At 38.1% G+C, this 255,817-nt stretch overlaps 7 protein-coding genes and 1 long non-coding RNA gene across 12 annotated transcripts; 5 read left to right on the forward strand and 3 right to left on the reverse strand.

Annotated features, from left to right (window-relative positions):
* Nucleotides 1–26,585: 26,585 nt before the first annotated feature.
* On the forward strand, nt 26,586–43,188 carry CUNH1orf100 (chromosome unknown C1orf100 homolog). Its single transcript, XM_039369118.1, has 6 exons — nt 26,586–26,668; nt 30,152–30,300; nt 35,861–35,936; nt 38,200–38,292; nt 38,930–39,105; nt 40,987–43,188. The coding sequence occupies exons 3-6, from the start codon at nt 35,869–35,871 to the stop codon at nt 41,097–41,099; spliced, it is 450 nt and encodes a 149-aa protein (XP_039225052.1). The 5' UTR covers nt 26,586–26,668; nt 30,152–30,300; nt 35,861–35,868; the 3' UTR covers nt 41,100–43,188.
* A 371-nt stretch (nt 43,189–43,559) lies between these two features.
* Nucleotides 43,560–78,655, reverse strand: ADSS2 (adenylosuccinate synthase 2). Of its 2 annotated transcripts, XM_039369115.1 has the most exons (13): nt 78,290–78,615; nt 63,478–63,580; nt 59,514–59,582; nt 57,745–57,795; nt 56,361–56,427; nt 54,016–54,123; nt 53,722–53,803; nt 51,385–51,511; nt 50,397–50,551; nt 49,409–49,533; nt 47,147–47,244; nt 46,549–46,698; nt 43,560–45,543 (listed from the first exon to the last, which is right to left on the reverse strand). In XM_039369115.1, exons 1-13 carry the CDS (start codon nt 78,458–78,460, stop codon nt 45,491–45,493), a joined length of 1,359 nt encoding a protein of 452 aa, XP_039225049.1. In that variant the 5' UTR covers nt 78,461–78,615; the 3' UTR covers nt 43,560–45,490. The 2 variants fall into 2 exon arrangements, with proteins under 2 accessions (XP_039225049.1, XP_039225050.1); XM_039369116.1 differs by lacking the exon at nt 54,016–54,123 and having other exon boundaries at nt 78,290–78,655.
* Nucleotides 78,656–88,938: 10,283 nt separating this feature from the next.
* Nucleotides 88,939–159,154, forward strand: CATSPERE (catsper channel auxiliary subunit epsilon). 4 transcript variants are annotated; one of them, XM_039369121.1, is made up of 23 exons: nt 88,939–91,003; nt 92,898–92,946; nt 95,078–95,151; nt 96,107–96,173; nt 98,562–98,644; nt 108,136–108,160; nt 108,966–109,043; nt 109,770–109,958; nt 111,600–111,703; nt 112,695–113,181; nt 126,514–126,985; nt 128,070–128,509; nt 132,650–132,708; nt 136,622–136,697; nt 139,129–139,181; nt 142,458–142,499; nt 144,853–144,889; nt 144,981–145,060; nt 145,402–145,501; nt 149,655–149,756; nt 151,775–151,929; nt 154,464–154,517; nt 158,266–159,154. In XM_039369121.1, exons 1-23 carry the CDS (start codon nt 90,912–90,914, stop codon nt 158,447–158,449), a joined length of 3,102 nt encoding a protein of 1,033 aa, XP_039225055.1. In that variant the 5' UTR covers nt 88,939–90,911; the 3' UTR covers nt 158,450–159,154. The 4 variants fall into 4 exon arrangements, with proteins under 4 accessions (XP_039225055.1, XP_039225057.1, XP_039225056.1 ...); XM_039369123.1 differs by lacking the exon at nt 151,775–151,929 and having other exon boundaries at nt 158,266–158,352; XM_039369122.1 differs by lacking the exons at nt 151,775–151,929; nt 154,464–154,517.
* Nucleotides 159,155–162,477: 3,323 nt separating this feature from the next.
* DESI2 (desumoylating isopeptidase 2) lies at nt 162,478–180,931 on the forward strand. Its single transcript, XM_039369125.1, has 5 exons — nt 162,478–163,460; nt 169,000–169,072; nt 171,775–171,868; nt 172,255–172,396; nt 177,730–180,931. Exons 1-5 carry the CDS (start codon nt 162,969–162,971, stop codon nt 177,961–177,963), a joined length of 1,035 nt encoding a protein of 344 aa, XP_039225059.1. The 5' UTR covers nt 162,478–162,968; the 3' UTR covers nt 177,964–180,931.
* Nucleotides 180,932–195,363: 14,432 nt separating this feature from the next.
* LOC120319837 (cytochrome c oxidase assembly protein COX20, mitochondrial) lies at nt 195,364–203,882 on the forward strand. Its single transcript, XM_039369114.1, has 4 exons — nt 195,364–195,591; nt 197,720–197,831; nt 198,466–198,529; nt 199,276–203,882. The coding sequence occupies exons 1-4, from the start codon at nt 195,556–195,558 to the stop codon at nt 199,415–199,417; spliced, it is 354 nt and encodes a 117-aa protein (XP_039225048.1). The 5' UTR covers nt 195,364–195,555; the 3' UTR covers nt 199,418–203,882.
* HNRNPU (heterogeneous nuclear ribonucleoprotein U) lies at nt 203,110–214,692 on the reverse strand. Its single transcript, XM_039369113.1, has 14 exons — nt 213,808–214,692; nt 213,078–213,189; nt 212,920–212,993; nt 210,466–210,605; nt 209,885–209,984; nt 208,910–209,022; nt 208,079–208,342; nt 207,777–207,896; nt 207,154–207,282; nt 206,682–206,850; nt 205,980–206,225; nt 205,254–205,456; nt 204,346–204,417; nt 203,110–204,214 (listed from the first exon to the last, which is right to left on the reverse strand). The coding sequence occupies exons 1-14, from the start codon at nt 214,493–214,495 to the stop codon at nt 204,161–204,163; spliced, it is 2,484 nt and encodes an 827-aa protein (XP_039225047.1). The 5' UTR covers nt 214,496–214,692; the 3' UTR covers nt 203,110–204,160.
* Nucleotides 214,693–225,940: 11,248 nt separating this feature from the next.
* Nucleotides 225,941–230,943, reverse strand: LOC120319841. The gene is made up of 3 exons (XR_005559845.1): nt 230,898–230,943; nt 228,994–229,107; nt 225,941–226,641 (listed from the first exon to the last, which is right to left on the reverse strand). It is a non-coding gene; the product is annotated as an uncharacterized LOC120319841 (long non-coding RNA).
* EFCAB2 (EF-hand calcium binding domain 2) lies at nt 230,929–245,227 on the forward strand. Its single transcript, XM_039369119.1, has 7 exons — nt 230,929–231,074; nt 234,622–234,706; nt 236,625–236,697; nt 240,513–240,592; nt 241,616–241,658; nt 241,744–241,810; nt 244,341–245,227. The coding sequence occupies exons 1-7, from the start codon at nt 231,041–231,043 to the stop codon at nt 244,454–244,456; spliced, it is 498 nt and encodes a 165-aa protein (XP_039225053.1). The 5' UTR covers nt 230,929–231,040; the 3' UTR covers nt 244,457–245,227.
* Nucleotides 245,228–255,817: the final 10,590 nt, after the last annotated feature.

Below are 255,817 nucleotides of genomic sequence, written 5' to 3' on the forward strand. Positions count from 1 at the left end.
CAGATAGCCAAAAACACAAAGGATCTGCAAATACTAGTAATAAAAATCAAGCAAAATGGGACTAAAATAAAATATATAGAAAACTAAATTAATGACAACCACAGTCTTAGAACTGATGGTGAAGATATGGGACAGGAGGAGGCATGGCAAAATGGAGATGCCTCCACAAAAGTGGAGCTGACAACTGCGGCAAAGGTGAGGATGGGAGATCACTACATGTGCTTCAGATGACTGATCTTCATGAGAAGATCTCAGGATGGCAGTCTTCTCTAGTCTGAGCTTATCTGAGCAGGTTTGAGTGCCTGGTGCTATCTTGCTTGCAACTGTTGGAGGGCCTTTTAAACTAAAGGACACAAGGTTTGCAAGCCTTACTCTCTAATCACTTTTCAGAAATGGCCTATTAGTCATCTTAAAGCTATTAGAGACCTTCAGAATGACAAATTTAAAAAGCCAGTGGGTGAATTTAGTCTTAATTATAAGAAAAATTAATTATAAGGACTTTAAAAATTAAAATAAATACCCACACACTAAATAAGATTTGATCTAAGAAAGTTATGAACAGATTAAGGGTCCTATAAATTTGGAATGTTGACTTTTACTATAAGATTTTGGAATTAACTATAAAAATAGCTACTCATGAGAACCAGATTAATTTTGGCTACCTTAGGTTATTGAAGGTTGTAACAAAGGTAAGTGACTTTATGGTTTTAGAAACTGGACTAGAAGACCTCCAAGGTCCCTTCCAGCTCTATTCAATTCTATGAGGATGGATGCAAGTTAAAAATAAAACTGGACATTAAAGATTCTAAGTAAAAGGGAAAAATATGAGCCTGCTTTGTACAATTTGTACTAGAATTTACAAACTGACACAAAACATCTTAACAATGGAAATACTAAAGACTTTTAAAAATGGAGCCAGAAATTAGAAGCTACACTATAAATAGCATCAGTAATGATGTCTGACACAATGGATAGACTATGTCCAAAAGATATTAATGTGAAGCATTGTTTTTCAACCTTCCCACCCACCTATTTCCCTTCATCTCTACCTTTTTGACACTCTGCACTCTGCAGCTCCTACACCTGTCTTCCCCATCACCCCAGCTGATCTTCACTATTGTTATCCTCCCACTATTGAAAAAGTGCATCCAGGTGAGGCAAGGGCTGGCCTTTCACGTTGCTTCCATAAAGGACAGAGATGGGGGAGCAGATAGGCAGATGGTGGGGAGCTGAAGTTGAAAAAAGCCCAGTAGAATGGCAGAGCCTCATCTTCTGAAGCGAGTTCTCCAGACATGGCCAGCTAGGAGGCAGAAGAATTGATCAGGCAATTCACACAAGGCAGAAGAAGCAAGAGATCCTCACCTAATAATTACACCTGGAATTTACTGGAACTGTCATTGCTAAGCAATGGAAAATCCAGTCTCAGAGCCGTTAAGTGAGGACCATCTGTATTATTCTTCTCCAAAGATGTGTTTCCCTTATCAGAATGCAGAACCTGAGATTCTCCAATCCAATGATTTGCTGACTGTTGCAACATGATTTTTAAAACAATTGATTTTTCTCACCGATGAAATATGTGAATATATATCTGGAGAAGCTACCAATAGATATCAATCCCTCCTGGATATTTGGTCATGATGATTCCATATCTATCTTTTGAATCCTATCGACAGACTGTTGTGTCTTGCTTTTCTTTTCCTGAAAAAGAGGGGTTAGTTCACTTTCTTTTTTAAACAGGTTATAGATTTATTTTCCCTGTCATAAAGATCTAACTTCAGGTCTCTTCATAAATCCTTCTTCTCAGGTTAAGACACTGCATTCGAGACTGGATGGCCTTGTTTTTAACACCACAAATACGAACACTTCTTATATCAGGATTTTTTTGCTGATGTAGCCTTTCCATTCTACCGTCCACTTCATATAGGCCACTCTCCTTGACAGTCCCCTTCACAGAAAATTCAGCTCCATCTGTGATAAAATAATGGTGTTTTTCCAAGGTTACTTCATAACGGCACATTTCATTGGTATCAATCCAGCAGTTTGCACTGGTACATACAAAGCATTTTCAGTAATCAGTTGAATCGGTTTTCATTTTCTTCAGTTTGCTGTGCAGCTTTGTAATTCCTTTGCTTGTCTCTGCCTCCCATTTCTAGGAGGGGAATGAAAGTTTTGCAATCCACATGTAATTCAGAGCATTTCTCTCTTGTTAAATTAAATTTCTGGTCGTAGTAGAATCAGTGCAAATGTCTCATAATGCTTTTCAGAAGCAGTGCCAAAAATCACTGTCTGCCAGTTTTCCTTCTATTGTCCGGTGTTGCGTCATTCCTTGTGGAATGCAGCTTGACTGGTTTCTCATCAGCAGTTCCTTTTCTCTGGGTGCCCTTGATTTGCATATGCTTAGGATGACCACAGAGGTAGCAGCTTCTGTCTCTGGTTTTAGCTGAAGTCTCTTTGATCCCCCAGGATTTTCTCTTCAATACCTCTGATACTTTAAAATCATATGACCAGCTTATTACAAATTGTGAGTTTGTATCTTTTCTTATTCACCATTCACAATGCACACAGTTGCATTCATAATTGTTTCAAATGATTCTGGGAAGCTGTTTAAAGATAACATTTCTTTTGAACAGAGTTCAATTTTGGCGTCTTTTTTAACAATACAGACATGGCATGCCACTGCCATCCTCCAGCTGTATTTTTACTTTCCAGTCTCATCGACATCCTTTGTATATCCTGAGTGTCACACACAGAAGTACTAAAGAGGCCTGACCCTATTTAGTTTCTATGTCAGTGTTTCTCAACCTTGGCAACTGAAGTTGTTTGAACTTCAACTCCCAGAATTCCTCAACCAGCATGCTTCATGGAGTGGAAGTCCACAAATCTTAAAGTTGCCAAGGTTGAGAAACATTGTTCTAAGTCTACCCAAGGACAGACAAGCAGTGCCACTTACTGAGATCTGGGAAGCTATTTAATTTTAATCCAATTAATATTGCTTCATGTTGAATTACCCTTTGAACTTCAAGCAAGCATCATTCTCCAGCATTTATCTAGCATAAAATAGATATTCTTTTAGGAAAGGATTATTTTGAAAGCATGACAGGAGAAATGGCATTGACTGTATGAAAGGGCAATCCACTAGTCCATGAGCCAGCTGAAAAGTATGCCAGCTGAAAATTTACCGCCCCAGTGACTGAGCTCTTTTTTGCTTCAAGTAATGAGACTGGAAGGGATGGTGTCACTATAGTTTCACGTTAAGGAAGTCTATTGATGAATTCCCTTAGCTTTGTTTGCTGACCTGCTGAGCATCACCTGAGCAAGGAAAACAATCACCTGTCATTTTTCTTAACTTATGGGGCACATCTGAGTGCTTGGAATGACAGTTTTAGCAACCTGTCAACAGGTTGCAGGTGCTGAGGTCTGTCAATTAAACTACTTTGAAACATGGGTCTGGTGCTCTTCTGAAAGTATGACGGACTTGTATCTCAAAATAACCCTTTTGAAAGGTCCCAGGGGCACAGGAAGGGTGCAGGATCGAGTGGGAGGGCACACTCCTGAGGCATGGAGGAATTTCAAGGAGTTTTGGGGCTGCTCGCTACCACCACTCCATCTCACATCCCATCTTTATACCTGTGAGACAAGTTATCAAACATGGAGGGGCTGAGGGGTGATGTGTGAGGAAGATGTCTATAATAAACATAGCCAAGGAACTTACAAAAAGGTTGAACATCTCACAGAGGGGAAAGAATATTGTGTCCCGACTATGGTGCCTCCAGAAAATCAAAGAAAAATAGAAGAAAATGAAAGTGTGGTTTTATTCAATATCATAGCAGTATACCTATGTCCATAGATCTAAAACTATCAAATGAATCCATAGCAACGATACTCAACAATACACCCAATCTTGCCTAATACACTAATATACAAAATACACTGATTCATCAACCTGATCAACCTCTGTCTTACTATCTACTTTCAGTATGATGAAGAAATATACCGGCAGATCAGAGGAACATCATGGGATCATCATTCCTAGGACCCATAGCAGAGTCCATAGTGCAGCATCTAGAAATTACAGCAGTCCCACACATACAACCAAAGTATGGATTCAGTATGTAGATGAAACCTTTGTCGTAATAATAATAAAAAGGAACAACTAGATAATACACATGAAATCATCACCATCTTCAAAGAAATAACATTCTCAAGGGAAAAAGAAAACAATAGCTATCCTTCCTGGATATCCTAATAAGCAGAGGAAACACTGGCAAGTTAGTAATGTAAGTCTATTGAAAAACAACCCACACTAACCAAGTGCTCCATTACCAAAATAACAACCCAACCTCCCACATGTGGAACTATGTAAGAATATTATTCAGATGGGTACAAATGGACTTCAGCAATCATACAACACCTATACTAGAATTCCTCAACCTTTCTGGCTTTGCGGACTGGCAGAGGGGAGAAGGATGGGTCTGCATGAGTAGCAGGCAAGTGCACACAACTCCATTTGTGCAAGGGGCAGGCACACACACACGCTGCTCACATAAATGAACATGCATACACGTGCTTGTCCGCTGCTCATACAAGTGGGAATGTGCATGTGTGGTCACCACCCACCACTTTCGAATAGCTCAAGGCCTGGTAGTTGGCTGTGCACAGGGGTTGGGGACTCCTGACCTATACAACATCTTCCAATTAAATGCAACATGTGCCTGCCCATTCAACCCATTATAGCATGATCAACACAAGCTATAAAAAAGAGAAAACATGCAAATCAACCAAAACCTTCCAAAATATTTTAAGTAAGGCAAAAGACCGAATAGCTCAATTAAAAAAAAAACAGGAGTTATTTACAACATACAATATAACATCCACTGTAGGACACATAGGTAGAAGACTAGCAGAGTACAATCAATGAACACCATGTAGTACTCCTTAATCTTAGAACACATAGGCAAATTTAACATAGTTTCAGTCGAGAAAGTGTAAACATTCTAGACTAAGCTAAATCTGAAATCGCTAGGGAATCCTTGGAAGCCTAGCATTCAGACAAATCAGCCATCATAGACATATAGAGATAAAGCATATTTGCACACCATTCAAAAGAGACAATAAAAAAGCTAAGAAGGAAACAAAAAGACAAAAATATATCCTGCCCAGCAGGCAGCACCCAGATAAGTAGGGATTAACACCAGACAAACAATCAAGCAGAAACAATGAATGAGGGGTCCTTGGTGTTCTCTGAGGTTGATTGTTTTCTTGCAGACATTTCATTATCCAAACTAGGTAACATCCTTGGTGGTCTGAGAGAATCTCACAACTCTATACTACATGACTAGGCGGTTCTATCACCGATTTTTCTTTGCTTCTTTTCATTTTTGACCTTTTAAGGGCCAGAAAGGCAGCACATATTATGGACCCCCTACCTCTGTCATAAAATTTATTAAAGGAGAGGATACCAGGCAAAGTGCCTCCTGAAAGTTAGGAAATGGCAGCAGGAAAGAATAGGTAATGCCAAGATATGCAATCCTGAAAGTTTTTAGAGTAGAAAGTTTGAGATCTTGAGTCATTCAGCTACAGTGTCCATGACAGAAATTTTGTTAAGAGAAAAGGAGACATGAGGATAAGCCCATTGTTTTTCCTTTACAGATTGATTGTTTTACTGACCATCTTTGGAGATTTTTGGAGTTCAGTATCTTCATGTGCTACCTTGATTGTATTCCATAAGATGAAAATATAGACATTACTGGGGTGAAAATCTCTTTTTCTTCTCACCAAAATACAAGACTGCTTCTCATTTTAGTAGATTCCTGCACTGTTTTTTAACTTCTGAAACATCAGCAAACTAAATGGGTCAATTTAGCTTATCCACTTGCACACATTAGCTCAGTGGTTCTCAACCTGTGGGTTGGGACCCCATTTGGGGTCGAATAACCATTTCACGGGGATCGCCAAACAACGCAGTCCGCCATTTTTTCCCCCTTTTCCTTAGCTGTGCTACTCCCTTTTATTCTATTGGTTTTTGAAAGCCAATAGAATAGACTCTCTTGAATAGAGTCTAATTCTATTGGCTTTCAAAAGCCAATAGGAATTGTCCAGGCTGTCTCTGCCCTGCTGAGCCCACCAAAAGTCCCATTCTGCAAATGGTGCTGCACCAGTTGAGTAATCCTCGACTTACAACCGGTTGAGTAGTCCTCGACTTACAACCGATTGGGGGTCACGGCATTAAAAAGGTTGAGAACCACTGCATTAGCTGATACAGTTCCTCAAGTGTTGCATTGTTTTATTACCCAAAAACAAAATTTGGGGACAGTCTGATTGCTGTGTGATTGTAACCATGTTTATTCAGAGGTACATTACATGAATTTCAGTGGAACAATGGCAATTGTTCGATTCACCCCTGCCAAACCAATCTTGACAGATAACACTGATTGACTTTCCTCTCCAGCATATTGCATTGCTAATGAGGTGAGAAAAACGTTCTAAAGGCTTCCAGGCTGAGAGCCACAGAAGGTGGAAAGGTATTATAGGAGACAAACAAAAATGCTTTTAGAAGTATGAGCACAAGTTATTTCTAAATGTTTAAGAAAAACTTTTGTGGAACCTTAACAATTAAGCCATGATACAGACTATTTATTTTAACTTATATATGATATATTACAAGCCATTATGGTTTGTAAGACATGTTTTAAGCTTAACACAATAGGCATAAAATAAGTGGTTTTATTAGTATTAGCCTTTTAAAAAAGGAAAAAATAGGGGTCGTAGGGGTATACTTTTGTTATACTAGTCAAGATGTGTCCTGGATTTGTCTCAAGATCTGTCCCAAGATTTGTCCTAACTGAAAACAACAAATGCAGTTTATGACACAGATATGGCTAAGGCCGATCACCCTGTCCACACCTTATTTGTCTTAGAAAAATGCATTATGTGAGAAGGCTTATCAACCAAAAAGTCATGCGGGGAAGCAGGGGTCAATATCTGTGAGCCCATCTAGGGAAGATCATGGCATACAGAATTTTGGAATGTGGAATGAGTTTTAAAGAGTATGAATTATTAATGAAATGACAAAAAATGGGTGCCTAGGAGACTGAGAAAGGGTAGGATGGAACAAAGGTCACCTGATTGCACGGCATGGAGCTGATGAATGCATATAAGGAAGTGAAGTTGCAGATTTAATTATGAAAAAAAGGTCTAACCTGCTGTAGGTGCACTTGAAAGTAGGAATTCAAGGTTGGTGATGTTATGTACGCTATGCTTCATTGAATGGAGATAATGGCAGAAGCACAAAGGAGTTGGGGGGGGGGGAAACCTGTGGAACACCGAATGAATGCAATCCAGAGAAAACAGTAATTCTGCAGTTTGTTTCAAATACATGGCTGAAGGTCATGGTGAGATGATTATGTAGGAATAAAAGGGTGACTGCATGGATACACCACTTAAGTTCATCTTAATGAAGAGAAAGGAAATTGGCAAGGGGTCTATTGAAACCATGGGTGAACACTGTAGGAAATGTGGATTGCAAAGAAGTAGCGAAGTCAGAATCTCCAACAAACATGGAACAAAGCCTAGAAAATAAATTAAAGGAAAGATCGGGGGGGGGGAATATTTCCTGTTTCTTAATGGGCCACTCCAAATTACAGAGAAATTTATTTTTAATCAATTCTTCCTAGAATTACAGCAATAGTCCAATTATCTATTTATTTCCTTACTTGGAAATAAGTCCTCCAGAGAATTGCTTCCATCAGTTCAAGGGTATTATACTCATATCATAAAAAAACTGAATTTTTGAGACCACATGTACTGGTGTCCTTCATCACATTCCAGAAATAAATCTGAATAAGGTAGTTATAAGCAATCCTTCCCTGGTTTTTTTTCTTTTTGGTCAATGAAGTTATTTGGAGAAAGTACACATTTTAGAATTTAGGATGTCCAAAAGCTGATGGTAGGACACAATTACTCAATCCTATTGACTTAGCTGCCAGTTTATAAAGTGACAGATCTGTTTGTCCTTTTCTAAAGTAAAAAATACTCTGAAGATCCACATCAGGAGAGGATCTTTTTTCCATCATCGGTATTCTTATTATCTCCCCATTCTTCTTTTTCATACCATTTGTTGACAATAACTGTGAAGATTGATGTGAGAGTGGTCAATCCAAAGCACTTGTTTTGATATCAACATAGGAAATGAAAATATTTTGTAACTGTTTTTTTTCCTTGAACAATGTTATGAATGTAGATTTTTCCTGCTTTCACTGTAAATCTTCAGAACCCTTCCTTTTGTAAAGAAATATAGAATTACTGTCCTTAATAGGTTGTATGCTCATGAGAATCAGATTTCTTTTTTGAAAATTCAGTCATACAGATGAAGAGTAGAGTTGCAAATTGCACTTGAAGTCCATATTCCATCAGAATTTGTAACTGATTTGCATTTGTAACTTAAACACTGCATATCCAAAATCAACCAGTGTTATGCCAGCAAAAATTCAGCATACAAACTATAAATTCATAGTGCTATTTCCCCACAGGATTAGTGTTCCACTGTATAAGAAGGGAGGGAGAGAAAAGACTGGCTACTAGAATGGAGGCAACCTGATTTTTTTAAACCTCACTGATGACTGGTTTGTATAAACTCCCAGTAGAAGCAAACAGGGAAGAATAATAGTCCCCCATGTATCAAACCTTGTGAATCTGGGTTCACTGTCCTATGGTGAAAGGATCATGGTTCTGCTTTTATTATCTAGCTGTGCTTCATGCTGTCTGTTTCTCTATTAATCTCCATAAATATACAGTATTTATAACTAACAAATCTTTCCCTATGAGCCAGTGGTTGACATCCTTTCACCAAAGGCAGCTCATAGCTCTGCATGAGTTGACAACCTAACCTAAATTAAAATCTAAGAAAACAAATCAGAAATGTCAGTGGAAAATACAAAATAAGCAGTTCTTGGGTGACTTTTTATCACAGAATGGGTCCACTTCTCAGCAAATTTCTAATTTAACATTGATGGCCCTTTCTCAATTGCTTTGCTTTTTTCCCTTAATTATGATACATTTTGGTGTAAAATATACAACCAAGAATATTTTATGCAGTTATTTTAGATAATCCTTAGGTTATTTAAGAATACAGAGAAGATAGATACTTTTCTGGATGTTCAGTCTGGATGTTTAGAATTCATCATGCTAATAGAATTTGCAGTATGTTATTCACATCATAGAGATATTTCCTATAATAATATTTGCTTGATGGCTTAGCCCACAAACATAACAGGCTCTGGTTCAGTGATAAAGCATAGAGCACACACTTTATGCAGGAAAATCCCAGATTCTTGGCCATATCCTGAGACATACTGAACCTTTTGCCCCGGGAGTAGAGTGGGAAGAGTTACAGAATGAGGAGTACAATATTTAACTGCGTGAGTCCCAATAATGTTGGATCCTTGGTTATCATCTTGGTCTTATGATTATGGAATATTGCTACTGGGTCACACCCAACCATATATTGCTCTTGTTGAGTAAAGAGTTCTTCAAGCAGAAGCTGTGTACTGTCTAAGGCAGTGGTTCTCAACCTTTTTAATGCTGCGACCCCCAACCGGTCATAAGTTGAGGACTACTCAACCAGTCATAAGTCGAGAACTACTCAACTGGTGCAGCACCGTTTGCAGAATGGGACTTTTGGTGGGCTCAGCAGGGCAGAGACAGCCTGGACAATTCCTATTGGCTTTTGAAAGCCAATAGAATTAGACACTATTCAAGAGAGTCTATTCTATTGGCTTTCAAAAGCCAATAGAATAAAAGGGAGTAGCACAGCTAAGGAAAAGGGGAAAAAATGGCGGACTGTGTTGTTTGGCGACCCCCATGAAATGGTCGTTCAACCCCAAATGGGGTCCCGACCCACAGGTTGAGAACCACTGGTCTAAAGTAAATGCACATAAAAGCCTTTATATATGCAAATGGTTCTTTTAGAATTTTCCAGTCTTGAACTTGAAGGCAGAGGGAAAGGATTCAAAGAAATGTGAAATACTTTCTGAAGTTTCAGAATAAAAAAATAAAGCCTGACAAGATTTGGGTGATGTCTTTGGGAATTTATAGCACCTTTTATAGCACTAGCTTTTCAGGTAAAATAAATGGATTGAAAATAACAGAATGAATTAGAAGTTCTACACTACACAAAAATACATAAGCGTAGGATGGAGATAGCTGCTTTGTTAATGTTAAGTGTGAAAAGAATCTAGGAATTATAGTTAATCGCAAGATAAATATGAGCTGTGTGTCACCCAGCTGCTAAAATTCAAATGCACATTTAGGCTTCTTCTACATTATAGGAAGTAATATTTCCAGTATATTTTGCATTAGCCAGATACTTGTCAAGTATTGTGTCCAGTTTTGGGCATCAAATTCTTCAAAATATTCCAAGCCATAGAAAACCTGTACATGAAAATCAAAGTTCAGTATATTTGAGACTATGTTTTACAGGGCCAGACTAAAGGAACTGGGTATGCCTTGAGAAAACACTATGGAAGGGCAGCTATATCTCTTGGGAGATCAAAAAAAGTCAAGATGACAGTTACAACAGTATGACTGAAGCCCTGTCCCTTTGTATGTGAGTATGTCATTGCTGTGGGAGGGTGTAATTGCACTTTTCAAAAACTAGAAGGGCTCTCACATAGAAGTCAGGGCCTCATCACCCCAGAATGCAGTCCATAGATAATAGTTTGAAGTTACAGAATGGCAGAGTCGGACTGAAAAATTTCCAAAACTAGGAGAAGTAGAACTAGTTAACTGGTGATATTCTTCTTTGTGGGACATTTTCGGATAAAAGTGGCACAACCATCCTAGGAATGTTTTAATTTGGATTTCTGCATTGAGGGTGAGGTAGAGCCTGATGGCATTAATGTCCCTTTCCAAGTCTGATTCAATTACTGTTTTCAGTGGAAGCTACTGGTAGGAAATGTAATTGGAGGTGTAGTACCCAGCAGGTCCTGATTCTGTTTTAGTTGGCAAAATGATTTGGGCAAGCTACTTCAGGCAATATGAGGAAAGACATCTCAAGAAAGCATGAAGAGCTCCTCCAATTGAAAGCTTAATAGACCTTGGGAATATAAAAGAGGCAGTAAGACAGTTAAAGGGGAGGGAAACAGAAGACATTACAGAAGCATCTTGGGTCCAGATGAGGGAGGAAAATTTGGAAAGAAACTTGGGATAACTCTGCCTTAATTACTTTTCTAGGTTTTCAAGATTCTGTTTAACTACTAGCAACAAAAATATTTTTCCTGAAATCTAAGTAGTCCTTGTTTCCTGAGTTTGATAGCTCCTGACATTTTATAGCAACACAGTGCTAGATGGACCAATGATCTGCTTCAAATATGGTTGATTTTAGTATTTCTACACAACCATGTTACAATCTGCTTCTGTTCTAATGGCAGCACAGCCCATTTCTAGTGGTGACAGAAGCTAGCATGAAAACTTATACAATAGTGGTCTGAATTTCAAGTAGTATAACCAAGAATCTTTAGTGACTCATACGTATATTTGAGAATAGAACCTCATTATTGGAACAGAATGTGGAACACATAATGTTTGACCATACATTCTCAAAGCACAGTTATTACTCATTCTTTTCCATATGCTTAGGTAGAATATGTATAAAATATACAAATACATATATACATTAGGCATTCTTAAGCCTTATTATATTTGGTTCTGGTTACATGTGTCAAATGTTATAGGCCAGTGATGGCACAGAGTGTTGAATAATGGAAAGATGAGAAATGAGAAATAGTTGGATTTGGGATCAACACATAATACAGATGATATGGAAAAGAAGAAGAACCCATTTATTGACCCTGATTTATCTATTTTATTGCTCTTTGTACCATTTCCTAAATTAACAATCATTTAAATGTGAGCCAGCAGTGTGCTGCAGCTGCCAAAAAAGCCAACACAGTGCTAGGCTGCATTAACAGAGGGATAGAATCAAGATCACATGAAGTGTTAATACCACTTTACAAAGCCTTGGTAAGGCCACACTTGGAATACTGCATCCAGTTTTGGTCACCACGCTGTAAAAAAGATGTTGAGACTCTTAGAAAGAGTACAGAGAAGAGCAACAAAGATGATTAGGGACTGGAAGCTAAAACATATGAAGAACGGTTGCTGGAATTGGATATGTCTAGTTTAATGAAGAGAATGACTAGAGGTGACATGATAGCAGTGTTCCAATATCTCAGGGATTGCCACAAAGAAGAAGGAGTCAAGCTATTCTCCAAAGCAACTGAAGGCAGGACAAGAAACAATGGATGGAAACTAACCAAAGAGAGAAGCAACCTAGAACTAAGGAGAAATTTCCTGACAGTTAGAACAATTAATCAGTGGAACAACCTGCCTCCAGAAATTGTGAATGCTTTTTAAGAAGAGACTGGACAACCATTTGTCTGAAATGGTATAGGGATTCCTGCCTGAGCAGGCAGTTGGACTAGAAGATCTCCAAGGTCCCTTCCAATGCTAGTAGTAGTAGTAGTAGTAGTAGTAGTAGTAGTACAATGAAGCAGTCTCAAAAATTCCATCATTTCTCTGTTTATATATAGCAGAAAAACACCCTCTGAACTCAGATTTCCCAATAAAACAACTACAATTTGCATATGTATTTGTGAGTCTGACAACAAGCATTTCATAAATATTTTCAGAAATAAATAAATATACTTGAAGCATATTGAAAAGTTTAAAATGTCAAAGTTGTCACCAGAAAATAGATATGTTTTAGGTAAATCTGGATTTCTATTGGGGTTTTTGTGTAGTAGTGGTAGTTACTTTTGTAAAGTAAATTGTTAATTGTAAAGTAACTATACAACTGAATACACTAAATCTCAAATAATGGTTAAAATTGAATATGTGATAGGGGTGCACATAGTGTGTGTGGGTGTGCTTATTAACAATCTTCTTAACTTGGAATAAGGCACATACAGAGCAATGCTTTATTCTAATCCCATTCCGTCTTGCCATTTTCATGCTTGAAGAATAATGATCTATGCATAAATATCACAGCCCACAAAAATGTCTCTATAATATTTATTGGACAGATGTGTAGGAAGAGATAAACTTAATTAGTTAATTAAGGCTTTCTTTATACTCCCTTTCTATATCTTTAGACAGCTTGCAATAAAAAAAAAATCAATCTTCAACACAATAAGTATACAGTTACCACAGGTTGTAACAAAATATACATATATCTATCTATTACTCTAAGGTTTAATTTGGTAGTCTGCCATATAAACATTCCTGAACATGCTATGACCAAGTAATGTGAACTTAGTGTTTCTTAGGAAGCAAATGGAGCATATTTTAATATGCTTGTTATTGTTTTTAAGTTTTTCCATGTCTCTTCTGGAAATTTTTAACCTCCTAAAAATAAATGATTGAAAAAATTGGGTATTTCTAGAATTGGGTATGTCTAGTTTAACGAAGAGAAGGACAAGGGGGGGACATGATAGCAGTATTCCAATATCTCAGGGGCTGCCATAAAGAAGAGGGAATGAAGCTATTTTCCAAAGCACCTGAAGGCAGGACAAGAAGCAACGGGTGGAAACTAATCAAGGAGAGAAGCAACCTAGAACTAAGGAGAAACTTCCTGACAGTGAGAACAATTAATCAGTGGAACAGCCTGCCTCCAGAAGCTGTAAATGCTCCAAACTGGAAGTTTTTAAGAAGAGACTGGACAGCCATTTGTCCGAAATGGTGTAGGGTTTCCTGCCTGAGCACGGGGTTGGACTAGATGACCTCCAAGGTCCCTTCCAACTTTACTACTATTACTATTACTATTACTTCCAGGAGCAATCCACCTGTGCTTTCCATCTTTAAATTTGGTAGCCCAACTGAAACAGTTGGGGCAAGAAAGAAAAGCCATCAAATGAATGCTAGAAGCAAATAATTTTATCTATCTATCTATCTATAAATATATATATATATATATATATATTGTGAGCTTTTCTTTGTCAGGCTCCATCAATTCCCCTCTGTAAATGGAAGCTCCATTTCCCTCCCATTTGGGGAATTTCATGATTGCCTGGTGATTTGGCAGCCAGTTGATTTCCATTTTTGTAAATTACCATCCAGACAATGATGACAAGAATTAACCCCCTGCCCACTCATTTGTAATCCAGGGTCATTTATCTAGTTCTTCTAACTAATTTTGGGAGGAGATATGAAATAACAGCCCTATAGGAGGCCTCCTGAATTATTTACTGTATGTAAACAAAGGGCTGCATTGCATTGGGAGAAACATAAAAAAAATAAAAGTTTGAGATTTTCTTCCATCCCATTTTTTAGAAGATACTTTGCAAGGAACAGCAGCATTTTATAGATTATGATATTAATCCATTAATAAAATTAATAGTAGCGATTCATAGCAATAATAAATAACAGCTATACATTAGGAAAATATACAATACATTCAACAATGTGGTGTTCACCTTATGGAAACAAAATCTTAATATTATTACAAATGCAGCTTTTAAAATTGTGTCTATTTCCACATACATACTGTGGGAAGATTAAACTTTTGACTCTCCTTCTCCGTTATTTTCAAAAAGGTGGAAATATTTTTCAACGTGCAAAATCCAAGTGGAATTTAATCACCCATTCTAGAATATAGAATATTGTTGTATGAGGTTTCTTATATAATCTACTTTTAAGTCCTCCATTATATTATACACTGTAATGTAGAACTATTTTTACATCCTTAGTCAACCATTAAATTGCACTGCACCAAGTCGTAGACATAGAGGAATGAATAGAAATATTAATTATTCATAAATATTACTCTGGACTATTCATTTGTCAAAATTGACTGGATCTAAAAAAAATATAAAGTACTATTTTACCAAAGCAGCATCTTTAAGAAGGAATACTTTATTTCCAAGAGATCAGTTTGAGTTGAGAGGCACACTAATTCTAGCATCTATTACATTTCCAATTCCACATTTTATCCCTCTCTTCCCATAATTTAGCATTCTTGGTTGCCTTTGACTATCAAATATTTGTTTGTCAAATATTTCATTGGGACTCAAATTTAAATTGCATGTTATTTATACTTTATATCTGCTTTCTGTTTTTATATAAATTGCTGTCTTACTCTGAGGTCACTGATAGGACTAAGATCAAAAAAATTTTTTTTTGTAGTAATTTTCATCTTAACTATGTGTATAACCACAGACCTGGGTTGATTCCTAAAAGTGAAATGGCCATTAAACATGGAATTCACAGGAGCTATATATAGCTGACATTGCATAAATCAAACCCATCCAGTTCCATAAGAATCCTGTTTATTTATTGAAATGCTGCATATAAAATTTGGACTATCTTCATATGTATAACATCTGAAACAGCATTGAGTTGGGAGGGTACTGATGTATTTTAGCTGCTTGCTGGCTTTTCTCATCTTTCTTCCCTTCCCTTCCCTTCCCCTTCCCCTTCTCCTTCCCCTTCCTTTCTTCCTTTCTTCCTTTTTTCCTTCCTTCTTCTATCAATCACCACAAAGAGTTTCCTCACAGCCTTTCTCTTGGCCAGAAAAATCTCTGGCTGCTGTTGGACATCTGGCAGATACACAATCAAGCACCTGTGTGCCAGATATGTACAGCTGTATGGGTGACACATGATCCATCTGCAATCCATATCAAATGCTGCTGCCAGTTGCTTTATTCTGGATGGATTGGAAGAGTGTGTGTGCATGTGTGTGGAAAGCCATAACAGAATTGTAAAAATCACATTTCCCTACTAATTGATTTCTTCCTCTCTTTTCATCTCATCGTGTTTCTTTGTTCACATTTTGTTGATAATGTGGCAATTGTGGTACTGATAGATGTGCTAGTTCTATAAAAGCCTGTTCTACATTACGCCAAGCAGTGTATGTCTGCTCAGAATTAGTAATGAATATCTTACAAAACTATTGCTCTATGGCTGGGCAGCTGAGTTACGTTAGCCATACTCAGTTGGAGGTTTTGATTCAGGCAAAGGAAAATATCGTAGCTACTTTGGGTAGCTCCTGCAGGCAAATCTGCCCTCTTGACACAAGTTATTGTATCCTGCTGTTCCCTCCTGCATACAATTATCCAACTGCACAAAAGATGATGAAATCAAGCTGACTAGTTTATTATTACAATATTAGCAATGTGAGCATCTAATTCGGTAAGTGAATTGTAAACTAAAAAAACCTCATAAAGATAACAAATAGTGTTTGTCAAGTAGTATTTCTTAGTTCATATTTTTCCTAGATTTCATTTAGGAATATATTACAATATTGTCCACTGTTACTTTTCTTCCTTGAAGTTTCAAAGATTAATAATCACCTTCCTTCTCCACTCCTAACTAGCCTATCGACTGCTCCTTTTTTTACTCTTCCATTGCTCCTTAATTTCTCTATCTGATCTTTTAAAACTGTATATTATTTATTTACACATATTTTTCCTGAAGTTTAGAAAGTCTGGAGCCTCATCTTGGCATCAGTTATCTTTGTACCTGAAGCTTCATTGGATATTGTCACGCAGAGTATAATTTACACCTACAATCGAGAAATCAATATTAGAAGTTCTTAATTCCAAAGATTTGGAGTTTCTAATATAAAAGTGAAAATTAATCTCACCATGATTGTACCAAAAACATTGCAACAGTACTGGTAACATGAAGGAAGTCGGTCACCTGAAGAATAAGTATGAAAAGAGTCGACCTATTGCTCAGCTCTTGTATCAAACATTTGTATTTTATTATTTTATTTTATTTTATTGATATGAATATTTAAATCATGTTCTTTTGTTGCTTATGCAGAAAAGCACAAACCCATTAACATGAAAGGCATTCCAAAGCATGGGGTGGAGAAGTGAATATTATTTAAAAACATAGATACAGCCGGTAAAAAAAGAAAAGCTATTTTTCAGTTCAACCCTCTTGCTTGCTTGCTATTGTAGCTTCTTCTCAATCAAATTATCCCTGAAGTTGCTTAACAAACCAGGCACAAACAGATATCCAAACCTCACACAAGTGTTTAATCTCCTGACTATACCCTGGGTTTTCTGCTGTGCCTTTTCCTGCAGTTTGCCGTTTCCCAAAGCAACTTGCAATTGAATGTTTTTTCTGGCACAAGAAAACTACTTCCTGCTCCTCCCTTGCTGGCTGATTGATGGGGCCTGGTTGGTCTTCCTGTTGCCATTGCGATCTTCCTGTGAGTCAAGGCATGTAATATCTCAGTGATCTTGGCCACTTCAGCAGAGATGAGTGTAATACTTCTCTTCCAACCTCAGTGCCAGGCTTTTAGTTCTAAATCCATTTATATTACAGCTGGCCAACTTATAACTCAAGGGTCCCGTGATTTCATTCATCTCTTGATCCCTTTTCAGATCCCTTAGGCAATCATCTAAAAGTGCACTTACTGTGCATACTGCTGTTTCGCATCACAGTGCTTTCCCCAATATCTAGGCTGCACAAATCTAAATGATTGCTAGATGAGTGCAAAGAGACACAGAAAACATCCAAGACTTTGGTTCCATCGAGTGATCGTCTGGATTTGTGTAACCCATATCTGGTAGCTCCACCCTTCTTCAGGAAAAAGAAGAAAGGGTGAAATGGACAAATGTTTTGCTTGTTTTACATTCTCTTTCATAAGAGGACAAGACAGTCTGCAAAGTCTTCAGGTTGCTCTCTTTCTCCCTTTTCTTCTCCTTCTCCTTCTCCATTTTTTTCCTAATGAGACTACTATCACATTTTATATTTGTTTTGCCAGAATTTGTTTCTCTTCCTCCAAAGGTTTTATTACTTCTTTATTATCTTCTCAACCTATTGGAACCATAAGACCTAGATTTCTCACAGGATGGCACGTTTCGTTCCATTTCATCTGAAGAACATTAATTGAAGAAAAGTTATCATTAAAACTTCCTAGATTCTGCTTTTTGATTTCCTGGGCATATGTTTGCATTGTGTATTTTGTAAAATGTAGGGCAGAATTTATTCTGGGTGCTAACTGATTTAGTTTTACGCTTCTGTCCTATGGGTATAAAAAAAAACCATAGTATTATAAATCCCTGTGGGATTAGAATTTTAAACAATTTAAGCTTTTTGAAAACATCTATTTAAAAATCTTTCCTTTTTTTTCTTTTTTCTTTTTCTTTTTTTTTTTGAGAAAAACCCTCTTTGAGAATAGAATATGTACTGAATTTTCTTGACAGCCCCATTCTCAGAGTTTGATATTCAATTCAGTATTTCAAATGTTTCTTAATTCTGTCTCTCATGTGTCCTAAAATTTTGCATATTCTGGAGCAGAGGTGTTCAAATGTTCAAGGCAACAAGGTGAGTTGGCGATATGTTTTCTTCTGCCAAATTAGTAAGTACAATTTGGTGGCTCCATTTGGAAGATCTCTGGGTACGGCAGCCAATTATTTATAAGGCTACTTGGAGTTGCAGGATGTGCCTGCCTGAACTTGACAGTAATTTGTCATTGTTCTATTATGGATCTTTCTGGACTACTTTTTTCATCTTCACGTCATTGCCTGAGTTGGGCAAGTGCAATATAAAATTCAAAGTAAAAGTAAAGCTTTCCTTGATTTAAACTCAGTTTCTGTTGACTTCATGGACTTCATAGTAATTTTCATAGAAGTCTGGAAATGGTTTGCCATTGCTTTCCTCTGAGATTGTTTTCCTGTCTAATTTATAGGGCTGGGCTCCCATTCAAGCTCTAACCTGTTCCAACACTATTTAATTTTTTAAAATCTGTTGCTACAACCTAGCTATCAATTGCTACATTTTAACTTGGAATCTCTACCCATTGTGAATCTATGAATGCAATGGTTTCATTTGGAAAGTATTGAATCTAATTATTCTGTGACATATGAGCAATGCAATACTGGTTACAACTCTACCCCCTTTTCATGGGTTTCTGATACGCCCATTCAAGTTCACTTTTGCTTACTAAATTGTGTTGGGCTTCTGAGCAATGTCCAGCCACATATCTTTATTCCTGGCCAACACTGGTGAGTGCCTCTCCATCCTGGTTTCTTGAAGTGGAAACGCCAACCCTGAAGTACCTAGGAGTGCTCGTGACAGTTGCAGCACAAGTGCACAAGCAAAGGTCTCGTTCAATCCCCAATGTTTTGACTGATGCCTGTTGTGCCGCTAGAACAGCTCTCAAGTTGGTTCTTTTGCAGATCAGATATAGAATCCTGAATCATAGGATCGGTTGGCCAGGAGTATACAATAAATACTCCCAGTCTCTGAGAGTTTGGCTTAAATATTCAGTGGCTCTTGTGGTGTCTTTGCACATTTTTCAGCAGGTTTGATGCACAACTGCAGGTTTCTACATTGTAAGCCGATTAGCATGTTTAGAAAGTGATCTCAGCATTCCCTTAGGAAGAGGTGTCATGCACAAGTTCCTTTTCAGACACATATACCTTTGTCATAGGGGACATTCCAACTTCCCCATCACCTTCTATGATCTGTAGGGTATCATTCTACAAATATCAGATTTGCACTTCAGAAAGGGATTTCATTGTTGTAAAGATAAAATACATAAATACTGATGCAAATTACATTTTGGATGATTATATATAAAAACAACTTGTCTGAACTAAATTATCCTCCAGAAGTATTGGAACTGACCCCCCATAATGCTCAGTCAACGGGGCCTTGAGGAATTATAAAACTTGAAGTTCAATACATCTGGAGAGCAGAACGCTAGATAAATTTTTGAGGATATATAAGTTCACATTTAAATTTAGGGAGAGATCAAAAATTGTGGACTCCTTTGCTTAGGTAACAACCAAAAGCATTGAAAATTAGAAGGAAAAATCTATGCCTGATTTGCAGCAGTGGGTTACGGTATACATTGTGTGTCAACATTATATTTATGAGATAATTTTTAGTCCCCTCCTTTATTATCATTATTGATCATGTTCCTTCCCAGATAAATAATATACTCTACTATGTTATCACTGAGATATATTTCCTTTTTTTAAATAAAATGAAAAACATTGTGGAACACTGAATTGGAAGAACAGGTTAATCATATATTTATTTTATTTGATTTACATCGTCAAGTTGTAATGTATAAATGCATTCCTATACATTCCTAAATTTGCAAAGTGTACTGATCAAATTTAGAGGCAATTTTATCTTCCTTTTATTCCTATTGTATGCCGTTAAAAAAAAAGCAACTACATTCATTTACATTTTTTTTTTTTTGCATTTGCCAAGCTCTACAGATTTATCTTAAGCTCCTTGATCATGGCCCTCTGCATGATGAAGTAACACTTTGACAGTTGATATGATCGGCTGTCAGATCAGAACTGAACACACTGTGCTGCCTTTTGGGCCAATGAGAACGGAATGAAATGCTTCTGTCTGCCTACATTCAAATGCCAACATGGCTTAGATCTGGAAGCTCACCAGAAAAAACATGGAACAAAAGTTCTCTATGACAGTAATACTCCATGCTCCAAAGTATGTTTTGATGTTTATTGGCAAACAGAGCCAAACCCAACAATAACCACACTGTTTTCAGTCTTCTGAAGCGACTTCATTTCTTCACATTTGTTCCAGCCAGAATTGAGCTGGACAAATTAAACAGAGAGTTGGGTTTGCTTCATTGAACTTGTTTTGTTTTTTAAAAAACAAAGAAACAAAAGCTTCAGCAGTCACTCTGGTTCAAAAACAGTTGACTACAGCGATCTATTGCTTCTGGAGACAACGTTGCATTTGCTATCTCTGAAGTTGTTGCACCATCTGGTGGTGAAACAACAGTACATTTCTTTCTTTCTGTTTTCAGTAGGATGTTCACAAACCACTTTTGTGGCTGTGTCCAACCTGGGTAGAAAGTAGATAAGAACTATTGAGAGAAGTCTGAGAAAAGTACTTTAGATAAGTAAATATTTCTCATAGCCAATAATTTAATATTCAACAGCAAAATTTGTTGTTGCTGTTGTTTTAAAGATTAGATATTTGAGGGGTCCTCTCTGAGCTTGCTTGTTTTCTTGTAGATGTTTCATTACCCAAACTAGGACAGTGCTAGCACTAATGATGTTACCTAGTTTGAGTAATGAAACATCTACAAGAAAACAAGCAAGCTCAGAGAGCACCAAGGACCCCTCATGTCAACCCTGAGCTAGAAATATTCTCCTTTATTAGATTAGATATTTCTTTCTTTCTCAGTTATTCTTTCCCTACCAAAATTTAGAAATAAATGCTTGTTTTTCCACATGTCTCTACATAGGATTCCTTGCCATTTATAAAGTTTCATGTTCCATAGAAACTCATATTTTGAGCATATTCAAGTACACGCAATATATATGACTGTTGGGTTACACCAAATCATTGGCTTTATTCTCTGAGCCACCATTTTACTCTGTCATCAGTCACTATTATGGTCCTACATCTGTTTACTGGACTGTGACATTCATTATGATTTTCATCAAAATAAATCCCATAGGCCATGTTCAGTGTATCCTTAGTACTAGTTCTTGTTGCTTTCAAGGGATTTTCTCAAAGGGGTAAAATAGTCAGAAGAAATATGGTAGCACTTCTTTGACTAACGTACTTCACTAAAAAGCATCAGTTCTCCTCTCAGAAGAGTGATTGCCCCTAGAAAACTGTATGATGTGCAATAATCCACACAAGATTCAACAACACCAGAGTTTCAGTTGGATAATGGGAAGTCTTCATCCATGGGTGATAGATTAGCAATTTTTGAAAAAAATAACTTTTGCATGTGCACTACATTTTAACATGTTCATTTAATGAAAAATTGATGAATCTGTCAGATTCTCACTTTTTCCAAACTGCCTGTCTTTCAAAGGTTACATTTCTCCAAACATTCTTTTGCAGATGCTTTCTCCAAAGGCAATTTTGCAATTAACATCCCCTCATAGATTGCTGGTTTTACTAATATACACAAGTTTTCCCTGGTATATGTTTGTATAGACCAGTGATGGTGAACCTATGGCACGTGTGCCAGAGGCAGCACTCAGAGCCCTCTCTGTGGGCACACGTGTCATTGCCCCAGCCTTGCCTCCTCCCATGACCCCCTCCTCACCAGCAGCTCCCATGGAGGAGAGTCGCCCCCGAGCATGGCCTATGCGGAACAGCGCAGCCAAGAAAATGGCAGCCAGGCAGCGTAGACAAGACTCTGCCCTCACACCCCATCATGCACAGTTGATGCTGCAGGGCACAGGCAGAGGGCGTAACTGCTGTGGCGCTGCTGGGTTGCCTGGGCAATCTGCGACAGGCCCTGGAGGCGGAGGCCCTGAGTGGTCCTGCGGGCAGGCGGGGTGGGGGCGAGGCAGGGGGTGGAGCAGGAGCGGGGCCAGTTTTTGGGCACTTGGTTTCTAAAAGGTTCGCCATCACTGGTATAGACTTTTTTCTCTCTCTCTTAGAGAATACATCACATTTTCACATCATCCAAATGATCATCAAGTTGAAGTATTCAAGTATGTAATACAACAAATTCCTATAATATGTCAGTTTACAATCTTTCAATTTAGCCAAAGCTGGGGAGTCCTTGGCAGCACTTCATATATCTGGTAATTGTGTAGCAATTACCAGATATATAGCAATAGCACTTAGCAATAGCACTTAGACTTATATACCACTTCACAGTGGTTTACTGCCCTCTCTAAGTGGTTACAGAGTCAGCATATTGCCCCCAACAAACTGGATCCTCGTTTTATCAACTTCAGAAGGATGGAAGGCTGAATCAACTTGATCTGGTGAGACTCGAAGTGGCAAACTGCAGCCAGCAGATCAGCAGAAGTAATCTACAATACTGCATTCTAACCACTGTACCACCACAACATACACCAAGAACAGCTGTTCTATACACATTATCATGCAGAAGCTGTTCCCAGAGATGATACAGGAAATAGCACTGTTCATCCTTCAAAAGTAGCAAAGGATCTTGTCAGCAGATTGCTGAGTGGGAAATATCCACCTACTGCTTCTCCAAAAGAGAAGTAGAGAAGTCAAATTTTTAGGGCAAATACTAAAGCGCTGGTAGCCAAAAACCAGAGATTCAAAACTGTGTCTTTAGAATAAGGTGGGGCTCTAGAGACCTTCAGAGCATGCCATCAAATTATAATGGTTCATTTATAGAAGAAAAACATAATTAAATAGTATTATGAACGATGGGTTCATACCTACCTTTAATTTGAATAACATTTAAATGTAAATGAAATGAATTTAGTTTTGTCTTGATCCATTGAATACTTTCATTACATAACTGGCTAACTGGCTAACTCAGAACAAAGCTGAGGAAACAATTTACACTACTTTATAAGCCAGTGGTTCTCAACCTTTTTAATACCGCGACCCCAACCAGTTGTAAGTTGAGGACTTGCAGACTGGGGCTTTTGGCGGGCTCAGCAGGGCAGAGACAGCCTGGACAATTCCTATTGGCTTTTGAAAGCCAATAGAATTAGACTCTATTCAAGAGAATCTATTCTATTGGCTTTCAAAAGCCAATAGAATAAAAGGGAGTAGCACAGCTAAGGAAAAGAGGGAAAAAATGGCGGACTACGTTGTTTGGCGACCCCCGTGAAATGGTCATTCGACCCCAAATGGGATCGCGACCCACAGGTTGAGAACCGCTGTTATAAGCAATGGAACAGGCAATAAACATACAAATGCTTCTGTCTACAAATATTTTGGTGAATTATTCAACTTTACCAAAAGAGGTCTCCCTTTCTCCACTCTTGGCAAGCATAACTTAAATTCTTTTTTTAAAAGTGCACTTAAATTGGTTTCAAGAAGTTTATAGAGCAACATTCTGGTATGGAATTTATGTCCTAAATTTCTACTCCTAATCAGTTATTTCTATCCAACTTTTAATAATCCTTGTTTAATTTTAGGCTGCACATCACTGATCATTCCATTCAATAGATTCTTCTGCTGTTTGTAAAGTTTGAGCTCCTAGAATGGAAAATTGCTTTCTGCCACCTCTTTTGGCCACTGTTTCTCACAATTCAACCTTTCCAGTCAGCTTGATAATTCAAAATGTTCATTTACACAAGAGTCATTCAGACAATCAAAGATAATATTTATTAGATGGAAAAATTGGACCCTTTCATACACACATTCATCACATGAGAAGCATCATTCTGTTACTGTTATAGTAAAAGTTTAGTTTGAATGAAATATAGTACAGGTTTGCATATAGAATGCTCTCTCTCTCTCTCTCTCTCTCTGTGTGTGTGTGTGTGTGTGTGTGTGTGTGTGTGGTGTAGTGTCCTCCTCATACAAACATCGCGACTAATGCTTACTTACTGGATTCTAATATATGCTATACTTCATTTAAAAGTCACATCAGTTTCACAGCAAGTTTATGTATAAGTGAAAGTTGTGTATAACTGTGGAGAACAAAGACACCATGTTTTTTCTTAGACATATTGACTTTTGGCATTGCTATTATCGGCATCTTTACTATACTGTATAGCCTTTAGCATAAAATTGAAAGGATGAAGTATGCTTTCTATTAAAATTTGCAAAATTCCATCAATGCCAATGGGACTACTGCCCCACTGCTTTTTATTGCGGAATTGCACTTTTACAACTTAACTCTAAAATGTGTTATGCCAGCACAGACATACTCAGAAGAACAAAGCAAATGGTTGTGTCAGCAAATCACTGATTATAACATTGGAGTGAAGGTAGTGAGGGAGTATTATTATAACAATAGATGGTAAATAGAGAGAATTAGTTCATGTAAGGATCTAAAATGTGTCTGGAATATAGCACTTAGACTTTTATAACACTTCATAGTGCTTTACAACTTCTAGAACTTCTAAGCCAAAGTTCCCCAACATTTCCAGTTTTGCGGACCCAGCAGGGGGAAGGGGATGGTTCCATGTGAGTGGCAGACAAATATGTTTGTGCGTTCAGCTCCATTTGCATGATCGGGGAGCACATGTGTCTGCCACTCATGCAAATGGAGTGTGCGCACATGCAAGTGAGGATGTCCAGGTTCGCCTGCCACTTCAGCGGCCTGGTTCCAAATGGCTCAGTGTTGGGCCACAGTCTGGGGTTTGGGGACCCCTGCTCTAAGCAGTTTACAGAATCAGCAGCTAGGCAAAACTCCCAAAGGCTAGTAAGGCCACTAGATGACACGTTTACGTTAGAAAAGTGTAAGTCAGGAAGGGAATAAAACACACCATTTCTTTCTTTCTTTTTAAAAATTGCTTCCTGAGATTACTGTTCATATATTGTTCTGAGTCTTGTCCTTCCCCAAAGATTGATGGCCTAAATTGCTTTTTATCAAGTAAATAGCATTTGAAGATCACTGAATGGCTGAACTTCTGGGCAACAAGAACCTTCTGCCCTCAAAATGAAAGCCACTATTCATCACCTGAAAATTGTGAACTTTTGAGATTTAGGACCTTGTCACTGAAATATAGCACCAAGGGGATAAAGGTTTTGTTAATTCCAGGTGATCTTTCCAGTGTTACTCCATTAGGCAAAAATAGGGCCAAAGGATCTCATGAAATTTTTAATGCTTTCTTGGATTTTCTACAAGTCTAATAATAAGGTTGGCTGATTGAGTACTGAAGAGAAAGCATTGAATAGAGCACTGAAAAGAAAGCAACAATAATATTTGAACTAAATTAAGGAAAAAGTGTCATAGCAAGGAATTATTTGTGACATTTAAGTGACAAATTTGTTGCATTCTCATTCTTTTATTGGAGAACAAAATAGATATTTGTCTATCATGCCAATTTAAACTACAATTCTATAGCTATTTAGAGCCACTGGTATATTGGGGTAGAAACTAGAAAGTTCTAGTCCTGCTTGAGACACAAAAATCAGTTGGGTGACTTTGGGCCAATCCCTCTCTCAACCCTAGGAAGAAGACAAGGACAACATTCTAAAAAACCTTGCCAAGAAAACTGCAGGAACTAATCCAGGTAGATGCCAGGAATCAACGCAGAATTCTAAGGATTCCCCCCAAAAGTTATTTACCAATGATAAGTGACATTCAATTCAGTGATAACTTCTTGACAAGGAAGATATTAACACGATAGCTTCTGTCTTTTAGGTTAAACCATCAATAGTAAAGGAACAAAGAGTTAGGAAATACGCTGCAGACTAACATTTGATAGAGTAGCAATGAAGATCTTGGAAAAGATATTCAAACGTGGTGATGTATCTGTACCTACAAAGATTGAATTCATGCAAGCCAGGAAAATTGACAGGAAAATTTTAAGTTGTGATGGGAGAAAGAGAGAAAATATATTTGGAAAAATCGCAGGTGACAGAGCTTTCTCTGTAAAAGCTGCAAGTGGAATGAGAGATTCCTTAAGATGTGTTGTTGATTACCAGTCTTCTTCAGAGCCAAAACATCCTGTCAGTATCCCACAGATCTGTAACTGTAGGAGCCCTCAGAACTTCTTCCCAGTAATCCCTGATTATTCCTAGATGGATTTCTAAAACACTTCGCATCACAATTCCACCCGCATCACAATGCAATGTGCAGCTTGCTTTTATGGATATAGACAAAGTTACTATTTCTTTCTAGTCAAGGTAAGCAGTTGACATGGGTATTTTCCATTAGATTCACATTTTTTCCATTTCTAAGGTGCTCATTCAAGCAACCCATAATAATGTTAGATAACTATATAATTAGCTATATAAAGCTAAAACAGAGCAGGTAAGTACATATTTATATCCAGTCTAGTTTAGAATCCAGAAATAATTCTTTAGAAAATTATATGTATGGGTCTAGCTAGATATATTCTTAGCTAAGTTGTAGGAACTTAGTCGTTAATTACTAAGAAACCAATAGATATCAAAACTGAAGTTTGTCTGAGAGCCTTGTCCAACCAAATAAAAGTATTTCCAGGTTGGGAAAGCCATTCCATATCCTTTGCTTTCATCTTTAGTGTTAGAGGACATGTATCCAGTTCTTTCCATGGACAGTTCTTTCTTCCATATCCCAGAATTTGACTTGTTGTTGAAAAGATATAATGTCTAAGTCTTTGTAGATCTGACAAAAAATAAAATAAAATATAAACTATTTTAAGGACAATGTGAGAAATCCTCTCTTACAAATTAAACTGGAAAAGATGTTTCATTTGTCAGCATCTTTCTTTAAGCATTTTTATTGGCAGTAGTATTACCAGTTGTATAATAGAAGTGAATCAGCACAGAGGGGATTATTTTAGGACAATGAGTCTGTCCTCAGCAAGCTGACATGAGTAGTTTTGTTTCCAACATCCTTTGAACAAGCTTCTCTCTCCTCACGCGTTGCTTAATTCTGTCAAGGACTAAACCTCTGGGGCAAACACATGGGAAAGAGTTCTTCTCTCCCTCACCGACTTTCAATACTGAAACTTAGATTAGTTAACTCTTTTTAGTCCCATGTAAATGGTAGGAACTGCAATGAAAGGAGAAGGAAAAAACATAACTCAAGATTCTGAAGCATTGTAGTTACAAAGATGGAAATCAATGTCAATGTGCAGTTTTTTATGTGTCTATTCAGAACTATGCCTCACATAACTGAAGGCTTTTCTCCAAGCAATTCATCATAGCATTCAAACTGTGGCAACTCTTTAGCAAAATAGTAGCTTGTGCACCCAGTGGTAACTTGTAATAGAAGATGTCTCCCTAAGCCAATATTTAATAACACCCTCATTTCATGATATAACCAGTGAAATATTTGATAGTCATAGCAGTATCATGAAGAAAATGAAATGATGAATGAAATGAAATGGGCAAGAGAAGTTATGACCAGATTTAAATAATTAAAGGTTATAACTAAATGTCTATGGAGATTCTCAGTCATCCAGGTCATAGTTATCCAAAAGATGCTTTTTCACGAGGCAACTGGACTTTCTTGTTTTTCTTTGAAGACGTTTCGCTTCTCATCCAAGAAACTTCTTCAGCTCTGGCTGAAAGATTTATGCTTCTGCAGACAGCTGTTCATTTGCATTCTTTTAGCGAGTTGTTAAAGCTACCTGGAGGCTTATCTGTGTCTTCAGGGTCACCTGAATAGTGCAAATGGATGTGGAGCCTTCTTGGAACAGTTGAAAGGATTGTATTGTAGACTGGAGATAGATGACGTTGGATCCCTCCTCTGTTGAGAGAGGGCTGTTCAATTTTGACATAAATGGCCTCTTTGACCCCTCTTTTAAACCAGCGGTCCTCTCTGTCCAAAATATGGACTTTTCTGTCTTTGAAAGAGTGAGTAGTCATTCCATATATTGCAGGAATATCAGAAAAGCTCAGGAGGTTCAGGAGGTTCTTCAACCAACACAACATACGTGCACACTTCAAACTCAAGAATACACTAAGGCAGAGGCTTGTCCACCCCAAGGATAAAACACCCAGACACAAACTGAGCAACCTGGTATATGCAGTACAATGCAGTGAGCCTCGTGCAGATCTGTGCATTGGGGAAATGAAACAACAACTTTATAAACGCATGGTACAACATAGGAGAACAAACCCATCAGGATAAGAGTCAGCAGTCCATCTGCATTAAAAGACAAAGGCCACTTTCGAAGACAGCAAAGTCCACATTTTGGACAGAAAGGACCATTGCCTGCAAGGAGTATAAATCTTTCCATTCTCCACCATCCAGTCAGAGCTGAAGAAGCTTCTTGGATGAGAAGCAAAACGTCTTCAAAGAAAAACAAGAAAATCCAGTTGCCTCATGAAAAAGCATCTTTTGGATAAAGGTTATAACTATAATCTACCACTGTCCAGCTGCGTTAACTTCTAAACTCCCTCCTATCTAGCCATTGTATCTACTGAACATACAATCTGCTCCTATTGGAATCTGTGCTTTATCACAGTTGGAAGATGGAGGTGATGGTGGAATGCAGAATTAACAATTTGTATAGAAATTGCAATATTTAATTGTCAAATTTTACCTTTGAATTTAAGTAAATGACAATCTGTTGGTTTCAAATGCCCCTAGAATCCATAGTTGGCATCTTCAATACTTTTTCTAAAAAAAAAATCCCCTATACGTAGGACTATCTAGCACTTTAATTAAGGCTTGAATAAATCTAGTATTTTAATTATAGTTTATACAGAACAGATGCAAAGCCTTAACTGCATCAAAGGGACTCTGGTACAAGTTCTTGATCTTTGATTTCCTAGGGGAACAATGGGACATCTGAAATTTAAAGTTAAAAACTCCCTCAAGTCAAATTTGGTTCCTAGTGACTACATGGACAGATCCATGTCATTTTCTTGGCAGTAATAAGGAAATGGTTTCTCATTGTCTTCTCAAAATAGCTGTTACTGCCACTCGTAAGAAGAATATACTTTTAGATTTCTATTCAGTCTTTGTACCATATTTCAAAACCTGGAATCTGAAACAAACAAATTTTCTCCAAGTAAATATTTACCAATTACCAATCTCATTCATTTTGGATCCAAATAGCCCCTACTCTCATTGTATTTTATTCAGCCATACCATACAGAACACTTTTTTCCTTTGTAGTCCATTTATTCAGATTATTGTAAAATGTTTCCCAAAACTCATCTCTGGTTTTTCCATTATCACCATTCATTGGAATATAACCAGCAGCTATCACCAACCAATGGATTCACATATATCCACAACAACCATAATGATAAAAAGTCCTATTTTGTGTTATCCATGTTCACTCTCATTTACAATAAGGTCCACATTCACTTTCTTTCATGTATTCTTCAACTCCTCTACAGAAGACCAAACAACTTACATTCAGTTGTATGACATTCTTCCTCTTTTCTTATTTTCACAAACACTGTTAATGTATGCTGCTTACCATTACTTCTCTTATATTTCAAGTCACAGACTACCACATGGCATACTCATCACACTAGATTTGCCCATTATTGGTTACCCCTACCCATCAGGTTTTTGGTCAATTAAACTGTGTTTTTTAGATTCTATGCTATTACATTCCAAAATGGCTTTGAGAAGCAAACAAGGAAGTGAAACATTAAAACATTAGTATAAGTTTCTGAGCAGCTTTGAAGAGCATCCCCATCTAAACTGAGTTGTAACAATTGAACCCTGAAGTAACAAGGTCACAGGTGATTCTGCATAACAACTCCTGATCCAGGAAGGAACCCAGTTGAGCCACAAGGGTCTGTACAAAGGTTCTCCTGGTGATGGCCACCACTTTGTTTTCAGCAGGTCCTCCAGTTCTGGGAGAAGTCCCAGATTCCAAGCTAGCTCCCATGGAGGAGTACAACTGCATCTACAGCCATCATCTTTAGATCCAGAACAGCTTTGAATCTATAGCCATTTTGTCTTTCTTAAGGCTAAGTCAGCCCTTCAAGGTAAGCAAGGCAGTAGTTCCTAACAATGTCTGGTAATGCGTCCGCGGTCTCCTCCAGCCGCGCAGACTTTATTCCGTTTGTTCGTGCATAATAAACTGGGTGTTCTCCGTTCCTGGCGAGGTGCTTCTTTTATTGGAGTGGGTGCCAAAGACGGGGTGACAGTGGGATTCAAATATGTGAACAACCGGTTCTCTGTGTGGATGCTGCTTCCAGACGTCCATTCTTGGCCTGGGCAACAAAAAATTAGCTACCGGTCCTGCCGCAGTGGTGCAAACCGGCTGAATCCCACCACTGAAGCAAGGTCAATAAACAGATATTACTAAGAAATTAGAAATATACTCCAATGTGGTTAGCATATTATAATAAAATATTGCCTGTCAAAGTCTCTCTCTCTCTCTCTATGTCAACTTGCAATTATCACAGAGTTGTTTGATTTTCTTTTTCTTGCTTTCTATTTTTCCAGGATTCAGATATCCTTTTTGTAATAGCTCAGCATTCCTCTCCTCCTCTTTTGAGTCAGACCCACATTTCTTCACAGGTTCAGCCTATGATCCTCCCCATCCAGACCTTAACCATGTCCAGGCACTGGGTCAGGACTGCCATTTTGTCATTTTCAGTCTTGCAACTCTGATGTCTGTCTTGCAAGGTAGTCCAGACAAAAAGCACACCCAGAATTAAAAATGAATTTTATTGTAAGCTTACGTTAACTGAATTTTCTAAGATTGAAAGTATTTCTCAAATAATAATAATAATAATAGTAGTAGTAGCAGTAGTAATAGTAGTAATAGTAGTAATAGCAGCATTGGAAGGGACCTTGGAGATCTTCTAGTCCAATCCCCTGCTCAGGCAGAAAACCCTATACCAGTGATGGCAAACTTTTTAGAGACCGAGTGCCAAACTGCAACCCAAAACCCACTTATCTATCATCAGGTGCTGGATGTGCGTGACCCATTGGGTGGGCATGGTTGCGGTGGTAATGGCAGACCGGGTGGGACTAAAAAGTTCAATCAATCAATTCCAACTTTGTGAAATCTTTTTTTTTCCTGTGAGAAGTTGAAATTGATTGATTGAACCTTTTTTTTTTGCACACGGCAGTGGAGGCCTAGAGCAAAAAGGTTTTATAAAACCCAGCTGAAGGACTAGGATTGGGGCAATAGCGCGTGTGCCCACAGAAAGGGCTCTGCGTGCCACCTGTGGCACGCGTGCTATAGGTTCACCACCACGGCCTATAATATTTCAGATAAATGGTTGTCCAGTCTCTTCTTAAAAACTTCTGGTGTTGGTGCATTCACAACTTCTGGAGGCAGGTTGTTCCACTGATTAATTGTTCTGTCAGGAAATTTCTCCTTAGATCTAGGTTGCTTCTCTCTTTGATTAGGTTGCTTCTCTCTTTGATTAGTCCTCTGCTCCTCCTCTTTTTTGCTTCTTCTCTTTTTTTAGTCTTTGAAAAACTAAGAAAGATCCATTCTGAAATGATCCCCATGCCTTTACCCCACCTGCAGACTGAGCTGCCTCTTAGCAGACAGTTGCCCAGGCTGTAGGCCTAGGTCCTATCTCCCAAGATCATTTTCAAATACTATTACAGAAGCAATCTTGTTGAGAACTGATGTTGACCTTGAATTCCCTTAGTCAACCAAGTGCTCCACAAGACTGCCCACCAAAGTTTCGGAAAAACTCCCCAAGAGTCCTTTGAATAGTCTCAGGGACTATCCGATGCCTGGAAAGGAGGGGGGGGGTGATTGTTTTTTTTATTGATTAGGAAAGTATAGATTAGATTGCCAGCCTCAATCATGCCCATGTCAGATGCAGCATTTCCTGATTACCAATACCAATCAGTTGGAATACACTATAGCTAGTATGCTGCAAGCACAACTAAAATCAGATTTTATTCCAACATGCTTATGCTTGCATATTAGGGTCTCTAGTCCAGAAACTACCTTGCAAGTCAAGATATTATTGGTGACATCCTATTAGCTGAAAAGTACATGCAGTCCACCAATGGCATTAAACATTATTTGCACATATGCATGTAAATTTAGAGTTAGGCTGGAAAATTAAGGACAAGGTTTTCTTCTCTTAAGTTAGAACACATTGTATGTATATCCACATTCTGTTAACCTAGTGGGAAAACAACCAATATAAGCAAAACGCAATATTGTATAAATTGATACCCACTCATGCCAATAAAGAAAGAAAGCCTTGCCTATCCTAAAACCTCCTTGCAACTTTCCAAATCTTCTGCAGAGGATCTTCCAAACTTCAGACTCAGAATTTAAAGGTATATAAGGAGAAAAGGACAATAGGCAACCTCTTTAATTCCTTGACGATTCTAAAAAGGATTAAATGGACACCACCTTCTACCCTCAAAGAACTACTTACATAAATATCAAGCTTTGATGAAGTAGAAATGTGGGCGCAGTTTCATAAACACTAGCTTTAAGTTCAAACACCCCTATTTGATTGTGAAATTTAATTTGTACTGAAAGACATTTACATGTGTAACTAGAATATGAATGTACAACATATAAAATATCAAAGTAGACTATAAAGGTCAATCAATAAATTTATAGTTTACAGGGAAAGGGTAGGAGCTAAATTTAGAAATGTTGATATTTGCTATAATGCAAAACTGAAAGCTCATTTATGAAAATTACAAAGAGCTGTCTGGCAAGTATATGAAAATATGAATATGAAAGTGTTGATAAATGTAGCAGGTCTCAACAGTTCAGGGTTTGTGTGTGTTGGATCGGAGATGTCAGATTGAATATTATCCTGCTAGATGTTCTAAGGTTGACTAACAAGGCTTGAAATATTTTGTAGACAATAGTTGCATTCCATTCAATATTATCATGTAAGCTTTATTGTGATCATTCAGCTGTTAAGATGGCAATGTATATAACTTGATAAATTAATTATAATTAGCATTCAGTGTTTCAAGTGCTTTTTGGGAGACAGCTTCCAACAATATTTTTACTGTAAACTATCCAGAGAAGTATGGTAATTGAATGGTAGTATATAAACATAATAAGTGAATCAAAGCAAAGGTCAGGTAGATGTTTATTGAAAGACAAAAAGGGGAGTGACTTTATTTACTTAGGTTAGGGCATAAGCATAGAATTATCTACTGCTCAATCTCTAACTCATTCAGCTATTAGATCAGCGGTTCTCAACCTGTGGGTCACGACCCCATTTGGGGTAGAACGACCATTTCACGGGGGTCGCCAAACAACGCAATTCGCCATTTTTTCCGCCATTTTTTCCCCTTTTCCTTAGCTCTGCTACTCCCTCTTATTCTATTGGCTTTCGCGGCTATAAAAAGGTTGAGAACCACTATATTAGATTTATATTTTGCCAGTGTGGCTCTTGTCATGGAATAACCAAAGCATAATTTATCCATGTGGTTGACAGATAATTTATCATAATTTTCCAAATGCCTGTTTACTGTATCATTTCTACTGGTCAAATAAAAAGCGCTTGAATAAGGAGTAGGGGTTTCTGCTGCTTGCTTCACTGAAATTTATAACAGCACTAATTCCAATGAGAATTGTAACATATGCAGACAGACCAAGATAACTGAGATAGGATCACAGGTATGTTTAAATACTTCATAATAAAAAGAGGCCAGTACAAAATACCACTCCTCATCAAACTTTTTTTTATTATATGCCATCAAGTTAGTGCTGATTCTTAATAACCACACAGATAGATTTTCTCTGTAATGATAGCTCCTCAACCTGGTCCTTCAGACCTTCCAAATGGTAAACCCATAACAGTTGCAACTGAGTCCATCCATCTTGCTCCCCCTGTTCTCTTCTTCTCTTTCCTTCCACCTTTGCTAGCATTATAAATCTTGGCATTGTACTAGCTTTGTACGATAATGGAATAATCTTTATTACCACAAACAAGTATGTGGGTATTTTGGGGATAAGTGCCTTAGGCAGTGGTGGGATTCAAATATGTGAACAACCAGTTCTCTATGTGGATGCCGCTTCTGGAAGTCCATTCTGGGCCTGGGCAACAAAAAATTACCGGTTCTGCTGAAGTGATGCGAACTGGCTGAATCCCACCACTGGCCTTAGGTGGTAATTCAAGAATTACAACTGAGTCTCCATCTATATCAGTCACCACTTCTTTCAGTATCCCTATTTTCTTCAATGTGTTCTTCTGAGTGTTTTCAGGAACAATATCTACAGTATAATAAAAAGGTCCTATTGTTGCTGCTGTTGTTTTAAGCTTCTTGTTGTCCACTTACACTCCCATCTGTGGTTTATTTTAATTCACTTTGTCCAATGGAAAATTAAAAATTATGTTTCACTAGATTTCTCAGCTTATTTCAGCTATTTGTTCTGTACACTTCTCAGCTTAGGTTTGAAAAGTTCCAATTAGAACATACAGAACAGCCTAATATTGTATCATTGGCATTTGATTCATTGTTCTGTGCTATAATACGCAAGAGTTTTGATTCAGTGTAATGTTTTTTCCCAGACATTCATGCAATGGATTTATAGTTGGATGATCATTACGGATGTAACATTACGGGTATAATGTTTGAGCACAATACCTAGTATTATAATTTGCTTCTGTGGAAGCTTATTTGCAGGGTTGTTTTTCCACTGCCATACCCTCCCCATTTGTAGTAAAGTGTTCAAAAGGTATACGGGTATCCAAATTTGGCAGGAATCTATAATAATTAAATGGCCTAAAATATCATAGTTCTTTGGACAGTTCTTTGGACTTGAGGCATTTCAACTATTTAAATGTGCTTACTTCACTTGGTTAGGCCTTGTGCATTACCATACTGTGTAATATTGTTTAAAGAACTCAGATTTGTTGCACTGTATTCAAAGGCCAAGTCAACCAATTGCTGCTGTGCTCTCTTGAGGTTTCCAAGATATACCTCATCATATTCTCCAGTGCCAATAATGTAATGAAAATAATAACACTAGTACATAGCCAGCTCTATAATACTTGGTGCAAAGTGCTTGTGCAGATAGTACTCCAAAATGAAGGGTCCTAGGTGTTCTCTGAGCTTGCAAACTCTCTTGCAAACATTTCATTACCCAAACTAGGTAATATCATCAGTGCTAGATAACATCATCTAGCACTCATTGATGTTATCTAGTTTGGGTAATGAAACATCTGCAAATAAACAACCAAACTCAGAGAGCATCAAGGACACTTCATTTCAACCATGAGCCACAAATGTTCACCTTTATTGGTACTATTACGAAAAGAAGTTATAATTTGTTGTGGATATTTATACTAAGAAACACTTAGGAATTTTCCTCTGCTTCCATCTGTTAACAAACTTTGTCCTGTTGATTTTGCTGAGATATTCCCCAATGAGGTTATTCTAGAGTGTAAGACATAAACCTTCTCTAGAATTTTTAACCAAAATACAATGAAAATTGTAGTGGTTTTTTTCAGTATTTTGGTTAAAAATTTGAGGGTTGGTTTATCTATGGGTGGGCTTCTATATGAGTATTATGAGACTCTGATTTTATATTTTGAGTAAATATTGACTTAGTAGCAGTAGGTATAATGTATTTTTTTTCTCTAGGAATTCTTATGGCAGGACAAGTTGCAGCAATAAAATTACGACAGTTTATAGATCCAGCACCAGAGACCATTCCAGGGTAAAGTATAAAAAACAAACTAAATCCCTCAAGGTTGATCCAGGATCTCAGAATGATTATTTTGAGCCTATTTAAGCCACTTTACCAAAGGTAACATTAAACTAATTACAATGAAGTAGTCTAATTACAAATCTCCAATGACTACTTTTCATGCATCATAGAAAGGGATATAGTAGGTTAAAAATCTACTTCAGAATATAATCTACTTCAGAATATTTTGAATGTGCTCAAAATATTTTACAAACATTATCGTATTTGTATTGTGACCTGCATCAGAATGGCCTAATAATCAGTCAAAATAATTGTTTTAGACTGGTGGGTACATTTGAAATTTTAAAAACCTGCTGTAGGGTGGCATGACCAGAAAATAAGGTAAAAATTGCTCGCTGGTACCTCTTTTCCAGCTTCTTCTGCCATAAATTTTCTATTCACCAGCTTACTTTGCTTTGCTTTTCCTGAGCAGAAGGGCACATTTAATATTTTTATTAGTCAAGAATAGGATTTGCAGTTGGAATGGAAGCCTATATAAACTTTATATATAAACTTGTGCTTAATACATCAGCAGTTTGCATTCTCTTTAGAATTGTCCTATAAGTTCTAAAAAGAAGAGTATTCCATGACTTGCTATGTCCAGGAAGTTTAAAGCAAACCTCTGGGAAGATGAAGCACTGGATGTTTCAGTCAGGAAAGGAATTTCCTCCCTATCCCTTTTCAGCAGGATTGTTACCAGGCCAGGAATTATCTTGCTGACAGAAAAGAAGCAATAGCAATAGCACTTAAGACATATATCATTTCATAGTGCTTTACAATGCTCTCTAAGTAATTTACAGAGCCAGCATATTGTCCCTAACAATCTGGGTCTTCATTTTACCGACCTCAGAAGGATGAAAAATGGAGTCAGACTTTTGAGTTGGACAGGATCGAACTCCTGGCAGTGGCAGAGTTAGCCTGCACTACTGCATTCTAACCACTGTGCCACCATTGCTCAATTTAGTTTCAAAATACTGTTGGGTAAAGTAAATATGATTATAAGCATTTCAAGCTGCAACCTAAACATACTTATTTTGATGCAATAGTACTGCTGTTGAAGTAACCATATTCCTGAGTTGTGGATAATTTATATTCATACAGTAGATAGAAACTATATTCTACCGTCTGCAGAGTTTTACAGAATAGAAGATTGGTCCACAAAAATATGTATTTTCAATATTCACCAAAGGAGAATCAGAGAAAACTAGATGCAAGGGAAGAACTGGAAATCATTTATATGTAACCTAAAATATATGACATATATTTAAGTTTAATTACAGGTAGTCCGCAACTTACAACAGTTCATTTAGTGACCATTCAAAGTTACAACACTGAAAAGAGTGATTTATGACTATTTTTGACACTTGCAGCATCCTCATAGTCACATGATCAAAATTCAGCTGCTTGGCAACAGATTCATATTTATGACAGTTGCAGTGTCCCAGGATTACAGTTGTTGTGACCTTCTGACAAAGTCAATGGGGAAGCCAGATTCACTTAACAACCGTCTTACTATTTAACAACTGCAGTGATTCACTTAACAACTGTGGCATGAAAGGTCGTAAATGGATAAAACTCACTTAACAAATGTCTCACTGAGCAACAGAAATTTTGGGCTCAATTATGGTTGTAAGTCGAGGACTACCTATATAGTCCTATTTTGATTAATAATAATTACATATTAATTATAATTGCAGTGATTTGTTGCAAAAACCATTTTGTCTAGATGTTCTAGAAACAAAGGAAGCATAGATTACAATATCATAATTATCAGTATTAAGTATTCTAAAATGTTGTTTATTAATACAACTTTCATTTATCTTACAAGCAGGACAGATTTATTTATTTAGATTGACATTTTTTTTATCCTGCCTTTCAACTATGAAGCTCTCTGGGCTTTGAAGCACTTTTTAAACTTGCCAATCAAAAGTATGTTTTTACCCAATTCACTTTGGTTAAGGAAAAAATAGCTCTTTTCTTATTTCACGATAGAAGTAATTATCACAAATTGGATCACTGTAGATACAGGAGACTCACAATGGCTCTTTTAGGCATTTTCATTCTGTGTTAGTCATAGAAAAAAATAGTGCAGCTTTTGACATATTTATGATAGATTTTATTTAATAGTTGGATGTTTTGCCATTAATTTAGTGGGTAATGCAAATTAGAAAAATCTATTTCAAATATAAATGCCCATTCATTCATTTATTCATTCGTTCGTTCGTTCTGTCAGAACTATTTTTCATCAGGGAAAGGATGTTATTGGTTACTTTCCTGGACAGCTGGCACGACTTTACATTGCGTATCCTCCTGAAGGACAATTAAGGTAAAAGAAACCTCATTATTCTTCATTATCACTGTTAAAGACATACCTAAAACATTCTACAAATTTCCTTTTCAGTCTCAATTCAGAAAATGATTTTGAAGTAAAAAAATTGGGTTTTTTCCCTGTTACAAAAATGACTTACAACCCATTATCTCATTTATGATTGTCACAGCATCCCCACAGTCATGTGATCAATATTTGGGCACTCGGTAACTAGAAAGTATTTATTATGGTTGCAGCATCTGGGAGTCATGCAACCCACCATCTGAGACCTTCCCAGCCAACTTCCAACAAGCAAGGTCAATGGGAAAAGCCAGATTTGCTTAACCGGACAATTCACATAATGCAGTGATTTGCTTAACAACCATAGCAGAAAAGATCATAAAAATAAGCCGTGATCCATTAAACAACCACCTTACTTGGTAAAAGAAGTTCTGGTTCCAAATATGGTCCGAGGTGGGAATTACCTGTATTCATTTGGAAGACATAATACTGCTTTACTGCACTGGCGGCATAGTCCACTTCATTGAGATCCTTAGACGAAAGTTTGGACATGGGGCTATTCTTATGAGTAGTCTACATTTTGGCAAACTTGACTCTTTAGACAAGCACTGAACTATTTATGCTTTTCATTTAGACCTTTTACTAAGCTACCACCAGCTCCAAAAAAAGAAGAAATTATATATCCGCATGAGTTTGATTATTTAATTCTGCACCAGTATATTCACTATCAAGATGCAAAGATGAAGGTCTTTGACTGGTACACACAGACTACATACAAAGAAGCATTTACATTACCGTGTTTCAAATCAGGTGAGTAAATTCATAACCTGCTAGCACATTTTGTATACAAACATATATTCTGTCAGGACACTGGAATAGAATTATCTATGATCAACAAGCCTTTTCAAGATTACACAAAATGCAGCTGAAGAAAAGTACCCAGAGCATGATGTGTATTGAACTTTTAAATATTTTTTTTCTGGATTTACTATACTGACGTATTTTACATCAGTATAGTAAACTGAATAAGTGACATGTATTTTCAAGTATAGTAGGCAAGATATACCAAACCACTAGACCAGCTAAGCATTACATGTAGCTGAATTAAAATTTAAAACTTATAACCTATTAACATAATCTAACAGAAGAAACAAATAAACCAAAGCCAATACAGCTCATGTAATAGTGGTAGGGCATCAATAGGGTACCAGTGAATTTTGGAAGTACCAAAATTCTCAACAACCTTCCCTTAAAAAGAAAAGTTGGAAACTGGATGAAAATTGGGCAGTACTGTTAGGGGGAGAGGAACAGAACACTGGCCACTTCAGAACAGGCAGAATCAGTCCCTCTGGCCCACAAATATTTACTACCATTTTTACCCAGCCAAATGCCACTTCCTGGATGGCTTTGATTAGTCAGGAGAGCCATGGATCTATAGCACATGTGGCAGAGCTTACAGCTCCAAGGACCCCGTCTACTGTCTCAGGGCTAGGTATGTGAAATTCACCTCAGATAACCTGGCAAGACTGCAGCTCATGTGCCTCACTCCCTTCCACAGGACCTGCCCAGCTAGACCCCAGCTCAAACAGATCCAAGAGACTTTGTCCAACAGATGCCTAGAATAATCCTCACAGCAATCACAACCTCTCCTTACCAAGGAGGCATCTGGTCACCTGCAACAGGACTACCAGTTGGCTCTCTGCAGATGCAATAAGAGCCGATTTTGCTGCTCTTACCACTGTCAGGAAAATCCCAATCTTATGTATGCTCAATCAGATTTTCTCTATCTTCCTCGAATGGCACTATAAGTGTCTCCTAAGACAAGGGATCCCTACCGGGCTGTGGCCCATTCAGAACTGGACCCCGGAAGCAGTGGGTGAGCGTGCCTGCATGCAGTTTCATCTGCATGTGCAGCTGGAAGGTGAGGGTGCATGCGCAGCTCCATTTGTGCAAGCAGCAGGCGTGTCTGCCACTTGCGCAAAAGGAGCTGCGCCTGTATCCTCGCCTGCCTCTTGTGCAGAACCATTCCCTCTTCCTCCCTCACCAGTCTGCAAGGCTGGAAAGTTGCAGACTGCTGTCTTAAGATATTTCATCTCCTTGAACTCCTTGGAAAACCAGGAAGTTCCATGGGAGTCCAGGTTACAGAATCCACATAAGTGTGATCTGATCTAAGATCTGTTGTCATCTGAGTTAGTAACTATACCTCACCCGCAGCATGCAAGAGTTTCAGGAATAATCCCATAATCTCTTTAAAATTCCACTGGATCAGTTTGCTGGGTACAGTGATTAAATAGGTCCTTCCTATCCCTAGCAGGAGGCACACTACTCCAGAGCTAGAAGGGAACAATCTATCCATGGCAAGGAATGATGCTGCAAAATGAAAAACAACTCAAAGTGTGACCTTGGTTTGAATCCAGCCCACCTCCCAACCCTTAATTCCCCTCCCAGACACAAGTGAGAAAATGTAAATATATCAATCATGGCAAGTCGTCAATTAAAAAAGAAGACAATTACTGAAGAGAATAGGGGAAAATACATTTAAGGGGAATATGTATCTGGAGAATTTGAAGTCTGCTTATGTATATTAGTATGTCGATAATGGAAAGGTTACACATTGCTACCAAATATTGTCAAACTTGAATTTTGTTTTCTAAATTCAGATCAAAACCTATTTTTCTTTTAAAATTATAGGCAGTGCAGATAGCTATCGCCACAGATCAGATGCTGAAATACTGTCACTTTGGAAAAGTACACCTGCTATGACGAAAGAGAGAATTAAACCTTCTTTCATGGGTTTTGGATAACTTCTAACTTCTGAAGTTCTTCTCTTTTTTAAAGCAACAATATGAAAAGATCCTATTAGACTTCTTTTAATCCAAATGTACTAAAGATGACTGCTAACCCTATGGAAAAGCTGAACAATTTTAAATATGGTTAATTTAAATTTGATATAGATCCCTTCTAAATTTCCATTGTAAATAGCTGAAAGATAAAGAAAACATATTTCAGTCTAAGAAATGGAAGTTCAGCAAAATAATGGATTAAGAAGCAACATTGCAGCCTCTCGCTGTAGTAAATAGCAGGCATTGTTTTTATGAATAGTTCTATTTTGTCTTAAATACACAAAATTAAAAAGTAATATATAAAATCCTAAGAAACAATTTTTCTTTACCATTTCGTAGTCACTGCGTGATTATTACTATGTAGTTTTTAATCACCTGTTTGGATAATTTAATAAAATTTTTATGGCATCACTACACATTTTGAACATTTAGAAATATTATTGGCACTATTTATTTTTATTTATATTTTTCCAGAAACTTTCTAGTGCACTGAAGGAAAATCATTTAAGAACACTGAATAATTTTGCACATTAATCAAAAAGTAGTACCCAACAGCATACCCTGTTATTATCATTTTTGGGTGCCTGGTTCAGTCTTATTTTTTTCTAATCACAGAAGTGCTCCAGCATACAAGTGACATGAACAACATAGATTGGCAGCTTTGTAGATTTGTAATTAATTATGTGCATTGTATGCATATTCTCTTTGTATTACCACAGTAATTTAAGGATATTTATTATCAACTCGTCAGAGGTTTGTATTCCTATAAAACTAAGAAAAAGAGTCTGAGAAAATATACAATGTCTGTGCTTCATGTAACAAAGCAATACAAATTTGTGCCATTCTTTAAACCACATTTCAAGCACTTCCATGGTAACTTAACTTAATGGCATTGATATGCCCCTTGCATGTTTTCTGCAACATGTGCTTATTTCACTCTGGTCCTCAATGTACATTTTTCAGAAGGATATAAGGATCATGGCCACTCTTGAATAACCCAGGATATAATTTAACAAATGACAGAAAAGATCAGGACATGTATTTTCTAATAACACTAATTAACAGGAAAAGATTCTCCTATTAGAACAGGGCCACTCTTTTTTACAATTACAAAACCAATCTGGATGATGAAGATACTAAAGCCCTAAAAGCAAATGTCTATGGAGATTCTCAATCATCCAGATCATGGTTGTCCCAAAGGTGCTTTTCCAAAAGGCAACTGGACTTTCTGGGTTGCATTCCCTGAAAACATTTCACTTCTCATCCAAGAAGCCTCTTCAGTTCAGCTTCTATAGAAAGCAAATTAATTTTTTTATTCCTTTTTTACCCAGACATAACTTGTTAGAGCTTAAAACTTGGGACAAACACAAATGTGTAATCAGTAAAGTTGTTCTGAGGGATCTGTACCATCTGTATGTTATACATGGCCCAAAGGAACAAGCAATAAGAGCACTAGCTCTTCAAGCACATAGGCTATTTGACAGAGCTCTAAGAAACTTGACAAATCTAGACACAGAACTTAAATGTGTGTAGAGTGCACTAAACTAAAGTCTGAGGTTTTTTCCTTCATATGTGCAAAAGTAAAATCTGTAGCATATTTATAAAATATAAAAAAAATGCTCTGGTAGCCAATATACAGTAGCATTATTCACTCCACGCTAAATATAAGCTTAAATAAAACTAATGTTCAAATATTCAATAAACACAGAAAAATACAGAATAGAAAGTAATAGAGTAAGAAAAGTACTAATTTGCTCAGTGTATTTCTATCGATGTTAGACATAAAATCTTAAAGACAGAATATATTGGTGTTAGTCTAGTAAGAAAACAGATATGCAAGAAGCCAACATTCCAAAATGGGGACGGAGGCAATTTTGAAAGCATTACTATCAATGCTGTGCTTAGGACCAAACCACAATTCTGCTTTATCTCAAAGATGCTTTTTCACGAGGCAACTGGACTTTCTTGTTTTTCCTTTGAAGATGTTTTGCTTCTTCTCCAAGAAACTTCTTGAGCTCTGACTGGATGGTGGGGAATGGAAGGATTTATACTCCTTGCAGGCAGCTTGATCATGTGCATTCTTCAAAAGAAAAACAAGAAAGTCCTGTTGCCGCGTGAAAAAGCATCTTTGGGACAACTATGATCTGGATGACTGAGAATCTCCATAGACAATTCTGCTCTATGAAAATAATTCTAAATGCAGGGCTGAGGATTTACTTACTTTTTAAGTTTCAGCAATCAGGAAAATGAATCTTTGACACAAATCGGCTCAGGGTAATATTAAAGAAAAAGGCATATGTGACAGCAGGAAAACTATTGTTGTAATATTTACATGCCAGAGCATCAAGACTGGAACTTGTTTGTGTCAGAAATATTAGAAATAACATACTTGTTTCTGAGTACAAAGAAAACTTGGAAAACTTTGGTTTTCTAAAATACTTTTATCTTGTCAATAACAGATGACTTACAATTTTTGCAAGACCATGTTTAACAAACAAGCAATCTTCTAAAAAGGCATTGTGGCACCAGGATTTCCATTTATTTTGTCTGGAACATTTTCAAAACTTCTAGTCACTGAAGCATATGATTTTTCTGACAACCTAGACTAACAGTCTAAAATTATTTTGATAATCTTGGTGTGCCCCTTTTTGCTGACTGTAAATTTCCTTTTATTTCAAAATAAAATTCCATGTGCAACCCGCCCCCTCCAAAGTAAAAAGAAATAACAGCTATTACAGTGCTAAATCATGGTTATTTTACAGTAAGGATTTTCTATTTATGTTAGAACTTTATCATGTTTCTTCATGCAACATCTATATCGGTCTAAAGGTTACTGCTAACTTTCCCAGAAAGTGAGGTGGTATTTTCATAGAAATTTTTTAAGAGCTGCTGTTTCCCCTCCATCCTCACATTTTATCAAAAGAAATTAATACATTATTTTAAGAGTTCACACTCTAGGATATATTTTTCAAAACTCATCACAACGATCATGAAAATGTACTTCAAATGACATGAATTCTTTGCATACTTTGCAAATATGAACAGGACTGGAAAACTTAAGTTAAATTCCCTGATGTTAGCATCTTGTTTTTAGATACTGTGTTGTAAGACAGCTATTAGATACAACCTCTTAATAAAATGTCAGTTAAAAATATACATGTACATTCACTTATTGCATCCTACGTGAAGCTGTGGCTCACCCCTCCTAAAATACTGCAGAATAAAGGTACAGAATTACATAGAAACAGAGTGAAAATCAGCATTCTTCATCTTACAAAATAATGCCCACAGAGTAAGAAAAGGTCATGAATGGTGTCAAGATTAAAGAATATAATTGGCTTGAAATTACTTAGATTTCTACAAGCTAGATCAATATAGACATACAATAAATTCGAAGGAAAAGTATTTAGCAAAGCACAACTAGAAACTACAGAATATATTGTCTTGAATATCTGCCAAGGATGAATTCTGTTCTTTAAAAAGTCAATATTTACATAAATATTGTCTCTGAAGCCTATTTACATAGGGTAGTCAAGTCATCTTAACCCATGAAGACTCTCTGTGTTAAGAAAATAATTAAGTAATATTTAGGTCATCCTATTTCCAATCATCCTCTAAATGAATCTTACTGAATAGATTGAGTAATAGGCCAATGAAATGATTAACTGAACTGAATAATGAAATTCTGAAATGTAAAAGTATTAATAAGGGAGAAGGGAAAAGAATGAATTCCATACAAGGATATAAGCACTTCCAATATTATCATTTATAAATTAAGTTGTACTGTATACATATTAAGCACCCCATCTAAACTATGGTTCATTATCTTTGTAATAAAAACTGTAACAAAAAATTAGGTTTGTCATCATTATAAAATCACCCCTCTCTTTAATCACACACTACGTCAGCAACCATACAAAGTATAACAGCTCTAGGAGTACAAATGAAGATGTAAAACTGTGCAAAACTGCATTATCTTAAGCATCCAAAATTTCAGAAAGTAATACCACCAAAAGCAAATGTACAGTAGACTTAGAAATATAAACAGAAAAAAGGCCTGGGGATACATTTGGAGAAAAAAAATATCAGTGGCAAATGGTGGCAGTACTTGCCATTGGAACTTAAAAGTAAGATAAATGATACTGATATATCAATGTTTTATAGCAACAACTGGGTTTTTTTCCCAGACTACCTCTAGTTGTTTTACATTGTTGTTTTACAAGATGTTTCCAATTTCCTCATCCAAATAAATTGCTTATTGGGTTAAGACACACGTCTGTGTGAGTGTGTGTGTATGTGAACAAGCAGTCTCCGTGGAGTGTGCTTTCTTTTCTTCAAATTATCCAATATCTTTAGAAGAGCTGGATCATTGACTCCCTGGATTTTCCTACTCCAATCCACTTAACTGCAAAAACAAAAACATTTTTTGCATCATATTTTGGAAGAAAGCCTTTCTTACTAACTAAATTATATGCAAATCGATAGGAAAAAGCATTATTGCTTAAAATTATAATTACCATTTCACGAGGCACATGAAAATTAGTCAAAAAAGCATGTTTTACTGTGATTAATTCTCAAGAAAAATCAGCTGGTTCAAACTACATCAGATACCAACCTTACCATTGGCACAGACTTTTTAATCAATATTTAATAGTCCTTTGGTAATTTGGTAGAGCTAATTTATTATTCACAGATAATGTATATTAGTACTTTTGTTGAACTAGTTGGTCAATACTGTGATTAGTGAATTGTGTGATGGCTGTTCCTTAATCCTATGTTGTATTATCAGTTAGGATCAATTTTTTCAAGCAATTCTGTCAAGGGTACAGTATTGATGCAGGGGAAAAATAACTAGAAAAACTATAATTCTACCATAGTGGGAGGAGGATGCAAAATATGATATATGAAAGCTCAGTATTTTCCATCAATATCTTTTAAATGTACATTTTAAAAAATATATATCATCTTCTGTAAGTGGGAAGTATGAACTTCCCCAGTTTATCAAATAATGGAACAATAAATTGTGCTTGCTAAAGCTTAAACACATTTGGGAATATAATTCCATTCTTTTAATATTAGGATGATCATTTTTAATTGCTTAAAATTCAAAAGGAACTTTTCATTCAGTTTAAATTATTATTAAATACAACAATTTCCTTTTTTGAAAATAAATATATTATATGTTCTAAAACCACAAGCAACCAGTTTAATATTACTTATTAATATTCATTTGTAAATCAGGATTTTTGATTCAGTGCTTCTTTTTTCATAAACTTAAGATTTACAGAGGACGATTTGATTGCTAAAAGTAGCTAACAACAAAAATTATGAATTGTTGCACAAAAGTATGATTCTCCAATGACAATTTTACAACACATCTGATTTAAAGGATCCCTTGCGTTGCACTTACCTGGAACTCCGAGCTCCATATCTATAAATCGAACAAAATTTTGTGCATTTACAGGCAATTCATCAAATGTCCTCGCATTTGATATGTCTTTCTTCCATCCTGGGAAGGTCTCATACTGCACTTCTACTTTATTTAAGACTTCTTGGTTTGCTGAGAAGAAAGAAGAACCAGACTAATAGAGTTATATTTATGTTACTAACATAAGACTAATCAATTAATGAACCAAATCATTAGTTACTAAGAGTCCAGAACAATTGTGTCCGTTTTGATCACAGAAAAACATTCATAAAAATAAGCTTATCCAATCACGGAACTGAAGAATATAAGCCCATCTTAAAATGGTAATGGAATCATTCCTTTGGTAGTTTACAAAATGAATGAAAATAAACAACTGAAGTCTTAAAGTCTTAATTCAAGAAGGGAAAGTTCCCTACCAAGTAATTAATGCAGGGAACTGTACTTTTTTTTATAGATGAAATATATGGAATTGTATCAACAAAACCTACTGAAGCGATGGAATACATCTAATAGTAACTATATCTTTTTAGTAGCAGTAGCATTGTAGAATGAACATATTTGGTACATTATATTTTCTTACCTGGGAAATGAGGTATGATTTTATCATCTAATCTGTAGGCAACCCCAATTTTAATTTCAGGAAATACATCCAAAATATCCAATTTGGTAAGAGCCAGTCTGTTTAAAAGAAATGTTCAAATTTTAGTTATTTGTAGGCAAACATAAACTCTTGGATTTTAAATTGAAAGTTACCTTCTTAAAATACCATCTACTCAGTATTGACTAAATATCAAATTACGTCAAATAAATTGCAGTGTTAATCGCTAGAGCTGATGCACCGTTAGCTGTCTGCAGATGTAATTGTAGTATAATATTCTATGATCCCAACTGTATCACTGAGAAGTGACAACTTTCTTTTTTAGAATCTGCACATAGCTACTGCTATTACTTTTCTTCAAAAATATATAGTTACATTTAAAAGCAATTTTTTGCCAGGGCAGCATACAAACAATTTTAAGATACTGAGTCTAAAATTAAACTAAAAACACAATTATTTCTAAAGAGCAAAAATGGAATAACAAATTTTAATTAAAATCTTCATGTAGCAGGAGATTCTTGTTAAAATATTACTATACTAAAAGACTTAGAAGTATTAAAATATATTTGTTTTACCTAGGAAATAATTCCCTTTCTAGGAAAAAGATTCCAAATCAGGATGCCACCACAAGTGGGTATCACCTTTGAAAATGTCTATAATCATATTATTAATCAAATAAGACTTATTTGAGTAGAGATCTCAATGGTATGTGGGAATTACTTGGAAAAAGGGCAATCAGACCCAACCAAAGGAAGGCGGCTTAGCCTGCAGCAGAAAGGTAGGTGGGGCAAGAGGCTCAGAAGAGATTCCCACCTGTTTGGGGGGCCATGAAGGAGATGCTTGGTGGGGAAAGATTTCAAATTTGTAAGATTCTGCTAATACAACCTTACAGTAAAGAATTAACTCATCTGGTTGTGTTTTCTATTTGATCTACCTCGTAAGGCTGGCATCAAATTCCTTGTGTGTCCAACCACACTTGGCCAATAAAGAAATGAATTCTGTTCTGTTCTGTTCTGTTCTGTTCTATTCTATTCTATTCTATTCTATTCTATTCTATTCTATTCCATTCCATTCCATTCCATTCCATTCCATTCCATTCCATCAATATGTCCTCTTGATCAACTCTGATGCTGTACCCTCCATTTTCAAAAAAAAACTACTATTCCCCTTCTAGAACACATTTTTAGGAACAATATTATAGCAAAGAAAACGTAAATGAGTTGAAAAAAATCCCAAAACATGCCTAAAACTTTAATTAATGCAAGACATATTCTCATCTATATTGAATTCTATCAACTCACGTGAATCACAACATTTTCCTAGAGATAAACTTAAACTCAGAAAAGAAATGCAGTGATAGAAAATTGAGCTAGATATAATTAATTACTCAGAAAAAAAACAGCTGCTGATAATAAATATCGCTAACCAAACTCCTAAAGCTCTGTCCCCCTAACATTTCCCTATTTAAATTCAAAACAGATAGCACACTGTTAATGTACAGATAGTCCTCAACTTACAACAGTTCATTTAGTGACCGTTTAAAGTTACAATGGCACTGAAAAAACTGACATGATTGTTTTTCATACGTACAACCAACTCATATTTATGAAGGTCTTGTCCCACGGTAGTCCTCAACTTATGACCACAACTGAGCCCAAAATGTATATTGTTAAGTGAGAAATTTCTTAAGTAAGTTTGCCCCATTTTACAACTTTTCTTGCCACATTTGTTAAAAGAATCACTGCAGTTGTTAAATTAGTAACATGGTTGTTAAGTGAATCTGGTTTCCCCATCAAATTTGTTTCTCAGAAGGTTGCAAAAGGTGATCATTTGACCCCAAGACACTGCAACCATCATAAAGGTGAATCAGTTGTCAAGCATCCAAATGTAAATCACGTGACCATGGAGATACTGCAATGGTCATAACTGTGAAAAATGGTCATTAAGTCATTTTTTTCAGTACCATTGTAATTTCAAATGGTCACTAAACAGACTGCTGTAAGTTGAGGATCACCTGTACTATATTTCCATTGTGAAATATGTAAAATTAATATACACACACACACAAGTTTTACAATAATATCCATTTTTAAATCACTAGTTTCTACGATGACATTCAAAAAACTGGAATTTTGTTACTTGGAGTAATGATTATTTTCATCTGTTACTTTGGAATAATTTACAAAACGTGTAATATATACCAATCAATAAGAAGGCCATATGAAACCAGTATAAATTACTCACGCAGTGAATCCATTGATCATATGAGCATATCTAAGCAATACAAGATCAAGCCAGCCACATCTTCTCTTTCGCCCTGTGGTCACACCAAACTCTTTTCCTCGTGTCTGTAGCAATTCCCCAATTTCCTAAAAAAAAAAAAAAAAAACACATTAATGACACTATCTTGGAGCAATTTTATCACCTTATAAACCAAATGTATTTGTAACAAAATAAAGTATGTCTTACATTCTACCCAAGTAACGTACATGAAACAAGATAAAAATACAAAAGCTACCTTTATTAATGTCAGGTAATTTAAAAATACTAGCAGAATAAGCAAATCTATTAATGGCATTTAATGACTATATGCTAAGAGTGACCTTTGTCTTTCAAATTTGAATGGACTGCTGACTCTTGTCCTGATGATTCTGAAAGACAAAGGCCACTCTTTTGAAGATAGCAAAGCCCACGTTCTGCACAGAGGGACCCACTGGTTTAAAAGAGGGATCAAAGAGACCAGCTATATTAAGACTGAACAGCCCTCCCTAACAGAGGGGGGGTATGACACCACCTATCCGCTGTCTACAACACAGTCCTTTCAGCAGTCCCAAGTAGGTTCCACACCCATTTGCACTCTGATTCAGATGATCCTGAGGGTAAAGATAAACCTCCAAGAGGCCTCAACAATTCTCAGAAAGCTAACAACCGATCTTCAGAGTGCTAATGACCAGAGTGCTAAGGAATATAAATCCTTCCATTTCCCACCTTTCAGCCAAAACTGAAGAAGCTTCTTGGATGAGAAGTGAAACATCTTCAAGGGGGGGGGGACCAAAAAAGTCCAGTTGACTTTTGAAAAGCACCTTTGGGACAACCATGACCTGGATGATTGAGAATCTCCACAGACATCTCTACTATTAGGAAAATTGCTATTCAATCTTTATGTAATTTTAAGGGAAATTATATGCATGACAGTTGAGGCCCTGTATATTTATTTTAACATTATACTTACATTGTTTTGTTCTGTAGGAAAGGCACCAATCCCAACTCTAGTTGTATATGCTTTCACAACTCCATATACTTCACCCACATTCTGAGGTGGCATACCTAAGCCAGTGCAAACACCTCCCACAGTGCAATTTGACGAGGTTACAAAAGGATAAGTACCTATTAGCACAGGTTAATAAAGGGTACATAAATTGTAAGATTTGTATTGTTACAATGAAAGCTCTTGAATAATGTATAAATTAGGTCTTAGTCCTGCTTTTTATATCAAGAAACATTTCCACTGAGATATACAGCTGCAGCTCTTATTCATGTTTTATAGTAATAGCACTTATTTATTTAACATCCTTGTATAATGGTCTATTCCAGACAAAATTTACAGTTAACTGCAGGGATATTTTTAGACTTCTGCTTAATTCAGAAGTGATTTCTAATAAAAACTCTAAGTTATGTGCAACATCTGAACGTGTATTATATATGCATCTAACAGATATGCACATATTTAATTATGTTCCATCATATCACCACAGTATCTATCAGAAGAAAGGTGTATCTATTTTAAGCTTTTGGAATGCAGGATTTTTAAAGTATATTTCTGAGTATGAAATTTGAACAGGAAGACTAGTTCCACTTGAGAAAACTTACCTCAACATTTTACATTACAAATTCTAGACAATTTCACTAAAGCGTATTTTCATCTCTATCATCATTAGAATGGAGAGAAAAAAATCACAGAATTGGCAATCACTTTCAATATGTTCTAGTTAAAAATAAGTTTTTCAAGAGTACTTATATTACCCAGGATTTATAATACTACCAAAACAAAGAGTTCTATGGCACATTAAAAACTGAGCTATAATATAAATTTTAATGGGACAAAGTATTCTGCGTGGGGTAAAATCACTCATCTCCTAAGGACATGAAAAGTAATTTGAGGTGTTATTTACATAACAGTCACTTTTCAGAAGTGAACAGATTTTGCTATTCACACTTACCAAAATCAATGTCCAATAATGTTGCGTTTGCACCTTCCACTAAAATCTTCTTTGGAGAGCCATGCAAAGCTTCATGCATAAAATATATACCATCCTTTACCATTGGTTTGATTCTTTCCCTATAGCCCTAGACAAATAAGAGTGTTGCACAAATTAGGGTTAAATTAGTATATTGTGATATATAACAAATAGTAAAATTTGGTTAAGATTGACAATGCAATGTAGATATTGTACTAAATAAAATAATAATAGTCGTATGTCTTCCCAACAAGATATCCTTTTGCAATTCAGAGCACTGGATTGTGCCAGTTTGGTGAAAGCTGCTTTAAACGAAGTTATGAATGCCACCAATGAGCTACTCTTTGTATGAAAGAAATAGGAACGTATGAGTATGACTAAGTAGTAAAATATTTAAAGGAAACAAGAAAGTTCTTTCTTATATTAAAAATTAAGAACATCCCCATGGGATCAAATCAAAAGTCTACATGATTATACAATAATATTTGCCAATCAAATATTCTCAGCAAAATTGCAAACATAACAAGAAGGCAATTAGTCATTCCTTCCCCTCTGACTCACAGTAAATAATATTATGGGGTACCTTTCTTCTAAATCTGAATCCTGATTTCAGTATCATACCTTATAGACATTTTCAATCTCTTTAATAAATATGACCTGTAATCTTTAAAGTCAATGGTCACCACCACATCCTGCAACATTACATTCTCTAAGAATTTTTTATTAATTCCTCTTTCTTAAAGAACAACAGAGTGCCTTATTACTCTTCCGCCTGACCTTAGTGTTTGTCATTTCCCAGTTACCTTCTATAATACACGTTGTCTCCATTAGTGGAAAAATTTAATGAATTATAATGATCTTATTCTAAGGAGGGTACAATCTCTCTTTAGCAGTGGTTGTCTTTTCAAGCCCCATCCACAGGGCTGTAGTTTGATGAGGTTCCTGGTTCAGAACTGAATTTTACTGTTGGGTACTTATTAATGACAGTTATGCTTCCAATTCTGGTAATTTTTCCTCCTGGCCACTTAGGATTATGAAACTTAAACTGAACTGAATACTTTGTTTGGCCAAGTGTCCAGTGGTTCTCAACCTTTTTAATGCCGCGACCCCCCAACCGGTTGTAAGTCGAGGACTACTCAACCAGTCGTAAGTCGAGGACTACTCAACTGGTGCAGCACCGTTTGCAGAATGGGACTTTTGGCGGGCTCAGCAGGGCAGAGACAGCCTGGACAATTCCTATTGGCTTTTGAAAGCCAATAGAATTAGACTCTATTCAAGAGAGTCTATTCTATTGGCTTTCAAAAGCCAATAGAATAAAAGGGAGTAGCACAGCTAAGGAAAAGGGGGAAAAAATGGCGGACTGCGTTGTTTGGCGACCCCCATGAAATGGTTGTTCGACCCCAAATGGGGTCCCGACCCACAGGTTGAGAACCACTGGATTAGACACAGAAGGAATTTGTCTCCGGTACAGAACTACTGAGTGTACATGCAATGCCACAGAATAATAATACCAATAAAAGGGGGGAGTAAAGAACATAATAAGAAGGATAAATAATATTATAACCACACTACATGGATTAATATACAAAGACAATAGACAGCACTGTGAGAATTAGGGTGTTCAGCAGAGCGATGGCATGGGGGAAAAACTGTCCCTGTGTCTAGTTGTTCTGGCATACAATGCTCTCTAGCGTCATCCCAAGGGAAGGAGTTGAAACAGACATGAGGGTTCTCCAGATATCTTCTCAGTCCTCCTGACCTGCACAATATAAAGGTCTTTTTTGGAAGGCAGGCTGGTTGCAATTTTTCTTTCTGCAATCTTAACTATCTGTTGGAGTCTGTACCTGTCCTGTTTCGTTGTTGTACTAAACCAGAAAATTAAAGAAGTACAAATGACAGACTCAGGCACAGTTTAGTCTGTACCAAATTTTCTACCAGTCAACTCCACTGGTAGTTCTAATTCTAATATTATAAAACATTGCATAATATTCTGATACTACAAAATAAATGCCCATCCATCCATAAGACATGAATCCTAAGATTCTGGTCACAGATTTTCCCAAGAAATATGAGCTTCTAAGAGATAACTTCCTCAAACTTCCTCAAATTCTCTGAAACAGAGAATTCACTATAAAACAATTTAAACACTAAATACATTTCCATAGAAATATACAATGACAATCTGTTTGTAGCATCTCTGAAATTCTTATACAGATATTTAATTATTGTTGTTGCCTTCTGTTTTCTTTAAAGCCCTTTCATTAGAGGAAGCATACTCAGAAAAATCCATCAACTAATAGGCCTTTTCTGTGATTTTACCTTTAATCTTTTCAATTCTCCTTCAATGTCAATCTCTAACGTAGGGTAAACAGATTTGTACTGATTGGCCAGCACTTTGAATCTAAAAAGTAAAAAAGTTTATATTCTATTATAGGTGTAAAACATTCACACAAATCTTTGATACAGACTTTGATTTTAGAAAGTGAAAAGAGAAAAAATTATAAGTGAGAAATCCAGCAAGGAGTATGAAAATCAGAATCTACAAATAAGAAAACTGATTGCCCTAGTAATAAATATACATAGAATGTAACATTACACTAGAAAAATTGTTACCTTTCTGAAAATTCATTGAAGTCAGAAACTAGATCACACATTCTGAGCCCACTTCGAGCTGCTTTAGAAGAATACACTGGACCAATTCCCTTTTTTGTGGTTCCCAAGCTTTAAAACACAAAAAATAAAAAAAAAAACACACACATACTACACAATCTGATTGACTCTCAAATGTGATAACTGATTTCTTGTTAATATTTTTAAAATAAAATTCATGTTGATGTTTCTACTCGCCACTCACGCAAGTTAAAACTTGCTCTCGTGTGAGCATCCAACAGGAGGATTGAAAAAGGGGGGAATGCAGGTAAGTGGGATATAAAAGGCAGACAACCAATGTCAGTGGCAGGCTTTTACAAACACTGACATAAATAATTTAAATGTATGTATGTGTATGCAGGTGTGTGCCTGTATGCACACACAGTTTAAATACTAACTTTCTGTTGTTAAATTATGATAAACATAAAAATACACATTTATTTTAAATTAAAATTTACACAATTTTACGTAGATTTCATTGAATTTTAATAGTATGATTATTAGCATGTTACAAATTGCTTTAACATAAAGTGGTGTGTAGAAAAGCTGGCACATTGCTAAATTTTAAGATTATTCAAATTAAAATTGTACAGATATTATCATTCAAAGTGGTCAAAAAGTCTTCTTTCATGGTTGGATGTAAAATTTTGCTGTCCTAAGTCCTACAATATATAGGACATATATCTATACTGTATCTACATCCTCAAATTATTCATCTTTTGGTCTAACCACAAATAAAGTAAGCAGTTTATATATTGTAATAAATTAAGGTTTTTTAACTGTAATTTGAATAAACTAACATTTAAATATAAATGTTGGGTTTTCCAAACCACGTCTGAATTCACACATAATTCTAAGCCTAAATCAGGCGAATCATATAATGAATTAATGCAATGTATGATCTTTGCTGCTATATATAAAAAGCAGGAAGAGTTCACTCTACTCTGCATCAAAATGCTATATATTACTGAGCTGATCTGTATCCATACTCAATAAAAGCTTAAAGCAATGTACAGTAAATGAAGCAAAAAAAAATATTTGGGGTTTGCTGTTATTAAATCTTTAGTTTAAACAACTGAGTCAATCTACATTTCAAATACTGAAAAAAAACCCAAACCAATCTGTTATCTGTGCTTTTGCAATTTTAAGTGTGATATCACAGGGAATCCTTATTCCAACATAGAAATATAGTAATTAATAATATAATATTTTAATAAATTGGCAGCCTAATATAAATCAAATGGTAACAATATTTTTGCTAATTTGTAGGTGCAACTTGATTTTATTTTGTTCATTATTTAATATCAATAGCTAAAAAGCATTCTATTTAAATAAAAATTATATTCTCAAAGATAACAAATATTAAAAACACAATTAGCCAAAGTCGTTATTTTGAATACAGTTTAACACCCATAAAAAATACCATATCACCAATAATTTGATATTGCCTCTTCCTATATTGTGATAAAAAGCAGTTTCCCATATTTTTATTTTGCATCTTTAAAGTGAATCCACCAGGATGGTGATGGTGTTTTTTAAATGGGCTTATTAAATAGTTGGGGAAAAAACTGTCACTGCATGGATAAAACTAAAATCATATTTTTATATTTTGCTACAGTATGGGAAGGAAGAGATCCAGAAAAATGGCTCTTCAAATTTGATCATTTGTTTTTGGCATGACAGATAGAAACATACACAAATAAAATGACAAGCAAACAAACAGTGCTGTCCCTTCCCTCCTTGGATACATTAATGATTAATGCTGCCATTTCAATACTTTGGCACAGAGTTAGACTCTCAAACACGTTTATTTAATATCAGCTATTTTTCCTGATTCTGATCAAGATTTCATGATTGTATGCATTAGGTTTAGCTCAGAGTCCTTAATCTCTAGAATGCACTGCTTACAATAACATGTTGTAATCTGATCCTGGAGGTTCAGATAGATTTTGTATTATTGATCAAGAACAAGATTTATATACTTAACTGGTAACTGTTCTACGTGTTCTACATTAAAAAATAGAGTATTTTTCTAATATATTCCATGGGTTCTATGTAAGCCTCCAGATTGAGGCTTACAATTTAAAACCAAATTTACTGAGTTCTGGTTGTACAGTTTGGGTTGCAGAAAAATCTCGTTAAACTGCCTGCCTCATCAATACACAAAAATAAATAGGACTTCATAGATGTTTCAGACATCCTATAAAAAGTTTCTGAATCATCTTATTATAAAATATTCTGGAAGAATTGACAAAAAAGACCCTTCATGACATTAAATAGAGTAAGATATTAGACAAAGCACAACATACTTTTTCCCTGCTTGCTCTTGTCTTTGTTGTTCTTGAATGCCATCAGCAGCTTGGTGGAAGTCAAATACTAAGGAATTTCAAGAGTACAAAATGAGTGGACTTTTCTACAAATTTAAATTTTGGAGATCCTTATTTTCATTAGCAACTAAATAAAGATTCAATAGATCCAACAGAAAACACCGGAAGAAAAATTGTTTATAAACTATACACTTTAATTTGGCAAGACTGGAAATGTGGCAGTTGTAAACTATATTATACGATGCTGCAAATAAAATTATATTCTCAAATATTTGCTTAAACTCCTTCTTCCCAAGCAGAATCTAATAATGTTACACTGGTTAGAATTATAAAAAAAAAAAAACTTTCACTGGCTGTAACGATTGCTTAGTTCCAACTTTTCTCTTTAGTTAACCATCCACACCCAAATCATTCTTGCATAGCCATTTGCTTCAGAAAAAAAACTTCTGGTGCCAGTGGAAAACTTTTTAAAACCTATTTAATGAACTGGTGTGGGTGAGATGCCACAAAACAGAACAAGAGGCTTTCCAGATGGCAGACTGTTGATTCCATACCTGTAGTTAAACAATAAATCTTTAATATAGCTTATCAGAAATGGTAATTGTCACGGAGAAAATCTATGTGATCTGTAGGATTGAAACAACCTGATGGCACATAATCATAATCAGTGATAAATGGGTAACTATGATCTTGGGACTGAATCTGTTTAGAGTACTAGCAGGCAAATATTTCTCATTCATTACAGTACTCACAGTACAGGATAAGCAAATGATACTTTTGGAAGCCTACATTTCCCAGAATACCAGTTTTTTCTTGATTAAATTTTTATTTTTCCTGAAAAGGTTCTCATTGCAACTGATTGCACAAGTTAAAAGTGCTAAGTGTTTACTTTTAAAATTTCTCTGATGAGTCAAGGTTTGGTTAAGCAATGTAATCAAAGTCAGCACTTGTTATGTGAATCTGATCCTAAGAATGAGAATGCAGAAATAAGCCTAGAATAGGCAGTATTCCCTGGCTGAGCAATTTAGTTGCCAAACTAACTGGAGAGAAAAATGACCTTGTTGAAAAAGTTATCTTAAAATATGACAAAAATCAGCATTTGATTCTGCAACACTAAGCTAATTTTAGAATCAAAATGTCAGTAAGATGAAGTATAATCAGACAAAAATGGCTTGGGGCATTAACTTAATCATATTTTCCCCTGAATGCAGTCTTAGGATACTACAGATCCAAAAAAAAAAAAAAATTGGCATTTGGAATTGCAATAATTACTTTAAGAATTGACAAGTAGTCCATCAAACTTCATGAAGACCTAGTAAAGAATTATACATATATTGATGTGAGTGCAATTAATATAATTACTTACCAATATGGGCTCTGTCCGATATAATTAGCCTTTTTTCCCAGCCTTCTAAACCTTTTGAAGAAATATTAGGTAATATTCATTAATTTTATTTGTCAGTGTTTAATAATGCAATCCCATGCATTACAGTATTTATGCAAGAGTATGTTCCCCTAAATCAAATTGCTACTACTCAAGTATAAACAGGATTCCATCTAACCATCTAATCATCTGGGCTGATCTAAAAAATATGAAATATCAGTCCAAATTAGAGCTTGGTTGGGAAATCATTTGAGAATTCCAGGTCTTTAAGCTACAGTAAAAAGGGAAAAGGAAAAATCCCAGAGAAAGACAGTAGCAAACCATTTCCACATTGCTACCAAGAAAACTATATATTGCCACTGCAGCTGAGGTGTTCTTGGAGATTTAATTTTTTAAATCCATTTTAAAAAGTGCAATTTTCATGGTGGCACAACAAAACTTCTAAACCTTGAACTTTCTCTAAAATCTCAGGTGGGGTTTCTAACATCGTATCAGTGAACTTGTATTCATGCAGTGAGACTTCCTTTCCTTCTCCTGCAAATCTTATGTCTTTCAAAAATGCTCTGAAAAATCTTCCTAACTGATAAAGCACAGTTAGAGTTAGAGAACAGGACTGTGGGATGCTTTTGAAGATTGGTTCAAATAAGTCTGTTCTTCCATACATGTATTCCTATATTTTTAGAATGTCTATATTTCTATTTTTGTAATATGTTATTAGATGTTATCTAATTTAGCATCATACTAACATCATTTCCATTTTGGAGCACTGTACTGCTAGATATTAGCTGTATGAAACAAATATGTTCTTTAAAAAAAAGCCAAAGCCACGTAGGGGTGTAGGTCTATACATATGTTGTATATAGTATGTATATGTTGAATATAGTATGTTTGGGTGTGTGTCATGTATGTGTTCACTTTGAAAGCGGGCAACTAAATTTCAATTTGGTGTGTGTCACTGTGCCCACAGTAAAAAATGACAATAAAGGTTATCTTATCTTATCTTATCCTATCAAAGGGAATTAGTTGTTCATCAAATTGCTAATTGGATATAAGGCTACTGCATGGGAACAGTACATTACCAAACACTCTGTTCTACCGTGTTTCACCAAAAATAAGGACTACCCCTCAAATAAGCCCTAGTTTTGGGGCAAGGAGAACACCTAAAAACAAGCTAGGGTGGGGGTGGCGAGTGGAACTCCCACATGCACCCAGCACCGACTTACCATTGCAGCCAGGCCTCCCATGCCCCGACACCTGCCTCGCCAGCCCACTTCTGTGGCCACTCACCGCCGCTTGCATGCATCATCCCTGACCTCTATTTTGCTGTCAGAGGCCTTCAGGAAATGCTTCTGCAGCCAAGAACAGAGCTCCAGATTGACACACATGGCGCCCCCCCCCCCGGCCTCCATTTCACTGTCAGAAGCCTTCAGGAAAGCTTCTGCAGCCGAGAACCAAGCTCTGGATTAGTGCGTGTGGTGCCCCTGGAGACTGGAGGTTGCCACGTGTGTCAATCTGGAGCTTGGTGTGCGGCCGGAGAGGCCTTTCTGAAGGCGAAACAGAGGCTGGGGGGTTGGTGCCGTCACTGAGAGATGAGACAATGGAAAAGACATCCCCTGAAAATAAGACCTGGTGCCTCTTTTAGAGGCAAAAATAAATAAATAAGACCAGGTCTTATTTTTGGGAAACATGGAAGTATACTGTTGTATACCATGAGAACTTCTTCAAATAGTAGCTTACCAAGGTATTCTCACCTTTTCCTTTTTTAACATTTTTTTCCGCTTCTTCAAATAACCCTGGCAGGTGAATTACCACACCATTTCCTGGAGAAAAACATAAAAAAGTTCAAAAAAATTATGTGAGGTCTCTTCCAAAGGTCACAATTTGAAGTATGATAAAATAATGCAAATACAATTATACACATATTTTTATCATGTAGTGGTGATTTTGATTCACAAGAAAGTATTTTTTTAAAGCACCTTCTGGAATAATATAGGATATGGAAGAGTGATTATTCATTCAGTAGAGAGATTAACACAAATATGGAGACCCAATTTACCTAAGAGTAAGCAGTCTCAAGTACCATAAATCAGCTACTGGATTACAAACTGAAGAGTTTGAAGATCTTTACACTATAGCTGGTTAATATGAACTAACCTCTACCTATTACTTGTATCAAAGTTTACAATTTAACCTAAAATTACTTCAGTGGTATGTATACATTTTTTTTTCAGGTTGTTGTCATCAACATTTTAAACTGCCACATTAAGAAAGAAAAAAAACTGAATTTAAAACTTTTTTCTTCCTCAAAAAACCAACAGACAAACAGAAATGAATCTACCATTTCTTTGGAGAATCTAAGATAGCCTTCCCATATGTTAATATTAGTAGTAGTAGTAGTAGTAATAATAATAATGATGATGATGATGATAAAGTTGGAAGGGACCTTGGAGGTCATCTAGTCCAATCCCCTGCTCAGGAAGGAAGCCTTATACCATTTCGGACAAATGGCTGTCCAGTTTCTTCTTAAAAACTTCCAGTGTTGGCGCATTCACCGCTTCTGGAGGCAGGTTGTTCCCCTGGTTAATTGTTCTAACTGTCAGGAAGTTTCTCCTTAGTTCTAGGTTGTTTCTCTCTTTGGTTAGTTTCCACCTGTTGCTCCTTGTCCTGCCTTCAGGCGCTTTGGAAAATAGCTTGACTCCCTCTTCTTTGTGACAGCCCCTGATATTGGAACACTGCTATCATGTCCCCCCTCGTCCTTCTCTTTGTTGCACTAGACATACCCAATTCCAGGAACCGTTCCTTATACGTTTTAGCCTCCAGTCCCCTAATCATCTTTGTTGCTCTTCTCTGTACTCTTTCTAGAGTCTCAATATCTTTTTTACATCGTGGTGACCAAAACTGGATGCAATATTCCAAGTGTGGCCTTACCAAGGCATTATAAAGTGGTATTAATACTTCACGTGATCTTGAGTCTATCCCTCTGTTAATGCAGCCTAGCACTGTGTTGGCTTTTTTGGCAGCTGCAGCACACTGCTGGCTCATATTTAAATGATTGTCCACTAGGACCCTCTCACAGTTACTACTATTGAGCAAGGTTCCCCCTATACTATACCTGTACATTTGGTTTTTCTTGCCTAAATGTAGAACCTTACTGTTTTCACCACTGAATTTCATTTTGTTACATAGCGCCCAGTGTTCAAGTCTGTCCAGATCCTCCTGTATCCTAAGCCTGTCTTCTGGAGTGTTGGCTATTCCTGCCAGCTTGGTGTCGTCTGCAAATTTGATGAGTTCCCCATCTATCCCCTCGTCCAGATCGTTGATGAAGATGTTGAAGAGCACTAGGCCCAGAATAGAGCCCTGGGGCACCCCACTACACACTTCCCTCCATGAAGATGAAGTTCCACTGAGAACCACATGCTGAGTACGGCCGGTCAGCCAGCTTCTAATCCTTCTGGTGGTGATGCCATGTAACCCACATTTTTCTCTTATCAAGTAGTAAGTTGTGATCTACTTTATTAAATGCCTTACTGAAGTCCAAGTAAATTATGTCCACAGCATTCCTCTGGTCCACTAATTTTGTTACTTGGTCAAAGAATGCAATACGTTTTGTCTGGCATGACCGTTTTTGACAAATCCATGTTGGCTTTTGGTAATGACTTTGTTTGCCTCTAGGTGTTTGCTGATTCATTGCTTGATTATCTTTTCCAGAATCTTCCCAGGTATTGAGGTCAGGCTGATAGGTCTGTAGATCCATTTTTTCCCCTTTTTTGAAGATGGGAACTACATCATCTCTTTTCCAGTCCTCTGGTAGTTCCCCAGTGCTCCAGGATCTTTGAAAAATATAGTTCAGTGGTTTTGAGATCACATCTGCCAGTTCCTTAAGAACCTTGGGGTATAATCCATCTGGTCCTGGTGATTTGAACTCGTTTAGGCTGGACAGATGTTCACTTACCATTTTCTTGCCTATCTTAACTTGTATTTCTATTTTGTTTTTTATGGCACTATTTTTGATAGGTTGGTCTGTTTTTTCCCTTTGTGTAAAGACAGATGCGAAAAATGAGTTAAATAGTTCTACTTTCTCCCTGTTGCTTGTCACCTTCTTGCCACTTTCACACACTAATGAACCAATCGTTTCCTTCACTTTTTCTTGTTTTTTACATGTTGAAAGAAACTTTTTTTGTTATTTTTGACTTTGGTTGCAAACCTTAGTTCATTTTGAGCCTTAGCTTTCCTCACTTCGTCTTTGCAGGCTCGGGCTATTTGCAGGCTTGCGCTATTTGTCGTGGGAGAATAATCTAATATTACTTTTGGGTAAACACAGTAATACTATTCTATAGTGTCCCACAATGGTATGTGCTTGTTTCCCCCCCCCCCATTGCTTCTGGGATGAAGGGCTCATTTTAAGACTTTTGTGACTGGTCTCACAAAATGGCTGCTACATAGGGGCCTAACTTTGTCTTCATATAGGACAAGCAGGAGCCTTACAACTGGCAATTGAATTTTCTAAGAATGTCTGCAGTATCTATGTAAAGTTAAAATACATTTTCGAAAATAAAACTAATAGTATAGCTCCTTGCTTTATATTGTGCCAGCTTCTCATTGCGTAGGGTGCAGTGGTTCTCACAGATGCCATTATGGAAATTTTAAGCAAGGTATATATTTTTAATCTTTGTGTGTAATTGCTGTTATGTTTCAAAAATGTGAAAAAGAGCATCTATTATTTTTGCAGGAATTCCTGAAAGCTGTATCCTCCAGACTCATTAAACTGCAACTTCTATTATGATGGTTGAGGATAAAGTGAACTGTAGTCCAAAATAGTTAACAGAGTGTAAAGTTAGGGTAGGCTGTTATTTGAGGAATGCATTTGGCCCCTGCCTACCCTATTGTCAGACTTGCATGAATGGGTACTTGTAAATGTTCCAACAGACATAAGGAACTTGCTTAGACATAGGCAACCTGTTATTTGTGCACTTTAATCAATAAAAACTTGATTTTTCATGTATAAAGTAGATATTAAAAATATACTGATGTATGGAAATATGAATGACTCAGAAGAGGAAAAGAATACACTCCTATTCCTCACTATGTATTGCAGTTACATTTGCTAGGAAAGACAGATGGTAATTCATTCACCCTGAATTCTGAGGTCAAAAAAGATCACCCTGATATGCAATTCCTTTTGCTTAGCCTCCCTATAACAGCGTATTTGGAGGGGGGGGGGGAAGTCTTATCTTCTGCAACTTACTGCATAATGGTAAAACAAATTGTTTCATCTAACAAAGCCTTCTCCCAAACCTAGCATTAGAATCACTGAGGGCATTAAAAACAACAATACACAAATACAATATGGACAGATTTTGTTGTTTCCTCTATGTTTTAACTTGAGAGGTTTCCCAGCATTGTTTCAATGATGTATTAACTTTTTGCATCTAGTCATAAATAAATCTACACATCAGAACTACAAATAGTGTAGTCCTCTAAGGAAACAAAAGCAAACAAATCATTTCCCTAGATACCACTAACATGGGTGGTATCTAGAAATGTGTATTTATTTATTTGCATAAATATTAAAGCAAGTGTCCTTTACATATCCTCATGTAAATAGTAACTGTAGTTACTGCACAATACATTTCCATTTTTTGGTAAACACTGAGAAACATTCAAGATCTTGACTAAGAATAATGGTATGTTTATAGAGTAGTAAAAATTACTTACCAATAAATGCTGTGACTTTCGGATTGATGATACCACTGGGTAACAGATGAAAATCATATTCCACAGAATCCACAACAACCGTATGTCCAGCATTATTGCCTCCCTATTAAAAATAGGACTTAAGATTAATAAGAATAAATCCAAATTAATAACAAAAAATCTTACAAAGGCACAAGAAAGGGAATTGGAAGATAAAACAAAGATAAGTATAACCAAGAAAATAAAATATTTAGGGATCTGGCTTACAGCAAAATGTTCCTCGATTAAAAAGGGCAATTATGATAAAATACTACACCAGATAAAAAAAGATTTAGAAAATTGGGAAAATTTGCAAATTTCATTTTTAGGGAGGACCACTACGGTCAAAATGAATGTATTGCCAAAAATATTATTTCTGTTCCAGGTTATTCCAATAAAATTAGGGAAAACATTCTTTCAAGAATTAAATAAATTGATCACTAAATTTATATGGCAAAGGAAAAAACCCAGGATTAAATTAAAACTCTTGCAAGATACGAAAGATAAAGGGGGATTGGCGTTACCAGAGTGGGAAATATACTACCAAGCATTGAGCTTAACTTGGCTAAAAGATTGGATGGATTTGAAAAATACTAGCGTTTTAACAATAGAAGGACATGACTTGCAAGCAGGGTGGCATGCATTCCTATGGGACGAAAAACATAAAATACACAGATATTTTCAAAGACACGTAGTTAGGAATGCATTGCTACAGACTTGGGAAAAAATAAAACAAAAACATTATATAAGAATTCCAATGTGGTTATCCCAACAGAAGCTCTGAAATACCCAAACCTATTGGATATAAATAAGATAATTAGACACAAGAAATTAGTAAATGAACAGGGAAATTTGAAAACAAAACAAGAATTGAAACCAGACATTGGCAGAGAGATTGATTGGTGGACATTTACACAAATTCAATCTAAATATACAGACGACAAAAAATTATATGAAATCCAAAAAGAGCCGCAAGAATTGGATAAAATTATACATGGAACAGAAATAAAATTAATTTGCAATTTATACAAATACCTATTGAGATATAAAATGGAAGACGAGGTTGTCAAAGATACAATGATTAGATGGGCAAAATTTTTTGGATATAATATAGAATTGGAGAAATGGGAAAAATATGGGAAATAAATATAAAATTGACTATGTCGGCAGCATTCAAGGAAAATCAGTTGAAGATGTTTTACAGATGGCATCTTCCACCAGCAAACCTTGCCAAGATGTTCCAAAATAATTTGCCAACATGCTGGAAATGTAAAAAAGTACATGGAACATATTATCATCTATGGTGGACATGCCCAGTTCCAAAAAATACTGGTCTACAATAAGAAAATGGATCCAAGAAATAATAGACCAACCCGTAGACTGGAAACCAAAAATCTTTTTGTTGGGTATTTTAAATAGAAGATATAGTAAAGAAATATGGTACTTAATTTTACATATAATAACAGCGGCAAGAATAGCATATGCACAGAGCTGGGAAAATGAGAATATACCATCAGAGGAAGAAGTAATAAGAAAAATCCTGGACTGTGCTGAGATGGACAAATTAACAAAAGAGATAAAAGAAAAGGAAGACACAGAGTATTATATAATATGAAACAAGTTGTATGTCTGATTGGAGACTAAAAATAATAGAGGAGAATAAATATGGAAAGGTCAAAAGTGAAAATATATGTATAATAATGTATAATAATAATAATATGAATTATTCTTAGTAAGAAGTAGAAACATGAAGGAAGAAAAATGTAAATAAGAAATAACGGGGCTATAAGGACAAATATTCTAAAGAAGAATAAAGGGGAAATGTAAATAACAGATTACTGTTACGCAATTGCTGTAAAAAAAAGGAGGAGTATATATTGTGTGTGTATGTGTGTTATGTTTTGCTTTGTTTTGTTTTGTCTTGTTGGTTAAAAATAAAAATTTAAATTAAAAATATTTTTAATTTTATTTAAAAACAAATATAAAAAATATATTCTCATTAAAGATATTTTGACTCTTTCAACATTCCTTTTTACAGCTAGAGCAGGGGTCTGCAACCTTGGCAACTTTTAAGACCTATGGACTTCAAAAATTCCTCAGCCAGCTTAAAATTGCCTAGGCTGAGACCACTGAGAAAGAGGACATATATCTTAGTAGCCTAAACAAAAATGTATATGAATATTCTTAAATCCACTGATATTCACTTGACTGCTTCTTCCAATCTGCCTTTTCATTTATAGGTGTATTAATAAGGAAGTAAAATTATTGACAGAGATCTATAAGTTTAAATAAATTTAGGACTCTAGTGGGTTGTTCTAATGAAAGAAAAATCTCATCCTTTAAAGCAAAGTTCCCCAACCTTTCCAGCTTTGCAGACTGGCAATGAGGGAGAGGGGATGGTTCCATTTGAGTGGCGGCTGAGCGCGTATGCATGTGCTTACCCATCGCTCGTGTAAATGGGGATGACACTTCCATTAATTTCTAAATATATGCATTTAGATCAAGAATTTCTGCTTGGTTCCTCCAGAAATCAGAAACATCCAAAGAATATTGAAAAGCTTTGTCTAGAGTTTGTGATACATGAAAATCAGAATTGGATATAATGCTTAACAAAGTGGGGCACATGTTCGCTATTTAGTTTAGGTATTCCCATAGCAGATGTCAACCAGGTGCTATTTAACACTATAAATTAGCGTGTTGCTCATTAACAATTGTCATTTACATCTATTTACTGTTTTATGCAAATTGTTATTTTTACATTATCTGGCATTGCTAGAGTTGTCAAGAGTCAATCTGAAATTATTTATCTACTGTCTGGGCAGCATTTAAATAAACAAATTAATGCAACATTAAAATACAGCAACTTTTCACAAACGTGGAAATACTACAGCAGCGACCATGCAGTAAACCACTTGTGAAAGTATGCCATTAAATATAATAGTTCTGCTCAGATAAATACACACAGACATATACACACATAACAATAACAGCAACAAGCAGAAAAAAGAAAAGTATTGAAGAGTACCATAGTTATTTTACTTGATTTATAGCTTGCCTTAATGCTCTGGTAAGCACTCAAGGCAAACTAAAAGAATTAAGAAAAACAGAATAAAAGTCATCAATACAAATTAAAATTAAACACCAAAATCGTATAACAGTTAAAAGTTCGGTGAAATAGTTGCATCTTCATAGAGGTCCTATGTGCTGAGACAGCAGGGGCCAAAAAACAGCCCCCACTGTTTCTTGGACATGATCCAAACAACTGTAAAAACACTGTCCCTGCCCATCCCCCCACAATCCAATTCCAACAAGCTTTCCAAAAGGATATTACAGGTAATAGTACAAAGAAGCCCATCAAGAAATACAGAAAATATAGCAAAACTGAATTCCCCCCCCCCAAGTTCTTCTTGTAAGTCATCTACCCTCTGATAAAAATGGTAAGGGGTACATTTAGACCAGGGCTTTTCAACCTTTTCACCCATTGTACCACTTTTAGGATATGGCAACATTTGAGTACCACCAGTTGCCTAGCAAGGTGTCAAAAACTTGATGACCCCCCCCGAAAAAAGGAAAAAAGTGATAAAGTACAGGTAGTCCTCGACTTACAACAGTTCGTTTCGTGACTGTTTAAAGTTACAATGGCACTGAAAAAAGTGCCCTCCAAGCCACAGCTGAACAAGACACCTTCTTCTGGGCTCAGCAGAAGCGTCAGGATCAATGCTGCTTTCCAGCTGATTGGTGCTTCTTCAGGGCTCAGCAAAAGCACCAGGATCAGCGCCGAGGTCCAGCTGGACCCTGGCGCTGATCCTGGCGCTTCCACTGAGCTCCGATAGCCCTGCAGCTCCAGCCATCTCTTGCTCAGGCTTGTGGGGTGCTGCCACTGGTTCAGCTCATTCCCCTCCCCTGCTACCACCTTTCTAGGATGCTTCCATACCACCTGCCAGGTGCTAATGTACCACAGGTGGTACCCATACCACTGGTTGAAAAGCCCTGATTTAGACTACAAAAGAGACAATTAAGGGGGGACATGATAGCAATCTTTCAGTATCTGCATCCCATCATGACCATGGAACCTTTCTTAGTAAGCTCTGGCACATCACTGATGTGGAAGGGAACTTGAAATTTTTCACCCTTCTGCCCTGGGTTAGGAACCCAAGACTCTAGGAGGTAGGCTGTCCACTGTTTAGTAGCCTTCATAGTCTGGAAATTATTTTGATGGGATGCAGATACTCCTGAATTGCTTTTGCAGGTAATCTTTGCTTAACGACCATCATTCAACACCTTTTTGAAATTATGATGATCCTCCATGTCTCTTGTGCATCTGTCTAAACTTTATTTGAGAATCTCATTAATTCATTTTATATTTTCTCTTCCATTCATTTAAAATAAAGTATTTAATTCCAACATGGAACTCAGAAATATTCCTCTTCCCACTGGATTTGTGCTAGCCAATAAAACTAGAGTGTAAATTTCCCCTCCCACCCAAAAAAACCCAGTTGTCCACTATTATCTAAAGAAGGTGTGGCAAATTGAAAAATGAGAAATTAAAAATTAGGCTGAAAGATAAGAATTCTGATCTCATCTGATCTACCAGGAACATACCTTTAAATTTCACCTAGGTGAATCTAGATGAAATGTTAATATATATTACTAGTCCTTGTGTGATATACCTTATGCTAAATAAATAATAAATACCTAACTGCCTCAGAATCTCTCATAAATCAGAAAAAGCAAAAAAAAAGTTGCTCCATATTCTAAATGTACTTTTAATTCCTTGCTATTTGAGCAATTTTCCATTTGACCACTTAAAGCAGTGGTTCTCAACCTTTCTAATGCTGCGACCCCATAATACAGTTCCCCATGTTGTGGTGACCCCCCAACCACTTATACATCACCAGGTGCCCAGGGTGTGGCCAAAGAAAAGGGGGAAAAAATGGCGGACAGCCTTGTTTGGCGACCCTTATGAAATGGTCGTTCGACCCCAAATGGGGTCCCGACCCACAGGTTGAGAACCACTGACTTAAAGTCTCAGCAAACAGAATCAGTGTTACACAGCTAAAATTTTGACACATTTGAGCATTTGCTGGAGAAACAGCATTTGTTGTTTTATTATCATTATTACTTTCTTTCAATGACCTCTCAATCATTTAAATCAATACATTTTCACTTGCATACAAATCTTATTAGCATCATTATGTTGTTTGAGCTAAGATTTCACAATGGATGTATTCATACATATTGAAGATACAGGGAAGCATTTTTTTTTATTTGATTAACAAATGAAACTGATACCACGCTCATTTTTTTGCTCAAAATATAAGAATCTTCAGACAGTCCTCTGGGGTAATTTGAGGCTTAATGTATGTGATTGATCCAAATGGTAATCTTACACCCACATCCTATGTTCATGCTCCCTTAAATTCAGATGGTTAATGTTGTGTTTGGATGGGGAATCTTTAAGAGTTTTTATTTATTGGGTTTGATGTAAAAGTCTAACACAGCTACCACTCTGGAGACATATGAAAACTGATCCATTTTTGTTTATTTTAGCATAGGCATAAAGCACTGTTCAAATAACATAAACCAATGTAGAACTCAGAATGTAAACAGTGACAAGCAACTCTTCTCTCTCTATAAGAATCTGAACTCCTATGAACACAGAGCAAAGAGGTTATTTATTACTGCTTATATGATTGAGTTCTCCAAAGATTTGTGTCACCTCAGCAGAATTTTATTGTTTTATGATATTAGGCCCTTCCTTACAATATCATTTTTCTATTTATATTCAAGTAACAGTTAACTTGCTTTTCAGAATTTTCTGTTCACCATACTAAGTTTGAAACTTAGGTTGCTGAGGTAACCCCTATGGTCCATCTCCTTTCCCATTATTTTTTTTTCAGATACCAAAACATAATGGCACTTTTCATTTTATTAGTAAACATGAGGATTCCAAGAGAAACATGAGAATTCTGAGAGTGATATCCAAAAACAATTATCTATAATCAACAGACCTGAAAAGTGATAAAATATTTACTAGCTTAAAATTCTATATGTGTAAACATGCTACAATATGAATCTATTTGCTGTATCTTCTGTACTTATCTATCGGATACATTAATACAGTGGTTCTCAACCTTTCTAATGCCGTGACCCCATAATACAGCTCCCCATGTTGTGGTGACCCCAGGGGTGTGGCCACCGAGTGGGTGTGGCCACCGAGTGGGCGTGGTTACCAAGTGGGCGTGGCTACCGGGTGGGCGTGGCCGCCAAGTGGCCGCCGCAGGTCCCATCGCCGCAGCAGATGCACAGCTGCCCTTCCTCTTCCTTGACGCAATCTTTCGCCCGCCCCAGTGACTCCCTCCCCTTTCTGGGGTCCAGGCATACTCTCCGGAGCCCCGGTGTTTACCGACTGCAGGAAGCGCAGGGTGCCCACGTAATCCTGCTCGGTTGAGGACACAGAGGCGAAGACGCAGCTGGCGGTCCGTATCCTTTGCCGGTTCCAAAGGGAGAGCACTGGTGCCAGGGGCCACTGCCCCCGCCGCCGCTGCCACCGATGGCTCAGATACCGACTGCACTTCCATGGCTCCTGCCTGCCTCAGCTTCCAGATCATCCCGACCCCACTTTCCTCACTCCGTGGCCGGCTTTAGGCGCCCTCCATCCCCGAGGCGCAGGCCAAACGCACCACAAGGATCGAGTCTCTCGAGCTCGACCTACCAGCAGGAGCGCCGCGCTGGGACATGGCGAGGAGGCGGCGTCGGCGGCTAGGAGCAGAGCACAAACAGCGCTGAATGGAGAGAAGTGTTTCTCTCCATTCAGCGCTGTTTGCGCTCTGCTCCTCATAGCGGCCGCTGCCTCACCATGTCCCAGCGCGGCACTCCTGCTGGTAGGTCGAGCTCGAGAGACTCGATCCTTGTGGTGCGTTTGGCGTGCGCCTCGGGGATGAAGGGCGCCTAAAGCCGAGCGGGGAGTGGAGCGTGCGCCAGCAGGAGCGCCACGCTGGGACATGGCGAGGAGGCGGCGGCGGCTACGAGGAGCAGAGCGCAAACAGTGCTGAATGGAGAGAAACACTTCTCTCCATTCAGCACTGTTTGCGCTCTGCTCCTCGTGGCCACCGCCGCCACCTCCTCGCCATGTCCCAGCGCGGCGCTCCTGCTGGCGCACGCTCCACTCCCCATTCGGCTTTAAGTGCCCTCCATCCCCGAGAGAGACTCGATCCTTGTGGTGCGTTTGGCGTGCGCCTCGGGATGGAGGGCGCCTAAAGCCGAGCGGGGAGTGGAGCGTGCACCAGCAGGAGCGCCGCGCTGGGACATGGCGAGGAGCGGCATCGGTGGCTACGAGGAGCAGAGTGCAAACAGCCCTGAATGGACAGAAGCGAGTGGTGAGTGGAGCGCGCGAAGGGACTTGACCAGGGCAGCGGGCAGAGGGGAGGGTCGGCTCCGGAGGCGGAGGTGGCACTCAGAAGTGAGGGAGGGGGTGGTGGCGAGACGAGCCCAAAACAGTAGTCTGGAGAGCGCAGCAGGCGACGAGGGGAGAGGCCGGAACAAAGAGAGAAGCGGCTGGGCAGCAGGGAAAATGAGGGGATTTCTATGATACAATGAAAAAAAAAACAAAAAACCTTGCCTTGGCACAATGGGAAATAGTGAGAAATTGATGCACAAAAGTAATTTGGGGCTCATGTTGCTTTGCGATCCTTGACGCTTAGAGAGATAAGTATGCAAGGATTTTTGATTCATTTATTTAACTTTAACAAAACAAACTACAAACTTAAACTCCACTGAAATAATTAGAGAGTACCCGTATACGCCGGAAAATACAGTACATATATTCCTCTGCCAAGCAGAGGAAGCTCAGCGGCAGGCCAGAGAGGAAACTTACTGTTTTTAGTTGTTTTCTCTCTTGCTTTCCGCTGCTTGCTCTCTCTCGCTTGTCCTCTGTATTGCTTTCCTCCACGTGCTCCAAAACCGAAACTTCCTAACTTTAAATAGAAAAAAGCTGCGCATGCGCAAGGAGGAGGGAGGCAGGAACGGCACTTTCTATATAGCCAAATAAGGAAGTAGAACAGTTAGAAAAGGGAAAAAAAATGGCGGACAGCGGGGTTTGGCGACCCCCGTGAAATGGTCGATCGACCCCAAATGGGGTCGCGACCCATAGGTTGAGAACCGCTGCATTAATATATAGTCAAAAAGAATATGCTTAGGTTTTAAGTAACAGAAAATACATTGCAGGATCAAAAACATATTCCTCAAATTATCAGGAATGTGCCCTGCTTACTTTTAATTTCATATTCCTATATATTTACCTTGGCCCTTGCATTTATATTCAAACTCTTCCTTACCCAACCAACTAACTAATCTTGGCTGATTAAGGGAACTAAGCAGAATCAAACTTGGTTAATTTTTGGATAGAGGTTCACCAGAAAGTAATTGGTTTGTAGGCTAGAATGGAAAGTAGAAACAAAAATCCTGAATGTGGCAATAGTGAACAATTGCCTTCTCTCCCAAGATTATGCAGATATGACTATAAGTCCATTAGAAATCAACTGATTTAACAAAGAGTTTCCTTGAATCTGATTACTTGTCCAGAATACTCTTACACCTCAAATTCAATATTTAGTTATCTTATCTTTGTTTTTTAAAGAAAGGTAAATTAAGATTTAAGTTTACTAATGTATTCATCCTGATAATAGCAAGTAAAAGAAAATATAAGTAGATATTACTGATTATATCCCTGACCCAGCAATATCCACAGGATAGCAGCAAGATAAAAGCAGCATTGCATGGATGTGGCACAAGCCCCACAACCGTTTGTATATACAATATGAAGTGACAGACACATTCAAAAAGGATGAACCTTATGACACAACAGTATGCCACTCTTTTCATCATTTTGACAAAACTCAGTAAAATCCTGAAGACCTCCATGCTTTAAATATAAATAGAGGTTCGCCATTATTTTTATGAAACATTTTTAGGGTTTTGAAATCTTGAATATAGAGTATATAACTGATTTAAATTAAACATCTGGTTTCTGTTTTTTGAAAGCATTAATTCATCTTCACTGACTAGAACTCCAAAAAATATTACATGCATATGAAAATATCTTCATGTTTATTATATTAGCTAATTTCTTGAGACAAAGGAATTAACTATTAAGAGTGGTAAATAAAGTATAAGCAACTTGTCCAAAGTCTCAGTGGAGCCACTGATACAAAGAAAACAACAAAATTCATAACATTAAACTACTTTTTAGTAATAGTCTAATTAGCCATCTCTGTGAGGAATGCAAGTTAGCTAAAACTACATTCTACTTCTGAAAGGACATTTCAACTTTTAGTATTAATCTCACATTAATAACATAAAAAGAGGGAAGAGTGGACCCCACACAATTAATTTAAAATATATCAAGTTTGGTTTTGTTCTAATCTTCTCCGTTTTCTGGGTGTACCATAATGTAATCTAAAGGTCAGTTGACACCACTAGAACAAAAACCTGCACTCTTGATTTGGACATACTGGAGAAGATCAACATTTTATGTATTACACCAACGGTCCCCAAACTTTCTGGCTTGGTGGACTGGGGGGAGAGGGGATGGTTATGTGTGAGTTGCAGGCAAGTGCGCACAGTTCCATTTCTGTGAAGCTCTATCACATAAATGGACCTTCACAAGCGAGTACCCGCTGCTCATGCAAATGGATCTTCACACGCAAGCATGAGAGCCCACCGCTCATGCAAATGAAGATGCGCACATGCTCGCTGGCCCCTTGCACGTCCTGGTTCCAAATGGACTACGGGCTGGTAGTGGGCCACAGCCCAGGAGTTGGGGACTCCTATATTAAACTATAAATTATTGTACAAATTTAAACTATTAAACTAAACTATAAATTTAGGTAATACCTTGTTAATTAAATCATGCTTCAAAAATTAAACTAAAAACCTTTTAGTTACTGTCTTTCCACTAAATGTGACCTCGATGGCATTTCACAAAATGTGTGTCAAGCATATGATATTGATACTGATCTTGCAAATAGAGATTCTAACATGCATGGAATCCCCCATAGTTGTATTGTGGATTAGCAAAAAAGGAGAACAAATGATGATATTACTGCAATAATAGCTTGATTCACTTGGATCAGAAAGATATTCAGGCAACATCTCCAAATTCTTTCCCTTGTCAAGTTCATATACTTATATGCAATCAGTTAATATAATTAGGAGACATTAAAATGTTCATCAGCCAAATGTATCAAATCTAAAGAAATACAACTGCAGGAACAGGCCCACGCTCTCATTGCAACTACTGTATACACATTTGTAAACAATAGCAGATATTCTAATTACAAATATATCAGAAAGTAAGTCTCTGGAATCTAGAACAAAACTCTCATAATCATACTGAATTCTTAGGACTGCTATTAAATAAAGGCATCCTTTGATAAGTAGATGCTGCTATCACATTTATTTTAATATGCCATTTTAATCAGAACAAAATCTTGTGGTAAAGCTTTGCTTTATGACTGCAATGGCAGAATCATTTAAAAAATAATGTTGGCTCAGATTGCGTGAATGAGCTGACCACTCGTTGATAGTTCTAAAATATCCAATTTCCTCAGCATGCAGAACTGTTACATAAATATGCTTCGAAGGAAAATGATCCAGTAATCTCATAGGTTAACACTTTAGAACAGAAAATAAGTTCATTATTGTCACGCTGTATTGTAAAGTGCAAAGTCCATGTATATTTACATAGAAATACATATTTCCCTGAATTCATTAGGGTTCATTTCTAAATAACATTCTGGATTTCAGCCTAAATTACCAACACATAATTCTTACAATGTGAGAAATATTAAAAAGCTTTTCAGGGGAAGCATATAATAAAGTTGCAGATATAATTACTGGCAGATTTAGAAGAGAAGTTATCAACATAAAATTATTTGAATAACTAAGGGCAAATAAAGGATAAAATGTCATTATTCACCTCCGGTAGCAGTTTCTTATACAATGTGTTTGGAATTACAAAATAAGTATTACGAAAGAAAAAAGTACAATACAGTATTAGTATCTTATCCAACAGACAAAAATTGCCCAAGATAACCACGGTAAATTTCTAACATTCAAAGAGTCCTTGAGCAACTTTGCTTGAAACCTTTCTATAACAGGGTAATAGATTGGGGAGAGCTGTTGTAAAAAATAAGCACCCCCCTCCAACACAAAATAAACTCCATAAGATCATAGACATGGCATGCTATTTTCTGCTCAAATTTGTTGCAAAGAATTAGAATAAGAGAATAGGCATCTTAATTTTGTTTCCTAACTTTTAACAAAGCATATGTATATCATTCAGAGGTGTACTGTCATGAAGTAGCTGGAATTGAAAAAGAAAAATAATCTTGTAAAATATTGCTTTGAATAACACATTATTTTTGGGAAAAGAAATATAATCCTTTTCTAATTTCCCAAATGATCTTAATGCTTAACCAAGTCTGTAACAGTCCCAAGGTATTCAGTGATGTATATGTTTAAAAAAATCCTTGAACTTGGTTCAATAACTAACTGAAAGTCAATGCAGTTGCTTTGAATGAGGTGTAACATGACTATAGGCAAGTGTCCCATCTAACAACTTGACTACTGCATTCCAACGATCTAGAATTATATCAAATTGAAATTCTGCATTCAGAATAATCCAAATGCAAGGGTGCTGGTGTGTAAACATTAGACTGCCTCTGTCCTAGTTGCTATAACAACAATTACTACCCTAACCAAAGCTGATCACAGGCAATCTCTGGCTGTATAGGCCACCTAGGCCTCCAATGACAAAGACTTCAAACACATGCCGAAAGTACTTATGGCTTTCTGCAACCCCATTTAGAATTCCTAAAAAAAACACCTTCTTGCATGAGCTCTCCATGTTCTCAGGATTCAAACTGTTTACTTCACATCCCTCCTCATCATTTATCCTGTTTCAGAACACATATAGTTTCTCCTGTATGAGTAATATGGAAGGAAACTGAGTATCATTGGCATATTAATTATACTTAGCCCCTGAAGTCTTGACAACCATCTCCAGCAGCCTTATTATAGATGTTAAATAATAGTTGGGACAAAGTTGGGATTTGCCAGAATGCAGACAATTACCAAATAACTTCTCTCTGAGATATCCCTGCAAGCAATAGTAGATTCATTTTAGTGCAGACTATGTAACTTACAGAGAACAGCATAACAGATGGTTGTGGTTATTAAAAGACCGAGCAAGATCAATAACATAACACTCCCTCTGACTCTATCTTGCACAAAGTTCTCTACTTGGCTTAGCTGATTCTACCCCAATGTCTGAACCTATATCAAGGCTCCTCAAAAATATCTATAGCTGCACAAATACAGTACTACTTTTTCGAATAGTGTAATTTCCTCAAAAAAATGGAGGGGGGCGTTATTATCAGGACAGCAAAAAACTCTGTATCCAAAGGGCATATTCAGGAATGGGCGGATCAATGCTTCCTTCAAGGTTGATAGCATCAGTCCATCATGCAGACATTGTTTCACTATATCTTAGCTTCACTCAAATAATCCTCTTAGCCTATATATTTATTAAGCCAAAATGATCAGAAGTCAAGGTAGCATATGGTAGACCAGATACACATCCTTAGGTCTAAAAAAACTGAAAACAATCTCATATGTTAAACAAAAAGAGGTACAGGACACTTTGTATGCAATGTATTGAAAGCAACATTCCAGTCAATATCAATACAAATGATTCATCCTTGAAGCATTTCACAAATTTGTCACATGCCAAGGTCCCTGAGCTAGATTCATTATTATTACCTTCTTTCTTTTTCTGCATTAAACAAACAAAAAAAAAACCCTGGCTGGTCTGGAAGTTTCTCTGACCCTCTGAGATGTCTTTCAAGATAAGTGTTAAAAATCTATTACATGAAACAATGAAATCCATTCTTTAAATATTAATACCTGCTTGTTTTTGATGCTGTAAAAAATAAAAGCCTAATTTTAGCTGCTCCTTTAGGTTTCTGATCTTTGTTCCTATTACCAAAATGTCCACAGTTTTCAGTACTACAATTCTGTAAAGTTATAGGAGAAAATTTTTCAAACTAATACTGCCAAAGATCCATAAAGTAGATGATTTGAAGAAAACAGACTTTAGCGTTCCTAAACCAGTGTGTTCTTTGTTTTTGTTTCTTCTTTAGAAACAAAAAAGAGTGTCAAGGTTTTGTTGTAAGATATACAAAGCAGACAATGAAGCTTACTCAGTTTCTGTGAGCTTAAAATTAATCTAGCTATTGTAGGCAATCTAATTTTTAACTTCTAAGCATGGAACTTAGAGACAGCTAAGGTTGATGCAGAGGACGAGGCATCAGGCTAGAGACCAGGAGACTAGTCCTGCCTTAGGCACAAAGCCAGCTGGGTTACTTTGGGCCAGTCACTTTCTCAGCCCTAAGAAACAAGCAATGGCAAACCATTTCTAGAAAACCTTGCCAAAAAAACTACAGGGATTAGTCCAAGCATTTACCAGAAGTCAACTCTGACTCAAAGGCATGCACACCTGCACACACAAACAAAAAGCATGAAACTACTATTTTACGACATTGTTTATGACTGAGAAACCTTTTCCTAGTCTGAGTCTGTTTGAAATAAACAGATGAAAGAGTAGACACAGAACATTCATAATACTTGCATAGACTTTAATGAATTTATCACAAGCTCTTCATCTCCCATGTTTATCATCAAAGATGATGAGAACCCAGTGAAGATAAAATTACAAATTTCTTGGGCAGAGATGGATTTAGCTTTGAATATGAGCCAAGTATAGGAGTAAATTATAATTTCATTTCATGATCTATGTATGGACTAAGTCAATTCCTGTAAAATGCCTAACCACAGACAACTCTTTTAAGAATAATCCTGGTGGATTACACTGCCTGCTCTTAATATCACTCCCACCGCCCCTCAGATATACCTAACTGATAGGAATAATATCAGAACGGTCACAAATGAGAAGATGTAGAATCTCAGTATATTTTCGCACCAGAAAAAACTTGTTGGTTGCCTGTTCAGGCGGGAGGAAAACCTGCCGCTCTCTATGTAATCGACACACAACGAGAACGGAACCCAATGTATTCATTCTTCGCATATCGGCGGATTTAGGATGGAAGCGACACAAGGACAGATCCCCGGTAACGGGAGAGCAAAGGCCTCACCCGTCACCATCGCTCTTTTACTCATGCCTACGTTTGGTCCTGCAAAGGCTTTTCTGCCTCGCCCAAATCGCGCGCCCTACTGCACTGCAGGAACAAGGGACAACGGACCGGCGGGCGACAAAGCCGCCCCCACCCGTCCCCGGGCGGGAAATGGCCGTAACGGGCTCGCCGAGGGAGAAGCAAAAAGAGGAAGAGGTTGCCGCGATCCTGGTCCCGTCATAAAGCAGCGTCGTCGGCGGGGGGACGGGAACTCGCGCGGCATCTTCTGCACGGAAAGCCTCCGGGTAGCGGAAGACTGTGGCGACCCGGCACTGGTGCGATCATACTAACTATACATGCTCGGGAAGCCTCCGTTGTGAGAAAAAGAGGCGGACGGAGGACAAGCAAGCCCCGAGAGGCACAGAGATAGAGGGGCGCAATTAACCGACCCAGCGCTCGGCAGCCTCTCTCGCAATTAAGGCGGGAAAGGCTCCAAAGGTGTCTCTGGATCCCGCCTCTGCCGCCTTTGTCTTGTGCCAGCAAAGGCTTCTCCTCCAGAAGCCTTCAACGTGACACCCCCGTCGGCCCACCGGGGCGCTCACCTGGCACCTGCAGACGATGTCCGCGTCCTGCGCGAGCAGATCCACCACTTTTCCCTTCCCTTCGTCGCCCCATTGTGCTCCCAGGACTACAGTGACTAGGTTGCCGGGATGCCGAGCGGCGCTCCCTCCATTAGGGATGGCGGCGGCGGACGCGGAGCCGCTTTCAGACATGGCTCCCGCAGGCGAATGTTCCCTCCTCGTTTGCAAGACACATGCGAGGAGGAAAAGAGGAAACGGCTCGGCCGGTGAAGGCGCCTTCTTCCCCGCCTTCTCATACAGAAGGTACACCGTTGCCGCATCCGACAACTGCTCTGCTCGCCGCCTATTGGTCAGCCTTCGATAGCCCTCTTGTACGCGGGATCCAGAGACCCGCCTCCTCATCTGCATAATGTGGAAAGGATGCCGCTTCATGTCCATATATAGAAGAAGGGACTACGCTGCCCAGAGTGCTCCTGGGCTAACGTCGCCGCGGGTTATCCTGGGAAGCGTAGTTGCTCTTCGTATCGGCCGAACGAGGAAAGGAGCGGCTGGATGGGGCTGCTAAGGAGCTGTTGTTCCATTTTTAGGAAACCTGCTCAGTCTAGGGTAGCAAAAAAGCGGGAGTAGGGTGGTAGCATCTTTCCAAATGCGTTATTTATTTCATCAGAGGCATGACCTGATTGATGGAGGACTCTGTTGGGAAGGGAGGGGAAGGCAGGTTGCTTGTGCCGATGAAGGTTCGGTGTCAGAAAAAAATTACAAATGCCTTATCAGTTAACGAGTGTTTTGTTGTCAGTTATGTTCAAATCTTGTGTTTTTTTCTCTTTGAAGTCTGTAATAGAGTGCCCTAGGAAATTGAAGTGTAATTACTTTGTTCTTGTTCTGAGCTCAGATGCCAGATTTGTGTTCATGAGTTCTTTTGTGCAGAATTTGTCCTAGAGAGAATCCAAGACGCACTGCTGGTACATACTAGAGTGTATCCAGAGGAAGACCATGTGGCTGCATTCTACTGGAATCTCAAATGGACCCTTTTGGAACAAAAAATAAGACTTTAAGAGCAGCACAATTTGTTAATAACAATATGGGGGTGTTAATAGCTCCCTTTTGAGTTAACTTGTTGCTGCTTAGCCTGTAGTTGAGCAAGGTAGGAGCTGAGAGGCAGCATAATTGATGACTATCCAATAAAGGCCCTCTTGAACTCCACAGCTTTGAACTTGAACCCACATGAAGAACATACATTCCCACAACATGCTAAACCATAAAAGTCACAGCAATGTGTTGTATAAACTTGGTTTAAAAGTAATACTTGTCAGCCACTTTTTACGGTCAGATTATTCATCTTTTTGGTGAAGTCCACACATTTTTACTACTTAAAAGTGCCAGTGTCTTTGGGTTTTAAGATCTTGTTGAACATGATTTCTTATCAGACATACCATCATTGAGGTAGAATGGGAGTTGAAATTAAACAGTGTATGAAGGGCTATATATTGCCTACCCTGGGATCCTGAAAGCTGGTTGCACTGTTAATTTATGTAATTATTATGATAAATCTTGATTGGCTATATAATTTTTAACTTATGGTTTTATGGTGTGGGAAGAATCCAGAGAAAGAAATATTTTGAGGAATATTAAAAAGGCAGAATATATTTCCCCAAAGGAATAATGGAAAAGATCTTTAAAAAGAGACAGAAACCAGCCCCAGCCCCTCTCCCCCAAGCAGAAAACTCAGCAAAGGTCAGCTTTTAGAAATGCAAATTCAATAATCCTTTCAGAAAGGTTTGAGCTTTCCAGCTATAAACTGAAGAAATTAGGAAGACAAAGACCCCTAAAATTTACATACCTCTACCCAAATTCTAAGGATAGGAAACATAATAGGATTAACCCACCAATACCAAAAGGGCACACTCAGACTCAAGTCAAGGTACATGGCACAAGAAATACAAAGTCTCAAACAGGAAGAACTCCAAACAAAAGCTCAAGAAAATATAAAAACCCACCATTCCCAGCTACAGGTGGTCAGCTTTCCCAGAGCCATCTTTCTGTCTGGCTGCGCTCTCTAATAAACCACAACCTTTCTAAAGCAGTCTCCATTTTTTTTATTCCCAGCTTGGACTGAACCCTGATGAAGATTTTTCTTTCAGCAATGGTTTTAATTGTGATATTGCTCAGAATCAATTGGATTGAGATGGGTAGCCATAGAAATTGACTAAATACTGTAAATCAGCTGTTCACACTTCTGGAACTGGATAATCCTGGAATAGATTTGTTAGTGGTAGAAAATGCAGCTTTTAATTTGCAAATACCATTTGAAGTGAGGTACAATTACTGAGCTTATCGCACAATGTCTATGCAGACTTGAAAAAGAAAATCCAATCATGTTTCAGAAGGAAAGAGATTCTGATGGATGTCTTTTCTTTTTTTATTACAATATTAAAAGCTATGGACTACATGAGGAACTGATGGACATTATGACATCTGAAGTTTATTTAAATTTGCCTTTTCATTTATTATCAATTTATTTGTTTTTTATTAGATTGATATTCCACCTTTCATTCAGGAGATCAAGGTTCAAAATGTAATTGAAAGATGTGAAATAGAAATGACAATCTATATAATGGGAACGTATAAACTTTTTCCATTGAATGCTCTTCGAAGCATTCAATTCTGTATTAGAACAAACATTTCACATGATTCAGTTAATTTTGCAATGTTGATTTTGAACAAATATTTGAATATTATTTTTAAAAACATGATCTCTGTGTGTGTGTGTGTGTGTGTGTGTGTGTGTTGATATGAAGATAATGTTGATCTGTTTAAAGTATTGGTGCTATTACTTTATTAATTTATTTTCTAGTTGCAATGATGTATTTCAGGCTATATATCCTTTCAAGAAAAGTTTGCAAAATTCATGGATAAAATTGTACAATGCAATATTTTTAGCAATAGGAATTCCTTCTGCTAAGAGATTCTGTGTGGGAAAAGTGCAGTCCAGCTGGAATACAAGGAGACTCCTGGGATTATCCTTCTTGGCTTTCCTCTGTTTCCTGGAACCTTTCCATAAAATCATTAATACTTGATGGAATATAGAAAGAAGTTGGATTAACATTCTTTTTTTGTAACTTTTCCTCACTCTCTGAAATTCTTTTTATAGGCAATTGGAAATGATCACATAAATGACTGCTGTGAGTGAGCATCAATAGGAATTAATGTAGTCTTAAATACGGAGTAAAATTTCTTGTCTTTGTGTTTGTACACAAAGACAATCATCCAGGGAAGAAGAGGAAAATCAAGAGAGAGAAAACAAACATAGCACATAACAGAAAAATACATGCTGAGAAAACCTCCAAGGGGAAAATATGTATTTCTGCACTGCGTGTATGAGTGGGTAAAGCAGCTTTGTTGAAAAACAAATGGAGGAGGGATGCTTGCCCATCTAATAATGAGCCATGAGGATTTTGTTATTGGTCTGGCTCCTTATTATAACTGTTCTTTTGGCAATGCAGATTTCTTCTCTCCCAGCATCTCCTGATATGAAAAATATTAGGGATATAATAAATAAGAAAAAAGATATAAATAAGAAAAGGGATGTCCTTTTTCTTATTATATCCATAATATTTTTCATATCAGGAGATGCTGGAAGAGAAGAAATCTGCACTGCCAAAAAATCAATTGTAATAAGGAGCAGGACCTTATTTCAGCCTGAATTTGGCTGAAAAAAGGTAAGGAAGCACGGCAAAGCAGGATTAAAAGCAGGATTAGAGCCTGTTTTCACATTTATTCTCCTTTTCTCCTTTATGTGTGAACTGCTCAAAATAAATTTAAAAATCTAAAAACTGTATGTAAAAAGCTAAATGATGCCATCAGTTTGAAATCTGATCTAATATTGATTACTGAGAAAATGAATTTTTTAACTTTTAAAACTTCTTTTTTGAACTTTGAGGATAAAAAGTGCTACTTAACTCTTATTTGGTGAGATGAGGAGGAAAAAAAGCATTGGACCCCGTGATACACACTTGGCATTTAGGTCTACCATTTTGTCTGAGAGCATAAGGCTCCTCAGCAGCCCATTTGTAAGTTGCTATCTGGTTTATAGCTCTTCCAACATGGTGATTTATTTATTTTGTTCTTCATAAAGCAAACAAGTCAAAGCAATACAGAGGATGGGGGCTAAAGTGCTAGCTAGAGAAACAAATTTTGAATAATCAGTCTAAGATTTGCAGTTAGCAGGGAGTTGGACTCACCTGTGATGAACATAAAACAAAAGATGGAATTTATGATATTTTCCCCACAGTCACATGTGCACTTTTGACATTTTGAAAGTATGTGTTATGGCCAGTAACAAAATTCCCAAGGGCAAACTAGGCCCTCGGATCTTCTTTGCCATTCCAGGGGATATCTGTGAGGTTCAATGGCATTATTAGAATTAAATATGATTATAGAAATCAGAGTTTTGCTTTGTAACATGCCAGTTTCCAATGAATATTTTTACTAAAATATTTTTTTAAAAAATCAGGCAGGACATAAGCTATTGCCTTATTCATTTATCTACAGCCCTTATATCTCATTGTTCTTCCTCAAATCAAAGCTAGAGTATATATAGCTCCCCTCCAATTTTTATTCCTGCAAGTCCAAGTTAGGTTGTATTATAGCAGAATGAAGCAGTCAGGTTTAATATATCCCGATTGCTGTGTTCAAGGGCCATAAGAGATGTATCTAACGATGTGACATGACCAAAATGGATGGGCCCAAAATTTTTGGTCCCTTTTTTTTGGGGGCATTTTCAGGAGTTATGGTTAAGAGATACAAGGTACATATTTTGTATTTCAAACCCACCCCAGGAAAATTGGCTAACTATTTCTTTGTTCTGCTTGTTGTAGCAAATGAGTATTTTATCTGTAAGGAGAACTGTTGCTGAACAGATGTCATTAGACAACTGCCCTTAATAAGGACAATTTTTATAGAAAAATCAGTGCCCTCCTAACCATACCCAAGCACTCCGAATTTGCTGGCGATGTCCATTTTGCTCTCTGAGTTCATGGTGACCTAAGCCTAAGTGGAATTTTCCTCCAATGGGATTTTCCCATGTATTTTACCAGCAACATACATAGGACAGGCTAGAAAAGTCAGTGTCCTCGTAGCCATACTCAAGAACTCTGAGGTTTTTGGCAATATCTATTTTGCTCTATGAGTTCATAGTGAGCTAACCCTAGCCCTAAATGGAATTTTCCTCCAATGGGATTTTCCCGTGTATTTTACCAGGAAATATAGATAAGGCAGCCTAGAAAAGTCAGTGCCCTCCTAACCATACCCAAGCACTCTGAATTTGTTGGTGATATCCATTTTGCTCCAGGAGTTCATGGTAATCTAACCCTAAGTGGAATTTTCCTCCAGTTGGATTTTCCTATGTATTTTACCAGGAAACATAGATAGGGCAGGCTAGAAAAGTCAGTGCCTTTCTAACCATACCCAAGCACTCCAAATTTGTTGGCAATGTCCATTTTGCTCTCTGAGTTCATAGTGACGTAACCCTAACCCTAAGTCTGTAGTGGTGAACCTATAGCATGCGTGCCACAGGTGGCATGCAGAGTCCTCTCTGTGGACATGCGCAGTGTCACCCCAGTCCTAGGTCTTCAGCTGGGTTTTATAAAACCTTTTCGCTTTAGGCCTTCACCGCCGTGTGCAAAAAAAAAAAAAGGTTCATTCAATCAATTTCAACTTCTTGCAGGAAAAAAAAGATCTTGCAAAGTTGGAATTGATTGAACTTTTTAGTCCTACCCAATCTGCCGTTACCACGGCAGCCACACCCACTCAATGGGCCACATCAACCCAATGGGCCATGCCCACCCGGCACCTGACGAAACAGAAATGGGTTTTGGGTTGCAGTTTGGGCACTCGGTCTTTAAAATGTTCGCTATCACTGGTTTAGGGCAGGGGTAGGCAACCTTGGCTGTTTTATGACTCGTGGACTTCAACTCCCAGAATTCTGGGAGTTGAAGTCCATGAATCATAAAATAGCCAAGGTTGCCTACGCCTGGTTTAGGGGAATAACAAAAGAAGGGATATACAGTGACAATTGCTTCAGTCTGTAGGCAGGCAGAAAGCTAACATAATTCACTCATCTATGAATCCATATAATCCAGATATATATGTAATTTAGTAAATATTTTCTTTCCATTGGAGCATTTTTTTTCCCTGAACATAAGGTATTTTCTTGCCTACTCTATTTCCTGATATTTCATACCTCAGCATGAGCTAACATTACTATTTCAGGCCATTTTCTAATGAAGCTTATAGTTGTTTATTATAATATAAATATATCTTTCAAATTATCTTTGAATGTTGAATGATTTAATATTTCTTAAGCATGTAGAACAGACGTGTGGGAGATTTGAATTTCTAAGCGTAAGCAGTGTGCTTAAAAGAAGACCAACTCATAACAGAATTAAAAAGAAATTTCATTAAAAAGAAAAATGCTCACAATATAGCTCCTGAAGGAAAAACAAAGGCTTAGCCAACTGAATGTATTCATCTCAATAAATACTAACAATATTACTTATATTTGAAGTAAAAATTGGATTTGTTCAGAAATGTATGGGACAGGAAATGGCATCTTAAAGAGAGAGAGACAAGCAAAGGAGTCAGAGAAAGAAAAGTTATCTTTTATTTCTGAAGCACATACTTCTTTAACCAAAATAGGCCAGATAAAAAATAGTCACATGGACAGTGTATGAAAGGCCTGCCTTATCTCTCTCTCACCAGCTGCCCTGAGGACCAAAACAGCTCATAAGTGCAAAGAGATTACGCCACAAGGAGGTGGCTTGTTTTGTTTTTGTTTTTCTATTTCAACAAGATTTCATTATATCTCTGTGCTTTTGCATGTGGGATCATTCAAAAATATATTTTGAGATTATATTTTTGCTGTAAAGTTAAATCCACAGAAGGGTAAGAAAACAAATTATCAACTCTCTGTGTAACCTCTCTATTTCCTGAATAATTTGAATCCTTCTTTTTCTAGATAACAAGCTTAAATACTTCCCAAACAGAAGGTTTATAAAATCATTCTATGGTACTGAGAAAGGAGAAAGAAATCCAGTAAGCTATTAGCTGTTAAACTAATCAGCCAATATGTCACTAGGATATCTATGGAAAAACAGTTTCCACCAAGCCCTTAAAGAAAAATGGAATCTAAAATGAATTGAGATAATAAACAGATAAACATGAGCCGAGGTGGCGCAGCAGTTAGAGTGCAGTACTGCAGGCCACTTTAGCTGACTATGTTCAGCAGGTCAACGGTTCAAATCTCACCGGCTCAAGGTTGACTCAGCCTTCCATCCTTCCGGGGTAGGTAAAATGAGGACCCAGATTGTTGGGGGCAATGTAAAATATATATATATATATATACATTGCTTACTGGTGTACACCGCTTAGAGAGTGCTTGCACTTAAAGCGGTATATAAGTCTCATAAATAAATAAATAAATAATGAGGTTCACGTTTCCACAGAATGTGAGTTACCACAGGCCAAGAGAAATATTTTAACCTTACATTTTTCTCTTTCAAAAATAGTAGAAGCAATTAATTCTATGAAATTGAGAAAAGTTCCTAGCCCTAAGAGTCAAGGATAAAATATATGTATCTGTTTATGATAGAGCTGGTCTTCTCTGAAAGTTTTATAATCTGTTTATCTGTAGTTTATTTAGCCCTCGATGCAGGGACTAGTCCAGGCAGTCGTCAGGAGTCACTAGGAGTCCACCCATGAAGGCATGAACACACACAAAATCACCAGTGATTATCAATGGTATGTCCTCTCCTTTTAAATATTTACGACACATGGAGGCATTCTGTTTCTTCTTTTTGTTGTTAAAACTTCCTGCTCTTGGTTGCTTTTAGAAATTCTGAAAGTACTAAAAGTACTTTAGTGAGATAGAGCACATTACGCCTTACATGCTGTGTGTATGCTGTATGCAAATTATGCCTTGCATGTCACAGGAATGTCTACTACCCATAATACTGTTTCCTTGTTTAAATATTCTATAAATCATGAATGGTGACCTGGAAAGATAAATTGATAAACATTTTATTACAAGTAGTCCTCAACTTACTACCACAATTGAGCCCAAAATTTCCATTACTAAGCAACACAAGTGAGTTTTGCCCCATTTTATGAAGTTTTTTGCCACAGTTAAGTGAATCACCACAGTTAAGTTAGTAACACAGTTGTCAAGTGAATCTTGCTTCCTCATTGACTTTACTTGTCAGAAGGTCGCAAAAGGTAATCAAATGACCTGGGGACACTGCAACAGTCATGATGGTTTCTTTTCAGGAGAAAAGAATTTTTTGGAGTTCTTTTGTCATTTTTTCAGCCAGATACTTCTCTTACCATAGCATATGATGTCAGCATTTCATCTCTGATTCACAAATAAGTACATACTAACCTCTGCTTTCCAATCAATCAACCAACCAACCAACCACAACCATCCAAAGAAGGAGTAGAGCCTCTTCAGAACAGTACCTCCAATCCCTCGCATTCAAGGAAATACCATGGTGGATGGTGGTAAAGGCTGATGAAATGTGTAGCAGAATCAAAAGGAGTGTACTTCCCTATGGAATGGCTATGTTCTTTCTACCAGATTCCAGAGAGGATCCAAAAAGTGTTAGATAAAGAGAGAGGTAGATTGTACTAAATGGAAGTGACTGAACTCTGTGACAGTGAATGGTGTACCTCTATTGTTATCAGCACCAAAATCAAATGGTGAGATGCAGTCCTGTGCAGGCATACAACAAAATCGATTTTTTTTGTTGAAATGTGATGGATGCAAATGTGCCATATAATAAATAAATAAATGCAACAAAATCAAGTTAGTTGCTAAATGGGATAGCTATTCAAAACCTCCTTTATTATTTATAATTTGTATAGCCTATTTCCTATTTATTAATATAATGTATTATAATTAATATAATATAATAACATTATATTTTATATAATTAATATATTTCTATTTATTTTTGTAGTAATAGAAATGTTTGAAAAAGTGAATGCAAACTCTGGTCACACCAGCATCCACTATTCATTTCTGCGTGTGTGTGTGTGTGTAAGTGTTGCCTGCACTTTGTGCCCTGTGATTTGGGTTAGCTGAGAGTCCATTAAAAGAAAGTTAAGAGGTTTCTGTTGTTTGTGATCTGTTATTTGTTCTTCATTGTTTGAAGTGAGTGTGGGTTTCTCCCATTTGCCTAAATTCACCCAGGCTTAAGTCCTGCTCCTTCAGATTCCACAGCAGAGATTCCCAACCTTGATAACTTTAAGACAGCATGGCTTCAACTCCCAGAATTCCCTCATCTCCATTTTCAGGACTTTTGCAATACTTTTACATACTGTGCTTACACACTGTGCTATTTTCTTCTAAACTATGTGGAGCTCCTAGTACATTTCAGAGGCTTATCCAGAATACACTGTCTAGCAAAGCAAAGTGGTACAAGGTCTACTTATTCCAAATTGCGGTTAAAGCCCAAAATGGGAAGAATACATAAGACATTTAGGGAACATATGCAGCAAAATGCATAAAACTGTACCCAGAATCAAACTAAGGGTCATCTGTAGTACTGAAAATTACACCACCTAGAAACTGTAATGGGAAATGGAAGATTAAATCTGAATCTGAGAAGCTGAATGCCATCCAGCATTCCTCTCTCCCAAAGTAAGCTATTTTCTAGATGAACTGCATATTACAGCCAGTTTGTACTGCATTATTCCACTTAGGCTCAGATCCTGATTTGAAAACGAGCCAAAGAGACAGGGACAATTTTTTCCCCCTCATGCCATCTCCCTGCTGAACACCTAATTCTCAAATGCTGCCTAATGTCTAGGTGTATTTACCTATGTAGTATGGCTGTAGTATTATTATTTATCCTTATCTTTTTTACTCCCCCCCCTTTTATTGGTATTTTGATGATGGTATCATTACTCTGTTGTTTTGCATGTACACTGTGAGCTTCTGCACAGGAGACAAATTTCTTGTGTGTCAAATAAAGTATTCAGTTCAGTAAAGAGCATTTCAAGACTATAAAGACACCTTTGTTTCAGCAGCAACAGCTACCACGGCTATAAGATGACAAGGGTTATCAGGATGTAAGCAGCAGCTACCCTAGAAGACAAGAGCATGGTAAGCAACAGCAAGCTTACTTAAAAACTTGCATAGTACTCAGCTTGGAGCTCAGCAGGAACTCTGCTTGAAGATAACCACTAAACCAAGTAACCTGGCAACAGCTGGGCCTCACATTAACATTTAAAAAGCCAGAAAAGATTACTGTAAGTAAACCGAAGGTCAAGGGTATGGTTATCTGATCTAGTTGGCTAATTGTAATTGAGATGATAACATTAACCCTATCCAGAATAAACTGTACTAACACAGGATAGTGGGAGGGAAGGCCTGCATTGGGGAAATTTTGAAACCTACATAAAAAATATGAAAAACTTTCCACTTACAGTATTTGTATGATTCCAGTTGTTTTCAGGATGACTTGCTTTGCCCCCAAGATACAAAAGAGATTGGGGTTCCCAAATTCACCAATTTGTATAGCACTTCAATGGAGAATGCCTGATGGTTGCCACAGAGGCAAAATCTCAGCCTTCTTGTTTCCGATCATCACACTTCTGACACTGAATTGTAGGGAGGGGAAAGGACTTCATTCAGATTGGAGACCAACGTACAATTCCATTGAAGCCCAAATTGGTTTATTTCAGTTCACTACAGAAGCAAAAGATAAATCTGCTGTGGATGCAAACATTCCCTCTATATACATATATATGGGATTGGACATAGGGGCAAGGTTTTCAATTAGAATTTCAATGTTTTGCAACCCTGTCAACTTTAAGACATTTGGATTTCAATTCCCAGAATTCCCCAGCTAGCATGCATCCACACATCTGAGGAACACTGGATTAAATGCAGCACATCCTGTATATAGTAGTCAGGAAAGTACTAAGGATAGAATTATGACCTAAAAGGGAAATGTTACTAAAACAATGGCACTTCTGACAAAACAAAAGGGGCAGTGTTCTAGGAAATTTCTTTCTAAAATGTTACTTTATCTTATCCTGTCCTTGTTTCCCAGAGCCTAGGTTCATCTCCCAATATATTTCCCCAGCTTATCAGCATTTCTGGGCCTACTAAATGTTACATACTGTACATGGTAGTTATAAAAGACCACAGTGACAGAACATCATGAAATTATGAGAAAGACACACTATGGAGAAAGTGAAGGAAGAATGGGTGTTTCCCTATTTGCATCTAATCACGGTATAAACATGCCCTTGTAAGAAGATCTTGCCATATTTGCCTGCCAATCTCATCCATACTAGTGTTTCCCTTTAAAATGCCAACATCCAACAATTGTAGGATGTTCAAAATTGTATGGGTTGCCAGGTAGAAAGAGAGACTTTTACTGACCCTTCCAGGCTGATGCAGGCTTCTCTAGCCCAGTCAGCCTCATTTCATGTTGTTCTGCTGCTGTCCCATCAAGGAGATGGGCATAGGGGCACGTGAAACATACAAGAAAACTGCTTGCCAGGAGTTGAAATAGTGCAACAGATTGAATACTACAGTAATGAAATGTCATTACAGGCTGAAACAGCATTGAAATGATGAGATCAGTCCCTGCCCTTGGCCAGAACAGGGAGGAATCTGGAAGTTAGCATTTGTTGATCTAAAGAAAAAGAGAGGAAAGAAGCAAGCTGCTTTCCTGACTCCAGTATATTATTATTTTATTTAACTCTGACCATGACAAGAGTAGAAAAAGCGGCAGAGGAAAACACCTGGAGATCTGCCCCATCTTTTTTGAGCCACAGCGACTGGCAAATGTTTCCCAGGGGCTGGCAATGTGTCCAATAAGGTGCAGCAAAGCTAGAAGAGTCAACAACTGTAACCACTTTGCTTATCACAGCCTCCACCGCTGCAAAATCAGCGGAGCCCCATTTGGCAGGCGGGTCACAGAAAAAGGAAGGCAAAATATGAATAAGGTACGAGGACAGCATTCTTAATGCCAGCTGAGCTTCCCAGCAAGTGAAGGGTTGATCGCACTGGAATTCATCCATGAAGAAAGCCCCATAAATCAACTGGTTGCTGCTTAGAAGTACAGTATAAGCGAGACCAGGATTAGTAAGTGTTACAAAGCGTTACAATTAGGATAGAAAATTCTGGGCGCGAAAGACCACGCCCAGGAAGGCGCTTTAATTATTTTTCCTCCACCCATTTTCTACACTTGCCGCAGAAAAGACTCAAGGTGACCCCATCCTGGCCGGTGAAGGCGCCTTCTTCCCCGCCTTTTCACGCAGCACTACTCCACTGCCGCATCTCGCTTCTGCGCTGCCCGCCGCCTATTGGTCATCCTTGGATAGCCCCGAGTGAGCCGATGTGAAGACTTGCCTCCTCATCTGCATAGCCTGAAAAACGTGCCGCTTCGAGCGCCTCCATAGAAGAGACTACACTTCCCAGGAAGCTACTCGGCGAGCTACGCCGCGGCTTAGAGGCGCTGGGCATCCCGGGAAGCGTAGTTGCTGTTAGTTTCTTCCGAACGCTGCTGAGTTGAAGCGTTAACTGAGCCGCGAGGGGGAGAGCGCGCGGCGGCGGTTGTTGGTAGCGGCTGAGATGTTTCTTGCGCAGCTCCGATGGCCGGCTTTTTTGATCTTGCCCTTGCTGCTGGATTGCCTGTGGTGGAATGGCTGCGGGGCGGTGTGGAGGTGGGGCTTGTGGGAGACTCAGGGGGAAGGTGAGAGAAGGAGGTGATAAGGGAAAGGAAGGCGAGCACCAACCTTCCAGAACGGGCGTTGTGTTCCAAGAAATGCGACTCTGCTCTAAAAACAAAAAACAAGAAACATATTGAAAAGTATTTCCGCTAGTCAAAATTGTAATATCCAACGAAGGATTGCACATTAAATAGGGTTAACTCCTCCCCCTTTTTAAAAAAAAACTGCTTTTAATACAACTAGCAAATTATTTCGTCCCGTTGTGGCCAATAAAACCCGGAGAATTTACATTTTTTCATATCACAGGACAAAAAGGGTCCCCTCACTGCTGACTAGTAATTTTGGGGGGCTTTACGTCTACAGTGACCATACATCCATTATTTTCAAGGACAGTCCTTTATATTTCATTTTTATTCTATATATGCCCGTTTGTATTTATGTAATTTAATTATTTTCTTTGGTTTTCCTCTTGAATTTTCCTTTGTAGACGAAAGTTATAATTTTTTTTATCTTTATGAACTTCTTTCAGGTTTGTCTTTTGTTCTTTTTCCAAGAAAATACGTTCACTATCTTATATGTAAAATTTTAGACTATTATTAGCATTTTAATAAAGGGGATGGTAGTATTTTAACATGGCATCCATGCCTCCTTTTGAAGTTTAGGAAACCATGATTTCCTTTGGACCAAAGCCACTTCTTTTGATGTTCAAAAACTAGCCTTTCAGGAACTTCAATGAAACAAAATTCTGAAGTCCTTGAGTTTTGCAAGGGTTAAAGAAACAAACTCTAGTGGGAAAAGAAAAGATGTAACATATTGTAAGGGTGTCTGATGGTATCATTCGTTGCTTTATGACATATCACGTGTATAATTTGTTTCCGTACCCTATTTAAAAACTTGACAGCCCTTTAATAAAGGCTTTCTGTATCGCCTAAAGTAATTCCCACCTGCAGTCAACACCCATATGAACAGAAATTAACACCAAGATTAAGATTAGACCAACAATCAAGCAGTAAACAATACCCAAACAAGGAACTGCCAAGCAAGCTAACAGTAAACAGCCCAACCAAAGAGCCACCAAGACCACTCCCACCAATGCTAACAGGGCAGTCACTAGAATATAAAATGAGAGCAAACCTTATTCTCTACTACCGGTAGCATCAATGATGTTACCTAGTTTGGATAATGAAATGTCTGCAAGAAAACAAGCAAGAGAGCATCGAGGTCCCCTCATTGTATTCCCTTCCTTTCCCTAGAATGGCATTATTCCACTTGACTGATTGAAGTCATAAGGTACTGTAGTTATTTTAATTGTCAATGTGTGTATCCTTTTTGGCTCCATGCTTTATTTCTGCATGAGATTCATTTTTCTGAAGTGAAGTGATGGCTCCCCATTTTTAATAGCACCAAAAATAAATACTATTAGAGGGGGATTTGATGAATGTAACTGAAGCCCAGTTATTTGTTTTATGGAAGCTCATGAATGGAATATTTTGACTTCTTTAAAACTTAAACTCATCTACTAGAAAATGGCAAAATTTAACTGAAGATGTGACTGCCTGAGTGGGACCATTCAACTACTTTTTCAGGTGATTTTTCATGGCAGTTGTTTAGATCTGAAGTGGAGAAAGACCAATACTACAAATTACTGTTTTCCAAAGTCTAAAAAACAGAATCTAAAAGTAATTTGATCAAAGAACTGGCTTAGAAAGAATGAAATACCACTTTGTCCAATATTATTAACCTGATAAATTTGTCCTTGTTTTGTATTTAAGAAAATTAGGCAGCCAAATAATGAATAGTCTGAATAATTCAGAACTAACATATGAATGGCAGTAGAATGCAAGATGCAGGTATTAGCAATTATTGGAAAACTTTATTTTACTTCCAGGTATAGAACAAGCATTGGAACATACATGATATTTTCTACAAGAACTACTGTAAGTGTTTATTGTCAAAATCCATATAAAAATACATATCATAAGCTATTTCTACCTGGGTTACCTCATTGAAATATATATTTTTATGTAATGGGTTCAAAATATATTGCATTATGTATTGAGTTAATATTTGAAATTTTTAAAAATATTTTGCCATCTTTAGTTAAGGCTTTGTAAATTTCATTGAAAATAATTACAGCATAATAAATGTGTTGTACATAATTTGTATTAAGACACCAATTTTATATTTGCACAAACTGGCTGTTTCGGGAGTAACTGCTATAATATCAGTAACAAAAGACCAAACTGTTATTCATTTGCAGCTTACTGTACTAATATATGAGAGTATATTAATGATTTTATATATTTATAAATATTTTTTTCTGGAATATATCCATCACTTTATCAGTTTAATACAATTTTGGGCTAAACTTTCATTTCACAATTAATTTAGAGACCAGAGTATAAACAGAATTTGTGACTTGTTTTAATGTTACATCATCATGATACTGTGGATAGTAAATGCTTTCATAATGCCAGATATTAAACTGTAGAATGAATTAATTATTTTCTGATATATTGTATGTTTAATCTTATATACAGTTTTCTGATATTTAATATGTGAAATGCACCCACTATTGGTTCACTAATGGATAGGATCTTAGAAAACTTCGGTGTGAAAAGCTATGCAAATCAGCCATGTTTTATTAATGTGCAATTAAACAACTACCTCCCTTTGATTTCAGTGAAACTTCAAATATGCAGAAAGTGTTTAAAAAATATAACCCATCATTCTTCTGCAATAATTTTTCAGATAATACTGGAAAGCTTACACCTTTGCCACATTGGCAAAGAAGAAAAGACTGGGGTAGTGTACCCCATTCTCACCTCCTTGACCTCTCAGAAACTTTTAATACCATTGGCCATGGTATCCTTTTGTATTGGCTGCGAGGTTTGGGACTTGACAGTATAGTGTTTTGCTAGTTTGATTTTTCTCCACAATCGGTTAATAGGGAGCGAGAGGTCCAGCCTATAGCCACTCCTTTGTGGGGTGCCATAGGGGCTCAGTACTCTGTCTGCTCCTTTTTAACATCTACATGAAGCTATTGGGTAAGATCATTTGACACTATTGGATAAAATATCATCACTATGCTGATGACACTCAACTTTACATCTCTATCCCTGGTTATCCAAGTGATGCTGTGACTGCCCAGTCACAGTACCTGAAGGTTGTAGGGGCTCAGATAGGGGAAAATAAGCTACAGCTGAACCTGGATAATCGAGTGGGCTGTGGATAGCTGGAGCCTCAAATCTGGAGGTTTAACTTTTTTAGTTCTGAATAGAGTGGCACTATCCCAGGTCCGCAACTTGGGGGTTCTCCTAGACTTGTGACTCCTGCTCAAAGAGCAGGTGCCAGTTGTGACTAGGAAAGCCTTTGCGGAATTTTGTGTGTTCGTGAGTTGCACCTGTTCCTGAACCATGGGGCCTTGATCATCTCTCAGTTGGATTACTGCAATGTGCTCTACATGGGGCAACTCTTGAAAAATATTTGAAGCTACAGTGATACAGAATGCAGAAGCATGAACAGTTCTGGGTGTCTGTTGAGTGGCACATGCAACACTGCTGTTACACTGCTGCATTGGTTCCTGATTTGCTTCCAGGCCCAACTCAAGGTGTTGGTCATTACCTTTAAAGCCTTTGTGGCATAGGTCCGGGATATCAAAGGAGCTGTCTTGCCCCAATGGAATTGGCCGCCCAATTGTGCTGGCAGAAAAGTCCAACTGAGACCCCATCAGCCAAGGAATTGCAACAGGTGGGGTTCAGGGAAAGATCCTTTTTTTGGATGGCCCTTGTCCTTGGAACATCTTGCCGCAGGAGGTAAGATCCGCCTCCATGTTTCTGGTTATCGGGAAATGCCTTAAAACTTGGCTATAGGGTTGGCATAGGGCACTAAAGGAGAATGTTTTGACTGCAGGTGGCTAGTGTAGTAACAGAGAAGCCACCACCACCACCTCTCCGCTCTAAAACCATTTTTTAGTTTTAAATTTTTCTCCATTATTGATACGATCTTTATATTGTTATATCAATTATATGTTTTACTGGGTATTTCTATGTTCCCTTTTTTATCTAGATATATTTAGAATATGAAGGAACCACATTTTCAAGATGGGATGTTCCATCATTTTGTACAGTAGGTGATGCAACGTAAGTATTACAGAATATGTAAAAACTTACCAGAAAGAAACAGGTTATAGAGAGAATACTGTTGGATCTTTGAAAATGTAATAAGTTGTTATAACTAACTGTTTGTTGAGGCAGAGAGAGGACAACATATTGATCCTTTACCAGTAGTAAGAAACCTCAGAGCTTTATAGAATGGAGGGATATTTTGTGTAGTAGTTCTTTTTACTTTTGTATTAATTCCACCTAATAATTTACTAACTATAGTATAACAAAGATTATAAAAGTGATATGACAGCTACCCTTTCTTTTTTAAACATCCAATTTTAAATAAAGCAGCTCTAAGAAAAAGATATAAGGTAGATATGAGTTACCCTACTTTTTATAATAAACAAACTAGATGATTGTTTTCTTTAACTAATTGTGTGAATCAATATGCAGATCATGGCATTGGAGCCTTTCTTCCATAAACTAGAAGCACATTTCTGTTTCTTTTTGAGATAAGTGAGAACATTCCCCAATATTTTTCATTAATTTCCCCACTATTTCCACATTAGCTGTGTTTTAAATACTCAAGAGATATTTAAAACAGTGGGTGATTATATTAGACAAAAATGCCTAATATATCTAGTCTGTGTTTTTGCAGTTACACAGGGCAGATGATTTTTAAAAATATGGTTTATTGAATAAACACACCATAATCCATTTAAACCATAGTATAAAAGAAACAATAGTTAGTTCACACAACATATTAAGCTGAAAAACCAGGTATAATGAGTGAAGTTCTATACATATATTTTATACTGTAATTCCACAAAATTGCAGAATTCTATAAAATAGCCTTACTTCTAGAACAGATGGAGGCACTCAGTAATTACATTAGTTACCATATTGGATTTTAGCAAAATATCAGGCAAATATCTTCTTATAAGTAATTATGTGCTAATCACTTAATTATGATTCCTCCCCATTGCTTTAGGAAAAAAGCAACAACACTGTTTTGTTCAGTTCCTGGTACTCATAGGATTCAACCAGTTACAGTTCCAGTAAGTTAACAATTATTTCAAAATACTATTAACACATATATGACTATATAACTGTATTGTGTTTTTGTGATAACCAAAGGCTCTGGAATGAAAGAAATCAGAAGAAGGTGTAGAATTATATTTATTTATTATAATGGCTAACAAAGTTCTGCTGTCCTCAAAAATAAATGGCCATTATTTGGTGGCTGAGATAGTCCCGAGTATCTTATTAAAAGATATCTGCTTTATTCAGAGAAAGCAGGCAGTAGTAGGTTATGAATCTCACCATTTCAATGCTACAGAATTGGCAATCACAAATTCATGCTACAAAAGAAGGGGAGGACAACTTTACAACTTTATTATTTGAGCTTGAAGTTCTTTTTACTGACACGGTAGAACTAGTGATGGAGGATATGCATCTTTTTGGAAACAACAATGGTAATAGTTCTATCTAAAGAGTGAACTGCAACATTTCCACTGTTGGCACAAGGAAACAGAAGTGGAAACATCCAGTGTTCCCACCTATGTTCCCTTATTCCAGTGAAAGAGGAGATAGCCCAGGTCAAGCAACATTTTTGAATAAGTTGCAACAAAGCCAAGCAGCATTAAGTGGGATCATTTTGAAATGGCAGCAGATCAAGTTATGCATTCATTGCAGAAAATATGTGAGTAAGCAGGAAAACACATCATGGCTGATGCACTTGAAAAAGTAACCCCAACTTTCATCTTTTAAGAGCAGATAGAGAAAACTCAAATAGCAGAATACATAGCAGTTCTTCTCCCAGTCTTACCTACCCCACTTTTCCCCTTCCACTCAGTAATCAGAATGTAGACAGATTTCATGAATGGCATGATGTAGAGTCTGGATCTACAGGTTGTCAATTACAAACAGGTTGCCAACACCCACTAACTTTTACATGGTTGAGATGTTTGCTTTGGACAGTCAGGTGTTCAATGTGAATTAATCAAGTAGTTTCACACACCTGATTCAGCTGGTAATCTCATACTGTATGTAACGTATTAAGAAATAAAATGACAAATAAAATAGTGGCTCAGCTACAGAAAGCAGAACTGCAGATGATGCACATCACCTCCAATATTTGGAGGATCATGGTGGAGATACAAGGTCTGGGGAGCAGGTACAGAAGAATATAAGTTCTCCACCTAAAGATTATAGACAAATTCTATCTGGCATTGGAGTACTTGGAATACTGCATCCAATTTTGGTCACCACGATGTAAAAAAGATGTTGAGACAGTACAGAGTACAGAGAAGAGCAACAAAGATGATTAGGGGACTGAAGGCTAAAACATATAAGGAACAGTTGCTGGAACTGGGTATGTCTAGTTTCATAAAGAGAAGGACGAGGAGTGACATGATAGCAGTGTTCCAATATCTCAGGGGCTGCCACAAAGAAGAGGGAGTCAAGCTATTATCCAAAGCGCCTAAAGGCAGGACAAGAAGCAACGAATGGAAACTAATCAAGGAGAGAAGCAACCTAGAACTAAGGAGAAACTTCCTGACAGTTAGAACAATTAACCAGTGGAACAACCTGCCTTCAGAAGCAGTGAATGCTCCAACACTGGAAGTATTTGAGAAGAGACTGGACAACCATTTGTCTGTAATGGTGTAGGGTTTCCTGCCTGAGCAGGATTATTGTTGTTGTTGTTGTGAAAGAGATGTAGGTGTTCTAGTTAAATCCAATCAGCATTGACAATGAAAGGGATTAGTTTTTGATCAAAACAACGCTGGAATTTAGGGTTAGGTTAGCTTTGCTGCTGGCCCAGAGATGAAGTGCAGCATTCTGTAGAAACTCCCCACTCTCATTTTATTTTTCACCAGTTATGACCATACATAAAAAATTTTCCACTCTCCCAAGACGTAATCAGTAGTACTAGGTTTTGACTAGACTTTGTGATAACATAAAATCATGACTAAAAGCACTGTTAAAAACAAAATAAATAATAAGGTTAAATTTACAAGTTAAAAGTAAGAATCAAATTAAAAAATTCTAAAGATTTAGCATCTAAAGATGCTAAAAGGTTAGCAAGGGGAAGGGAGTGCCCTCAAGCCACCAACCACTAGCCATAAGAAGCAGAATTTAGAATATTTTCAGATGTTTTGCTCCCAACGTAATTCTTCCCCATATTTATTATAAAACCCTAAATTGTTCTCTGATTTGTTTTGGTTTTATATTCTAGCCTGTTACGACTTTTTGAATTTTTCTTGGATTGGTCACTTCTTCAGGTTTTGCATCATATGCAAGTATTATTTTGTATTTTATACCTTCATCTAAGCCAGTTATTTTTACAAATATGTAAAACTATACCCATAGCTATGCATAAGAAACTTCTTGAATAACTGTGATACTATGAAAAAAAGAAATAATTCGTATTTTCCCTTTTATAGGCATCTGATGATGAGGAACGCTACTTATCTATCAATGCAGATGTGAATTGTTTCTCATGGTACATTTATCAAGATGAAAACAGGTAAAAAGCACCCACACAACTGAACTTTCTATTTATATATCTTCAACTATGGCTGCTGTTTTGAAGCTAGAGTTCTGCAACTGTATTTTTTACCCATTAGCAATTTTGCTGACTTCAACAGACTGCTTAAAAATCAATCACTTCAAGATAACATATTTAATACTTTTTCTTTGCAGCCTAAATCAGATTTATGTTTATAAATGTCATATAGTAGCACTTATGAGTGGGAATATAAATTTGGTATTTAGGACTAACTGAAAACATTGAAAGAAATCTCTCCTTAATGGTCAATGGCATCAGGCTAGAAAATAGGAGTTGGGTTTCTGCTTTGGGCCCAAAGCCAACTGGGTCATTTGGGACAGTCACTTTCTCCCATCCCTAGAAAGAAGGCAATAGTAAACCAATTCTGAAAAATCTTACCAAGAAAACTGCAGGGACATCTCCAGGCAGTCTCCAAGAATCAGACATGACTGAATAGAAGAAAAAAAATATACTTACGAGTGAGAAAATATATTTGTTATTTAGGACTAACTGAAACCATTGTAAGAAATCTTAACTATTCCCATAATGGTCCAATATGAAAACTAGTTATTGTTATTTTTAATTACATTTTAGTTGAATGTTACTTCTGTCACTAGGAGAATTGAATTAGTGCTGCTAACTACCATTGAATACATAGTTTACCTACATTTTTCATTTTCATGTATTTGTTTCAAATATATAGAAGTGCCTTTCTAGGCTTAACAAAAAAATGTGATGAAGGAAAGATATTGCCTTCTTTCATGCTCCTTTCTTTTCTAACTAGATCTCCAGTTTTTAGTTTTACCCTCTGGGCATCATTCCAACACAGCACCTGGCATTTTGTTTAACCAGATGGTTTGACCTTGGATGTCTTCCCAGAACTTTTCTATGAGAAGCAGAAACTTCTCTAACCCTCCCTCCCTCCATCAGAGGCCATTTTTCTTTAGAGAGTTGACAAGAGATTCAAAATGAGAATTTCTGTCCTTTTTTTCTTACAGAAAGCTAAATGAGGATGCAGACTTGCCCCTCTTTTGAGTTACCTTACCATGGGATATACTAATTAGCTTTCTTCCTCTTTCTTGCTCATCTCCTCTTGCAATGAACATCACTAACAGGCTGCTGGTGTATGGGGATACATGTAGAGACACCAATAGATGATTTCTCTCTATCTTCGCCTTATTGCCAGTTAGCTACTCATAGCTCTGGCAGGTTTAGCTACCATTGCAACATCTCAGCTGGTGGACTTCCTTGTTTGGAGTTTACTGTCCAACAGAATCGTCATTTGGTCTCTCTTCTCTTTGATTGCTATAGTTTCTCTGCTGTTGACAGGAGAATTGGTATCTCTGTTGGTAATTCCACTTATTATTGGTTAAACAAGCCAGTGTCTCTTGATATCTTGTCCTCATGTTACTTGGCACTCAGACCATGGTTGAAGCTATTGCTTCAATACTCAGCCACTGTTCCTCTTCATGGAGTCTTCAGTTGCTTCAGTTCCTCCTGGAACCTACCAATTTTCTAGTGGGTCTTTAGTTTCTTTCCAAAGTCTTGATGCTTTGGGAGTCTCTTTCAATGAATTCTGCAATCATCTGTTTGGTCTTTTCCATAATAAATTTTCAGCTACCAACCTCAAAGCTTTATCTGCTTCATGAACACCCTTTCCAAATAAGTGCACATTCAGCATGAGCAAAATGTGTTTTAGCATGGAAGGTATTTTCATTCAGCTGCTTGGTGATACTGGTACTACATTTTTAGAGAACCTTCACTACAAGAAGTGCTCTGCTTTACAAGCTACTTATAAGAAATCTATTGAAAAAGAACTTGCTGCCCCTGTATAACTCCAGACTTTTAGGAAATGAGTTGATATATGGAGGTCTCTCAATTATTAGGGTTAACAATGAATGAATACCAATTAATAATACTTGCCGGAGTTTAAATCCTTGAAGATCCTATATATAAACCTATGTTAACGTTTTTTTCCTTTTTATTTTCATTTTTTATTGTTCTTGCTGAAAGATTAAAAATTCAGGCAATATTTCACTATAAACACCATCCTGATATTTGAGCTCTACTGTTTTCCTTTGTTGTTCCTTGAATCATTGAATCATAAGGCTGGAAGGGACCTTGGAGATCTTCTAGTCCATCCCCCTGTCTAAGGCAGGAATCCTTATACCATCGCAAACAAATGGTTATCCAATCTTTTCTTTAAAATCTCCAGCAATGGAGCACCTACAACTCCAGGAGGCAAGCTGTTCCACTGATTAATCATTCTCCCTGTTGGGAAATTCCTCCTTATTTCCAGATTGAAACTCTTCTGATGAGGTTCCACCCACTGCTTCTTATCTTGCACTCAGCTGCTATGGAGAATAAATCAATGCCCTCTTCCTTGTGACAGCCGTTAGCCATTCATCATATCATTTAGCCTCAAGAGCCCTTATCACATGTTTCTCAACCGTGGCAACTTTACGATGTGTGGACTTCAACTCCCAAAATTCTCCAGCTAGCAAAGCTAGCTGGAGAATTCTGGGAGTTGAAGTCCACACATCGTAAAGTTGCCAAGGTTGAGAAACACTGCCTTATCACCTTTGTTGTTCTTCTCTGCCCTCTTTCTAGAGCAGGGGTGTCAAACTGCGTCCACCTCATTGCAGGCAATGGAAAAAAGTCACGATACATCGCAACACATCACGTGATGTTGCGAGTTTGACACCCCTGTTCTAGAGCATCAGCATCTTTCTTGAATCATGATGACCAGAACTAGCTGCATTATTCCAAGTGTGGTCTCACAAATAAAGTGTATAAAGTGTACAAATAAAGAGTATAAAGTGATGCTATCACTTCCTGTTATCTTAATGCTATCCCAGGAAACCAGTCCCTCCCTCTGCAGAGGTGAACTCCATCAACAACAATTATTAATCCAGGTTTTAAATTACAAAATGGAATATGAAAATATAAAATATAAACTATTGTAGAACAAATCTCAAAATATTACGAAAAGAACTTTAATAGTAGCAAATTCAATAAACATTTATTTATTTTATTTATTTATGAGACTTATATACCGCTTTAAGTGCAAGCACTCTCTAAGCGGTGTACACCAGTAAGCAATGTATATATATATTTACATTGCCCCCAACAATCTGGGTCCTCATTTTACCTACCTCGGAAGGATGGAAGGTTGAGTCAACCTTGAGCTGGTGAGGTTTGAACCGCTGACCTGCTGAACATATACAGTAAATTAAATGCATTTTCAAATATGGACTTTAAACTCTTCTTAGATATTTGCATTAGATATTTATTAAATAAAATTCATATATGGACCCACACACTCCATAATTAGAATCTTCCTACCTTTTAGGAAACACTTTAATAGTATATAATTTCTTAAATATTTAATTATGTTTGCTTTCAGAAAGAAATTCAACAATATCTTGTTTGTATGCTTTACATTATTTATAAAAATCTGTTGGATGGTAAAAAGCATGTGTAGATTAAAAACAACACAAGCTTTTATATGTACTTCAGTATAAGGATTTGTCTTTCATCCCTCATTATGAACACAGCACATGCAGGCAAGTCAATTGACATTCATTTATTAGTCTATGTCACAGGTGTCAAACTCGCAACGTCACATGACGTGTTGTGACATATTGCGACTTTTCCCCCATTGCTGGCAATGGGATGGGCGCAGTTTTGGAGTGATGCATCTGGTCCATGGGCCGGCAGTTTGACACCCTTGGTCTATGCTATCAAATTTTTTGCAGTTGGCAAAAGCATCAAAATATTTACAATTATTTTCAGTTCAATTTTTTATTTATTTTCTGAATATTGCAATATACTTGTTTTCAATGCTTTTTGGTTTTTAAAATATATTTTATTAAAAATTTTAATTATAGTAATAAAAATTAATACAAACTAAACTTAGAAAAAGAACAAAAAATAGAAAAAACTACAGGAAAAAAATAACATAATAAAGAAAAAGAACAGAAATACATAAAGAAATTACTTCCAATCTTCATCACAACAAATACAAATAAATTTAATAACTCTCCACTCTTGTAAGATTAAACAGATATCTCTTCATCTGTAAGCAAATTTATAAAACATCAAGTTTTCAAACAAGGTATCAGCAAAAAGTCCAAAAAGTGTTGCCAGAACATTGCAAAACAGTTTTATTTTAACCTTGATCAATAAATCAGCTTTATATTCTTTCATTTTACTTCTAATAGAATTAATGTATAGTTCAAGATCTGGATCTGAACAAGACTATGATTTTTTTATGCTGTGACTTCACTCTTCACCTACATTCCAACAACTGAAGCTACCAAAGTAGTGAAAAAATGACTGTGTTCAACTGTGTTCTGCATTTTGGCCAATCTCTACATTGGGAGGTAGAAACTAAAGCCTAAACACTTCACAGGATTTCCACCCATCACTGGAATGGATGATACCTGGGTTAAGATTAAAACACATGAAGTGGAGGTTTCACCAAACACATCAACTCTGTGGACAGATAAATTGAATTCACTCAGGAAGATTTTAAGGAAAATAGTCTGGCCTTCCTGGATTGTGCAGTACACATTAAGGAAGAAGCCTTCACTGAAGTTTATAGAAAACCCCCACACAGAGATCAGTTTTTACATTTTGATTCTCACCACCCATTGGAACATAAAATGGGAGTGATTAGAACCCTATACCATCAGGCTGAAGGTTTGCCTACCAGTAAAGATGGAAAACAAAAAAAATTAAAACAGATCAAGGAAGCCCTCAGAATTGTTGACTATTCCAACTGGGTCTTCATCTTAATTCCTCCCCCCAAAAGACTCTTTTTTCAAAAGACCAAAGAACTGGTGAGTAGACTGGTTACTTGGAATCTTTCTGGATATGGTAAGGATGGGCAATCACCACAATCACCATGTGCTCTCGATAGCTGCTACTTATCAGTCAATTGATGCTATCTGTCTTTTTTCTTTATTATAGCATTAGCATTATGGTTTGTCATATGACCAGCTAGATGTTTAGACTGGATTTGGCATTTTTGTCCATGTATCAAATACTTCCCAAGGACCTGAGATAGGCAGATATTGGTTTTCTATGAGTTTGAGTCAACAGGATCAGTTATCTTGCTCTTACAACTGTGGTGGACCCCTTTAAAGGATAATAAACCTGCAAACCTCACTTTCTAATCCACTTTCTTGGACGAGACGTGAAACCTCTTCAAAGAAAAAAACAAAGTCCAGTTGCCTTTTGAAAAAGTACCTTTGGGACAGCCATGATCTGGAGGACTGAGAATCTCCATAAAAATTCCCATGGAGGTCCTGATTTTGAGGGGAGGATTGCATCACTGCCACACATGATACAATTTTCCTTCTTTATGGCATTATCATTATGGTTTGTCACATGACCAGCCAGATGTTTAGATTGGATTTGGCATTTTTGTCCATGTATTGAATACTTGCCAAGGACCTGGGATAGACAGATGATATTGTTTAAAAATATTTAAGGTATCATTGTAGTATGTAAGCTATTCCAAGTAAAGCTGTCTTTTGCAATTGACTGATAGAGATTTTGTCAATACCAATGGTATTCAAGTGGTGCTCCAGAAGTTTTGAGATTGCACCTATGCATCTTAGCATTACTGATACTATCTTTGCTTTCTTTGCACAGTTCTGTTTTTATTTGTAGGTCTTTGTATTTTGTATTTATTTTCTCCACTTCTTTCTCTTTTGTTCTGCTGTTCCTTTATCCAGACTTTCCTACTATCCTGACTTTGTTGTCATTCTTATCAATAATGGTTTAATCTGGGGTGTTTTGTGCCAGGTTCTTGTCTGTTTGAATTCTAAAGACCCAGAGCACTTTAGCTTCTTCATTTTTTTATTACTTAGTCTATTTTGTGGTCCCACTAGTTCTTAATTGCAGGCAAATAGTATTTCTTGCAGATCTTCCAGCACCATTTTTGCTATTTTATCATGCTATTGTTTGTGGTGAACATCAAGATCTTTGTGAGCTTGTCTGTAGTCAGCAACAAGATCTGTGTGACCTTCTTGCAGCAGTTAACTAAATGAGCCACTGTTTCTTTAGCTTCCTTGCAGAAGTACTATTTACTGTCTGTAGCTGTCTTCTCAATTCTGGCTTTGTATGCCATTGTTCTTAAGGCTTGATCTTGTGCACCTCTCTGTCTCTTTGTTCTGTACTCCTGCTCTTAGCCATTGTCAGGTCTTGATATCTGCTTTACTGGTTATTATTTAATGTATTGGCCATGTAATACCTTATCTTCCCGTGCCACTTTTCTGTTCTTCATTTAGTCCTTCTTGTAGGCCATTTTGGTCTCTCCAACATTCAGTAAGCCTTCCAGATATACTAGCTTCAGTGCATCTCCAGATATTCTTCCAAAGCTCTTTTTTCTTCTTCAGTCACCTGATGTATTTGCAGCATTCCACACCCACCTATTTTCTTTGGAAAGTAGAGTCTCAACATTGCTGTGAGAGTGTAAGGCAGTGATGGCGAACTTTTTAGTGCCCAAAAACTGGCTCCGCCTGCCCCCACTCCACTCCCGTTCCACCCACGCTCTGCCCCCATCCTGGCCCCGCCCATCCACAGGGCCATTCACTGCCTCCACGGCCTGCCGCAGATTCCCCAGGGGGCCCAGTAGCACCATGGTGCCCATGCCCTCCGCCCGTACCCCTCAGCATCATCTGCGTGCGATGGGGCACAAGGCATCTTGTCCCTGCTGCCCAGCTGCCATGGCTGCACTGCTCTGCGTCGGCTGTGCTTGGGGGTGGCTCTCCTCCGGAGGGGGCTACTGGTGAGGAGGGGGCCACGGGGGGAGTGGGTCTGGGGCCATGGCATGAGTGCTCACAGAGAGGGCTCTGAGTGCCACTTCTGGTACTCGTGCCATAGGTTCACCACTACAGGTGTAGAGTATGATTCATTGTTATTATTTACCAGATTATTGTTATTATATTTTTCTACCTTTTTAATATGCATTTGGTTCACTCAAGATGGTGAATATGACAAATAAGCCTGCCTCCTGTTTTCACTACAACAACTCTATGAGGCAGGGTGGGCTGAGAGAGAGTATCTGGCCCAAAGTCCCCAGTCAGCCTTCAGGCTTAAAGAAGGCCTAGAACTCACCAGCTCCTGGTTTCTAAGCCAGCAGCTAGAATGTCCAACATTTATTATGACATAATATGCTCATCTTATAACTTACTGACAAAGTTATTTATTATCAATAATAAAATGTGTACCAATTTTCCTTTTATGGTCAGCTTGAAGTGAACATTTCCAATGTTTAATATCAAATATTAAAAAGCAATTTAAATATTGAAGTAGAGGCAATCCTCAACATACAAGAGTAATAGAGCCTGCATATTACAGCTGCATGCTGTGACAGTTGTAAAAGGTTGGTCATGGACTATCCAGATTTTACAACTTTTTTGCAGTGGTCATAATTGCACATTGGTTTGTTAAGCAAATGCAGCAATTGTAAATGCAAAGCCTTTGTTTGCTATGTGCGTTGTTTTAGTGAAAACTGGTAGTGCCGTTTTTTTGGCAAAATTGTCATAAAATAGTCACATGACCTTGGGATGCCACAATCAGTCATTAAAGCAACCGTGTTGCCATACAACTGAAGTGCAGTTACGTGATGGGCAACCATAAGAATTTCTGATCTGGATCATAAATCACCTTTTTCAGCTATGTCATAACTTTGAACAATCACTACATGACTGTAAGTCAAGGACTACCTGTAATGGTTGTGGTTGGGGGAAAAATGGAACGAAATGGGAGAATATGTACCAAATTCTCCTTAATGGTTTTTATTTATGTTCTATTTTTCATTCTGCCTTTTGTATCTTTATTTCTCTCTCTTTTGTACTCTTAGGTTTACTCAGTAAAGAAAATGGTAACATATATTACTTTGTTTAGCATATATATTCTGCATACTTCCACAGCAGAGACTTTTTGTAGCCTTTTTCTGGTGCAGCTGGCAGATACTAGGAGATTTTTCGAAGTAAATATTCATTCATGATCTGATTGACTCTGTTGTAAAAGATATATCATTTTCTTTGTTTAGAAAAATGTAGAGGCAGAATAGTCTGATATCCCATACTAACAATATCTCAGTCCAGATTTCTAAATGATCTCTCCCAGGGATTTTAGATACTATAGATCAGTGATGGCGAACCTTCTAGAGACCGAGTGCCCAAACTGCAACCCAAAACCCACTTATGTATTGACGGGTGCCGGGTGGTGTGGCCCATTAGGTGGGCGTGGCTGCGGTGATAATGCCAGACTGAGTGGGTGTCAATGCTGCAAATACTGTATATTCTTGCCTTGACAATATGCAAAACTGTCTGGCATTTATTGGGTTAATACTTAGCTTAGACTGAGCGGGGGAAAAAGCCCGGGAAAGAAAGAGGAAGTAAACTTTTGACCTTCTCACTAATTGGATAATGTGACCAGTGACTGCATGAGAAGGGAGGGGTTTAGCAAGGAAAGCTTGATGCCAGCGAAAGGAAGTTCAGATTCTGGCGTCAACCAGTCCATCATGGTGACCGGCAAAACTGTAGCTCTTGAAATAAAGATTTTAGGAAACATTCCTGAAAGTTCTTTGAAGTGCTTCATTAGTCGGAACATGTGACAGTGGGACTAAAAAGTTCAATCGATCAATTCCAACTTTGTGAGATCTTTTTTTTTTCCCGCTAGAAGTTGAAATTGATTGATTGAACTTTTTTTTTTTTTTTTTGGCACACGGCACTGGAGGCCTAAAGCAAAAAGGTTTTATAAAACCCAGCTGAAGGCCTAGGACTGGGATGATGGTGTGCGTGCCCACAGAGAGGGCTCACGCGTGCCATAGGTTTGCCACCACGGCTATTGATATTGAATTTTGCATGGAGGCAAACATCCCAAACACTATGGACAAGGAGTAGAAGAAAAATCTCAATTTCCTGTTTGAAAATTCCTTTCATAAATGAATGGAATAATTGTAATAATTCTCAATTGTAATTGAGAAGCATACAGAGTGATATTATCACTGTTACCGTTACTTGCTGAGAATATCAGGAAAATATCAGGCTTGCATTCAACAGCCATCTTTTGGAGGAAGTTATTCAGCAGGGTATCTTCAGACTATATAAATTTAAAAGGATACCCATAATAATACAACAAATAATCCTTAGTGCATGCAGCCAAGAATATCCTAATGAATGCATCCACCAGAGGAGATAGAAGCATCTTTATTTGTAAATCATAAAATAAAGGAGTCATAATAGATTCCAGAGTCTATTTTACTAATAGAATTAAGTTGGGAAAGTTGAAAAACTGACACATTACAAATAATTTGTTTTAAGCTCCAAATCTGTGAATACAAGCGTTCAGAACCAGGGCTTTGTTATCTATTTTTCTGAATTGAAAATGCTACTGTCTATTTTCAGTAGAAAGTTTTCATTTTTGTAAACTGAGTATTTTTTTTCAAGGTTACGGGATACTGGTCCAACTCAGGTAAATATGTTCATTATAAATAAGGCAATAAATGTAAAGAGAATATTAATCACTCTCTGTTTCTGGATAATATTAGCATGTGTTTTAGCAAAAGCCATGACTTTCTTATTAATTCTCATTGCCTATCATCTTTTGTACTTTCAGAGTTGGTAAAGGACTACATGCATATACCTCATAAATCTTTTACTGAAGTAGAAGACTTCTCCCATTCCAGCTTAAGCCCCTGTTTAAATTATTTAAATATGTGGTTGATAGTGTTAAGGTTGTATGAGCCTTGGTTGTTTTGTTGCAGACATTTTATTATCCAGCTAGGTAACATCATCAATGGTAGAAGGGAGTGGGATTTGTTCTTTGTTTATATACTAGAGGCTTGCCATCAGGGTTGGTGAGAGTGTATCTTGGTGGTTCCTTGATTAGGCTGTTGTCTCCTGTTAGCTTGTTTGTCTAAGTTAATAGTTTCTTGATTGGGATATTGTTTACTTCTTGATTATTGCTCTATTATTAATCTTGATATTAATCTTTTGATTGTCTGGGTGTTGATTGTTGGTGATGAGGTATTTTGTGTTGTGAAATCCATGAACACCGTGAACATTAGTATATAAGCAGAGCAACCCCACTCCCTTTCTCATTAACTCTGGGAAAATTAATCTATTTTCTAATAGTAATAAAATTATTTCAACTTGTTAACTAAACAAATACAATTACTTGTTTTAATAATTATATATCAGTACAGAAATTTCAAAAAGCATTTTTCATGAAAATGAAAAGCTCTTCCTCTGTAATACTAATCTTTATTTTTTGTCAGATTATAAAATTATGGTTATATGATCCAGAAAATGCAGACAAGAAGGAAAAGCTAAACATTGCCACTTCACCACCAATAGTAGGTATTTTATTTTGCCTTATAATTTACATGGTATACATATAATGCTATCAGATTTTCAGAAGCAAGGTCAAGTTGCTTATTTTGTCTGTTTCATTAATATGGCACTATTTGGCAATTAAACACATTAAAAAAATCTTTTTTTCTTAATTGTTGCACAAAAATATTTCCAGGGGATAGCAGCTGAAAACAGATAACTTCAGTCCCATTGAATGGTAATTTAATTGATTTTTCTTGAAAAATATGTTCTGAACTAGATTTTATAAATTTAATGGAGAGAAACAAAATCAAAGGGAGAATTCAAGTAAAAGAGAAAAGAAGGAAAAAAATCTGAGAAACGTTATCAGTGAAAGAAGGTTTTATGTGTTCTTTGTTTTTTCCATCATAGCACCAAGGTGGATGCCTGTTGGTAGGCTCATCTTATTATTGTGTATAGTGTACAGAGGTGTTTGGTTGTCCCAGTCAGATCAATAGGTGGCCAGCCATGATAGTGTCAGTTATTTGGGCTGGAGGAGAAGGAACGGGAATAGCAGCAATGCAGTTAACTAGTGAAGTGGCAGTGTACCAAATGGCTGAAAAGGCCCAGTGGAGCCTCCATCACCATCCCCCCTAGTGGGAGCTAAGTAAAACTATGTTGGCTGGTAGCCTTTTATTGTGGGGGTTCCTTGGAGAATGGTTGGAAATCAGCAGAGTTTGGTGATGCTACCAGTCATCTGTCTGTTCCAGCTGATGAGTGACATGGAATGGGCTTCAGAGGATGAGAGGAATAAGCGGCAGTGGACTCCTATCCTCCATCTTGAGTCTGCTGCTGCAGAGAAAACAGAGACATTGGGCTGGCACAGAACAAGGAACTGGCCGTGGTTACAGGATCTTGGCCATTGGAGCCTTCAGTGGATGGGCCGTTTGCTGTACTGGGTACGTGGAAAGGCAGCATACCTGGGGAGAAGGGCAGGTGTGTTGTATTTGGCAGCTGCTGCTCAAGCAGCCATAAGATATAGCAGCCATTTTGATGGGTTCTGTTGCCTATCTTGGACAACTCTGGACTGAAACTTCCTGTGATTAATGTGGTAGTGGAGATTCCAAGGCAGAGATGCAGGATGGTTATCTTGTGGCTGGCAAACACCTGAATTAAGGACATTTGCATGATCTGGGCTCCTTTACATATTCTGGTAATTGGAGAATTGGGGGCTGGGTGTAGCTGGATCTTTTCTGCTTCCCTCATATGAGAGACAGGAGTGGACCTGAGTGCTGCCACCCAGCCATTTGGAATACGTAGCTTCTCCTCTGCCTAGGGGAGAGTTGGGGCATGGGGAGGGCTAAGTTGGCCTTTATACATATTTGACTTGCTCATCAATTGCAACCTTTTCTAGAGCTTTCCTCACAGTCACTTGAGCCTTGTCAATTCAGCTTTGGGTTACTGCAATACGCTTTACATTAGGCTGTTCTTGAAGATCATTCCGAAGCTATAAATAATCCGAAACACACTGGTGTGTACGTTACATTTCTATTGTACAAGCTGCGGTGTTTCCTTCTGGTAGAATTCAAGGTGCTAGTTATCATCTTGAAAATCCCTACGTGGCATGGGACCAGGTTATTTACAACAAGGGTTCTAAATCCCTGGGCTGTGGCCCACTACCAGACCACAGTCTATTTGCAACTGGGCCATGGGCTGGCATGCACACACATGGGTGCACAGCTCAACGTGCAGTTGAGCTGCATGTGCATGCACGTGGGTGCCCATCTGCCACTCATTTAGCCCAGTTCCCCTCTCCCGCCTAACCGGGCCTCCAAGTTGCAAAGATTGGGGAATGCTAAACTACAGGACTACCTTTCCCTGAGTTGATACACATCTAATCAGAGTTTTTCAGAAAGTCTACTCTACATGTTATGCTTGCAGCTTATTAATTTGTAAATCTTATATCATTAAATGAGTTTCTTTCATATCTTTCCAGCCAATTGCATTTTGGAATTTTTGTGACATCCCACCCTAGTTCCAATACTTGTTATATAGTGCCCAGAGCCACTATATAAGAGATGGGAGGCCATGTAAATTTCATTAATAAATAAATATCATAAACTCACTTTTTTCCTCTTCAAGTAATAGCCTATTTTTCTTTTCCGTACCATCTACCTAAGCTATTTTTGAAAGAACTCCAAAACCCATTTTCTACTTATATTTGGCTTGTTCTTGAGCTTGTAATTTGTTCTTTTTCTATGGCCTTCAGTTTAAATATTGTAGAAAAAATAACTTTATTAAGAAATAATCTTTAAAAAATTCTCTTCTATAAAGGATCATTCTCTGAGTCATTCTGAGCCATTATATTAGAATTCTTTGTCACTTTCCGGACTGTGACATTGCATTGTTTTATGGTTTTACGATAAATTGTATGGTTGGTCAACTCACAATAAAAATATACAAATTTCATACTAATAATTATTATTTTTGTATTGTTAACATCTTTGCTAAGAAGTAGAACTTCGTGCAAATGAAATTATATTTAACAGAAAGGATTTTTTAAAAAATTTCTCTTAAAAATAAATGTTTTTATTTCATAGTATTCTAGGTCCCTTAGCTGGCAGTTCTGGAATTTGGGACAGGAACCTCGCATTAGAACATTATTTAGAAGAACAGAATATTTCAGCAAATCATTTTATAATGGGTACTGTTCTTTCAATTACATTTTATAGAGTAATGCAATGCTTTTGAAATGACAAAGGAAGGGGTAGCAAACATGTAGCCCACCAGATGATGCTAACTGTCGATCAGCAGCAGCCTTGATTTGCCTGAAAAATAGTAAGGGTTGTTGCTAAATAACAATATTACAATTAAATAGTATCTGAAAATTCATATTTCCTTCCCATTTGGTAAGGTTCATGATTGATGGTTAGATGATAAATATGCCCTTTTTCCAATTAGCCAGCTATGTCTATATAGCTACAGTTATAGAACTGATAAGCTAAAACTTCAAGTTAGTAGACATCCATTTAACAGATTCTACATACAATATACAAACTTTGCATCTGGACTTTAAACCCAAAACAATAAATAAGTGCACTATATCAAAAGCAGTCCAGATGATTCACGTATATTTACATCATTGCATAATGATACAAATTGTGAAAATACTGTAACAAATTTGAATTTAATTGACATTTGGTTGTCAAGGAGGGCATTTCCTCAAATACTGTATATACATTTGTTGATAATTTGGATAAGAGCTCCTCTGAAATCCTATTTGTACATGTGATACAATAGATTGGTGATGATTCTAAAATGAATTAATGCTCAGTAACCATCTAATAAGCACAAGCACTGTGCTACTGAGAATATAAGCACAATATACTTCATAGCTACAGCTGTAACATAGATAGAATATGTTTGTATAGATCTGCTTCCAGATATTGAAATATATATATATTGAAATGTTAAATTAAACTGCTATTTAACCAATTTATTATTTTCATTGAATTCTTCAGCAAAATTTGCTTTTTAGAACTTAACTTCAGCATTTAATTGGGAAGTAATTGAAGCTTATAGGTAAACATTATTAAAAAGAATTAGAGAATAAATCGTATTGATGAAAAGCATATTCAAATACTTTGTTTATAAAAAATAATATCTAATTGTATTATATTTTTGTTTGTTTTCAGAGTATGGATGATTGAAGTGCCTAGCCAAGCAAATGATAACATGGCAATCGTCCTTGACAAAACGGTGACTTTTCAGGATTGTTTTGTTCATGATATTCCTTTTACTATTGCCCAGCCTATGTATATATTAGGCACAAAAACAGGAGTTTCTGTCACTCTTCCAGCTGGTAGTGATGCCATAATAGAATGGAGTGCGTGTTATCCAAAAACAGCTGCCATAGTGACAGTTGATGGTATCTTCTACACTAGCAATGGATTTTTAAAAGTAACAGAAATAAAATTTCCTCCAGACCTCGTACCATCTGGCATGATTCACCAAGTCAAAGATATAGCTATTCTTTTTCCAAATGCCTTCATTCTGATTGGAAACGTGCTTTATCAGGCAAGCGTAGACGAGATTATCAACATGGGAGAGTTTTATTTTCCACATGTAAGAATTATTGGAACACAAAGCAAAACTTGGTGTGCTGATGACTATCCTTTGACTGTGAGTATTTATAAAATGTTGGTTTATATATAATTATAAAGGAAACTATACTCATCCTTAAAATAAATACACAAGTGCTTCATATAATGTGCAACTAATCTCTGACATCAGATCCAGGTGAAAAGTTTGACAGCTCTTATAGACTACATGAATTACATGAAGTGATAGATTGTGTCAGAATAAGTAAATTGGAGTTTAGCCTATACGACATAGTTATGGTGGAGTTGCTTACTTTCTTAGGGGAATACTTTAAGGATCAGATTGGCAGTTTGCTGATTTCTCTCAATGTTTAAATACTAGGGGCTTAGTGTACTTTGTAATAATTTCATCTGTCTTATCGGATACTGGAAAAAAAAGCACAAGGCTGCTGATGTTTATGTTATAATAATGCTTATATTAGAATACAGGTAGTCCTCAACCTGCAACAGTTCATTTAGTGACCATTTAAAGTTACAACAGCACAGAAAAAAATGACTTACGCACTTATAACCATTGAAACATCCCCATGGTCATGTGATCAAAATTCAGATGCTTGGCAACTGACTCATATTTATGACAGTTGAAGTGTCCTGAGGTCATATGACCACATTTTGCAACCTTCTGACAAGCAAAGTCAATGGAGAAGCCAAGTTCACTTAACAACCCCATCACTAATTTAACAACTGCAGTGATTCACTTAACAACTGTGGCAAGAAAGGTAATAAAATTCACTTAACAAATGTCTTACTTAGCAACAGAAATGTTGGGCTCAGTTGTGGTTGTAAGTCGACGGCTATCTGTATTCCAGTGTACTCTTCATGGTTCTGACATTGAAGACAATCCAGAAATTCTAATGGATTTAAAATTGATCAGCCATGTGAAAGTCACTGTAATCATACACACACACACACACACACACACACACACACACACACACACACACACATCATGGAATAGATAAAAAATGATCACCAGGATAAAATCATAAACAAAGCTGCTTATTTTCCAGCATGATGAGTGTAGAATCCACCGGTGGGTAATCTCAGCCTTCCTGCTCAGTTGAGACTAAGTCAGAAATCTGCCATGCCTCCTTCTGGGTGGTCCTTGCCCAGTTTTTGACTTAGTCTTAGCTCAGCAGGACGCAAATTACTTGGCTCCTCTGAATGGATTAGATTAATTAGTTAGTTCTCACTTAATTTACAGATTTGAATATTAATTTGGCTACTAACTTAATTTACAAATTTGAATATTAATTTGGCTGCTTAATATACAAATTCCAAAGTTATTCAAATTGGGGACTTAGATACAAGTGAGGAGGCAGCTTGCAGCTGACTGCAGCCTCGGCTCTAATGAGCCTTGCAGGCTCCATCTAAAGCTCTTCGACAGCCGTCGGACTCACCGCATCGCCGCTGCGCGTTACAGCTGATTTGTCGGATCGAGGGTTAGCCTTGCCGGGCGATTCCCCCGGGGAATCCCTGACAGGCCTTACAGTCTCGTCTGAGTGTTCCTCTCACATGGAAGTTTCTTGCACATTGCTGGCAATCCAGATCGCAGCGGAGGCTGCGCAGCTTCTTCAAACGAACCGCAAGTGTAATCCCTTTCGCCTCAGGGCAACGGGAGAAGCCCAAACAGCCAGTTTAACTCCCTGGGGATTCCTGAGGGCTGGGAAGGCCCTAACGTCTGCTAATGGCAGTTAATTTTGGCGTGAACGCCATTTTGAGGTGCTTAACAACGCGCGGACGCCATTTTGAAAGCCTCCTCACTATCCTTCATTTCCAGTTTAAACTTGGCTTTCTCCTGCCGTAACAGGCACGGATCGGGAGGCGTATTCTAAGTATCCAGATACCGGATGTTGCTTCGATAAAGGCCTATCTCTCGGACTCTGAATCATTGAGGCTATAGCCATTTGGAGGCCTTCACAGCCCCAGCTTCTACCTTAACAAACAGGTCTTGGGGCTCTGGACAAGGCGGCAGAAGCCTCAGACATAAATTTAGAAGCCAGCATGTCCGCAACTTCCTTTTCGTTAAGACTATAATTATTAATAATATTGAATTATTATTATTATCATATTATTGACAGTAATATTAATTTTATTGTCACAGCAATATTTGAGGGGGGGAATTTTGGTCAGACCCCACCTGTCCCTCTTAGCCGGTGTGGCTCTGTGATGCAAGGCCTAACAGACAATTTTAGTTAATTGTCTGGCTGTTTACCATTGCTATTGTTCAGAACGTGAGGTTTACCTCTCTGACAACCTGATCTGCATATTAATCCCCCCCCCGGATATCTCCTTTCCGGAATATCCAGATTGCAATGGCAGGCAGTTCAGCCTCTCAGCCATCGCAGGGCTCTTCTGTTCCCCCCAAAGAAAAAAAGTGCAGATCATCTGAATTGGAAATGGGGGGAATGAAAAAATCTAAGGCAAAGGCCTCGCCCACGAAGAAGCCCTCCAAGGCAGCTGAGAGGGAGGCCTCGAGGAGATATCAGGCGCTGGAGAGGGAGTTCTCCAGAGTTCAAAGGCTCACTTCCAGTGGGACAGACTTGGTTCCCCCCTCCCACTGGTCCACTCACCATTTGAGTTTCAATTTGCGCCTCCACGGAATGCCACTAGGGCATGGTCTCCTCAGGGGGAAACTGGACAGGTTGGTCCCCTCTCCCTGTTCCCCCAATACCACAAGTCCCAGAAGCCACATATACCCCTGCGGCAGCTGGCATTCCTCCATCAGACCAACAGGGCATGTGGCCGGAACAATTTCAGTCCTTTATGCACCAGGCCTTTGCGCAATTCAAGGCTTCCTCCATGGGCCAATTACCTTGGCAGATGCCCCTCCCCCCACCATCCTTATCTCAAACAGACCCTGCCCAGTTACCTGGCTCTGGCAACTCAGATACATCCTCCCATTTAGGAGAGGAGGGTTCTGTGGATTTTGACACTGTCAGAAGATGAGGCCGTAGTGGATCCATCCCCGATATCTGCCCTCTTTGACCCTTCCCTATTTAGATCACTGCTCCTTAAGGCCTGCACCACAGCCAGTCTTACTCCTGAACAGGAGCCTAAGCCATCGACCAGCACCACCCAGGACTCGAACCCTCTTTTCTCAGAACCGGTGGTATAGGAAAAGCAAATCCCATGCCCATCTTTCTTCCGCAGCATGGTGGAGAAGCAGTGGTCTTCACTGGGCACTCTACCATCTCCCAGCCTGACTGAGAAGAAACTTCAATGTTTCTTCATCCTTCTCTTCTCTCCTGGAAGTACCAATTATAGACACTCCCCTAACTTCCTTGTTTTCTACCTCCACCATTCCAGGAGACATGGCAGAGGCCTTGAAGGTGGAGGAAAAGAAATTTGAATTTTCCCTCCGCGGAGCTCACCAAATATCAGCGTGGGCAATCAAGGTGGCTACATCAGCATCTTTTTTCACCAGGTCGTCCATCATGTGATTATGTGAGCTCCAGGAACTCATTCCTCCTGATCAGGTGCGACCACACCAAATATTGGAGAAAATGTTCGCAGCATCACATTACGTGGTGGACGCATCGCTTCACTCTGCCAGGTATTCCGCAAGGTCTGTCGTAGCCACGGTCTTGTCCCATAGACTACTTTGGTTAAAATAATGGCGAGCCGACCTTAAATCTAAATGGCGGCTGTCCACCGCCCCTTATAGTGGCACGCATCTTTTCAGACCAGTCCTTGAACTGTATCTCATAGAGGGAAAAGACAAGCGCACAGTGCTTGCGCAACCCTCTAAGAGGATGGACAAGAAACCTTAACAGGAGGTCCGCAGGCAACCCTTTCATTCTAGCTACACCTGGGATTGGAGACAGCCCTTTCAGGTTGGGCAGTCCTGGGATTGGCCCTGAAGCTCTCGGTCCTTTCCACCTAGACAGGACCGCCAGCAGGACTGCCAGAACCCTAGAGTCAGGGCCCAATACACAACCAAACGGCCCTTTTGGGGCTCGGGGGGCCGTCTGTACAGACGGAGCAAGTGACGCCAGGGACTCCTCTCCCATAGGGGGTCATCTGTCCCTATCCAGCAACACTTGGGAGATGACCACCACATACGCATGGGTGATAGACACCATATGACACGGCCTCTCCCTGGAGTTCTTGTCCATACCTCCAGAACATTTCAAAGCGTGTCCCACACAAGAAATGCCACTAAGGCAGGACTCACGTCCAGAGCCATAACTTACCTACTGGAGATAGAGGCCATAGAGCCAGTGCCCACGGAGCTGAGGGGATGGGGGGGGGTTTACTCCATTCTGTTCGTGGTGCCAAAGGTCTCGGGGGGCTGGAGAGTGATCTTAGACTTGAAAGGTCTAAACCACTTCTTAATCTACCAAAGATTCAAGATGCAGACCCTCAAGTCCATCATGGCCAGTGTCAGGAAGGGGGATTTTCTTTCATCCATCGACCTGACAGAAACCTATCTGCATGTCCCTATTCTCCCCAAACACCAAAAATTCCTCAGGTTTTGTTACGCGCATTGACATTTCCCATACAGGGCACTCCCGTTTGGCCTTTCCTCACCCCCACGGGTGTTCACAAAGATCCTACCGATCTTAGCCGCCCATCTGAGAATGATTCCGGTGCGCGTATAATGCTATCTGGACGATATCCTGATCCGATCTTCCTCCCTCTGATCGGCCCAGTCGGATCTAGATGTCACCATCAAGACTCTTCAAGCTCACGGATTTCCGTGAACTTCCACAAGAGCCACATGGTCCCCTCAAACCACCTACTCCACCCAGGGACGATTATAGACTCAAACCTATGCCAGGTTTTCCTCTCCCAGGAATATCGGAACAGCAACCAAACCCTTGTCGCCGCGTTCGGAGAGAGAGGGTAGTCCCTCTGGTCCTACTGTCACAACTACTGGGAAAGATGGTCTCCTGCATGGGATTGTCCCATGGGCCAGACTACAGTCCAGAAGTCTCCAATGAGTTCTCCTACCTTTCCAGAAGCGGAATATGAGTGCTTCCACCAGGAAGGTGAGGGTCCCACATCAAACGATGTCTTCCCTTCTGTGGTGGACCTCATCAGCAATGGTCAAGGGGTCTCTATTCAAAGAGCTTGCAAGGCTCATCCTGACCATAGATGCCAGCCTCTTCAGCTGGGGTGCTCATCTCCAGACAAACCTAGTCCAGGGGCAATGGTCCTGTTCGGACCTGAGCCACAATACAAACTGGCTAGAACTAAGGGCCATCCACCTAGCACTCCAACACTTCTCCACCTTAGTGGTGGACAAACACATTCTAATACTGACAGACAATGTGGCAGCAAAGGCACACATCAACAGGCAGGGAGGGACCCGATCGAAGTCCGTGATGCTCGAAGCACACAGCCTGGCCTCTTGGGGCAGAGGCCAACCTAAGATCCATCAAAGCAGAGAATATATCGGGGGAGGCAAACTGTCAGGCGGACTCCCTGAGCAAGTCCACAGCGGACCACTCAGAGTGGAGACTGGACCCACTTTAGTTCAGGGAGATAACGAGCAGATTCGGCCAGCCCCAGTTAGACCTCTTTGCATCTTCGAACAACTCACACCTGCCGAGGTACTTTACCAGGTACTCGTCCCCACGGGCGGGAGGAATGGAACCCTCTGCAGCGAGTGGCCCAGGGGGCTGCTATACGCATTTTCTCCACTCCCGTTAATACCAGCAACCATCCGCAAGTTGCTCCAGGAGCAAGTGGAGGTCATCTTGGTTGCCTCACACTGGCCGCGACGGCCATGGTTTGCCGACCTGGTGGAACTTTCGATCTCTCCACCATGGAGGGTACCTCCACACCATATCTCCCTCAGCCAGGGGGTCTTTAAACATCTGGATCCCCAGAGACTCCAATTGGCCGCCTGGCACTTGAGCGGAGAAATTTAGCTAGACAATCCTATTTGTCCAGGGTGAGCTCAATGATCCAAGCTTCCAGGTGTCCCTCGACCAATAGGATATATGATGGCACATGGAGGAACTTCTGCCTGTGGTGCACTAAGCACCAACTCCAACTTCTGTCTGTCACCTTTCCAAATGTCCTAGACTATCTCTTAGAGGATATAGACAAGGGGCTAGCATCCAACGCCATTCGGAGATAGGTAGCGACTCTATCCACAGTGCTGTCTTGTGACAACATGACTCCATCGGCACAACACCCAGCAGTAAGTGCCTTTCTCAATGGGGTGACCAACGCCAGACCACTGGCGGTTCACGGCTACCCCTCTTGGGACCTACCATGGGTACTACGAGCATTAATTTTGTCTCGGTTTGAACCCATCAGGTCTTCATTAAGACTCCTTTCTCTAAAGGTCGCATTTCTGATCGCAATCACGTCAACCAGACGTATTTCGAAGCTGGCTGCCCTTTCGGTTAGGAATGACCTATGTACATTTTATGAAGATAGAGTGGTCCTTCGGTTGGACCTGGCATTCATCCCAAAGGTCAATATCTGGTCCCATAGGAACCAGGAGATAGTTCTCCCGAACGTTTGCCCCAATCCTGTGCACAGGCTGGAGAGACAGTGGCACATGCTAGATGTGCGCAGGGCCCTACGTTACTATATAAAATGAATTTCTGCCTTTCGGAGGTCAGAGGCCCTGTTTGTGTCTTTCCAGCCTTCTTCCATGGGTCAGAAAGTTTCCTCTTCAACCATTGGAAGATGGATTAGGGCATGTATTGCCCATATCTATCTTTCTCAGTCCCTACCGGTCCCCGGACATATTACCGCACATTCCACTCGCAGTGTGGCCACGTCAGCGGCCTGGGCTACCCAGGCATCCATCGAAGAAATCTGCAGGGCAGCAACTTGGTCCTCTCCCTCTTCATTCATCAGACATTACAAGCTAGATAAATTTGCCTATGCGGATGCTTCATTTGGCTGGAGGGTGTTGCAACAAGTAGTTCCTTTTGGTGGGACACAAGCCGAGATTAGTTCCCCCCTGTAGGGACATGAGCGGCTTTGGTATGTCCCACCAGTGGATTCTACACTCATCATGCTGGAGAATGGGCGTTATCTTACCTGAATGCCTTTTCTCAGCATGATGATGTAAAATCCACACCCACCCTTAAAGGTTGTCTGGGTCTGTGTCAGAGTAGGAGAAGCCAACGCGTCGGACTTCATCATGTTTTGCTTCGCCTTGGTCAAAAACTGGGCAAGGACCACTCAGAAGGAGGCGTGGCAGATTTCTGACTTAGTCTCAACTGAGCAGGAAGGCTGAGATTACCCACCGGTGGATTCTACATCATCATGCTGAGAAAAGGCGTTCAGGTAAGACAACGCCCCATCTACAAAAGTACTGAGCTTTCATCGGCCACACTGCCGACATCGTCAGAGTATAAAATGCTGGATACGGGAGTCTGTTTTTATGTGACTGGCTGCCTCTGCGCCTTGACCCTCGATCGGGTCATTGGTCCGCTCATTAGCATTAGCCGTGTTGTTCTCAAAGGGGCATTTTATACTCTGACGATGTCGGCAGTGTGGCCGACGAAAGCTCATACTTTTGTAGATTAAACAGCTTTGTTTATGATTTTATCATGGTGATCATTTTTTATCTATTCCATGTTATGTGCATACCCGGGATTCGTGTTTTTAATATTATTAAGAATCTATATAAATAAAAATGTAAATGTTCATTTGTTGAAAATCTTAAATCTCCGGAAGTTCTTCACCGATTGCTTTGAAATTTTGACACAACATTGCATTCGAATACGTGCGTATTTTTATATACCTATATTATATAGATGTCACACCTGAGATAGGTAAAAACATGTTTGTTTCAAAAACAGTGCCATCTGTTGGATGTAAAAGCAACACACGCTACGTGCGCTTTCTCTTTTCTTTCTTTTCCATTTAACCAGACTGAGCCACAGCAATGCATGGCCAGGTACAGCTAGTATATATATATTGGTGATCATTATTAAAATAATGATCACCAAGAGAAATTTTAAGAAATTTGGTGATCATTATTTTAATAAAAAAATGGAAATTCCCAAGAGTCAAATTTTTACTTGTATATGTGTGTGTGTGTGTGTGTGTGCGTGCGCGCGCGCGTGCACGTGTGTCTCTGGTTATTCGGGTTTTCTCCCGCGTAAAATTGGAAGTGTCTTGGCGACGTTTCGACGAAGTCCCATTCGTCATCTTCAGGCTGGTGTTTTCGGCTTCGTGCTTCTAGGAGCAATGTGTGGTCGTAGCTGTTTCTTTATTTTAACTGCCAGTGGGGGTATGAACTGATTGGGTGGGAACTTGGCTGTGTTCTGATTGGGTGGAAGGTGTGTTCTGATTGGTTAGGGGCTTGGCTCTGCTCTGATTGGATGGGGGGTTGGCTGTGCTCTGATTGGATGTGGGAGTGTTCTGTTTGGGTGGGGGCTTTATTGTGCTCAGGTTAGTCTGAGTTGCAGGGGGATTTGAGATGGTGAGCTGCCTTGCTGTTGTTTGGCTTCGCGTTTGTGGTCGTGCCTCATCTTCATGGTGGGTGTCAGTTTGCTTCATGTATGGATTGGAGGGGTTTAAAGTGGCTAATGATGCAGCTGTGGTCTGGCTTCTGGTTTGTGGTCATACCTCATCCTTCGGCAAGGATGCTTATGTGACAGCCAGCAAGCAAGCTAGGTAGAAAGGCAGCAGGGTGCAGATTACCTAGCTCTACAATTTTTAACATGTATTACTTTAAGTCTACTATAACATGTATTACTTTAAATACTATAAGTAAATATCTGAAGAAGACTTGGACATATTTAAGCAACAGAGAAACATCTGTGTTTTGAGGCATTTCTCTCTGCAGGATACCAGAAGTTGGGATTATAACATTGATATTCTTATTATATTTTTCTTTTGACCTTTATATTATATCTAATTGGCATTTTCAGTTAAAAAGTATTTTGAGTACACTAGAATCATGTGATTATGCAGTAACTGTACTATAGTGCAGTGGTCCCCAAACTTTCGGGCACCAGGGACCAGTTTTGTGGAAGACAATTTTTCCACAGATTGGGAGGGATTTGCCATTCAACCTACCATATATGCCGGCGTATAAGGCAACTTCTGCAAGTGTTAAAATCGGCGCCAAAGACGGGGGTCGTCTTATACACCAAGTCGTCTTATACGCCGGAAATACTGGTAGTTTCCGGCATATAAGATGACGTTCTAGGAATGCGACTCGGCGACAAAGACAGGGGTCATCTTATACGCCGGGTCGCCTTGTACGCCGGCATATACGGTAGATCCCATGCATGTGCATATGAAGCTTTGCTTGCCAACTGCTTGCACTGTCCAGTTTCTAACAGGCTATGGACAGGTATTGATCAGCAGTCTGGGGATTGGGGAACGCTGCTATAGTGGTGTGTTAGACCAGGACTGAGACACTCAGGTTCAAGTGTCCACCAAAACAAATAATTCATTGGTTGAGTTTGGATCAATTATTTTATTTCAGCCAACCTTACCTCATAGCCTTGTTGTTACCTAATATAAGATTAGATGATTCCATGTTTGCTACCTCTAGCAGAAAACTGGGAAATAGATACAACTACATATGACTGCTAAATACAATAGTCCGGCTATGTCATTTTGGGAACAATTATACATTATTTCTTTTTGTTCATCAGATAGCAGCAACAACTAGAAACGGATGTTTTAACAGAGGATGGGGAACCTACAACTTTGCATGTGTGATGAATAGGTCTGTTTGAAACACCTTTGGTTTGCCCCAGTGAAGTCTTTCATATTGTGAAGGCACCATATGAGTTCATTCTCTATGGCAGAGTTCTTCAACCTTTCCGGGCTCACAGCCCGGAGGGGAGAGCAGCTTCCAAATTACTGCATGCGTGCATGCATACATGCAAATGGGGCCACGCCTACTGGCGCAGTACTAGTGAACGTGTTCACACATGTGGCATGCGCTGGCACCGTACACGTGTGAACAGCGGTGCACCCCTGCAGTGGCTAGTGCCTGTTCACACATGCACAAATGGGTTGCGCAACCCTCCATGCTAGCTGCCCATTTGCACATGCGCAAACGGGGCACGCACACACACACCATGCTAGCATCCCCATTTGCACTCATGCATATGCATGAACAGGGTCATGGGTGCTATTATGAGTGGGGGAAAATGCATGCCTACACGTGCATGCCCTGGCCAGAGATTTCCACGACGCGCTGGCCAAGAGCCTGCAGTCCGGTACTGGGCCACGGTCCATAGGCTGGGGACCCCTGCAGTATGGAAAGGAATTAGAAGCTGCAACAAGACACCATCTCAACAGACCATAGATTTATTACGGATTTATCTCCACTGTGGATTAATGTGCTATTCATCTTAAACGTGAGTCTCATATGCATCTTCTTAACATGCATAGGCAGTTAAAAAAATGTCACCAATTTATATAATCTCTGTAATAATGGCATATCCTGATAATTAACATATGAGATGCTATTTTAATTAGTTTATGTTAAGTTAGCATCATGCAGACAATTCTAAATAAGCAGAAAAACCCTACTACAATATGTATTCAGAAATTTAATAGAGGCATTTAGAAAAAAAAATACAAGGAATTCAGATATTTAAGTCCCAAGAATGTTACAAATATGCAGGTAGGTTGTCAGATGGCCAGTCTGAAAATCCAAATAACAGAATAATTTCACCGTTAGGAAATTTCTTCTTAGTTCTAGGTTGCCTCTCTTCTTGATTAGTTTCCATCCATTGTTTCTTGTTTCTTGTCATGCCTTCTGGTGGTTTGGAGAGTAGGTTGGCTCTTTTTCTGATAGCTCCTCAAATATTGGACCACTGTTATCCTGTCTCCCCAAGTTTTTCTTTTCATTAGACTAGACATACCCAATTTTTGCAACTGTTCTTCATATGTTTTAGCCTCCAGACGTCTAATTATCCTTGTTGCTCTTCTTTGCAGTCTTTCTAGAATCTCAACATCTCTTTTATATTGGGGTGACCAAAACTAGATGCAATGTTCCAAGTGTGGTCTTATCAAATTATTATACAGCGGTACTAATAGTTCATGTAATCTCAATTCTACCCCTCTCTTACCGCAGTTTAGGATTTCATTGGCTTTTTTGACAGCTGCAGCACACTGCTGACTCATATCTAAGTGATTGTCAGCTGATAAGAGTGGGTAGGTGTCTGGAGTACAGCAGTGCGACAAAATTGTCTGACTTGATGCCCATAGTCCAAGTCTTTTATCTTTTCAAAGTACAATCTCATTTGATCCAAACTAGCTTACATTCTCATACTCTTATACAATAGTCTGGCAATCATCTGATTTCTGATATGGGATCTAGCATTGGCTTCTTTGAGCCTTTTGCATTCTCCCCAGCATCTTTTCACATAGGAACTTCAAGATTGTTACATCAAAAACACTGTAAGTTTTTAAGAAGAGATTGGACAGCCATTTGTCCGAAATGGTATAGGGTTTCCTGCCTGAGCAGGGGGTTGGACTCGATGACCTCCAAGGTCCCTTCCAACTTTTTATTATTGTTGTTGTTGTTGTTATTATTAACCCTTTATGATATAGGCCAACTGTCTTATGCCAGCCTTCAACCTTATCTTTCATTAATATATTAGTTTTCAGGTCTTCAAGGGAAAGCTCTCTCTGTATAGAACCACAGAAAAGATGTAATGGAAAGAAATGCATGAGAGGGAGAGTTACATATTCTAATGACTAGAGTAAATGAGATTAGGCTGAATGTGCAGCATTCCTACATTTATTACATCATAATGTACTAAATTGGAACAAATGTACAGGATATTGAATAGATTTCTCTGGCAAGGGCAACCTGTGAGATTTTCATTGTGCAAGTTATAATTACTGATCAGGAAAGGTAGATTTAGTTTTCTACTTGTTCAAGCACTTATCTTAGCTTGGTCAATGGCTAGAATATAGTAATATTTTGTCCTTCTTGAGAATTATTATTTAGTATGTATATAATTTGAGAATTATTTTTAGTCCCTAATGAAAGTGCTTACTGTAGGTATACTGCCCAGAATGTAGTAGTATAGATTTGGGTGGTCTGATCAGTACTTTGAATAATAATAAAATAATATATTGAAATCTTGACAAGTATTTGCAAGAGAATCTGTTTTAGTACCTGTATTTAATGCAAAAAATATATACAGTTTACTGTAGATGGCCATGGTTCATCCATGATAGACTGGAGTTCAGATTTACTGATATGAAAAGTTATTAACTGAAGCTATTGAAAATTAGTTCAAAACAAATAATTCATATTTGTAAAAGTGATGTTCTACTAAAATTGCGGTTTGATTACCTTCTGAACATACAGCTGGCCAGACTTGTGAATGTACTGATGCCAGAATTTTTAAAAAAGGAAAATTACAATTATGCTAATATAAAATTGCTTTTCTTCTCATGGTCTGCTTGGTTCACATTTGTGGTTCTCTCTGTGTAAGAGTTTATATGCTATTACATATGGATTTCTTTTTATTAAAATATTCTCATTGCTTGGTGTACCTGTTCTAGTATGAAATAATTAATCTATATAACAACACAGATTGTTATATAACAATGTAAATTGAAGATAAAAGAGAACAAGATAGTTACGTAGAACCAAAATGCAGATATATAGAACTAAAGATACATAGAACAAAAATCTAAACAAACATGTTATAATGAAGATAACGTGACTACATTTTCTCGATTAGGGAAATGCCTTTTCTTATTAGAACAGTAATTCATTGACATGGATGTTTGAGTTAGGTGAGTGTAAGGACCCATTTCAATCCACATTTTAAGAAAGCAGAATTCTTAGAAACGGTCTCTTCCAACAGGAACTTTTATTAAAAGAAACTGATAGCTGGCATGATAGACAGGATCTGAGGGATCCCCTTACAATTCAATGTTTTTAAATGTCTCTAAGCAGCTCCCCATCCCGCAGTTCTTCCGGGCGATTCAAACCGGCAGATTTCTAGGTGTCAACTCCAGGAGAGATAGCAGAGAGAAGTTTAAAGGGACATAGGATGAAAGGCAAATGGCTACATTGTTATGGTTAACAGATCCGAAGCAAATCAACAAAGGTTTACTTTGTAGTGAACAGAGGAAGTGAAAGTAATAAAAAAACCCATGCATACCCCCTCCCCCTTAGTAGTATGACAGAATCCAGGAGAGAGTAAGAATTGGTTTTATATCAGAGAAGATAGATAGAAATGAAATATACTGTAACTGGATTCTGACAGGGAGGTTATACTGTTTTTCTCTGGTTTTGATTGCCCTTGTATAAGTTGCAAATATATTAATTCATGATACTGTTAATTTTAATGAATATTTTATAAACATTGCAATCTTCGATTTTATTGTTATTTTGTAGAGTTTGGAATATTATTTTCATAATTTTGTTTTCCTTCAGGAGAGAAAATTAAGTGAAATAATTATATGGTCAGAAGATGAAGTTTTTCTTGGATATCCTGAGAATGAATTTCATCCATTGATAGCTGTAGGACTGTTAAGAGAAAAATTAAAATTACAAAGAACTGTTAATCTATTAATAGTATCTGCTTGCTATGACTCACTTTCTGCTACAATTGCAATATTGCTAGAATGCACTGGCTGTACAAGCAAAAAGATATTATACCTAGCTGCCTATAAAGAAGATACAGCTGAATGGATCCTGAGAGACTTTACCCTAGGTTTGCCCACTGTTGGTGCCATTCATATGGAAGTCACACTTTCAGTATTAACATCCATGGTATTGTGGGATGATGACACAGTTTTCTATACTTACAAAAACCATAGACACTATGGTTATCTTCATGAATCTGGTACAAAAAACAAATTTTCAGCAGTGTCTGAAGGATCTGCAATTCATCAAATTATTATTGGTTAAGTATTCTGTGTTTTAATAGAAATATAAAATGGAACTGATCACCCTTCAAACAGCAAAGTCTCAAACTTTTTAGAGATGTAATGAATACTGTAATAACAAAATTTTAAATTGTGTGAAAAGTGCAGTGCAGTTGTCACAGGAGATTGTTTGAAGTACTTAGTCAATAAGAGAGCTGTATGGCCCTAAGGAGAAGAGAGCTGAGAAGGTGATTATGAGTGAGTGGGGGCTGCTGCAGCTGTATGGTGAATAAAGGGACCAAGAGAGAACCATTGGTTGGCTTGGCCGTGGAAGAGTGAAGAGAACTGAATTGAAATCTGGCTGGATGACGAAGAATGTAAGCCCCTATTTAACAGATGGCTTCCAGAATTCCAGATGTTTCAGCAACTGTGATAGAAAGGAAGGAGAGGGGATGATCTTCTATGGAACTTTAATCTCCTAGAATTCACTGGGGAAGCTAAATCTGGTCTTTCAATTAGCAGAGTAAAATGATGTAATTTAGGCAGAATAATAAAGTGAGACAGGATAAAGACAAGAGATTTATTCTGGCATGGTATCAGACTTTTGTCAGAGTAGAGAGACACGTCAGACAGCAATTTTTTTGTGACTATCTGGCATTCAAATGAGAACTATATTCTGATAGTATCACTGAATAAAATAGTTATCTTTATATTAAAAATAAATGTGTGAAGTACTAAAAGCTGAAAAACCAAAATGACCCTATTTTCAGCTGAGAAAATTATTGTGTAAAGTGGCCAATGAAACTTTTGTCAACTTAGTATGCCTCCAAGACTTATGACAATCAAAAGAATTGAATATGTTACCATGAGTTTTTTTAAAAAGAAAGTGGGAAATGAAATAAGTAAGAATAATGAGATTTATTTGGAGTAACTGTAGATAGACTAAACGACATTATGTTTATCAAAATCATGAATGTTTACTGAACAGTAAGTTCCTACACAGTAATGCTTATTCTAGTTTGAATATATTTGAAATTACAGTATCAAGATATTAATATTTTATATGAAATAATTTTATTTGTCTAGAAATGTACTTAACATGGTATTCTTTTTCTTTTCCAGATTACAGTGGAAATGCCATAATAAAGCTGAAAAATAATGCTCTGTTTTTCTTCAAATTTGAAGTGACAGATGTTATAAAGCTTACTGCTTGGGAAAGTAATGATAAAAAGTTTATATTCTTTTTTAATCCTTCTGCAGATATATATTTAATGACAATCAATGGCACAAATATAAGCCGCCAGGTATATCCATTGAAATTGGAAGTGCTTAGTGCTGCATCAAAATTGAACGACGTTTGCCCATATATATCATTTGAACAAAATTTGAATCTCGGTATTCGTTATGTAGACATGGGAGACAAAGTGACATTTTGGGGTCAGATAGTATTTTTAGAAAATAATGGTTTATCAGTGGATGTTGAAATTTACAGGCCAGAACTGTTGAAGACTAAAGACCTTATCAATTATGAAATAGCTCGTGGAATCTGCACTAAAAATAAGGTTAGTCAGCTTTCTTTCTATATACAGTATAATTATTTTCTACTTTTTGTTACTGTTCTTATATGAACCAGACTGACTAAAGGGGCATTTATGTTTCCTATATTTTTTCCTGAAATTCCCATCTTCCATTCAAACTTAATCTTTTGTTTAACTTTATTAGAAAATTTTGTGCAGATCACATTATGCAATCAGAAATACAGTAAACTAGAAAGAAAGCCAGACATTAGAATTTAGAAAAAAATACAAACAAGGAACTCTGTAAAGGTTGCTTATTAAACAGCATATAATGATATGGTATGTAATATCACATAGATATTAAATATGCTATGCTTTATTCCATAAAATATTTTTTAATATATTTTATTGATTTTTTAACATAGTCACCTTGTGTTGTTGTTATTAGTTGCAAAGTCGTGTCCGACCCATCGCAACCCCATGGACAAGGTTCCTCCAGGTCTTCGTGTCCTCTACCATCTTCTGGAGTCCATTTAAGCTCACTCCTACTGCTTCAGTGACTCCATCCAGCCACCTTATTCTCTGTCATCCCTTTCTTCTATTGCCCTCAATCTTTCCCAGCATTAGGCTCTTCTCCAGTCACCTTGCAGTCTTGAGGACTCGCAGGAGTCTTCTCCAGCACCATAGTTCAAAGGCCTCAATTCTTTGGCACTTAGCCTTCCTTATGGTTCAACTTTCACAACCATACATTGCTACATTGCAACTGGAAAAACCATGGCCTTGACTATATGCACTTTTGTTGGCAGGGTGATGTCTCTGCTTTTTAGTATGCTGTCTAGATTTGCCATAGCTTTCCTCCCCAGGAGCAAACGTCTTTTAATTTCTTGGCTGCAGTCCCCATCTGCGGTGATCTTGGAGCCCAGGAAAATAAAATCTGTCACTACCTCCATTTCTTCCCCATCTATTTGCCAGGAATTGAGAGGGCCGAATGCCACGATCTTGGTTTTCTTAATTTGCACTCTCCTTCACCTGCATCAAGAGGCTCTTTAGTTCCTCTTCACTTTCTGCCATTAGAATGGTATCATCTGCATATCTTAGGTTGTTGATATTTCTCCCTGCAATCTTAATTCCAACTTTTAATTCATCTAGCCCTGCCTTTCTCATGATGTGCTCTGCATATAAGTTAATATATGGTAAACAGCATATTGTCTGGGTTTATATTTAAAAACAATCAATAGCAATTAATTTCTATAATTCCATAATCCACATAGTAGCTTTCTTTGATTTTTCTCTCCAATAATTTTCTCTTTTACCAACCTTGAATTAGTACATTTCTTAGTATTTTGATAGATAACAATTGAATATAAATATTTTTCTAATATTTAACAACCACATCAATATAAAGCTTCTTTTGTAATTGATCATCTTAATTATCTCATCATAGATCCTGTTTTCAAAGTTCTTATTTAGATTTGTTTTCCCTGCAATGTTCAAAACATTCTTCCAGTTAAGATTTTTTCAGAGTTAATTACATTTATATATTTAAGTCTTTTCCTCATACAAGCAAACCCAGCAATTTTACATTTCTCATATCTTAAAAAAAGCAACAAAAAAGAAAGAAAAAAAGAAGGAAATAGTATACTACTTGAGAAACATGTCCCTCTTAAGCTAAGATACACTTATATCCAGAATTTTTCTATTTTTTAATCATATTCAAACAAATGTTTAATCTTTAAATATTCCATCTAATAAATCCAATCATCTAATCTTTTGAGTCTATTCAGAATATTTTTATCAATTGAGATTTTCTCAAGATTAATTACACTTAAGTGTATAAAACATTTCCCTCATATAAACTATCCCAACATTGTTATATTTCTTATATGATAAAAAAATACTATGTTACTTGAGGGGCCCAACCCTCTTAAACTAAAATACATTTATATCCAGAATTTTTCTATTTTTAAACCATATTCAAACAACTGTTTAATCTTTAGATATTGCATCTGATAAATCCCATCATCTAATTTCTTAATTCTAGATTTAGCTTTTTTTTTGTGAAACATCTTTCTTAATCTGTATGCTCCGCTGGACCAAAAAGTCTTCTCATAGTCCTGTAGAATATAGATGTTGTTGTAAGTACAAGAGACAAATCCAGTAAGATGATTTTTTTTGAGAGGGTTTCACCCCTCCCTGTTCATTGAAAATCTTTTTCTTTCTTTCTTCTTTAATTTCTCCTATCATTTTTTGTCTCTCAAGTTCTTGTTGTTCTCCTCACAGCGCTATAATCCATTTTGTCGAATATTTTTCCCGCTTCCGGTTTTGCACAGTAGTGCAGCAGCCTACGGATTGCGGGGCTCCACACCATACAGCTGATTTTTTCCCTGTTAGGGGACCCTAAATGGGCCTAAAGTCACCCCAGAGAGGCAACAAAGAAGGAAGGGAGCCCCGCCAACCACAGAGAGACAGCAGTCAATCCGGTTGTTTGGGGAAAGCCCTGCAGAAACCAGAAGAAGAAATAGCCTTCACTCCAGAGTCTAGCGCAAGCTACAAGCAGCCAAAGCCAAAAAGCACTAATTTAAGCTTGATTATAAACAACGTGTTTGGAACTGGGTAAGAATATCAATTTTCTCTTCTGTTTGATAATTGATTTCCTGGGGGAAAAAAACCCAAGAAACAAAAATTCCTCAAAAGTGAGAAAGAAGGAGACTCTTGCCCCATCCTCCCACAGAAGGAAGCAGCAAATTAAACTTTTATGGGGGACAGAAATATATTGAAATGAAATTAATATAAGACTTAAATCTGAATAAGTTTGAAATGGGTGGAATTTGTTAAGATTTTCTTTTCAAAAAATTATTGATGAAAACAGAAGAAAGTAATTGTTTGTTTTGAAAACTGAAAAATGAACTGGTACTGACATCTTGTGGTGGGTAAAAATATACAACTGTAGTTGCTCTAATACAGGAATTGGCAGTAAGCCCAGAAAAAGATAATCTGTTTTTGTGACTTTCAATGTCTTAACTAAATAGAGAACAGCTGCAACAAAGAAAACATTTTGGGCTATCTACAAGGCAAGAATTATAAACCTTAGGGGAAAAAAATTAACCTTCCTGGATTATAAATACCTATTGAACTGTGACTCTAAAGATGTTTGCAGAGAAAGGGAAACTTTGATTTTTGGCTATCATGGAACCTCAGAGATCTGCAGAAAGAACATATCAAGAAAAAACAAATACTTTCCAGGAGGAAATGTATGCTATGTTGCAACTAATTCAAACTACAATGATTTTAAACCACAAGGAAATTAAAAACAACTTTGAAAATATAAGTTAACATATCTTCAGTTTAACCTTAAAACAAAAAAACTCTCAGAAAATAAAAACAGAGAGCAATCAGATAAAACAGACAACTGAAACCCAACAATGGAAGGAATTATGACTTAACTCAGGTGGAGAAAAATGTGCAGGAAATATCAGACACGGAAAAGATAACCTACACTTCAAGATTGCAAAATAAATCCATAAAATATTTTCCATCTATAGCTAAACACTTCAATACAAAAGTCAGTGGTCAAAAGTCCACAGATTAAAACAATAAAATATTTTAAGAATATTTGCAGATCACTCTATAAGACCAGTAATGCATTTAAAAAAATAAAAATTCAAGTGCAGCCTTTGAATCCTGCACTTAGTGATTGCATTCAGACAATACGTGTTACATGAGGCTATTTGCACGTGTGCACAAGAATCTGTCCTAGCCTTTTCAAGATCAGTCAAGATCAGAAAGGTCTGTTCTGCTGTGACTCATTTCAAAAATCAATATTTAATTTTAAAATAATAGTCAGATAAGATACAATTCTATATCTGTTGGAGAAGACATACTGAGTTGAAGCACATATAAATTATATATTTGATATAGCTCATGTAACTTGTTATCTATATTTTATTTATTAATCAAGTTTTATATTTTGCTTGCCTTAAACCAACAAGAATCCAAAGAGTCACTTTGGATAGTGAGATGAGTGGCATATAAACTAAATAACAAAGTAAATAAGTAAATAAATAAAATAAAATAAAGAATTCATATATGCTTTATGCAATTTTCTCCTAATATATGTTGATTAGAAATTCAGAGGAAGGTATTATAGTCTAGTTTACTTATGCATTTATCCATTGTTCCTCACAGACTGTAACGTTTTATCATGAAAGGGATTATTCAGAACTGTCTGATTATCGAACTCAGATGTAAGTTAGAATTTATTAATATAAATATATAATATAAAGAAGAATTCAGAATTCAGAATCAATACACTATTCAAGGGTGTCAGTGCATTTTGTTTTTAACATATTCCAGTATTATAGTGTTATATTCTAGGCTCATAGGATCCAGGCCAGGGTTTAGCTTATTCTTGTTAATTATTGGGATTCCAAAAGGAGGGACAGGAAAAAGCGAGAAAATTAAAAGCTTACAGGTAGCTTGTGGAGAATTCTATTAACGATTTAATAAACATGATGGGCTTTTGATTATCGCTGATGCTGAAATACTCTGTAGGGGATAAAAAGTACCAATGGACCCAGTTTCCTGCAAAGATTGCCTATCTACTTGTTAAGTCTATTTTACTTTATTATTTTATATTTTTGTCTTTTTTGTGCAAGAAACAGGCCTGCTTATCTCCCAAAAGTTAGAGATACTACTCTTCTGTACAGATTTCAATGGGTTTTACGACACATTTTCAGCTACCAGAGCATGTGGCAGATACTGGTAGATACTGGTTGCAAGAGCTGTCAAATCTGTAATGACAGGAGATTATAATTTTATGAAGATGCAGATTGGCTTGTTCTATTTTGAGGAGAAGATTTTAAAAACTTTGCTAAACAATTTACTAAATAAATAAATTATATATTGCAAATTTGCTAAATAAATAAATGAATTCTAAGTACAACAAAGTGAAGGCAACTCCTAACAAATATTTCAAGCCTTGTTACTCAAGGATTTTAAATAACATATGTTTCCCCAAGTCCACCAACAGGACAACATGTTCCCCCTTATCCTCCTAGATATATTTTATTCCCAAGGGTAAACAGAGCCTTATCTTCAACCAGAGGTATTCCCAGACAAAATAAGAATTTCTGAGGTTTGCCATGAGCTGTTCGATTTAATCCCAATCTTTATAGGTCTCACATTAGTTACTAATCATCAATTTTTAGAATTTGTTTTAATTTTGGCTCCAGCTTGAATTGATTTGCACATTGATGTACATAAAGTTGATATCCATTTATAATTCATTACTTAGAGATATTGTTTCTCGCTTTGTATTGATTATTATTCGGCACTACTTTATATTTAGAAAGAATATTTGGAAGGAAAATGGAGATCTGAATATTGCATATATATTTCCTATAGATCTAGTTATGTTATTTGTTTGCTCTTTAAGGCAGCAAGAAGAATGAAGTAAATATCAAATTTAGATTTTTAAGTCAACAACCACATATTGAATCCCAGCAGAAGAGCCAGAAATGATAAACTGGACAATTTGACATTAATGAACTTGGAGAAAAAGAAAATGCAAATGTGCTGGGGTTGAGCTGAACCTAGTGAAGGCCCTGGGTCTCTGTTTCACTCCGCTTCAGTGTTGCTACCACTGAAGACTGTCACTGTGCAGGCTGGCCAGAAAGACAGATATGGAGGGGGATAAATAACTAGGTGGGGGAATTGAAGAGGAGGCAGAGGAGATAGTTCCTTACCTTACCGAAGCTCGGGACTGGGATTAGGATAGATTGGGGTGTATTGTCACCTGATGACCACTTGATTCACCTGATTCACTTAATTATAGTAACAGAGATTGCCAGAATTGCCATCACGAAGTGATATAGTCATGTGATGTCAAGCTTTACGACTACATTGTTCAGTGACAGAAATTCTGGTCTCAGTTACTATTGTCACTGTAATCTAGTTTGCATATTTTATAACAATATAACAAAATATTTTTTAAAAAAGTGAGTGAGAGAGAAAAGAAGGCATATAGAAATTAAAGAAAATATATTTAGAATCAGGATCTCCAATAAAATAAAATAGTGTCATCACATAGGAGCCAAGGCGATGGTCATGTTTAGTCTTGTTCAAAAAAAAAGTATTTTATGATACATTAAGGACTATCCGGGACATTGTTACTTAAGCTTTTGTGGATTATGTTCATCAAATAAGTGAATTTAAGATCTGAGAAAAGAAAGTAATGTATATACATATACCTCTTATTGGTGGGGGGGGGGAAAGGGAGGAACAGTAAAATGAAAGGTGAAAGTTAGCTAGAATGACAAAAGTTCAACATGTAGCTCTTAGGTGCAATGCAGACAGAGAGAAAGGCATTATAGTCCTTTGTTTAATCCATAAGAAATTGTGTTAAATTTATAATGAATTCTACCCCTGTTATTTCACCATGAAATGGATTTTTATCTTTTTTTTTTAAGATAGTCACCTTGAGGTTAGAGAAATAACTGAAATGTTTCTCTCCTGGTTTTTTGAAATTGTCAGTTCTGATACTAAGATTTTATCTGTTTATTATCTTGTGTAGACCTCTCAGTGGCTTTTGATACCATCGATCATGGTATCCTTTTGCGATGACTTGGAGGGGTGGGAGGCACCGTTTTACAGTGATTCTCCTCCTACCTGTCTGGCCAGTCGCAATTGGTACTGGTGGGGGGGCAGAGGTCAACCCCGAGGCCCCTTGAATGTGGGGTGCCGCAGGGGTCGGTCCTCTCCCCCCTCCTATTTAACATTTACATGAAGCGCTGGGTGAGATCATCAGACAGCATGGGGTGAGGTTTCATCAGTATGCTGATGATACCCAGCTATATATCTCTTCCCCGAGCTCTCTCAGTGAAGCGGCTGATGTGATGGGCCGTTGCCTTGAAGCCGTGAGGGTCTGGATGGGGGTTAACAGATTCAGGCTCAATCCTGACAAGACCGAGTGGCTTTGGATGTTGCCTCCCAAGGATCATGTTAACTGTCAAGTGTTGACTCTAGCAGGGGAAAATATACCCCCTTTGGAGCGGGTTCGCAACTTGGGTGTCCTCCTTGATCCACAGCTGAAATTGGAACATCATTTGACGGCTGTGGCTGGGAGGACCTTTGCACAAGTTTGTCTGTTGCACCAGTTGCGACCCTACCTGGACCGGGAGGCTCTCCTTACAGTCACTCATGCCCTCGTCACCTCACGTCTGGACTACTGCAATGCGCTCTACATGGGGCTACCCTTGAAAAGTATTCGGAGACTACAGTTGGTCCAGAATGCAGCCGCATGAGTGATAGTGGGTGTTCCTCAGTACACCCACGTTACACCTATCCTCCGCGAGTTGCACTGGTTGCCTATTGGTCTCCGGGTCCAATTCAAGGTGTTGGTTATTACCTTTAAAGCTCTAAATGGCTCAGGGCCAGGCTATTTGCGAGACCGCCTACTACCTCATAGTTCCCTTCGTCCGGTTAGATCCCACAGGCTGGGCCTCCTTCAGGTCCCGTCGGCCAAGCAATGCCATTTGGCGGGGCCACGGGGGAGGGCTTTCTCTGTGATAGCGCCCACGTCTTGGAACCAGCTCCCCCCGGAGATTAGGACCGCTCCCACCCTGTTGGTTTTCCGCAAGCTGCTTAAGACCTGGCTTTTCCAGCAGGCCTGGGGTTTATAAAATCTGACCCCTGGATGAATGTTACTGTATTGTTTGTTTTGTTAAGTTATATTGTGTTTTTATTGTCTGCCGCCTGGAGTCCTGCGGGAGTGGGGCGGTCTATAAATTTTAATAAATAAATAAATAAATAAGCTAGTTAAACTTAAAAGGTTGTGGGGTATTGTTAGGTATCAGTTGAGAATATTTTCTCTCACATATTAGTATCAAATATATAATCATAGAATAATTTTATAGATATGCATGTTGAATACTCAGTTTATGAGGAAAAGGAGCATTTTCAATTTTTTTTAAATTTTTTCTGAAAGTTGAGTTTGTAATAGTAGATAGGTTAGTTTACTAGTAATATGAAAATAGAAAAATGCATGCAGAATGTTTATGTGTCTGTGTTTATATATACTAAATACTAAATATACCTTCTAATGCAGTGAATTATAATATCTGATTTCTTTTTTTTTCAAATGTGTTCTTTTATATGTAGAGCATTATCTCAGGGCATCATGTCATTTGAATTTCAGCCTTCAGAATCTGGAAAAACATGCTTATCAAAAAGCCAGGTATGTTAACCAACAAAATTACAGATGAATTTAAAATCCCATGTAATGTAATAGGAAGAGGCTGGAGGAATTCAATACTATTCGTTAGTGGTTATAAAAAAAAGGAAAGATTCTGCATTTTATAAAGAAAAAAAATTATTTTTATTATTCTTTTACTATAATTGAAATGACACCTGGGGTTGGTCAATTCAATTTTCACAATGATATTTATTAAAGAAATCTGTTGCATTTACAGCCTGTAAACTATAATCAGTAAGCAGTAATGTACGTTCTACTTCTGAAATGATCTGAGATTTCTTGATTAGTTTCTCTGAGTAGCTCTACTTCTTTCTGAAGAAAACTTACAGTATTTTACTGACTTTCGGTATTATTTTTGTGCAAGCATTTGTGCATAAATAATTATCTTTGTGCATAAAGCTTAAGTTAATTAACTTCTATAGTTGGGCTAAAGTTTTAAAAATGACAAAAAGCCCACCACAGGTTCAATAATTATGACTTTCATATTTTTGCTTCCAATTAATAGTTACCTAGGTTTAAGCTAAAAGGAAAGCGAGATAAACAGCATATGAATTTGTTAAATAAATACAAATAAAGTACGTGCACAACCCTCATAATTTTTCTCCATTCATCCTTTTCCCCCTTTGTCTTTGAAAACTTTGTGTTAACAGTTTGTGGGGATTTCCCCCCCAAAAAATATTGTTATTGTAGAAAATGATGCTTTATGATGGGTGCCTTTTATCTTTTTCTCAGAGGTTATATATATCAGAACATTTTTATCTTTTTATACATGGAGCCTAAAAAATTAAAGCCTTATATCTGATTTTATTGCTCGGAATACACCAGCCTGTTGACAAATATGTCAGCACTAGAGTGAGAAAACATTGAATTTCCACTAGAAGGCTCATACTCTCTTGTTACATATCAGAATCCATTTTAGGCTGAATATTGTCGATGTTTTTGATGTTCTCCCAATTCAGTTTGTCTTTGACAAACCTGAGCTACTTTTAGAAGTTGGCACCCATCATCAGTCACACATTTGACAATAGTCCTCATCTAGATAGAAAGCTTTCCAGTCTCCGTGTTAATGTTCTAAGCCCCATCTATCAGTACCACAGTCAAGTAAACAGACATTCTTTGTGTCTGTTTCTAGATCATCGGAGCCCATCACATTAAACCTTCAATGTTAAGTAATATTTTAAGAGCTTATTATTTCCATCTTTAGGTATCTCTTCAAAGAAATTTTTTTTTCAAGAAGATTTTTATATCCCCTTGTTTTGATATTTATCTTCAGCTGGATTGTGTGTTTGTGTGTGAACAAGCTATATTGTAGAAATCCTGGCTCCTATCAGCGGAGTAATACAATAAACTTGCATTTGTGATCATCATTGAGAATTATGAAGATAACAGTTCATTCTCAGTTTTACATATTTTATTTCCCTTAAAATAAGAATTATTAATGTCTGCAATAAAAATTAGTAGTGGCTTCCATCCCTCTTTTATACAGTTGTAGTAGCCTGTGCTAAACAGCTATATAGATACAGCCTTCAATATTTGTCTGCCAGAATTGAATAAACATCACTACAAGGTGACCAACTCCTTCTTTGAAAGGTCTATGTTTAGTTCTCTGGCTTTTTATCATGTCTTCTGCAAATGAGCTTGCTATTCAGCCTTTGTGTAAGAATGCTCAGAGCCACACTTGTAATTGTAACTGTTCAAATGGCCACCTATGCAGTCATGCTATCCATTTTCCTTTTCTTCTATAGGTGTCGGAGTACTTGCAATTCTACTTCATGTTTAGTTTTTATTATCATTTGAAAGATTGAATTGCATAAGAAATGGGAACCAGTACCTTTGGTGGTGTGTATGAGGAATAGGCTCACAAAAACTTTTTCTTAGCTATAGAAGTATTCTGAATGAAACTCTGGGCATATGCACATCTCAAATCCAAATGCCATATGAATTATAGTGGTAAGCAACTGGTCATATTCTCTTCTAGCTCTAATAAATAGTGTCATAAGTGTTAATAGCTACATCCTCATTATTTCCTAACAATAATAAAATGTGCAAGTGGCTTCAATATCTCACAAAACCAGAGAAGACAGTGCAATACGATAATTAAACTATTGATTATATTAGCCATATAATCAAGAAACTCAATCTTGGGCTATCATTCCCTACCAACCCAACTTAATTCATAATATTGTGGGGATAAAATATGGAGAGATTCTCTCTGAACACCATTTTTTGCTCTCAAATTACTGCTTACACATACTAAACTCCATAGTTATAAAGAATAGACTGGACACTTTTTGAAATCAAAACAAGACATAGCATGACTTAAAAAGGAAAACAGACAACATTTGGTCATACAGCAACTACTTTGACAGAGTTTTTGTAAATATGTGGATGTTTTAACTGTGTTTTTTCCTAGCTTTCTCACATACGTGTTGGTTGTCCTCCATGGAAAAAAATAATTGTAAGCAAGTAAGTTGTTTCTTTTTCTACTCTAGAAATAGACTAAGCACACAAATATAGCGAGGATTTTTCCAGATTGCTGGAAAAATAAAAGGCAATCTGAAGAAAAAATAACTTTTGAGATAAATGACAGAATTTGAAACATTTACAGAATACAGAAACAAGACTACTAATTAGAATATATATATATATATATATTTCTATTAGGATATGACACAGAGGCAAAACAAGTAAATGAGTTATGATAAAGTGAATGCAAACTTTTGTAAAAACAAATTACAATGGAAGGACTTTTGGAAAAAAAACCAGTAAAATTTATTCCACACTAAACTTTAAGAGAAAATTGGTATAAAATGATTTAAAATGGTTCATAACTCTGAGTTTTCCTTGTTGTGTGACATGTAATATACAAGGAAGCCATTCTTGCTTCAATTTAGTTAAAGATCATCGACAAGTGTGACCACTGCTGTTTCCTTATTGAAAGGGGTCCAGATAATCCATTTCATTTAGGACCTCTGAAACTGCCAGGCCACCACGTTTTCCACAATCTTCCTCCAAAAGGGAAAGTTGGAAACTGGATGAAAGTTGTGCAGGGAAGTGGGATCCAATGATGGTTTTTTTAAGGAGGGTGCAAATCAGGGCTTCCTTAAAAGTCTCCAGAAATGTTCCCTCTTCTAGTGATATATTAATCACTGCCTGAACCCACCTGCTAGTCACCATCCTGGAGGCTTTCACCTGCCAGGAGGGACAAGGATCTAACTGATAGATGGTATCACTGACAGCATCAAGACTCTGTCCACTTCTTCAGGCCAACAGGGTCAAATCATTCCCAGATAATTGGGCAAGGCCTCTCCCCGGGCATCTCACATGGACTATCTCCACACATAGGATCCAGTTGAGAATGAAACTGTGCTACTTTGTCCATCAGGTACTGAACAAACTCCTCTGCACGGCCCTGCAGATGATCACCTGAGCCCCCCTGATCCAGGAGGGATCAGGCGACCTGGAACAGGGTCACCAGGCAACACTCTCAGGACGCAATAAGAGTGATCCTGTCCAAAGCTGCCCTTAGATTTCAGGCCACCACCAAGGCTTCGGCAGAACCATGTGGCAACACCTCCAAGATATCCCCCAGTTCCCTCTGGAACCAATGAGAGTCCATCAATCACCGGGGGGGGGGGTGGAACAACCAAATGGGTCCAGCCTCCCTGTGGAGGAGGTGGTATATGAAAGTCTCAAGGACACTAGGGTGTGATTAGACCATGAAAAAGAGGGATAATCTTAAATCCCCCACCAGGTCATGTTACTCTGACAAAAAAATCAAATCTGGAATGTGATCATTATCCTCAGCTCTGTAATAATCTGGGATAGGCCCATGGGTGTCATGGTGGTCATGAATTCCTGAGCTGCTTCTGAGGCCACACCCAGGATAGCAGGTTGCAGTTCCCAGAACCATGAGTCTGGGAAACTCCATTACCAGCCCTCCAAGAGCTTAGGCAGGGAGATTGCTACACAGCAGGGAGGCCAGTATACTAGTAATAATCCCAACTGATCCCATGAGCCCAGCGTCAGAAAAAGAGTCTTGCAATCAGAAACTTGCAGAGCAAGTCCCCTGAAAGCCACTACTGGTAACCACTTTCTGATAACCACTACTACCCGACTTCCCCTGCCCGGGGGTCTTGGCTAGTGCCAAATCTGAAATCCAGATGGACACATTTCCAAGAGGGGATTTCCACCCCCCTTCCAGGGTCAACCAGGTCTTGGTGAGGCATGCCAGGTCTGCTCTCTCCTCTTCAATGAGATCTTGAATAATTTCTTGTTATTAACTGACCTGGCATTTAGCAGCTACAGCTGAACCTCAGGGCTTCCAAGAATATGCTGCCCAAGAACTGGGGAAGAGCTCAGGGAGCCAGAACACATCACTGATATTACGCATCAGGGCATCTGTAATGGCCAACCCTCTGGCTGCTGTAGCATTCCATGCCCGTCACTACTGTGATACATTGTCCTGCTCTACATCCCCCAAGATGATCATTCCCTCTTCCCACCAATCCCTTTCTCGAAGAGCCAAGGGCTCTGCCCTCCCCCTCCAGTCACTCACATTCATACTCCCAAGCATTTGGACTGGAATATCCTTGCAACAGTGATTCTGTCAACCCATGGCTAAACTGTTATAATATACTTTATTTGGTGTGCCCTTAAAAGAAGACTATGAAACCTCAACTGATTCAAAATGTAGCGGTCTGACTGCTGACAGGAGGAGATGCTTTAAGGAGTGTGACATCTATACTTACATTGCTACATTGATGACCAATAAGTCTCTGGGCCCATTTCAAGAGGTTGTTGACATTCCTTTAGTGCCAAGTTATTTCCCTTGACCAGAATTAGCCTGTCTCAATGTTCATAAGCTCATCCTGAGGAAGCAGATCCAAATGAAGAGGGAAGAAGGCTGGAGTTGTGACTTCTTGATGTCAGCCTCTCACATTGTGGAAACTCTTGTTTGTTTGTTTGTTTGTTTATTATTTATTTATTAAATTTCTACACTGCCTATCTCACCTAAATGACTCTGGACTATTTACAACAACATAATAAAACAAATACTTGACTAAAACCACAGTGTAAAAAAAAGTAAAAATCAGACTTAAAAATTCAGAATTCTTCCATCAGTAAGGAATGCTCCTAGCTTGTTTGTCCTCTGTAAGCTTTTACATGCTTTTAAAAGTAAATAGTGCACCTATCTGTGTAATTTATATTGTATTTTATTTCATTTTTGCGTGTAAAATGCCTTCCCTTTATTAGAAGTTGGAGTGTATTGCATTCTTTTTTCTTTCTTTTCTATTTATTTTTCACTTTTTATTACTTTTCCATATTCTTTTTACCTTCAATTCAAAATTTGTATTGCCTTTATTCTGTTGAAAGCTTGTTTAATAAAAATTATATATAAAAAGAGAATGTTTTCAAGGGAAATCTACCCTTCTCATAGCCTTTTAAAATATTGTAAACCCTTAGAGTTTTAGCAAGGTTTACATTTGTTGGGAATTGTGTAAAATATTTTGTTAGGTACTTTAATTCTATGTCTATCGTCTGTCTGTCTGTCTGTCTCTGTCTGTCTCTCTCTCTCTCTCTCTCTGGTAAGAATTTGATCAATAAATACATTTTTACAGTTTTAACCAACTAGCCTCAAGAGGTGATTTGTGGACACTGAAACAGAAGGTTAAAAGTCATGTTGAGGCAATGCTTTTTTAAAAAAAAATTATATAAACACCTTTTTCTATTTTGTCATAGGAAACCCACAAAATGTGAGAATTATACCTTCACTATACCGCGGTAAGAAGTGTATTAGCTTATATACATATAGGCTAAACATTTAAAATGGTTAAATTCTAATTCTGAATATTGAGTGTAGCAATGGACCATAAAGGCTTCTTTATTTATTATACTCTTCCTGCAAATAAAGTAGCAACAATTAATTTAAAAAAAAAGCCAAACAGTGCATCATCAAAATGGAAGCTCAGCCTGGAAAATAAGATCAGCAAGTTGAGATTAGATGCAAGCAATCTAGAGCAGATGAAAGAAAAGAAGCTAAAGAACAAGAAGACCAAAGAATGCTTATTCAAGAAATATCATCTTGAAACAAGAAAGAGTAAGGAAGTCCTGGAAATAAAAAAGCAGCAGCTATATTAGCAGCTATACACATGAAGATCAGCAGATATGAAGCTTGAAAGGCACACCATAAGCAGAATCTCCAATTTCAGTCGGATTAGAAATGTTTTTACAAATCCACCACAAGAGAGACTGCAATGAACCAGTCAACACCTGACAAAGAAGACAGCACAGTTCTGGTTGCATGCAACAAGAATGAAACTTTGACAAAAGAGATGGATAAAAATAAAAACTGATCTGAAAGAACTTGTAATAGCAGCAAAAATGGTGGAGAAAAGGGTAAGAAAGATCAAGAATTGGTCAGCACCAGATAAAGATGAATTGCATGGTTTTTGGTTGAAACATCTGACTAGTCTACATCCACTCATTACTAAGCAATTTAACAGCATACTGCAAGAGGTAAAATTGACAAGTGGTTAATATCTGGCAAAAGCTACCTAATAATGAAATATCAAACAAAGGGGGCAGCACCAGACAATTACAGGCCAATTATCTGCTTATCAACAGCTTTCAAATTGTAACTGATGTGATAGCAGTCCAGTAGCGTCTAATTGAAAACAAACTCTTTTCACCTGAGCAGAAAGAAAATTGCCTAAACATCACAAGAACAAAAGATCAGCTCCTAATTAATGAGATGATTTTGGAAAATTACAAAAGAAGGAAGATCAACTTGAATGTAGCATAGATTAATTATATGAAGGCATTCAACTCCTTGCTATATGAATCGTAGAAACAAAAGCTTTCTGCAAAGATCAAGGACACAATGGAAGACAGAGTTGCTAGTGAATGGTGATAGACTGGAAAAGCTTAATATCAAGTTAACTCAGCTTCCATCCTTCTGAGGTCAGTAAAATGAGGACCCAGCAATAGTCTGACATTATAAACTGCCTAGAGAGTGCTGTAAAGCACTATGGGATGGTATATAAGTGCTATTGCTATTGCTATTAAGAGGAAATTTTCAAAGAGACTCACTATCACCATTAGTGTTTGTTTATTGTTCCGCAGATTCATCTGTCAAGTCAGACCATGGCTGTTAAACAACAAAAACACCTGCCAGGCTATCCTACCTCATTTACATAAGCATGCATTTAAACTCTATGAAAAAAACATTATCTAAAATAAAATTGCTGCTCAACACTGCCTATACATACAGCCAAAACATTGTAATGTAATTTGGATTGGACAAATGTGCCAACCTCACCATCAACAGGGAAAAAATAGTGAAAACTAAAGAAATCTAGATGTCCTGTGGAGATAACAAATATTCTGGATGAAAACAATTACTACAAATATCTGAGCACTCTTCAAACTGACAACATCAAATACACTGATATCAAGAAGAAGATTAGAAGCGAATACATGAGTATGAGGAAGATCTTAAAGCCCAAATTCAGTGGAGAAAATACTATCAAAACAATTACACCTGGGTGAATCCAGTCCTTAGATACCCAGCTGAAATAGTGGACTAGACTCAAATGTAACTAAAAGCCCTAGATAGAACAATTGTGGCAAAAGAAAGTAAAAATAGTACCAATAGTAATGGGACAGTAAAATGCCAAAACAACTGGAGCACCATTAGCATGGACAAAATCACAGTCAATTGCAAAAAGTACCTTTATTAGGAGCAATTTGCAATCTGTGACAATACCTTAAATACCTATACCAGTAGGTGGATAAAAAATGCCAAATCCAGTCTAAACATAGCTGACTGTGTGCAACTGAATACAATATTAATAGACATTTCATTCACACATATTCTGGAAATATCGTTAATTATTGGTAATAATAATTATGATTAGTTGTTTCATAACCATCCCCTACATTAATTCTCATATATATCAGAAATATATTGTGTTATGACTGGCCACCCATCAAAAACCTAGGGATCTTATATTCCTTATCAAGTGGCAAAAGGCTGAGTCATTTATCTAATGCAGATGGCATAGAGAATATTGAATGGGATGTTTAATATTGGAATATTACAATTACAGTTCAGTATCTCTTTCTCTCACATTAGGAAATATCTCAGAGACAAAGGCGATAAAGGAAACATGGTAAGAATTACTGTTTTATTTTAGTGAACCGATGCAACTTGTTTGTTTTTTGTTTTTGTTTTCTAACCATACTAAACTGTCTTTTCCATAGGAAGTAATATTTGATATAGAAAAATATGGCTGCCCATTACAGAGCCATTATACTCAAGACTTTTATCCTCAAGTTGAGATGTAAGTAAAACTAAAACAGTGTGAAGAATGAGAAAAAGATGGTGACCACAACTGTGTGCCATTATAGACCCACATCTTTTTTTTATGTGCACAAAGGAACAAGATTCCAAACATATAGTCACAACTGTCATCTTGACCCTTGTCCCATAAATGCCCCTGAAAACAGTGGAGGGTTCTCTCTGGTCTGTGCAAAACTTTCAGTTTCATTTGACAAAGGACAAATGCTAGCAAAATTAGAAGATTTATTGGAAGGGAGGTAGAAGTTAACAAATGATAAATACACTTGGATCCTTACTATGGCTTTTTAGAAAAGCTACTGTACTGTGCTTCTTCATATATAGGTATAAGGATCACCAGACTCTCATACCAGTTGAGGCAAACTATATATTGTGGGAGATGAATGGGAGGACTGACTTTTACTACAGGGCAACTATGGAAAAGGTAAATTGATAATTTTTGTACTTTATTATTATTTTGTATCTGTATAATATAGATTGATAAACTGAAATAAGGTATTTGGATCAGTTTTCTTTCTTAGAAAGGCAGAGAAAATACTAACACTTGTTCCATATCTAAAGCTCCAGTCACCTGACTGGCTTAGAAAAAAATGAATGGAAAAATAGAGACTAGAACTGTCTTTTGCCTTTTTCTGTGCTATGCAAAGGAATTTAAAGGTACTTTTGGGAAAGGTGTGTGAAAAAAAAGGCATGGGAGGGACTTGCAAAAACATTACCCAGTCCAGACATTGAAGCAAGTGTAAAAAAGAAATTCAAAATATTCCCCTCTTGGTTGTTTATTATAAGATGGAATAAAAAGAAATGTGGATAGGCTAACCCTAACCAACAACACCACCCAACCAGCCAACCTCTTGTGCGGTTTCTCACCACTGTTTGTGCGCATCGCTCCCAGCCTCCATTTCGCTGTCAGAGGCTTTCAGGAAAAGCCTCTGCAGCTGAGAATCAAGCTCTGGATTGACACACGTGGTGCCCCTGTGTCCAGGAGGTGCTGCGTGGTCAATCTGGAGCTCGGGTCTTGGCTGCAGAGGCCTTTCCTCTGGGCAAGTGGCCTTAGACGTGGGCTGGCAAGGTGAGGCAGGTGTTGAGGCATGGGAGGCCTTGCTGCAACGGTAAGCAAGTGCGGGGCATGTGGGGCAGCTCCACCCCCCATCCCACTCTAGCTTGATTTTTAGGCATGCACCTCACCCCAAACTAGGGCTTATTTTGGGGGTAGGGCTAAATAATAATAATAATAACAATAATAATAATAATAATAACAGCATTGGAAGGGACCTTGGAGATCATCTAGTCCAACTCACTGTCCAGTCTCTTCTTAAAAAGTGTTGGAGCATTCACAGCTTCTGGAGGCAGGTTGTTTCACTGATTAATTGTTCTAACTGTCAGGAAATTTCTCCTTAGTTCTAGGTTGCTTCTCTCTTTGGTTAGTTTGCATCCATTGCTTCTTGTCCTGCCTTCAGATGCTTTGGAGAATGGTTTGACTCCCTCTTCTCTGTGGCAGCCCCTGAGATATTGGAACACTGCTATCATGTCACTCCTCGTCCTTCTCTTTATGAAACTAGACATACCCAATTCCAGCAACTGTTCCTTGTATGTTTTAGCCTCCAGTCCCCTAATCATCTTTGTTGCTCTTCTCTGTACTCTTTCTAGAGTCTCAACATCTTTTTTACATTGTGGTGACCAAAACTGGATGCAGTATTCCAATTGTGGCCTTACCAAGCCATTGTAAAGTGGTATTAACACTTCACATGATCTTGATTCTATCCCTGTTAATGCAGCCTAGCACTGTGTTGGCTTTTTTGGCAGCTGCAGCACACTGCTGGCTCATATTTAAGTGATTGTCCACTAGGGCTCCAAGATCCCTCTCACAGTTACTACTATTGAGCAAGGTATCTTCTATACTATACCTGTGCATTTAGTTTTTCTTGCCTAAATGTAGAACCTTACTTTTTTCACAATTGAATTTCATTTTGTTAGATAGCACCCAATGTTCAAATCTGTCAAGATCCTTCTGTATCCTAAGCCTATCTTCTGGAGTGTTGGCTATTCCTGCCAGCTTGGTGTCGTCTGCAAATTTGGTGAGTTCCCCATCTATCCCCTCATGCAAATCATTGATGAAGATGTTTAAGAACACTGGGCCCAGAACAGAGCCCTGGGGCACCCCACTACACACTTCCCTCCAATGCAGTTCCATTGAGAACCACATGCTGAGTACGGCCGGTCAGCCAGCTTCTGATCCTGGTGGTGATGCCATGTAACCCACATTTTTCTCTTATGAAGTAGTAGATTGTGATCTACTTTATCAAATGCCTTACTGAAGTCCAAGTAAATTATGTCCACAGCATTCCTCTGGTCCACTAATTTTGTCACTTGGTCAAAGAATGCAATAAGTTTTGTCTGGCATGACCTGTTTTTGACAAATCCATGTTGGCTTTTGGTAATGACTTTGTTTGGCTCTAGGTGTTTGCTGATTCATTGCTTGATTATCTTTTCCAGAATCTTCCCAGGTATTGAGGTCAGGCTGATAAGTCTGTAGATCCATTTTTTCCCCTTTTTTGAAGATGGGAACTACATCAGCTCTTTTCCAGTCCTCTGGTAGTTCCCCAGTGCTCCAGGATCTTTGAAAGAGATAGTTCAGTGATTCTGAGATCACATCTGCCAGTTCCTTAAGAACCTTGGGGTGTAGTCCATCTGGTCCTAGTGATTATGTTAAGCCCACTCTGAAAAATCAAGCTAGGATTTATTTTCAGGGAACCACAGTATCAAGGTCTTTTCCAATGAGTCCTCTCTTCTCATTAGGTGACTAAAGCATTTGGGTTTCAACTTCAGTATATGTCCTTCCAAAGAACAGTCAGGATTGATTTTCTTTAGGATTGACTGATTTGATTTCCTTGCAGTCCAAGGAACTCTCAGGAGTCTTCTCCAGCACCACAATTTGAAAGCATAAATTCTTCGGCCCTCAGCCCTCCTTATGGTCCGTCTCTCACAGCTATACATTACCACTGAGAAAACTATTGCTTTGATTATACAGACCTTTTGTGATGTCTATACTTTTTATTATGCTGTCTAGGTTTGCCATAGTTTTCCTGCCAAGGAGCAAGTGCCTTTTAATTTCATGGCTGCAGTCACCACTTGCAGTGACCTTGGAGCCCAAGAAAATGAAATCTGTCACTGATTCCATTTCTTCTCCTTCTATTTGCCAGGAAATGATAGGACTGAATGCCATGAACTTAGCTTTTTAATGATTTGAGCCACAGTCAGCTCCACGTGTTCACTTAACAAACCTAATTGGGACTAACAACTTTGTTGCTGAGCAAAACAGTTGTTAAATAAAACATCATCTGACTGTTCCCCTTAGCGATGAGCCCCAGATCTTCCTCTCTGTGCTCCTCCTTGGCGCAGTTGTTTCTTCCTCCACTCCACTGGGATCACTGATGCCAGAGGTTCATGTTGCAACACTGGGGCTTGCCACTGGTTGGCACAAAGCTTGCTATGGCATAGGGCTTGACAGGGCACTCAGCGTGGTGCCAGTGTCAATAGCACTAGGATAAGTAAAGGCCTAGGGTCTTCAACAACCTCAGTCCACTGATTCTGTTAGCTGTAAATGCCAGCAAGATTTGTTAGCCTGATGTACCTTTGCCTAAATAGGATCTGAGCTGAAAAGGTAGATGGATATTTCTTTATTTATGCATAAACAATTACAGATCCTCACAGATACAAGGTAAAGGGCTTTTTAGAAAGGTATGAAATCACTTTATATACAGTACAATTCAAACATATTGGATTTGGAATGTATTCTTTCATTGTTTAGCATCACTTGACTCATCTATGATTTAGCAAGCATGTTCAGTAGCTTTATACGTACCATATAACATTTCATAGCATCATATAATATTTTAGTATGGTCTTGTTAAATACTCATTGTTATATTCAGGAGTTGCGTTTCCCATATTATAATGAATATAATGAGTTTACAAGTTACTAAAGTTCAAATCTTTGCACAATTTTCTTTCTTGGCCAGTTTGAACTGCTTCTTATCAGAAGCCACATTCCACATGGAGAATGTTTTGTTGCTTCAAAGAACTAGAAACATTAATCCAAGACAGCTACTAAAAACATTGCTCAAAGAGGCCCCCCTCTCCTGATCCCATCAATTCTGCTCTCAGGCCTCTTCTCCAGCTCCTGGCTATTGGTGCCAAAGAGTGCTGTCCCAAGCCTGCACTGCAATAAGCTCCATGCTAGTTAGATTGAAGCCCAGTGCCAGCAGGCCTCAAACTATGTGCTATGTAAATGTTGCATGGTTTTCAAATGCCCGAAACACGTTCATATGATTGTGGGGATGTCCTGATGGTTGTCAGTTCAATGTCCAGTTACAAGTCCATTTTTTCAGGGCCTTCATAATTTTGAATGGTTGTTGAACAAATGATTGTTAAGTGAGGACTACCTGTAACAAAAATTCAAATAATCTTCAGAAAATAGAGTAATATTCTAAATATATATGTGGTTACCAGAATCTCAGAGTTTATCTATTCTGAGAATTCTTTTTTTGATTAAGTTTTGTGTGCTTATGTTTTTAACAGGTCCGTTGTTTAAATACTGCACAGAGTTGGAATCAGATGATTAAAATATACAATAAAACAATCAAAACAATTGAAGATGTAGATGAAATATGGGGACCTCATGTAAGCATCAGCATATAAGTAAAAATATAAGTAAAATCAGTCTTTAAATATATATCTAATTTTATTTAGCTATTAATATTTATTTAAAATAAAAGAAGTGTCTAGCTCTTATAGGTTACTTCTAACAGTTATTGATTTCTGAAATTATTTTGTTATTATAACTGTTCTTCTAGATGTCAGTCAAGTGATATAATTCAAGAGTGCAAACATATTGGAGAAGATTTTGTGGTTAATCTGTCTGCTCTTTTATGCTTTTGGAGCAATCAGGACAATTGCAGTGATTATTTTCCTGAGTAGAGTCAAGAATGTAGGAGAAGTTCCCCTGACATGAGAATATGGAAGTATGGGAGAAATGCATGTTCCTTGGAAAGTGGCTCTGGAAATACAGCATAGGGTAGGAATGCAGACGTAATTCCCTAGTTGGTTTACTATACCTATTGTACAGTAGGAATGTGGATTTGATATTCTAGTTGGTTTACGGTGCTTGGACCATCATTTTTCAGGAATTTTAAAAGGTCAGTTAAAGTGGCTTGCTAGTGTTTGCTTCCTTAGGAGAGGTGTGAGGCTTGTAAGTATTGAATATGGTTATGATATGAGTGATAATAATAATAATAAAGTTGGAAGGAGTCATGGCTTTGCAGGAAACTCCGTGATTGATAGTTAGATGCCAGACGTTGCCTCTTTAAAATCAGTGGGTGGTGATAAAGAGTGTGGCAAGCAAACTATGACTGTGATAGAAAGGAGAGATGTGGTGGGAAATGTTGGGCAAATCATTACAGATTTTAAAAACCCTGCAGTTTAGGGCTGATCTATACTTCCTAGTAAGTTACAGGACTAGTGAACTCAAACTAGTGCCAGTAAATGCCAGCTCCATTTATAGCAAGACATCAGTCATCTGTGGTAGGTGAGTTGTCAGACTTGGACAAGAACATATCATCAGTCTCAGTATTACAGAAAAAGAAGGGGGTAACAATAATCTTCTGAGACAGGCTACTTGTGTCCAAGACTCTTATTTTGGAGCCAACTAGATGTTAATGTCTATATGTTAAGTTGGCTGTACAGACAGGATGGGGATCCTGCTTAAGTATCATCTACTCTTTTTCCTGGCAGGACTACTTCCTGTGCTGATAGACATGGTTACTGGGCTTATTTAGATGAAGATATTTTAGAGTTATCTTTGTTTTGGAGCAGTTGGTGGGTGGTCTGGATATGGAGAACACGGACAGTGAGTACTTTGCCATAGTCAAATTACTTCCTGGTTCAGGTGAGGGTTGTTGCCATCTGGGAGCTCCGTGATGTAGAAGTACTGATTAGGATGATCACCTCCGAGACCTTATGGATCTAGATCAGGGGTAGTCAACCTTGGCTCTTTTATGACTCGTGGACTTCGGGAATTAAGCTATTTTCCAAAGCACCTGAAGGCAGGACAAGAAGCAACGGGTGGAAACTAATCAAGGAGAGAAGCAACCTAGAACTAAGGAGAAACTTCCTGACAGTGAGAACAATTAATCAGTGGAACAGCTTGCCTCCAGAAGCAGTAAATGCTCCAACACTGGAAGTTTTTAAGAAGAGACTGGACAGCCATTTGTCCGAAATGGTGTAGGGTTTCCTGCCCGAGCAGGGGGTTGGACTAGATGACCTCCAAGGTCCCTTCCAACTTTACTATTATTATTATTATTATTATTATTATTATTATTATAATTCCTGAGCTGGCTCAGGAATTCTGGGAGTTGAAGTCCACGAGTCATAAAAGAGCCAAGGTTGACTACCCTGATCTAGATGGTTTCCAGAAGATTTTCCCTGTACTGTTGCAAGTAGCCATTGCATTCAGGAAGCTTATGGAGAAAAGTTGTGGATTCTCTTAAGACCCCTATAATTAAAATAAGTAATTCTGAGGATATATTTATTTTTTGTGTATTTATTTGTATCATGAAATAGTACAGACACAATCTAAATACTTATATTTCATAATCTAAAATTATGTTATTAAATAAATGAACACATCTACTTTTTTTCAGAATTACAAGTCCTGTTTTAAAAAAAGACCAGAAAAATTAAGGAAACTGGATAAAAAATATGAAATCTTAAATAGTTCTGGTTTGAACTTTTTAACTTGGCCTCAGTATACTAGTACTTATATGTTCAAGCTGACAATACTGGATCCAAATTTCAGGTTAACTTTTCAAATCTGATTTGAGTCTAATAGATATTATTCATTATTTGTAACCTCAAAGGAAGGCTATGCTTCCACAATGTTTCATATGGAATTACTTTCTGTTGTTAATAAACTTTTTACAGGGTATCTACATGTTGTCATCAAATGGTTATCAAATTTGCTTTCCTTGTGCTTTCCCCAGCTTTTCTCAAACTGTACTTAAACTGTCTTCATCTAGTCCTGGAAACTTAAACTCATTCACAGTACAAAGTTATTCTCTAACTTTATTCCTTCTTTTCATCCTGCTCTTTATAATTCTTTTTCGAATATTCAAGCCATTTATTTTTTCCTTATTTTCATATTTTTCCTGTGAAGAGGTGTGTTTTTTCCCTGTAGTCACTAAAGGCAAAGAAAAATAACTTCTCCACAATAGACTAAGGGAGAAAAATCCTCTGCATTTGCAGAATATCCCCTTAAAGCAGGGGTGTCAAACTGCTGGTCCATGGGTCGGTTGCATCATGCAGAGGCTGCGCCCACCCCAGCTCCGGCAATGCGAAAAAAGTCGCAATATGTCACGACACGTCATGTGACACGGCGAGTTTGACACACGTGCCTTAGAGTCTAAAGAAAAAAAAAACCTATTCATTTGAGAGAAAGTTCCCCTCTTCTCCTAGTCTTAATCCTGAAAAACCCACTCACATTCTCACAGAACACTGCTGGAAAAACTCCATTCTACATAACAGCCATTCGAGTATTTGGAGAAAGCTAGTGTCTCTTTGTTGTCTTGTCTTCTCCAACATACCCAATGTCTCCAATTTTTTTATTGTGGGTTATTCCTTCCTGGTCCTTCAGTAGCTTGCTTGGTTTGCTCTGCCTACATCCTTACAAAACATGTTACTGAGATTTGAACACAGGATTTTCAGTGTAGTCTGACCAATGCAGAACAGAGAGATCAGAGTGCTCAAATTTCAGCTTGTGGCACAAAACTCATTATTTTGTGTTATTCACATTTATATCAGATACAGAAAAGATAGTCATTGAGTTTCTAGATGAGAATTTTCATACTGCATGCAAGACACCCTTACATTTGCATGCACTGCTTCCAGTGGTGGGATTCAAATATGTGAACAATCGGTTCTCTGCATGGATGCTGCTTCCAGAAGTCCATTCTGGGCCTGGGCAACAAAAAATTAGCTACCGGTTCTGCCGAAGTGGTGCAAACTGGCCGAATCCCACCACTGACTGCTTCCCACTATGATCTTCCTTGTTCTCTATTCATGCCTTTGATTTTCCCTACCCAGGCTATTCAGTTTGTATTCAACTTGTTGGTTTCTACTCATTATGCCAGTTTGTTAAGATACTCCTGAATTTTGATATTTGTTTTAACTGATCTTGCAATTTAGTTCCTATTTTTCAATTGCACCTTGTCTTGCCTGGATTTGATTTCAGCTTATTCTTCCACCTCCAGCCCATTATCAAGTTTGGGCGACATTCAACATTATTACCATATACTAGCAAGTAGTATGCTAATAAACAACCATATTTAGAGGTTTTTTGTCTGCCCTCTATTTTTTTCTGCATGTTAGACATAATCTTCTTGGTACATTGTGACAACTTGTTCTTATACTTTGCATACAATTTTAATTTTATTCTACAAGGCTTAACAATGTTTTAACTATATTTTATGGTCCAATCATACTTTGTAATTCATGTGAACTGTCTAGATCTCAAGCTTGTGAACTTTAAGATACATGGGTGTCAACTCCCAGAATTACCCAGCCTGTAAGGGGAAATAGTTAAATTCATTTTTAAGTCAGGATTTAATTATGGCTGCTCTATCCAATTTCTGCATTAATTTGCAAAGAAAACACTGCAAATTATTGCATAAACACTTGCTTTGAAATGGCTACATATTTGTATACAGATAGTCCTCAACGTACAATCACAATTGAGCCCAAAATTTCTGTTGTTGAGTGACACAGTTAAGTGAGGTGTGCCCTATTTTATGACCTTTCTTGCCACAGTTGTTAAGTAAATCACTGAAGTTGTTAAGTTAGCAACAGTTGTTAAGTGATTCTGGCTTCCCCATTGACTTTGCTTGTCAGAAAGTCGCAAAAGGTGGTCACATGACCCTGGGTCACTGCAACCATCATAAATATGAGTCAGTTCCCAAACGTCTGAATGTTGATTATGTGACCATGGGGATGCTGTAACAGTCGTAAGTGTGAAAAACGGTCAGTGCCTTTGTAACTTCAAACAGTTCCTAAACATACTGGTTGTTAAGTCAGAGACTATCTGAAGTAAAGTATTTTCTCTCCATATGCAATTAGGCAATATATTTTCATTTAAAATTAACATTTATTTTTTTAAAAAAATCATTTAAATACATCCTTATTTATGTTATTTTGTAGAACCTTACTTTAACGCTCTTTATCATCTGGGTTATACATTGTTTAGAAATGTTATAGTTGCATTTATTTTAAATTTTTACTATAATTTGACACAAGGACAATAAAATCAGAATATTAATAAATTTATTTTCTGTGTTTTAGTTTTTGTAATTTGTCTACATATTTTGCTGTCCAGACCTTTGGCATCATTGAAAGGTAATTGCCTATGAGCTTTAGCTAATTTTATTAACAATTTTATTTTGGAGGGGAAATAAAATAAAATAGCTTTGATCTCTTGTCACCAGACAGGAATAATAATAATAATAATAATAATAATAATAATAATAATAATAATAATAATAATAATAATAATAATAATAATAATAATATAATAAAATTGGAAGGGACCTTGGAGGTCATCAAGTCCAACCCCCTGCTCAGGCAGGAAACCCTACAGATGGTTGTCCAGTCTCTTCTCAAAAACTTCCAGTGTTGGACCATTCACTGCTTCTGGAGGCAGGTTGTTTCACTGGTTAATTGTTCTAACTGTCAGGAAGTTTCTCCTTAGTTCTAGGTTGCTTCTCTCCTTGATTAGTTTCCATCCGTTGCTTCTTGTCCTGCCTTCAGGCACTTTGGAAAATAGCTTTGACTTTCTCTTCTCTGTGGCAGCCCGAGATATTGGAACACTGCTATCATGTCCCCCCTCGTCCTTCTCTTCATTAAACTAGACATACCCAATTCCATCAACCTTTCCTTATATGTTTTAACTTCCAGTCCCCTAATCATCTTTGTTGCTCTTCTCTGTACTCTTTCTAGAGTCTCAACATCTTTTTTTCATTGTGGTATACCAAAACTGGATGCAGTATTCCAAGTGTGGCCTTATCAAGGCATTGTAGAGTGGTATTAATACTTCACGTGATCTTGATTCCATCCCTGTTAATGCAGCCTAGCACTGTGTTGGCTTTTTTGGCAGCTGCAGCACACTGCTGGCTCATATTTAAGTGATTGTCCACTAGGACTTCAAGATCCCTCTCACAGTTGCTACTATTGAGCAAGGTACCCCCTATACTATACCTATACATTTGGTTTTTCTTGCCTAAATGTAGCACCTTACTTTTTTCACCATTGAATTTCATTTTGTTAGATAGCGCCCAGTGTTCAAGTCTGTCCAGATCCTCCTGTATCATAAGCCTGTCTTCTGGAGTGCTGGCTATTCCTGCCAGCTTGGTGTTGTCTGCAAATTTGATGAGTTCCCCATCAGCTATAGAAAATCTGAGGTCCTGCAATACATTTTCTGTACATTCAAGAGCTAGAACTTTTGGAGTAGAATCTACCTCCACAGTTTCAACATGCATGCTTATATAAACCTCCTTACTGGTTATTTTTTCACCGCTGCAGTGGAAAACATGAGAAGAAATGAATAAAACTTCTTTGTATACAATCATAAAACTTAAATAAGTTTTTTGATGCGTTGACTAATGAATATGCCTTCCTAGGTGTATTGCAAAAGCTTACATACTTTATAAGAATGATGACCTCAAGTTGTAACTATCACTACTTACAAACAGAAATCACTAGTATTATATTTGGTAAGATTAACACTTTGATATGCTGTATGTTGAAAAATTATATAATATACAGAACAGCTGAGTTAGTATCTTATTATTCAATACATAATAAACACATCTATATATATACTTTTTCAAGTAGTTGTGGTGGGGAAATGTATTTCAGATGACCTTTAGCTAAATCCTTTAATGCCATATTACAGGTTCTAAGAATAAATTTCGTTCTTCGGTTTTCACTTAAATGAGAAAAAAATTGAAAACAAGATCAGATAGAAATAAATTGCCAGAACATAGGCTATAGCAACTATATTAAACTCAAGTCCATGAAAAATAAGCAGCATGTCCCTTGACCATTCCCTGCCACTTTGATAACAGAAACAACCTGTTTTGCTCACTCAGCATGTGTAGTATTTAAGTGTAGTACATTTTTAATGGTTTAAAAAAAATCAAAATTCAAGCTCCAAGAGATAAAATTGAACTTCTTGATAAATTATAATTCATTTTCCTTTTGTAGTCTTTCTTTGAAGACAGGCACAAAATGGCTGAAAAGGCTGAACTGCTCTCATTGATTTCTTAACACTGGCCTTTCAGATGTCAGGTTAATGACCATCTATTATTTTATGTAGAGAACAACTTTTTACTTTTTATAGAATCCAGGAGGCAGTGCCTATTGCCTATTTAATACTGAAAGATGGATAAGTCAAGGAATGTTTAATGTTATAGTTAATTCTGTTCAGTCCTATAGTATCTCCTGACCTGGTATGTTATGATGACAGAGTTAATATTAGGGGATATGCAGGGTTTGTGTTGTGTTGGGGCATTGAGAAGGTGTTTTAGATCTGAATATCTCCAGAAAGGATTGTAATCCAGAGCTTTTAAAAGGGACATGGGATTATGCTGGGATGGTATGAGTTGGAATGATAAGTGATATTCTGCAATGTCTGTAAACCACTAATCTGGCCTTTTTTATCTGGATATTATAGCCTGGAAATAATCAACAATTTTTCATGTTGTATGTTTTTATTATAAAACTTGGCTATAGATATTTCAGGGTGAAATCTAGCAGCATATATGTACAGTCACTAGTTTTCTGATATAATATTGCATAATACAAAAAGTAGCCTTAGTATAGTTTAGACCAGTGGTTCTCAACCTGTGGGTCGGGACCCCATTTGGGGTCGAATGACCATTTCACGGGGGTCGCCAAACAAGGCTGTCCGCCATTTTTTCCCTCTTTTCTTTGGCCATGCCCCTGACACCCGGTGATGTATAAGTGATTGGGGGTCACCACAACATGGGGAACTGTATTATGGGGTCGCGGCATTAGAAAGGTTGAGAACCACTGGTTTAGACAGAAACTACAGAGTTTTTTGCCAGAAACTGGAAGTAAATGCTGGTTTCCAACAAAAAAGTCATAAATCATGGTAGTGTAACTGCAGGACGCTTCAAATGGCTATAAATTCAGGTCAGTTTCCAACAGCCCAAAATATGATTGACCAGAGGTGGGGGGGAGCCACTGGAACTTTGAATCCAGGTGTAAGTAGTCCTGGTGAGGTCCATTGTAACCTCAAACAATTGCTAACCAGTTGTTTGTGAAGGACTACTTGTACTTTGAAGTTAGTTGGATTATCATTGATTGAAAAGCTCTTGCAATTAAGTATGTTTAATATTTCATTTCCAGTTAAACTGAGATTTGCCACTTCTTTCTTCTCTGGGTTTAGCTGGTAACAGGTGAAGCAGAATCTAGCTGTGTAAGAGCATGCACAGTCTTACTGTGCTGAGATAGCCCAGGAGTAAATACAGTATACAGTGGTTTGTATTACACTATCTACAAATATACAGTAGAAACAAGATACATACATGTGGTCATAAATCAGTAAACTCCAATATGCAGTAATTACAACAGGAAACGGATAAGAGAAAGACTCCAGCAAGGCCTTCCCTTTTATACTCAAGCTCTTAAAGCAGGCATGTCAAACTCGCGACGTCATGTGATGTCATGCAACGTATCGCAACTTTTTCCCCATTGCTGGCAATCGGGTGGGCACGATTTCGGCATGACGCATCCGGTCCATGGGCCGGCAGTTTGACATGGCTGTCTTAAAGGGATATAGACTCCTGCTGAGTCATTCCTAACATTGCATCATTCATCTCACATTATACAAGCTGGTTAGCTTCTAAATCATTACCTTGACAAGTGGTTCTTGTTGGAAAAGACTAAGTTATCTCTCTGGAAATGGTAGATTATGCACAACTTTTATGAATATACAGAAAAATGGCTATCTCCTCTCCCTTTAATATTTTAATTGCTCTGACTATATTAATAAATAATGTGATTTATATGCTAGTTTTGTTAAATTTAATTAGTTGAATATACAAATTATATTGTTTTTCAGACCAGGTTGGATGTATGTTGCTGGTTGGGCCACCTTGGTAGTGACTTTATTTTGGGGATTCCTCATCTTCAGCTACTTCAGATATGTGAAGATATTTCGGGCATTCCCTTTTGTTGATCCCCTGATATCACTTAGGCCAGATGTCACTGAAGAAAAAACAGATGATCAGGAGAAGAAAGATTAATTTATCACATTGGATGAAATAATATTTCTATGATTAACTATGTTTAGCTATGAAAAATGTTGTTCATTTTTTTTACTTTTCCAGGAGTTAATACAATCTTAAAATTACCTTTCATTATTATTGTGGATTTTAAACTTTATTTTGAGATGATGTTTGCCTGCCATAGGTCATCTTTAACCATCCAGAGCACCCTTTAAAAATTTAAATTTCAATTCCTAGATTGTTGGCTATGCATTTGGGCAGTACTTAGGTTGGACAAGGCAATCATATTTCGTTTTTTCTAACTTTTTTTTAAGCAAACCTTCCTATTCTTTAACAGAAGTACTAACATAAAGGATAACTAGTATAAATGGAAAGATTACATTACTATATGCATTAAATAGTCATTAAGTTATAACATCTATGCACCTTTTCTGTGTTGCCAAAAGGAAGTGCTCCAAGTCAATTTAAAATATGAAGAGCAGTCCAATTTAATGCAATAAAGAATATTTAACCTCATTTTAATATATGTCAAATTGTCTGCACTTACCATATGTAAGTATCCATAAAAAAAGTCAAAATAAAATTCAGTTAAGTGATTGAATACTTGTGGAAGTTTGTTTTCAGCATTTTAAGTAAAATATAAGTGCATAGCGTTTATTGATTTACAGATATATTTTACTATCTGTGTAATATATCTAAGCCAGAGCATGTGGTATTTGAATGGAAGGCCAGGAAAACCCAGAGCTGTGTGCTAGACTGGGAAGTTGAAAATGTTTCCCTACAAAGGCAATGGAAAACTATTTCTCTGCTGCTACCAAGGAAATGACACGAACATGTCTCTACAGCAGTGGTTCTCAACCTTTTTAATGCCGCGACCCCCAACCGGTCATAAGTCGAGGACTACCCAGCCGGTCATAAGTCGAGGATTTTCCTTGCCCGGGAGCGCCGCGCATGCGTGGTGCTGCCCCCTGTGCTGGCCGAGGCGTAGCTGGCAAGCGGCAGAGATGGCGCAGGCCGACCATCGGCTGGCCCAGCCCAAGGGAGGTAAGGCACCTGCCAGGCCCCATGCACGCCAGCAACCTTCCCTGCGCCCGCCAGCCTCCCACCTCTGGCCCTCTTTTACTTACATTTTTAGTAGTTGCTCAGCAGGGAGGGGTGGAAACTTCCAGACAGCTCACCTTCGCTGCAGACAACTATTCAAGAGAGTCTATTCTATTGTCTTTCAAAAGCCAATAGAATAAAACGGAGTAGCACAGCTAAGGAAAAGGGGGGAAAAATGGCGGACTGTGTTGTTTGGCGACCCCCGTGAAATGGTCGTTCGACCCCAAGTGGGGTCCCAACCCACAGGTTGAGAACCACTGCTCTATAGTTATCACTATGTTAAATTAAAAGAAGCATACATATTTAGAATATTATATACCCTAGATCTGTTCTTCAAAGGATTCTAGAAGATCTGGCTCTTTGCTAAGCCCTGGGCTAGGATGGGGTTTATACCTCCTAGAGAAGGTGAACATGGTATAAATGCTAAGTTCACCCTCCTGCACCCAGCACGATCCTCTTGTATTTGTGGTTTTAATATATTATATTTCAGTTGCTAATATTTGTAAGACATAGAGAGTATTGACAGTTGGGCAACCCTAGAAATTTAAATTATAGATAATCTTTATTAATAGTCATTTTTTTTACTGTGGGCACAATGGCACATATTAAAAATGAAAATTTGTTGATCTCAAAGTGCACACATACATAACACACATTTAAACATACTATACACAACATATGTATAGACCTACACCCTTACATATAAGAAATATTTAAATATTAATCACTGTCCATCTTGAATACATAATGGAAGGAAGAAGCTTGAGAGTTCACAAGGTTAATACTGTATGGAACAAAGCTGTGACTGAATCTGGATATTCTGCTTTGGATACCACAAAACCTCCTCCCAGAAGGTAGCAAAGAAAACAGGTCGTGAAGAGGATGTGTAGTGTCCCAGGAAATCTTGCGGACCCTGCTCAAGCAACGTTTATGTGCTATGTCCTGGATGGGAGGGAGGGAACTGCCAATAATCTTCTCAGCCATCCTCACCATTCTCTGCACCATCTTCCTGCTTCCAAACCAGATTGAGATGCTGCATGACAGGGTGCTGTTGATCATCCGTCTGTAGAAAGTGGTAAGGACAGGGGAAGGAAGATGTGCTTTTCTCATGTGACACAGAAAATGCAGGTGCTGCTGTGCCTGCTTCAATTATAAATCAATGTGCCAGGTAATGGGCATTTACTTTGAGTTATGTATACCATATTTTTCAAGATAACACAGAATAGTATTCTCCTAATCCCCATAACAAGCCTGTGATGTAGGTTGAGCTAGGAGAGAATGACTGACCTAGAGTCATTTTAGCTTTCAAAATTGACGGTGCACATGGGTCCCTTGTGCCTAGCCCAATACCTTAACCATTATACTACAGAGAGCTAGATACTATAGAAATACTAAAGGGAAATTCCACATTTTGTAACCAAGAGAACTGTACAATCTCCAGAGCACATTATTAGTACTTCAGTGGATGAAACTTACAAGTATTTCATCATACCACAAAAAAGGGCCTTCTCAGTGGTGACCCCTTCTCTGTGGAATATCATTCCATCTGGTGTACAGTTAGCCTTCACTTTGTTGCTTTCCCTTAAGGCCCTAAAACATGATGTCATCAGCAGGCCTGGGACCACAAGTAGAGATGAGTGATAAAGTGATTGATTTGATTGCGTTGTTGCTGCCATGGGGATGGGGTGGGGATTTTTTTGGGTTTTTATTATGCAGTGGATTTTAAAATGTAGGCCACCTGGAGTTACCTATGTGTGAGCTGGCTGGCTATATAAATTTGTTTAATAAATAAGTAATAAATAGGATTTCAGACACAAACATTCAACATTTCTATTTCAGAGCTGAGAGTACCAGGTCAGAACATGCCCTCAGATAATCAATGGTAAAAGGATCTATGCAATAAATCATGCAGTTAAAGAAAGAGAAATGCATGTCAAAGAAATTTGTAAACGTCATTATAAAAGTAAAGACTTGTATATTTTGTATATTTTCTCCTTAATTTCTGGGTGATTATGAGCCTACCATCCAATGCTTTTTGAAATACAGTGGAACCTTGGTACTCATTGTAATTGGTTCCAGGAGGCAAATGAATACAAAAATCGATGAGTACCACATTTTTCCCAGAAGGAATAATGTAGTGAGTCACAAGCAGCTGACACTGAGCTTATACATTGAGTACCAAACAACTGATAAGTACCAGGACAAAATTTCCATGCCAAAATGCGTTGATGAGTTTTAAAGCAATTGAGTACCAAGGTACCACTGTATAGTACTATTTCTGTGATGAAAGATAGGCAATGATATTTTTATTACAAAAGCCCACAAACCTGTCTAGATTTTATTAAGACAAGCCTTACTCATTTACAGACTATCTTCACTATTCTAGGGACTTGCTGATGATCACACTAAATTTCATTTTGAAGCAGGGGGCAAAGCCCAAATATGTCCAAACTCAAAACACACAAGGATGTTTTTTTTTGTAGCAGCAGCAGCAATACTGCATTAATTCCACTATAGTTATTTTGATAATTGGGACTTTGCTCTTCCAAGTATCTCTGTGCTTGAGATAATTGTAGGCAGAAAGGGAAAAAGTATTGAGAAGGCAATTGGTGGGAATGCACATTGGCAGCAACTTTTTTTAGCAGCATATTCTACCTTGTCTATTCAAGGTACTAGGACTTGTACAGTTTATTTATATCCCATCTTTGTTTTTTTCACAAATAACTCAAGGCAGCAAAAATAGCTAATACATCTTCCTCCTCCTATTTTCCCCACAACGTCAAACAACCTACAGCAAATGGGCACGAGGAATCTGTGAATGAATGATAGCTGTTTACTAGATGGGTACTAATAGATTTCAGAATGATTTGTAGATTGGCAAAGGCTTTTGATCTCAAATTAACAATAGCTACTGCAGCAGTGGCTCCTCTATCTTCATATATTGTATCTCTGAAAGAAAAAACAGTTTTTGGTATTTAGGACATTACTTTGCAAAAGAACTCTGAATTCACGTCAGGTTTTTGGACTAAGTATTCTTTATAATTCTAAACTATTGTACCCGATTAGGTCCTTGGAAGTCTCAGCCAATGGAAAAAAATGAAATCTGTTCTGGCAAAATATTCTGTTTCCCAAGAGTTGGCAACTCTGGTTATCTAGTCTCATGAGTAAGCACCACTTCACGTTACCTAGTTATCGACAAAACAAGTGGCGGTAAGGTTGCAATCTTGAGCTAGTTATCTAGTCGTGATCCTTACATATCTTTGCAATGTGGGATTGCAGAGCAGCATAATATTATATTTCACTGAGGACAGTTCAAGTTACAGCGAACCCTTAAACGTTCCAAGCCTTTTCCTCTGACAAAGTGGAATGCGGATAGAATTCGTATTTCACGTATCGAGGTGCACTCCAAACGGGGCTTGGGCTCCTGCTGTAGTGTATGCCGGGAATTGTAGTTTGGCGTCCATTTGCCCCCGTGGAAGGTGCGGCTGGCTTGAGAGCTTCTCTTGCAACGCTGGGACCGAGGTTGAGGGGAACACACAGCGAGTCCTCGGGGAAGGTTTATTGCCGCGATCTGTCGCCTGAAGACAGACCGGTGGGGTCGGACCAGCCAGGTCCCAGAAGCAAGCGGAGAGGCGGAGTCGTGCTGACTGGGTCCCGCTCGAGGCTCGCTTCTCCATCTCTGCCTCGCTTAGCGCGAGGGCGATTCCCGGCAGTGCAGGCCCGGCTTCCCCTTCCCCGCACTGAGGCGGCTCCATGCGGCTGGCGGCCTCTTCCACCTCCTCACACTCCTCCGCAAGAGGCAGGGCGAGAAGGCGGCCTCCGCCCGCGAGCGTCCCGAGGGGGCCGCCGTCCTCGGCCTGAGAGGGACCCCCGTTTGAAAGGAGAAAGGATGGCGAACCAGCTGGTAGTCCTCAACGTCTACGACATGGTGAGTGACCGGGCAGGTGAGGGCTCCTGCGCCTGAGCAGCGGCTAAGTGGACACTTCCCATCCTAAGCGCTACCCGGGCGCGTCTTCCTGGCCTTTTTCCTCCTCCTTTCTTTTTAACCTTCCGCCGGGGACAGCTGGCTTTCTCTTAGCTGTCCGACACAGCGACTCTTGCGTTTTCGTGTTTCCTTTTTTCCCACCCTCCATCCAAGCCTGGGCGAATTTCGGCTTAGCTTCTCGAGGTTCAAGTTAAGAAGCGGAGGCTTCTTCCGCTTTCAGAAGTTCTTGCCAATGCAGTAGATATCCTCCCTGCTTCTCTCCCCGCCCGCCGATCCACCCTCAATTTTCCGATGGTTACCTGACTGAAAGGTGCTGTAATAGTTTAGAAACCAGTAATGGGTTCGGTGGGATTAGCGGGAGCGCGAAAGTCCTAGCAACAGGTGTGTATGATTTCACTTCTCTCCTACCGGGTGCTGGATTCAATTAGATACTCAACCAGTACCTGTAGTTTACTAAATTAACCCCCCCCCCATATATCTAAAGAATAATTGTTTTCTTAATGAGTTATCTGGGACAATAGTCCTTAAATTGTTTACAGTGGGAAAGCCTTAAAGATCACAAAATTACAGGCTTGGTTCTTCCCCCCCCCCCCCGTTCTTTCCCCCCCCTTTTTTTGCCCTTGGAAAGAATCAAAAGATGGAAAGTAACAAAAAAGATTAAATGATATTTTGTGCTGGAAAATATCTTTTTGAGCAAGTCAGTTCTTGTCTAATAACATGACTTTAATGTTTTTAAATTATGGTTCTAGCTTCATATATATGCAGGGAAAATTTGAGATATATTTTACTCTTGTCTACTTAAGGCTAAAGTTTTGCAATTTCTTTGGTGGACCATAAGTAAGTCAGAGGTTACTTATCTCAATCTCATTTTTTTTTTTTTTTTAGTGTTGCACACTGTTTTCCAACAGGAAAAACCAATATAGTGCAATAAAAGGTGGAATGAACATAGATTTGGAGCTATGATAAATCTAGCTGCAACTGTGTGTTAAAGGGCTTGGAGTTTGCTTCTGTAATCATCCTGTTCCTTAGCATACTACATCTTTATCATATCCTTAATGCATGTCTGCTCACCTGACCTGTTTGGTTGCATTTTGTTGTGGTTGGTAGTTATAGGGCTTAAAAAAAGTCAAGGTTTTAGCAAATGTCAAAACCAATCTTAACAAGCATGAAGCCATTACAAATGGGTCAGGATGTTGGGCTAGGAGTAGAAAATCTGCCTTTGTTTAAATGTCATGGGTATAATATAGGATGGGAATAAAAAATAGGATGGGAATAAAACAGTATACATCACCTTGAATTCCTTGGAAAATAGGGAGTAATATAAATGTACAAAATATAGAACAAGATGAAAAATATAGCTTCTTGCATAGAAATAGTTCTAAATAAAAATCATAAACAAAAATGTAAACATCCACTTATTTTGACATGTAAAATTTTAAAATGTTTGGTACTTTGGTGCTTCTAAGGTACTTTTAATAAAAGTTACATCATGTTTTGAGTTACTAATGTGTTCTATTCATACAGAATTTACAGAAGGTTTAAATGAATGTATATAGGTAGTCCTCAACTTACAATTACAATTGAGTCCAAAATTTCCATTGCTAAGCAAGACAGTTGTTAAGTGACTTTTGCCCCGTTTTTCAACCTTTCTTGCCATAGTTGTTAAGTGAATCACTGCAGTTAATAACATGATTGTTAAGTGAATCTGACTTACCCATTGACTTTGTTTGTCAGAAGGTTGCAAAAGGTGATCACATGACCCCAGGACACTGCAACTCGTAAGTACATGCCAGTTGACAAATGTTTAAATTTTGATGACGTGACCATGGGGATTCTGCAACAGTCGTAAGTTTGGAAAACTGTCATAAATCATGGTTTTCAGTGCCATTGTAACTTTGAATGGTCACTGTACAAATGGTCATAAGTCAAGGATTACCTATACTTTTATGCATTCATTTTTTGCTGCAAATGTTTATAAAAACATTGTAGTCCACTTAAATGTTTCTCAACCTTGACAGCTTGAAGAAGGGGGGACTTCAATTCCCAGAATTCCCCAGGCAGCTTGACAGTTGAAGTCCACACATCTGCAAGTTGTCAAAGTTAATAAATAGTGATATACAGTAGCACGAATTATTAAAATAAAAGATGGTGGGAAATAATAGCTACACATTTTCTTGACAGTGATGTACATCTGGTCTTTATACAGTATTCTATGTCTTTGGCAATAGTCCAGCAGTATTATCAAGAGATTGCAACATTGTGAGGTGGGGACAGTTGTTATCTTATCTTTTAACTGCTTCATATATCAAGTTAGTAATGAACAGTTGTAAATCCTAGACTTGTAGTGCAGCATTTCAGCAAAAAAACCCCAAATCCTGTTTGTTTATTTAAGTTGGTTAACTTGCAAATTAATCCAACCTGATAAATCAGAAGGAAACCAGACTTAACTGGACAAAAATATCAATGTTTGTCAGAGATAGGTTGCAATAAAATTAGGTTATATTCTAGTTCCCTATTGTCAGATCAAATTAGCATTTGATGGACGGTGGACTATTTCAAGATTTTCTTTGTTCTGTAAATTAAAGCAGCTATATTAGCTGCTATGGACATGGCTTTCTAATGTAATGGTGGGTTTTGTGTGTGTGTGAGTGCAAAGCCAAATGTAATGTTATAATTGCCGATCAGGTTCAACAGTCATCTTTCTATATTTGATTGTCAGAATGATGATTGTCAACCATCTGCAAGATATCTTTGATATAGAGAATAAAATAGTGGAATTTAACCAGAAAGAAAGGAATTAGATTCCCACTACTATGATGCTAACTGTGGATTTGGATTCTCCTTTTCCTCTTCTTAATTATAATTGTGGAGATGGTTTCAGTATTTTACGTCAGAAACTGTTGTGACATAAATTACATGATTTTGAAAGCAGAGCAGAAAGGGTTTCTGTATACCGTATATTCCGGCGTATAAGGCGACCCGGTGTATAAGACGACCCCCGTCTTCGGCGCCGAGTCACATGCCTAGAAAGTCGTCTTATACGTCAGAAACTACCGTAATTTCCAGCGTATAAGACGACTTGGCGTATAAGACGACCGACTTTGGCGCCGATTTTACCGCTTGTGAAAGTCGTCTTATAGCCAGAAAGTACAGTACTATACTGCTCAAAAAAATAAAGGGAACACAAACGTATAGGATCCTATACGTTTGTGTTCCCTTTATTTTTTTGAGCAGTATAGTTAAAAGCATAAATAGAGGGTGAAACATAATAATGACTATGTAATCATGTACTTGTGATGAATATCAACCTTATGATCTGCATACATTTTTAGAGTGAAAGTGGCACAAATGTAGTGACAGCTTGAATTTTACAGACGCTCTTTCCATGGCATCTCTCTTGCAGAAGCACAACCACATGGTTTGTACTAGGAATGTGCATGGTGGTATGCAATGTTTATCTATAGCTATGCATCTAAAAGGAATTTAATTCCTCAAGGGTCTGTTAGAAGGAAGGCAATAATTTTCATAGTTTACCAAAATAATTTAGCACATAATATTACATATTTGCTCATTCAAAACTCACGGGAGTTTGCACATAGAAATAAGAATGCTACTGTTCAAAACATAATCTAATAATTCCTGGAGGATTCTTTGTAAATAATTATAAAGTTATTACTCATTTTTGTAATTACTATCCACAATAGTGTAGAGTGATTTAGAGCTGAAACAGTACATTTTTTAAAGTCCATAATATACGTGTAGAGTGCAGTGAAGGTATGGTATAGTGTGATGTGTGTGGTGTATGGTAAGGGATGGTACAGTGCAGTACAGTTGCTTGTGCGATTATCCTGGCCTGATAATTCTTTGATCTTGAAGTCTGAGATATGCACATCATTATTATAGAGTAACTGATAATGGGAACTGACAGTCCAAGAATATGTTTACATTGTTTATTATTTATTTATAACATGGTACTTTAAGTGTAATAAAAACAAGTCCCTTTCTGAGGAGAAGGTAATCTCCCTAGAGTCAAGCTCAGCTCCCAGTTATTACACAGGCACTTCCATGTTGTTTTCTTAGCAACAGTATAGAAGGGTTTTGCCACTGTATTCTTCCAGAATGTTTTTCTACTTCCCATTCTAGCTAAAAGCTCTGGAGGTATCTAAGAGGCTGTCATCCAAATACTAACCACTTGTGATCCTGCTTTAGTTTTTTGGCATCAGCCACAAAAAAGATAGAACAGAGAATGGGGAGAGCATGAGGAAGAAAAAAGATTTTTTTCTGCACTATAAGTATTATTTATGGATAGTTCTTCAATTTCCTTACATATGTAATTTTTATTGTTAATTTTTAATTTTATTGGATCTGTGCTTATAAGGAGAGAAAAAGATTTAAAATGAGTTTATAGAAAATGGAGTGAGGTACGGAATGAAAAAAAAAATCTTCTTGTATTATAATAGACAGCAATGAGTTGTTAATGAAGTTAATATTTGGACTTTGCAACAAATTAAGATAAATGTAATTCTGATTTAGGGATTTGATTATTGAATTATGTCTGTAAAGAGCTACCAGAAACAACATATATATATATATATATATATATATATATATATATATATATATATATATATATATATATATATATATATATATATATATATCTTGATCAAATAAATCCACTTTATATTCTTTCTGTTTACTATTTTAAAACTTGATTTTTAATCTTTTCAAATAATGTCCCACAAGTTGATTTCTTATCGTTTTCTCTGTCTCCTCTCAGAAACTCCTTCACTGGTTTAACATGTCTATTTTGTACATCTAAGATAAGAAAGCTATCCAAGTCATTTTTCTGATTTATTATTTGTATGTCACCTTTCATTATTAAGACAATAGCCAGTTTCATTTGCCTTCATTCATGAGTTTCATTTGTATTTCCAATATGGCATCCTTTTCCATATTAGCTTTGTAGTTGGCATTTTTAAATCCACTTTCAGATCCATATTCAAATCAGTTTTGGTCTGTTTTGTGCAGTAAAAGCTGTTCCTCTTCTGTAGTTGTAAAAGGTTTTTTTTAAATGGGTTAGAAAAGTTGCTTGGATTTAATTGTCTGATTGTTCTATGATATAGCACAGGCATGTCAAACTTGCGACGTCACATGACATCACACTACGTATCGTGACTTTTTCCCCATTGCTGGCAATGGGGTAGGTGTGATTTTGGAGTGACCGATATGGCCCGCGGGACGGCAGTTTGACATGCCTAATATAACAAATAAAGAAGCATTGGATTATTAAGCTTCTTAGCACCTGGTTAAATTAGATGTGCTCTATCTATGACTATCTTAATGCTCAACAAACAATGTTTTGAATATTTCAGGAAAAAATGATTAAAATTGTCTACCCCCTCAGAGATAATTTCCTTGGCATGTGGGATGTAAATAAAAATTATTTATATTTAGCTAAATCTTCCGTGTTCTTTTTTAGTACTGGATGAATGAATATACTTCCTCCCTTGGAATTGGAGTATTTCACTCAGGAATTGAGATATATGGCAGAGGTATGTACCTTATTTTAGCCTTATATTTTTTTTACTAAAAGGAATAATTAAAATGGAACTTCTAGTGTGTGATTAGTGGGGAGATTTGAAGGAGCAGAACATCAGTTTCTAAATTTGAATTTATCACAATCTAGCTCTCCCAGTTGGATTTGTTAAGCGAAGTGCCAGGAGAAGACTTGGCCTCCTGGGCATGGTGGGGCAGAGAGAGAACCTAGGTTTTCCACCACACCCAAGAGACCTGGGCCTTTTCCCCAACCCACCCTGTCTGGAAGGCTTGGGCTCCCACCATGCCCCACTGTGCCTAGGTTGACTTACCATTTAATGGAAGAGGGGAAAAAGCCATGATGGCATAGTGGTTAGACTTCAGTATTGCAGGCTAATGCTGCCGACTGCCAAGAGTTCGATTGTGACCAGCTAAAGATTGACTCAGCCTTCCATTCTTCTAAGGTTGGTAAAATGAGGATCCAGACTGTTGGGAGCAATATGCTGTCTCTGTAAACCACTTAGAGAATGATGTAAAGTACTATGAAGCGGTTTATAAGTATAATTGCTATTGGTATTGCTTTCCATTGTTTTGCAGCTGGTGAGCTGAGGCCAGCTCACTTCATCCTGAAAACAGGCCCCATTCCTGTCATTGTTAGCACGATTTGGAGAAGGGGCCTTCTGAATGATCATGAGAACAATGGTGTTCAGAGGAGAAATCCCTTGACACATTAGAGCAGCGGTTCTCAACCTCTGGGTCGCGACCCCTTTGGGGGTTGAACAACCCTTTCATAGGGGTCGCCTAAGACCATTGGAAAACACATATTTCCGATGGTCTTAGGAACCGAGATACCGCTCCACATCTGTCTCCGCATGGCCTCCTCCGCCATTTGCAGAGAGAGAGACAGAGAGGCACTTTCGCTTCCCTTCTCTCTCTCTCTCAGGCGGACTTACCTCCTGCAGGGCTCCTGATTGGCCCTGAGCCCAAGTGCCCCATCCCCTGGGAGAAGCGCAGCCAGGGCCTCGTGACCTTGGAGCCCCCCAAGGAAGCCCCAGGATCCCTGCTGGGAGTGGCCCGCTGGAGGCTCCGCTGAGTGGGCCAGCCCTCCTGCAAGCCGCGGCCCAAGGGAGACCAGCCCCTGCGATCCCCAGCCAGCCCGACCATTGGCCCCGCTGGCCGGGAAGGCGCGCCAGAGTCCAGGCTGCCAGGAAGGAAGAAGGAGATGCAGCAATGGTAGGAAAGGAGAGCCTCCTCCTGGGGCCCGGCGCTGGCGGCAGCTTCCTTGCTCTCTTCCTCCTCCCCTTCTTCCTCCTGCTGCCCCCCAGGCAGCTCAGGCGGGCGCCGGCACAAGAGGGATGCCTGGGGGGGAGCAGCCGGGCTGGCAGAGTGGTTGGCAGGGGCCGCGCGGCACCAGCCCCCACTGCAGCTCCATTGATGGGCAGAGGGTGAGGCCGGGCAGCACGGAGTCCCGGCAGGGGCAGCGGGGACCCCCGATGATGCAGCTGTGCCGCTGCCACCGGAGCGTCCTGCTCCCCCTCCCCGCCCATTCGGCTGAGGATGCGGCGGAGGCCGGGGCGGGGGGGGGCGGGGACCCCCGACGATGCTGCCGTAAGAGAGAGAAAGAGAGAGAGTAGAGAGAAACAGGAAAAGAGAGAAAGAGAGAGAGAAAGAGAAAGAGGGAGGAAACAGAGAGAAAGAGAAAGAGAGAGAAAAGAGAAAGAGAGAAAAAGAGAAAGGGGGAGAGGAAGGAAAAAGAGGAAAGAGGGAAAGAGAGAGGAAAGAGAGAAAGAGGAAAGAAACAGGGAAAGAGGAAAGAAAAAGAAAGAGGGAGGAAAGAGAGAGAGAGAGAAAGAGGAAAAAGAGAGAGGAGAGAAGAAAGAGAAAGAGAGGAAAGAGAAAGAGAGAGAGGAAAGAGGGAGAGGAATGGCGCTTCTCCAATCAGGCTCGGCGGAGCCGGCAAAGAGGCCTTCCTGCCCCCCCTCCCCAGCCAGCTGGATGGGGGTTGGGGGTCACCACAACATGAGGAACTGTATTAAAGGGTCGCGGCATTAGGAAGGTTGAGAACCACTGCATTAGAGGAATGGATCTCAAATCTGGTGAAAACACTTAATAAATTCCATCATTCTGGAAGGCTCAGAATGCTAATTTTTGCTAGCATTTTCTTCTCCAGTGGGGCAGAAACAATAGCAGAACAGACAAATCCAATGTCCATTCTGCTTACAATTTCCTTATCTGCTTTCTCATTGATTTTTTGGAGAGGCTAGCAGAGAAGATTGTAAATGGCGATCACATGATACAGGGTGCTTTAGCAACTGGTCGTAAATGTGAAACAGGTGACCAAGCATCTGAAATATGTTCATGTGACCAGGGGAGCATGGCACATTTACGACAGCCAAAACTGTACTAATTCTGATTTTTTATTCATAATTTATACATAAAGATACTTTGTTTGTTTATAGTTCATCTTTCTTAACCTCCTGTCTCCCTCGGAGGAGGGAGATTTACTTAGTATAAATAGCATTTGCCTTGCTATCTTTCAACCCAATATTCCCAACTAAAATATAAATCTTTCATATTATAAGTACCAAGTCTTAAGGTTTGTCTAGATTTTGTATATGATAGTACATCAGTTTTAAGCATGACTGGTAAATTATTTGTATAGGGAAGTCAACCATTATTAACAACTGACTAAGGATAATATCTTGAATTTGTCTTTCAGAATTTGCTTATGGTGGTCATCCATATCCTTTTTCTGGAATATTTGAAATTTTACCAGGCAATGCATCTGAATTAGGAGAAACATTTAAATTCAAGTAAGTAAGTTTCATTCTTGTGTTCTCAAATTTATGATCAAACACAAAAGTAGCTGCCCATCTCCTGTTAATAAAAGGAGCCAATTTTAATCCTTGTTTAGAATAGAAAAATACTATTTGTTGTGCTGTCTTATAAAAAGCTCTTCCCATAATTGTTATAGATAAAAAGTATGCCTACACAAGTAAGCTGATGTGCCTATAAATAAAAGCATAATTGTAAAAAAGCAATATTGTAAAATGTTCATTGAACATGAAGTTCAAAAAGTTAATGTTTTAAATGAAGATTGGTTTCCAGAAATGTATCTATGTTCTCAAAAGAGAATGGAAATGAAAAAAACTCTTGTCTGAATTGCAAGAATCCTTTAATTTTCAGTCTTTTATTTCAGAGAAGCTGTTGTTCTTGGAAGTACTGACTTCATGGAGGAAGATGTAGAAAAAATTATAGAAGAACTTGGAAAAGAATTTAAGGGAAATGCTTATCATTTAATGCACAAAAACTGCAATCACTTTTCTTCATCTTTATCAGAGGCAAGTTTAATTTGTATAGGTGCCATTATTTTAAAAAGTAACTTTTGCATATCTTATAGAATCCTTAAGTTACCCGTGTTTCCAGTTTGCACTTGGCAAAGACAAAATATTCAATTTGCATCTCTAGAGAAATCAGTTAAGCTATCAAAGAATTATTTCATGAACACATAATCAGTTTGCTTTCTCAGATACTACTAAGGACAGTGTGGGATTTGTGCTATATATTGAAAACAATGCATAAGGAGAAAATAATAATGGCAACAGCATTGGTGACCTATATGTTTATTGTACTATTTTTTATCAGTATTACTGAAACTTTTATTAATGGACCTCCATTTCCCAGATATTTGGATGCAGTAGACCAAATTTCCATTTAGGCATCACTTTAAAATAACAGACAAGTCTGGCACATCTAATGTAATACAGATATCTCTAAAGTGGTGTTAAAGTGATTAAAGTGGTGTTAATACATGACTATTTATGGCATTTGGGGTATTATTATGACATGATACACATTACCCTCAATACATATAAGTGAAGTTTCATTGTACTTAACGTTCTAATTAGTCTTTTTGGGGGGAAATTGGATGCAGACTACACATATAATTTCAGAATTGTCAAAATTACTTCTCCAGCACTGGAGATGGAGAATCCACCAATGGGTTTAGACTGTGTTCCTGCCCAATCAGATCAAGTCAGCCAAAGTTGCAATGCCTGTCCTGGGCTAGAGTGTCCCAGTCTCAACTTGATCTTGCCCAAGACAGACATAGCAACTTGGCTCTTAGGCAGGTACAGTTTCCATTGGTGGAGTCTTTATTATCCATTCTCTTCAGTATTCTGAGACAGTGCTATATTCAGCACTGTGTTTTTCCTCTCAGTTGGCTGAAGAACTGTTTGCCTTTAACTAGGAATGGGGGCTTTCGTTCCTCTCCCTCCCCCCACTTCCAACCATAAAGGCTTGAGGCTGAGGGGACTTGCTTCCCCTCATTAACACAGCCCTCCTTCTCCTCTTGGACAGCACTGGGCTCAGTGCTGCTCCTCAGCCCTCCACTGTTAAATTACCTCTTTTCCAGCCTTTCTTCCTGAGCAATACCCCCAGACCTCGTGCGGCTGCCTTTTTTGTTGTGGTGGCCATTTTGAGTGTGGCAGCCTTTTTGAGTGTGGCCGCCATTTTGAGCTGCCATTCGGAGTGTGGCAGCCTTTTTGGGTGTGGCCGCCTTTTTGTGTCCCTTATTGGGACTGGGTCTTCCTTGAGGCCACCATCTTGGGGCCTGCTCTGCGCTCTTTTCTCCTCTGCGGCCACCATTTGAGGCCCCTGGAGCCTCACTTTGCACAGGGACCCTGCACGGCCACTGTTGCCTCAGAACAGGCCTGCTAGACTCCTCAGGCCTACTTCCTTCATCTGCTCTAAATACAACCTTACCTGGCTAATCAGTGGTGTCTCCACACCATTCCAAGGCCTGTCAGACGTCAGTCAGTATTTGATCTCCACAGCCACTCAAGTCTGTAATATATCCATTTCACAGCCTGCTTAACAGGATTGATTCTATCCGGTTTGCTCCTTCTTTCTCATGCATTTAACCTCCTTGGATTCAATTTCTGGGTTTTTGGTGTCTCCAGGTCTCCCTAAAAACCAGAATTACCCTATTGTAATCCTGGGCCTAATCATATTAACAGCTCTATCTGGGTTCCAGGCGTCCCCTATCGTGCACCTGTTGTTATCCACATGAACAGCTCTGTCTGGATACCAGACGTCCCCTACCGTACGCCTGTTCTTATCCACACAATCAGCTCCATCTGGATTCCAGGCGTCCCCTATAGTGCGCCTGTTCTTATCCAATGGCCCTTTCGCAGGAGCGGCTGCCCATTCCACCAATCCAGGTGACTCTCAGGCAGATCCTCCCATCGGGGGCAGACTCTCTCTCTTTGCCCTCCAGTGGGAAGCCACCACCATGGATGCATGGGTCCTAAACACCGTGCGTCACGGACTATCCCTGGAGTTCATCTCCAACCCCCCGAATAGCTTCATTTCTTGTCCCCAACTAAGAAATCCAACAAAGAAAAGACTCATGCGAGAGGCCATTCGTCACCTCTTAAATATACGGGCCATAGAACCGGTGCCATTGGATCAGAGAAGTCGGGAGTTTTACTCCATCCTCTTCATCGTCCCCAATGCATCAGGAGGATGGAGAGCCATCCTAGATCTAAAGGGATTCAACTATCATCTTGCATACCGCAAATTCAAGATGCAAACGCTCCAGTCCATCTTGGGAAGCGTAAGAAGGGAAGACTTCCTGACGTCCATCGACCTCATGGAACCGTCCCTTCACATCCCTATCTCTCTCACCCACCGCCGGTTTCTACGATTTGCCCACAGGGGACACCATTATCAGTACAGGGCACTTTACTAAGATCCTGGCGGTTCTAGTAGCTCACCTGAGAATGGTACCAGTCAGAGTCCAGTGCTACCTGGACGACATTCTAATCCAGTCGTTGTCGATCCAGGCCGCTCAGGCGGATCACGAACTGGTGATAATGCTGCTCCAGAATCACGGGTTCTCGGTAAACTTCTCCAAGAGCCATATGATCCCTGCAACAAGGTTATTACACCTAGGGGCCATCATAGACACGGTGGAAAGCCGGGTCTATTTATCCCAAGAACGCAGGTACAGCATCAGGAAGTTGATTGTCCAATTGCGCAGGGGTCGAACGGTAACGTTGGCCAACCTCTCCCAATTACTGGGGAAGATGATCTCGGCTATTGCAATTGTACCTTGGGCCAGGCTCCACTCCAGGAACCTCCAGTTGTTCCTACTCCCCTTCCAGAGACTGAACATCAGTTCCTCCAATCAAAGGGTGAGATTTCTGCTTCACGTCGTGCGATCCCTCACATGGTGGCTCTCGGCCATGCTCAAGGGGTCTTACTTCAAGGAGCCCGATCGACTCACCCTTACAACTGGTGCCAGCCTGTTCGGCTGGGGAGCGCACCTTCGCTCACAGTGGGCCCAGGGCCGTTGCTCCCGCTCCGACCTTCGGCACAATATCAACTGGCTGGAGCTCAGGGCCGTACACCTGGCCCTCTGCCACTTTCACAGCACAATGGCGAAGCGTCACGTTCTGGTCCTCATGGATAACGTGGCTGCCAAGGCACATGTGAACCGGCAAGGGGGCACCCGATCTCGTGCACTCTTGATCAAGGCACTCCTGCTGGGCCCCTGGGCAGAAGCCAACCTGGCCTCCATCAAGGCCGATCACATTTCAGGGTGACTTCCTGAACCGGGCGACGGTGGACCATTCGGAATGGCACCTGCACCCAAGGATCTTCAGGGAGATCTGCCACTCCTTCGGATTGCCAGTTCTAGACCTTTTGCCTCCCCGACAAACACTCATCTCCAGCAATTCTTTTCCCGCTTTCCGTCTCCAGGGGCGTAACGGGAAGATGCTCTTTGGAGCCCTTGGCCAGAGGGACTGTTTTACATCTTCCCTTCTCTTCCTCTTCTTCCTGCAGTTGTCCGCAAGCTTTTTCGGGAACATGTGTAGGTTCTTCTAGTGGCCCCGTATTGGCCACGGAGTCCATGGTTTGCCGACCTAGTGAACCTCTCTCTAGCAGCTCCATGGAGGATTCCCCCAGATTGGGTCTCACTCAACCAGGGGACCCTTCTTCATCCAGACCCCCAATGGCTCGTTAGCTGTCTGGCACTTGAGTGCTCAATCCTGTCCCTAGAGTCCTGCTCGCAGGGGGTCATTACTGTAATCCAGGCCTCCTGTTGGTCCTTTACCAACCATATTTATGAGGCCATGTGGAGGAACTTCTGTTCGTGGTGCTCGAACCGCCACTTGACCATTGCAGACTTGACAATTCCACATATATTGGATTACCTTTTACAGGGTCTGGAGAGGGGCTTAGCTCCAAACACATTGCGCAGACAAGTCGCCGCTCTCTCCATTGTACTTACCTGTGACTCCGTGGTTTCCCTAGGTCATCATCCCTTGATCCGTTCATTCATCAAGGGTGCTACTAACACCAAGCCCCCTGTAGTGCACAGTTATCCCTCTTGGGATCTGCCGTGAGTTCTTCGGGCTCTAACCAGACCGCCCTTTGAGCCCCTCAAGACATGTGATATACGTTACGTATCTCACAAGGTCGCATTCCTGGTGGCAATCACCTCTGCGCGACGAATATCAGAATTGGCGGCACTTTCAATCAGAGATGACGTGCTTTTTTCACCAGGACCAGGTGGTCCTTTGTCTGGACTCTACCTTCCTTCCTAAGGTCAATTCTCTTTTTCACAGGGTTCAAGAAATCGTACTCTCAGATTTCTGTCCTCACCCTCTCATGCCCTGGAACAGCAATGGCACCTTCTAGACTTCCACAGGGCGCTCCGTTACTACATCTCACAGACAGCTGCCTTCCACAACTCTGAGGCCCTCTTTGTCTCCTTCCATCCTTCTTCCAAGGGTCAGAAGGTGTCTTCTTCCACAATTGGCAGGTGGATTAGGGCGTGTATAGCAGGGGCATATCAGGCTGAGTCATTGCTGGTTCCACAACGGGTCATGGCTCACTCAACCTGTAGTGTGACTATGTCCGCGGCCTGGGCCACTCAGGCATCCATCGAGGACGTTTGCAAAGTGGCCACATGACCTTCACCATCTCCCTCTATAAGGCATTATAAGATTGATAGGTTCGCCTCAGCGGAGGCCTCCTTTGGTAGGAGGGTTCTCCAACAGGTAGTACCTCAAAGTGCCACTCCGGACTGGCCTGCTCCCCTCCCTCAGGGACAGTAGGCTTTGGAATGCCCCATTGGTGGATTCTCCATCTCCAGTGCTGGAGAAGGGGTGTTGTCTTATCTGAACGCCTTTTCTCAGCACAGAGATGGAGAATCCACTCCCGCCCTCGCAGGTGATTTACGCCTAGGGCTAGATTTATGAACCAACACATCTTGCTGTCAGTCATGATTTCGCCTGCGTTGAGACTGGGACACTCTAGCCCAGGACAGGCGTTGCAACTTTGGCTGACTTGATCTGATTGGGCAGGAACACAGTCTAAACCCATTGGTGGATTCTCCATCTCCGTGCTGAGAAAAGGTGTTCAGGTAAGACAACGCCCCTTCTGTCAAACTCGTAACGTCACGTGATGTCACACAGTGTATCGGGATGGTTTTGCCGGGCCAGCAGTTTGACACCCCTGACTTAAATTATCAGTCTGGCAGGCAATATTAGTAGAAATTTACCTTGTGCTGCATACTTGAATATTTCAAGTGAGAGAAATTATTGATTTCAGATACGAGCCCACATATTATTTAAAAAATGATTAACTTGTTAATTCCCTTTAGATTCTCTGTGGAAGAGAGATTCCTCGCTGGGTCAATCGTCTTGCCTATTTCAGTTCCTGTATTCCTTTTCTCCAGAGTTGTCTACCAAAAGAATGGCTTACACCTGCTGCCCTTCAGTCTAGTGTAAGTCAAGAGCTTCAGGAAGTCCTAGAAGAAGCAGAAGATGCTGCAACATCAGCTTCTCTGCCAAGTTCAGCATCAGGAGCGAGAACTGGCCATCATGCTAAAATATAGGTTTAATCCAAAGTTGTTATTTTGGAAGCTTTTTCAATAACTGGCTTCCCATATACAATAGTAAATAGACATTTTATGATGTCTTTGGTTTGTAATTAGAGAACTAATTCAAACCCATGGTGTTCTGCTCAGGATTTTACATATAATGGGAAAAGTGTCTTGATGAAATGGAAAGAACTCGAGAAGAACTCAAATGCAATCTTCATTTTAATCTAATCAAATGACTTGGACTAATTGAGCAGACGTTAAACTGTTTACAGTATTGTGTGCTGCTGTTTACAAATCCCCGAGGGATATCAGCCATTAAAAGAAAATGAATAAATTCAGTACAGCCTGCATAACTTCATCAACATCAGTGGAAGTACAGTAATGGTCAATGTTCCTTGCTACTGACTTGGAATAAAATAGGTTAGAGTATGCCTCTTCCAACTCTTGTTGGTATACAAGGAACTAGTGAATACTACGTGTAAACAGGGTACAGAATTATCAATACAAAGAATTTTGTCTAAGAAAGAAAGAGTCTTACTATTTAGCAGAAATGTTCCTAAAATGTACCTTCTATGTCATTTTTTTTCAATTTACAATGAGCAAATTTATATTTTATTACAAATATAAGTGCATTCTTTTGGGTGATAAATTGCAGTCATTTTATTTCAATTGCCTCATGCTTTTATCTGATTTGTAGATATGAAAAATCATTCTGAAATTTTCAGATAATAGTGCCTGTTTCACATATCATTTAAAATCTGAACTTTTAAGATGAATACAAATAGAACAGATAAATTACAGATTCATATAAACTTGTAGACAACTTAATTTAGAACATGGTAAATAATAGGTCATTTGGAAACAAAATGTGGATTATCCAACAGATGTAAAGTATTGTTAAATAGAATTCCAATTTAGAAACTCCAAGAGAAGTGACAGTTGTAATTGCCTTTCTCAGCAGCCAGATTCAAACAAAGAAACCAAATGCTTTATCCAGCTCACTGGTTTTTGCCGAATCAATGAGTGTTTTAGATGAATAAGTTACAGACATTTGTGTGCCATTAAAAAGCAATATATACTGTGTGAACTACAAAAAAATCAGTTACAAAAATATTAGAGGAATACCTTCTATTCAACGTGTTCTGTTGATGTGATTTCACTGGGGTAGGGATTAACAATAGTACTGGCATCTAATTGAAATTGGGTTCAGATTTTTCTAAGAACCTTCCAAATATATGGAAAGTAATGAACTGGAAGCTGTGTTTAGACCAAGTCTTTCCAAGGCTTGCATTAGTGAAGAACATGAATTCTTGTTATTTTGACAGGCTTGCTATTATTACTTGTCTTAATTGAGAATAGCTCAATTAAGCTATTAGCTGTTCTTCTAATAACATCATTTTATGCTCCTTTGTGGATATGTTTACTATTGCAAACAATACTCAGGTATGTAACATCATCCTGGTGGAAGTAAAAAAAAAATCATCTAAAATGAATATTAAAATATTACATATTGTAGCCAGTCCTTTTAATAAGCAAATAAATTATCTTACTATGTTTATGAGTTAACCAGAGTAACTTTTACTGGTTAATCTCAAATATATCTAATATTTCAAATATATCTAAGTCCCATAGTCTGTGTTCTTTAACCAATAATCGAAATTGGGTTTCTGAGAACATACTTTTAAAATCATAAAATGTTTCTTTGTAAATTGAGAATGGGATAATTTGGGTTTTCAACTAATATGGAAAAAAGATTTCCTAGTGTGGGTCTCCATTTATTAAGGAAGTTGACATGTTAACAAAGTAAACTCTGCTCCTAATTATCCATATGCTGATGGGTAGCAATTTCTCCACCCCTTTCAAGGAAGGGTGATGCATGTATTTCTTGACATTATTTACCAGTGCCATGAAATTTTACCCATCCAGAGTTGCTGGAACTAGCTTTATCTCCATCAAATTTCTATAAAGTAACTGGCTTTATTAATGACATAATTATTTGATATTTTGTGTCTTTATGGTTGTCCACAACTACAGCATGTAAGGCAGGCATGTCAAACTCGCAATGTCACATGACGTCGCACAACGTATCGGGCCGGTTTTGCCATTGCCAGCAATGGGGTGGGCGTGGCTTCCACATGATGCGTCCGGCCCACGGGCTGGCAGTTTGACACCCCTGAGTAAAGAATGCAAGGAAATACATGGCATACTAAGTAGAAGCAATTCTTTAATAACATGGTAGTTTATTCTGATTTTATTGAACTTTTCTATTATACATATTGTGGCATTTTATAGTGACTGTATGTCCACCAACAGCTGAACTCTGAAGCTGCTATAATATCTTAGGGAATGATGGGAGTTCTATAACTTATCACGTGTGCTATATCAATTCTACACTTGATTCCTTGAACAACCTGCCAAAATCTGCTTTCCTAACTAGCAACAGTTGAAGGTATGTTTCACCAGCATTACTACTCAGCAGGGAATGCACTTCTCCCAGTAGCCATAGTGTGCATTAAAAACACTTTCTACCTATAATACTGGATATCTCAACCTTAAAGAAAAACGGGTAGAATAAATACATTTTGGGTTCTCTGATCTGCCCAATTTCTATTTTGTTTCTTATCAAAGAGAATACTGTAGCTGTTTGGTGTTTTGTCTTATTAAAGCCATTTTAAAGATACCATTCATATTTAAGATCAAAAATTAATTGCCAATAAATGTCAGACTACACTACTTAACTGGATGGTTTCAGTATAAAAATATGGTGAGGTTCTTCTTGAATACATGCAATACAACTCTGTTAACAACTGATGTTCACTTTTAGGTGGTTAGTTTTCACCAACACATTTTTGTAAACTAAAGATAGGTTTACTGTAATGCATAGTATTTGTATGAAAAAGCAGAAGCTGTTGACTTTTGTTACATTGTCATGTTTGACTGTTATAAACTTGAATCCATTAATTTATTAAAAAAGTGTTTTTTATTAAAATATGTGGTTTGATCTTGTCAATTTTAGTGTATCTTTTCAACCATTTTTCACTATTGTAGTAAATTTATTTTTACATTTACACAAGTCAAAATATTGGTATGCTAAAATAAATAAATATTTTCCTTAGCAGTAGTGGCAGAATTAAATCAGATAAATAATGAGAAAATAGAATTAAGGATCCTTAGGCCAAGTCTATTGTAAGACATCTCATGGAGACTTGACAGAAATGACAAAAACTCTATGCTATTAAATCCTTTGGCATTCAAGGCACACAAACTCTCCAGATTATACTTATACATATATACATACACATATATCTATCTCAGTATGTGGTTTACTAAGAAACTAGGGTCTTTCTCTTCCATTTGAAAATCAATGAAACAAGTGAGCCAACCCACACTAGACTTAAATACATTCCACCAGACTAAACAGGAAAAAGCATGAAATCCAGGTTATTTTTAGCCATTATTGTGCCTCAATGAGAAATGGAAATAAGATAGCATAATTATGGTTAAATCTGGACACAGGCTTAAAGAACCTCTGTGAAACTACAATCAAGTGGATGACATTTTCAACATCTGGAGAAAAAATAAATTTATTAAATTAAACATAGTCAATGATCCAACAGAGATGGACTGTTGTCATCCACACTGAGTCTTCCCTTTGATATTTCAAGCCTCATTAGAGTACTGAGGCAGCATTGACTGCACTTGCTATGACCTTTGGCAGACTCAGGATGGGGATAGTGCAGCCATCCTGCTTCCCCTTGATCGCGCAGCATTCGATATCATTGATCAGAGTATCCTTGTTAATTTAATTTACAAGACTAGAACACCCCATGTTACAGTGACTCTCCTTTTCTGAGGGGTGGTTCCATGGGGGAGGGAAGTTGAACCAAAGGCCATTGTTTTGTGAGGCTCCTATGTCCAATTCAAGGTGCTGGTTATCATCTATAAGGCCCCACTGTTTCTGTGCATGCCACCAAATCTAGCAAAGAGAGCATGCTCTGGGTCTCTTTTTTCCAACAATGTCCTTATTGAAATCCAAAGTTGTATTTCCTCTGTGTCTCTGTCTGCCCAGAAGAATAGCATTTTCTCCACCCCAGATCCACACTGCCCTGACTTGAGTGACAGTGCTTGATCATCACTCAAGGTTTTTAAGAAGAGACTGGGCAGCCACTTGTCTGAAATGATATAGGGACTCCTCCTTGAGCAGGGAGCTGGACTAAAAGACTTCCAAGGTCCCTTCCAGCTCTATTCTATTCTGATCTTGTTAGCCCGTTGTAAGGCCCATTGGCACTGGTTAACAGCATTTATTTAGTTGTCTGGGATGCTATGAAGGTGCCAGCACTACTAGAAGATCAGAACAGAAAATCATCTCCAAAGAAAAATGAGAACTATTAATAGAATTATTTTATTGACAGGATATAACAACATAACCTTGCAAACATGACTGAACTATAAGAACTAGAGAAGTAGAGCACAGTGAATCAGAAAGGCATTTGCCTGAATTGCTTCTGAATATTATCTAGCTTCCCAGGGCTTAATATTTCACCCCTCTTTGCCTGGATAATGGTTCTTGCCTATTTCCATCATTTCCAAAATACTTCCCTTATTTTCAACACATAGGTTTGTGCTCATTGTGAGACGGGGCGTTGTCTTACCTGAACGCCTTTTCTCAGCATGAGGAATGTAGACTCCACGCATGGGTTGATTTAGTCTTCTAGCCCAATCAGACCAAACAATCAAAGTTGCCACGCCTCTGCAGGGTCTGACCATGCCCCAGTTTTCGAAAGGGCGAAGCGAATGATTGTGTGACGAGATGGCTCCGAACTGCTGACACTAACCTAGCTGCTAGTAATAATCAGGGAGGGGGTGGAGTCTACATTCCTCATGCTGAGAAAAGGCGTTCAGGTAAGACAACGCCCCTTCTCCAGCATGTAGAGGAATGTAGACTCCGCGCATGGGACATACCAAAGCCCCTATGATCCCACGGGTGGGAAGCAGGTTGGTTAAGTGTCGGTGCTGAAATGGACCACTTGTTGTAAAACCCGACAGCCAAACGCAGCCTCCGCGGAAGCAAACTTGTCGAGTTTGTAGTGGTGAATGAATGGTGAAGGGGACGACCACGTAGCCGCCTTACAGATGTCCTCTATGGACGCCTGAGTCTGCCACGCCGATGTAGAAGCGCTACGAGTAGAGTGCGCTGTCAGGCGGCTTGGGACAGGTAAAGAGGAAGCCTGGTAAGATTGAGCGATACAGGCCTTGATCCACCTGGCTATAGTAGAGGAGGAAACCTTCTGTCCCTTGGAAGTTGAGTGGAAAGAGACAAACAATGCCTCCGATTTGCGAAAGGAAGCTGTCCTCTTAATGTAATGATGTAATGCCCTACGTACATCTAGGCAATGCCACTGCTTTTCTAGTGTGTGAGAAGGATTGGGACAAAAGTTTGGTAGTACAATGTCCTGAGCCCGGTGAAACAGGGTATTCACCTTGGGAATGAATGAGGGATCTAACCTCAGCACCACTCTGTCCTGATAGAAGGTACACAGGTCTTCCCTAACTGAAAGAGCAGCCAGCTCTGACACGCGTCTCGCCGACGTGATGGCTACTAGGAAAGCCACCTTGTGGGACAAAATGTGAAGAGGACAAGACCTTATAGGTTCAAAGGGAGACCTAGTGAGTGCCTGCAGAACACGAGGTAGTTCCCAAGATGGATACCTGTGTACTACTGGAGGTCTGGTGTTGGAGACTCCTTTCATAAAGGATCGGACCCTGGGATGATGGGACAATGGAGTGGCGTTGGCACAGGTGAACACCGTGGAAAGAGCGGCCACCTGTCTATGCAAGGTGTTGGGCGCTAAGCCTTTATCCACTCCATCCATGAGGTATTCAAGAATCACTGGAATAGTGACAGAAGAGACAGACAAACCCTTACAGGTACACCAGTCACAGAAGTTCTTCCAAGTGGCATCATAGATTCGGTTCGTCGCCGGCCGTCTGGAAGCTTGAATCATAGCTATCACCCTTGAAGAGTAAGATCCGCACATCAGGAACTGGCGCTCAGATGCCAGACGGCTAGTTGTAGCCACTGTGGGTTCGGATGGCATATGGCCCCGTGTTAGAATTATCCTCTCTGGAGGGATTTGCCAAGGGGGGGCTACGGCGAGGTTCATGAGATCCGCGAACCATGGACGCCTCGGCCAATACGGGGCCACAAGGATTAGCTCCGCCTGTTCCTGTAACAGCTTCCTGATGACAGCCGGGATCAAGGGAAGGGGTGGAAATGCATATAGAAGACCCGCCAGCCAAGGGCTGTGGAGGGCATCTGCTCCTTCCGAACCCTGGGATGGGTACCGAGATAGAAACCGGGGAAGCTGGGTGTTCTTCGGGGATGCAAACAAGTCGACTTTGGGCCGACCGAAACGGTGAGTTATCTCCCGAAAGAGATGGGGATGTAGACACCACTCTGAATGATCTATCGTAGATCGACTCAGAAAATCTGCCTGGTCGTTTTCCACCCCTGAAATGTGTTCTGCCTTTAGGGACAACAGATTCTGTTCCGCCCATGACCCCAGACACTGGGCCTCGGGCATTAGAATCCGTGATCGAGTGCCGCCCTGCCTGTTGACATGGGCCTTTGCCGCCACGCTGTCTGTCAGAACCAGCACGTGGCGGCCCACCAACTCCTTGTGGAAATGGCGAAGTGCTAGGTGTATGGCTCTGAGCTCTAACCAATTGATATTTTTCTTGAGATCCTGTTGAGACCACCGTCCCTGGGCGAATTGAGATTGCAGATGTGCCCCCCATCCAAACAGACTGGCGTCTGTGGTCAAGGTTACCCGAGTCGGTTCTCTGAACAGGGATCCTTTGGACAGTGCTGGGGACAACCACCAGATGAGGGACGTGAGTGTCTGTGGTGGGACTCGCACCCTCTGTGGAAAACATGCTACACCCCGTTTCTGGTAAGGGAGTAGAAACCACTGTAGTTGTCTCGTATGAAGCCTGGCCCAAGGCACTATGGCAATACATGAGATCAGTTTCCCTAACAGCTGTGACAGCAGAAGCAGGGTTACACGTTTCTCCTTGCGCATCCTGGTGACCATCGTACGTATGCTGAGCTGACGCTCCTGAGACAGGAAAACTCGGCACTGGCTGGTGTCTATTATTGCACCTAGGTGGAGCAAACGGTTTGTTGGGATCAGATGGCTCTTTGGGAAGTTGATCATAAATCCATGATCCTGGAGTGTCTTGATCGTCAGTGCCACGTCTGAACGGGCGTTCAGTGCCGAGGACGACTGGATTAGGATATCGTCCAAGTAGCACTGAACGCGGACTGGTACCAACCTGAGCTGTGCGGCGAGAACCACCAGGATTTTGGTGAAAACCCTTGGAGCTGATGATAGGCCGAATGGCAGGGCCCTGTACTGATAGTGATGGTTGGAATACCTGAATCTGAGGAAACGCCTGTGATTTGGATGTATGGGAACGTGCAGGTAAGCTTCTGTCAGATCTATGGATGTAAGAAAATCCCCCGGCCGAATACTGCCCAGAATAGAATGAAGAGTTTGCATCTTGAATTTTTGGTAAATTAGGTACCGATTTAGAGCCTTGAGGTCTAGGATCGCCCTCCATCCTCCTGAGGGTTTTGGTACCACGAACAGGATGGAGTAGAAACCCAGTCCCCATTGATCTGGGGGTACCCGCTCTATTGCCTCTATGCTTAACAGATGACAAATGGCCTCCTCCATGAGACCTTGTTTCACGGGATTTCTGGATAGGGGGCAGGAGATGAAGCGCCGAGGTGGGAGTGTGAGGAACTCCAGAGACAGTCCGTCTCTGATAGTGGTTAGAACCCAATTGTCCGTGGTGGTACTTTCCCATTTGTGGAAATATAGTGCCAGTCTTCCGCCAATGGGAGGAATCCGCCTCAAGTCACTTTGACTTTCGGAAAGGACGAGCTCCTCTGCCGCGAAGGGGCCTCTTAGCCTGGAATTGTGGCTTTGGCTTGTCTCTGTAGCCGGACCGGTCCGATGAGCGGTCCGGCCCTGCTTGAAAGGGCCGATACCCGCTCCATGTAATTCAGTCTGAGCCAGACTTGAACGACGGACGCCGGTTGTATGGAGAAAAACGTCTGCCCGTTTTTTTTGACAACATGAGCTAGTACTTTCAACTTTTCTTTGTTTTCAGTCAGGTAAGGAGTGAGAGCCTCTCCAAAAAGGCGACCCTTATGATATGGTGCCACAGCTACTCTCCATTTGTGCCTGGTATTGGCCTTCCAATTTTTTAGCCAGAACAATCGGCTTGCGGCCACGTTGGAAGCTATGGCCCGAGCCGAATATTTGGCCGACTGCAGAGACACATCCGCCATGTATTCCAGTGCGGCCCTTAGTTTAGTGACATCCTGGTGAACTCTTACCTCGTCTGGGGATAATCTGGCCTGTAATTCCCTGAGCCAGATTAATGCAATTCTAGCGAAAAAGGAGTTAGATGTTGAGGCTCTTATAGCCCAAGCCGATGCCTGATGGGTCCTTTTGAGGGAAATCTCAGACTTCTTGTCCTCAGCCTTAAGGCCCTCCGACATATCTCCTGGGATTTTGGTGTCTGACAATATGGGGGCGAGAGCCTCGTCTACACTCGGAACTTCGAGGACATCGTTGAGGGAAGGGACCGTATCTAAGAGCTTACGATCTAATCCCCCAAGAGCAGAGAAACTTCCAGGAGATCCCCACTGATCCTGAATGGATTTGAGAAACATAGGGGGGCAAGGTATCTGTAGGTTCTTCTTGACCGGTTCCAGAAACAGTCGGTCAGAACTCTGTCCAGAGTCCTGATCGGTCGTCTGTGGTTTCACGGGTTCAATTTTTCCGGTGACATAGGCCTTTTGTAAAAGAGGATAGAAGGAATTTGGATTAAACACCCCTACCATAGGAGTGGCCTCCACCTGAATGTCTTCCCCGTCTGACCACATGCCTTCTTCCGGAATCTGAGCAGAAAAATCTGATATCTCGCTCCCTTCAGATTGAGGTGGAGAACCGTGATCTGAAATCACATATCCCTGGGATGCCTAGTTTCCGTGGGCGTAGGGGGGGTTGACGGTCCTTGGACCGGAATGGCCCTCCCTGAAGCCGCCATTGCCTGAACCACCGCCTGTGAGATCATGGCTTGGAGCTGGACAGTAAATGAAGGATGTTCGGGGCCCCGAAGACCCGCCGCCATCGGCGTGAAAGATGCTGAAGGGATTGGGGGAGGGACGACTGTAGTAACCTCCCCCTGAGACCCACAAGACACTGAGGAAGGTCCTGGCTCAGCAGCTGGAATTGAATCTTGGACCTGTAATCTCAATTCTCGGTCAAAGAGGGACAGATGGTCCCGTTCATATCCCAGCAAGGAACCCTGGTCCAGGGTCTGCTCGGGAGACCAAGCCTGTGTAAGAGGGGAAGGTCGATGCTCCCCTGATGTGGATGCAAGAGGAGGTGAGGGGATAAGCTGCGTCTCTCCTGTCTGCCGCTGGGCTTTGGAGAATTGTCGCTCCAGCACCCCATGTCTGCTATCTGCTTGCTTGTCATCGGCCTTAGAGGTCCGTTTGACCTTGGCCTTGGCTTTTGCAGGTGTATCCAGACTGGATGGCTTGCGTTTTATATTTCCACTGGAGGTGGAAGCCTGTGAAACGGTGTTATCCGCCATATTGAAATAAACAATAGGAAATAAACAACAGGTGTTCACCAGGAGATCCCTGGATCTGGCCTGTACTGCAGTAGAAGAAAAGACAGGTTGTCACCAGGAGATCCCTGGATCAGTCCTGTTCTGCAGGAGAAGAAAGGGCAGGTTTTCACCAGGAGATCCCTGGATCGGCCCTTGGTCTGCAGGAGAAAGGAAGGCCACGGCCCACCTGGGTGGTATAGGCCTGCACGAGGGTCTGTGAGGTCTGGCCCACCGTTAAGCACGGAGTCACTACGCGATATAAGCCGCGCTACGCTCAGGGGCTGTCCTCCCCATTCAATTTTTCAGGCCCACTGTAATAGAGACAATTTGGCCGAAAAGGTATCAATTAAAGATAAGTCTATATATGAATATAGGTATATATCTTGTTTAATTTAATTCTGTTTTATTTTAATTTTTTTTTAACCCTCGTGTCTCACTTAGTGACGGCTAGGACAGTAAGTGCCGACCACTATGCAGACAGCGGAAAACAGGCAAGGCAAGCAGCCATCCAATCTGTTGGCACTGGATATTTAAAAGGTACTGGTAAGTCACAGTCTGGAATATTACCAGATAAAATGGAGTGAGAGACTCAAGGTATTTTCCCTATGTCCACTAGGCAACCTGAGATGGTACCTATTAAGCAGCTGAATGAAGATCTAAAGGAATGTAATTAGAACTCCTATTCCCCCCCCCCCCACTTAGTGAGAATCACCAAATAAGTAAGTTACTTCGTGACTGAAAAGGCTGTAATTAGGACAAAGCAGTCAATTTAATGTGTGTGATCGGGCGGAGCCCAAAATGGCGGCGGGGACAATCTGATGAGAGATGAAACAAGCTGAGAGAAAAAAATCCTCTCCTGCAAGTAATCTGGTAATCAGCTCTTTTAGTCAAACAGTTCACCTGCTGTTTTTTTTTTTTTTTTGGTAATTTACAGCTGACAATCAACAGTAACAAGGAAGTACTTGAGTAGTGTGAGGATCGAGCCTTCTAGAGGCTCAAAATGGCGCCCGCAGGTTGTTTGAATTGGTAACAAACCTAAGAAGGTGATTTCAGTTTTCAGCTGAAAATTAGTAGTTTAGCTTCGCATTCACAGCGAAGATCTTGGGAGGGGGTGGGGGAGGTGGATTGTAATGAGGAGGCAGCAATCTACGATCAGCTGTCTGCCTCTGAAAACTCACGGAGAAGGGAATTGATTAAGAGAGAAGAAATGGTGCAGCACTGAGCTCAGAGCTGAACCAATCCCCCCCCCCCAAGAAGGAAAAAAAGGATAGAGAAACCACGAATGGCAATAACTACCTTTTTGAATCTAAATTAGGAGCCAAATTCTCATGTGTCTTCAGGGCTGAGACCAAATGAAAACTGGGGCATGGTCAGACCCTGCAGAGGCGTGGCAACTTTGTTTGGTCTGATTGGGCTAGAAGACTAAATCAACCCATGCGTGGAGTCTACATTCCTCTACATGCTGGAGAAAGTATAGCTATTATTCAGGTTGTTTACCATACTAATTATTGGTAGTTTACAGTATAAGACAAAACCAAACACAAATGTTAAAGAATAATGAAAACTCTTTTAAAGAGAGATATAGCCAATATATGCCTCAATTTGGAAAAGATCATATTCCAAAGAACAAAAGCACAAAGGATTCCACACCCACCATCCACCACCACCACCACCATTAAATAAGTTTGGAGCAACCGCAAGCAATCCTTAGATGGTCTTAGTAATATGGAGGCTCCCACAGAAAGGCATTATCTCCGCGTAAATTAGGCTAAACCTATATAATTTTTTAAAGGTAATACCCAGCACTTGGTATTTCATCAAGCAATGAATTGGCACTCACTCTAATACACAATTTAATTTTGTAAATATAGAAAGGATACATGTCACTATACACTTTACATTCCAATATGAGTAAAGTTTGCTATAATAGGTACAGATGACAATCTGTATTAGTATTTCATTTGCCATGTTTTTGTATAGCAACTATTATAGTTATAACATGCATATCAGTGTAGAAAGAGACATTTTGGAAATCTGTTATAAGAACAGACGTAGTATACAAATTATACTAATTAGCCTTCACAGATGATGGCAAAGAACAGGTTAGATGCTGAAATCATGAAAATTTTCATGATTTTATACATCTTAGAGTGCTGTCCTAGTCAGTTAAAGAGAAATGCTAAACAAACTGTTAAATGTCCAGAATAAAGACATAAGGTTATTAAAGTTACATCTGTGCCATCAGCTAGGATCCCTATCAACAAATATCCAATTGAATGTGGAATTATTCAGGTATACTCTGATGAATATTCCTTTCTTGCAGAAATGCACAATCTGTATTTCTGAGCTGACATATGAAGTAACTCAACCAATAGTGATGTCATCTGCTTCCGTAGAAACAGATACTACTCATTCTTAGAACTTCACACATGCTGTATGTATCTGTGTATGCAATGTCTTGATCCATGAATATGTGCCAAATTCATTAACAGAAACAAGGTTAGTAAATTTTAACAATGTATAAATGTTAAGGCTTTTATTGATTAAAATTAATAATATTTTCTTGTTCTTAGAACTTGAAAGCCATAAACATTGAGAGGCCTTTTGAAGGATGACTGAATTTGTTAATCTACTAGAGCTGTCAGAAAAACTACCTCAATTAACAGCAAACATCAAAAAACTGAATGACAGATTCATGACTTTCCTAAACATTGAAACAAAAACGCAAAGAGCAAAAACTACAAAATTAACTACAAAATTAACCAATACTTGCAGCTACAGGAACTTAAAAACATTATTTATAAGTAAAAAACAGCATGGCAAATACAAGACTGTGAAAAACAAACCTTGTAATAAAGCTAAGAAAGAGAAAAGCAAAGGCAAAATTGCATCTTTCTTAGGACTGTTTAAGAAGCTGAGCTCCTGGAGGATCAGACATAAACAAACAATTGATGAAGATCAGGAACTGATTCCACTAGATCTATTTGATATTTCTCACGAGATAATACAAGTTACCTGATATTCTGTTTTTCTTTCTAATTTAATGTTATAAACATTGTTATTTTTTTAAAAAAAATTATTAATCTGAATGCATGTCTTTAATTTATTCAGTACATTTACATTATGCAGAACATTTTCAGCTACTACTTGAACTGATATATGTAAGCTATCATATTTACTGTATTTTCCAGCGTATAAGGCGACTGGGCGTATAAGACGACCCCCAACTTTTACATTTAAAATATAGAGTTTGGGCTATACTCGCCGTATAAGACTATCCCTCTTCCAACGCACACCAAATAAAAATTAAATTTGTTATTAAAACTCAGTGCACTACAGTACTTACTGACGGGAGCCAGATTGACCAGCCAGGATCTGTCATAAATAACACCACAAATGCACCATGCAAATTTATTTAGGTAGGGGGAAACCGCTGGCATAAGCTCGGTGGAAGTCGATGGGTGAAAAGACTGTGTAGCTGTTTTCTGTCCCCCCTCCATTCCTGCTTCGTAAATCCGAGAGGAATTTAGCTGACACCCCTCCCTCCCCTTCCAGACCCATAGCCTCCTCCTCCTTCCTCCCTACTGTGTGGGGCGCGAGGAAAGAGGGAACGCCTTGCGCCGTCTGCCCACCTCCGCAGCCGCCAGTTGCACACTCAGTATGAGCCGTCACTGCATCCCCCATGAGCATCTCCTACCGCCCCGCCTCCTTTCAAGCTCCGCCTCCCCAAGCTACTCCCACCGGGGCTGAGAGGGCAACGCCAAAAAGGCCCTGGATGATGGCGGAAGAAACGCTGAGAAGTGCCTCGAATGGACGCAGATGCTTAGGTTTGTTTTCATTATAAAAAAAAACACCCTACAACTCTTTTCCCCCTGGGCCATCCCTTTCTACTTCCTTCGAATGAATTAATCACGGGACGGCCACTACCAATCCGCAGTTCTGGAGGGGTGGGCAAGGGATTGGGATGACGAAGGAGAGGGAAGAAGAAAGAAGGAGGCGGTATGCCAAACCACATGTGTAAAGGAATAAAATAGAATACCTGTATTTTCCGGTGTATAAGACGACTGGCCGTATAAGACGACCCCCAACTTTTGAGAAGATTTTCATGGTTTAGAAAGTCGTCTTATACGCCAGAAAATACGGTAAGTACAGTATTCATTTGAGGTCATTCATCTCTAAATATCAAGTATCTATAATAAACAATTAGATACAACTAGGGTCCTATTTTGTTTGTGTGTGTGTGTGTGTGAGTGTGTGTGTGTGTGTGTGTGTGTGTTGCCAAAGATAATTGGGTGTCTATTGCTGGGAAAAGAACCGGATAGTCTAACCTAGCATCGGTCATCCACTCCCTTTAAAAATACTGTCACTTGGCTAAATCTGTAATATGGGTTCTCCAGCTATACTTCACTCTAGTATAATCTTGTTTTCCTTCTCCTTTTATATTCCATCTCTTTTCTCATTAAGTCTATAAGCTCACAATCAGGGTTTGTTTTTCTTGCTTTATCATTACACAGCACCTATTTAAAAACATAACAATAAGCTTTTATATAATTACCATGAATTTATTGTGATAACCCTGATCCATCAGCACATACATTTTAAACAATACATCACACATACATCACACATACATCACAAATTATCTACATTCCATTCATGTACTCATAGTACTATTCCTGAATATTCATGTACTAATGTAGTACTCCCTAGCAAGTATTAAGCACTTAGAATTTTGGTTGCACTATGCAGAATATGGTTCCGCAAATATAAGAACACACTATCAACACTTTTATAGTTATAGTAATTGCTTCTTATTAAATTTGAGGTTATTTTATGAAACTATCGTATACCTGCTTTCCAAATCTTTTGGGAAGTAAATTCCACTGTGTGGCTTACTCCCTGGTAAAGATGTTTAGGATTGCAGAGCTTTTCCCTTAACGTTATAAGCGGGATTATGTCTTTTAAAATGTTTTAACTTTGCTTCACTTTTTATTTCTTTGAATTATCTTAGGAATATTTTCTTACTCTTCTTGCAAACCATGTCTATGGATATTTTATTTTGCAAATGATTATCTGTACATTAATTTAAAATATAGCTAGTACTAACTATAACTAAGAGATGGGTGAGACTAGAGTTAACTTTTCCTTAATTTGCTTTTCAAATAATATGAACATGCTTTATATACTCTTTCACCTTCCCCACTCTATCCATACAAAGAAAATCTATGTACTTTTAAGCATTAAAAAACTCATACTACTGCAATCATGGTAATATAAACTGGTAATAACCACCAGATGGCAGATGGACCTATATCTTATAATTGAATTATACACACTTCCTACAAATGTCAGGAATTCTTATCAAACAGCTATTTTCATTAATTTTCTGTAAGTCTGTACAAGTTATGCATAAAATATTATCATTAAGGTATCTGCCTATAACATTTTATCATATATTTATTTTAATTAATTATATCCAATATCACATCACCTCCTGATGTGGCTTTTAGCATCTTATCCTGGTATTTGGAGACTGAAGGCAGACTGAAGTTGAACTCAAAGATGTAGATTGTGTTTGTCTATCAACACCAGTGTCATCTCTGGATGGGCTTGCACTGCTCTAAAGAACACGATTGCAGAGGATCTTTGGCTTATGTTTTATGTTTAATATACTATACATATTTTAATTCTTCATACCTTGGACCTTGCCAGGATTTTGATGCACTGCCACTCAGAGACTGCTTTCGGAGTTTTTTTCCCCTCAGCCAAAGGCCAATCCAGCCCTTCCTAGCATCGAGGTCAGGCATGCCTCATCATCAGCAGAACAAGAAAAGGGTGAAGGTGAGGTGGGGCAGTGAAGCGCAGGGTGACAGGGATCTCAGAGTGCAGGGTAGTGAGAATATTTGTGGCTGGGCCTGGGCTGGGGCAACTGCAGTTTCCCCAGAGCCTGCTTGCCACCCTGCAGGGTTAGGTACAAGGCAGCTAAAGGGCAAAGATGGAGATGGGAGGGGGGAGTGTTGGAATAGTCCTGCAGATGGAAGTGTGGGCAAACTGCCAAGATCCAAATTTTGATCATGTGGCCACAGGGATGATGCAATGGCCATAAATCCATTTTTTAGCACTGTTGTAGCTTCAAATGGTCACTGAACAAATGGTTGTAAGTCAAGGACTACCAGTATAAGACATTTTCTCCCCCCTGTCTTCTCTCAACTTACTTGCAGTGCCTTGAACATACAAAAATTTACTTGCCATTTTGTGACATTTTTGTTAGTCATAATGAAAATGATCTTACTACTGTAGGAAGAATCCAGAGAAAGAAATATTTTGGGAAATAATAAAAAGGCAGAATATATTTCCCCAAAGGATTTTAAATGCAGAAACCAACCCCCTTCCCCAAGTCTCTCTGCCCAATAGAAACCAGATCTGCAGAAATACAGATGTGATAATCTTGTCAGAAAGATTGGAGCCAGGAAGCTTTGATTAGAAAGATAAAGATCCCTAGAATCAACAACCCCTCACACCCAAATAAATCCAACAGTCATCAGTCACGCCCCAGGGAAGCAGGATATGATCTTTGGGACATAATAAGATTAACCCACCACCATCAGAATACCAGAAAAGCACACTCAGACTCAGGTCAAAGTTCATGCCACAGGAACAACTTTCCCAACAAAATCTCAAGAAGGTATAAAAACTCACCACTCCCTACTATATGTGGGCAGTTTTCCCCAGAACCATCTTTTCATCTGGCTCTCCTCTTCAATAAACTGCGACCCTCTTTCTAAAGCACTCTCCATTTTGATTATTCCTGGCTTAGACTGGACCCTGGTGAAGATTTTTCCTTCAACACTAGGGATATCTAAAATGTAATGCATTTATAGATAGCTGGAAACTGGATATAGATAAGCACTGAACATTTTGGGAAGACGAATTTTGAAAAGGTTCGCAAAAGACTTCAGTTAGCTCCACATAACTTTTATAAAAATATTGTAAAATACTCAGGCAGCATAACCTTTACCCAAGAATTTTAGAATGCAGTACAAAATGGGGCATTCTTCCATTTTGTCTTCATAACTATTCTTTGCGCCAGGCCAAACTGTGAAAGTTATAGAATTATGAATATGGCTCATCCTAGTCCGATATTTTTATCCAGCCTTCCCTGCACTACACCTCCAATTTTCAAGCCAGAAAGTCTATTATTCCCAGAAACTCGTTACTGAGTTTCTCTAGTCATTTTATTAGAGTACGCAACAGGGGCCTTCTAGGTGTTTTTACTTTAAAAATATGTATATAAAAAAAGATTTAACCAAGATAAAATCCAGTCGCCAAACATTTGCACTATTAAGATTTCTTCCCAGCTTAGCTTTCGAAATATATATATTCGCTCGCTGTCCTGCGAAAACCGTTCTCCTGAAAATGCTTAGGACATGGGGAACATTCAGTATACGTTACGTCCTAATGCGTTCAAGAGCATTTACTCTATATAGCTATATAGCTCTCCCCCCCACCCCATCCCCAAAAGCGTGCCTCATGCTTAACTTCCCCGCTCCTCTCCCATTTCCTATTATGCCGTTTTCCCGCCCTCTTCCAGCACAGAGAAGGGAACACCACACAGCCGCGCGCCACACGCGCGCGCATGCAAACGACGCCCGCGCGCTGCTTCGTGACCCATCTCACTGAACAAAGGATTCCTGTTCGCAATCTCTAGACCTAAAATGGCGTCAGTTCAATCTCCCAACACCATAGAGATAAAGGCGAGGCCGAGTCAGGAAAAAAAGGCGGACGGGAAAGGCGAGTGGGTAGAGCGGCTGTTTTTTTAGCGTAAGGCCTCTCTTGCCTATCGCGGCATTCTGACTCGCTGGTCGTAGTTCTGAGTCTGGACAGGGTGGAAAGCCCGGCGCTTATCTGGCGATGGCGACGGAGGAAGAGACTAAGATTTTTAAGAAGGTAATAGAGGTGAAAGCTTCTTTAAAGAAAATTGCCTCTTCGTCGAATTGCTTCAACCACTCCAAGGTGCTCGGTTGGTCGAAACGTAGCGCCTTTCCAACCGTGAATAAGTCACCTTCTTAAGCAGTCAAGGCTAGGTGAATCTTCTTCTCTCAGTCCAGAGATTCACAATAACTCTGAATACGAAGGTTTCGGTGACCTCTCGTCTCCTCCTTTTGAAAAGCTAAATGTAGGAGACCTGGATTTAATTTTAATCTGCCAAATCTTCTTAAAACACTAGACCCATTTTTTCTCTTCCACGTTGGGCGTGTGACAGTTGCTTCTGGAAATGCCATTGCACCCAGGCAATCCTATTTCAAAATAATAGCAATAATCCCTGCTGCTCAGCATTATTTTAAAGGGGTTTTCGCTAGCAATAGGAAAAAACAAAAATGAACGAATGATAATCAATCGTAACTGAATTATTTATATATGTTGATACAGACATACAAAGTGTAGTAGTAACAACGTCTTGGGGGGGGGGTATAATCCGAATTACTGTCCTGGTGTTAAAAAATTGTCCATATGTACTTGATATTTTTCCAAAGAACAAACAATTGTTATGAAGGGAGTTTTTATAAAGTGTAATATGCTCAGCATTCTGGTAATTTAAATTTTTGGAAGCTGTTACATGGTATTAGACTTTTAAAGGATCTCTTAAAGCACTCTCTTAAACGTTTAGTCCTTAATGCAGATTTCATATTACTACTAATTTTTCAACCATTTTCGACCAAATGTTATCATTCTAGCATTTGCGTTTTAAAATTTTCTCCGTCCATTTTTCAACCTTTAATAAACATTCCCTTGAAATAAACACATTCATCTTCTATCTTCATCCTTGTACCAAGCATTGTTTTTAATGCTTCCTGTTAGTTAACTTTGCATGCTTCTGTGGCAATCTGTAATACAGTTTTTGTGTTCCTAACAGTTTCCATAACGTCTTTCCTTGTATCCATTTTCCTTCATTTATTTCACACATTTCAAAATACAGTTCTTTGCTCCACTGTTTGGCTCACTATAACTATCACTGAATATCAATGATAAGATTGCCAAAAGTTGGCATTGTGGTTTATGACCATATTGAGGTAGTAAATTTATGAAAACTGAGATAAGCTCTAAATCTCCTTTCCCAAACCTTAACAAGAATACAACTCAATTATGAAGCTTACTGATTCATTCCTAGAACTGTGAAGTCCATGATCTTTTGCTCAGAAACTAATTCAGATGGGTTTCTTTAAGTTCTACAGTACTAGCAAATCTGATGTTACCAGTAATTTATGACACTACATCTCAAATCTCCAAATATATTCATTTGAATAATTTATACATTAAGTATAATATATAGTAATGTTAATATGACCAATCTCCTAGCACAGGGGTGTCAAACTGCTGGTCCCCAGGCCAGATGCATCACACCAAAACTGAGTCCACCCCATTGTTGGCAATGGGAAAAAAGTCACGATACGTCGCGACATGTCGTGAGTTTGATACCCATATCCTAGCATCACCTCCTACAACTTATCTACTAGGAGAGTAATATAAGCTATCCAGCTCACAATCTATTTAATGACCTCAGAGACCACTTGTAAATCAATAAAATCAAAGGAAACGTATTTTCTGTATCCAATCTCAAACATAGTTCATTCTGTCTGTTTCCATTTTGCAGAATAGCAATGGTTTTCACAGTTCTTTGTTTTCTGGAGGTTGTTTTAATTGCTTATAAAATGACTGAGATGATCCAATTATTCTTGGTCTATTAGTACAAATAAATAACTAAGCAATACTATCAAAGTATCATATTATCAGAAAAATGTAAAATAACAGTATAAGTTTTAATCTACTACAAGTAACATAAGATCAATGTTTTACTTATTGCAATAGTTGTTTGACTTTACGTTGTTTTTCCTGTCTTTGTGGCTCAGTGAAAAAGCTGTTTTTACCAAATTTCTGTTATGCTTAACTATAACAGAAGTTGATGCCTTTTTTGAAACTGGATCTTAAACTATTCAGAGAAATTGTTCTTGTTCATTCTTTGATTCGTTGATCCCCAAGTATATCTTAACTATGATGTATTTGATTTTTTTTTCAGTCCTTTCTGCAAGAAATGCTGGAAATCCATAAAATTCCTTGTGCTCGACAATCATTTCTTTACGGAATATTGGGTGGTCTCGGTATAGGGCTTGGACACTTTTTGGCAAGTAGTAAGTAAAAATAAAGACCTGTTAACATATAATTATATGAGATTGTGTATAGTTTTATTTTTCCATTTTCCCATCATACTTTCTCACAAATTACCATGTGCCATCTATGCACCATTTTAATAACCACAGTTGACACATCTTTCAAAGTAGTGCTTCCTTCTGTCACTCTGCATTCCTTCCTAGAAAAAGTACATATTGTCAACAATACCTAAGGTCTGAATATTGGCAGTAAATTTAAACTTCTAAATATTAATTAAAATTAATAGTAAAAGAAGAATTCAGTGATCAAATTAATAGTAAAAGAAGAATTCAGTGATCAAATTAATAGTAAAAGAAGAATTCAATGATCAGCCAGTCTGTTGCAATCATTAACTAGACAGTCTTATTTCAACAGTTTGCACGTTTCTCCTTTGTTCCAAATAAGTGCTTTGCAGTGATGATCTCAGGTTTATTGCCTAGTTTCACTAAATCCCATTCAACTAAAATAAGTATCCCAACAATGATCTATTGTTACCTTAAACTTCAGAAATAATTGTATTTTGGATTGTTTTAATGTTGATTTCCTGTCTTTGTTATTGCTGCCTTATCAATACACATTCACTATGAATAAAGATAATTCTTTTCTCATCATCAGGCAAAGTGAGACGATCCTATCACTTGGGAGTAGGGGGTTTCTTTGTGACAACGTTAGGATGCTGGTGGGTATGATGATTCTAAAATTATGATAGCTTACTGTTTTAAGATTGATCATGCTCTAATCATGCAAACATGTTTTTTTTTCTACTTTTATTAATAATCACACTTGGTACTTATTTATTAATGTTTGTGGTAAGATTTCCTTATTACCTGGAACAGATGTACTTTCCACGCATCAGTCTGAGTTTGTACCCAGTTCTCATTAGCAACAATGACATTTTCTTACATAATTTCCATATAGAACTTGTTTTATTTCATAATTGGCATCAAATTATGATTCCGAAATTGGTTGTTGTGAGCCTCCCAGAGTTGTTTTTTGATTGGCAACTGTAGAATTTTTCTTTAATCAAAGTAAATAAGCTTAAAATTTCTAATTAGTTGCTGTTCTTTAAAAAAGACTATTGCAATGAAAAAAAGGGTAGGCACATCTATTCTCTTTTGTTGCGTAGTAGTAGTGGGGAAAGCGTTGGAAATAACTTCCATGGCAAGATCTTGTGGAAGTCTGACATTTTTGTACTGACACAGAAAACAGAAATATATAAATAACCATAAAATATTTTTACATATAGGATAGAGAAAGTGTTATGTAGCATGTGCTTTTTAAGTTTTAGTGTAGGTCAGTCTGACAACAGCTAGACTTCTTATTCTCACTTATTCATACTTTTATTTTTCTTCTATCTAGTTTTTTTATTGCTGAAATAAAGCAAACAAAATATAATAATGCAAGTGATAATGTGCTTTTTTAAAGGTTCTATTGTAGATACAGCAATGCAAAACGAAGGTTCCAGCAACGCATGGTTCAAGAAGCAATAAAAAACAAGATACTATTTGAAGGAACTGAGTTTGATCCTACAATGAAGAGAGAAACAAATCATGAAAAAAGCCGTTAAGTTTTGGCAATGCCATTAAACTATTTTGTACCGATTATGTGTAATTACAGTATGAACTTTACTGTAATTTGATAAAACATTTCTTTATTGTGAAATTCAGTTTTTTATTCCCATTTTACCACTGTATGTAAATATGCTACCTTGAGAGCATGGCAGAAATCTTTCAAAGTAACGCATTCTGTTTTTTCTGACGAATTAAAAATATAGTAACAGCACATTGAAAGCTTTATTCATTGGACAAAATAGTAAAAACTAGAGGACAGTAGTGGTTACTTTGCTCTTAATGAAGCAGTCTTTTTTTAAATTTCTCACAGCTACTACCTGTGTGCAATTTCCCTGTTCTCAGTACCTATTTTAATAGGAAATGAAATAGCACTGTTTGCCTGAATTCATGCTACAAAGTACAAATATATTTTGATGCTGGAATTTTTGATGATCGTGCAAAATATTTACCAGATTCTACTGTTAGCCATACCTGTGTTCTGCAGATTTCAGTCTTTCTAAATTACTATACTGTATTTGTTTTTTCCCTTTTCAGAATTTTTCATCTGTAAAGATGCAGTGTCTGAGGCCTTTTAGTTTCTAAGAATTGTCGCTTGATTTATATACAGTAATGCACATGGATTTTTTTTATTTGAAACATTTACACTGATGAGAGCCAGATGTAGCCGGATGACATCGGGCCAGTCATTCCTTCAGTCATTAGTGCAGGCTTTGCATCAAGCTGGTGTACGCATGCATGTATAGCATGTATCTATTTATCACTTTTTTAAAATTGGCATTCTTTGTTATAAAGGATCCAAATAGTTGAAAATACATTTTACCAAAATATAATAGAATATATTGTTACTGATCTCTTAATGGCCTACTGATCTTGTGGAATATCTTATTGCTAAAAGAAAATGATTCTCAATTTTAATTGAAAACATGTACACCTAGTAAAAAAACATAGTATATTCAGTTAATTGCATATTTGGCGTACAAAATATTTGTAAAGAACACAATAAATGAATGTATGCTTTTAATTTAGTACTTTTTTCCAATGCTTTCAAGTGCACTAAGAAATCATGTAGTAAATATCTAGCAGAAGCTGCTGAGTTTCTTTGCCCCGCAGTCATAAAGTTGCAACCACACTTTTTTTTACATATCCCAAACTCTGTAATGATTAAATCTTAAATAAGAGGTCCTTGATGTTCTGGGCTTTTTCTTGCATTTAATTACCCAAACTAGGTAACATCATCAGTGCTAGCAGATCTGCAAGAAAACAAGCAAGTTCAGCGAGCATCAAGGACACCCCTCATTTCAACCCCGAGCTGCAAATATTCTCCTTTATTGGTAAGTCTTAGGTTCAACTGATTTTTGATAAGGATTGTAAAGAAAGACTGTTGGCACCTGTTTAAACTTATCAATTGGAAATATAGCAATAGCAAATTTTTTTTGTATTCATGTCATAAGTCTAGAATCTAGGCATGTCCAAACTCAATCCAAATTAAAAGGAATATAATCACTAATAGGTGTTTTATGCAGCAGCTTGCATTCCACTCTATTATCTTTCCAAGCCTGGGAAGTAGGTTTAGCCAAGTTATTGGCCCAAAGTTATGCAGCAAGCCTTTTGGCAGCGAATAGGACTTGAACCAGGAACTTTCCAGCCCGAATCCAATACCTTAACTTTTATATTGCACTAGAACATGGTATGTAGAACATGGTATGAAACACTCCAGAACATTTTGAGGGGGCTGGTCTGTTTTGTTATAAACATAGTTAATTCTTGGGAACCTAAAGAAAAACTAGTTAATCCCATTTTCAAATTATATCCTGATAGAATAGTACTTATATGTTCTACATTTTGGATTTTAGTCTATAACCTATTAGGAATCAGGTTGCACAACTAAAAGTGAGCAGCTGGTGAGCAAGTGAAACCCTCCCGATCTGTGGAAAAATTGTCTTCCACACTGATCCCTGGTGTCAAAAAGGTTGGGGATCGCTGGCCTACAACACATTTGTTACTTATTCTGAATTTATATGGCCTATCTGAAGTAACTGCAGTTAACGAAGCATAAAATAGTTAACATGTATAAAAATAAGACTTGTAAAATATTTATCTGCACTACAACACATAACAAAATACAAAGAGGGACTTGCTAGCATCTTGGCTCTAAAGCCCAAGAGAAGTAGCATGGTTTTCAGGCTCTTCCAGGAAGCCAAGAAAATTGAGACCACCTGAAACTCAGCAGGAGCCTTTTTTCACAAGACTTCCAACAAAGGCATTATGTCTTTTAGGTCCCCTAAGAAAATATTGTTTCATATAAAAGATCTGATAAATAACAAGGGTGGAGGACAGTCCTACAACCAATGATTTCTGCCTATATTGGCCTTGTGACGCCATTTGGAAACTTATTGAAAGCAAATACAGCTCACTTCAACGGCATAATGCCTGCATTGCTACTTTCTGGGCTACCTCATTTTTGAATGTTTTTCAAGAGCATGCCTAGGGAATACATTGTAGTAATCCAACTAGGAAGCAACTACTAAGGCATGAACTACATATATCGATCTGGTGCACAAAGTGGATGTGTGCAAAGATCCTACTAGCCATGTTGCCACCTGCTCCTTGAGCCAAAGCCAAGAGAATTGTGAAATTATGTAGTGTGTACATATAAAATAGCTGCCCCAAAATTTACTTTTCAAAAACCAAAGTATTTTCCCAAATGTTTTCTTTCTCAAAGGGACCTTTTTTAGGACCAAACACATCCCTTCAAAAAAGGTGTTTTCTTTACAGAAAACCAATTTTGATATTAACATGTCCACGGGTGTCACATTGCGAACCCTCATGAATGCAGACTGCTTCATTGGGTAGTTTTCTAGAAAAGCGTATCTAGGAATTTGTTCATGTTAGTAAATATTGTAGAATGCCGCTAGGTCTGAACAGAATGCATGCACTAAGCTCCCAAAAATCCATCCAAAGCATCCCAAAATCTTTCTTAGCCCAAATATAAAAGGGAGAGGAATAGAAGGGAAAGGCACAAAATACAACAAATAAATTAGGGAGAAATGATTCTCAGGTGTGCCTAAAATTTATTAAGGCCAAGTGCATTTTGGGAAACAAATCTTTTTTTCAATCAAAATAAATTCTTCTATTACTTGTTTTAAAGGACATCAGTATTTTGCTGAAAGATATTAAAATCTATGGATAACATGTTCCCCTAAAATTAGAAATGCTGAACATAGTACATGCAAACCATGATTGCCAACTTAATGGAATTCACGATAAAATGCATAAAAATGTCCACTTTCATTTACTCCTGCTAAACTCAATTCTGCATCATTTGTCTGTACCCACCCTCCCAAAGCAATTCCTTTCTGCAACTAATTTTATCTTTATTAGACTAGTCACAGTTCTGCAAAATTCTGATAATGAAGTTAGGAGTTTAAGCACTGCTAAGTGGACATAAAAAAGCCATAATCAGCTTTAGTGTAGTAACTTGCAACACAGGAATTCAAACTGCAAAAATAATAGACAGGCATATTTCCATATCTTCTATTAAAATGACAATTTGCGTAGGATTCTCTCCCATGTCATAGGATGTGGAGAGCATACATTTTGAGCCTTCTCAGAAATCAGATTACTTTGAACATTGAAGCTAACTGTTTCATTAAAGGGATTTTAGACTAATGTGGTGAGAATCCCAGAGTAAGAGTAAAATGATTTTATTTTATTGCAAACAAACGGCTAAAGTTAATTTCTCCACCCACTTTCTTTAAAGTAAATCAGCAGGCTAAGGAGACACACCCATCTGAAAACTAACATGATTAAAAATTAGATATAAAATGGGTGAATCACAAGTTCATTTGTTTACAAAATGGTGGAGAATACTACTACAAGCACACTAAATACACAGTTTTGTGGGGAAAGGTTACAGACACACAGCTAACTTCATATAGATCCCATTAGACAACTGGATTTACAACAAGTTTGTTTAATAAGAAATGGGCAGAGCCAGCTTTTTCAGAATCAAAATGCAGAACAATGGAAAAAAGTTGTTGATGGTGTGTACCTTCACAAGTTGAGCCTCTACAGACAGATGCAACCAGATTAGATGTGCACTCCACCTTCACTATTTAGCTTTAAGGTTTGTTTTACCTCTTCAAAAACCTTTGCCAGATCAAAAAAACAACAACAGGAATATCCCTTTCTTTATTGCCAAGACTGTTTTGATTTTTCTTCCCTCTTCCATACCTAAAAACTGCGTAGAGAATGGAGTGGAAGATGGAGTGTAATGAATATTGTTTACATTGTATTATTTGGGGAGGGGAGGCACAAAATAGCCTGGTTGCTAAATATTCTGTTTTGATGACTCACGACTGTTTCCTAGAAATTGAGGGGAGGGAGGGGAGAAAAAAAAATCTTTAATCAGAGGACACCAGATACAAAGCAACATTTTACTTTTGTTGTGGTAAAAAAAAATCACATTTTACAGATAAAATGTAAGAACCCTGAAATACTGACACATTCGCTTATCGTGCACAATGCTAAGGTTCTTTTAAGATTCACTTTAAAACTGCAATTAAAAAATGTACAAAAAAAAAACAAACCAAAAACCAAAACCCACAAAGCTTCTAAAAAAGGAACCTGCAGGCACTTCCTCTTGTGGAATGTTTAAAAAGTTAGCCTACTAAAGAAAACAGTCGATTTCTTGTGAAGGTTTTGAAGAAATATGGATCAGTTCATTTTTATTTGGGAATTCAATAATATCCTTGGTGGTAATGCTGACTCCATGGCTTCTGACCCCAGAATTGCTGCAAAAGAACAAAGAGAACACAATGTTATATCAAATTTAAGTTTATGGTTTACTTATGAGTCTTATAAAAAGAAAGAGGTATTTACAAACAAAAATTATGTTTTAATTAGAATTGAAAAGCACACTTACACCCTGCTGCCACTGGTTGTAGCCCTGAGATTGATTTTTGTAGCCACGATTGTTTCCCCTTCCTCTGAAATTCTACAGCAAAACAAGAAATGGGTTAAACTGAGTTATCTGTTGAACACTCTCTGTCAATCCAATCAAGTTGTTTTAGTTGAGAAAAATAGGTTTTGTACTCCAGCTGGATATAAATTCTGTCTATTAAGAAAATGCTAAATTTATTACTAAGAGCATGTCCCCAATACACTGTAGTATATTTCCTATCAAGCACAAGAGCCATAAACCATTTAAAGAGAACCTACAAGCTTTGTTCAGATTAATAGCTGTGATTATACTATGTGATACCACACTAAATACAAAAGAAAGCAGCCAGAATTCTAGATTAAAATGTACTATTTTATATATAAAAAAATACTGAGTCAATCTACAAGTAACAGTTTAGGAACAGATCCATTTAGCTTAATAACCATTATTTGAAAAAAATATAGGGATTAGGAAACCAACTTAAAGTGGTATATAAGTCTCATAAATAAATAAATAAAATAAACTGATTGCACATTTGTATTAATACTAAATGTGATTTGTGCTCAACTATTCTATGGTTGCATTTGTTATGTTTACGTCTTTATAAACTTAATCATTTGGAGTCTTGCACACAAAGTAGCATTACAAATAATGATACCATTATTTATTAGCATGATATCATTCTTTGATTAGAGATCACTGTATGTAAGGGAAAAAACCTGATTCAAAGTAAAAGTAATTGAAACATAAAATTTTAGACATACTATTAGCAACAGGCTCATTCAAGTTTAGTTATCAGAGCTACATACTGCTTTTAATTAAATGTAGATTACTGAAAGCAAATTATTTAACAAAATAAGACCATCTTCTTGGTTTTAACAACACATTACCTGATTATAGTTCCCTCTGTTGGGCATTCCACCTCTGTTATAATTTCCCCTGTTTGAATAGCCTCCACCGCCACCTCCTCCTCTTACTGGGAAGACAGGTCCACGAGGATATGGATAGCCTATGGCTCCACCACTGCCACCACCACCTCCACGCTGGGGCATATTGCCACCTCTCCTGTTATAGCCGCCACGATTTCCTGGGACTGTGAAGAAAAAAAATGCCACCCATACTAGTCTGTTTTGTTTTTTAAAAAAACCCATTACCCCAGAAAGGCATACATAACTACAAGCAACTGCTATCCTTCATTGGTTAGCCTCTGCCCAACACCCAGCATGCCATATGGAAAAACTACATGAAAACTTTGCAGCTGGAATCCAAGACCTCAACTGGCAAACCTCTGCAGGACCCCAAATAGAGTTCCTTTAAGAATTGTTGTAATGAAAGGAAGTGACAAGTCCCAACTTTTTCAGCCACCACCTGTCACTTTCATATTAATCATAAATCAAGACAAACACTCTACAAAAGGGATACTCGACAGCTGTATAGCCGTCATTATCCTACTTTACAAATACTGATACTGCCTTGTGTCTGAGCCTGAGAACTTTCTGGAAGTAGATATAGGTAGCTGTAAACCCTTCATAGCTTTTCTCTTCTTTAGGATCAGGAATTTAAGATGATTCCTATAATATACGGAACATAGAAGGACAAATTGTACTACTGTCTACCTCCTCCTCTGAAGTTGCCACGCATGTTAAATCCACCACGTCCTCTCTGTCCACCTCTGTTAAACTGGTTTTTACCACTCTTTTTATTACTTTTCTTTGAACCAGTATTCTGCTTTTTTTCTGGAGGAAGGGCCTTCTTGCTTTCTTCTTTGTACTGCTCCAGAAGTTTTTGGGCTTCATCTTTTTGCAATTCTACGTAGATTATTTCATCAAAACATTCTGACACCTCTGGCAGAGTAAAATTTCCTATAAGACAGAGAGCCCTCAATATTCAGTATTTATTTCTGAAACCATCAGAACAAGCCAAAGTTCCCCTCCTATATAAAAGGAATATAAGACAGGTAATCTTCACTCAAGATGCTAAAAGCAAGATTCTTGAACACTTGAAAGATTCTCCCTATAAGGTTGAACTGGGAATACACGTCCACTAAACATGTTCAGCTTCGTTTTCTAGGGCACTTTAATGCCAAGACAGCTTTGTGCATCTGCATGAAGCATATCATGACTGAATAGTGTTAAGGACTGCAGCAGAGGGAACACAATATAGTGTTGGTCTTAACAAAGTTACAGAAGTCTTCCAGTTTTTTTTAAAGAGGCATTAATTGTTTAAGGCAAAGAAATTTTGAATCTTTATAGATTTTACATTACTCCTTTAAACAGATACTCAACATCCTAGAACACAGTATAGATTATGTTCCATGCCTTTCATTTTGAGCACTGCATGCTCTGGAAGATCTTTTCCCTCCACCTCTGCCTTCTTTTGTGTTCTTTGCTTGTAGTCTTCATCTTTTGGGCAAACAACAACTGCTTTGCGCTGGAAGCCTGCAAACAGGCACATTTTTCTCCTCTGCGCAGCTGCAGACACATTTGTCTGAAAAAAATGCAGTAACTTACTACACGTAGCTGTCATTGTTAGAGCGAAGTTAAATTAGTGTGCTTAGATTTCACCTCCACATGTATAACGCAATGAAGTTTACAAGTAGAAGGAAGTTATGTACGTTAGGCCTAGACCCTAGGGTAACCATTTTCCCCGATTTTAACTGTACTTTGAGCACAATTGCTGTAATTTCAACTTTATGCCTCAAACACTTATTTCCCACTGAAGTTTAGACTCTATGCCCCTTAAACTGCAGCTTAATTGCCTTAGTAACATAAAGAATTCTCGCCCCCATACCTGATCCAGAATAAAGTTCCGTTTCTTACGAGCAGCAATCTCAATAAATTTGCCAAGACACTGAGGTGCTCTTTGAAGCAATGTGTTAAGTTTTCCAGTGTCAGCCATTTGCCGCTTAAAACCTGCAACCTATAAAAATCAAAGTAGCATATATCATCATTACTGTTTTAAGCTTAATAAATTAAAATTTCTAAAATAAAGACACTTTATCCTTTCACACACCAAATCTTAACAATTAAACATGCTATCCCAATTTATTTTCAAAGTGTCAACTTGATTAGCCAGTTGCAAGATCTTGCAAAATCAGAAATACTGATTATTGGAATGTCAAAGAAATATCAAAAAGAACTGCTTCATGTGAACAGCCAGGATAGTTTTAATATTACCTGTCAATCAAGAATCTGAAACACATTAACAGCCACATTTCCAAATATGGTGATCAATTTAATGAATTCCCAAGTCACTTGAACTGTCCCTGGCCCTTTCCATGTCACATCCTCAATGGAAAGCACACTATAACTGATAGACTAGTCAACTGAATGACCTGTAACTCCACTGCCAATTTACAATTTAAAGTTGCTATGTTTAAAAATTGTGCAATAAATTAGTACAGTAATACTTACCATCATTTTGTCCATAATAGTATTTGTTCCAAGGATGTTGTACTTTCCAGGATTCTCTGCTGAATGTTTGGTGACCCATGTAGTCTTCCCAGCCCCAGGCAAACCAATCATCATGACCACCTAATGAAAATTTAGTCATGATTTTAATTATAAGGCCTCAAAATAAAACATTTCATTATCTACCAAGTGTTTGACTTGTACTATAAACTTTCAGCATTGCAGGACACAGTAGGTAGCATAAAAACAATCCTTTCTGAAAACATTAAGCTTTTATATTAATTCAAAAATGGGCTGTTACTTACTTCACAGTCTTTCTTATGTTCTGGTCCTTTAGGTCCTCTAACTCTATCTTCCAGATTAACATTTTGGATGAATGTATACCCCTCTGGTATGGGGAAATAAGGCTCATCCTTCTGGCCAAAGTTGAATTCCACTGCACAGTTATGGCAGAGGACATGTGGGAAAATGGGCCGTTCAGAAAGAACTTCTTTAGGGATCTTGAAAGCAATTCCAAGGTCCTGCCCATTCTTTGAGTAAGAGAATTCCACCTCATCACCATCAAAATTCTGCCATAACAAAAAATTTTTTATTAACATAATGACAATTCCTCAGGTAGTTTAAGATATCAGAAAGAAACCCTAAATCTAAACAGATTACTAGTTAAGATTTAACACTAAATTTTAGAGTGAAAGTCAAGCTACGCTGTAACAAAAGTAGAGAAACAATGAGTCCAAGAAATGTTCTGATCTAATTAGGAGGGTTTTAGTTCACTTTATACAATGCTAAACCTCCTCCCTGATTATCCTGTTTCAAAGAGATTCAGTGCTATTACGTAACTCTCCAAAAAGGAGTTAAGACATGAGGTTCCAGATGAAATATATTATTTTAATATTTATCTCTTGAACATCTCAAATAACTTCTAGTTCAGAGGATTTATTTTTGGAAACAGTCTCTGGAATGACATGGTACAGGAGAAAACTCAGCAGTCTTAAAGGGAACATTCCCAAATATTCCAGAAAATTCTCATTACTGTAATAAAGTTATCACGTTAATTCTTCAGTTATTAAAAATTACACAATATACAACAGCAAATATGGAATATTTACAATCCAAATAAGATAATGAAGACTTACAGCAAAGCATCCAATCACATCATTTTCATCAAATTTCTCACCAAAATCTTCAATCTCACAATTGCAGGTTTTTATCCCTTTTAAGGAGTATCCATAAGAGAATTCCTCCTCACCTAATAAATGTGAACAATTGCAGATGAGGCTTTCAAACTGTAGAAAACACAAAAACTTACTACTAATGGCACAAGGCAAATTATATATTGGAGAAAAAGAGCTGTAGTTTTTTGGAGGGGAAGGATGTTAAAATGCCTATGCCTATGGAACAAATTCCATTGTTTCTTATCCAATGAGATTCTATCATTCTATGCCAACCTCTGAAAAATTATTCAGACAAGTAAACCCATTATCGTAAATGGGGTCAAGCAGGTAAGAGCAGAGCTAAACTTAACAAAAACGAGTGTTTCTAAAAGTTATTGATTACTCTTTGACATGAGAAATGATTTCTTCCAGTAGTATCCTACAGAGGAAGAAGCTACACTTATTTCAATACAGCAGAATTTCCAAAAGTAAAAACAAGTTTTTAAAACTTTTTTTGTAACATGTATTGATTTTTACATTTTAATCACTATATTGTGTGCCTTGGATGCTTAACAAAAAACTCTTCATTTTGACTTGTGAATACAAAATTCAGTTTCAGAAGCAAACCATATCCAGGAATGTTTCAACTTTGTTAAGAACACTAATGCAACTAAAACAATTCAAGACAAATGTTTTGTATACCCTAGCACTACAAGCTGTTTTATCTTCCCTTTAAGAAAACCAAAGGATAAAACGTTTAGCAAGATGGGAGAGGGGGGGGGGGAGAGGGACAAGAGATACCTAACTGGCCTACTGTTATATGTACACTTAATTACATTTTATTTATATATATAACAAATTTAGCTAATTCCAAACAGGCTATAATTAACCAAAATTTTAAAAAAAATGAACAGTTTTTCCTCTCTCATCTCAGAATGGCAGGAAAAAACATCTTACCAAGCAGCATCCCACTTGTGTTGAGTGACCAGCCAACTCTTACTTCATGTATGTCAATGTCTTTTGTATACAGATGCTTAACAGGAATTTTTTCAGTTACCTATCCCACAGAAAATAGTAGAATTTAGTTTTGACAATAAAAGTAGGCTTAAAATATATTACAAAACCAGGAATTTCTCTTCAGAATTTCTGCCAGACACACCCATCTTTCCTTGCCACTTTTCATGCTATAATATGTATACGAACATATTGCTATTTTTGCAAACCTGAACCCAAAGACATATTTCCTCTTGTGTACAGATGATGCTATTTTGGTTACACAGAACTCTATATTTTATTTTAATAAACTGTTTACAATTATTATTATTCAATATCTACATTTTTCCCAAGAGCCAACAATTCTTTTCTGGTTAGCTTTTTCTTTAAAAGCAAAGGGAGCATTATTTTTTAATTAAACCTGGTACATATTCATAATACCTTCAGATACCAATAAAGTATCTTCTTTGCCTTTACAAGTTGTGTTTCAGCAAAAACACTTTCAACATCAATGAGTTGATAATACCACTATTAATTTCACTTACTTTCATCTCAAAACAGACTTTTCCTTTCGAAACTCCATAGGAGGCTCGTCCTCCAGCCCAGAGAAAGGCAAAACTTTCCATAGTTAATGAAGAAGCACTAAAGCGATCTCTTGAAATTTTAAAGTGTAGGTCACAGTTATCTGTCTCAAAAAAAGGGGGGAGGTGGGATATAGTTCAAATCTGTTGTAGTATGTTGTAACATGAAAATGAAGAGCATCTTTTAAAAATGTGGTTCACATTATTTTGATTTAAAAACTTGCATGTATTTCTGAATTACCATGGGTGTATTTGTAAATGAATTTAGCCCAAACAAAAACAAAACAAAAAAATTCCAAAACAAAGCAGTAAGATCAATGTGTAGTACTTAAATTGACTCCAGAATTAAATTTTCTACATGCAGCTTAGGTATAAAGTGTGCTTATCATGCATTTAAACAAATGTGAATAGAAAATCTACCCATTACCTGATGACTGGATGACTTATAAAAATTTTCAAACTCTTTAACAATTCACAGAATGTCCACGTTCAAATTGCCCTTATATCAATTATTTCATATCCTTTATTTACAAAGAAGTTACCTTTGACCAAGAGCTTTTAATGCTCCATGAATCAGATTTTGAGTTCTGCGAGTATCCCGGATCAATACTCAGATAACTATGCAAACAATTTCAATTAGGTTGCAGTAAGCACATAATTTGCTTTAGTTCCTTACCTAGCTTGATTAGTTTCCTTCTGTGTGTTCACAGAACACAGTATCAAGTAACATGTATCAAGCATAGGATAGTGGACACAATACTAGTAGCAAAATAAATGTCAAAAGTTTGCCCAACCTTCATTTGGAGTATGCTTTGCTATGTCTAAAATAGCAGAAAATTTAAGATTGTTTTCAAGATAACTTAGGTGTCACATTAAGCAATTTTCAATGGTGCTTTAAAAGCTTTTTAACAAAGAACACCAAAATAATTAAACTTCCCAAACTGATGTTAACCTAATACCATATTACAGATACAAGCCGTATGCAATAGCTAAAACTAGGTTTCAGAGATAACTTAGAATTTTTGATAACTCAGTTTTTACATTTTTACACTAATCTATTCATATTGCATGAAATGACAGTGTCCAATATCATTATAGTAAGCATCATATTAAGGGACTTCCTATTTTCTTCCTGTGTTTCCAAAAATTTCTATATCATTTCCAACTTGTGGAGTACCTCTAGATACATAGATGGGTATGAAGAAAAATATTTTCCATCAATTTCAACTTCTGGCAGATACTACTGCATTTCACTCAAAGCAGCATAATTTTATATTACAATATTCATAATTTTTTGCCTTTAACAACAAACCTAAAATTTAGACCCCTTAATAGGACGTAATAAACTTATTCAGAACTAAATCTCCATGGATCTAGTCGCTCTCTATCCCAAAATCAAGCTCACAGTTCATCCAAAACTACAGTGAACATGCAAGTGATAGGATCTTTTGCAAAAGAGAAGTTAACAGTTTTCTTCTCCAATACTCATGCTCCATGTATTAGGTATACTTTTTTAAAAAAGAGCTTTAATATAATCACTCATCAGTTAAACCCTTCATGGGCAACACAGCATGACAAAACTGAACCAACCTGCAGCAAAGAAAAATCTGATTTACTGTAAACTTGATATAGACACATATTGGTTTCTATCAGTTTGCAATACTTTACCAATGCAGGCTTATGTGCCTCATTCCAGCATTTAATAATACTTTAGTATTACAGCTCTGAAAATGGTATCCACAATATAAAATTCTGCTAGCTTTTTGTGGAAGATGTTATTTTAAAAATTCATCAGTAGTTAGTATGTTGCATCATATTGGCTTTGATGGGATTATTTATGTTATGGATGTCTCTTTAACAATAACTAGAATATAAGCAATTGATATTGTTAGTTCAAATGTTCATATCATAAAAGTATTCAGAATGACTCCAGTAAGATTTTCTATGTAAAGCTCCAAAATGTACCCATTTTTGTGTATTACAACCACAATCTTACAACCATGTACCAATGAATAATTCCTACTAGCTCAGAATACAGGAGCTATGAATACTTCAGAATACAGGAGCTACGAAATATATATATATATTAGAGCTGTGTAGCAACCTAGAGTTGAAGAGGAAATGGGAATTCAGACACTAATATAGAGGCCTGCACATAGTTAATTTTAAAATATAAAGTTAGGCTTAGGTACAAAATACACTCAATCTATACCTGTGTATGTTGTACCACTTTATTTGGCTTTTCACCATTGGCATATTTCTAAACAATCTTGATAAATTACAATAGTGACAGATATTGAATAATCAATTCAAATAAAAGCAGAAATTGTACCTCAGGTGTGGTATTAAGCATAAGTAGATCCTCAAAGTCTTACCCAAGAAGTACCTTTTAAGAGACCAGCACACTTTTTTACTTACAAGTATCAAGACAAACCACTGTGTCATCAAAGTGTTCATCCTCTTCTTCAACAGGTGGCTGTGGTGATTTGGCCCTGATCAATTAAAAAAGGAACTTGAATTCAACTATCGGAAAACATTTAAGTATTTCATTAAAAAAATTAAATACCACTTATTACCTGCTATATTTGTTTTCTTCAATATACTCAAAATAGCCTCGTCCGTGGTCTTCCCGTGGTCTTTTCACTCCCCTTTTTTTCTCACCAGGTTTTTGTTCAGGTTTAGTTTCTCCTTGGAATTTTTAGAGGAAAAAATAAAGTACATTAGAAACAACATAGTAAAATGCAAAGGGACAAAAACCCTGCTATGGAAACGATACGCCCTGCAGGTGACTAACCAACACCCCATCGCTATATTCATCCACCGCTTTCCGTTTTATTTCCAGAAGTAGACGGCCATTTCGCAGCTTCGGGCATTATTTCCGCTCACTAAATTTGAAGACGGCTCAAAAGAGACTCGTAACCCTCACCCAAATAAACAAGCCGCTGCGAGAGGCCTACATCGGAAGAAAAGGATTCGCCCGCCTCCATCGTAGTTCGCGTTTGAACTCGAGTCCTCAGCGCCTCACGAGCGGATATGACGTAAAAGCGAACAAACGCTCCCCCGCGCGTTCCACAGCGCGCCCCAGCGGCTCCTCTGCGCCGCCCTTCCCCCGCGCCCCTTCCTCATTGCTCTCGCGAAATGGCGCAAGCGCCCCTCCCCCTCCGAAACACGCGGCGCGCGAGGCCTGGAAATCCCCGACGGCCGAGTTGCCGCGGCCGCCGAAAGAAAAGAAGATGGCGGCGCACCCCGACGCCGTGAAGAAGCTACCAACCGCCTCCGCCCATCTGGGTTCCGCGAAATACTCACCCGCAGGGCGAGCGGGCCCTCCAGTCTTTTGCTGCTGCGGCTGCTGGGTAGGCGAAAGCTGCTTGGCGCCGGGCTGACCCGAGGACGCAGGAGTCGAAGCCGAAACCGAAGCCGAGGCCTCGGGAGCGCCGGCGGCCTTGCCAGACAATTCTTTCCCCACGGCGCCATGGCCATTGGCGTTCCCGCTGCTGCTAGTGGTGGACGCGGCGGCGGCGGCGCCGGCGTCTTCGTCCTCATCTTCCCCCTCCTGGAAGCCTTGGTCGTCGCCGTTCTCGTCGTCTTCTAGCTCGTCGGCCGCCTCTTCTTCACCAGCGGCCACCCCCTCGCCGTTCTCTTCGCCCAGCTCCATGCCTTCGTCCTCCTCCTCCTCTCCCTGGCCGCCGAACTCCGCCTCCTCATCGTCGTCGCAGGCCGCGGCCTGGTCGGGGCCTCCGCCTCCCGAAGCCATCAGCAATTCCTCCTGGGCACCTCCGCTGCCCGGAGCGGCTTCCCCCAACTCCTCGATGTTGCCATTGCCGGGCTCGGTGCTGGCTAAGCCCCCTCCACCGGCCTCCTCCTGGTCGAGCGCGGCTTGGAGCCGTTCCATGAGATCGGCCTTGAGGCCCTTGTCGGAGAGGCGCCGCTTCTTCAGCTCCTCCTTGAGCTCAGACACCTTCAACTTTTTCACGTTCACCGGCGAGCAGCTCATGGCGGCAGCGCGACGGCAGGGACTCGATGCGGTCTGGGCGTAGGCGGCTGGCTCGTATGGCTGCGGCAGCTGCAGAAAGAGATCCGCCTGGCGCCAAATCCTTTCACCGAGGCTCGCGAGGCAGGAACGAGGAGCGCGACTCACGGGCTCGAGCACGTAACGCTATGCTTACCCCGCCCCCGCCGCGCGCCTTATATATAGCCTCGCCCTCCTTGCCACACTACCTTAGCCCTGCTCTCTGGCTGAATCGTGCTATAAACCTTGGGCGCAGCAAAAAAAAATCAAAACTGTTCCTGAATTACGGGCCAATGTTACATATTACGGAATAATCAGACTCACTTGATGCTGGGCCCTGTACCTTCACTCAAAAAACATACCTGAGTGAATTAGATACAAAATACTGCTTATGTTCTACCAAATTGTAGGTTTCAGATTATTTTTGGCACAAGTTGCACATTAAACAAGAAAGTTATCATGTATGACTACATTAAAAACTATGTAGACAGAAAATGGAAATACAATTGGACCAAGGATTGCATTGGTTGCTATGTAGTGTAATGACTCTTAGAAGCTGTGCAGGTGCACATACACTAAAAGGGAAAAGCACCCTGAATTCCACCTTTGTCCAAAGCATCTTATTAAAAATTGTTCAATTTCCACTATCTCAGACCTTCAATTCAATGATGGTTGAATGCCCTCAATTATGGAACAGTAGCAGTTAAGATGGCTACTGTTATGTGCTCCTGGCTACTTTCCTTTGTGACCAGAGGCAAGCTCGCCTGACCAATAACCAGCCAAGACACAGGGAAGGCCTTTTGTTTCGTTTATTGCAATAAGCGGGGAGAAAAGCTCTCAAAGCTTGGTTCTCTCCAAAGTTTTAACCCAAAATATCTCCTTCTTTTATTCATCCCTATCACCGGCCGCTACAGCCCTCCTCTTTCCCCATTGGCTGAGGTAGTATGAGGTTACACTCTTTCCGTCCGCCTATACACATTTCCTGATAACACACTAAATCATATTCACTTATACAATAAGAAGAAGAAAAATTATTTTCTTATGGTTATTTTTAAACTCAAATATATTTATGTCCCCATTAAACAATAAGTTCTTTTCCTGCTTTTCAATTCAATTCATCATTTCAATTCATCATTCTCTTCTTATCTTATTTGGCCTGGTTTCCTACTTTCCTATACTCCCTGGCTAGCCATTTCCTTAAAAAAACTATTTATCTATTTTATGACTTTCCTCTTCCTTTCTCAGACCCAGCTATTTTTGCCTATATGGTTATCTTACTTCCTTAATGTTATCTCTTTCTGACTCTCACCATCTGTATTTTTCTTTCTATTCAATTAGTTTCCATTGTCTCTGAAGATTTATCATATTGATGTATATTTATCAATCCCCCCTGTATTTCTGTATACTCTGATGAATCTTCATTTTTTGGCTATATTAGATAACATAAACTTAATCTGTACATCTTCTCCAGAGATGTTTTTCGCTACTGACCCCAATGTTTTAGTGCAAAATGAAACACAGCAGGGTAAACATTGGAGACAGACACAACATATAATACCTATCACAACTATAAACACTAGTCCTATAAATATTTGTTTTAACCATCCAAAATTGGGAAGCCAATTTGTTAACCAACTCCAATCACCCCACATATGTTCATACTTTTGTTCAGGAGCTTTGGCCACATTCCTGATTCCTTTTGCAATATCCATCACTGCTTCATGATTGTCAGCTACCTTTAAATTCCAAAAACAAATTTTTACCTTTATTTCCCAGGCTGTTTTGGTGTGTTGTCTTCAGTAATATTAGAAGTAGAATCCACTCCTCATGATTATTACAGTATTTCACATCCACAAATTGATCCACAATTACAACAATAACAATAATCACTAGCTATTACAGAGGTAACACATCTACCACCTAATTCTTGCAATGTACATTTTCAGTTTCTAATGGTATGACTTCTGACTTAATTATTCATTTTATTTGTAACAAACAACTTTTATTTTTCTGATGAGTCACCACCAACATCTTTGTTCTTCGTCTGGGGTCACCTGAAATTCTAATAAAGATATTCAAAATAGGTAGGCGTTCTGGTCCACTACCCGTTCAAGTCCTTTTAAACGTGGCTTTCAGTCCTTGTCCTGGAATAACCGTCCACCCTCTTTCAGGTCCAGTCACCACCTTTGCTCGTGTGTAGTGAGTCCAACCCTTCTCAGCCCTCCGGACAGCAGATATAACAAGGAACTTCCTTTCTTTGGCTGTAGAAGTTCCTCCTTCCATTTACGATTCAGCACCCACTGTCCCGGCTGGATTTTATGGACTGGAAATTCCAAAGGAGTTGTTTGTGCCACCAAGCCTTCCTGTCAAAGAGAAGACAGAGATCCCAGTACTTGTTCTACATTTAGCTATTTGTCTCCCTCCTTTGGGAGTCTTAACCCTTTATTAACTCTTTTACATATCAAACATCCCTCTGTAGCCCTTTGGGCTATCCCATAAATTCCAAGGGTAGCATAGAATTTCAAATACATTTCCACCTATGCTTTAATTCCCCAATATTTCCCCTCGTATAGTTTTTGGATCACCATTCTTGCAGTACCTTGTAATAACCACAGAATCCCCTTAAGACCATTTTTGTTGTTTGGTAATTATAAATCTATATCCTTAATCCTTTTACTATCTATTTTTCTTTCCCCTTCAACGATAATATATTCTAGATATTTTACCTCCTTTCATACCAATTGGGCTTTATTTGCTAAACACCCTCAATCCTTTCTTCTGCCAAAAAGTTGCTTTCCCATTTCTTTATAATTCCCAGAATAAGTTCTTACAAAATTGGGAAGCTACATAAAAATGTATTTGCTTCCACAGCTTAAAAGGGGAGGAAAGAAAAATCATTTGTCCTATATCAGATAGACTACACTTGTCCATGGAAGCTCTATCAAAAATTGTCACATTTTTCTTTCTCCTCCCCCTTTCACCCTGATTAGATACCATGTTACAAAAATATAATTCAATAAACTTATTGTAAATAACACATTCAGGATTCTAAAAGGTAAAGCACATAGGCTCACCAAGTAGCATTGGGCCAACATTTCTGGAATGCCTTTTGTCTCAGGCAAATAACATTCAAATCACTCTTGTGGCAGCACATCAAAGAACACCAGGATAGCTAAGAAGACAAAAGATTGTCTTCCCCTTCCACCACTCACTAAACCAGACAGAGTAAAAATTTATACAAAACTTTTGCTTGAAACAGCCCTCAGTCAGGAGGAAAATTGCCTTAACATTTACAAAAGTGGCTTGCCAATACCTCCTTCCTAGGGCTGAACAAAAATAAACCAGCCCCAAAACACTCAGCCAACCCTCATGGCCAAAGCAGGATTTGAACTCAAATCCAGCCTTGCAGCCTGTGGCTATAACCCTGAAACCAAATTGGTTTTCTATAAAGATTTCCCTCCCCCTGCTTGGCTCCAAGGAAAAGGAAAACAAATTGTGCACACACAGTATGCAGCAATTAATCATCTTTTCTGCAGTAGCAAGGAGTTCCAAAGACACATATTTATCAGATGTTAAATAAAACATCATAAGATTGTTCCTTTGACAAGAATACCCTCAAATGCATTATTAAAGATAAATCCAAACTAAAATGCAAAGGAAAATCACTGAAGCATGCCACACATACAAAAACAGAGTTGGATGGGATATTAGAGGTCCTCTAGTCCAACCCCTTACTGAAACAGGAAACTCTATCCATTTCAGACCCTATCAATTTCTAACCTCCTCCCAAAAACCTCCAATAATGAAGCATCCACAATTTCTGGAGACAATTATCCCACTGATTAATTATCCTTACAGTCAGGAAATTTTACCCAATTTCTGCTCTTTAAAAACACACATACACACAAACAAACATGCAGACAGAAACTGCCTCCCCCCCCTTTTCTTCTTCTTTTTTCTGCATCTCTTACTTTTCCAAGGCAGAAATTCTTGGGTTAAAAAAGTAACAAACTAAACATGTTTAAAAGGATTGCTCAAAAATTTCACCCCCCTTCAATAGCCCTTCCACCATGGGTTTTAAACCCATTCTTCCTTCCAATGTAATATTATACTGTTTCTGGTGAATTACTTCACCAGGGTTCTTTAAAGTCACCTTTAAAGGATCCATGTGTACCCCTCTTCTATTGCCCTCTTGGGTCCATATAAGAGGGTCCACTTTTCCTTGAGCTTCCTCACTCAAGGTCATAATATTTACAATTATTTCTCTTTCATTCCCCATAATAACAATCCCCAATTTACCAATTAAGTACCCCCTGGCCAAATTACAGCTCCATTTAACCAATACAAAGTTCAGGTCCTTTTACTACTGTCTGGACCATAGCAGATTTAAATATTGTTGCTTCTACTACATGTCCATAATTCCCTGATCCTTAATCTTCCCTTTCCCAATTTGCATTCCTGGAGGTAAAAGTTCAGGGTAAATATGGTAGTCCAGAATCCACCGAATACACCCTTTCCTCCTCCAGGGATCCAACCTTTAAAGTTTATCAGGGGTTCCTAAAAAGCTGAACCAAAAAACAGATTAGTCCCCTGACACCCCTAATCCTCAAAATTCACCAAATTTGCTAGTTCTTCCCCCTCCTTCTTCTTAAGGTACTCATTTTCCCAGTGTCCTTCCTCCTTACAAAAGGCACATTTATTTATTTATTTAAGGACTGGGGAAAATTTTTCTCCTAGAGATTTATATCCCCTGGTGCCAACTGGTTGTCCTCACCCCCAGCCTGCTTTTCCTAATTTCCTGATTACTCTTCCCCATCCCCTTTGCTGGCCTGTTTGCAATAATTGAGCCATGAATTTTTATCTTATCTTATGTTTATCTCTCTCCTCTTCTCACTTCGCATATACTTTCTGAGCCTCTTTTACTGCTAATAAATCTTCTATTGTTTTAGTTTTCCATCTGTCTAATTTCTGCATTTGTACCCTAATACCTTCCCATGCTTTCCATTGGTCCTAAAAACATTTCTAACCTGTTTTCCTACTTCAATAGGATCTTATATTAGTTTGGGCAATTCTTTCTTAGATTGCCTGATTTCAAAAGCTGTTAGGGGGGACAATTCCCCCCCCCCTTGTCACCTTCCAAACTATAGGAACCTCAAGAAATACATAGCTTTCTACTTAACTCTTTCACACAAAATAGCAGATCAGAGTTCTCACCTTTCATCCTGGCCAGGCATAAAATTTACCCCCAGCTCCTTTCTTTCTCTCTCTCTCTTTCTTCCATCTGATTATTTCCATTCTTTTAACACTTTCTATTGTCCTTCTAATTACTAAGAAACTACCCTTCTTCACCCTTTCTTGCTTTTACACCAGACACAAAAAATTCCAAATGCTTCACCCCAGGCAAAACAATCATTAAGACCTTGTTGTTTTGTATATTACTGTTAGAGGGTCTCTCCCTCCCCTCCCCCAGGTTTTTAGAAATGAGTCAATACAAACACACAAACACACAGACTATTAAACATCATTTCCACGTTAAATCTCCACTTTTACTCTTTTAGGGCACTTGTAGCTTGTTCTCCAGGCAGTGGGGAAATACAAGGAGTGTTTCTGATAGACTTTAACCATTGCCTATCCATTCCCCATTGCTCTAAGCTAAGCTGAGAAGCCCAATTTAATTTATTGGCTGGCCAAACATATACTTAGGCCAAATATATACTGTAATGTATCATCCTTCCTTTGTTCAAATGCCTTGTTTAAAGCATTGACTTAAAATACTTCAACATTCTCCCTAAGGGATTCCCATCTCCCTAAGGGGGTTCATTCCAGAATGTAAATACCTTTCCTCTTTTTCCTTATTGGCCGGCACACTGGCCGGGGAGGCGTCCCTCCTCTTCAAACTCTTATTGCCCATTAACACCTCTCTGATATACAAATATCCCTCTGGTATCTTACCTGTCAGGCTGAGTTGAAGTCCTTCCTTAGGTCGGCCGACTTTCCCTTAGGTTTTCACTGGGTCCTGGCTTTCATCTCGGGATCTCCAATTCCTCCTTGTTTGAGCAGGGGCAATCCAAACTTTAGGGCTGGGAAAAACTTACCCAGGTGCGCACTCCCCTTTTGAATATCCCCGGCTGCCAAAGATGGAACGGATGCAAATCCCGGAGGAGCCCCCAAGGCTGTTATGTGCTCCTGACTACTTTCCTTCGTGACCAGAGGCAAGCTCGCCTGACCAATAACCAGCCAAGACACAGGGAAGGCCTTTTGTTTCGTTTATTGCAATAAGCGGGGAGAGAAGCTCTCAAAGCTTGGTTCTCTCCAAAGTTTTAACCCAAAATATCTCCTTCTTTTATTCATCCCTATCACCGGCCGCTACAGCCCTCCTCTTTCCCCATTGGCTGAGGTAGTATGAGGTTACACTCTTTCCGTCCGCCTATACACATTTCCTGATAACACACTAAATCATATTCACTTATACAATAAGAATAAGAAAAATTATTTTCTTATGGTTATTTTTAAACTCAAATATATTTATGTCCCCATTAAACAATAAGTTCTTTTCCTGCTTTTCAATTCAATTCATCATTTCAATTCATCATTCTCTTCTTATCTTATTTGGCCTGGTTTCCTACTTTCCTATACTCCTGGCTAGCCATTTCCTTAAAAAAACTATTTATCTATTTTATGACTTTCCTCTTCCTTTCTCAGACCCAGCTATTTTTGCCTATATGGTTATCTTACTTCCTTAATGTTATCTCTTTCTGACTCTCACCATCTGTATTTTTCTTTCTATTCAATTAGTTTCCATTGTCTCTGAAGATTTATCATATTGATGTATATTTATCAGCTACACTGGTATCTTTGAAGATTTGCAGATTCCAAAGATTTGTCCATCACTGCCCAAAGATAACAAATTAGAATACCTTACATCTCTGCATATTTTATCTCCATCTATGCTTTTATTTTAAATAATGCACTTTGAATTTATATTCTATTGTCTTGTATACCATTCAGTTATTCAGCATAATCTTTTAATTCTGTAATCTTTAATTGCTCTCTGCATTTGTTGGGTTTTATAGAGCAGCAGATTTTGAACATTCTTTAAATAACAAAAGTCAAAGAATAAAACTTCAAATAATATATTAGGCAAATTGACGCAGCCAATCTCAAACATAAGGCCTATATAGTATAGGTAAGAACGATTCACTAGTAGGATACTCTTCTTTAATGGGATATTAGCTAGTTATCAGCTTTTTCATGTGATATTAATATTTCAACATATCTCTCACATATTACAGATTCCTAGTGTGCTGAATGTGTGGATGAGAGGTGACTATTACATGCTTTTTATTTGCCTTACAAATTAGACAATAAATTTAAGTGCACTACTGTTTAGAAACCAATGTACATAAAACAACGAACAGTTCATTTCTATCACTTATGGCAATGATGGCGAACCTTTTAAAGACTGAGTGCCCAAACTGCAACCCAAAACCCACTTATGCATCGTCGAGTGCCGGGTGGGTGTGGCCCATTGGCTGGGCACGGCCAATTGGGTGGGCGTGGCCGCAGTGGTAACAGCAGATTGGGTGGGACTAAAAAGTTCAATCAATTCCAACTTTGCAAGATCTTTTTTTTTCCCCACGAGAAGTTGAAATTGACTGAACTTTTTTTTTTTTGCACACAGCGGCGGAGGCCTAAAGCAAAAAGATTTTATAAAACCTAGCTGAAGGCCTAGGACTGGGGCGATGGCGCGCATGCCCACAGAGAGGGTTCTGAGTGCTGCCTCTGGCATCCGTGCCATAGGTTCGCCACCACTGACTTATGGCAAACATTTCATTTTCAAATATTGCCCGATCTTATTTTTAGATAATATACAAGAAAATGATTAGAAATTAAGTTATCAAAACAATATCAAAAGTTGCTAAAAAAAGCTATCTCTGATTATATTACCAAAGTAAATCAAAATTACATTAAGTCTAGTTTTTTCTGCTGTATTCCTCATCTCTACCTGCTTTCCAATTTTACACAAGTATCTTCAGAGATACATGCAAATATAGTATCAATTAGAAAAAAATCAAGAAATTTTATAAATTTTGTTTGTGTATATATACATATATACATATATTGGTAGACCGGGTACTTCACCCAACAGATAAGATATACATATATGTGTGTGTGTGTGTGTGTGTGTGTGTGTGTATGTGTGTGTAGTTAGTTTTCTTTCTCGTGGCTAAGTTAAACTGCACCAGTATAAAATATGCTCCTATTGGCAATACTTGTTCTATCACAGGTATTATGGAGTGAAAGATACACAATGTAGAAATACATCTGCCCTTTCTTCCCCTTTTACCTTAAATGTCCTAGCCTTCATAATCAGGTGGATGAATCAATTGCTCAGCAGAAAATGACAACTGAAGGAAGATGCAGTCACAAACTAGCAGTTTTGAGAACAGTGTATGTTGAACAGTGCAGATGATGGCAGTAACAAAGAATTTCAGACGTCAATTGAATCCTTGCCAAAGGCCCAAGCAAATGAAAGCAGATCAAGTCACTGGGATTTAGACAATGGGGCCAGGGCACTAGCCATCACCAAGATACTAAAGACCCAAGATACTAACCCTTGGGGGCTCACGGGTTAGTAGTTTTAAGTCCAGAGTAGTGGTAATGAAGCAGCAGCATCTCATGCTAAAGCAGAGTATTCTGAAAAGCCTGGAGCAAAGTCATCCATCCTCAGAAAGTCAAAATGGTAGGTGACTAGGACATGAGTGACTGTTAACAGAGATTGTTGGTCCAGGAAAGGAGTAACTGGTGCACAACCTGCAGTTGCATAAAAGACCTCCTGGCTACGATTGCCATCTGCTTCTTGAGCAGGAGTCATGAGTCCAGAAGAACTCTCCGATTACACATTGGGTCTGTTTGGGACAGTGCCATCTAAGACCAAAGGTGGCAATTCTCCATAGACCAAAGAATTCAAAATGCAGAGTCACTCGTTCTTGCCAGGGTTCAGTTTCAGCCAGCCCTTAACAGCCTCCAAGCACTGCAGGAGGGAGATCATGGCATTGCTTAATTCACCAAGAGCCGAAACATACAGCTGGGTGTCATCAGTATATTGATATCTCAGTCCATGATGGCGGATGATCTCACCCAGTGGCTTCACATATTGTTAAACAGAAGTGAAGAAAGTACTGAACTGCAGAACTCTGCAAAACAATGGATGAGGACTGGACCTCTTACTTCCTATCAACCCCAAGCAGCCACAGAGGAAGGAAATGAACTGGGACAGCACAGAACCCACCACTCCCATACCCAAAGCTGCTCCAGAAGGATATCATGGTCGATGATATTGAAGTTCTCTGAGAGGTCAAGTACAGCAAAGATGAATGCACTACTCCCTCCCCCTCGCCAGAGTTTATCAAAAGTGTGACCACTGCCATTTCCATCCCATTTCCAGGCCTGAGCATGTACTGAAAAGGATCTAGATAATCCATTTTATCCAGAAGCAATATATAAATTAATGTTTGCTTAGTTCTTGCTTTATTATTTTTATACCCAAATGAGTAAACCATCTAGACTAACCTTGGTTTTCCATGTATGTGCTCAAAGGAAGCCTTGCTATCAACTAATACTAGACTGCTTTTGGTTTACTGCTATTCCAGAACAGCACATAGAACAAGCAGTTATTGTTGTTGTTAATTGCAAAGTCGTGTCCGACCCATCGCGACCCCATGGACAATGTTCCTCCAGGTCTTCCTGTCCTCTACCATCTTCTGGAGTCCATTTAAGTTCACACCTACTGCTTCAGTGACTCCATCCAGCCATCTCATTCTCTGTCGTCCCCTTCTTTTCTTGCCCTCCATCTTTCCCAGCATTAGGCCCTTCTCCAGTGAGTCCTTCCTTCTTATTAGGTGGCCAAAGTATTTATACCTTATACCTAAGCAGTTATACCTTAGTCTTTTCCTGATGCACACCTCTTCAGTGGTAAACTCTTTCCTCATTCCAGCAATTTCATTGTGTCTAAGTAAATTGCTCTGGAATTAAGTGAATCAAATAGGACAGCAGAGTTAGGCTTGGGTACCACATGTCTAGGAATGATATTCTTCATAGTCCTTTTTCTCAAATTGCAAGAAAGCTTTTTGCCTGAATATTCTTCTTGGTTACCAATTTTTTTCCTGAAGAATTTTTTTTCCACCCACAAAACAGGATTTGCATTATGTTATGGTATGTGTCCCATTTATAAAAACTGTTTAAAATATGCCATTTTGGTCTGATCCTCAAAATACATATTGTAATAAAGATGAGCCATTAGAACCTCAACAATAACAGTAAAAGGCTTATTTATATGGGCAGTAGCCTTTTTCTATTCTCTCTGCTCTGTTTCAACAATAATCATATTATCTTAACACAATGGAACTAATTTCTCTCTATTGATTATTGTTCCAACTTTTCTAAAAATTGTTCTTAACCATGTTGATTTCACCAGACGGTATATAAAGAGAATAAAGAGTACTGCAGAAATTATGCCTGATTCTACCCATGCTGAGACAGTGCCAAGACTCTGAATATATGTGGAAAGTAACCATGATGTCTACAGTTCTGAGAATTGCAAACTCTAAGCCTTTTTATCCTGTACTTTTCTCGTTTTCTCGTCTATGGAATTAACATGAAGTTACTAAATTATCTTCCTAAAAGTTTCTATGATATAATATCCATTCTCTTTCAAATATATTTACTAAAGAATCAGTGCAATCAAACTTGAAGAATCCCCTGTAAAGAATGCTGTTTCTCTGCTAACATGTTTCTTGCTAGGCTTTATTTATTTAGATTTGTTATTAACTTCAGATCCATCTGAAGATCTGTTTTCTGAAATATGATCATTAATTTTCCCTTGATCTTCTTGATATCTGGATATATTCTCAAAACTCCTCCAGACAATCATAAAATCACTGAATTAAAATGCACCATGGAGATCTAGTCCAATATACCTACTGTAGATATTTCTTATACAGACTTATCAAGTATCATCTCCACTTGTGCATTTTATTATACCGCAATTCTCAGGTGAGGGTGCACCCTCATTTTAAAAGCCTTTGACTCTACACTGAGGCCACATGAGATCTCTGATAATCCATTTGCACTACATATTCACCAACATTTTCTTTCTGGGTCACTACCTCTATTCATTGTATTGTCATCTTTTCATTTCTCTGAAAGACTATGCATTCACTACCCCCCTGAATCTTTTCCTCCCCTGTTATCATCCTTCCCAATGGTCTTTCCCATCTTTTGGCCTATTTTTTTCTCATTTCTTTCTATTTGCTGCTAATACCTCTGTTCTTCTTCAATCTATCATGTTTTCCTTATTAATTCAGTATTTTGGAGCAGACATGGAGCAGTTATAAGGAAAGAACTGAAATCCATTCATATAACAATAGATAGATTTTCATTTTTTATAAGGACTGAGGTTTGTCACCCTGAAATTAAGGTGCAAAATATCAGATCTAGAAGATAAAGAAATATTAAAAATTGACAAGATTTTCTAAATTCTTGAATAAATGACAGATAAGAATTGCAATTTTGCCATCTAGCTTAGGAGGAAATGAAGAAATTTTGTTATTTTTTATTATTAGTTGGGTCTTAAAGATGTTTCTTGCAATATTTCCTAATAGTTCCAAAAAAGCATCCTTCTCTATCAGCTCTACAATATTACGTATGTACTTGCAGTAGAATAAGTAAAACTGAACATGATGATGATATTATCCATTCAGTTATGTCCGACTCTTGACAATTCTATGGACCGGGTCTCTCCATGTCTTCCAATCTTGCACTACTTTACTTCTTTGAGTTGTTACTATGCCCTGGCTGGTATTCACTTTGATGGCATCCAGCCATTGTGTTCTTTGGCAGCCTAGTTTCCTTTTACTGCTAACTCTTCCAAGCATAATTGCTTTCTCCAATAAATTCCCCCACATGACATGGCCAAAATTAATTGAGATGCAGTTTTGTGATTTTTGCCTTCAAGTGACATGTCTGGTGTTATACGCTCCAGTACTTGCTTGCTAGTCACTTTTGCGGTCCAAGGAATACACAGGAGCCTTCTCCAACACCGCAGCTCAATGATTTTCCTCTGAAACAGACTACAGATTAAAGATTAAACATGAATAGGATTACACAAAAATGCATCACTCACAATCAGCCATGCAAGCCAATTCTCACTGAAATTGAAGTATGCAAATACAATATATTAAGCATTTAAATTTCACTAATCACACTGGAATTAGATAACAATTAGAGTGCTGATCTAACTTCATTTTCTAGTACTAGAAGTGCTTCTAAGTTGCCATCGTGCCCGCAGTATAAAAATGACAAAAAAGGTTATCTTATCTTATATCTTCTAAGGCGGAGGTTCCCAACCCCCGGATTGCAGACCGGTCTATGGCCCATTGGGAACCAGGCTGTGCAAGCAGTGGGCGAGCATGCGAAGATTCATTTGCACATTTGCAGGAACTAGGTTGCGCGCACAACCCCCCCCCCCATGCCACTGCTGCTCCTGCTGGAACCAAAAAGGTTGGGGACTGCTATTCTAAAATATCTCAGATACTAATATCTGTACTGTATAGAATTTCACTATACCCCTTCCATCTTTGTTTATTCATATTGAAATAAAGTATTATCTGTTCATTTTGTGTACAGTAGCTATTTGAGGTTCAAACCTCCAACACCTTTGGAGATCTTCTGAAGACTTGCCTCGCTTTTTCATGTCTGTTTCCATCTTTATTGTCTTTACAGATGTAATACTCCTTGTTGTCTCTTCTACTAGCTATATGAAATTCTTTGTTAAATTCCTTCCTTAGATCTTTGTCTTTCTTAGTTTTGATATCTCTTTTTAACAAATTCCATTATTTTGTTCTGACATCCAGTTTTACTTCTAGAGAGAAGTAAGCAGCGGGGTACCACAAGGTTCTGTCTTTGGCCCAATATCTTCAGTATCTTCATCAATGACTTAGATGAGGAAATTAAAGGGGAACTCATCAAATTTAGAGATGACACCAAACTGGCAGGAGTAGCCAACACCCCAGAAGCAAACTCAGGATCCAAAAAGTTCTTGACAAACTTGAACAATGGGCCCTATCCAACAAAATGAGTTTCAATGTGGAGAAAAGCAAAATTTTATATTTAGGCGGAAAAATCAAAGGTACAAGTACAGACTGGACAAGACCTAGCTTAAAAACAGTAACTGTGAAAGGGACCTTGGAGTCCTAGTGGACGATCACTTAATCATGAGCCAATAGTGTGCAGCAGAAGCCAAAAAAGCTAATACAATCCTGGGTTGTATAAACAGAGGTATAAAATCAAGATCACATGAGGTATTAGTACTACTTTATAAAACCCTACTAGGACCACACCTGGAATACTGCAGCCAATTTTGGTCACCACATTACAAAAAAGATGTTGAGATGTTTGGAAAAAAATCAGAAAAGAGCAACTAAGATGATCAAAGGCCTGGAGATTAAAACATACAAAGAATGGCTGCAGGACTTGGGTTTGACTAATCTAAAGAAAAGAAGAAATAGGGGAGACATGATAGCAGTATTCTAGTATTTGAGGGGCTGCCAAAAAGAAGAGGGGGTCATGTTATTCACCAAAGCACCAGAGGGCAGGACAACAAACAATGGTTGGAAAGTGATCAAAGAGAGAAGCAACCTGGAATTAAGGAGAAACTTCCTGACAGTGAGGACAATTAACCAGTGGAATTGCTTGTCCCCAGAAATCGTGGGCACTCCATCACTGGAGATTTTTAAAAAGAGGCTAGACAGTCACTTATCTGAGATGGTATAGGTTCTCCTGCTTGAGCAGAGGGTTGGACTAGAAGACCTCCAAGGTCCCTTCCAGCTCTATTCTATTCTATTCTATTCTTCTATTTCTATTCTATTCTATTCTTCTTCTGTTTCTTGATCTCTGAGTGCCTCTTTTCACATTTATTCTTAATAACTTCTATGATTTCCTTCCACAGTTCCCCAGATTCCCTATCAATGAGGTTAAGGAATTCAAAACAATTCCTGATGTTCTGTTTGACAAATGTAGATATATGCTCAAGATCGTATCATGAAAATTGGTTGGTTTTTTTCCTCTTTAGTTTAATCTGGGACCTGCCCATGAGCAGTCTGTGATTTTGTTTCACGGTAAGCCCCTGACCATGTCTTTGCTATTATAACTGATGCCTACCACCTTCTTGTAACAATATCTTGTAACAATCTGATTTTTGTGTACTCTATCTGGTAATATCCACATGTACAGGCATTGTATGGGCATTTTATAGGCAGTTGTTACCCATTGTATAGGCAGTTGCCGTAAGACAAGCAGTAAACTACTGGATTGGCAGAAATTGGTTAAGTCATTCTCCTGCTTCACATTAGTTTTCTAGGCCATAGTCTACCTTAATATTTCCAACTTCAATATTCAGTCTGCCCCCAAGCAGTATATCCTACCTGCATGTTCTGTTGGATTTCAAATTGAACTTCACCATAAAATTAATCAGCCATCTGTTCTTCTGCATCAGTGATAGGAATGTAAACTTGAATGATTGTCATACTGAAGGATAACTGCGAAATCCGATTGATATTATTTAGGCATTGGCTACATTCTGCCCAAATATTTTATTTGCTATATCTTTCCTGACCCTGAAAGCAACACCATTCCTTCTTTTTTTTCATGTTCTGAGTAATTAACAGTATAATCTTCTGACCAGAAGTGTCCAATTCTATTCCATTTCAGTTAGCTATTGCTTAAGATGTCAATATGTAATATTTTCATTTCATGCTTTCTCAAGTTCCATGTTCATGCTGTAATTCCATTTTGTAACTTCGGATACTTTTTCTGCATAGCAACATCAACAACTAGACACCCCAAAGGCTTTAACCTAACTACTTCATAAACACTATTGGCACTCTGAAATGTCTTCAGTTCTTACACAGTAGCATGTTAAGTGCCATTTAATCAGAGATTCCCATCATCTGGCATTATGTCACCAATATTCATATTGTCTATCCATGTGGCTTTCTTGGTAAAACACAGGATTAGTTTATTATCTTCTCTGGTGCAGCTTGAAATATTTTGCCATTGTCATTACAGTTAAATATTTATTTATTTAACATATCATGCATCTTGGCTAGAGGCGAATCTAGCTGGCTTACACCAAAGTAAAAACAAAAAGATAAAACATTAAGATAGTATACATCTTAATAGTAAAGATGGCAGCAAGATACACATGGGATGGAGATAGAACCTTCTCTCAGTCCATTAACAACCTCCAATGGGAACCCCAAGCCAATATGCAGAGCCAAGTTTTTAGGCCCTCCATGGAAGGCCAAGAGAGTGGGTGCAGATATTCTGCTTCTAGAGAATCTTCCTAAATTGCAGCTGTCCACTTTAAGTGCCTGCTTGCTTTAGATGGACAGCAAAGCAGTGAGCTTTCTAAGTTTATATATTCTTGACATGTTTTTTTACTCATCCCTCCCAAGAACAGTCCTCCCCCCCATGAAGCAACACAACTGGAGTTTTGGAGAAGCAATTGCTTAAAGACAAAGTACACAAATTGGCTTAAAATGTGTTTGCTTGCCACTTTTTCCAAAAGTTGTCTTAATTCAAAAGAAAAATATTATAACATGCATGTAAATGCATATTACTTGTTTTTTCTAATCTCATATTCCTCTACACAGCTGCAACAGTGTATTTAAAATAATTTTCAGCCCTAAAACTCAGTTCACATAAAACACAAAGGATATGATTTATGAAGACAGTTGTTTTATAAAAGAGCGGTTCATGGCTTAATGTCTCAGCCAATTGTAGTATATTCAATAAACTATGATTAAACAAGTAATGGTTTGGTACCATACCAAAATTTACCCCAGACCCTAGATTAAACAATACTGCATCTCAAAACAGAAGACAGATTTATCTTGGAAGCATTCATTCTTAAAAATTTCATGATTTTAAAAAGAATTAAATCAGTAAAAAATTCTCCAGAGGACTGCATGCACCTTTAACATTTATGAGGCTCACCAAATCAAGGTTTAGTCCTTTTCATCTGGTATCTTTTGCCCAGCTAGTTCCTGTTTTTGTTAAGTATTTACACACTATACTCTTCCTAGAAAGTTTCCCAGTTTCCAAATGGTAATGCTGTTTATGTGGCTTTGAGGCAGACTTAAGCGATATGGCCTCTTCTTTTGGCCACATGGTAATAATTATAAACCCTTGCGTTATATTTAAAAAAAACAAAAACAAAACACCAAGCCATAAGTTTCTGAGAGGCACTTTTAAACAGCACTTTTAAACAGCAAATTGGTAACAAGGTCGCTGCTGGCAAAATCCAGCAGCGCGCGGGACACTTTACCTGCAATGAAACTGCGCCTCAACTTGAAGGTCCGGAGGGAGGCAGGGCGTCGCCTCTGGGCGGTGACTGGGAAAGCCGAGAGAAACACTAGCTGGGACCCGGCCCGTGTCGAACGTCTCCATGGCGACCGCTAAGAAGCCGCCATGGCGACGGAGGAGCGTGAAGGAGTCGCTGCGGGTAAGAACGGGGGATTAGAGAGGAGCTTCACCATTTCCTCTCTACTTTGTACCTCCGAGCCCGCTGCCTGCTACAATTTTTTTTAAAGGCTTTTCGCTGAACGCAGGGTTAGGTTACATCTTTTTCCTGGCCTACCGCCTCACCTTCAAGTTTATTTACGTTCAGTAGGACTCTCCTCGGTCTCTCAGTACAAACCCGGGTTTCTTTCCCTTCTTTCCTCACATATATCCTCGGAACAAAATGTAGCCATGCTGCTCCATACCTTGCGGGGCTAGAGACAAAACTCTGAATTTCAAAACTCCTGTTATTATCAGCGATAGCAGAGACTTCTACCAATGTGTGCCTTCTCCAACTTGATACAGACTTCGTTCCTATTTCAAAGCATTCATTGATGTGGGAGTATTTGGTTTGCTTGAGAACTGGGAGCGCTGCCCTCAAGATAGTCCAGAGCAACTACTTTATTAATGCAGCCTTTCTAAGATGGAAACATATAGTGTGGCATTAAAAAAAAAATTGGCACCTAGACTTATTAAAAATCATGTGTGATTCACCACCACTCATCTTTAAAGAATCAGAAGTTGTTCTTGTTACTGTGACTGTGTCCTGTAGACTGTATTGAGTCAAACTAAACTAACTATATTTTAGTACAAAATGTAGGAAAATATAGACTGTAGATATTTTATGCTTCAATGTGTCATGAAAACAACAAAATGTGATATTTAGTGAACCATGTTTATGTAAATAATGGGTAGGCTTATTTTGCAAACATAGGAGTGCTTCAACATTCTTAGGGCAACGGAGATAAATATAGCAGGTGTGTTTTTTATCTCAAATCCAAACAAATTGGATAAAGAAAGTAAAATTTGAAATGTGTAATTACTTAAAATATATCAGGAAAGAAATATTTAACAGATTTATTCACAAATACAACATTTAAGTATACAAATCCAGGCCTGTCTTTAAAATGTTGACCATAATATTTGTAAATTACAGGATAGGAATGTGTTATGTGCTCCTGGCTACTTTCCTTCGTGACCAGAGGCAAGCTCGCCTGACCAATAACCAGCCAAGACACAGTGAAGGCCTTTTGTTTCGTTTATTGCAATAAGCGGGGAGAGAAGCTCTCAAAGCTTGGTTCTCTCCAAAGTTTTAACCCAAAATATCTCCTTCTTTTATTCATCCCTATCACCGGCCGCTACAGCCCTCCTCTTTCCCCATTGGCTGAGGTAGTATGAGGTTACACTCTTTCCGTCCGCCTATACACATTTCCTGATAACATACTAAATCATATTCACATATACAATAAGAATAAGAAAAAATAGACATTTAAATGGTTATTTTAAACTCAGTATATATTTATGTCCCCATTTTAAACAATAAGTTCTTTTCCTGCTTTTCAATTCAGTGTGCCTCTCTTCTTATTTTATTCAGCTTATTTTCCTTATTCTCCATTCAACCTATCCTTCCTGGCTAGCCATTTCCTATATATTTTTATAGCTTCTCTTCTTCCTTTCTCAGACCCAACTATTTTTGCCTATATGGTTTATCTTACTTCCTTAATCTCTTCCTGACTCTCACCATCTGTATTTTTCTTATTCAATTAGTTTCCATTGTATTGTAGGTTTAACTGTCTCTGAAGATTTATCATATTGATGCATATTTATCAAATGTGTTTACAATGTATAGCTTTGTTGAAATTTTTAAAAAAATTATAGATCTTAAAGATTTTTTTCAAATGTTTGCCACTGGCAAGTGACTTCATACCCACCCAGAATATTCATTATAAAGAATAGCAATACATAAAAGACAAGTCATTTGTTTAAATGAACAGGATAACTCTGTATCTGTATACTTTATATGTATTAAAAAGGGGAAATAATTTTGATGTGACTATATTGGACCCTGCAGAGACTTCCACAATTTACTGATTTATGTAAAGGATATCCTGATTTCTTATTGAGCGCTACTAATAGAAAGACAAATGATAATAAAAAAAATAAATGCTGACAGTCATTTCAAAATTGTAATTATAGCTCTTTATCTCTCATAAAACAGTACAGTATCTTGATTCTTCATCACTATTGTGGATGACACCAGTTTAACAATGTCCTTACTAAAATGAAACATAAAGAAGACATGATTTTTCAGAGACAAGTTGAACGCCGTAGTTTAAAGTACAGGTAGTCCTCAACTTACAACAGTTCATTTAGGAACTGTTGTATAGGAAATCTTGATAATGCTGGTGTAAACTTGGTCCCCTCCTGATCTGTGCTACATTTGTTCAATATTCATATGTATTCAATAGTGGTTTTGAATAAACCCCAGATACCTAGAGAGATTCGATCCCTATATGTATACATATATTTATACATGTATGTATATCTGTGGGTATACACATATACACACAATTTTTTAGGGCAGCAGTCCCCAATCTTTGTGGTTTGATGACCTTGCTGGGAGGGAGAGTAGAATTGGGCAATGCAAGTAGTGGGCTGGTGCATGCGCACAGCTCCACTCACATGAGAGAAGAGAAGACTTTGGGGTGCAGTTTCGTGCTCATACTTCTTTGTGCCAAAAGCTTTTGCAAAGGGACAGACGGCCTGAAGCAGCATGAGATTGCTCCCCTTTCATTCCTTTGAAAAAGCTTTTGGTGTGGAAAAGAGAAGTCTTTTGGGGGCATGGTCTCGTGCCCCTTCAGACTCACCGAGGCTGCCCGACAATCCAAAAGCAAAGCTGAGCAGGGTAGAACACATCCTCTCCAGCAGCTAACATCCTGATAAGAGGGATCAACACCAGACAAGCAAGCAGAAAACAATATCTTAATCAAGGAGCTATCAAAGAGAAAATTACGCACCCAGCAACACTGGCAGGGCAAGCTACTATATATATAAACAGGGAGAAAATCCCTATTTATACATACTGATGATGTTAACTAGTTGGGTAATGAAATGTCTGCAAGAAAACAACCAAGCTCAGAAAGCACCTGGACTCCATAATTCAACCCTGAGTAATTTATGTTCTCTTCTATTGGGATTTAGGTACTCAGCCGATAACAGTGATTATCAGCCTTCAAGAGTATATGCACATTTACTTACATTCCCAATCAATAGACCTCTAGCATCACCACAACTGTTCCTTTATCCATAAACATCCTAAATAGGGAGATATCACACATTGTCTTACTCCCTGCTCAATGCCAAACTATTCTCAGAGCATTCAGTATATTCTGGTACATCCTCTATTTCCATCAAATGGTGTTTTTACTGCACTTAGCATATGATTAATGCAATGTCAAATTTAGCACAAAAGATTGAGGGATGACATTCACATTCAAAATTGATGAAAAAGAGAAAATCAGGACAGTGACAGTGAGACTGACAGTGAAAACAGAATTTTGTCCCACTCATTTATCCACCTATATTACACCTAACAACAAAACTAACTCTAGAAAGCTCAAAATGTTTGCTATGCTGCTTTTAATGAATACTTTACTGCTAATTTTGACAAAAAGTATACTCTGATTGAATTTTAATTTTTTGCTTTATAGAATCTGCAATAGCAGAAATCCAAAAGAAGATCACAGAAGCTTTTGAAGTGTTTGACCATGAGTGTAATAAAACAGTGGATGTCAGGTTTGGAAAATTTCAATTCTAATAGCTCTAGTGATAAAGCAGTGTGGGTAAAGAACGACAATTATTTTAAAGAGAAACGTTCCACACTTCGATTGGTTTTAGATTAATTTAGTTAGCCCCAATGTGGGTGGTTGTCTGTGTTGCAGAATGGAAACTTCCCAGAAATCAGGAATCTGAGATCACAATGATTTGGCTGAATGCATAAGGGAAGAAGTTAATGTTAGCACAAATCAGAGACTGGGAAACATCTGTTTTACCGTATAAAAGGCAAACACAGAAGGGAGGGAAGTTCTGTTCTCTTTGTTATGGGGAAAAGGCCTGAAGTGTGAAAATTTGGGTTTGACAAGGGATAGGTTTGACAGAGGATAAGTTCTAGTTTGGTTTGGTTACTATAGTTACCAGATTTCTCTTTGAGTTTTTCTTCCTACAGTTGGTTTCTTTTAACTCCCTTTGCCCTTTCTTGTTTTGTTTGTTTTATTGCCACAATCTTCTTCTTTCTTAACTATTATTCACTGTGGCATAGCTTATTGCTTAGCTGGAGATTTTGCTGGGGTTTATTAAGAAAATGAGTTAACTGTTTTAGTGCTGGACTGTTTATATTTTTGAAAGCCAATTATTCAGTGTACCTTTTTTCTGTTGTATTTTAAATATATATTCTTTAGTTTATTCTTTAGTTTTACATCTCCTGGCAAATAAGTGAATTTCTGTGCTCCCTTTCCATTCAACAGGAAAGATGATAGCAGCTTAATCCTGCCTTCCCCAACTTGGTGTCTCCCAGATGCATGAATTTTACTCAAAGAATTCTCTGAGGTGATCATTATTGAGAATTCTGGGAGTTGAAATTTATACACCAGAAGGTACTGAGGTAGGGAAAGGCTAGCCTACCACAACTGTAAATACCAAGATTGAATTATTCTGTAGTAATCTAAGTTTTGGGTAGGTGATTGTCAGGCTCAAGCCTAAATGACACAAGGAAATCCAATCAAGTCCAATCCTTTGCTTACAAATAATGGACAGAATCTTACCAAACTAAAGCTGTAACCTTCTAACCTTCTAGATATATCCTACAAAAATTATAGGATGTAGCTATTCTGATCTTCTCCTCCTCCCCCATCCTGCACAGAACTGCACAGTCCTTTAATATGCAGTCTTTTAATCTGGGCCTATCTCTGATGAGATTTACTGCCTCGTTCTTGGGAAAGCTCTATTTTGCTAAAAAGAGTCTTCTCTACTGATTCTCCAGGTGTACATTCTATCACAGTGATGAGATAAACCTAGATTAGGCCAGTTACTGTAAATATATTTAGAAAGTGAATAATTTTAGGACATCCTCATAATTTTTCATGACAGGAATTTAAATTCAATACTGCAGAACTATATTTCGATTAAGTAGACATTCAGTTTAGGTTTGAAAGCATGAATTAATGTTATTATATATTGCAATGTATGTTTAGTCACTAAGCCCTTAAAGATCCATCACCTTCTTTTGTTCAGGTCCTGTAAATTAACTGTGTTTGGAGGCAGAAAGAATAATTGACACTTCTTTGTTAGTATATCTGAAAAACAATGCATTTCTTATACATTTTACTAAATGTATAAGCCATTCTATTTCACTAAAGATCTGGGATTTAGGATACATGGCAACTGCATTCCTTCTATCTATGCCCTCAGTGGTTATGAACTTTTGAACCATAGAAATAGGCATACTATATGGCAGGGGTGTCAAACTACCAGCCCGCAGGCCGGATGCGTCATGGCGAAACCGCGCCCACCCCATTGCCGGCAACGGAAAAAAGTCGCGATAAATGATGTTGTGAGTTTCACACTCCTGCTATATGGGGAGGCAATTGAACAAAACAAATCAGAATTAGAGATTTGCATTATTTGTATATTAATAACAGATGTTCTCCTTTTTCAGAGAGATTGGCACTATCATTAGGTCATTAGGCTGTTGTCCCAATGAGGCGGATCTCCATGATATGCTTGCAGAGGTAGTGTATATAATTTTAAAGTTTTGTTACTTAAAGATGTAGAGAGTAAATCTGATCTCTTTTCCTAAATCAATAAGGATTAGAAATGCAATATGGAGGAATTTCACTGAGCAAATGAATTATCTGGCTTATCTAGTAATAATAGCTAAAAGCCCTATAAAAATACCTAGAGGCTAAAATTATGTTAAATTCATACAGAATAGAGGACTGCTAGTGTAGTACTAAGCCTGATGAGTGAAAGTATAGGCAAAGAGCTAGTGGCCACCCTATTTTATTATGGTCCTGGAATTTTCAATATTTGTTATATCAAGTTAAGACAACTTCTTTTATACACTTTTCCATCCTCAAAGAGAAAGTTGTCAGCAAGACAAGTCAGAAATATAATGGACAAATCATTCATGGCAAAGTCTGTCCCCCAACAAATGGTATAAAAGTCCCCTATGATTTCATGTCTCTTTGAAATATTTGCAATTTGGTTTTGGAAAACTTCATCCATATTTTCTGTTTGGATGAGCAAGTGACAATAGATATAAACTATAATATTGCTTTCTGTTTCTATAACTCAGATGCTTTAAAGTATTGCCATATTCATTCATTTCGATATCTGTGCAAGAATTGGTAGTTTTAATATACAATGCAATTGTTTTTCCTCTACAATATTGCTTCTGTTCAAGTTGTTATATTCCAGATCTGATAAACGTTCCGTCCAGGTCTCCATCATATCTATTAGATCGTACTGTATTTATTTCTCTGTACCAATAATTAAAATTCACCTTGTTGATTTTTCTTATTCTGAGCATAAAGATATAATTAATGAAGGCCATATACTTTGTGAAAATGTTTTTTTTTACTTTTCACAGTGTTTTTTAATGGACTCTTTCAGCACACCCACTTTCTAAATTCTACAAGTTTTTATCTGAGATCTAGACTTCAGGAGATCTGTTCTTATCCCTAAAGGATTCCACTTAAAGCCTTCCCAATCAAATTCTCCATAGTTTTACCAAACACATTTTATCATACCTTGTAAGGCATAACCCAACCATAATTCCAGTAGTCCATCATCTACATAACATATTTCATAGTTTCAGAAAGTAGATATTTCCTGTTTGCATACTAAATATTGATTTTCAGTAACAGTGTTTTTTTTTCCAATCTTCTTGTTTTACGATCTGAAAGGATGAACAAGAACACCACCTCCCTTGTATCTCCTTCTAAGATTTTCAGAGTCTGTGAGACTGATAGTCCTCACTTAGCAACCAAAATTGGGAGCAGCAACTCCACTGTTAAGCAACACATTTGTTAAATGGAAAATCAAGTGACTGTAATAGACTTACATCATTTCCTATTCAGTCATTAAGTGAGTCACTATGGTCATTAAGTGTAACATCACATGATCATGACCTATGATTTTATTTCAGCATTCTCTATTAACTCTTCTTGTCATAAGCAGATTGGGAAGTGTGCAAATGGCATTCATGTGACCAGGGGTTCTGCAAGAGTCATAAATGTGAGGAGTGATTACAAAGCTGTTGTTTTTATACCATCATAAATTCAAATGGTTGCGAAATGAGTCAGTAAGCGAAATTACATATACGTGTGACTGCTATAATTATTGCAGCTTTATTTGTCCCCGTATGCAGGTAGTCCTTGACTTACAGCAGTTTATTTAGTGACCTTTCAAAGTTATGTGACATTTTTCACTGTTACGACCTTTGCAGCCTCCCCGTGATCATATGATCAAAATTCAGATGCTTGGCAACTGGTTCATATTTATGACCATTGCTGTGTCCCAAGGTCATGTGTTCCCCTTTTGCGACCTTCTGACAAGCAAAGTCAACGGGGAAGCCAGGTTCACTGAACAACTGGGTTACTAACTTATCAACTGCAGTGATTCACTTGACAACTATGGCAAAAAAGATTGTAAAATGGGACAAAACTCAACAAATGTCTAATTTAACAACAGAAATTATGGATTCAATTACGGTCATAAGTTGAGAACTACCCGTATACTAGAAAAAAAATTAATTTGCAGTAAAAGTGATAAATTTTGAAAATGTTTTGTCACATCCCTGATCTTTGTTTCTGGAGGCAACATACTTTGTGAGCCAATGAATCCAGGCAACCCACAGTGTTTGTTTCAGTTCTTCGTATTACTGAGTCTCCAACTATTACCTGTATTATTATTTGGCTATAATGGTATTGATGGTGATTTTTTTTTTTTGTAAAAAAAGCAAAAAGGGAAATCAAATTAAATTTGAAATAGATAGGAAGACAAGGAAGGCTAGTGATAATTTTATGTAGTTAGAGAAAATATTCTGTTTTGAAGGAAATCCTAGAGGAACAGTTATGTTAGAACAAAAGCAGTAGCATGTTATGGCACTTTAAAGGTAAAGAATGTTGAATGCTATAAGTCAAGCTTTAATTGATTAGTTGGATGCAAGAAATATTGTCTCAAACTGCAGCTATATGTATGTATATATTCCAATTGCATAGGAGGCATATATGCTTGCAGCACAGTATAGCACTTCATTAATAAATATTACTCTAAAGTCATAGTATTTTTGTTTTATGTTTGACTTTGGTTTAATGGAGAAATATTTTGCATAGAAAAAATTTTACCACTAGAGGACAATGTTGCATAAATGTTCTTTTACAATATTCTTTCTGGCTATAATAATAAAATAGATAACTAGAAGATTCTAAAACCATAATTTTAAAATAACTGCTCATTTTTAATCTGGAGAAGCTAGCTATGCTGTTTGACTACTTTTCTACCTCTCAGCCCTTTCAGACCAAGAAATTTAATATACTAGATCAGGGGTGTCAAATTGCTGGCCCGCAGGCTGGATGCATCATAGCAAAACCACGCCCACCCCATTGCCAGCAATGGCAAAAAAGTCACGATGCGTCACGACATGTCACATGACGTTGCAAGTTTGACACCCCTGTACTAGATAAAAGAAAGAATGATATCTTACATTCTTTCAACCAGTATAGAAAAAAATATTTCTTTCTTCCCCACTTTTAATTGGCCATCATTCCTGCTGATTTGTAAATTGCTTGTTACACTCCCAAATCGTAAGACTTTATGAGACCATATGACACTTACATTTATTTATCTGCTTTTATTATCTCATTGCACAGCAACAAAGCAACTCTCTGTATTTAAATTTCCATTCACAATGTTTTAAAAACAAATATAGTTTTTATTTTTAAAGGGAGAGACCAAGAATGAATGTAGAGCTGGGGGCAATGTAATGCAGTGTGTGTTGTATGCAGTGATTCTGCAATAGAACAACAGAAGTGATACAGAGAGATAACGAAGGGGTACCGTTTTTGATGGAGGTTGCAAATCTGTAATTATACATATCAGAATATATTTAGTTTAGATTTCTAATGACAACCTTAGGCATTCTGCTACTCCTGATTGTGCAACAACTGACTCAAGCTTTCATAAACCAACCTTCCTGCTGCACTGATCATGTCTGTGCAGTTACAAATATATATTCTTTGCATACATATGTAACATTTTGCATATAGAATGTGTGGATGAGAAGAATGCAGTCCTGTTTAATTGATTGGTGAGGAAATAGAAAGATGATGTCTGGTTTGGCAAATCTTTTTTTTTTCCCCATCAGGTTACATGGAAGGTATCGCTTTCCTCAGTATTAGCTAATGGATTCTTAGCACTCCTATAGAGAACAAGGTTATTCTTTTTCTATTTCATACATTACAAGGCAATTTCAGATGGTGTAAATTAGCTTCATTTTCCAATAAATCATCATCATTTATGATATGCTTCTTTTAAAAATTAGGTAGAAGAAGAAGAACCAACTGGGTTTATTCGTTTAGAAAAATTTCTTCCTATGATGACTAGAGTGTTAATGGAAAGAAGGTAACGAACAGAAAGTGGTATTTCAGTTTGTGAAACTTGGTTATGCATATATGAGATTTTTTATTTGACACAAATCCAATTTAATGAACAAACTTCTCAGTGTTAAATTTAAGATATTTTTGGCAATTATGAAATGGGTTTGGATTTATTACAGTGTCAGTAGTATGTTACATTGGCTGTAGCTTTGGTCAAAATACATGGCAATCCCTTCAGTCAGGAGAGAAATCTATAGTCCTCCATATATTGCTGAACCATTAACAGCAATAACAGCCAGTATTCCCAATAATGCAGATACTGAGAGTTATAGTTCAATAATCTCAGGAGGTCATATATCGTCTGTTGCAGAGATCACCTGCTGTATTAGATGTGGCAAATAGTGTCTTCACTTTTCTAGAAATGCCCTGTCAGATTACCACAAGATTCACAATATTTATGTTCTAAAGTAGACATTTATTGAAATGGTTCTTGTGAATTATTTGGGGGTTTTAGTTTGATTTTGTTTTATTTTTTAATTTTTGTTTTATTCTTTTTTATGATGACTATTTTACTTTGCTCAGGTAAATCTCAGATAAATTACCAGTGAAATAAACTGTCAAAAATTGATATAATAATAATAATAATAATAAAGTTGGAAGGGACCTTAAAGGTCATCAAGTCCAACCCCCTGCTCAGGCAGGTAACCTTATACCATTTCGGACAAATGGCTGTCCAGTTTCTTCTTAAAAACTTCCAGTGTTGGAGCATTCACCGCTTCTGGAGGCAGGTTGTTCCACTGGTTAATTGTTCTAACTGTCAGGAAGTTTCTCCTTAGTTCTAGGTTGCTTCTCTCTTTGATTAGTTTCCATCCATTGTAGCAGGATAGAAATTAAATAAGTAAAACTGATTCCACAAACAAATTTGCCAGCTTTTTAAGTTTTAAATTTTAAAACTTATGGCAGAAAGAGTTGTTGGAAGGGTGTTGTCATGGTAACAGTCAAATCTTAGATACACACATTATCAATTTTATTAACTGCATTATTTCAGATACCGACCGATTCCAGAAGATGTTCTTTTACGTGCTTTTGAGGTTTGTATAATTCCTATATATGGGAAAAATTCTTAAACTTCAAGGCAATAAAAACAAAATTTACATTCAGTGTTCCATTTTACAGGTTTTGGATCAGAATAAATCTGGACATCTTACCAAAGATGATTTGGTAAAGTATATGACCGAGGAAGGTAAAACTTTAGCAAAATATTTACTAAAACTAATTTTATTTGCTTAGGAAAAAATAGTTCTACTCTGCATGTTAATTTGAGTGTATCTGTGTGATACAGAATATAGGTAGTCCTCGACATACAACTGTAATGGAGCTTGCCTATCACGGTTATATGTCGTAATGGCTGTAAAACCAATTGTATGACATTTTTTGTGGCAATTGTTTTCTGGCAGATTTGCTTAACAACTGCCACTCTAGTTTTTAAGCAAATCTACAGTCACTACGCAAACCAAGGGTTCACCATGGGCACAGTTGTGCAGAAAACAGGAAGTGCCATTTTCAGCAAAACTGTCGTAAAACACAGTCGGGATGACTGTGGGATACTGCCAACAGCTGTAACTGCAGCTGTATTGCTGAGCACTTGATGTTCACCCATGTAACCCCAAAGGAGGCCTGTGGGAACTTCAAACCAGGTCATAAATCCCCTTTTTCAGGTGGGTTGGAACTTCAAACACTTGCTAAGCCACCATTCGTAAGATGAGGACTACCTGTATGAAGATATGCTTAGCAACCATAAGCCTTAGAATGAAAGAAAGGCAACCTGGAGGTTGAATATGATACTATCCACCATCTTGTGGAAGTATCTGGAATCCTACAAATGTGTATTGCTCCTGGTCACAAAAAAGATTGCCCATCCCTAACTGAAGAGTAAAATCCAATATAAAATAGTGCTAATGCCTTCCAATGATCAATCCAAAGGCATATTCAGTTAAGTTCTACATTGATTCCAAATTGTGTGCCTTACAAATTTGTATTAATATAAAAAAAGAAAACCATAAATGTCAGTGCATTTCAAGTTGTATAAAATCATTCTGCTTAGGAAAATAATTACAGGCATATAATATATATAAAAAAGGGAAAAAATTACATACCTAAAAATGTGAAATCACTGCTGCCAGTTCTTTAGTTGGTGTTGACCTTCATTTTCATCAAGTTCTTCCCAAGCACTTAGGATGTCATAATATATTGGTGTAGTCCATGTCCAGTACTAAGCAGTGTGGCCATTTGTTATATTTCTTTGCTATGGATATATATGAATAAGTTTATGCTTAAACTAACATGTGCAAGAATTTAAGCAGTTGTTGATAAACAAGCCTGGCAAATTATTTTCATCTGGTCATGAAGAGATGGAAACAACTGAAGTGAAATACCAGGGTTGCTTTGTATAAAGTATTAATTTGTAAAGTTTATATTTTTTTGTTTCTGGACATATGTTCATATTTAGCAAATATAAATTATCAATATGACTCAAATGAGATGAGCTAAATATTGAACATGAACTTTCTGCTGTAAGGATGTAGCTTTTAAACAGTTAATTCCAACTCTTTTTGTATGAAGTACACTGTATGCGTGTGCTCCATACTTAACACAATAATGTAACTGAAGCCCAATTAAAATTTAAGCACTGGTAATAATATTAGTGTCTTATTTGAAGCTAAATCAAATCTGTCTAAATAAACATGTTTTTATCAACTTAGGAATGATATAAGCAAATGGGGAAACTACCCCCCCACCAAAGTACATTCAGAAAGGTAGCTATTATATTGCTAAGCATGCTATATTGCTTACATATTTAGAATTAGTATTTGTGCAGCCATCTGAATTTTTGTAAAAATATTTCACCTATTGAAAAAATAATATTTTTTTAAAGAATCAAATGTCATGTCCTCTTTCTAAACAATTTAACATTGTCTATTAATATTACATGGTAAAAAAGACACTGGCATAAATGACAGTTATAAATATGAAAAGCAACAAAATAAGAGTATGACATATATGGCAATCTCATCTAAAATGCCATGTTCATTCTAAAGAAGATGAGCCTGAATTTACAATGTCTTCCCATTGCCACTTTTGCCAGATTAGACGAAACAAAGCAATTTTCCTCCATTACTGAATTTTCAGCAAATCTGAAATGCTGCTAAAACTTTAAAAATAAATTATGCTGGGGTGGAAATTAGCATTTTGGGTAAATATAGTAAATAGAGAATAAATAAGTGATTAACAACTTCGCAAAAGAAAACAGGAGCAAGATTATGTTACAATATAATATTGTGAAATAGCTAGTATTTTGTAGCAAATTTTCAATGAAAGAATTTTGGTAGAATGCTTTTGCAGACATTCTAGAACATCTAATATTTCCTGGTTTTTCATATTCATTCATATGTTCAGTGCTTTTTTTCTTTAAAAAAAAAAACGTGCCGGAACTCACACACGTCATACAACCCATCTTGCCTACCCTACAAGGTTCCATCCAAAAAAGGTGCCAGAACTTCGTTCTGGGCGTTCTATGAGAAAAAAAGCCCTGCATATGTTACATGTTAAACATATTGTCAGTATAGGTTTTTCAGTAACAAAGTTTTTTTACTAAAATTCAGATCTATATTTATGCTTTTGAAATAGTTTGAAAATCCTAAAATACGAATAATTTAGAAGGTTTATGTAATAAGAAATACTACAGCCAGGGTTGTTGTTTTTTTCCCCTGCAGGTGAGCCTTTTACACAGGAAGAAATGGAAGAAATGCTTTCAGCAGCAGTAGATCCAGAAACAAATACTGTTCGCTACAAGGACTATATTTCAATGATGGTTGTGGATGAAAACTAAGGATATTGTTTAATTTGTGGGTCTGAACTTTCTGTTTATACATTAACTTCATTGTAGTTACTATATTTGCTGTTGGACACAAGTATAATAAATTAATAATTACACTGAAATTTATGAAATAATTTTTTTTTTATTTTGTAAAAGACAAACATTTCTAAATATCTTAAAATGTTAATCTGATTGTATAACTGAAAATAGTAGAATTCAGAATTTGCAAAGAAAATACTAATTAGACAAACTTCCTGATAATTCACAGGAAAGTTGCATTGAATTTAATAGGATTATTAGAAAAATGTACAAGATTGCAGTCTAAGGCTGAAATAATGGACTTACTGAAGGATAGGTTCTGTTGAATATGCTTACTGAAAAATAAGCATAACTTATTTTCAAGAAAGAAAGCATAGGATTATAATGTACGCTGCATAGGATAATGTAATTATAGTACTGAAAAGGAAAATAATTTAAAATGAGTGAAATAACTCAAACAAAAATAGGAAAAATAGAATTTCCAAATGTAGTAAAAACAAAGAAATACTACAGTTGTGCTGAATTTAGAACAAACTTCTCAAAACATTAAATGTTGATGTTCAGGCTTCATTAAAGACAGTAAGCAAACCTTGGTTAATAAGCAAACTCAAACCTTGTAGGTTAAAACATGATATCTGAGCTGGGGAGAGTAGAGGTGCTTCTGCGATCGAAAAGAATTTCTGGAACTAAAAGCCGATGTCCTCTTTTCCTTTTGTTCCAATAAAAGGAATTTGTTGACTTTCAGCTATCTTGCAGTGCCTCTGTTTATTCTGTGTGTGTGTGTTCATTTGGGGGGGAGTGTTTTCATTTAAATATATTCACCTGATTTAATTGTGTTTATCTTTAAGATGTCTTCAAAGGTTTCAAACATCATGGTTTTTTTGTTGATACCCTTTAATATTTATCTAGGAATAGAGTCTAGGGGCCTTATTTCAGAAGTCACTCTGTTCTTTTTTGATGTGGACAGAACCCTGTTTTATGATGACAAAAAGAGAAGGATACTGGAACACCTCAGATTTGGCTGGAATTCCCTGAGAAGTTGCTCATGGTTTTACTGTTGTGCTGCTGTAAAGTGGGTATTAACTCTCGAACACAGAGATAAATATTATAATATAGCATTCAGCTATTGGCAAGAAAGAAGCATAGAGGAATGCATTCAGGGCACTGCCTTGCACACTCAAGCCATGGGGGTGGTTCCTGCAGCCAGCAGCACAGCAGTAAAACCACGAGCAACTTCTCAGGAAATTCCAGCCAAATCTGAGGTGTTTCCAGTATCCTTCTCTTTTTGGAAGAGAAGCAGTGATGATGGGGAGAATCTCTTCAGCAGCCACTAAGTTGGCAGAAGCAGATTGATGCTAGGAGAACTGGTATGGAAAAGATTTGCTTTCCCTCTTTCTCTCTTGCCAAAGTGGGCAAGAGAAGGAACAGGGCAAGAAGTGGGATAAATGGCTTCTATGCCACCAGTGATCACTTGAGAGTTGATAGAACATCCATTTCCACATCTCATGTCTAGAGTAGTGGTGGGGAGAAGATGGGGTGGGTCTGTCCCCTGGCCTCCCTTGCCCTGGGTGGCAGAAAAGTGGAGAAATAAGTGACAGAATGACATGTGTCAGGATTCTGATATCACAAAGTGATCCCCATGTGGGCTTGGATATCTGACAGCAGAAGTTATGTGAGTCTTCTGCCAGTTATTGGCATCAATGAAAATAGTCTCTTACCATTCCTGCATAACTCTGATGTGGACAGAACCCTGTTTTATGATGACATTTAATATTCCTTCTTTTTCACTAAAACATTTTAAATTACATTTCTCTGTGCTGTAAAGTACAACCTTTAAAGCTCCATAAAGCTATTTAAAATATCTTGCTGATTTGGGATTAGCAGTGACCCAATGACCATCATAAAATCAAATTCAGTTTCTTAATGGGAACAAATAAATATTTGGAAATAGGAAATGGATGAATGATAGAAAAAGGAATAAATGTTTTAAAAATCATTGTACCTAAAATCCTGGAGGTTGTAATTAGATTGATAATGTGTCAGGGTTGTTTTTGTCAATAGGGCTGCATGTTTACTGGTTGGGAATTTTGCATGTTGCATCCCAGTATGTTTGGAGGGTGGAAAAGATGCCATAGAGGCAGGGTGTACAAGTTCTACTGGGCACCAGCTTTTGAATGGCATGCAGAGACCATGCTACAATATGCCAGGGCCATATAAATAAGTAAAGTGGGTAGGGGAAGAAAATTCAATTTGATGAAATATTGATATAATTACTTACTTGAATCTTTTAACTCACATGTAGCAATTTCCACCTCTCTTCACCATTTAGTGGATTGCCAGGTTTCAATTAATCTGTGTGAGCGCAAATACTAATCCATTCTTTCATACATACATACTCTTTCCCCTTCATACACACACACATATATACATGAGGCACCAGGATGAGGCAGAGAAGGGCAGTGCTGTTGTTTGGGATTGCTAGTGTTCAACAATGATGACTCAAAGGGGGATTCTCTGCAGATCATATGTCATTCACAGGTTTCTAGAATAACAATATAACAGAATAACAGAGTTGGAATGGAACTTGGACATCTTCTAGTCCAACCCCCTGCTTGGGCAGAACACGCTATATGATCCCAGACAAATAGTTGTCCAATCTCTTCTTTAAAATCTCCAGAGATGGAGCACCCACAAGTTCTGGAAGCAAGCTTTTCTACTGACAGGAAATTTCTTCTTAATTATAAGTTGTATCTCTCTTTGATAATCTCCCATACATTACTTCTTCCCCTGCACCCTCAGGTGCTTTGGAGAATAGGTTGACCTCCTCTCCTCTGTGAAAGCCTCTCAGATATTGGAAGATGCTATCATGTCATTTTTAGTCCTTCTCTTCGTTAGACTAGACATATCCAGTTCATCGTATGTTTTAGCCTCCAGTCCCCTAATCATATTTATTGCTCTTCTCTGCACTCTTTCTAGAGTCTCAACATCTTTTTTGTATTGTACACAAGTATGGCCTTACTAGTGCAGTAGAAGTGGTACTAACACTTCACCTGAGCCTGATACTATCCCTCTGTTGATGCAGCCCAGGACTGCATTGGCTTTTTGGGCAAATGCAACACATTGATGGCTCATACTTAAGTGATTGTCCATTAGGACTCCTAGATCCCTCTCATGCTTACTGCTGTTGAGCCTGATACCACCTATTCTAGTGCATTTGGTTTTTCTTTCCTGAATATCTACGATATCTACCCAGGGTAATCCATAACATAAACATACTGTGTTGCTTTGGTGCAAAGAACTGAGCAAAACTTTAAAATATGTCACTAGATCCTTTCTTTGATCAACCTTAACAAAACTCCAGCTGCTACAAAAGCTTCTGCTATATCTGAAAAGTTGCTACAAAAAAATTCCTATGCCCAGTTGACTAAATCTTTCTGGGATATCAGAACAGAACGCATTTCATATTTTTTTAATTTTTTCCAGTTTATACTGCTACCAGCTCCAAATATCTGAATATTCTCTTTCAAACAAAAGCCTAATGACTACATCATAAGATCCTTTTTACTTGACCCCAGGAATAGTAAATTCATGCTTAAAACTCTCTAATTCAGCTTTACGTACTGAACCTATATCAGTAACATTCATGGGGATTGGGGGTGTCAAAAGAGCAAGGTGACAGTCACAGAAGTGCAACTGAAGCCCTACTCCTTTGTAGTTCATGCAATATTGATACATGATGTACACAAGGGGTGAATCTTGTCTCATCCTGCTGCAAAGGCTGTCTTGCAGATTTTAATCCTGTTGTGGAAACCACTGCCTTACATTAAAATATTTTGATTACAGAGTGTTACCATTTTAATGGCATAGCTGTAGATTTTATAAAAAAGTAAAATCAGGAACAGTAATTAAATTTTTGCACTTTCCACTAGCGCATAGGTAAGCATGCTATCTCAATTATATCTTACATGGCTTGAAAATGTTCATGGAGGAACTAGATTGAGATGATATTTCAGGTCTTTGACATCAGCATCAGTGGTGAAAGAACCACTGACAATGGCGATTCAAACATAAGGGAATTCAGTATATGGCAAAAGCATATGTTTCTTACTGGTAAGAACTGGTATAGGGCACCTAACATTTTTAATTTAAAAATGGTTTTAATTTACATGATTCTTGAAAGCCTTTACTTACATGCCCCTGATCACATATTAACTACTACCAGACTTTTTACATGCTTGCTTTTATTAGAGCTGCTAATTAAGGCATATTAAATAATTGAGATGGTATCCTTCTGTATCAGTAATTTCTTCTTCAATTAAATTTTATCTTAGGTTTTAATAACTCTGTTCCTTGCATACAATACTAATGACTAATTAGCCTCAGTTCCATTTCATTTCAATGAAATAAACAAGCAATGTGATCGTTTATTAATTTTTTTCTAATAAAGAATAACAGTAGAGTACTCTTGACTCCTATGAGTAAACACAAATCAAGTGTGAATAGCTTTAACAGTAATGAGAAAAATGTTCTGCTTCTGGAAAACAGTGTTGCACAGTAATTATAAGGCCATATATGAACAATGAAGTCTTTGATTAAGAACACAACTCATTCAGGAGCCCACTGTTGAGGGAAGCTATTATCGTTTACCTTCTCCTCTGAATCAATTTCTAGGGAGGGTTGGTTGAGCTAATAATACAAGCCAAGCTTAAAAATTTTTGTTGGGATTGTAGGGGACAGAACTGACACAGGAAATCCTTGACTTACAACCATTCATTTAGTGACCCTTCTAGGTTACATTGGCACTGAAAAAAGTGACTTATGACCTTTTTTACATTTATGACCATTGCAACACCTCATAGTCACGTGTTCAAAATATGGCAGTTGCACTCTCCTGGGATCATCTGATCACCATTTATTCACCTTCCCAGCTGGCTCCCGACAACAAAGTTAATGGGGAAGCCAGATTCACATATAACAACTGCACAATTCACTTAACAACTGCAGTGATTTGCTTAGCAATTATGAGAAAAAAAGGTCATAAAATGGGGTGCAACTCACTTAACAACTGTCTTGCTTAGCAACAGAAAGGTTGGGCTCAATTTTGGTCATACGTTGGGGACTACCAGTATAGTTTACAACGACATATAATTTTATATCACGTAACTGCATCATCACTGATCACTTGTAAGGAAGAGAAAGATTTAAAATAAAGCGAGGGCAGAAGGGAGCTGATCTATTTCTTCACTTATGCGCTTCTATTAGAAACTATTGATTGATGGGAAACATTCTCTTTCCCTTCCCTCCTAAGTTCAAACTGCGGCCAAATTTCCTACAATTAAAGTTGTTATGGCTCTCTCTTCCTTTTCCTATACATTCCTCATTGTAATTTAGCCAAGTGTGTATAACTAAATTCATCACAAAGCCTTCCTCTGCTTAATTATGCCTTCTTTTCCTCTGTACATTTTTTAAAGATTTTCCTTTTTAATGGGCAAATGTAAAGAGATGGTTTAGCTGGAGTAGCAGGATGGGTGAAAGACTAATTTATTATTTAAGTAGAGTAATCTGAAGAAGCCTGGTAGTATTTTTTCAGACTAATACATTTTCTTAAAAGGTTTAAGCCTTAGTGAGCTACAGCCCAGTGTTTCTCAGCCTTGGGAACTTGAAAATGTGTGGATTTCAATTCCCAGAATTCCCTAGCCTACCATGAGGAAATTGAGTTGAAATCCACACATCTTCAAGTTGCCAAGGTTGAGAAACAGTAAGTTAGGCTGATACAGCATTTAAATTGGGGTGAGATGGAGGATGGGAAGAAGGTTGATTATGCAGATGCAGATTAAATGTGTCAGAGATAACCAGTCAGCTAACAATTGTATAGCAATGTGTTAAAAGACCCAATTGTGTTTGTTCTGGTCTTCTGAAACGTTTAGGAGTATGTCTCTAGCTGACTTTTAAAGTTTCTTTTTTACAAACTGACTACTTGAGATTTGTAACAAAGTGTCCTGGATGGTTGAAATGCTTTGATATTGCTTTGTTCTATTTTGTGTTCTGTTGTTAAACTTGTGCAAAGTTTGGCCTACTTGTCCTATATAGAATTGAGAAGAGCATTGCTGACAGATGATGCCATACCTATATAAAAGTACAGTCCCTCTAATCTTGTAGGTGAGGTTACTCTTGTGCTGGTACTATTGGTGTAAATGTAGGGAAATTGTAGCATGAACCATTTCCTGTGTTAGTATCATTCCATAATTACTGCTTATTGTGAGAATCTGCTTCAGGTTGGGTGTTATTGATATGCAAGTATGAGCCTGCCATCTAGTGCCTGAGAAAGTACATTGTTATTGTCCATTGGGCTCTACTGTAGTTTATTCATGTGTTTCAGTGGCATGAGCTATATATAAACAAGGGCTCCTGGGAATTGATGTGGTTCACCTGATTTTTTTTTATTATTGAATATTATTCAGTCTTCTGATTGCCAGGTTAAATTCCATTATTTCAGTATCTGTCAAGTAGGTCAAAACAAATGTGGTTGTAGAGCTTAGCAAAGAATGCTAGATTTAATCATGTCTTCTGGAAGGAAGTTGGACATATGTAGATATGCCTGACAAACTACAGGTCTCTTGTATTTGCCCATTGTGTAGCTGTATCATGACATTAAGGAAGCAGATTGATTCTGTAGTTCAGTCTAGGCCAAGGGTAGGCAACCTTGGCTCTTTTATGACTCATAGATTTCAATTCATTGGCTGGCTCAGGAATTCTAGGAGTTGAAGTCCACGAGTCATAAAAGAGCCAAGGTTGCCTACCTCTGATCTAGGCTGAGGTTGATAATGATAGTGGAAGTTATTAAGATTATGACCGAATTTGAAGAAATGTTAATTTCCCTTTGATACTCAAGTGAGTGTTTTGAGCATATTCAAATTGGAATTTGTATTTATAAACATCAAGAATAGATGTATCACTTTAATGCATCCAAATTCATAAAATGTGTTGGCTTCGCTCATCTTTATAATAATTTGAAAACACACCGGCACAATTATTGTATGTACAGTATAACTCTGTATTTCTATCTATTTCACAGTCAAGATGGCTTAAAAACAACAAAGAAAATCCAATAATAAAGCATCATTAAAAATTAAAATGCAGATTAAAACAAACATTAAATTAAATAAAGTATCAAATGAAAGCTTGGTGGTTATTAATAAGCATGCACTGATTTTTATTAGGAAGAGCATAAAATATATGAAACTCAATACAATGACATGTCGGTCAATAAAATGTTAAAATAGTCTTATTTTAAGATCCAGAGTAATTGTTCTCTCACTATTAAATAATATCTAGTGCTAGGAGGAAAAAGAAATGGTCTTAGAGACACCATGAATTCTTTGCTTAGCAGATTGTTGTTTCAGAGGAGGAACTGTTTCTTTGCCTACAAACTACAATCACTGACCATGTTTTTTATTCAAATATCCCATTTTTAGGACAAAGAAACTCTCATACACAAGGGGGAGATTCAAGCAGTGGTAAAATAACAAAGAATCAGATCAGGCAGCTACTTCCTGTCTCTAATTTCCAATTAAAATTGCCCATTTTTGAAGCAGTTGATGCCATTTTTCTCAACATTTGCTTATAGATAGGGTATCTGCAGGATACAGTAAAAAATCTGTCAAGATGGCAGCTGGAACAGTGTGATAAAAACTCCTTCTGCACTGCACATAAAAATTGATATAGCAACCTATCTTAGAACTGACAATTACAATATTGAGCTGGTGAGTAGTTTCTGCATTATAGTATCAACTATCAACAATAAATAAACCAGCAGTCAAGAAATATGTCACAAACTAACACTTGGTACAGTAGTAATAAAAGCTTGGAAAAGATATTCACATGCTGTGACATGCTGAGACACAATCAGAAACACACAGGAAATGGTTTTCCCTGTGACACTCTATGACAGTGAAAGCTAGGCATTGAAACAGGATAGACAGTATATTGAAGCTTTTGAACTTTGGCATTGGAGATGACTTCTGAGAAGAGCATGGATAGCCAAGAAAATAAGGCAATGGATTATAAAACAAATCAATCATGAGTCCTTGCCTAAAGAACAACAATGAGGCTCAGATTGTTGTATTTTGGAAATAGTTTTGGCAAGAATAGTTCTCCTGAGAAACATATAACGCTGGAAAAGGCAGAAGGAAAAAAAAAGAGAATAGTCACCAGCAAAACAGATGCAATTGATTACCGAGGAGGTGGGTACACTGTTGGGAGATTGAAGTGCCTGACTGGGAACAGATCATCCTGGAGAATGTCTTGTCTATGTGGCTGCTAAAATTTGACACTGACCTGAAGGCACATAATCAAAAGAAGTACAATTTGCTTCCTGATTAAAACTTCCATTTTCAGATATGATCCTCTGAAAAGTTTAAATCAAAGAGATACAATTATATATGTAAGCACTGTTTGAGTTGCAATAAAACAAGGCTTGGGTATCCAAATGAATACCTTTTTAAAGATCACTGTACTAAAAGCAAAACCAAATCAAAATTCAGTTTTTAGTTTTCTTTTCCAGCAGGAAAATCCTGTGAAATATCTTTTCACTTTTATTTTGTGCGGTAATAACTTGAGAAATTGAGACCTGACGTATTGCACAATTGTTTTTTATTTTTATTGTTCTTCAGAACTCCACAAATATTCTAAAGATCCAAACTGACTTTCACTTTGGTTAGCACTCAGAGTGCTTCTGCAAAATGGGCCCATACTATGCAGTTCTGCATGAGCATATTGGCCACATTGTTTTTAAAACAATCTGCATAATTATGTATAGCTGTGCTGATAACTGGAAATATCTCGTTTATTTATATCCCGCCTTTATTATTTTTACAAATACCTCAAGGTGGCAGAAATATCCAACACATCTTCCTGTGGAAGGGGAGGAGGAACAACACAACAACAACCCTGTGAGGTGAGTTGGGCTCAGAGAGAGACTGGATCAAAGTCACCCAGCTGGCATCTGGACTAAGGCCAGATAGCCTCTGGGTTTCTAGACTAGTGCCTTAACCACTAGACCAGGGATAGGCAACCTTGTCTCTTTTATGACATGTGGACTTCAACTGCCAGAATTCCTGAGCCAGCCATGCTGAGGGGAAGGGAGAGGTTTCCAAGCTGAGCCGTGCTGACTCAGGAATTCTGGGAGTTGAAGTCCACGAATCATAAAAGGTTGCCTATCCCTGCACTAGACCAAACTGGCTAGTATATGACAGACCATTTAAATCATCTTGGTGGTTATCTTTGTGGCTGATAGGAGTTGAAAATGACTTGATGGCAAATACAACACACCAATCAGCCAGCAGGAAGGCACCACATAAATACGACTCACAGAACAGCCCAAAGCTTGTATTCCAGTAGAGAGAAATTCCCTGAAGATGGGCTCCAGCAAATACTCGGAAGAATAAATCTCTGGTCCCAGCAACTGACCCAAATTCAATCTCACATCATTATCCTGGGTTACATATATTTGCCTTCATTCGTGATGGCAAATAATCAATTTAAATGATCAGGTTAAAAAAATAATGAATTGGCAAAAAATAATTTATTGTAACTCACAGGGCCAGTTTTTCCACCAAAAATAAATTTGGGGCCAAAGGTTTGTCAAGTATGTGAGGAGATTAAAACCAATCCCACTTTTAAATATAACAATGTGTTTCACAAACAAAAATCATGAGAATACAAATATCTCTGACTTAGCAAAAGAAATGTTTTTGTTACAGTAATAAGGAAAATGTTTGGTATGGGCAGCTACCTAAAAATATTTATCTGATAAAGTATGTTCCTTTAACACAAAAACAAATTAAGATATTACATGTTTGTTGCTCATCTTAGTTTAGTTTCTATCATGTGAAAGTCCCAAACAAACTAGGTTTCCATTGACTTCAAAAAATTTATATTTTCTTTGTAGTATTTTGAAGAACCTAAAATGCCTTCTATGAAATTCACTTGCTGGGTAACATAATGTAAATTAAATCTGTTCTGAGTGCAAAGGGATCACCTAACTGAAAGAGGACAAGAGAATTAACTTATTTTAGATGCATAATACAGAAAGAATTTCTGAAAAGTTTAATATTATACAAGAATGTAAAAGTGTTCTGCTATTTTATAACACATACAGACTGTCAAAAAATGAGGCGTGTATTAATTGGACAACGGTTGTCGATTGTTTTAATATTTCAAAAACCTTTTGAATTTTTGGACTACAGTTCCCAAAAGAAATCTATCATACCTGGAATTTTAGAAAGCTGTTCTAAATTATAATTATAAAATAAGCCAGTAGGGGTGCAGGACCATTCCATCATTACCTATTAATATGATTGTTTACTCCTTTGTAAAACTGTTGGCCTGTTAACATTATTGTATTTACCTGGCTTTACTTTTTCTATTGAAGTATTTCTACATATGCAGTACACAGTCCTGAATAAATAGTGAATCAATTATACTGTATTATCTTTTCCCTGTTTTAGCCACCAGAGGCCACTCACAGCCCATGGAATCTCTTACTAGGAATCTGTCTGAGATTTAAAAACCTTTGTTTTGTTAATGGGACAAATATGCTGCTTTTTTAGTTTTACCATTTCTCCTCCCAAGCTCCCAATCTTGCAATTATAGCAGGCAAAACAAATTGTGTTGCTGAAAACAATTATAAGGCATTAACGAGTGCTAGTGAAATGCTTGTGAAGATGAACTGAAACCAATGATAAAAGGAAGAGCTTTGGCTATGTACCAAATAGAGTTGGAATTTGGGGGGGAATTTTATTTGGATTGGCCCATGACAGGCTATAGAGAAATCTAGCATTTTAACCACTTCTAGAAGGGTGACAATTTTTACATTTTTTTAAAGGAGACATATAGATTGCAGGTTATTATAATATTCTCATTTATAATACCACACAGTTCTTTTTTTTTTTTTAAGAAGAAGAATATTTGCATGTTGGTATTAGTGAGTTCAATATAGGTAGTCCTCAACTTTTCTGTTGTTCTGTTGCCCAACATTTCTGCTGTTAAGTGAAACATTTGTTAAGTGAATTTTGCCCCATTTTACGACTTTTCTTTCCACAGTTGTTAAGTAAATTACTGAAGTTGTTAAGTTAATAACACAATGGTTAAGTGAACCTGGTTTCCCCATTGACTTTGCTTGTCAGAAGATCACAGAAGGTGATCATGTGACCCCAGGATACTGCAACTGTCATAAATATGAGTCAGTTCCCAAGCATCTGAATTTTGATGACGTGATTATGGGGATGCTGCCACGGTCATAAATGTGAAAAATGGTCATAAGTCACTTTTTTC

The sequence above is a fragment of the Crotalus tigris genome, unplaced genomic scaffold (assembly GCF_016545835.1).
Source record: "Crotalus tigris isolate CLP2741 ecotype Arizona unplaced genomic scaffold, ASM1654583v1 scf7180000020974.397596, whole genome shotgun sequence".
NCBI lineage: Eukaryota > Metazoa > Chordata > Lepidosauria > Squamata > Viperidae > Crotalus > Crotalus tigris.

Bases quoted from the DNA above. Each gene is read 5' to 3' on its own strand.
- CUNH1orf100 (XM_039369118.1), top strand. From the start codon at position 35,869: ATGGCAGGACAAGTTGCAGCAATAAAATTACGACAGTTTATAGATCCA. The intron at 38,293-38,929 runs GTAAAAGAAACC...CTTTTCATTTAG, and splicing joins CCTCCTGAAGGACAATTAAG to ACCTTTTACTAAGCTACCAC. The intron at 39,106-40,986 runs GTGAGTAAATTC...TTAAAATTATAG, and splicing joins ATTACCGTGTTTCAAATCAG to GCAGTGCAGATAGCTATCGC.
- ADSS2 (XM_039369115.1), bottom strand. From the start codon at position 78,460: ATGTCTGAAAGCGGCTCCGCGTCCGCCGCCGCCATCCCTAATGGAGGG. The intron at 50,552-51,384 runs GTAAGTGTGAAT...CTGTGCTAATAG, and splicing joins ATTATTGGACATTGATTTTG to GTACTTATCCTTTTGTAACC. The intron at 49,534-50,396 runs GTAAGTATAATG...TTTTTTTTTTAG, and splicing joins TTCCTACAGAACAAAACAAT to GAAATTGGGGAATTGCTACA.
- CATSPERE (XM_039369121.1), top strand. From the start codon at position 90,912: ATGTTTCTTGCGCAGCTCCGATGGCCGGCTTTTTTGATCTTGCCCTTG. The intron at 145,502-149,654 runs GTAAATTGATAA...TGTTTTTAACAG, and splicing joins ACAGGGCAACTATGGAAAAG to GTCCGTTGTTTAAATACTGC. The intron at 154,518-158,265 runs GTAATTGCCTAT...ATTGTTTTTCAG, and splicing joins ACCTTTGGCATCATTGAAAG to ACCAGGTTGGATGTATGTTG.
- DESI2 (XM_039369125.1), top strand. From the start codon at position 162,969: ATGCCGGGAATTGTAGTTTGGCGTCCATTTGCCCCCGTGGAAGGTGCG. The intron at 169,073-171,774 runs GTATGTACCTTA...TTTGTCTTTCAG, and splicing joins AATTGAGATATATGGCAGAG to AATTTGCTTATGGTGGTCAT. The intron at 171,869-172,254 runs GTAAGTAAGTTT...CTTTTATTTCAG, and splicing joins GGAGAAACATTTAAATTCAA to AGAAGCTGTTGTTCTTGGAA.
- LOC120319837 (XM_039369114.1), top strand. From the start codon at position 195,556: ATGGCGACGGAGGAAGAGACTAAGATTTTTAAGAAG. The intron at 195,592-197,719 runs GTAATAGAGGTG...TTTTTTTTTCAG, and splicing joins AGACTAAGATTTTTAAGAAG to TCCTTTCTGCAAGAAATGCT. The intron at 197,832-198,465 runs GTAAGTAAAAAT...TCTCATCATCAG, and splicing joins TGGACACTTTTTGGCAAGTA to GCAAAGTGAGACGATCCTAT.
- HNRNPU (XM_039369113.1), bottom strand. From the start codon at position 214,495: ATGAGCTGCTCGCCGGTGAACGTGAAAAAGTTGAAGGTGTCTGAGCTC. The intron at 207,283-207,776 runs GTAAGTATTACT...TGATTTTTATAG, and splicing joins CTATTATGGACAAAATGATG to GTTGCAGGTTTTAAGCGGCA. The intron at 206,226-206,681 runs GCATGGAACATA...TCTGTCTTATAG, and splicing joins TGCAGTGCTCAAAATGAAAG to GAAATTTTACTCTGCCAGAG.
- EFCAB2 (XM_039369119.1), top strand. From the start codon at position 231,041: ATGGCGACGGAGGAGCGTGAAGGAGTCGCTGCGG. The intron at 240,593-241,615 runs GTAACGAACAGA...GCATTATTTCAG, and splicing joins AGAGTGTTAATGGAAAGAAG to ATACCGACCGATTCCAGAAG. The intron at 241,659-241,743 runs GTTTGTATAATT...TCCATTTTACAG, and splicing joins TTCTTTTACGTGCTTTTGAG to GTTTTGGATCAGAATAAATC.